General features: G+C 41.5%; 6 protein-coding genes, 1 long non-coding RNA gene and 1 other non-coding gene across 21 annotated transcripts; 4 read left to right on the forward strand and 4 right to left on the reverse strand.

The window, feature by feature from the left end:
- The first annotated feature begins 30,521 nt into the window (after positions 1 to 30,521).
- Positions 30,522 to 102,791, forward strand: WDR20 (WD repeat domain 20). 5 transcript variants are annotated; one of them, XM_077819382.1, is made up of 5 exons: positions 30,522 to 30,789; positions 62,712 to 62,894; positions 70,905 to 72,182; positions 101,139 to 101,214; positions 102,216 to 102,791. In XM_077819382.1, exons 1-4 carry the CDS (start codon positions 30,526 to 30,528, stop codon positions 101,178 to 101,180), a joined length of 1,767 nt encoding a protein of 588 aa, XP_077675508.1. In that variant the 5' UTR covers positions 30,522 to 30,525; the 3' UTR covers positions 101,181 to 101,214; positions 102,216 to 102,791. The 5 variants fall into 5 exon arrangements, with proteins under 5 accessions (XP_077675508.1, XP_077675509.1, XP_077675510.1 ...); XM_077819383.1 differs by having other exon boundaries at positions 101,139 to 101,210; XM_077819384.1 differs by lacking the exons at positions 101,139 to 101,214; positions 102,216 to 102,791 and adding an exon at positions 83,594 to 84,647 and having other exon boundaries at positions 62,712 to 62,840.
- MOK (MOK protein kinase) lies at positions 92,865 to 126,357 on the reverse strand. 6 transcript variants are annotated; one of them, XM_077819391.1, is made up of 12 exons: positions 126,120 to 126,357; positions 117,959 to 118,073; positions 114,832 to 114,921; positions 112,479 to 112,549; positions 101,078 to 101,156; positions 100,887 to 100,935; positions 99,522 to 99,697; positions 96,263 to 96,364; positions 95,423 to 95,596; positions 95,045 to 95,156; positions 93,674 to 93,877; positions 92,865 to 93,578 (listed from the first exon to the last, which is right to left on the reverse strand). In XM_077819391.1, exons 1-12 carry the CDS (start codon positions 126,169 to 126,171, stop codon positions 93,498 to 93,500), a joined length of 1,305 nt encoding a protein of 434 aa, XP_077675517.1. In that variant the 5' UTR covers positions 126,172 to 126,357; the 3' UTR covers positions 92,865 to 93,497. The 6 variants fall into 6 exon arrangements, with proteins under 6 accessions (XP_077675517.1, XP_077675516.1, XP_077675514.1 ...); XM_077819390.1 differs by lacking the exon at positions 126,120 to 126,357 and adding an exon at positions 125,830 to 126,072 and having other exon boundaries at positions 99,522 to 99,700; positions 112,479 to 112,576; XM_077819388.1 differs by lacking the exons at positions 112,479 to 112,549; positions 126,120 to 126,357 and having other exon boundaries at positions 99,522 to 99,700; positions 117,959 to 117,972.
- Positions 126,358 to 129,684: 3,327 nt separating this feature from the next.
- On the forward strand, positions 129,685 to 129,758 carry TRNAI-AAU (transfer RNA isoleucine (anticodon AAU)). The gene has a single exon. It is a non-coding gene; the product is annotated as a tRNA-Ile (tRNA).
- Positions 129,759 to 133,350: 3,592 nt separating this feature from the next.
- On the forward strand, positions 133,351 to 150,377 carry ZNF839 (zinc finger protein 839). 2 transcript variants are annotated; one of them, XM_077819394.1, is made up of 8 exons: positions 133,351 to 134,295; positions 136,089 to 137,021; positions 141,194 to 141,445; positions 142,282 to 142,374; positions 142,743 to 142,895; positions 144,769 to 144,909; positions 147,120 to 147,258; positions 148,970 to 150,377. In XM_077819394.1, the coding sequence occupies exons 1-8, from the start codon at positions 133,450 to 133,452 to the stop codon at positions 149,974 to 149,976; spliced, it is 3,564 nt and encodes a 1,187-aa protein (XP_077675520.1). In that variant the 5' UTR covers positions 133,351 to 133,449; the 3' UTR covers positions 149,977 to 150,377. The 2 variants fall into 2 exon arrangements, with proteins under 2 accessions (XP_077675520.1, XP_077675522.1); XM_077819396.1 differs by having other exon boundaries at positions 133,351 to 133,992.
- Positions 150,378 to 154,320: 3,943 nt separating this feature from the next.
- On the reverse strand, positions 154,321 to 162,843 carry CINP (cyclin dependent kinase 2 interacting protein). 2 transcript variants are annotated; one of them, XM_077819397.1, is made up of 5 exons: positions 162,769 to 162,843; positions 161,077 to 161,248; positions 160,142 to 160,268; positions 156,903 to 157,032; positions 154,321 to 154,633 (listed from the first exon to the last, which is right to left on the reverse strand). In XM_077819397.1, the coding sequence occupies exons 1-5, from the start codon at positions 162,773 to 162,775 to the stop codon at positions 154,431 to 154,433; spliced, it is 639 nt and encodes a 212-aa protein (XP_077675523.1). In that variant the 5' UTR covers positions 162,776 to 162,843; the 3' UTR covers positions 154,321 to 154,430. The 2 variants fall into 2 exon arrangements, with proteins under 2 accessions (XP_077675523.1, XP_077675524.1); XM_077819398.1 differs by having other exon boundaries at positions 162,665 to 162,791.
- An 11-nt stretch (positions 162,844 to 162,854) lies between these two features.
- Positions 162,855 to 230,222, forward strand: TECPR2 (tectonin beta-propeller repeat containing 2). Of its 3 annotated transcripts, none has more exons than XM_077819392.1 (20): positions 162,858 to 162,985; positions 171,544 to 171,826; positions 171,974 to 172,102; positions 173,837 to 173,968; positions 176,203 to 176,360; positions 177,893 to 178,205; positions 182,585 to 182,717; positions 184,224 to 184,703; positions 185,551 to 186,539; positions 188,737 to 188,920; positions 190,767 to 190,940; positions 193,483 to 193,663; positions 194,976 to 195,117; positions 198,135 to 198,375; positions 201,155 to 201,244; positions 204,534 to 204,782; positions 210,460 to 210,608; positions 226,268 to 226,409; positions 227,461 to 227,610; positions 227,970 to 230,222. In XM_077819392.1, the coding sequence occupies exons 2-20, from the start codon at positions 171,608 to 171,610 to the stop codon at positions 228,125 to 228,127; spliced, it is 4,413 nt and encodes a 1,470-aa protein (XP_077675518.1). In that variant the 5' UTR covers positions 162,858 to 162,985; positions 171,544 to 171,607; the 3' UTR covers positions 228,128 to 230,222. The 3 variants fall into 3 exon arrangements, 2 of the variants coding, with proteins under 2 accessions (XP_077675518.1, XP_077675519.1); XM_077819393.1 differs by having other exon boundaries at positions 204,534 to 204,767; XR_013346434.1 differs by lacking the exon at positions 226,268 to 226,409 and having other exon boundaries at positions 162,855 to 162,985; positions 227,970 to 228,104.
- Positions 230,223 to 239,640: 9,418 nt separating this feature from the next.
- LOC144266158 (uncharacterized) lies at positions 239,641 to 246,822 on the reverse strand. Its single transcript, XR_013346435.1, has 3 exons — positions 246,695 to 246,822; positions 246,332 to 246,387; positions 239,641 to 239,886 (listed from the first exon to the last, which is right to left on the reverse strand). It is a non-coding gene; the product is annotated as an uncharacterized LOC144266158 (long non-coding RNA).
- Positions 246,823 to 260,826: 14,004 nt separating this feature from the next.
- ANKRD9 (ankyrin repeat domain 9) lies at positions 260,827 to 266,928 on the reverse strand. The gene is made up of 2 exons (XM_077819399.1): positions 266,408 to 266,928; positions 260,827 to 263,731 (listed from the first exon to the last, which is right to left on the reverse strand). Exon 2 carries the CDS (start codon positions 263,649 to 263,651, stop codon positions 262,764 to 262,766), a length of 888 nt encoding a protein of 295 aa, XP_077675525.1. The 5' UTR covers positions 263,652 to 263,731; positions 266,408 to 266,928; the 3' UTR covers positions 260,827 to 262,763.
- Positions 266,929 to 288,358: the final 21,430 nt, after the last annotated feature.

Raw genomic sequence — 288,358 nt, forward strand, 5'->3', positions numbered from 1 at the left:
CGGGCTATGAATGCTCACAAAATTGGGGCTGGGGTGCGGGCTCTGGGGTGGGGCTGGGGATGAGAGGTTTAGGTTGTAGGAGGATGCTCTGTGCTGGGATTGAGGGGTTTGGAAAGTGGGAGGGGGATCAGGGATGGGGCAAGGGGTTGGGGCATGGGGAGATGCTCAGGGGTGCAGGCTCTGAGCGGCGCTTACCTCAAGCGGCTCCCGGAAGCAGTGGCATGTCCCTTCTCCAGCTCCTACGCGTGGAGCGGCCCCTGACCCTGCTCCCCAGCGGAAGCTCAGGGGCCAGCTTAAAACAGCTCTAGCCCGCAGGCCGTAGTTTGCCTACCCCTGGTATAGATCCTGATCCTGTAACTGAATCTGCTCAGGTGGAGCTTTATTTTTTCATGGACCCATATTTGCCTGCTGCATGCATATGCATTATGATACAGTCCTTAATTACATGATCACGCACTATTTGGGCTACGGGACTCCCTGCCTCAGTCAGTGCATTAGGAGGATGGTGAGTCAGAAGGTTGCAAGAAGAGAAAGGTTGTTATCTTGTATTCAAGGCACTGGATTAAAATCTAGAGAATGGGTTTCTATTCCTAGCTGTGCAACAGGATTCCTGTGTCGCTGAGCAAGACTTTCATAAACATAAACACAAGGGGGCCGAACTAAGATTGCCTGGAACTTTAGTTATAGCATTTTCTAACATCTGAGTGCTTGACTTTGTAACCTTACTGTTTTTTTACGGAGTTTTTTAAAAATGTAATTCTGTTCGCTTCCTGCAGCTCCCATTGTCCAGGAACGGTGAACCGTGGCCCTTGGGAGCTGTGGGCGGATGTGCAAATGTAAACAAACTGTCTGGTGGCCTGCCAGTGGATTACCCTGACCAGCCGCGTGCAGCCCACGGGCTGCAGGTTGCCCACCACTGGTATAAAGCCTAGTGGAAGCCTAAGGGCTTGGCTACACTTGCAAGTTAGAGTGCATTAAGTCAGCCCCGGGCGCCCTAACTCCTGAGGTGTCCACACTGGCAAGGCACTTAGAGCACCTGGACTGTGCAGCTGGAGCGCTCTGGTAATCCAACTCCACGAGAAGCATAGAGCTTGCTGCGCCCTGGCTGAAATGCCGGGGTGTCAGTGTGGATGACGTGTTGCATTACTGCGCTGTGATTGACCTCCAGAAACATCCTATAATCCCTTGAAGTCAAGTGGCCACGCTGGTCATTGTTTTGAACTCGGCTGCAGGCATGGGGCTATCCCCTTCCAAAGCTCTGTTTCTGACAGCCGGCTGCTTATCTGCCCCGGGACACAAAGCAACCATCTCTGTGGGATGCTGCTGCTGCAGAGACAGGCACTTGTGAGAGAGAGAGGTGGGGGGTGGGTGGGATTTCCCTCTTCTCCCTGATGCTCTCTGAATTTACAAGACAGCCTGCTGACACACTTTCTGCCCCCCAAAACATGCTATCTCTCCCCCCACGTACACACAACACACTCCCTGTCAGACTCCACCCCCCCCCCCATTTGAAAAGCATGCTGCAGCCACTTGCACACTGGGATAGCTACCACAATGCACGGCTCTCTGTGGCATTGCAAGACCTGCTAATGTGGCCACGCCACTGTGCTTGCAGCTGACAGTGTAAACACGAGGCAGCGCTTTCCCTGCTGCTGTCTCCGAGGCCTGGTTTAACTTCCGGAGCTCTAAATCTGAAAGTGTAGCCATAGCCTAAGGAAGTGTAGACCCAGTTAAGGACTGAATAAAGTGCTGCCCCTGCTGCTAAGCAGCTGTGCTGTTTCCTACTTTCTCAAGTCTCATAACTGTCAATGGGAAGTGATATGGCACACAGGAGGATGTGTAGCTCAAAAGAGTGATCCATAATACAGCAATGTTTGATAACCATTGCTCTCATTACAAAGCAGAGTATCTAAATTCCTTGAGTAAGTCAGAATAAACATAATCTAATAATTTTTTAATAAAATGAAGTTGCTGTTCTGAACTGTAGCTGGCAGCAGTCGTTGTACAAAACTGAACTATGTAGCTTTTTGTATTTCAGTTTTCATGAGCCAGAAAGTTTAGTTGAAATATGATAACTACCTAATCTTTCTTTGGAAAAGGAATATAAATTAGGCAATGAATTAAGTCACTGCTAGATAGAATGCTGTCAGATTTTTTCACATGGGTACACATGACATAGCAGGAGTCAGGAATTCAACAACTTACTTTACAAGTGATAAGTAGAATTTATTAAAATCTCAGCTGCACAAGAGAAATCAGTATTCTATCATAATCAGTGGAACTGGAGTCAGAAGACCCAAGTTCCCTGGAGGAACTGTTATTCAGGGAAACAGGCAACGTGAGGAGTTGGGTTAGAGGCAGTGCAGCCAGGTGGATAGAGCAGTGCGCAGTCTTTATTAAAGTTCCAGTTATTAAACGTAACCTGTATCATTCTTGGCTTCACTTGTTAGCAGCCCAGTGATAGAGCAATCGAAGTGCAGCAGCTGGTGACATGAGCCATGGAACGAATCAGAAACCCCCTAGAGCACTGGAGTTTGCAGACCCAGCCCAGCAATAGACCCAATGGAAAGAGGAGTTCATGCTGTATCCAGTCTTGCCCCCTTATTGGGGAACAAGGTAGAGATGTCAGTATTCCTCTGAAGTTTACCCTTGTCTCAAGCTTTAAAGCAGCTGTAGGGAACTATTGCTCCCCAAAGCAGAACAAAACTACGGAGTAATGCAGGTGGTTTTTTTTCTTTTTTAATTAAAAAACCCTATACACTGAGACCAGTCTAAGGGGGACAGGCTAGACACCTATATTACTGCCTTACACACACTGGCTGCTACATGCAATTTTGGAGACTTGATAAATTCCCTAATTTGGGACCAGCAGGAGTGGCTGCTATGGGTAGGCGATTTCACATTAGACAGATGCTTAGACATGAGCAGAGGTGAAAGTAAGCCGGTCCGGTCCGGTCCGTGTACCGGCAAGAGCCAGTATGCAGTGCCGGACCGGACTGGCTTCCCCAGCAGTGATTTAAAGGGCCCGGTGCGCCTGCCACTGCAGGGAGCCCCGGAGCCTCTGGCAGCGGGGCTTGGGTGGCGCCTTAAAGGGCCCGGGGCTCCCCGCCGTGGCAGTGGCAAAAAGGATGAAAGTCCTATGAGGCATAACACCCTTGGAGGTATAGACAGTGAGACAACAGCAAAGGAGAGCACAGGGTCAGGGTTTTATACCATAGTGAGATGCCTTTACTGTAGGAGACAGCATGAGTGAGTAAAGGAGAAGTGCCCTGCACTAGGACAGCATTGTAAGGAATGGCGCAAGGTGGAGCATTTTAGCAGTGTGAGTGAGAGCAGAAGAAGGTCTCAAAAAATTCAGACAGATTTTTACAAGAAGGGGATGGCACATCAGACAGCCATGATGACATCATGGCTCTCTCCTTGAGTCTAGGAGCATATCAGGTTCAGGTGTAATGACAGGAAAACAACAAGGGACAATACCACCTCTGTGAATGCAATGATAGTAATAAGGAAATGCTGTGTGCAATTTCAGCTGGATAGTGGAGGTTCCTGCATTATGATTCCTCAGCATGAGTTGGATTAGAGTTTACCCATTACAAAACAGCAGTGACACACTAATAATTTACAATGAGAGCCTAATTCCAGCCCCTAGGAAAGTGTGAGCTCATAGTAACTAACCTGAAAAATAATGGAGGGTATCAACTGAGGTTTGTGGTAGTAGAAGTTAAGCAACACAGGCCCCCTCTCCTTGGGGGATACATTTAATACAAGTCATGGATACGATCACGGTGCAGCATCAGAGTTGTATAGCTGAAGTGCAAGAAGCAAAAGGAGGAGCTGTAGCTCACGAAAGCTTATGCTCAAATAAATTGATTAGTCTCTAAGGTGTCACAAGTACTCCTTTTTGTGAAAAATTGAGACAATTTTAAAGTTGATTGGGATGTTTTCAAAGGCAATGGGTGCCTCTGAGGAAACCTGTGACTGGAAGTAGACCCTATAGTGGAACCTGTGTGCTTACCATGAAAGAAAATTCCAGTGGCACTATGTAATCCAGTATGCAAAGGAGCTTGAAGTCTGTAGAGCAGGGGTAGTGTAGCTAACGTAGTACTCATAGAGGCCAATGCAGCAAGAGAAAGTAGTGTGGTAGTAGAGAAGCCATCGGGCAAGTTCCACACCTACATAGAATCAACATCATTCAACAGGGCATTGAAAAGATGCCAGTATCCAATGCCCACAATTGATGATATCTTGCCAGAACCATCTGATGTGAGGAATGGGTTTTGGCACATAAACCTGGATAAAGAGCCCAACATGCTCACAACCTTTGCAACACTATTTGGTTGCTACAGGTGATTGTACATCCCAGTGGGCACAAGCCCAGCACCAAAGGTATTCCAGAGATTTACCTAACCATTGTAAGGGCTGCCTAGTTGAAAATAATTGCAGATATCTTCACTGAAGGTGAAGGGGGTAATGATACAGAATTTGAACAAGACCATGACAGAAAAGCACATCATTTTCTACAGTGATGTAGGGACAAGAGCATAAAACAACTGAGGAAAAAAAATGTGACTCAAACTGTGTGAGGGGATGTACATTGCACATCTCACAGCTGAAGGGCTGAAAGCAGATCCCAACAAGATGAAGGGAGTCAGAGACATGCCAGCTCCAGTGGATGTGAAAGGGGCACAATGCTTCATAGGAATGATAAATTTTCTGTTTTAAGTTCTGTCCATATCTGGCTGCAGTCATGGAACCCCTACATCACCTCACGAGACAGGAAGTGGAGTGGGACTGGGCAGGTCCCTAACAGCAAGCATTTGACATACTGGAACAAGTTATAAGGGATGCCCCTGTCCTGAGATACTACCAGCCAGGAGAGCCACTAACATTCCAATGTGATGAACTGGAGAACTGATTGTGAATAGCTCTTTTGCAGGAGCAGCTGGTTATTTGTGCCAGCAGAGCCTTGTCAGGGACCGAACAGGAGTACACCCAAATAGAAAAAGAGCTTCCAGTTGTGGTATTTGGAGCAGAATGATTCCATCTGTACACCTGTGGCCATGCTAATACCGCAATCAGACCACAAAGCCTTAGAGACAGTCATGGCAAAGCCCCTTGCTCCAAATGAAAAAATGAAATGCAGCACATGTTGATATGACTCCTCCACTACTAGCTAGAGATCAGATATTGTCTAGGATGACTTCTGGCCTTAGCTAATGCCCTAAATAGGGCCTATATATCCAGCACCAGCAAGTTGGGGGAAGGGAAATCAGAACATTGACTCCAGAACATGCTGCACTTCCAGTTTCAACAATGAAACAGATGGAAATTAAAGAGGCTATGGAAAAGGACATTCTACTACAGGTGTCAAGAGAGCAATACTAGCAGGGTGGCCAGAAGACAAAAGCCAAGTAACAAAAATATATTTTCAAATTGAAGATGAGCTATACATACAGAATGGAGTCATATTTCAAGGGAAGAGAACTGTTGTCCCCATCTCATTATATAAGGACGTCTCACAAAACAAAACAAAACAAAACAAAAAGGCCTCTTACCTGGGCATTGATAGCTGTCTTAGATAGGCTCAAGAGTATGTTTAACTGCCAGAAATGAATACACAACTCCATGCCTTTATTGAAGGGTGTGTACACCTGCCAGCAGAAAGACTTACCACATGAGCTACCCACCAGACCATGGGAAAAGGTGGGAGCAGGTTTATTTACCTTCAATGAAAAGTACTACTTGATTACAGTAGACTACTATTCAAATTTTGAATGACATGTCTGGTACAAAAAGTCAGTGGCTGGCAAATTGAAAGCCCACTTTGAGATATGGGATTCTGGACATTGTATTAATTTACAATAGCCTTGAAAGAATACAAGGAATTTGTATGCATCTGGGAGCTTGACCACAACACCTCCTCCCCAGCCATGTCTACAGAGTACTGGTTAATTGGAGTCAGCTGTGAAAATACCTAAAAGGCTGTGTTACACAAGACTGTTTCTTGACATTCAGACCCCTCATTAGCATTTTTGGCAAATAGGAACATCCCCTCACAGGGTTGTCAGAAGAGTCCAGTACAGGCACTGATGGGACAAAGGACCAAAACCCTGCCGCCAATGCAGGGGGACCTGTTGCAGCCTGGGAGATAGCAATACCACCAAGAGGAAATGGCCAATCGACAGAGAAAGCAGGCACTGGAGTATGACAGGTCAGCCAAGAACCTAACAGCCCTGGAGATAGGCACTCCTGTGAGGATCCAGCCATTAGAGATACACCAGGAGTGAACAAACTAAGCTGTGAGAAGAGGAGCAGCACCCAGGTCATACAAGGTGACTATGCAAGAGGCCAGGACAAGTGATCCACAGGAATAGGAGACTCAAGCCATGAGACAAACACCCAGAGCTCATCATGGAACAGAGAGACAGAACCCTCCAGAGGCCAACCCTACAGGTAGGGAGAAGACTCCACAGAGAGATAGTGTGTAAGACTTGGAGACAGGGACACAGATAGGGTATGTCTACACAGCAATTAAATAGCCATGGCTGGCCCATATCAGCTGATTCCGGTTCATGGGGCTTGGGTTGCAGGGTTGTAAAATTACTGTGTAGATATTTGGACACAGGCTGGCGCTGGGGATCTGGGACCGTACCCCTTTGGGTTATGGAGCCTCAGCTCCAGCCTGAGTCTGAATGTCTACAAAGTAATTTTACAGCTCTGCAGCCTGAGCCAGAGTCAGCTGACCTGGGCCAGCTGCAGCTGTGCTGTGGGTCTTTTATTCCAGTGTAGACATATCCTACGTAACCAGGTGTGCCTGTGGTAAAGGCAAGACTCCAACTCCATGTGCCAGAACCTCTGGCTAAAGGGACACGGAGTGGGAGTCTGGGCATCAATTTGTTTTTAATGTTTATATTCAAGTGTTTGTAAAAATAGGGAACATGTATCATGATCAGTGAAATTAGAGTCAGAGGCCCCATGTTCCCTGCAGGGGACTCATTGAGGGGACACCACTAACACTGAATGTGAGGAGTTGGGCTGAAAGCAACACGAGCCACTTGGACAGAGCAGTGCACAGGGTTAATAAAGTTCCACTTGTTTAACTTATTAAAGCTGAATGCAGGTTGTTTGATAATGGAACATGTATAAGTTCTAGCTAGTGGTTTGGCATGTGGTCACAGAACAGAGGTCAAGGATTCCTGGAAGGATTACAATGGCAGGCCCCAGAATGCCAATTTTTAATATTAGCTAAGTTATTAAATTGTTTTCACTCTTTTTAATTGCAAAATGAAGGATAGTCGATTAAATTAATATGACCCAAGCTTTTTGTATCTGTCTTTTCCTCCCCTCCCTCTGTCCCCTCTTCCCCATGACCAGACCATGAACTTTATTCTCTAGTTCCTTGCAACTTGTATTGTCATTTACACTGGTGTAAAGTGAATATAAAATAATGCCATTCTGACCCTGGTAATGTTTTATGCACTTTGCACAGTTGAAATGATTACATAACTTGTGAGGAACTGGAGAATCAGGCTCCAGGCAGTTCATATAATTAGCTATCACAAACCATAAGCCCTATACCTGAGCATGCCACTATATGGTAAATTCATTCTTCATATATGTGCCTTTAATGTGGAACTGGAAGACCTATTTTTAAGTAGGAATGATGCATATACTAGAGACAAATAAGAATGGTCGTCACCCTATTTACAAGTGCTTCATTGCAGTACCTGGCTCTGCCTTTTGATTTATGGCATTGTAAGAGAATTATTACCATACATTTCCTGTAGTCCTTGTTTTCTGAAGTTAGAGCTGCGCTTTTGCATCTGTGCTTCTACTATGGAACCAGAAGGCAACTCACACAGCTATAGGTTCGTAGAGTAGCACATTCACTAATGGCAATAACCCCAGTTTCCATCAGTCCCTTTTCTTAAGCAAAATGACGGACAAACCAACCAATATAAATACATATCCTAACTCTTTGGAGAAGAAAGGCAACATGGAAGACAAAAAGTTTCTCCCAGTTTGGGGAGATTAATTGCAAAGTGGAAATTTGGGTAATAATTGCAAGTGGAAATCTCAGATAATACGTCAGAAAGAGTGCGTTTGTAGTTAAATTGTTGAAGTGAACATCAACATTTATGGAGACTTCCACTCTCAAAATCTGTATATTTTCAAGGGAAGAGCGTTTAAGAAAGTGAGCAAAAGTTACATATTATGCCAAGACATAGTTGCCACATTTTTTAAACAAGTGTGATCACCTATCAAGGTATTTGCATACCTAATAGTGTGTACATATGTTTTAGATTTGGTCATAGTGCAGTGAACCTACTGACTTTTCTTTACTTAAGAAAAAAACCAAGAAGACTGTAGGATCTTATAATACCTGAGGCAGGTGTCCCTATAGAGGCCTTGAGGTGGTACTAGTCAATGCAAGTAAGGGTGTGAGAACTGGGCCCTTTATGGAGGTACCTTGCTGTTACTGAATGTCAGAAGACCTATTTCAGAGTAACAGCCGTGTTAGTCTGTATTCGCAAAAAGAAAAGGAGTACTTGTGGCACCTTAGAGACTAACCAATTTATTTGAGCATGAGCTTTCGTGAGCTCACGAAAGCTCATGCTCAAATAAATTGGTTAGTCTCTAAGGTGCCACAAGAAGACCTATAGTCTTCAGAAAGAGTTGGCAGTAAAAGGTCAGTTTGAAGAGGCGTGAAGTCAAGCAAGGTGCTCTGTTGTTACTAGTGATAGCAAAGCAGTCCCAACTATCAAATTCTGCAAGGAGGCAAATGCCTAGCCTTTTCCAATGTAAAGTCAGCAATTAAAAAGAGACCTTATCTGTGGACTGCAAAAGAGAACAGAGTCTAGCAAAAGAACCATTTCTCAGAAAATAACTGTGTAGCTAAGTAAAGAAATGATACAGTTACAAAAAAGTTGTTCCTTATAGCTCTGTCAACAATACGAAATTGGCATTGTTATCAAAATGAGTTTCCCCTCAACTGGTGCAGAGCATGGTTTAAATCACTGAAAATGGTTTTCCTGGTACCATCTATTAGTTAAGGCATTTTCTGACTCAGTTTTGAGGAACTGTTGACAGCTTTTGTTAACAATGGATTGATTTCCAAGTGCAGATTTTTTTTATGAGCAGTTGATCATATACTCACAAGTCTCTTACAACAATAAGAACTCTTCAGCATTGGAGAACCTTACAGCAGCTGAACAGATATGTGATTGTGGATTCCTTCCTCATCAAACTCTGCTTAGATTTAGCTTGAAGTGTGCTGGGGCAGGCTCTCATTTATCCCCATGAGAGAATCCCCAAGAAGATTGAAGTTCTGTTAGTGAAAGGTCAACATGATTTTAGAAGGGAGTAAATACTTCCCATCTCACCTACAGATCACTGAAGTCAGCAAAGAGCTAAGTTTGGTGACACTGAGCAAGTTGGGCACATCTCATTTGAGGCAACTTAGTGTCCAGGATCATCCAAGGTAAGATCGAAGTAAAAACTAAGTGACTGTGGTAAAGTAATTGGACTGTTTTGCTACTTCATGCCTACGATGTTCATGCTTAGTGCCTTCCAGTTTAATGCTGTGATGTAGATCAAGTTGCTTGAGTCAATGGGTGAACAAAATGACTACCAAGACCTTCATCTTTTCTAGTGGGTGAACTGCTCAGTTTGACCATCTTGTGGAAAGTATCTTCCCAGCAAGAGAGATGTGTTTATGAAAAAATGTGTTGCCCAAGTTGTCAGTGTGTACTGGGAATCTATATTCTGATCGTCTCATTTAGATTCCTAGAACTTGTAGGAAATTTGAAATCCTTCACTTTTTTTTTTTATTTTGGCCAAGCTAAACACACATGAAGGTCATTCCTCATGCTTTTGTAATACAAGTCTCTGCAGCTAGCCTCCCTAAGTACATACCCATCTGAGACTATTGGCATATACTCAGGGCGGCTAGCCCATTCCACTGCTTGCACTGTTGTGGCTACATTATTTTTTGCCTGATAGCTTGATGAGACCTAGCACTAGTATGTCTCCTGAAGCTGGACATCACCCCCACAGCTCCATGTACAGACATATCACAGATTTAGAGTGGATTTTATTCTATAGCACATGTAAGTCAAGAGCCATGTACAATATAAAATTGCCATACAAATCTCATCAAGGCCTTGAAACTGTTCATAGCAATGGGGTTATGGTTTCCCTAAAGAGTCTTTCGTTTTTCTGGATATTTAGATAAACTATTAGCCACTGCATATCCAGTATGTGCCTTATTATATGCACATGACTTTTAAATGTCCTGTCAAACTATGTTGAAGTTGCTTCCTTCCCCATACTTGTTTCTAGTAATTGAGAATAAATCAAGAATACCTACCACCAGTTACTACAGGTAGTACTATTACTCCTCACTTGTTTGTCTCAGTGTATTGACCTCAATGACATTTGTTCTTACCTGAACTAGAGAATCTTGCATGAGCCCCTTACCTAGTATAAAGGCTTTGGTAAATAAAGAGTGAGCGTGAAGACTGTCAGGTTTAGCATACAATGTTTAGCATAGCAATATTTCCTTGCATAGACTGCTTAAGCAATCTAATGTAGATGGCTGTTAGTCCACTTCCTCCATGTGTGAAGCATCCTCATCTCCCTCAAGTGCTGGCATCTCTTCAGGGACTGCTGGACTAGTTTCTTCATCAGTGCATGTACAAAATAGGTACAGTTAAGTCATCTATACTTCCCGAGCACAACAGCCAGATCAAGAATATACCAAGCTTTTCTACCAGTTTTTGAAAGAGCATTCATTGTAACTTTAGCCGTTACTGGCAGTGAGTCAGTAGGTCGTGTATATTGAAGCTACTATACTTCATGCATATACTAAATCCCTTCCTAGGACAGCAGGTACATATCAAATAGGATTATAATGGGAGAAATCTTACTTACTAAGATCAAGTTTGATCATTCTATAAATGTGGTTAGCATGTGTCTGGGGATCCTCCAAGCTGAAACCAGAGGACAGAAGTGCAGTCTCATACAGCAAGATAAATCAGTGAAGGATCTGGCTGTCATTGTCAGACTGTGACTTCTGCCTTAATGTTTCAATGATGGAATGGTCAGGATTTATCTCAGGGTGTTTCTTTACTGCCATGTAGCCCACTGTGGAGTTGTCTCTCAGTGCCTGTGCTTTCATTATCCTTTCCATATGGGCAGTCCAGCCATATGTACTTGTTATAATGCAGCATGGGGAAGTCACCAATTGGTTGGAGACCACAGCCTGTTAATAGACATTACTATAGGGTATGAATAATATGCTAGATTGAAGTAGTTCAGTTCAAGTGGCAGTGCATATTTACACTTATGAGTATTTTGCCACCTAGTGGTGCTTAATGGTATAAAGCTTCCTCCAAGTAGTATCTTTTAGACGCTCATGTGCCCCCTCCTACACCTGCCATCAGGGGTCTCCAAACATTCAGAAGGTGAAGCTATACAAGGGGGCATAGAGCCCTCTACTGGCTAAGTTCCACGTGTATGGGCCAGTGTCGGAAGACAGGATACTGAGCTAGATGTACCATTGGTCTGACCCAGTTTGTTCTTATAAAGACTGAAGTGAACTGCTCTGGTCCATTTGGATATGTTTTTTTTCCCTCCAGCCTTAAGTGTCTTAATTGTTTAGTATTGGAGATTAATCATAATCATGTATAGATAGTTAAGTTAGTAGTTTGGTTCAGGGTATAGAAGAACTAAAGAAAAAGAAGCCAGGATTCAAGAGATGTGCTTTGTGCTGTTGGATGACCATGTTAGGTGTCTGTAGCTTGGGAAAGGGCCACTCTCCTTCTGGGTGTTGCCTCTGTTGGACTTTCATTCCCAAAGATCACAAGGGGAGGCAGAACAGGTTACAAGTGCTTCTCTTAAGGAGGCCCTTGAGGCTAAATCCTCTGGGTCTGGGCACTTGTTGGATTCAAGGTCTAAGAGACCAGTTTCAGCTCCTGTGACTTCTTTCTGTGATTTAGTTGTGGATTGGTCCTGCTTTGAGCAGGGAGTTGGACTAGATGATCTCCTGAGGTCCCTTCCAACCCTGAGATTCTATGATTCCAGCAAGTCAAAGCAGTTTAAAGAGTCCAGGAAATCAGAACCAATATCAGGTCTTTGAAGGTACTGTTGATGGAGACAGGTAGACCACTTATGACAGAACCAAGAGCCACAATGTCAGCTCCAGCTCTGTCAGTTTCAAAGGTGGCAGCTAGGTAAGAGACTGCCACTGGTAACAGTATGCAGTGTAGCTGTAGCCCTGTCAGTCCTAGGATATCAGAGAGACAAGGTGGGGAAGGTAATATATTTTATTGAACCAACTTCCCTTGGTGAAAGAAAGAGACAAGCTTTGAGTAACTGTAACCATGCCTCAGTGGGTCACAACTGAGCATACCAAATTCAGGACAAACTGGGAAGAAGGTGCTGCATTCTTGAAGGGACCATTAAGATCCCACTCAACTCTGCACTGTTTAGAACTCTCCCACATTCGAAATGCTAACAGCTTGAGAGACAGCCCTGGGGATACTTGTAGCCACAAGGAAAAAAACATGTCCCTTTCCCCTAAATAAAAGTTTTCAGCTACTCCAGCCTTGTCAAGTGCAAGTCTATCTTCCTCCATAGCTAAGAGGTTGCTCCCTCCCTTGCATTCTGCAGCCCTGATTGCTGCTTTTCTGCTCCAAGTACATCACCCTCCTCCTTTTCTTTTGGTATCAGTTTCCTCCTGTTGACACCTGAATAACGTGAATGGGCAGGAAAAGCAAACGCCACCTTCTTTTATTTTCCTTTAACTTTCCCTCCTCCCCAACCAGATTGTGTGTGTGCGCCTCTCCCTCCTCCCAACCCGCATCTGCTGCTGATCCCTGCTGGGGAAGGGAGGAGAGAAAAAGGTGACGTCCAAAGGGGATCCTCGGCGTCTGGGCTTAAACTTCAGAGAAGAGGGAGGCAGAGCGAAAAGGAGACTAGGAGAGAGACTGCAGCGAGTTGCCGGCAGGGCACATGGGCGGAAGAGGGGAGAGGTGCTGGTACAGTATGGGGCTGCTCGGAACAGCTGCTCTGCCCCGGGACCACCAGCCTCCTCCCCAGGAGATCCTAGTGTGTTCGCTGCTCGCTCACTGAGCCAGACAAAGAACCCGCCCCCTGCTCTTTTCCCTTCCCTGCCCGGCTCCCCACAGTCACCAGATAGCCATGTGGAAGTGGCTTCTGTCTCTCCCCCTGAGGATGCTCTGCAGTTTCATGAGCTGGTGGATCACATGGCATCCACGTTGACCTTACTGAAGGTAAGTGTGGTGGAAACCTCCCATCCAGCATTTAATAGTCTTGGGGCTACCTTCAAGAACAGGATGTTGATACGCTTAGAAGGGTTCTCATGTTTTCACACACACACATCCTGTACCCAATTCACCAGCAGTGGCTACTGCCAGTAGCAGATGGAAGTCTGGACAAACACATTCTACTCCTGCTGATGGAGAAGAGAAAAGGATTGATTCCCTGGGGAGAAGGGTGTTTTCTTTCTCTATGGATATTAGGATGGAAAGTTACCAAGCAGTGAGGGCCTGTTATCAGTTCCAGTTGTGAGAAAAGATGGCACTGTTTGTGTGGTATTTGCTAGGCAACAAAAGGAGATTAGCAAATTTAATCCTAATGGAGGGTTGAAGTGTGGCAAAGCACTCTTAGGGCTTCGTTTGACACCTCAGACTCTTCTACTAGAGTGCTGGTTTCTGAAGTTTCCTCTTCTCTGGCTTTGGATACTAGAATTAAAAGGGCATGGTCTTTTCAGTGAAAAGATGACAGAGTTACTGGAAAAGCTGAAGGAGACATGATTGATGGCTGTAGGATGTAATATGTAGAATGTACATTTTAGGTGTTGGGACATGTGAGAAGATGCCTGCTTGTCTGGGAAGGAAAGAGAACAGCCAGGTAAAAAGCTGAGCCAACAACCTGATCAGCAATCCAACTGAGTTAGCAAACTAATCTTAGTGCTAACCAGAAGTGTTTTTACAATAAATAATGAACAACTTTGTAACTATGTATTTAAGGCAAACTCCTGAATGTGAGTGTGCACTTGCATTTAATACTATTCTATGGCCTGTTTCAGTGGACTGATCACTCACCGAAGCAGCAAACAAACAACATACCTCTTCATCTCAAGAGTTGGTCTGTGAGCCTGTGCACTGTGGATAGCAGGAAAAAGAACCGATCAACTGCCTGCTTTGTGGGCTTGATTTCTTCTAGGAGACCTTCTACTTCTTTTCCATTATCAAATGGGATAATCTGCAGTCTTTCTTGGCTTATTTTTCATCAAATGAAAAAAAAATGTCTACAACAACGCCAGCAGGCTACGCCTGGGGGGGGTGGGGTAGGGTAGGAGGGACACCCAAAAGTCTTAGAGGCCTAAATCTAACCAAGCTGTTCCCTCCGTCATCTTTGTTGAACACCAGGTCTCTGATTTTGTGTGTGGTTCTCAACTCTCGATCCTATCAGCAAGGACCCTTCCCTTCCTCTGTTTGGAGACAGGCTAGCTTCATTTTATCAGCAAATGGAGGCTTGTTACATTGGACAAATGGGGCCCTGAAGTTAGAGGGCTACGCCATTCAGTTTGAGAAACCATCATCTTTCTATTCCCCCTAACATTGCCTTTTTAGGGAATCTTTTCACAAGGCAATTCTACTTTCAGAATCTGAAAAATACCTTAGCAGCCCCTATCAGAAACTGAGGGGCCAGGGGTTCTATTCAAGATGCTTTCTGGTGTGAAAAGGATGGGTTTTAGATTTAAGACATCTGAACAAGTACATTCAGAAGTTTTGGTTCCATATGTTAACCCTGGCTTCTATAATCCCTTTGCTTTCAGCTACGTATTGGTTCATGACTCTTGATTTAAAAGGATGCATATTTTCATCTCTATTTGACAGAGATCAAAAGTACCTTTGTTTTACTGTGGCAGGATGCCATTTCCAATATAAAGTGCTTCCATTTGGCTGGTCCAGACTCCACAGCTCCAAGAGTTTACACAGAGTGCCTTTCTGGGGTAGTGGCTTATTTGAGAAGGCAGGGTATTTTTGTCTAACAATATTTGTACAATTGGCCATTAAAGGCTGCCAATCAGAAGGATCTATAAGTCATTGTTTTCATGCCTGGGACAACTACTGACTGTCAAAAAGTCAAATCTGCCCCATTCAGACTTTTATTTTGGGGCTCCATATGTGACTCAGTTATCAGGGAAAGTTTTTCTGCAGAGGGCAGATTTAAAAAAAAAACAAAAAATATTCAAATATGTAAAAATAAATAAATCAGAAAGTAATCTTTCTGGGTCTCAAAGAAGCTGCTACGTACATGACTCCATCTGTGCATCTCAGAATGAGACCAGTACAGCATTGGCTGTCTAAGGTCTCCAGACCAAAACTGGACACCTCTTCAGATGTTAGTCAGCATGCCTCAAAATATCCTAGACTCATTGACTTGGTGGTCAGAGCAAGTGTTCTCTGAAGTGTCCAGTTCAATCCTCCTTCATTGGTAAATGTAACTTTGGATGCATCAAACAATGATTGCGGTTGCGGGGAGGGGAGGCAGTGCATCTCAGTCATCTTACGCTCGGAGGTCACTGGCTTCTCAGGAGAGAGGCTTGCACACCAAACAAGTTGAAGTTAAGAGCCATTTCTGTTCCTCAGATTGTTCCTCCCTCACTTACACAGGAGGGTTGTGCAAGTGGTAGTAAACAAAGCATCTGCTACATACTTCTGTGTTAACAAAGAGAGGCACTCATGCCACTTGGCTATATGCAGAGGTAGTCAGATTATGTGACTGCATTCTCCACAACATGTATCCAGTGACCCTGCATTTAGCAGGAGAAAACAATTGCAGATAGCCTCAACAGGAACAGTTCTCAAGCGTGGAATGGTCCCTGAAAGATCAGCTGAAAAGCAGAAGAGCATCTTTTCCAGTTGGGGTCAGCCAGACATCAACCTGGTTGCTATGAGATTCAACAACGTCACCTCTTCTGCTTGAGAGCAGGAAGGCATAGTCAAACCATCTCAAATGCTTTCCTTCTGCACTGGGGAAAGGATCTTCTGTATGCTTTTTCTCCCTTTCCATTAATCCAGAGGGTGATAAGGAACATGTCAGGGCAGGGCAAAGATGGCTCTGATAAGGAACATGTCAGGGCAGGGCAAAGATGGCTCTGATTCCCTGGGTTGAATCAGTGTCAGTAGTGGTTTACAATTCTGCTTCAGTTGTCCAGTGAGGTGTTGATATGTTTTCCTCTGTTTCTAGATCTTCTATTTCAGACACAGGGCAGAGTTATCCGCAGTCCCTTTTCCTGACAGCTTCGGCAATTATACTTGTCTACACTTGACCAGTCATGTTACTTATCAGTGCAAAGTTCATTTGGCAGCTACCTCTTTTTACCATATTTTGGTTGATAGTAATTCACTGTTTGTGTATAACAGTTTCATAAACTTCTTAACTATGTCCATCTACTGAGTTTGTAATGCCTTGCTTACAACATTTACTTGGAACAGGATTGTGGCACTCTGTACCTCAAAGAAGCACCCTGGAACCTCCATATTCCCTCGTCATAATTATGATGATATATTTCATACAAAACATGCCATGTAAGACACCATATGAAAAGTCATAATCAGCTGAACCCATTGTTCTGTCAAAATATGCATACCGTTAGTGTGTATAAAGTTTTGAGATTTTGCTATATGTTTGTTACTGAAATATGCTGTAAATTTAAGAGTCATCCACTAGTTCTCCAATGACAACAAACGAGGTGATCCACCTCCAGGAGGGTGTTAAAGGGCCATTAATCAGCAGAGGAGTTATAAACAAGGGATTTACAATTCTGTAAGAGGGCTGTGCAAGTATCACACAATGGGGGATTGCTCAACTCAGACTCAGCAAAGCCCACCAGGACATTGCTTGGTTAGGTTTTCCAGGCACATAGACTGAGGGTGTACAATAGGAGATAGTGGCATCAGGCTTTTGCCTTACTCTTCCCCCACCTATGCTGGAAGCAACAAGAACTCAGGGAAAACAAAGACTTGAACTGAGGAGACTGGTCCTAGGCTTAAAGGGGAATCCTGTGTATTAAGAACTGTAACCTACCTTCAACATCTAGTGGGGTGAGAAAAACTGCTTGATCCAAATACTGCCTAGTCTAATAAGACTCAGGCTTTAGACTGCGTGCTTACTTTTTATGTTCTTTGGTAACTATCTCTGACCTTTTATGCCTACCATTTATAATAATTTAAAATCTATCTTTCTGTAGTTAATAAATCTGTTTTATACTTTAGCTAAAATAGGGTGTTTTTATTGAAGTGCTTGGGAAACCTCAGCTCAGTTTACAAAGGCTAGTGTGTGTCCTCTTCACATCAAGGGAAGAGCGGACTAGGTAATGAACTTACACTATCAGGTTTCTGACCAGGGCAAGACAATACTGTTCTGGGATGAAAAGCTGGGGGCTTGGGAAATTTGCTGGTGTCTTTCTCTGTGTGATTAGTGAGTGGTTTAGGGAGCATTCATGCAATTTAGCTAGGTGTGGGGCTCCATATGCTGTTGTACTGAGCCAGAGGTTTGCTGCTTGTCACTAGTAAAGCATTGTGAAAGACAACCCAGGCTGGAGAGTTAAGGGGACACAGCAGTACCCCAGTTCCAGGTTGTACCCCAGTGATCCCATCATAAGTATATTGTGCCAAACCACAATTAAGACCAGAATGTGAAGTCAGTGATCTGGTTTGCTAGGCTTTGCACCTCAGCTTTCCGGGCTCAGCTTTACTCAACTGTGTCAGTTCCATCAGGGCATCATACACCTCAGTCACTTGGTCACTGGCCTTATGCTGTCAATGTGATTCTCCCAGCGAGAGTCACTCAGTGGCTTCATGGTCAGATTTGTAACATTATCCATGAGGATTTTCCACCTTCTAGTTAATGCTGAAAACAAGACATATCTTTTGCAGTACTCTGAAGAGATACTGAATCTGAAGAGGATGTTGCATCTGACATAACCAGGTTGAGGGAATGGCAACCACAAGGTATAAAGAAATTGGATTCAGTCATGGGGGGCCGGTGACCTGGCTGTTGCTGGAGGCTAGCTACCAGCCCCTACATCAAAACAGAACTATCCTACTATCAAGACTAAACTATTTATTTTGCTTTCCACGAGCATGCCTGGTAAGTGAGAGCGAAGGTCAATTCCCTACTCCTGCAAGAGTTCCCAAGCTCTGCAAGCAAGGATTCCCCTCCTGCTCAGCCAGAGCTCCTGAAGTGCCTCAGGTACTGCTGCTACTTCCTTACCAGTTGTGATGAGTGATGCTTAACTTCTATTTTGCAATCAGGTATTGGGGGAGGGATTGCTCAGTGGTTTGAGCATTGGCCTGCTAAACCCAGGGTTGTGAGTTCAATCCTTGAGGGGGCCATTTAAGGATCGGGGCAAAAATTGGGGATTGGCCCTGCTTTGAGCAGGGAGTTAGACTAGATTTCCTGTGGTCCCTTCCAACCCTGATATTCTTAATATCATTATCAATATGTATGAGACAAGGTGGGTGAGGTAATATCCTCTGTTGGACCAACTTCTGTTTATTAGAGACAAATTTTCAAGCACCACAGAGCTCTTCTTATCCTGGGACCAATAGGACTACAACACTGTAAACATTTATGTCAAAGCAGTGCTGCTTTCCTACATTGTAAAAACCAAGCCAAGGTTAAGACCTACAATTTTTACTTTGCAAGTAAAGGACAGGCCAGGTGTGTAACAGTATCATCTTTGCTATGAAATGAAAGCAGTGTTTCGTTATGTGATATAGCACATGGATAGGCATATCTGAGCTTCCGTTGCTGGTGGCAGACATCTTTTTAGATCTCTCCTTGGGTCAAGAATAGTCAGACACCCATAGGGTGACCAGACGTCCCGATAGTATCAGGACAGTACTGATTTTAAGACATTTGTCCCGCATCCTGACCGCACATCAGTTGGGACGCCCTTTGTCCCGCTACTGGGAACCACTCACCATGAGTCACTGTGCACACCAAAGTCCCGGGGCTGGCGGTGCTTTCTGGGGCAGCTCCTGGTGCCCACCCGCTGGCAGGAGCCTGCAGTGCGGGTGGCCACGAGGCACAGAGGCGAAGGGGGTCTCTGCATGCTGCACCGGCTCCCTCCTGCCCAGTTAGAGCTGCAGGGGTGGGGCTTGCAGGCGCCGGCAGTGGACAGAGAGCCCTCCGCCCCCCCACGCCACCTGACCTTAGGAGCTGGAGGGACCTGCCGGATGCTTCCCGGGAGCTTCCCCAGGTAAGCACTGCCGGGACTCCCCACCTCGCCCCCTGGCAGGTCCCTCTGGCTCTTAGGGTTGGGGCAGGAGAGCAAGAGGCTCTCTGCACACTGCTGGCGCCTGCAAGCCCTGCAGCTCCAGCAGCTCCCATTGGCGCTTTTCCCGGCCAATGGGAGCCATGGAGTCGCACTTGTGGCAGGCACAGCACGTGGAGAGTCTGGAGACCCCCCCTCACCGCTCTGACCCTAGGAGCCAGAGACCTCCCAGCAGGGCTAGAGAGTGTGGTCAGGGAAGGGGGCAGGGTGTGATGGAGTGAATGTCTGGGAACAGTGTGGAAGGTGCTGGGCAGTGGGGGAAGTTTGTGTGTTTTGGGGTGCTAGGCAGAGCGGCTCTGTTGGGGGTGCTGGACAGTGGGGGGGGATCTGTGTGTGTCAGGGCACTGGGGGTCTGTGTGGGGCATTGTTTAGTTGTGGTGGTGGGGCTGTGGAGAAGGGCACTGGGAGGGAGGGGGAGGAGAAATCGGTGTGTATTGGGAAACTAGCGAGTGGGGGGTTCTGTGTGGGGTGTTGGGCCACTGTGGTGGAAATGTGGGAGGGTGGGGGGACGCTGGGCAGGGGTGGTAGTGTGCACAGCAGTGTGCATTTGTGGTGGAAATGTGGGAGGGTGGGGGGGGACTCTGGGCATAGTGGGTTCAGGGGGTGCAGGGTATAGTGGATCCAGGGGGTGCAGGGCAGGGGAGCTGTGTGGCACAGCATGGGCCCACCCCCAACAGGAAGGGGCATGCTGGTAGCACAGGGCTAGGTGGACCAGTGTACCCCCATTGCCCCTGGTTGGCCCTGCCCTTCCCGCTGCTCACCTCCTCAACTGAAGGCAGGGGGAGGGGGTACAGGGGTGGGTCCCGGCAGTGCTTACCTCGGGCAGCTCCTGGGAAGTGGCCGGCAGGTCCCCAAGGTGAGTGCAGCTGGACTGAGCCAGCAGTGTGGCCCGAGCTCCACCAACAAGGTGTGTGCAGCCTGGTCCACCTAGCTCATGGCAGAGCCAAGAAAGGAGGCACCTGCCTCTGCACATGCTGATTCCACCCAGGGCAGGCCGGGGCTGCGCACTGTTAAGCTGCTGCCCAGCTCACTTACCCACATTGGCAAGCAGGAATTGCACCTGGCGGCAGACATCTGCTCGGTGTACAATCGGGACGCCATTTGTCCCGATATTCAGGTAACATTTTAAATTTGATAGTGAAATAGAAAATTAGTCGACTGGGAATGTCCCATTAAACCCGATTGCGCTCTGTTATCTACAGGCAATTTTGGTTTTTCAGGTGTAATGCTGAAGCTGGGGCTGAAGGCAGGACTGTGGGTCTCCCCTCTGTGACTGCAGTTGGGACTGGAGCCAGAGCCAGAACTGGGACACTTCGCTCCCCTGCCCTGCAACTGGGTCTGACTTTGCAACCAGGATCCTGCACCCCTGTCCTGCGGCTTCAGCTGGGGGCTGGAGCTGGAGCCCTGTGCCGCTGGCCCCATGGCTTCTGCTGGGGGCTGGAGGTGGAGCCATGAGTCCTTGCCCCGTGGCTCGTGGTGCGGGCTGCAGCAGGGGCCGTACACCCCTCTTGCAGCTTCCTAGGGCTGTGCGCCCCCTCTCATGGCTCCGGTCAGGGCTGTGCACCTGTGGCTCCCCCCGCTCGCCCAATGTGTCCTGATATTTCACTCTTGCGATCTGGTCACCCTAGACACCCAAAGCACACAACTGAAGTAGGATCCATTGGTCTTATGAGCTATTTAGACTTTAGATGTGAGTCCTACTTACTTTCACTGCTAAGTGGTCTTCCCAGTCATTGGTCAGACTCTTGTAGAATTCTCCGTATTCCTCATTGTCTTCTGGGTTCCCAGTCCAGATTGACCAGGAAGAGGTCAATAAAACCAAGCCAATCTTCTTTTTCTTCTTCTTGTCCCCTTCTCTCTTTTTGTCCTCTTCACCAGAGCCAACATCCTTAATCTCTGATTTGTCTTCTATCTTCCCTCCCTTTTCCTCTGCCTCACTTACCTCCTTATCCTGTTCTTTCTCCACCTGTCAATGTTATTAGAAGTTTAAGTGGAGGATGGACATTAGTCATAGCATAGAATACATGAGTCAAAGCCCCTGGTAATAAGCTTTAAGTGTCCTCAACTGACAGTTTTGGGCTTGGTTTTCAAAGTGATCTTGTATACTGCAGCAGCCAAGTTCTCTCCCCTAGCCCTTTCTAACTTCTTAAACATTTAGTGGGAAGATGTGATAAAAGAAGGGGGAAATTTATTTGAAAGTAGAAATCTTTAAGTAGTTATTTGGTTTTCTGTTACATAGCATACTAGAATGATCTAAAGGTAGTAGGACAGCATAATTCTAGATAGCTGGATGTAGATTGCACTAAAGAGTCAAGTACCTTTGAGAGCTTTTAATATTTTGTCATTTGAAGACATTTTACATAGTGGTCTATAAAGAGATTGAAGTTTATTGAAACCATTAGGTTTATGTCAAGTGAACAGAATCCTCTTAATGAGACTTATGCCACTCAGTGCCAATTTTGTGTAGATTATAAGTCATCATCCATGAAATCACAGAATGGATTAGGAAAACCAAGGTCTGACAGCACTGTTAATTAGCATAGGAGTTCCCAATAGCAGGGCAAGGGGTGGAAGAGATGATTCTTAAGCAAGAGTTTTAATGTATTTGAAGTACATAATTCAAGTCAGCCTTAATATATTAATTTAGTCTATGGTATTAGTAAACAGTGTCTTTAGAATAGAATTTCTGTACTATGACTAAATTATCTATTGTACCACTACATTGTAATATACTGTCATTTTAAAAAGAAAAAGGAGTACTTGTGGCACCTTAGAGACTAACCAATTTATTTGAGCATGAGCTTTCGTGAGCTACAGCTCACTTCATCAGATGCATACCGTGGAAACTGCAGCAGACTTTATATATACACAGAGAATATGAAACAATACCTCCTCCCACCCCACTGTCCTGCTGGTAATAGCTTATCTAAAGTAATCTTCAGGTTAGGCCATTTCCAGCACAAATCCAGGTTTTCTCACCCTCCACCCCCCCCCCCAAATTCACTCTCCTGCTGGTGATAGCCCATCCAAAGTGACAACTCTTTACACAATGTGCATGATGGGCTATCACCAGCAGGAGAGTGAATTTGTGTGGGGGGGTGGAGGGTGAGAAAACCTGGATTTGTGCTGGAAATGGCCTAACCTGAAGATTACTTTAGATAAGCTATTACCAGCAGGACAGTGGGGTGGGAGGAGGTATTGTTTCATATTCTCTGTGTATATATAAAGTCTGCTGCAGTTTCCACGGTATGCATCTGATGAAGTGAGCTGTAGCTCACGAAAGCTCATGCTCAAATAAATTGGTTAGTCTCTAAGGTGCCACAAGTACTCCTTTTCTTTTTGCGAATACAGACTAACACGGCTGTTACTCTGAAACCTGTCATTTTAAAGCAATTTAAAAATTAGTCTAATTACTATCAACATTCCAAGATGAACACTTACAAAGTGTAATTGGATAGCCAATGAACTGAGAGTGCTTCTTCACAGTTTCCTTGATTCATCTTTCCTCCAATTACTCTGTCTGGTCTTCCTTAAGATGAAAGATAACCTTTTGTACCACGGCCCAGAGGTTCCCCTAGAATTAAATTTGAGAGTTTTACTGTCAGCACCAGTTAGAGTGGATTTGGTAAGGTACTAGTTTAAAAGAGTCAGGTTTTTACATCTTGATCAGAAATAAGATTATGCCAATTAATGTTTAAACATCTTCCAGTTACATGTTTAAGTTTATCCACATGAACTCTATGTCCCCAGTTCACATTTAGGAAAAATGATGTTTCCTATGTACCCATCTCTAAAAATATAGTACTTTTGTACTTATTTCCTTGTGTCAGTTAGATTATCTCAGTTCATCAAATGACTGTAGAGAGAGGGTATATTTTGAAAATAATGGATTAAGCCATCATTTAGATCACATGATCACCAAAAGAAAATTAGGTCCCTACTATACTCCCTAACTAAAATCCCTGCAGCATACAAACTATTTAAACAAGATGAAATGTTTTTATCTTTTGTGAAATAACTTCATAGTTATGTACCTTCCAAAGACAAAGTGTTTAGAGATGTTCAAGGAGGATATACTTTTTTTTTTTGTGGAGGTGGGGGGCTGTTGGGGAGAGCAGGTAACAAGAAACTGAAGAAGCAAGAGTCTAGGCTAAGTAGTAGGAAAGTGTCCCAGGAGAGATTTGTGATGCTATGAAATAGCCATTTCAAGAGGAAGCAGTGAACTTTGCTAAAGAAATTGTGTGTCCCAACCACACCCCAGTCTCCAAGCCAGGACATACACCTCCTAGGTGTTTTCACTCTTAAAAGACAGACAACAATTGACAAAACAACTGCAGAGAACACACCACCTCCTACTCCCCCACCCTGCCCAAACTAATTCAGTCACTTATCTCTTGATCAGCATAGCCACCTGCTAAGCTGGCAATTCTGTCTAGTAGAAGCAGGACAGTTGGTTTCTTAACAACTCAGCCTAAACACAGCACTGTTCCTCAGTATCTCCTTTATATATGGAGCAGGAGAAGGTGGGTGGGGACAATCAAACTTCTCTGGTCATAACCAGTGTCAGGCTTCCACTCACAGGCAGCCATTCACAATGCACCAGGCTAATATATTGAAAGGATATGTGGTTAAGGCCTGGTCTACATTAGGAAATTAGGTTGGAATAACTATTTCGCTCAGGGATATGAAAAATCCACACCCCTGGGCGACTCAGTTGACTGACCTTATCCCTGATGTAATTCTACCAGCTAGCTACTGCCTCTCGGGAAAGTGGAGTACCTATGCCAATGGGACAATCCTTCCCATTGGCATAGATAGTATCCTCACTGAAGCACTACAGCAGTACATCTGCAGTGTTTTAAATGCAGACAAGCCCTGAGACTGACAGGAAAAGGTAACCTTACCAGAGCTGCTCAGAAAAATGTAACTATCCACTCCTTATCCAGGAGCTATGGGTCTGATTCCACTGCCTAGGACCTTGTGTAGTCTTTTACACTTGTACAATATGAGTGCAAAATGGATGTAAATTGGTACCAAATCAGAATGGTAAGGGTTTTCACCCGCTTTGAAATGGTGTAGATGACTATGTAAATTGCAAAGCAGTGGAAAATCAGTCCCCATGGAGGGAATTCACTAGTGCACGGTACCCACTTTGTACCAGCTAGGTCCATACGGACACAAAGCTCCTAAACAGGGAAAACTCCTTTCTGTGGGAGCTGCAGAGCCAGATATACTGACTCTGCCCCATTGCAGATGGTCCTCCCAGCACAAGCAATGTTTTGGGATAGGTGGGGGCAGATGGATGTCTGTTGGTAGTGGGAGAGGTAGTGTCTGGAGTGTATTGTGCCTCTGCAAAAGCCCATTGGACATGGGGGTGCAAGTTAGGATAGCTTCAGGGCTGCCCTAGCCTGTACCAGGGCCCACACTGTTCTGTGACAGCCCGTGAATAGGGGAGGCATAAACCACCAATGATGGAAGGATCATCTAATAGTTAAGGTACCTGCAACTGTGGAGGGCTGGCTTCAATATCCTCATCTGCCATGGGTTTCCTATGGGCAAGTTACTTATTCTCTCTGTGGATATTAGAACTCCATACTTTGCAAGGTAAATACATTAGAGATTATGAGATACTCATAATTGGAATGCATCCGATGAAGTGAGCTGTAGCTCACGAAAGCTTATGCGCAAACAAATTTGTTAGTCTCTAAGGTGTCACAAGTCCTCCTTTTCTTTTTGAGAATACAGACTAACACGGCTGCTACTCTGAAACCTGTCAACTACTATGGTAATGGGAGGCACGATAGATAGATAGAAAACATCTCCTTTCAGTACTTGCCCTGTTGCTATTGTGGGCACAGAGAAGAATCTGGGTCGGTGTCTCTAAAGGTGTGCAACTGCCTCTTAAAAGTAAAGAAACTGAACAAAGTAATTCAGTATGAAGCCTTCCTAGTTTGCAGTGCAGTAAGAATTCACTAGATGGAGCTAAAACAGTAAATAAAGAAACTCTGAGGTATAAAACTAATTCTACTGCACAAAACCATACAGCATCAGTTTCTTCACAATTTTAATGATGTATTTCACCCTGTTAAAAAAATCTTTGTCTGGCAAACCATTACAGCAAGTTCTTGTTTGGATAGTTTTATATTAGTTAAATTCATAACTATACAACAAAATTCCCATGCAACATTTTTTTATTCTGTCCACCCAAGTCTGCTTAACTTCCCACAGCTCCGCTGATGCTAATGTTCATATTTCTGTCCTCCCCTGTGTGTCAGCAGCCATCTGAGCAATTCTTTAAACTATGTTAAGCCTCTTTAGTCTCGGTTGTTGTTTTTTTAAATTTTTGCTCTGTGAAACATTATATTTAAATCATAGAATATCAGGGTTGGAAGGGACCTCAGGAGGTCATCTAGTCCAACCCCCTGCTCAAAGCAGGACCAATCCCCAACTAAATCATAAATAAAAACTGGCAAACTGAGAAGCAAGTCTTTTCTTATCTCTTGTTATGATGTTTTTTCTCTCTTGAAATTAAGATCTAATTGACAGTTTTAAAAACTCATTTATCTTTATATGGTTGTTCAAGTGTGTATGGTTTTCCTTCTTCATACAGTGCATAGGTAATCCTGTTTCTTCCTATTCTAGCCTCTCTCTTAACTAGTTTTAGTCCATAATACTGAATCTGCTTTGCAAATCACCTGCAGCTTCCTGACTCCCTTGTCCTGGTCAGTTCCGCTTTTAGGATGACAGAGTGGCAAATATAGCAGTGTGCTCCTCCATGAACTGGCTTCCCTGAAAGATCCCACTGGGGTTTACCACCCCAAAGAGCCAGCAGCCCTGCCGATCCCCGCATTAGGAATTTGTCCCTAAGAGCACCATGTGCTGGGACTCACAGCATGGAGCTCCATCTGTCCTCCACACCAGTTGGGCTCTGCCCCACCCCATCCTGAGGAAAGAAACCCCTCTGTTGATCCGCGGGGCCCCTTAAGCTGCAGAGGGAGCTGCACCAAGCTGGAGCCTGGGGCCCAACATGAGGCTGGAGGTGGGCTCTCCTCAGTATTTTAATATCATGAACTGCAAAGAGCCGCTGGAGACACATTCTTCTTAGCATATGCACAACATTCCTCAGATGGCACATGACCAGGATTCATCACCAAATTTCGTCCGCTGGATTGGACAGCTTACCCAGGCCGGGTATTGACAGGGAGACATTGAAAAGCCACTTGTGGCTTGTGAGCCTCAGTCTGAGTATCACTAACTACATTTTGCAGCATCTTTGTTAAGGGCTACCACAATTGCTACCACTGGTGGAGCTGAAAAGGTGTTAACAGTTGGGAATGTTTGAAACCTACTGTACATGTGGCCCATGTTTTGATTTTTAATGGCTATAGCTGTTTGTCTAAAATTAGGGCTGTCAAGCGATCAAAAAAATTAATCATGATTAATCACGCAATTAAAAAAAATTAATCATGATTAATTGCACTGTTAAACAAGAATTGAATACCATGTTAAAATATATTTTTGGATATTTTCTACATTTTCAAATATATTGATTTCTATTACAACAGAATACAAAGTGTACAGTGCTCATTTTATATTTATTTTTATTACAAATATGTTTCACTTTAAAAAACAAAAGAAATAGTATTTTTCAATTCACCTAATACAAGTACTGTAGTGCAATCTCTTTATCATGAAAGTTAAACTTACAAATGTAGAATTATGTACAAAAAACCTGCATTCAGAAATAAAACAATGTAAAACTTTAGAATATCACTTGAAACTTATTAAATATTTTGAATTTTTTTTATATTTTCATATATATTGTATTCTGTGTTGTAATTGAAATCAGTGTATATTATTTTTATTACAAATATTTGCACCGTAAAAATGATAAACAAAAGAAATAGTATTTTTCAATTCACTTCATACAAGTACTGTACCGCAATCTCTTTGTTGTGAAAGTGCAATTTACAAATGTAGATTGTTTTTGTGACATAACTGTATGGATGGAGGCCTGAGGCTGGGTACTTTAAGGGAACTGCATTATTTGGACTTCTGAGTAACCAGTGAGGTGCTATAGAAGCTGTTTTGTGCTGGCTTGGTAAATCTAAATATTGGAATATCCATCAGCTTTTGGGGTTTGTTTGTCCTGTTCTGTTTGCAGTTCACCCTAATTGAGTGACCACAGCTGGCTTCCCTGGGCAGCATCGTCACACCAGCACCAACATTTTATGTAGAGAGTTGGGGAATCTGAGTCCAATTAAGATAATTTTGTAAAATGGGTTCCTAGAGAAACACTTCTTTTAAGATTTTTTTGTTTTGTTTTGGCAGGTTTCAGTTGTAGCTTGTTACTTCTGTAACCTACCAATAAAAGACAACTAAACAAATCTTTGAAAGTTTAAAAGAATAGTTTTATTACCAAACAAATTGCGTGAAATGTTAGATTGCTTTCCCTATGTACCATATAAGAAGATGTTATATTAATTACTGATACCTTCACAACAGTGTTATTTTTAAATCTACCCTCCAAGCAGAGCTAACATGTAGGGGCAAGATCAGCACAATACTATTATCGAAAAAGGGTGATGAGAGGAGTAATTCAGATGCTGTGGTAGCAGTGGGAGCACTAGTGCAGCAGAACTGTGAAAAAGGATGCTGCCTTAGCAATACATTATCAACCAATCCACTTTCCATTTTTAAGACGCTACAAAATTTTATAACCCATTGGGAGTGTTTTCATAAAGATATCCTGTAATTCACAAAAATAATCTCATTGTTTGTTATAAGTGTTGGAGTTTATCATGGAACTTAAATAATAATCCTATAACCTTCTACAGTGCCTTTCATTTGAGGATCTCAAAGCATTTGACGTATCAGTTTGGGTTCACCGTGTATTTAAACTGGTGTTTTTTCTATTTGGAATTTTTGGCCTTGATTCTCAGTTGCTTTGTTTCTGCATTAAGCATTCCTGCACCTTTGTGATCCCAGGCCCTGAATCTGGGCTTTGGCAGCAGAGAGGAGCCATGAAGCTGGTAGAACCAGACCCTTGAGAATCCCTCAGCATAAGAGGGTTTACCCCAGTGGTGTAGGGCTAGTGGAACAGCCCTACACTGCCCTTCTTTGCAGACAATGGCATAGGTGTTGTCATAAATATAAAGGGAAGGGTAACCACCTTTCTGTATACAGTGCTATAAAATCCCTCCTGACCAGAGGCAAAGTCCTTTTATCTGCAAAGGGTTAAGAAGCTCAGGTAACTTGGCTGGCACCTGACCCAAAATGACCAATGAGGGGACAAGACACTTTCAAATCTGGAGTGGGGGGAAAAGGCTTTTTTCTGTCTGTGTGATACCTTTGCCGGGAACAGATCAAGGATGCAAGATCTCCAACTCCTGTAAAGTTAGTAAGTAATCTAGCTAGAAAATGCATTAGGTTTTCTTTGTTTTGGCTTGTGAAATTCACTGTGCTGGAGGAAATGTGTATTCCTGTTTTTGTGTCTTTTTGTAACTTGAGGTTTTGTCTAGAGGAATTCTCTATGTTTTGAATCTGACTGCCTGTAAGATTATCTTCCATTCTGATCTTACAGAGTTGTTCTCTTATCTTTTTTTGTTCTTCTAATAAAGTTCTGTTTTTTAAGACTCTGATTGGGTTTTTTGGGTCTTAAAAATCCGAGGCTGGTTTGTGCTCATCTTGTTTATTCTCAAGTCTCCCCAGGAAAGGGGGTGTAAGGGCTTGGGGGGATATTTTGGGGAAATAGGAACTCCAAGTGGTCCTTTCCCTGTTCTTTGTCAAATCACTTGGTGGTGGCAGCAAACTGTTCAAGGACAAAGCGAAATTTGTGCCTTGGGAAAGTTTTTAACCTAAGCTAGTAAAAATAAGCAGGTCCCCACTTTCATGCGGGTCCCCACATCTGTACCCTAGAGTTCAGAATGGGGAGGGAACCCTGACAGGTGTGTACTCAGGATCAAGAAAGTGTTAGTGGTGGGAGGAGGCATGACTGGAGCATACCGTGGCCCAGCTATTTAGTGCTGTTGCAGAAGTGAATATTAAAACAATATTAAAACTGCTCTAATTTATGCCAGGAACTAGACCCAGGTGTCTCCAGAATCCAGGATGTGTAAAGATGAACCAGGACTGGGAGAGAAGGTGGCACAGAACCATTCCATCAGTCCTGTGCTGGCTGTGAACTTCCCCAAGGGCCATTCCTACCCAGTTTAAGGCACCTTTATATATGCTGCTGGAGTGGCAACAGAGGACTGTAGGGCAAATGAGAATCGGGCCCTTTGCTTTTTATTTGATAAGGTGTATATTTCTTTGATAAATAATTATGCCTAACATCATCCCTGTGAGGTAGGTGAAAACAACTAGTCAGCAGGTGAATTTAGGCCCAGGGAGATGAAGTAATTGTCCATGGTCACAGACAAGGGTCCCAAGAGTCCTCCTGACTCTCACAGCTGACAATTTTTTAAGGTGGGAACAAAAATTGTGCATGGTCATAACACGTTACCTAGGGGTGCGATAATGGCAGCTCATAGTGCCGCAGGATGCTGTTAAAGACCCTGCCCCGAACAATTAAATCGCCCTTCCCCCCGCCCTGGAGTAGGGTGACCAGATTTAACCGGGAAAATATCGGGACACATGGGGGAAGAAAAAAGAAAGAGGCCGGAATTTTATCGGGACGTCTGGTCACCCTACCCTGGAGAGTCCCAAGCTCATGGCATTAAACACTCCCTACCCCCACCCCGTGGGCTTTGAGCCCCCTGTCTCCCCGCAGCACCCACTAGCCTTAAAACGCTGTGCTGCTGGCCTTCCTCCCCAGAGGTCTAACACCCGGCTGCTGCGCTGGCGACCCACCCCTTTGCAAAAGCCCTAGGTGCGCGAGCTCCGCTCTACCCCCGGAGCGGCACCGCCACGTGCTCGCTCGCCAGAGGGCCACCCCGGGCTTTGCTTCTCCCAAGAGAAGGCTCCTCCCTCTCCCTCACTCGGAGCCGCCCAGATTTCCAGGCAAGCTGGCACATGCGCAAAGGCGCAGTAAACAGGCGAGCCCGCTCCTCCCCCTTACGGCCTTTGCGTGCCGCTCTCGAGTAGTGAGAGCGAGCGGTGGCGGCTGCGCAGTGGGGGCACATCCGGGCACTGGGGCAGGATGAATGCTCCTTTCCAAGATGGCGGCGGAGGGAGGAGGGAAGGAGATGAACGAGATTAAGACCCAGTTCACCACCCGGGAGGGGCTGTACAAGCTGCTGAGCCACTCGGAGTACAGCCGGCCCAACCGGGTGCCCTTCAACTCGCAGGGCTCCAACCCAGTCCGCGTCTCATTCGTCAACGTCAACGACCAGAGCGGCAACGGCGACCGGCTCTGCTTCAATGTGGGCCGGGAGCTCTACTTCTACATCTACAAGGGGGTCCGCAAGGTACTGGGGCAGCAGGGGGGCGGGAGAGGCCAGGGGCCCGACCTGCTCGGAGCACGAGGGGCGTGCCAGCAGGGACCTGCTTGGCTTCAGTGTGGGCCGGGAGCCCGAGCTGCGAAGGCCGGGGAGCCGGAGGCCAGGCCGGGGGAGTGGGCTTTGCCTCAGTGTGAGCTCAGCACTCTTCGAGGGGGGCGAGATCCCCCTAGGCTCGGGGCGAAGGGTGGAGGCACTCTATGGCCGGGAGCTGTACCTGCTCACCGAGCCAGGGGGCTTGGATGGTGCCGGACCGTGGGGAGGGGGACTCTAAGCCTGAGGTAGAGGTGTAAGGGGGAGAGCTCTGAGAGGGAGGAGAACTAGTGTTGGGGGCTACCTAAAGGACACAGGACTGGAAGTGACTTCTTGGGTTGTAGAGTCCAGTCCCCTGCTGTGGTGGGCAACTATGTCCTATCATCCATTCATACATTTATAAAGCTACATTTAAAAGCTAGTTAAGTTAAAGAACCCAGAGAGTCATCACCAGCAGCTAAAGTATGTTCCTGTGCAGCCTTTTCTTTGGCTCGTTTGGGCAGGTTTGGTAATGGCATAGTAACTCTGGGCCTGTCTCACCTACTGCTACAGGCTGAAGATTATGGGACTCTCTCTGAGGAGTGTTTGGTGTTAGCATGGGGTTGCCAAATCTCAGACAGGGTGGGGTTTTACTCTTATTTGGGTTAGGAGGAAATCTTTCACACTAAGAGTGAAAAATTAGAGGTCTAATCTTATAAAATGTGAACTAACCCCAGGTCTGTCTCCAGAGGTGTCCAGTACAGTGAGCTGAGTCCTCTAAAGGCTGAAACTTTAAATTTATGATTATAACACACAGCAAAAGCTTTCATCATGAGAGAAGTACTGATGCAAAATAAGTCTCCCAATCTGTGAATGATATTTGGTGGTGAAAGTCTAATAGCTTGTGCATTAAATGGCTAGTATGCTATATTAATGGGCAAATCGTAGCTACATAAGTACTGCATATGTAATTGCTGTTTTGACTTTTTGGTACTCCATGGTGCCTTACTTCCTCGTGTTTAGTGAGGCATTCTGATAATTTGCATCACCAAGTGAACAGGTGTCACTTTTAATATATGTAAACATAGGCATAACCAATCTCGAAGTTTTATTGAGATATTATCTGTTTAGCTTGGGTATGTATGAACCCCCTTCCAATTACTACATTGTGTGAGCACCTTACAATATTTAATGTATATATCCTCTGACAGTGTTGAGATGGAGGGAAGAGTTGTTATTCCCACTTTACAAATGGGATCTGAGACACAGAAGAGACTTAGTGACCTGCCCAAGGTCACTTGGGAAGTTAGTAGCATAGTAAGGAATTGGACCTGGGTTTACACAGTTCCAGGTGAATGAATGCCCAAACCACTCTTTCTCTTGCTTGATAATTCATGTAAAATGTAAGCACTAGCTAATTGCTGAGGAGAGTTAAGCCTAGTAAGGATTAGTTGGTAATGACTTGCAACTGAACAGACCCAATATGTGTTGTCTGATTGTATGCACTTGTTTCATACACACATTTGAATTGACATTTGCATAATTTAACTTAATCATGTGATGAGTCTTGATAATTTGGGGATGTTTTAAGTAATTGTGAATTAAATTTAAATATTGATTTGGTATTTAGGCACTCTAGAGTAGTTGATGTTATTGAACAGTTTTCTGCCTATTCATGTTAAAAAATATTTTGAATATGTCCATTTTATAATCCATAGTGGCCTTTTCTACATATGAGTCAGTGTGGATGATACTTCATATGGTTAAAATCTGTCCATCTTCCAACCCTTGTAACTGTTAGGAGTCTATCATCTTTGAGTTAGTTTTCAGTACTGAATAATTGCAAACTTCTGCAACTGTTTTATTTAGAGCAGCTCTTAATGCAGCCCAGTTACAGGACATGTGACTCTTACCAATCTTTTTTAGTCATTTGTTATCACACTTAAAGTAAAGAGAAATCTAGAGACTGAAAATATGCCATGAAAATAGGGAACTGAGGAGTTTTTAAGTGCCAGCTTACAACTTGTAAGTCTTATTTGCATTCTTCTAATAGCTTTTCCAGTATCTTTGATAAAACATAACTTTGTATTTGTGGGTGTAGCAGCAATTGAAAATCCTACTGTACCTACCTGCTGGATGTCTGTTTTGGGTTTTGAGACATACTATAAACATTATAAATATATTATTCTTACTTCAAGTAATACAGTAAAATATACTAGAAGTTTAGAATAGAATTTGTGTTTGAGTTGGTCAAAGCAAAGCAATCCAATCTTATCAATGACCTTCAGAACAGATACTTTTAATACCATAATTACTAACTTCAGTTTAAAAAGCCTTAAAGTAACAGCTGAAATATATTAAATGTATCCAAATTAAAGAAAAGATTATAGATGAGAGAGACTAGGGAAGTTGATCTGCCATACATTTGGAATATTGTATTCATTATGAATGTATCTAGAAACATCGATGAGCTTGAAATCATTATGGGCTGTGATTCTGCAGATTGGGGCCTATGGCTTTGGTTCTCTTTGTCTGTGTAGAAAATTGGCATTAGAATAGGAAAGATTGTCAGCTGACAGTTACAGCTGTCAGAATGATTAACATAATTTTCATAAAGAGAAATGCCGTTGGTTATAAAACTTGCTACTGCTTCTTGCTATGGTGTATAAGGTAGGTGAAAGAAGGAGAGCTCAATGGTAGATTAAACTAGAAGTGTAAAACACTGTCTTAAAATGAATAAATATAAACTGCTGTAAACTTCACATACAGCATGCTTCTAAAGTTGTCTCTAGACTAGAGAACGTTTAGCCAAGACTAGCTAGCTAAGACTGATTAAACTTGGGTACTTAGCCTGCGTCTATGCCAGGAAAACGCCTTTAACTCAATTTTAGCAGGTTGAACTACAGTATAATTTCTGTTTGTGAACAGTGTTACTCTGAATTTACACTTGGAAGCGAGGCTTGGTTTTGTTTATGTGTAGTTTGGCTTGTATTATGTAAGCCTGACTTAAAATTTATTTCTCCTGATCAATTTAGCTAGATTAGACCAGTGATTATATTTCAGGTACTTTAAAATGTTAACTACAGCAAATGCAGGTTTGTATTTTAAAGCTGCAGTATAACTTAGGTTAAAAAGAAATTGCTAATTTTATTACCTCTTCCTGCCTTTTAAGCAGTCTTTAAAAAGCCTTGTTCCATTAGGTTCTGTTCCTGCAGAAGTCAGAGAAGGAAATGCCATTATCTTCAGAAAAAGCAGGGTCTTATTCCTTTTATTTGGTATGTGCCATGCTTTATTTAACCATGAAAGAGCTAGCAAAGTAAACAGATATTGCAGTGTCACACAGTATCTTTAGGGGAACATATTGTAATAAGTTTATATATTATTGTGGGCCAAGCATATGTGTGACTGTGCTCTGCTCCGTGGGAGAGGGTTCCACAACTCCTTCAGGAACTAAAACAGTGATTACAATATGCGTTATTCACCTTAAACACCTCCAAAGAGGTACATATATACTGGTTCAAGGTGAGTTTCCACACACGAAACAAAGAAAACAAAGAAAATTTGGCTTTAAAAGGCTACATTTAAACTGACTTAAGGCCGCCTTTCTGATCCAATAGACAGGACCTTCTGTCCTAGAGCCTAAACTCTTGCAAAAGACTTCGGCCTATCAGAGCCCCGTAAGACTGATGGATGACTTCTGGTAAGCTTTTAGTGTGCATATAGGCACTCTTATTGATTTTAATGTTTTTTCTGTAATGCTTTTGCCTTAAGAATAAAGGTGCTTGCTTAGAAAGAGCTGTGTGGTAACTTGTAACTGATGGAAATACACTATTTATAGCCTTCGGAGAGAAAGCAAAGCACAGGTGCTGGCCATTAGGTGACTGGCTTGCTGGGGATATCACAGTGTAAGGTACGGAGCTCTGCAGCCTTAAAATTCTGGTCATGAGGGAGAAATGCGGGTCTCCACCCAAGAGATGTGATGGCTGGGAGCTAAAAACTTTAAATGAGTCACCAAGGAGGGGGCATACAGGTGCAATTACTGTGAAACTGTGACAACTGTCTGGGAACTTCTGCAGGTTTTGAACTTTTGGTATATACTATACTTAATTCAGCCAGGGAAGAACTTGGAAATGGTTAAAATGGTTTGAAATCCCAATCTGAATGTGAGTCCAAATCACATCCCTAAAGAGTATTCCTTTAGGTTATTTTTCTTTATCTGGCTGCTTCCACATCCCAAATCAGCTTTGTCTGCCATTTCTGTTTTGTGAATTAATCTTTAGTTGTAAGTCTCTTTACCCAGGCCACTGAATTGTTTGTGTTGCTTTAGAGATGAATCCTATGTAAGGATTGGTGTTCCATGTGACACTGTGATGCTTTCTTAACCTGGTTTCTTGAAGGTAAAATCTGGAGTTGGATCCAGTGTCTAAGACAGGGATGGGCAAACTTGCCCCCTGATGGCTCCCCTGGGACTCCTGCCCCATCCAACCCCCCCCCACCCCTCCCCCGTTTCCTGTCCCCTGATGGGTGCCCCATCCACCACTCCCTGTCCCTTGACCACCCCCAGACCCTCACTCCTGACTGCCCCCCGCCACCCCATCCAAACCCCTGTCTCCTTCCTGACTTGCCCCGGGACCTCTGCCCCATCCAACCACCCCTTCGCCCTGTCCCCTGACCACCCCTGGAACCCCTTCTTCCCCCCCCCGGAACCCCTGACTGTCCCCCACTGTCCCATCCAACCCCCCTGGAACCCCTGACTGCCCCCCCGGGACCCCTGCCCCATCCAACCTTCCTGTTCCCTGCCCTCTGACCCCCCCCTCCCCCAACTCCCCTGCCCTTGATCCAACGCTCCCTTACCGTGCTTCCTGGAGCACTGGTGGCCATGCAGCCGAGAGCACCGGGTCAGGCCACTGCTCTGCAACTGCGCTGCCTGGCTGCCCAGAGTGTGGCGCAGCACGCTGAGACTGAGGGGGCGGGGGAACAGCAGGGGAGGGGCCGGGGGCAAGCCTCCTGGGCCAGGAGCTCAGGGACCAGACAGGAGGGTCCTGCTGGCTGTAGTTTTACATCATCTTAGACCAGAGGTGGGCAAAGCTTGGAATGCTGAGAGAGAGACTTTGTCTGGGAAAAAAATCCTTCAAACTGCCTTAGAGGCTTTTCATAGCAAACAAGTAGGTTCTTCCAAACTTTCTCTATCAGAATATGTTTAGAAGTGAACTTGAGGAAGGTAGCAGGAAAGAATGAAATACTGGAAACTTGAGAAGAGCAGATGAATTATATGCCAGCTATTTGACGTAAGGAGGCTTTTATGCTGTATTTTCTGTCCCGTTACAGCAATCCAAAGCTCAAAAAAAAACCCAAAAAAACAACCTGTTAGTAGATTCTAACCTTGTCTTAAATTTAGATCCAATGGATGGGACGGTGAAACTGTATTTTAGTAAGGAGAAGCTAGGGTTGTGATGCAACGAGGTGTAGCCATTTTAATGAAATACTTGGCTAGTTAAGTATTCTTGGGAGTGCTGGTATGTTCCTGTGGTTTTTGTTTTCACCTCAGCTTCTGGACTCAATGAGGCTAGTTATGTATAGCAATCTCCTGTTAAGGTGAAAGCTTTGTTGGAGGTGAAGTCCAGAGTTGTTTTGAGAGTGATCCCCTCTTTGGGTGGGGAGTGCTATCTGAGGCTCACTTAGGAGTGCTCTGGCTTATATGTTTCCATCTTCAGAATAAATTTCTGTCCAAAAGATGACCCTTCTCTTGGAGGTCTATACTTGTGCACTTAGCGGCTGCAGTAGCTATGACTTTTGAATGGTCGCTGTGGTAGGGTGGCAAAGGGTTAAATAGTGGGTGGGTTCTGGTTGGATTGGCACATTCCTTTGTACCTTTATGGTGAGCATAGGAAGACTATAGTTGAAAAATTATATCTTGCTTAGACCAGGTAACTGAGACTTGCCATCAGGTACATCTTGTTTGTGGACCACAGGTCATTCTTTGATAAAGGTGTTGTTCAGTTCACGTTTACAAGGTCAGTGGTGAATGACATTAACACCATATATGATCTAATCATAGATTAACTCTCCTGGTTTTGTACATATTACCAAGTTACAACTGAATTTAGCTAGGCCTTAAAGGCTAGACTCACAAAGGGACTTAGGCATTGCAACACCTTACCCTGCTGCTCAGTGGAATCCTCAGCTCTGAGTTAGGGTCCCTATATAATAATGGGGAGAGTAAGGTGCTTAAGAAAAAGATTCACAAAAGCCGGCAAGCTGAACAGATGCCTAAACTAGTTAGTGGGAAATGTTGAAGAGAGTGGCATAGCCTAAGCCCTATCATCCAAAGGAAATTAAGTGCCTAACTCAAGACCAGAGGGAGACACCTTTCTTGGATTGGGGTTCACAACTGTGAACCCCCTTCTGGAGTTCGGCACCTAAGCAAGATTAGCTCTTTCTCATGAAGAAACCCCTTCCCTCACCTCCTTATAGCCAGTAGTCAGGACACATGCCTGCGATGTGGAAGACTGATTTTTCAAATTCTTGCTTTGCCTGATTTGGAGAAGAAATTTGACTTGAGTCTTCTATGTCCCAGTAAATGTCTTAACCACCAAGAATATGTCTGTCTTTCTCTTTGGCACAATAAATATTTAATTATACTAAGTGGAACAGTTTCAACAGGAGAGATTAAGATCTATCGCAGAATACCCAATAGCCTGGTGGTTAGGGCAGTTTCCTGGCATGGGGGAGACCTGAGTATAAATCCCTGCTTCAGATCAGGTAGAGCAAGGATTTGAAAATGGGTATCCCATGTCTCAAGTGCCTTAACCACTGAGCTATTGGGTATTCTGAACAAACATGTCAGTTTCAGGGTAACTGCACCAGTTTTTCCTCTTCTTGGTGCTTGCTGTTGGTGGACCATGCTTAAAGGTTTCCAGCTCCCAGCTGTGACTTCTCCTGGTTAGAGATCTGCATCTCACTCCTTTCTGATGTGAGTTTTTAAGGCTGCACGGCTCCCTGATTTACACTGTGCTTCTCCGCAAGTTAGACTGCCTAAACAGTCTTTGTTTTCCTTTCCCTCTAAAGACTATGACCAGTGTACTGCCCACAGTTACTTGTTACCCTGCAACTTCTTCTAAGTAAGCACATTTATTCCTAAGGGAAATTCATTAAAGAAAACATATTAAATCAATAAAAGAACCTACATGCATGTTAGAAAGCTTACTAGAGGTAACCCCCAATTTTGACCTAGGGCTCTGGTAGGTTTTAGACTTTAGTCATTGAGTTTAAAGCCAGAAGGGATCATTAGATCATCTAGTCTGATTTCCTGTAAATCACAAGACACGAACACCATCTGGCACCTGCACACTAAACCCAACAACTGAAATGAGGCCAAAGTATTACAGCCTACAGGAGACTAGGCTATTATGTGCCATAGGAGAGACTGAAGTGCACCTTCAGAACCCACAACTGGGTTTTCCCTGTGGTTACAAGTTTATCTGCCTTAAATTGAGAACCAAAACGAAGGCTGGGCAGATCACCCATTTCTTTATACAGCTCAGGCCTTTGATCTTGGCCTTCTGTAACAGGTAATTGACAGTCACCCAATGAAATTAATAGGCAACAGGTTTAAAACAAACAAAAGGAAGTACTTAACACAACGCAGAGTCAACGTGTGGAACTTGTTGCCAGGAGATGTTGTGAAGGCCAAAAGTATAGCTGGGTTAAAAAAAGCATTAGATAAGTTCATGGAGAATAGGTCCATCTCTGGCTATTGGCCAACGTAGTCAGGGACACAACACTATGCTTTGAATGTTCCTCAGTCTCTTGACTGCCAGATGCTGGAACTAGACAAAATTATCACTTGATCATTGCCCTGTTTTGTTCATTCCCTCTACAGCAGTTGGCATCAGCCCCTGTTGGAAGACAGGTTACTGGGCTAGATGGACTATTGTTCTGCTCAGTATGGCAGTTCTTACGTTCTCTCCTTGAGGGAATAACTTTAAAAGACTGGGGTTTTGTATAACCAGAGTTGGGTAAGTTGCATTAATGTCTCCATAGTGATTACCCGGAAAGTCCACTTAACACTTATTATCGTGAAAGTCCATACTTGTCTGGCACATTTTCTGTATAGTGTTTTGGACTTCCAAATCTCACATCTCCCTCGAGAGGTTACGTATAATCCTGGCCCACCATAACAGGCCTTTCAAGGACATTGCAGGAAATTGCCGTATGTGTCACAACACACAAGCCAATCACCCCCAAAATTCTGAAACTGGTGACCCCGATTATCTTTTGTGTGGGTTAGGTGTGCTCAGTCTTCTGGGCTGACTTGTACCGTAGTTGTCTAGTTGTCTAGTTCCAGCATCTGGCAGTCAAGAGACTGAGGAACATTCAAAGCATAGTGTTGTGTCCCTGACTACGTTGGCCAATAGCCAGAGATGGACCTATTCTCCATGAACTTATCTAATGCTTTTTTTAACCCAGCTATACTTTTGGCCTTCACAACATCTCCTGGCAACAAGTTCCACACGTTGACTCTGCGTTGTGTTAAGTACTTCCTTTTGTTTGTTTTAAACCTGTTGCCTATTAATTTCATTGGGTGACTGTCAATTACCTGTTACAGAAGGCCAAGATCAAAGGCCTGAGCTGTATAAAGAAATGGGTGATCTGCCCAGCCTTCGTTTTGGTTCTCAATTTAAGCGTATTTAGCATATTTACGGTACAATTCTGGGCTGACTACGGTACTTAGCATATTTACGGTACAATTTTTTTTAAATGGTTGTACTTGTACTCAAGAAACAGTGGGTTCATGTTAAATGTTAATGCTTAAATTAACAATTGGCAAGCTTCAGAACTGTTTGAAGGTTGGAAAGTGTATGTTGGAAATACTTTAAAATCTGAAATGTTGCATAAATATCTCAATTACTGTAGTTGTACTGTTTGTTATGGTTTAGGGTGATAGCCAGCATAGTGAAAACAGATATTGACATGAAACTCCTGTGCAGAAATGGTTTTAAAGCAGAAAGGTTAGGGATGTTACTGAGTTGTAATGTAGGACAAAAGTTGTGGAAGAACAGACTTTACTGTGCAGTTGAAATGTAGTTGACATAGTGTGAGTTATCGGAAAGAATGCTCTTTCATTATGGAAGAAAGCGGTTCAAGAAGGAGTTAAATTACAAACCTAAAAGGTACAAGTTTCTAGACTTGGTTTTGACTGTCCAGGTGGAAATTAGACTGACATTTTTCAAATTGGACTTAACCATTTCGTCTTGACCAGTGTGTCCTCTTGACAATGTAAATCCTAATGTTCGAGGTTGTATGGTGTTGAAGAGTTCAGTAAGGGCCACAGCACACAGTTCTTGGCTTACTAATGTCTGATTTTAAGTAATTTGGGTTCACTTAGTGAATGAAGAAATATAATATAATGCCAAATGCTATTCTGAACAAGAGTGTCAACTTCTTAAAATGTACTGCAGTGTACAAATTGCATGGGATTTACTGTGTGTGGCAGAATATGGACCTACCTTATTAAGCAAGAGGCGATGTCCCTGAAGATTCTCCAGACACAGAGCATAATTCTTACCCACTTCTATTAGAAAATCACTTTCATTAAGCTACCAAGTTATGAGAGTCTCTTGGGATATGTTTCACTTTGTAAAACTTAAAGAAGTTAGATGTCCTTTTATATCAATGTTCTGCTATTACTGCTAGTTCTTCACTAAAAGATGCTAATAAGGGCTCCACATACTGAATGTCTTAAAAAAAATTTCATGAGTCATTTGTGGATTTTTAAATTCATGTAATGATGCCTTAAGGACACTTTGGCCTGCAACAAACAATATAAAGAAATACTCTTACTCAGTAAATCTGTTAACAGTTATTGTCTTGTACTAGAAAACATGGTGAGACAAACCAAAGTACAAGGAATTTTAAATGTGTTAAATTGTGTTGAAGGTCAAGTTTTTATTCTTTAGAAAATTGGTTTTTTGTTTCTGCATTTCTGTGTAAGATTAGTGTAGACTGAAGTTTTCCCAATAAGTTCAAATGTTATCTTTTTAAAGATAGTTCTGTAAAACATTAGCTGTACATAGAATCTTTCTGATTAACTTCATGGTAGTATGAATATACATAAATACTATTCTTAGTGTTTTACTGCTATACGGTGGTGCCAAACTAGTCCAGCGGGACAAGGGCCAAAGGTGAGATGCATCAGAGGCTGGGAGAACTGCATAACTTCAGATCTGCCCTGCCCCACAGCTCTAGGACCATAAATGGGGCCATACCAAATTCACGGGCATGAAAAATGCGTCAAGGACCATGAAATCTGGTCTCCCTCTGTGAAATCTAGTCTTTTGTGTGCTTTTATCCTATACTATACAGATTTCATGGGGGAGACCAGCATTTTTCAAATTGTGGGTCCTGACCCAAAAGGGAGTTGTGGGGGGGCCTCAAGGTTATTTTAGGGGGATCACGGTATTGCCACCCTTACTTCTGCGCTACCTTCAGAGCTGGGTGGCCAGAGAGCAGCAGCTGTTGGCTGGGCAGCCAGCTTTGAAGGCAGCGCCCCCGCAGCAGCAACAGCCCAGAGGTAAGGGTGGCAATACCATACTGTGCTACCCTTATTTCTGCGCTGCTGCCTTTAGAGCTGGGTGGCCAAAGAGTGGCAGCTGCTTACCAAGAGCACTTCTGTGCTGCTGCCTGCACAGCTGGAAGGGTGGCAATACCATACCCCTAGGGCCCTGCATGGATACAAATTTATACCTGTGGGTGTGGATATCCATGGAACTGCAGGGCTCTCCTGGGAACCACAGCGGCAAAAGGAGCAGAACATGGGGCCGCTGCTCCTAGGATCTGCCGGTGCAGGCTCCTTTGGCATGGCTGTACTGCCCCCGACACTGCCCACTGCGTGGGCACCATGCTCATCGGCAGCTGTCCCTGCTTGTGCTAGTGTGTGCAAGCGGCACACAAGCAACCAGACAGGAGCCGCAGACAGCTGCATGGCATGGCAGGGCTGGGGGCCGTACAGCTGTGCTGGAGGAATTGCCAGCGCGGGACACTGTCTCCTGGGAGCGGCGGCCCCACGTTTTGTTCCTTTCGCCGTTGCAGTTCCCAGGACAGCCCTGCATCAGTGGGGGGTGCGGGCTCTGGGGTGGGGCCAGGGTTGAGGGGCTCAGGGCTGGGACAGAGGGTTGGGGTGTAGACTCTGGGGTGGGACCCAGGATGAGGGCTCTGGCTGGAAGTGTGGGCCCTGAGACTACGGTGGGGAGAGAGGACTCCCCCCAGCTTTCTCTCCCTGCAGCAGCACCTGGGCTAGGGGGAGGGAGAGGCACTTCTCCCCTTCGAGGCAGGTCCGGGGGTGGGGGAGAGCACCTGTCCCCCAGCTGCAGCAGATCTGGGCCAGGGCTTGGTTTGGGCCGGGGGAAGGATGCTCCTCCCACGGCTGCGGCAGGTCTGGGCCAGGGCTTAGTTCAGGCCAGGGGAGAGACGCCCTGGCCGTGGCAGGTCTGGTCCGGGGGAGGGGTGCCCCTCCCACAGCCGTGGCAGGTCCGGGGCTGAGTTGGGGCCAGGGGAGGGACACTTCTCCCCCAGCTGCAGCAGGTTCGGACTGTGGCTGGGTTGGAGCTGGGGGAGAGGTGCCTGTCCCCTGGCTGCGGCAGGACTGGGCTGGGAGAGGGGCGCTCCTCCCATGGCTGTGGCAGGGCCGGGCGGGTTCCCTGAGCGCCTGCACAGCACTTAATAGACAGCAGCGTGGCTGTGCAGCTTACAGGGAACTTAGCTATAGGGTCATGGGATAAGAACATAAGAACAGCCATACTGGGTCAGACCAAAGGTCCATCCAGCCCAGTATCCTGTCGGCCGACAGTGGCCAATGCCAAGTGCCCCAGAGGGAGTGAACCTAACAGGTAATGATCAAGTGATCTCTCTCCTACCATCCAGCTCCATCCTCTGACAAAGAGGGTAGGGACACCATTCCTTACCCATCCTGGCTAATAGCCATTAATGGACTTAACCTCCATGAATTTATCTAGTTCTCTTTTAAACCCTGTTATAGTCTTAGCCTTCCCAACCTCCTCAGGCAAGAAGTTCCACAGGTTGACTATGCGCTGAGTGAAGAAGAACTTCCTTTTATTTGTTTTAAACCTACTGCCCATTAATTTCATTTGGTGTCCCCTTGTTCTTATATTATGGGAACAAGTAAATAACTTATTCATTTTCTCCACACCACTCATGATTTTATATACCTCTGTCATATCCCCCCTTAGTCTCCTCTTTTCCAAGCTGAAAAGTCCTAGCCTCTTTAATCTCTCCTCACATGGGACCAGTTCCAAACCCCTAATCATTTTAGTTGCCCTTTTCTGAACCTTTTCTAATGCCAGCATATCTTTTTTGAGATGAGGGGATCACATCTGTATGCAGTATTCAAGATGTGGGCATATCATGGATTTATATAAGGGCAATAAGATATTCTCCATCTTATTCTCTGTCCCTTTTTTAATGATTCCTACCATCCCGTTTGCTTTTTTGACTGCTGCTGCACACTTGTATGGACGTCTTCAGAGAACTATCCATGATGACTCCAAGATCTTTCTCCTGATTAGTTGTAGCTAATGTTTGGTTTAGTTCTAGGAGTAAGTGGATTTTGGGTACACAATACAAATGTTAAATGACTTAAGTCCTGATTAATAACTTTTTTTAACTGAGGAGTTTGCAGTATGTTAAACTGTTATGGGTGTCTCAAGATCTAACTGTACCAGAACTAAACTTGAAGAAACTGTATTTGGTGTCATGATTTAGGCTAAGATTTTGTCACAGATATTTTTAGTAAAAATCACAGACGGGTCACGGGCAAAAAAGAAAAATTAATGGAAGCTGTGACCCATCTGACTTTTACTAAAAATATCTGAGACAAAATGGGGATCTGGGTCCCCACGCTGCCTGCAGTGGGGCTGCTGTGCAAGGGCTAGGAGCTGCTTGCAGCAGCTGGGGGCTGCAGGGTACCCCAGCCGCCTGCAGCTCTGGGGGTCCCCCCACTGCCTATGAGGGCTGAGAGCTGTGGGGTCCCCCGCCTCCTCTGCCAGCCAGGAGCTGCGGGGTACCCCTGCAGCTCCAGGGGCCTGTAATGACCAGGAGCTTGGGGGTTCCGCTTGCAGCTGGGAGCTGTGGGGTACCCCTGCTGCCTGCAGCTCGGAGGTTCCTCCACGGTGGCCAGGAACTGTGGGGTTCCCCCGTGGCGGCAGGCGTCTCCGGAGGTGGTGGGGGTACCCCTCAGCTCCCAACCACCACAGGCTGAAATCACAGAGGTTGCTGGAAGTCATGGCTTCTGTGACTTCTGCGACCTCTGTGACTAAATCGTAGCCTTAGTCATGAATGCCACCAAAGCTCCATCTTTTTCATTTCATGACAAATGTGACTTAATTTTTCATAAATCATGGTCTTTGTAATCTACTGAGCAACACTCCCATGAATTGTAAGGTCTGGTTCTAAATGTCCAGGTGCATGTAGGAGAGTTACCTTTAAGTTTTAAACTGTTAGTTTGAAACCATTTTTGTAGCCTCTGTTTTGCAGTAAGTTATCTTGCTGAAAATGTGACCTTGTGACTGCATTTTTCTGTACGTTTTTTCACTTTCCAGTTTTTTCCCTTAATTTTTGCATTATGGACACCAGTCCTCTGAAGATGTGCTAAATAACTTTAAAAATTTCATTGAGACTTCATGCATAAGTTGCTAGCAAGTGTTCAGTTACATAATTCAATGATCTGAATGCTTTTAGGGGTTCTTGAACTGAGGGTTGTGACTTCTCAGAGGGTCATGAGTTTATTACGTGGGGGTCACAAGCTGTCAGCCTCCACCACAAACCCTGCGTCACCTCCAGCATTTATAATTGTGTTAAATATAAAAAAAATGTTTTTAATTTATAAGGAGGGATTGCACTCAGAGGCTTCCTGGGAAAGGGGTCACCAATACAAAAGTTTGAGAACCACTGTGTTTAACAGCTTGGTTTACTAGGGTAATTGTTAACTATAAAAATAAATTAAACAGAGTATTGCAGCTCTACATGTGTTGCTAGACTGCCTCTTTCAGATTAGGACAGAAGTTTATTAGAATGAACATAGATGGATTTGTTTTATTTTACTAACAGTTTCCAAGACTTCATTTTGCAGTACTAGAATTTTTTGAGTACATGGAGCCTTTTCTGATGGTGGGATGAGCCAAAGCACTGAAGTAGGAAGTTACTTACATCCTGACAAAATGAAAGGTGCATGCCAGAAAAGGTTATCCCAAAATCAGGCCCCATTTAGTATTTATTATATGACAGCAATACAATTCAAATCAATATAGCACCTTTCATTTCAACACTGGCAAATGTCTAAGAGCATTTTAAATTAGCAAAATAAGTCAAAACATTACCTGTTAAAATTAATTTACTGTAAGGTTGCATGGTATGATGTACGGCCACCCTCACTTCTGTGCTGCTGTTGGCGGTGTGGCTGGGGTGAGCATCCAGAGAGCATGGCTGCGGAGCCCCAAAGACTGCTGCCCAGCACTCAATCCCCCATCTAGGGACTGTGCCCCCGTATCTAGCTCTCATCCAGGGACCGTCCCCAGCCACCAGTCCCCCGCACCTACAGTCTGTACCCCATGCATCGGCTGTATCCCCTCGCTGTGCCCCAGCCCCCCTTGGCTGCATGTAGCTCAGCAGTGCAGCCTGCCCTGCCCACCTGCCGCTGCGTCCTAGTGCTGAGGAGCATGCTCCAACCAGGGTTACTGGACATGAAATCCTCTGGGGTTTGGGGGCACTGAGCACCCTGGCCTCCTGACGATGCTTCTGGGCCCAATCTGTGCCACCCTGTTCTCCCTCCCTCCCCCAGCTCTGCGCTGGGGAAGGTGCCCCTCTTGCTCTGTCCTAGTTACAGCCCTGAGGATGTCACATGGGCCACAGCTGGGTGCTGATTGGGCCACAAGTGTCCCATGGTTTGAGAACCGAGTCAGATGAACACTTAAGAAATTACCATTCTGTAATTGTTTAGTATTAGCTCTATATCTCAACAAGTGACTTTAGGGAAATTCTAGCTGTTTGTATTAAATGTTTTTTTTCTTACTTTCAGATACAAAACCATCTACTTATATCCACATCAAATTAGCATATTAGGTTAACCTGCATTTCTTAACTTCATCAGCTGAATTTTGACCCTTGAACAAATTTGTATATACCTGGATGAAGCAAAATGTGTATGCTAAAAAGGCTCTTCATTTGAAATAGTGACTTGTTAGTGCAGGCATTTAAAAATTCACTTACCTGGGGCGAGAAGGAAGCTTTCCCAGATGAGTTAGACAAGAGCTAAGTCTTTCACATCCATTTTCCTAACGTGGGGTCTCTATCTAGTTTAAAAATAAAATAAAATTCATTAACAAGTACTTCTCCCAGTCCTGATGTTGTATGCCAGAGGCTTCTAAACATGTCTTCTAATTAAACACGTGTCCATCCACGTGACATCTGGTATTTGGTCCAACTTAGTTCTGGCTGGAGATCTTTGAACACTGCTTCCTTTATGATAGCTTCTTGCTGATCCTGAGTTGGTTAGAGGAGTTAGTACAAATCCTTATGAAGTGGAGTGAAGGAGGCTGGTAGTCAGATCTGTGTCAGTGCTCTGAGAAGCCTAGTCCCCTGCCATCATAAAGTGCTCGAAAAGGTGAGGATACTTTAGTGTCTACTCATGTGCTGTCCCTTAGTTGTGCTTCGGAGCTCCATTTTTTTTTAAATTTTTTTTTTTTTTTTTTTTTGCATTAGGCCACATTTTGTGTTTGACAGATTTGAAAGCTCCATATTCTAATTGCTGGAAAGAGAAGGATCTTGGGCTTAAATCTACACTAGAAACTTTTGCTGGCATAGTAATGTCGGTTATGAGTGTGATTCTTTTTGGCATTCTTTCTGTGCTGGCAAAAATCATAGTGCAAATGATTATACTGGTATAAAAGTGCTTTTGCTGGCATAAAGGAAAGATGGTTTGGTGATTAGGGCACTAGCATTGGACTTGGGAGACCTGCATTCAATTCCCTGCTCTGCCACAGACTTCCTGTGTGATCTCTGGCGAGTCACTTAGCTGCTCTGTTGTCCCGTCTGTAAAATAGGGATAAAGTTGGGTACCTCCTTTGCAAAGTGCATTGAGATCTACTGATAAATGTGATAAGAACTGGGTATTAATTTCACTCAGCTGCTGTTTGGCAAAGCTATGAGGAGCCTCAGAGGTACTGGAGCAGTTGGCTTGCAGAATTGGGAAGACAACACTGCTTTGTGTACATGCAGTTCTTATTCGGAAGACTTTCTTGAAGGACTAAACTTCATTTTTAAAGCTTTAATTTTGCAGATATTGGCTTAGCCTCTCCCCACATTTCCAGGAAAACCTTTCAGCTTATTAATGGTGAGTGGGCAAATGGATTTGTTAAGCACTAGGTACATAACTGTTGGGGGCAGGGGGAGGAATAATTCCAGTGCCATGTTTTGTTATCTTATAAATAGATATATAAAATTATGCTTTCTGCTGCTCTTGTAAATTGCAGAGCAGCAGACAACTTATTTAACTTGAATGCCATTCTGGCTTTGCTTACAAGTAACAAACATGTTGGGTGAAGGTAAAGTAGGAATGCTTCTGTGCCTACAACACAGTTCTGAATGTTGGGAGACCTGGATTTTATCTGAGTGAGACTTTCTGCCTTCCACTCCTAGAACTTCTAAAATAAGGTTCTGGGTTGCAGTTTAGATGAAGTACTTGGTCTGTCCGACATAGTAGCATAGCTCAGACATGGTTAGTCCCATCTACTCTACAGGATGAATGTGTATTGCGGCTAGGTTCTCAGTACATGTTTTTTCAGGTAGTTTCTTTGTTTGCCTCAGGTTCCTGCTTGTAAAATTAGAATATTTACTTGCCTCACAGGGATGTTAGCCTTTTGAGAGACATGGAAGGAAAATGCTAGAAGTGTGAAGTAACATTAATACAACAATTCACAGTGTACAAAATTGCATCTTTTCTGACTATGACCAGATATGACTTGTAGTAAAAACATAAACTAGTTGGACCTCATTTTTGGTATTGAAATAGTGGCTCTGCCTTGGCAAATATTTTATTTATTCAAACTACTACTATCAGACTGTTTTAAACTTCTATAATAACAGGAAATTAAAGTTTGTTTATTGAATATTAGTAATCTGATTTTTACACTTGTAGTATTTTTTTAACATGCTGCAACATGATGGAATTATTTGGGTTGGGTATGTATAAGATAACACCAAAACACTCTGGTATTCATTCCTGTGGACCAGTAAGACCTAACAGTCAGAAAGGATCCATGTTTACAGGATAGTAGTAATTGGTTCAAAAACAGAAATTGACTCATACTGAGCTTTGTAATGAAGAGAATATAAAGTGATTACCAAGCACTGCTACAGTGAAATAAGTTTCTATAGCAACATCGGATGCAATACAGGGTGCAGTTATGCTGGCTGCTTTGTAACAGAATTTTCCCCTCACAAATACACTGTCAGATTAAAATGCAATATTTTATTATAGCAGTAGATAATATTGAAATCTTGAGTGCTGGTTTTTCTGGTAAATTTCTGTTGTGTATTCCCTTTTTTAAATCATATCTCAAAGTTTTATACCTAAACTATGAGCTCTTTGTGGCAGGGACTGTCTTTACTGAATGTCTGTACAGTGCTTAGTACAATGAGGCCTTGATCTTTGATTGCTGTTAGGTATTTCTTCAGTACAAATACATAGTTCAGTTCCAACTGTGGGGAGTTAAACTTGGTCCGATTTGAAGGAATTTGGTCTTGCAGTCAGTTTGCAGATTTCCCATTAGTATGAGGCTACTGAAATGTATTTTTAGTGAACTGTATAGCTTTGTTTATGGTGGCTGATATAATGAATTAATATGGATTTAAAAAAGTTAATTATACACAATGCTTAATTACTTTTTTCTGAAATGTCAGGATATCCTTAAAGAGGGAAATATTCTTCTTTACGCTGCTCAGTTTCTTTACTTTTTAAAAACTTCAGATGAACTGCAGTTTTGTTTGCCACAGGTATTTTAAAGAGCTACAGACCAGTAGAATATTTCTAATATCTGGATAGTTTTAAAATTAGAGTACAAGAAGTCTTCTAGCACCAAAATTGCATTCTAGCATGCATATTGTTCCTTAACAAATTATCTTAATTTTATGCAATATGTAACTAAAAAAATCAATTTTGCCGGGGGCGGTTGGGGGAATCATATGAATTTCTCATTATACTTCGCTATTGGCTTCTCCTCAATCGTAATCTCCAATACATACCCAGTCTGTCTCGTTAGGATTGAAAACCTCTAACGTCCTGATACTGCTAACCTCCCATGTGGAGGGTTGCATATGTTTCATAAAGCCTTCTTTTTCTGGTATCCCACGAAAGGGAACAGCATGTTCACTTCCTATTGATATGTGACTTTTTCTAAAGTTTTAGAGAAGAAATAAACTGGCTTGTAACTATCAACGGCTTAGTTTATTAACTAAACTTTGCACAGCACAGGAATGAAAATGTGTATGTATTCAGTTCAGCACAATTATGCTAAATATAATGCTGTTTGGTACTATATGACGAGCTTAACAAAAGAGAAGTTGTACAATACAAAATATGCAGTGCGTGTAATCTTCTTAGAAGATGGCAGATGGTCTTCAGTCAATGGGATTGATGTGAAGATGTAGCATAAATTTGATTTCACAGATGAGCAGACGCCATTGAAAAGAGAAGACTGGAAAAATTTGAGAATGACATGAGAAGATGAAAGGGAGAATTTGTATGAGAGCTAAGAATAGCTAAAGGGAGAACTATTGACTGTACAAAGATGATAATAGTGTGGCTGAGAGGAGAGGACTAGTCCAACAGGTTAAGTAACTTTTGTGTGGGAAGGAGATCTTCATAGACTAGATACCTTGTGAAGCAGGCTGGTGGCGTTCGGTCTGTGGGGTAGATGATTGTCATGCTGAAAGTAAATAAGCCCCATTTCCAAACTGCTTCATATTTTTCTGGCAATATAAAAGCAGTTCAGCTGCCTTTGTTTAAATCAGAAGTGCAACTTGTCAAAGGCAGCCTTCATTGGCAAATCTTAACAGTAGTTGTAACTTTCCAACTAGTTTTACTTGTGTTACCAGTAAATCTCTCATACTAATGTGGGGAGGATGAGCCAATTTAAAATGTTGGGAATTAAACTACTTATTTTCACATGAAAACATTTTCATGTCACTTTTGTTGACCCAATGAACTAACTAGTCAAGAATATTTGCAGAACTATATCAGAATACTTGGTTTAGCTGGGATCTATTTGACATGTTTACATTGACTTATTTTCCATAAATCTAGTTCATCTTGTTTGTACAGTACCTTGTTCACTGTTACAAAATACTTTGAGAGAGCTGGCATTTCTTCCATGGGAAGAGAGACTGGTATAAGTGTAGGGGGTTGCATGAAAGAAGTGGGAGGAGACTAAAGGACTTTAGGAGTGGGAGGAGACTAAAGGATCCATTGAAGGGTTGGGTGGAATATAGGGAATAAGAATAGGGTGAGAATTAATACTCTCTATTTCAGAGAGGAGAATCTGTAATATCCATGTTAAGTTTCTGGCTTTTGGGTAACAGGGAACAGAATTAAGATGCAGTTTAAACTTTAAAATTACATTTAAGCTTATTGATCAAATTACTGTGGAGTAGTCTAGTAAAAATTTATAAATCTGTCAGAATCTACTTAATTGGCTCACAGAAATGGTATACTTTCCTAATTGGAGATTGTAAATGAACATATTGCAGTGTATTCCAAGTATTTAAATAATGGATGAATGATGCTCACAAGTCTATTTTAATGATACCTGTGGTTAATTGTAAGCAGTACTATAAGCATAGTTCATACTTCCAAACATCAGCTGAACCTGTAAATATTCCATTGTAGTGCTGTCTTCTCATTTCATGACAATCTGTAGCTTGCTTTATACAGTTCTGATTTGGATTGTTTCCTACTTCAGCTGTGTTTTTATGTGGCTACAGCAAAAAAGTGGCTAGTTTAGGCAAAAACAACAACAAAAAAACCTCTTCACTCCTTTGTAACTCAAAAGTCTGCAGGCATTTTCTTCAGACTTCCCATCAAATCACTTAAGCAGAGACTAAGGCTGTCCGCACTACCGCAAGATCAATGCTGCTGCGATTGATGCACCGGGAGTCGATTTAGTGGGTCTAGTGAAGACCCACTAAATCAACGGCAGAGTGCTCTCCGGTCAACTCCAGTAGTCCATTGGGAATGAGAGGAGTAAGGTAAGTCAATGGGAGAGCATCTCCTGTTGACCCAGTGCGGTGTAGACACCACAGTACGTCGATCTAAGCTACGTTGACTCCAGCTACGTTATTCACGTAGCTGGAGTAGCGTTACTTAGGTTGACTTACCGTGGTAGTGTAGACATAACCTAGGTGTGGAAAAACATCAGTAGAAAAGATGAATGGTTTAGAATTCGGAGCATGTGAAAAAGGAGGCAGGGGCTGTTATAGAAACTTTCAATCTTAGCTGTAGAAACTGCTATAATTATGAATAAGACAACTTTGCTACTATATGTAGTTTATTTAATATTTCAAGAGATAAAATTGGGGATATTGGATTTTTTGTGTATGAAGCGAAACTGAAACTGTTAATTCATCTCAATTTGTGTCCATACGCTATAGTCTGACACAATTGCATGAGCAATTAATGCTGTTATATAATCCAGTGCATTTGACGTTTAGGTGACACCAGACTTTTTTGGTCTCATACTTCCACAATGAGGAGTAGGAACTGTAACTCTTTAATTTAAAATTCTACTGCTTCTGTGTTAAATCACTGTCTATCCTACAATATCAGGCTGAGTTTATAACTAGTTAGTGGCTTTGTTGGCTCCAAACATAATTTGTTTCTGGGCACACTGGCCTGGTCTATGCTGACAGTTCTCGGGAAGTCTTCCACTAGTGTTTGGAACAATGGAAATGCTAATGTGAATTGGCTGCTGACTAGAGTTGTGAGACTTTTTTCTGGGAGAAAGAAAAAAAATTATTTTAATTCTATTACATTAAATATGTAGAAACAAACAACTTGAAAAGATTGGTAGGTGTCTGTCAATTAGTCTCTGCTGACTTCATCTCTGAAAGAAGTCCTTTGGTTATAATGCAGCTGGAGTTTTTAAAAATTCCTTGGAAGACTTCCCAAGGCTAGATACAGCCTATTCTTTCTGCAAGGCCAGCTGCAGTGCACCAGGGATCTTTTAAAATCTCCCAGAATCCACTGTTTACTGAGCTATGCCCAGACATGTGGTATAGATATCTGGAGAACTTTGGACCTGATACTGCTAGAATGGTGCTGTAACAGTGTGGATTCACTGAACAGTTTGTGCTTTAACTGATTCTGTAGAAGGTTCAATTGAAAATGGATAAAATGTCTATTGTAAACATGGCTTTGGAAACTGCCACTGTGCCATATTGCAACAGGTGCAGTCAGCATTGGCTCTCAGTGCAAAAGGTAGTCTTTTTCTGTGAAGGTCTTCAGAACTTTAGAATTCACTCTCCTTCACCCCTTTTTCCTGATTTCAAGTAAGCCAAGTTTGTTAACCTTTGTGTTCTTCTGCACAGCCCTTCCCCTTTTCCCAGGTTTTAAGGGGAGAAAAAGGGTAAGCTAAGGGTTTGTAGGTTTGTGCATACCCCGAGTGTTTTTTTTTCCTCTTCCAGTTTATAGGGAGAGGGGTTGTTTTGATTTTTGTACCCTTACTATTTGGTAAGGCTGATCAGAGCTTTGGATAAATGTGTTCCAATTTTTATACAAATTGGAAAAAAATATTTAGAATTGTTATGCTTAGACATTTAAAAAACAAACCACAAGTCTTCACTTTAGGTGCATAAAATTGGGCTCATAGTCTGAATTTTTTTCAGAAGTGTTGAATACCCACTGACTTCAGTGGAGGCTATGGATGGTTCAATCCTCGTGGAAAATTAAACCATTCTTATTCCTATGCCTAACTATAGATTTATGTGCCCAAGATTCTGGCCTTAAATGATAGAGCCATTCTGAGTTTTGTCTTATTCATCTGGCAGGCTATACACTGAAATACTTCTGAAAGTGACTCTTCACTTTCAAAGCACGTATGGTTTTTATACGTGACCTAAAATGAGATACATAAAAATTATGCAAGTTTTACTGAGAACTTGGGAACACAATTTTTTTTCTAATCTTATTAGTTTTGTCAAAAATGAACAAGCTAAGCCTTTGTAATGAAATGGCCTGAGACACTTAATTTTGAAATATAAAATTAAGAAAGTGACCGTGTCTCCCAGTTTTACTGGAACAGTCCCTGTTTTTATATGATTTTGCAGGAACTTTTCAGCACACCTGAAATATCTTGATTCTGCATTTAATTAATAAACATCTGGTTTTGATGATCACAAAACTGTTAGTATCTTGCAGGGTGAATTTGATTTAAATCACTAGTCAGGAAGACTCGGTTTAATCATGGATTTCTATGTAAAAGTGCATTCTTGTTGGTTGTTATAACCTTAATACAGTAACTCCTCACTTAATGTTGTAGTTATGTTCCTGGAAAATGCAACTTTAAGTGAAACGATGTTAAACAAATCCATTTTCCCCATAAGTTCTAATGTAAATGCGGGGGGTTAGATTCCAAGGAAATTTTTTTTGGGCAGAAAAAAGGCATTATATACTGTACTGTACTGTGGTTGGGAAGTGCCCCGGCTTACCCCACACAGGCAAAGCCCGCTGCAGGCAAGGATGCTAGGAAGCACCTTTGCAGCAGCAGTGGCAGCTTACCTAGAGAAGAACAGGCGCTGACTTTGCCAGGGGGTGCTCCTGGCCCGCCTCTTCCTGTCCCCACTCTACTCCACACCCACCTCTTCCCACCCCCACTCCACCTCCTCTCAGGAGTATGCTGCATCCCTGCTCCTCCCCCTCACCTCTCGTCACCCCCCCCCCACCCCCCCAGAAAGTCCTAAGCACTGCCAAACAGCTCTTTGGCGGTGCTTAGGACTTTCTGGGAGGAGTGGAGACGCGGTGCTTCTCCTCCCTCCCCAGCGCTTTGCACTCAGGACTTTCTGAGAGGGAGGGGGAGGAGTGAAGACGCAGCTCTTTCCTGCGCTTCCCCCTCACTTCCAGAAAGTTCTAAGCGCTGCCAAACAGCTGTTTGGAGGTGGGGGAAGCATTGGGAGGGAGGGGGAGGAGGCGGAGAAGAGTAACTTGTGCAATGATCCCTTGTAAAGTCGCTGCTCTTCCACAAAATCTTACAAGCAGTGGACAGAGCAGGCAGCCAGATGACGTTATAAGGGAGCATTGCACAACTTTAAACGATCATGTTCCCTAATTGAGTAGCGACGTAACTTTGAAACAACGTTAAGCGGGAGGACGTTAAGTGAGGAGCTACTGTACATATTCTTCACAACTCAGAGATAGATGTAGGTTTCATTTTTAGACTGTACATGCGATACGTTTTTAAAGTGATTTATTTTGAAAACTTTATAGCTGTAAAACTCATCTGAAACCAATCATTCATTTTCTGATATTTTCATTTACCAAAGGTAATTAAAGCAGATATTCACCGCCAGTGACCTCATAAATATCTCCAATTCAACAGGTTAATTCTTAATATTTGGCGGATTTTCTTGCCATGCTGTATTAGGAGGAGAACATCACCAGACAGACATTTAAATTGTTTTATTTAACTAAAACAAAGTTATGTATTCTGGATTTTTTTCTTCAACAGTAAACATAATATTTTAACAAAACAAGAATATGAATTTTTGAATTCAGTTAAACATTCAAGTTTTTTAAAATCAGGTTTGTTTTTGTTAATTGTTTTGAACTGAAGTAGTTTTTTTTAAAAAAACAAAAATTAGATCGACTAAGTCAGCCAGGTCAACATGAGAAACTTAAAATATTGGCTTCTGCAGCTAACTCAATCATCTTCACCTTCATTTTCCTGTTTGTTCATAATCTGGAAAAGAAAAACAAGCTTTCCTGCTTTTTCAGGTCCCAAACGATTTCTCAATTTGGAATAAAAAGAAAAGGAGTACTTGTGGCACCTTAGAGACTAACCAATTTATTTGAGCATAAGCTTTCGTGAGCTACAGCTCACTAGCTCACAAAAGCTTATGCTCAAATAAATTGGTTAGTCTCTAAGGTGCCACAAGTACTCCTTTTCTTTTTGCGAATACAGACTAACATGGCTGTTACTCTGAAACCTGTCAATTTGGAATGAATTAGTCCAAAGGACGAAAAATTCTTTCTATGCCGGCAGAAGAAGCTACTGCTGTTAAAAGTGAGGTTATCACTTCAACAGTCGCTGAATCCAAGTGCTTAAGTGACTTCCACCAGTTCTCTGGTGTGACTTCCTTTAAAACATCATCAGCAAACATATATTTTCTTGAATGGTTTTTATTCCCAAACTGGGTCTCTTTTTGGCCTGCTGCCATTGTAGGTTTTCCCTTCTAGTGGGAGAATGGTATGGTAGATCTCAAATCAATGAAGGCTACACTCAGATCTCAAGACTTCTGGAATATGCTGCTCAAACAGTTTCACTTTTGTTTCTACTGCCTGTCCCTTCCTTCTCACATTTATCTGCAGACTTCTTCTCCTTGTCCAGATCTATTCCACCCCCAACAATCTTCTATTCACTGAACTTTCTGAAACTTTGCACTTTTAGAGAGAGGTAAGGGATTGACTGTGTCCACAAATTTGCGAGGAACACCAAGGATGAGGTCTGTTATTTCTCACTTCTATATATTTATTTATTTTATTTATTTAAAACCATTTTTGCTAACAAGCATGTTATTTCTGGAGACACAAATTCACAGTTTGAGAACTGCAAAACTAAGCATCTCTGATGGTATCTTCTAGACTGAGCACTGAGTCCCATTGGGTAGATGAGAACCTAAATCTACACAGAAGCCCCTGGAACCTCATAAGATTGGGTCCCTAATCCATGAACTGTTGGAACTTATTTACACAGTGCTGGGAGAGAGCTTTCCCAGCGCTCTGAAAAAACCACCTCCATGAGGAGCGTAGCTACCAGCGCAGGTGCACTGTCTATGCTGGCACATTACAGCACTGAAACTTGCAGCGCTCGGGGTGTTTTATTTTCACACCCCTGAGCAAGAAAGTTGCAGTGCTGTAAAGTGCCACTGTAAACAAGGCCTTAGGTAGATATTAGGAAAAAAATGTAAGGATAGTTAAATTCTGGAATAGTGTTCTGAGGGAGGTTGTGGAATCCACATCCTTGAAGGCTTTTAAGAACATGTTGGACAGACCTCTCTCAGGGATGGCCTAGGTTTTTGTTCGTTCTGCACTGTTGCAGGGGGTGGACTAGATGACCCCTCAAGGTCAGCCCTATATTGCTATAATTTTATGAAATGAACAAGAGAGGGCCCAAGAAGTGCAGAGTCTCCTCATGTTCATCTTCCAGGGAGCAGGGTCAGCTCTCTTTCACAAGTAACTTATGACTTATACTCCCCAAATTTAACTCATTTGTGGTTAAGGAACTGACAAGTATTTATTTAAAATAATAATAAAGACACTTCTTTCATACACCTATTTTCTCCACAACTTGTGCAAGAGCTGTGAATACCTGATCACTCCATATTACCCACTGTCATTCCAGATCAGAAGATCCTCTGGACTGGGATCCTTCTTTTGAGAGAGATTTCCTTAGCTGTGGTAGGAGATTGCTTACTGTAAATCTCAGGCTGTTTAGGTGGCACACAAAGAGCTAATTGTTACAACACCAGCTTTGCCTGAGGCCATAGAAAGTCAATCCCAGCCAAGACAGGTATTGGTAACCACTGAGTAACCTAGAGGTATGTGCGTTGACTGTAAATGGAGCTGCCATGGAAACTTTCTTAGATATATTTTAAAAAAAATTTAAGAAGACCTTGTAGCTCAAAAGGAAATATACACCCTACTGTGATCTTGGTGCTCTTTTGATATAGCTAAGATGTACAGGAGGGATATCTACTACTTGATTGAATACATCAAATGACATGAGAGAGGGGATACTGCAGGAAAACCCTCTTCATCTTTCAAGCAAGTATGACTACAGGCTGACCGGTGTTGTTTCCCAAATAGAGAAGTTTTCAGTTCCTGCCAGTCTCAGTTAAGTGTGGTAGTGAGTGTCAGATTCTGGGATTTATCGTCATGGACCCAGATCTCACAGAGCAACTTTTCTCCTGGGGTGAGCCTCTCTGCGTAGGCTTGGTCAAAGCCTCCCTGTCTGGACATGCAGGCAAGGGATTCAGTGCAGGGTAAATGAAGTATCAAGTCCAGGGAATCTGAGTACTGCCCTTACTAGGGAATCCTGTGAGCTTTCCCAGCAACAGTTTTCTCTGTCAACCTCAGAATCTAATGGTAAGCACCCACAGAGCGAAAGACCGAGAAGGAAATGAGAAGTAAGTGCAGTGATACGTACCTATGGTCACTATTGTCCCCCAACTCATCACAGGAAAAAAAACAAAGCAGTCCTAAAAAGATTCTACTACTCAGGAAAGCTAGTCCAGGCAGAGGTGTCCTTCCCGTTTGTTTCAATCTTCTGATGCTGATCCCTCCAAGGAGGGGCAGGTCTAAGAAGGAAGCACAAATCAAGATTTTGCAGGTACTGGAGTCCTTCAGTGCCTTCCTGCAAGGGAAGGGCAAGCTTCAGAAGAGGAAACAGGAGGGGAAAAGAAGAACTCTTCCAGTTAGAATTTTTCAAATCCGTGCTTGAGGACAGCTTCCAATTTAGATCTACCTCCTGAGAAAACCTCTAAGACTAAGAGGAGGAACTAGGTCAGAAGAATGACTACACCACTCAGAAGTGTTATCCCTCAGATCCAAAACAGCCATATATTGCCCTCAATACGGCCTTGATAGATGTGATCAAAGAGGAATGGAAATCCCCAGAAAAAAACAAAAAGACCAAGCAAGGTTGTTAAGCATTTCAAGTTCCTGAAAAATCCCAGACTCAAGAAGCAAATGTTTAATGTCCACGCTGGTGACAATCAACGAAGTAGACATTCTGTCATTATTTGAAAAATGGGAACTTCCTCTTCCCCATTTGTCGTCTTGCTTGTGGATGTGCTGTAGTTGGCCAGAAGTTGCACACTAGAAATCTCCAGTCATTTCTGCTGTCCCTGTATCATCACACTTTAGTTTAGGAGAGTCCAAATTCTTGGAGCCTAATACTTTCTAAGATGGTTCAGGAATTAATTACCCAGAGCCACGGTGGACAGAGTAGTACTTGCATCCAATGCCAAGTTTAAGAGATGGAGGGCACAGACAGATGAATTCAATGCAGGGAATTTGGATGGAACAGGAGAAGAAACGGTGTAAACAGGTTGGAATTCAGGACAACTGTGCCATGAATTCAGAGCTCTCTCCCCATAGATGAATATGTCCCATATGGTAATGATGAGGGACAACGCTACTACAGTCGCCTACATCAATAACAGGATGGGACAATGTAGTCATCCTTGCCCAATGAAGCCCATCTTTGACATTCTGGGTGGAGGAAGAACCTACAGTCCCTCAGAGCTCTAAATACTGGAGAAAAGAGGAAAATAGTTGCCAGCTGGCTAAGCAAAGGACAGCTACATCAAGCAGAATGGAGTCTGAACCCAGAAGCTTCACTTTATAGTGAGGAATTTCAGGGTCCTTTCAAACTTGTTTACATCTGTAAGGTCCCCTCCTTTCCCTCCTGAAAGAGAGATCCAAAGATAGTAAGCATAGGTGCTCCTTGAGGTGGCCAGTAGCCCTCCTGTATGCCTTTACTTGTTTCCCCCCGCTACTCAGAACTAACCAGAAGACAAGGAGGGAGAGTGCACTGGAGGTAATAGTGGCTCTGCATTGGTTGAGGCAGCCCTGGTTCTCCAGTCTTTCAACATGGCTCTGTCTGATCCCACTGTCCTCCCTTTTAAGACAGGATTTGCTTTCTGTATGGGACTGATGTATCAGTCAGAGTACAGAAGACTAACTGTATGGCTTTTGAATGGTCTTGTAGGAGACATGGGATATACAGAAGCTGTAATCTCCATTCTGCTGCCATCTAGAAAAGCTTCCACAAATTCCTTCTATTCTGTGAACTTGGTGGAAGTCCAAGTGGCGGTGAAAGAAACATTGCTTTTCTCTGAGTGGATAAAAATTAATGAGAAAAACAAACTGTTTTTATTAAACTGCATTTTTTAAATTTAAATGTTTTTCTTCTTGAAAATAACAAATTTAATTTTGAAACTTGTATCCAATGTTAAGGCCTAAACTTACTATAATTTTACAATAATTTAAATTAAATAAAAATAGTTAAGCAGTACATGCTTGATGCCAAAGTATTAGAGTCAAACCAATGAACCTGGTAGAAGTTGCTGAGTATGCACCTGGAACCAGAATTTACTGAAGTGCTAAACCAGCTTTGACAGCAGATACTTCTTCTGCAGGTGCATAAAATACTTTCTTCGTTTATTGAATAATTAGTTCATTCAAAGTTGAGAAACCAGGTGGAAGATGAAAAAGCAGAAAATCTTGTTTTCCTCTTCCAGTCTCTGAATAAAAATAAAGGTGTGAGAGGATGAGATCTACTAGGTCTAAAACCCTAAAGGGACATGGTGACTAGAAATAGTTCAATTCACTAACTACAGATGTTTCCTTTGTTTCATAAATCAGTTTTAAATACAAAACGTGTTTTTATAAACTTAGTTTTTTTCTGCTGTATTCAGCACCTTTAATGTAGTTTTTATTTAAATAGCTGTTTTGTGCGTTTTGATTGAATTCCAGCTTCCATCCAAATGCAACTTGACATGGATCATGAGTACATTAATCTAGTAAATAAGAAATTATCATTTGCCATTTTCTAAGATAATTTAAGAATCTGAATAATGTTTTACTTTGTTAAGCTATATAATTGCTTAAATGTGTAAAGATAGTGTTATCCTAATTTGTAAAAAGTTCTAAATTTAGTGTAAAGGTAAATCAACATGGCTTTTATGGTTACTAACCGGTGAGAATCAATTTTCTTTAGGAAAATAAAGGCAAAAGATTAAAATCTTGATAGCAGTTACTTCTACCTGGAGGGTGTCGGAGGTAGGGGCCTTCCCTCTTGAGGAACAGAATTGCACATTTCACAATGATGTGGTTCTCTGAACAGACCTGGTCTTCATTCCAAAAATTAACTAGGTTTTTTTCACAGACCAAGAAATGGTGCTTCCCTCTTTGTCCAAAACATCGTATCCAGCAGAGATGCTTGGACATACGTTGAATGTTTATAGATCCCTCAATATCTACATCAATCACACACAGGCTTTTCACAAGTCCACTGCTCTAGATATTCTCTACTATCAGGATGTAAAGAAAAGCATTGAAATCTACTATTTCAGGTGGTTGAGATGGTGTATCTATGAAACCTATAAATCAGTCTGTCTCCAATAACCAACAACATAACCCACGCTTGAAAATGGTGGTGGCCTCTGCAGGGTGGCCACCTGGTTGTCCGTTCATACTTTCTCAATTTTACAACTGCATGTTCAGGTATATATGGGTATCACCTTCAATAGAAGGGTGCTACAAGTTATCCTCTCCCAGTAGAGGAGGAGGAATTTAAACACAACTATACCCATTTTAAACCCCCCCCCCCCCAAGGGATGCTGCTATAAAAATTCCATCAGTTAACAGATGCATGGACCTTGTAAATGAAAGAGGATAAGAATTTTATTCTGAGTTATAAGGCCTAAAGAGCTGATCAAACTGTTCCACCACCCCACCCTCAAAGTTTGGAGCTGGATTTTCCATGTAAAATTGGAAAATTAAGGCCTCGTACATCAAAAGGATACAAGCCCTTTTGGGCAAGTCACATAACTACAACATATACCTGTGCCAATTCAAATATGAATATTCCTGTAGTTGTAAGTTCTGAACCTTCTAAATACCTGTCTTTCCATGGTCTGAAGTCAAGCAGAGTGTCACTGAAACAAGTGTAAAGGGACAGCTGCTTTCCTCTCAACTTGAAGCCCCCAACTGCATCTGACTTTGAAAATGTGGTGTGATTTCACATCTTAATTGAAGGCATAGGTGTGCTAAATCTCTAGCATGGACTTCCTTCCTCAATTGTTCTCTATGCCTGCTGAATGTAGGGCGAGGTGCAGTAACAGTTTTCAGGAGAAATTGAGGTTTGATATTAGGAAAAACTTTATAAGGATAGTTAAGTTCTAGAATAGGCTTCCAAGGGAGGTTGTAGAATCCCCATCATTAGAGGTGTTTAAGAACAGGTTGGACAAACACCTGTCAGGGATGGTCTAGAGGTATATTTGTTCCTGCCTTAGTAGAGGGGGCTTGACTAGATGAGCTCTTGAGGTTCCTTCCACATTTACATTTGTGTTCTATGGTTGCTCGACCAATGTTAGTTCTTGAAGTGAAATGGGTGTAAAGAGAAGGTTTTTTTTAAAAACAATTTAAAATTGATTTGTTCAGCTGCTCTTCTTTCATTGTTGACTCTTGTAATATAGCCAGAGAACAATGAAATGACAATACGTCTTCCAGGACAGAAAAGAGACTTTAGGGGAGACAAATTAAATAGTCTCAATGTCTCCAGTCTGTTACGTGGAAACTATTCCATGCCTTTAACTTTCTTTGCCAGCCTGAGCCCTTTTATTTACCAAGGGTCATGGGGGATCCATTTCTTCTTCCAGAATAAATGTTAAGGTTCCAGTAGTCCAGGCAGCATGTGTATAGACTATATGAGCTTCTTATTATACAGAACAATGATAAAGAATAGTCTCCTACAAATATCTTTATGGTATTGGCACTATAAAAAAAACCCTGTGAATTATTTGTATTGCCATAGTGCCTCAGAGCCCAAATTGCAGACAATTTGCATCCATTGTGCTAGATGCTGTAGAAACACAGAAACAAAGACTGTTCCTGCTCCGAAGAGCATACAATCTTAAGTGTAAGAGAAGAGGCAACAGATGAATGGAGATGTGACTGAGTACAAGTAAACAATGTGACAATATTTGTCGGCATGGTAGCCGTGGTCTCAGCACAGCAGCAACGAAACTATTGTCAAGTTTTTTGTAGGCATCATAGCGAAGGAGGGATTTGAAGGAGTGTAATAAGTGAGTTTACAGGGAACTGCTCCCAAGTATGTGAGGCAGAATGTGAAAAAGCATGAAGGTGTTAAAATTTCAAACAAGCAATCTAGCTTCTATATGATTTTATAGCAGGAGCAAATATTGAAGGAGTGCAGATAAGGAGTTCAAAGTGGCTCCAGAGTTTCCTACTGTAGACATGATATAAGAGACCTGGTGGCTAAAAATGTTTCCTGTGCTGTAATCTGTACCACACACAACTCTGCCTAGCAACAAGTATGTGGGAAAGTTGTTGCCAGAAAAGTTGGTGGGGAGAAGGAGACATTTTCCCCGTCCATCGGCGCATTCCTTCTCAGAAGGAGCCCAGGTGGAAACGTGACTATGTAGAGGCTGGGGCCTAGATATTATTCTTTGAGTGTCATTAATCTTCATGTGGGATGTAGTGTAACCACAATTGGTGGGCATTATTCAGTATTTAGTAAAACTGAAAGACACATGTAATAAGCTTCTTGGTGTGTGTTAAATTGCTGAAAGCATCTCACTTTTTGTTCACACAGCAATGGTAACTTTCTAAAGCCAAATTGATTAATATTTAAAGTTGCTTTATAACTTAAGGTTTTTCTCTCTACATTTGTTAACCATTGTGTTGATCATCTTGCTACGTACAACAAACTTGTTCACTAATAGAATTTAGTTTATCATAAAAAGTGTATACATAACAAACTATCTTTTTGTTTTCATTGCTCTTTTTGCAGGCTGCTGACTTGAGTAAACCAATAGACAAAAGGATATACAAAGGAACGCAACCTACATGTCATGACTTCAATCACTTAACAGCCACAGCAGAAAGTGTCTCTCTACTAGTGGGCTTCTCTGCAGGCCAGGTGCAACTTATAGACCCTATTAAAAAAGAAACTAGCAAATTATTTAATGAGGAAGTAAGTAGGAATCTTGATCTTTTTGCATGCAAACGTCATATTTTAAAAAGTTATTATGTAAATAAGCTCAAAGATTGCTACTAAAAATATGTGAACTCTTGCACTATAAGGTGTTTTTTCACAAAACAAATTGTATAGGTGTTGTCTAGACTAGTTATGGTTGTATTGTAACTAGTTAGTTGATTGCCAGTTGACTCGAGTTAACTAGCATGAATGTAAACACTACTGTAGACACTCCACAAACATTGTGTTCAAGGGTGACAGACAGAAACACTTGTGCACGGTAACACATGGTTATTGAATGGCTGCACAACTAGCATAATTGCCAGATGACTTGAATTTAGAATTTGCAATTAACTCTAGCAATCAAAAGCTTTATTCTAGACAGCCTGAAAGAAGAGGTCTAGCCTGGTTCAACTTCCAAACCTAGCCTACTCCTCTTGGGATTGGTGGGAGGCCTCTTCTCCTCCTTCCCCTGACAGCTGTAGAGAAGGGTCTTGAAAGCAGTCTCATTCCCAGTAGGGTGTTGCTTTAGACCTGTCTAGTTCCTCTTAGCTGTTCCGAGAAGAGCGACAACTAGATCAGGAGAGGGAAATTCTCCTTACCCTTTCCTCTTCCACTTCCCCTATCTTCTCCCCTATTCCCCTTGTCTCGCTGAGGGGGGAAAGTTTGTGTTTTCTTGGAATACAACATTTAAAGGTGCCTTTTGGTAGAAACCAAAGTACAGCAGAGTGAAGCTTCACTGTGATTTTGTCTGTACTAGAAAAAATGGGACCTATAATTCACCACTGGTACAACTGCATTGGTGTGAGCTGTAGTTTAGACAAGGCACAAGTGGCCTCTGAAATTTTATCACTTTCACATAAATGTGGTAGTTTGGCACAATAGCAAACTTTTGTGACCTTGTCAGCACTTGAATTCCCATTGATAAGGCTACCATTTAATCACAGAGGTCATGGCAGTCACGGATTCTGTGAATTCACTGGACCTTCGTGGCTTCTCGGGCTTCAGGAGGCGGAGCAGGACTGCACCTCTGTCTTGCAACTAGGGCTGACTGGAACCAGGACCCTACAGCTCAAGCCCTGCAAAGCCGAGGCTGTGCACCCCAGCCCTGTGGCATCCCGAATATGGCAGGGACTGCAGCCGGAGCTGCATGCCCAGCCCCGCGCCTGCCGGGGGCTGCAGTCAGGGCCACACGCCCCAGCCCTGCGGCATCCCATGCTTGCAGGGCTGGCCTTAGGGAAAATGGCACCCTGGACGAACTTGCATCTTGGTGCCCTGGCCCCTGTGGGCGAGACACCCCCCCCCATTGCCCCAGCCCTCATGGGCTTCCCCATCTTCCCTTCCCCCCTAACCCCTGCACTGTGCCCCCTTCGCCCCTAATGCCTGCTCCCCCCTCCTGCAACCCTAATCCCTCCACTCCTAACCTCTGCATTGTGCCCTCTTCACCCCAACCCTGCACTCCTCTCCTGTGCCCCAATCTCTGCACCCCTTCAATCCTACCCCTGCACCTCCCTCCTGAGCCCCTAACCCAGGGGTGGGCAAACTACAGCCCGCGGACTACATCCAGCCTGTGGGACAGTCCTGCCTGGCCCCTGAGCTCCCGGCCAGAGAGGCTACCCCCGGCCCCTTCCCCACTGTCCCCCTTCCCCTGCAGCAACGTTGCTGTGCAGGCAGCGCGACTTGCGCCCGCCCACCTCCCAGGCTTTCCAATAAGCCTGTCCTGCCGCTCTGAGCGGCATGGTAAGGGTAAAGGGGTGGGGGATAAAGAGCAGGAGGCTCCATGGGGCAGTCAGGGGACAGGGGGTGGTTGGATGGGGTGGAGGTTTGGGGGTGGGGGCGGTCAGGAGACAGGGAACAGGGCGGGTTGGATAGGGGGTCAGGTGTTGGGGGTGGGGGGCTGTTGGGACAGGGAGCGGGGGGGTTGGATAGGTGTGGGAGTCCCAGGGGGCCTGTCGGGGGGCGGGGGTGTAGATAGGGGTCGGGGCAGTCAGGAGACAGGGATAAGGGGTGGTTGGTGGGTTGGAGGTTCTGAGGGGGGCAGTCAGGGGGCAGGAAGTGATAGGAGTGGGGGGCCAGGCTGTTTGGGGAGGCACAGCCTTCCCTACCCAGCCCTCCATACAATTTTGCAACCCCGATGTGGCCCTCGGGCCAAAAAGTTTGCTCACCCCTGCCCTAACTTCTGCACTTTGTCCCCTTCATCCCAACCCGTGCACTGTGTGGCCCCTTCACTCCTACCCTGGATTCAGGGAGCCCTGGTGTGTGTTTTGGAGGGACTGTGTGTGTGGTGTGCATTGCGTTGAGGGGAGTGTGTGTGTGTGTGTGTGTGTGCTGGAGTGAGTGAGTGTGCTGTCTCTGTATGAAAGCACTCAGGGTCAGGAGCCTGAACTAGGCTTGTTCAGACACAAGCAACTGCCAACAACTCCGGACCCGGAGAGGCAGCAGTGCGCACAGATTCCCCCTGTCCCGTCACCCCAACTTGGTGGAAATCGGGGACATGGGGGAGGGAGACACACCGCCATCGGCCCCTTCCGCCTCAGTAGCAGGTCAGGTGGAAATCTAAACCCTGTGCACAGTGCCCCCTTGGGCAGGCCGCCCTGGGCAGATGCCTGTACGGCCCACCCCAAAGGCCGGCCCTGCGTGCTTGGTGGGGGCTGAAGCTGGGGCCGCGTGCCCCAACCCTGAGGCTTCTGTCAGGGGCTGCAGCCGGGGCCATGTGCCCCTGCCTGGTGGCTGCACCTGGAGACCATGTGCCCCCACTTGCGGCTTCCCAGAGCCATGTGCCACCCACCCCCCTCCTTCCCCAGCTGCAGCTGGGGCTTCAGTCAGGGCTGCTCACCCCTGTCCCACAGCTGTGACCAGCTCTGTAGCAGGGTCTGTGTGCCCCCTGTGGCTGTAACGCTGGGGCCAGGGCTGTGCTGCCTCCCCCCCTCCATGGCCAGGGGCTCAGCCTGTCCGTTCGTGCCCTGCCCTCTCCTCTCCCACGGGGCTCCATTCCTACCTAGCCCTGCCCCCTCTCCCCCAGTTATTTTTTAGTAAAGTCACACACAGGCCACAGACTCCGTGAATTTTTGTTTATTGCCCATGATCTGTTCATGACTTTTACTAAAAATAACCGTGATAAAATCTTAGCCTTACCCATTGATGTAGAGGAAATGGTGATAACATCAATGGAGACTTCTTCCTAAAAACCCCAAGTGAAGACATGACCCATGTTGTCTAACCATGAGTAAGCCAACTGTATGACAAAGCCTGCATTCTACCTACACAACTCCTTCTAAAAGATGAAGGTGCACTGGTGGTGATTAGTTCTATTTTTTGCCAATATATGTTGTGGTAATAGAATAAAAGTTGATAAATGCATTCAAACAGCTTGGGACACACTCCCCATTTCACAATAACTGGTTCCATTAAAGTGAAGTGAATTGACTCTCATAACACTGAGGCAATTAACAAATGAGATGGTATTCGAAAAAAACAAAAAACTTATGGCAGAGGAGGTCACTTAATACTAGCAGTAGCAGAGATGGGAAATGCAGCTAATAGTGACAAGTTTGGTTGCCTGTGCTAACCTTAAATCTTAAAATTGCCACCATTAACCACAATTTTTTCAAGCTGAAGTGTGGTTGGCTGCAACTAGCAGTGTATCGAAGTGTAGACTTTTACTTGTTCTCTGATCCTGACAGTTTTAATTGTAATAGATTCCTCAGCTATTGCTGTCAAATCTGGGAGCCACCAAGGGGCAGACAAATTGAGACCTTGACACATGCAAGAGTTAGGAAATGTTTGCATCCAGTTCAAAACTTGCCCAGGCTTGTATCTCCTGCAAAATACAGTTGTTGCCAGTGATTTGAAAGCACTTGGGGGAGTGGTCAAAATATGACTGCCTCCTTTTTTAAAAAAGAGACAATCTCTTCTGCCCTAAAGCAGTGAAGATGGCAGATTCCTTCTGACAAATATCTGATTAGCGAAGTAAACTGCTGATATCCCAGATCTTTACACTCATAGTTGCCTAATGAAACAAGTTCAGTAAGATAAAATCAGTCCTATTACTTTGTGATCAAAATATAAAATCATTGGAATATGCAAGACATAGGGACTTGAAAGGCTCAAGAAGCTATTACTTTGGGGGGAATTCTGTGCCAAAACATTAAAAGTTCTGCACGCAATATTTTAAAATCTGCATGTTTTATTTGTCAAAATAACACAATATAAACATGCCAGTTTCAATTATTTTGGTAATTTATTTCAAAATACCTGTCAGCAAGTATGTCTGTAAGCACGCATGCGCGCGCGTGCACACACGTTTATATTCAGGAAATGTTTTTTTGACAAATAGATTCCTTCCTGGGCATGTTAATGCAGAACTTTGAGTACTTCATTTAAACTACAATACAGAAATGTATTTCCACACCCCACAAAAGCAGTGCAAAGGCTTGGGGAAGTCAGGGGTAATGGAGGAGCTGAGGGAGAGGGAAGGAGCTCAGGAGTGAATCTGGAGGGTTGTTAGGTGTGGGTGGGAGAAATATGGAACTTTTTCTTTGGAGGGCAGGGCAGGGGTTGTTAAGGAGTTGGGGAGCCTCTCCCATGCAGACCCTGGCTGACCCCGAGCCTCTCCCATTCAGTCAGGCACATCTGCCCCTGTCCCCATGTATCCTTGCACTCCCCTGTCCCCATATGGCCCAGAGCCCCAGCTCAATGCTGTCACCTCACTAGCTACTGGGCCCACACCCCAATCTGTTCCCCCCACCCTCACTAGCCCTTCTGAACCCAAATCTGTGACCCCTCAGCAGCCCCGTGTTCCCCTCTCTGCCTCCTAACCTGGTTCCGCTGGCAGGCTGCTGTAATGAATACAGTTGGCTACTAGCTTTTGTTGGTGGTCAGCCAGCTGTTCTGGGGCACAGCTGCTTCTGGTGGGCAAAAGGTAGAACTGCAGCACTTCTTGGGCAGACAGTACTTTCTACCTTGCGGGGAAAATTCCACACCAGACATTAATTCTATGCATACACAGTGGCTCAGAATTCCCTTAGGAGTAGACTATGGAACCTCTTACTTCTGGTTGGCTGTTCAAATTCAGACCATTTTTGTAGTGATGGAAAACTTTGTCTTGTATGTGAAATAAATTGGTGGTGGTCTTATTTCCAGTGAACAAGTCTGTAATCCAATTACAGCACCCTCTGGTTGAACTATTGACTATGAAGCCTGTGGTCTAGGCATTTTTGTTTCTCCTGTCTCTTTTGACCCACACATTAAAGCCATGTCTCAAATCTTGCAGATTCTCCTCGCACAACATCTCCAAGATCCAACTTCTCCTGTCTACCCACACCACCAATTTCTGAGCAAATTCTTTTATCTCCTTCTCCAGCCTCTCTGCCTGTAACTGGGTCCCCTTTCAAGTCTGTTAATATGGCTGCTAGGATTATCTTCTTGTTTTACCTTCCCACCTTTCACCCTCTTAGGTCCCTCCACTGACTCCTTAATTTACTGTATCAAATGCAGACTTTTCCTTGCTTTCAAAATCCTCCACAGTTCAGCCTCATCCTACCTGTTCAACCTGTTATTTATAGCAGTGTCTCTCTGCCAGTTGCCACCCACAGGTTTCTGTTTCTCTAGCAAGCATTTTAGTGCTTTCTCCCATGCTGTACTTTGTGAATTGGAAAAGCTTTGTCAAAAATCCATAAACACATCACCACCTTCTCCAAGCCCCTCCTCAAAACTCTGCTCTTCCTGATGTATACAGAAAACTGCAACCTTGATGGTTAAGCAGGTGGCAAGTTGTGATCACTTACTAAGATTTGCAGAAAGAAAAGGAGTACTTGTGGCACCTTAGAGACTAACCAATTTATTTAATAAATTTAATAAATTGGTTAGTCTCCAAGGTGCCACAAATACTCCTTTTCTTTTTGCGACTACAGACTAACACGGCTGTTACTCTGAAACCTTACTAAGATTTGTGCACCTCCCATTTTTGTTACCTTTTGTCATCTGCATCTCCACCTCAATCTGCTTGTTTCTCATCCACCTATTATGTCTTGTCAACTTAGATTGTAAGCTTTTGGGGGCAGGAATTGTCGTCTGTTTCTGTACAAAACCTTCCATTAATGTGATTGTGGCCTTCAGGTGCTAGTGTAATATAAATGTTGAAGAATAATCACCCCTGTAGATGGGGTCTCTAGCCCACTGTTGAGCCATGTTAATAGAGCAATGCGAGAGCTTCCATTGTGCCATCTCAGTACTTATTCCATGGCTAGAGGACAGATGTGGCCTGTGGCAGGCAGGATTGATCCAGTTTCCTAGCATCATACTTTTAGTAAAGGTAATTTTCTAACTAATATTTTGTTGGGGCCACAATAGAGGCATGATTGGCCAACAACAAAACAATTACCACAATTAAAATAATGAGCACAGAAGCCAACTCTTTAGTTCACCGCAAAAACCGAGCAAAACTGCTATTTGAAGATGCTTGTTATTTCAGAAGAAATTTGCTAGACTAAGTTACTGTTCTGAATCTTCAAATACAAAATGATTTAAGCTCCACTCTTTCGTAGTGCATAAGAAACTGAATGGTAAGTACTTGGCCTACAGATTTTGGCTTCCATCCTCAGATCGACAGCAACAGAAGTGCTTCAGAGCATAACTTGAAATGTTCATTTAACTGCTGCTTTTCAGTGTGGTAGACACATATGCAGAATGAATATAATTATCTACTGCCTCATCCTTCAATTCATTTCTTTTCTGACAAATATTAAAGTGTACTCTATGGCCAGTCAGTCCCTATATGTTTCCCTGGGAACTCCTTTTTTACTTACTGCAATCTTGACTTTTTGTATATCTCAGCTGTTCTTTCAACCTACAAACTGTGGCCCATAACACTTTCACTTATTTACTGCTGTTGCTTGTTTCTGCCCTAGATCACATTGGAGGTGTGGGTGGTCAGGTGGGCAGCGTGATGGATCAGCTCAGAGTTTACAAATATCTATTAGGCACCATGGCTGGACTAGCAGGCTCAAGCAGCCAGGTGAAATTTGCTAAGCAGCTTTCAATTTTTTCAGCACTAACAAGACACTCAAAATATCCTAAATATGCATATTTAATACACATGGTCACTCATTGTCTCTCAATCTGTGGAAGTACTTCATACTTTAAATGAAACTGCTTCTTGTACAGATGGTGATCTAATGGACTTCTATGTTCCTCTATATGCACTGAATGCATCCGATGAAGTGAGCTGTAGCTCATGAAAGCTTATGCTCAAATTTGTTAGTCTCTAAGGTGCCACAAGTACTCCTTTTCTATATGTGAAGGGTAACTTGGAAAAGGGATGCTCTGATTTAAAGTCTCTGACCAGTGCTTAACTATAAAGTCATCAATTTTCCATCCACCTCTGGGAATTTGGTTATTGTAAGTCAGAGGAAGTAATCACTGAATATACCTGTGGTATCTATCTTGGCACACATTCACTGCAGACTTCAGTAACTAGAAACTTCCAGTGGGCTCCTAAAGCTTTTTTTTTTTTTTTTTTTTTGAGGGGAAAGTCCCATATGTGGCTTTTGGGATTTAATCTGAACTCTGGTCTTAACTTTATATTAGATATTCTGTTAGAGTGTAGGTGAGTAACTTCCATTCACTCAGATTGCATACTATTTTTGAGACCCTATTTTTTGGCTCCTTAAGTAAACCTCTTGTTTTTGCTGAGCTTGTAGAGGTAAATCTAAGTGTTAAATTGTGATCTATAACAAATTGCCCTAGTTACTGAGGTAGATTTACTATTGAATAAAAATTGGATTAGAAAGAATAAACTTTCACAAAGCGTCTTTTTCCATAAACAGTAATTCCTCCTCTTCCTAACTGCCTATCTTAAAGTGCCTGGAGCTTCTTTTGCAAATAAAACCATTTTAAAACTGTCATGAGTTTGACAGTGTTCAAAATTCCGTAAAATTTTCTTTTAATAGATGTAAACTGTAAAACTATCACTCTTCTAATGCATGTCTTGTTCTTTGTTTTTCACAGAGACTAATAGACAAGTCCAGAGTAACCTGTGTAAAATGGGTACCAGGGTCGGAAAGCCTTTTCCTAGTAGCTCATTCCAGTGGAAATATGTACTTATATAATGTGGAGCACACTTGTGGTACCACAGCCCCACACTACCAGCTACTTAAGCAAGGAGAAAGTTTTGCAGTCCACACTTGCAAGAGTAAATCCACAAGAAATCCTCTACTTAAATGGACCGTAGGCGAGGGTGCCCTGAATGAATTTGCCTTTTCCCCCGATGGGAAATTTTTGGCATGTGTGAGCCAAGATGGTTTTCTTCGTGTGTTTAACTTTGATTCAGTGGAGTTGCATGGTACAATGAAAAGCTACTTTGGGGGACTACTATGTGTGTGTTGGAGCCCAGATGGGAAATACATTGTAATAGGTGGAGAGGATGACTTGGTAACGGTTTGGTCTTTTGTGGACTGTCGAGTAATAGCTAGAGGCCATGGACATAAATCATGGGTTAGTGTTGTGGCATTTGACCCATATACCACTAGTGTAGAAGAGAGTGACCCAATGGAATTTAGTGGCAGTGATGAGGATTTCCAAGACCTTCATTTTGGTAGAGATCGAGCAAATAGTACACAATCTAGGTTATCAAAAAGGAACTCTACAGACAGTCGTCCAGTAAGTGTTACATATAGGTTTGGTTCTGTAGGCCAAGACACTCAACTCTGTTTGTGGGACCTTACAGAAGATATTCTCTTCCCTCACCAACCTCTGTCAAGAGCAAGGACACACACAAATGTTATGAATGCCACAAGTCCACCTGCAGGAAGTGGTGGAACTAATCCAGGAAGTAATGGAAACAGTATCACAACACCTGGAAACTCAGTACCCCCTCCTCTTCCACGGTCAAACAGCCTTCCACATTCTGCAGTCTCAAATGCTGGCAGTAAAAGTAGCGTTATGGATGGTGCCATTGCTGCTGGTGTTAGTAAGTTTGCAACCTTATCGCTACATGATCGGAAAGAAAGACACCATGAAAAAGATCACAAGAGAAATCATAGCATGGGACATATATCTAGCAAGAGCAGTGACAAACTGAACCTAGTTACTAAAACCAAAACGGACCCAGCTAAAACTTTGGGAACACCTCTCTGTCCCAGAATGGAAGATGTTCCCTTGTTAGAGCCTCTTATCTGTAAAAAGATAGCACATGAAAGACTGACTGTGTTAATTTTTCTTGAAGACTGTATAGTCACTGCTTGTCAGGAGGGATTTATTTGCACATGGGCAAGGCCTGGTAAAGTGGTAAGTTTTAATCCTTAATGCTGCATCAAAGAACTAGAACTTTGAATAGGTAGTTTTCTCAATATACCTGATTATTAGATATAAAATTTCTTTATGCTTAATGTAAAAAGGTTATTTCCTCAGAGCCATACTTTTGGATACTGCATGCCATATTTCTGAATGATTTGAAGTGTCTTGGGGTATATTTCTTAGTTGCCTTCCAACCAGAGAAATACTGTGTATCCAAAGTTTGTGTTCCTATATTTTCAAACTTTTTTTAATCTAAACACAACATAGTGAAGACAAAGATTTAAAAACTAGATTAAAAGTGTTCAATCACTGAAGTAACAATATTAGTCATTCACACATTTTCCTATGCTGCTGTTTTCCTGTGTTTTGAAATACTACTGCTTTGAGTTGACCATGAAGTGCTAGCTTTTTTAGAATTTAGGTTTCCCATCTGAAAACTTAAGTGTGTAACACTACCTTTTTATGGATTTCTGGAATATTAATAAATGTCAGCTTGTGAGCAAATTTTTTAAAACTCTCTGCTGACCATATTGGGAATAATTTGCAGTATCTTCCCTGAAATTGTGAATCAGTCCTAAATGCATAATACAGTCCTAATGAGATTTTATGAACCTGAATAAAGATCTTGATTTTGTTTTTATAGGGGTCATTATCATTAGAAGAATCATGGCCATGGTTTAAAAAGAAATTCTGCATAAACAGCTTCATGTTTGGTCCAATAGTGTCATTTTTACTAGTCAAATATGCAGGCAAGACCAATTTTTTAATAGGCTTTTTTCAGGCTATCACTTCTGTCAATTTAAGGTAATACATTTCTAGGGTTTTTAGACTCCCTTGTAAAAGCCTCCTAATCTTGAATACAATATTTATTTTGTCCATTGCATGGCAAATTTGTTTTCCTGTGTTTTGAATGAGCCTAAAACTAATTGCAATCTTATAACCTCAAGCACGTTCTATGCCAAGATAGCTTTGTTGAAATACAGTTCTGAGAAACCATAGAACCAGCAGGGGGAGCTCATTTATTTCTGATTACTTGTGTAAAAATGCAGCACACATAGGCTATTGCATTCCTGGAGTATTGGTCTTAAATTATTTGAATATTTTCCTAATTGGACAATGTAGATATATGTAGTTCCTTAATCCTAAACTACCTGATTCTCTAGAGTCATGTTTGTAGTTGGAGCAACCACTGTGTTCCAGAAAACTAAAATACACCACAACTAACTTCAGATTTCTGTTGCAAGAAATTCTCAAAATGAATTATCAGAATTATTCCTTTAAAAAAAAAGGGTGATTCTAGCTGCTTTGAAACCCCAAGCACATTTTGTAAAAGCTCCTCCAGTCTGGTTCTCAAATCTGTCATATGTACACATTGAGAACCCCTTCCACTCAGCATCTGTGCACACTTAGCGGCTAGATCTACTACGTCCAAACATAGTGAATCTTTCTCTTAGAGGTGGGGGAAAGGGCATTACTTTACCTTTTAAAGATACGTAGTTCATGAGAATCATTAACTCAAAATAGTGAAACTACATAACACTGGAACTACTTTAACTTCTGTGAATTAGTGAAAGTCACAAACATTCTTATGAAAGTAACTTTAAACATGTGCATCAGTGTCTCAGCTTTCTAGGGTGGAATATTGCTATTTTGCATAAATGTTAACCCAGATTGCATGTGTATTACCAAACACTACCCCTGTACGTTTTCTTTCTACGAACTTGTAAATTAGGCTTCCTTAAGCTGCTGAGCATAACTTAATCAGTTTTTGTGCATTGATGGTTTTGATTTAGAATACATCATCTCAAATATTTCAGAAATAGAGTATGCAGTACCCAAAATCAGGATTTAAGTATTTGGCTAATATGGAAAACTTTAATTACAGGTAAGTCATTTTCATGCTGAAGTTATCATGATCTTTCAAAATTAATATATTGCACACTGATGTAAATGCCATATTATTTAGGATGTATTTACTTCCCTAGAAAGATATTTTTCAAATGGACTTGTTTCTCTGATTTCTTCATTTGCATTTACAGTGAGTTCACTCTGCGATTTAAACTAAGTTTTAGTGGCATGTTTACAGGAGTTTGATGGGGAAGTATCTCTGCCAGAAAGTAAAGCATCCTTTGGTTTATAGATAGAGCACTTATTATAACTTTATGCATATTTAATGAGAATCGTCAAAGTATAAAAACACTGATGGTAACGTGTCACTTCTGGGTTATATACCACACATTTCTATATTGCCAGTAGTTTTATCCTTGGCTAAGTCTGTCACTTTGTAGCTTAAAGCTGCTATCTTCTGTCTTCCTCCCATCATCTGGGTTCCTGAAAGTCCTAAAGACTGCCCTCCCTCCCATTTTTCGTGTTTAAAAAAATTCTTCCACCATTGCCTCACAAACAGCCTCAGTTGAGTGCCAACCATAACCAACCCAAAGAAAGACTGAATAGAAAATTAAACTAACCTTGCAGTAGAAAGCATCAGTGCCACTGAGCCATCTCTACCTTTCCCACTCATTTGCCTCCTTTTTGGAAGAGCCATCAAAGCACTTACAGTGCAATCTGAAAGATGGTATGCCGTGTATTCTCCACTAATTTACAGAAAGCACTGACAACCAGGCAGAGGGTGGTGTTCCTCATTTTAGACCTATTGAATCTCTTGCCCACAGTGTTTGGTCTCTACTGGCCTTGGCTGAAAATCCAGAAATGGATCTTCAGCCTTGATTTCATAAGGCCAGGATGATGCACTGCCATCCCAGCCCCATACAACCTATGCTAAAAGCTTTATGAATTATTTGTTTATCCATCATACCTTGAGCTTTCTTATTGGCTACATTGTGCTTGTAAAGTATGTGACCCAAACACACTTTTAAAATTATCATACTAACTCCTGGTCAAAAGCAGTAAAACAAATTGGGCTAGGGTGGTGGGGAAGCATACTTTACCTGTCTGAAAAATAACTAACAGTTTTTCCTTTCAGTGTGATCCATTCGTTTGCGAATTTTACTTTCTCTCATTTTAGGAACTATAATCTTAGCCCACTCTTCTTGAGGGTTTGACTTTTGAGTTTTTTCTCTCCTTAGTTGAGTAACTGTCATCAGATTGGCCAGGGGGATTGCTCCCTAGGTAAACCTAGATGGAGTCATGGAAATTTTAATCTTATCCCTTAACTTGCCTGAAACAACTTAAATAGTTGAGAATTAGAAACGTGAAATTGCGCGTGAATCACATTGCTGGTTACTTCAAGCCAAATTGCAAATACTACAGATGCAGTAAAAATGCTTCGTATTTACATGCAAAGGAATTTAGTGATAATTCTTTTACCTTAAACAATTTTATTAGGCATGACTGTAGCTAATTACAATCACAAATTTGATTACTAAATTTCAATTACTAAAGTTATTTCAATACAAAATAAACTATCTAAATGTTTGATAAATTTAATCTGCTTATCTTGTACAAACACTTTGTTTTAAGGGAAACTTACCACTTATTTCTCTTTTCTGAGAGAGCTCAAGGTAAGATTGGACAAAACTACAAAGGAGAGTGAAATGGCAGTATATATCTGGCAGACTAAATACGTTACCATTTTGTGAAACAATGCACATGAAATTTAGAATGTTTTTGATTCTTATTGTACATGAAAATCTTAAATTATAACATCCTTAAATCTTCCAACTAACTACAGTTGTAGTACAGTATCATGTTTTAGTAAGACTAATGTTTTCGCTAAAAGTACTTAACAAATATTCATGTATTATACTTCGGTGAGTGGGAAGACTGGCTACACATTAATTCTTCCTCAGTGAAAAAGAGCATTTTTTTCCCAATACAACTGAAGGTCAATTACTGGTATTTTGAAGTACTATCAAATAGAGTTATTTCAATGTGATATTGGTATCTGCATAAATTCTACAGTAAAACTGAATCATGACTATATTATTTCAGGTTACCAAGGTGCAATTTGAAGCTTCCGGTAATGTGCATATAGTAGCAAAATTGCACGTATAGTACACCTTCATTAGCAGAGTGAATTTAAACTAATACACTGGTTTGATAATGTATAGCAAGGTGTGCACAATGGAGGTGTGGCAAAGTGACTTCAGTGAAGCCAGGAGAGATCATAACCCTGTATAAAAGGTCTTATGGGTGAGGGTTTCTGGATTAGGAAATAACATGACTTTTACTAAATACTTGCAGAAATCCCATGTTTTGAACTATTACCTTTTTCAAACTTGGTTATGTACTTGAAGAGACTGTGTGTACATCTGCCCCTTTAGCAGCTTAAACCTCCTAAATTGATACTGAAAAAAATTGTTGGCCTGCTTATGTTACAAGAACGAATTTCATGTCAGTTAATTTACTGTGGCACAACTTAGGTGTAAAAGTTAAAAACAAGATTTTTTTTCCTGCATTTTTACCAATTCTGTATACTTGAGTTTGTTAAAGATTGATATGTTAGGTGATACTGTACAAAATTGTATTGACTATATCTTTAGTGCAAATCAAAAGAAAATTCATATGTATTTCCTTTTTACACTTCCATCTAATTTCTTGACAACTTGAATAAATTTCATAGAGCCTTTCTAACATGAAATATTGTTAAATTAACTGTTGCAATAATTAAGCTTTAATAAGTATTGTTGGTATATTTATAATTTTAAAAATTCAAGTTTGTTTCATACTGCTTATTTTTTAGCTATTCTGTTGTCACTGTTACAGCTGAAGAACCTTACTAAATACTTGACATTACAAAATTTGCTGGGGTTGTCCTCTGTATACTGACGTTAAATAAAATGTGTGACTGAACTGTAAATGTAGATAATTTTCAATAGTCCTTTTCACATCTCAGTTCTGAAAGCTGGGATGTAACAAGTTAAAGTTTTTTTTCTATATGCTGTACATACCTTGCTGAACAGATGGCTGCAGTGACACTGCTAGCTTTTTAGCTGCCATTTTATAATTTAAGGGATTGACTAAATCATGCAATTTTTGAATAAATCTTTCAGAAATTGTTATCAAGTTGACATTAAATCAAATGTGGGATTAGATCTGTCACTTCTAACTTTGAACTATGTTGTAAAGTTCACGTTTTCTTTTAAAATCGTTAAATTTCAGAACCATGAAATTGTTTTAAATTCAGATTTAGTAATTCGGACATGGGTAAATTAAGCTGTCAATGTGTATCCATCAAGCAGCAGTTGGAATGGAGAATTTTTGTCTTTGGACTCTACAGGAATTCTTTCCCCTATGGATTCCAGTTCAGGCTGTGCTTCTCAGTCACAACCTTAAGTAGACCTTGAGGTTACTATAAAAAATTAAGTTCACAGCCCTAACTATGTGGTTCAAAAGAAAAGAATTCAGATGCTTCCATCCTATAAATAATATCATAAGACCAGAACAGACCAAGTTTGACATTGACTTTGATGGAAAATGCTGCCCACTCACTTACATCAGAGGTACATAGGGACAGCTCATCAACTTATTAAACCAGAGTTCCAGGTTTATTCACATAAGCAGTCAACAAAGATGATATTCAGGGGGTTGTTTCCCAGATTAGGGCTTTTCTAACAGGGCTTTCAAGTTCTCCTGGTTTCATTGACCTAAGTTCTAGAGTCATTGTGGGCCCTGGCAAGCAAAGATCAGTTTTCCTGATGGTGAGATTCCTCTGTAGCTTTCTGATGATGGGAGAACCTTCTTTCCCTATTATTGGATTTAAACACTGGATGGTCTTCTGGCACTTCAAGAAATAGTGAAGTGAATGACCCTAATGTGACTGGGCCTGGTAGCATTTTTGAAAGCGTGCTGAGCCGCAAGGTGAAATCCATCCTGATGGCTTGCTGTGGGAACATCTGATTGTCAAATGCCATGTAATTGAGGATTGTTTGCTCAAACAAGTTCCACAGGAATTAGTGGGAACATGAAAGCAATCTGGCTTCCCCCTATTCTACAGTCATAATGGATACTTTGGCAAAAGATGTCTCTCAGTTGTAATCTGGCTTTTACTTTCCTTTTTAAATATCTCTTGCACAAAAGTCCTTAAGGAAATAGTCAGTGTGATTGTGCTCTAGTCTGACTTGGGCCACCTAAATCTGAACTCTCATCCATCTTCACTATTTTCCATCAGTTCACTCTTCTGAGATTGAGAGTTTGCATATTCTTGGCTGCTGTAGTTTCTATTCAAAGTTAAATTTGCCTGGTTTCTCTCAAGTCACTTTTTTTACCTGACCTGTAACCTAAATCTTGCCAGAAGTTCTAGCTTCAAAAGGTTAGAGAAAGCTATTCTGTGTACTTAATTATAGGAGTCCTTTCCTCCTAACCTAGGTCCCATGCCTAGCTGGAATTAGGATCCTGTCAGCAAAAGCATGTGTGCGCTTCAGGAGGCTTTAGAGAAGATAAACAAGGCAATTATACATTTACATTGTACATAAACTCATGAAGTATAGTCTGCCTCTTGGATACAGGTGCCTATCATATCTAAACCAAAGTGTTAAGAGCTCTTAAGGTATGGTATTTATCTAATCTCTGTGGATGTCTGAGGCAAAGAGGGTTTTTACATGGATTGTATATAAATAGTGGAATTTTAGTAGTCTGCTTTTTGTCACACAAGGATGGAAATACACTTCAGTAATGAAATATATCCCTCTACACTAATATATACCAGAAGTAAAATTGCATTTGAATCACTTGTGTTGCTGCTGCACACATTTACAAGGTACTTTATCCTACTAGTACACAAACTATACTCAGGCATATGACATTACTACAGCAAAACAAGAAAAGGCAAGTAGATACTTCAGCACCAAACATAAAAATTTCCATAAAGTGAATAAATATTAAAAAGAAACAAAACAAATAAGCATTTTAAATAGAAATTACTGTAACATCAGCTTTCCTATAACTCCTCTTTCTCCCAGGCTCTCCAAGTTCTTTTCAAGAAGTCTTCTGCTATATGGTGGGTGTATGTTCATAAAGGATTTGCTGTTTTTAAAAAAAAACCATAACGTTTTAACACCAGTTCACTAACTGAGCTTATGACTTCATCAGGAATTCTTTTAGTGTGATCTAGTAAAGAAATTCATGTAGCTTGGTGCTTCATCTTAACACTTAAACACTTTTGCAATTCAGACTATCAGACTCAGCTTCTATAATCTGGAAACTTTGCATTATAAATTTTTGTCTTTACACATCACTTCAGCCTCAAAAGGTATTTCAGAAGTTTTGCAAGTTCTTCATGAAGGTGAATTTAAAAAAAAAAATCAAATGCCTTCAGTATGGAGAATTGTGGTACTCCAACGTTTTTTAAAGGCAGTCTCTTTTCTGAATAGAAAATGCAAATATGGCTGGTTCAGAACTTGATTGGAATTAGATTTACAGGATAGGGAATGAAAAGCTAAATGATTTTAAAGTCTGAGCATGTTCAATGAATATTATTTCAGTCCTGGCCTCTTTATGAAATCACAGTATATGTTCTGGCAGGCCTGACTAGCATTTGGTAGGCCAAGGGACCGTTGCTGAAACAACTTGAATTAGAGAAAGAACGCTGCAAAATCCTCCACCAAAAAAACCCATCTTAACAGTAGGAACAAGGAAAAATATACATGAACTCTGCATATCTGCCCACCCTGGGCTTTCTGCAATTTTTGATTCATTCTATGGTCTGTAACTTAAGAAGATTGACGACATAACCTGAACAGATTAGACTTCCTCCCCCCAAAAAAAAAAAAAAAAAGCAGTGGCAAAACTATGAACTTCTTCCTACTTCACTAAGGTGAGTGGAGTACGGTGTGAACTTCAAAGCTTAACAGGGGTAACTTTTTTCCCTCTTGTAATTGTGGGTTTTTAATTGGAAATTAATTCCTGATTTGAGTGTTGTCCTATGAATGCTGTTCTCATTAAATATTTAATAAAGATAAATACAAAGAATTAATGGTTATTTAAGATGTCAGCAGTCACTTTTAATTTGCCGTTGTTGCACACTTAGTATATTCTGTTCCTTGTTGTTTGCTGAATACATAGCTTAATAAACTTATCTTGGTGCGCAGTATGCATTGTGTGCACAACATAGCAGATTTGAAGTTGCTGTAGGAATCTGAATTTCTTTGCACTTTCCTGACTTTGACTTTGAAGTGGGCAACATTACTGTTGCATTAGCAGGATTTTTTGTATTTAAGAATTACTTATGTTTCTGTAATTTGTGTTCTGTCCCATCTTCTCTGGTCTATCCAAGAGTGGTTCAGTTGCAGCAGGCCATTTGCCTCTTTATCTTCGCTTCTTTTCTTCTCGAACATAAGTTTTCCTCACCAAATTTTGATCATCCTTAGACCAAAATTCACATCCATATCCATAGTTTAAAGCCAGAAGGGACCATTATAATTATACGTAGGCTGACCTCCGATGTAACACAGGTTAAAGAACCTTACCTAATAATTTCAGCATCAAACCCGTAATTTGTTTGAGATCGAACATATCACTTCAAAAGATATCAAGTCTTGATTTAAAGACTTCAAATTACGTATTTCAGTTTTGTTAAATGTAATCTGTGCTACTCATTTTTATTCTTGGTCTTAATATGAATTATACTACTAAACTGTTACTCATCAGAATGTATTAGCTAATATTAGCTTTTCACATTCAAAGTGCTGTACAAACATCTAGTCTTCACAGACCACTCTGAAAATAAGCAGTTATCCTCACTGTATAGATGGGCACCTGAACCAGGCCGTACCTTGCTCAAAACTGCAGGAAGTGTTTCAGAGCAGGAATTAAAACTCAGGAATGCCTATTGTCCAGTCCTGTATTCAAACCATTCAGCCCTTCTTCTGACAAGAAGGTATTCATAGCCCGGGAGATGAGGATCAACCCAGTCTGGGTCCTAATGACTTGAATGCTGAAGATCATAGGGTATGTGGTACCACATTGAATGGTGATTAGTGCTTCCTAGAATAGCCCCTTTTTAAAGTGAAGCTGTATATAGCAAAACACAGGATGTGGCTGCATTTCAAATAGGGGCTCCCTAAACATTCACAAGGAAGTGTCTATTTCTTGTTTGTCATAGCACCTGGATACCATGGTCATGAGCCTATTAGAAATACCTTGTCCTTTACACCATCTTTATAGGATTTAATTTATGCTTTACAATCATGGGATTACTTGCATATGCACATGAGACCTCTGATTAATTTGTCATAAACAGGATTGGGAATATTGGTACCTAGGAATATTTAACTACAGAATATCCTTTTCCATTGCATTTTAAAAGTTACTTAGTATGCGTAATCAGTCAAAATGCAAAACTGTTTTGGTGTCATGGTTCAGATTAACAGACTCCTGGAATGTGGTATGTGATCACACTGTAAACTCTGCATGTGATTCAGCATTCTGCTTTTACATCACACATTTTATTCACTATTTAAAAAAAAATCTTTTTGGGTAACTTTTTCAGAAGTGCCTAATGAGTTAGATGCTGTCAAAATTTTACCCTTTATGTATAGTTCCACTCCCTATGCATCTCCTCCTCCTAGAGAAGGAAGGCAAACCATACCATTCCACCTGCCATGTAATACTGAACTCTGAAATGTGCAACTTTGTAAGGCCTGAATATCACATTTGTATATTTCATGACTAAGCCGCAAATCTACATCACTGCATACATTATATGAAAATCAGTTATGCATTGCATAAACAACAAAACACTTGTAGATGCTACTTACAGAGGGCATTCTAAGGCGTAGCACACCGGTCCACCTTCTGTGTACCTATTTTCTGCCATGAACCCCACCAATCCATGTGGATGCATCCCATGTCTGAATTGGTGGATCGGAGATTTTAAAGGGGAGGATGAGTTTACCTGAAATTAGGTTTTTTGTGACTCAGATCCACCAATCCAGAACCTCTTCCACTTCTGTTTGTGGTTTAAGAGAACGGGGGGGGGGGTTTCTTCAGTAGGGGTTCCTGGATACTTGGATCCAAGCAAGAAAGAGCTCCTATAGACTCTGAAGATGTCACTAATTCTACATTCCTATTAATTGCTTCTGATCTTGTCTAGCTTGATGGATCTGAGTCACAGGAACATAATTTAGAGGTAAGAAACAATGACTAAAAGTTTCAGAGTAACAGCCGTGTTAGTCTGTATTCGCAAAAAGAAAAGGAGTACTTGTGGCACCTTAGAGACTAACCAATTTATTTGAGCATAAGCTTTCGTGAGCTACAGCTCACTTCATCGGATGCATCACGAAAGCTTATGCTCAAATAAATTGGTTAGTCTCTAAGGTGCCACAAGTACTCCTTTTCTTTTTGCGAATGACTAAAAGTGTGATTTTTAGCTATATAGCAAGGGAAAGTGAAGTCATGTTAATCAGGGTACTTCAGGCTTAGCAGGTATTTAGTTCTTCAGGCTGTTAGCACTCTTTAAGAACTAAATGACAAAGTACAAGAAAATAAACCTGCCTTTTGGTGCAGATGTTTGGTTTTTAATCTGAAGGCTGGTGTGCGAATTGAAATTCAGCCATTACGGTTCTTGTTAACCAATGACGTAGGGGAAAGCTTGATCAACTGGCAGCCAAAGTACACAAGTGAAAAGCAAGAAAATACTTCTTTATTAAACTATCCAAACCAGTTATCAACAAGAACCATATGTAGCTAAGAATGCTGCATAATTCTTAAGCTACAAATCTGAAATATAAGCAAGCCACTATTGACTTGTAGTGCATTTCAATAAGGTGGTAAACTTATGAAAAAATTAACTTAAATAGACTTACCTAAGTCCAAATTTAAATGGTAATGCAAAACTTAATGTGAACTGAGTCTCCCCGACACACTCATCGTCTTTTCCAGGCTTCTTATTCCCAAGTAACATATAGGAATATTTGTTAAAATATTTCTTAAACTGTTTACTATTTTTCATTGGCAGATGAGAACTTTGGATTCTCACCAGTAGTGTTAACATTAATGGAGGTTAACTGTCTAATTTCCCTTTTTTTTTGAGGGCAGAATAGACCCATTGTCTGTCTGTGAAGTGCCCATTTGCTGCATATTTAATCATTAGTTCAAAGGACACTTACTATTTGTGTAGAGTGGTATAAAAAGAAGTGTCCAGAAGTTGCCAGCGGCTTGAGAAAAATGCAAGGCAAACTAAGATCAAACATTTGCAACAATTCGTGTCCTAAACAGATCTATTAATCTGTGCCAAAAACATGGTTTTGAACATTATTAAGTAGGGCAAATGAAATGTTTCCTATAGAAATCTGGCACATGATTTTTGAAGAATGAAGGCAACATGTTAGTAGTGAGTGCCTGTGCACACAAACTTTTGTGCTGATAAATTTATCTGCTGCAGATTAATTTTAAGTTAATGTCAGGCTCTCTTGCTGGATTAATGTAAACTGCTTTGTTTGCAGGGTTTATTGTCATCCCAAAACCAGGCCAATTCTCCAAGTGGAACTGTAGTATAGCCATCACACTACTGCTAGCGAATCTTTGAACACAGGACAAGAAGTAATGACAGTGGAACCAGGAGCTGTTCTTCATGCAGAGAGCATCAGAAATTATAAAATGGCAGAGTGTAAACTTGGAATTATGTGAATCACATAATACTTTGCAAAAGAATAATGTAATGAATTCTTAGTCTGGCTAATACTTCTAGGCTGCTCACCCAAAGAAGAATTTTCCTTTTAAAAAAGAAATGCTTCATTTGGTGTTGCAGTAAAAAAATTTTTTCTCAGTTTTCTTTATACTTTTCAAGTTCGGTGTAATTTAATTGATATATATATATATATATATATATATATATATGGGGGGGGAGAGAAAGATATATATGTGTAAAATAAAGTATGTTTCTTAAATCCAAGTAAGTTCAATGGTTATATAAATTAGTACTTCACCATTGTTTGTTTTTTTGCACTGATTTTTTTCAACCAGAGATGGTTAGAAGACAGCCTGGAATGCACTCATGGAAAACGAAAGTCATTACTTTCTGGCTTAAAAATGTAATTCAGGAAGATGGATGCTGCAATCGTAGATTTTTTTTTTTTTAAACAGAATTGTTTGCACTTAAATAGTTTAATGCTAGTGGAGAATTACTTTAAAATGGGTAGTCAGACACCCAGAAAAGCTATGTTGTGGAGAAAAGATATCCTTTGTATCTATGAAACATTTATTTTAATATTGTTTCCAATTGCAATCAGCTCTGTATTATATGTATAAATGTAATTCAGTGATTGGGAGGAAAATGGATCAGTACACTAGTAATTTTAATCTAAAATTTCTAATTCTGAAAATACATATTAAACTATCTTGAATATGCAGTTTTGTTTACGTTCTGTTTTAAATTGGATCGATTTTGATGTAATCAATCTTTTGAATTAAATGTTGGGTACAGAAACACACTAACGCTTGTAGAACATATTCCTTTCTTACAACCTTTTGCATCAGAAACACTTCCATATTTAATGTTGCTTAATTGGCTTAGGGAAAAGAAATTATAAATTTTCCCCTGCACTACTTCCTATTAAAACTTACCTCTGAATACATTTTCCAGACATTAAACCCCAATATTTATGAAAATAGGAGCCTCAGATTTTTGCAGTAGAGTGATCTCTTCTGATGCCTTTTAATAGTTGCATTTTAGTGGTTTAATACTGTATTTGTCTAAAAATTAGAGGTTAAAACCTCAATTGTTGAATTGCATTGACTTTCAAGCTGATTTTTATGCAGACAACTATGACAGTGTACTACCTGCGCACACTTTGATTTTTACAATCTAAAATTAGGTACTAAAATAATGGAGTAGTATGTGTTTTGGGACAACTTGCTGTGCTAAAAATATCAGGTGCCCTTGCTATCTTTAACATTTGAGGTAGAAACAGTTATTATGGAGGTAGAGATATCCAAGTATTTTCATAATCCAATGCTACTTGATAGTGGTTGATAGTAAATTGGTTTTTATTAGCAAAACAAAGGCCATTTCATCCCTTCCAGTATTTTCTGCAAGGGGATGAAAGGAATGAAGAATGTGCTACTCTGGATCAAAACCCAGTAGAAAGGGTGACTGAGATAATATGGTGGCATTTTCTCACTTCCTCTGCCTGGCCTAAGCCCCTTCTGACTCTCTATTGTTGGGCTTTTTCTGAACTTTGCAGATGTGCAGCTAGGAGGGGATATAAGCAACAGCTTTCTCAGCTCTGCTCTAGCATTCATATCCTTCAAAATGGAAGGTCTTTCCAAAAGTCAATTTAATGCTGATACTGATGGCATGATCTGGGCCTAACCTACCAACAAACTTTATCTAAGGTTCCAACAACATTTTTGTATAAAATTTATAGTTAAATAGAATTTTCTTTAATTGCAAGATATTAATACTCTACTGTCATTTTAGAATAAACTACATAATTATACATAGAATCATAGCATTAGAAGGGACTATGAGGACTATCCTGCCACGAAGGTGAGTTTGTGGTGTCTAAACCATGCAAGACAGATGGCTATCCAGCCTTCTTTTGAAAGCCTCTGAAAGAGCTTCCACAACCTCTGTAGGCAATCTGGTCATTGTCCTATTGTTAGGATGTTTTTCCTGAGATTTAGTCTACATCTGTTTGTAACACTGGAGAAACTCAAACTGTAGCAAGCCTCACATGGTTCTACATATCATCAGTTTAATAAAAATTAAAGCCTCACTCCTGCTCCCACTGAAGATAAACTTTGCTGTTCACTTCAATGGAAGAATAATCAGGTCTGTGATTTATGCAGTTCAGGTTTATTTAATCCTTGGATATAAACAAACTGGGTTGAAACTGTCAATTTAACAATCTAATTTTACCTTCCTTATTTAAATGTTTCCAAATTTGATTCAGGTAAATATGGAAATAGTGAGACACTTGGTTGCAATATATTTTAAATTCTTAAACTGATTTTTAAACATACAGTGGAGACAGAGTATTACCAAATGCTCTGAGCCAGTCACCTTCTGGGTTGCATGCAGATCACTAACCAAATTAGAAAAGACAAAGTTGTTACTGTCTGACAGCTGTTCACTGCTCTATGTAAAATGTGCTGGTCTGTGGATAGCTGTCTTTATCATGACTAACATTGATTGGCACCCTTGGCACAGAAACAAAGCACTGAATGGAAACCAACTTTCTGCCCAATTTCTGTAATAAGGGTCAAAAAGTACTTTGTTTAGAAGAAACTCCTCTTTCCCCAAGTTTAGAAACTTTCATGGCTGCCACCCAAGTCATAAATTCTTTTGCTAAACAGACTTCATTTCTCAGTTCTGTTATTCCAGCACCCTTCACAAGTCTTGTAGGTAAGAAGTAGACTTGAAAATATGATCCTTTCCCTAAACATATTTTTGTGACCATGTTCTGTGAACACAACAATCACTTAAAATAAGGGTGTCAATCTGTCCTGTTTTCAAGCTGTAAGACTCATACTTGAACAAAATTTTGATCATCATTTTGCTGCAATGTAACTGGAATAAACAGTTTAAATACTACATTGTTGGATCAAGCAATTGTAAAAACAGATGTCCAACAGAACTATTTAAATCTAATTAAAAAAATCCTATGGGGAGTATGAAAATGTATTGGTTTTCCATCCAAACATTGCAGCTTTGGGCTACTTGCCTGAGAATCTGAAAGTGAAATTGACTAGAAATCATAAAAGTGGATAGACGGTAGGTTTAAACTGACATTCAAAAAAGTAAACAGCATAAATACAGTCACTATTTAATTTGTCCTATATCCCTATTCCAAGTGCTCTGGTATTCAGAATATTCTACATTTGCATGCAGAGACTACTAGTCTTAAACCTGAAATACTGAATATAGTTTGAATGATGAAAGGAATTCTTCAGTGAAAGTGCAGTCACTTGAAAAGATCTACCTATTTAAGACCTTATTCAGCAAAACACTTATGAGCATAGTTAACTTGAAAAGACTGGAGCATGGGTAATCAACAAAGCACTCATCACTCTCTTACCATAGAAGGAACCCAGTCCTGCATGCCTCATTCAGAATGATCCCAGGAAATATGCCCTTTTGGACAAGCTTAAAATACAAAAAAAAAAAACAAAAAACCACCTGCCTTTTAACAACCACCCCCAAAGTTTTGTCAGACCAGCAATATTTGAATTCTGTAGGTAGACTGGCAATTCTAAAGTCAGATCATGTATCTTCTGGGTGTATATGTTCAGCCTCTAGTGTGGATAATTGGTATGCAATACAGCAAAGCAAGGCCTAAAACTGCACAATAAAAACAGTGACTATCCTAATTGTTTGGAAGATTTTGTATTTTGCATAAGTCAGGTGATGGAAATATTTTAAAAATGTTTATATAGTGTACTGATCAGAACAAGACATTCCTAAAATTTTAGGAAACACAAAATCCTGAAATTTTTAAGCAGGAGAAAATACAGGCATCGTTCCATATTGAACACAAGTCATTTTTTGCACTAAAGCAAACTGAATGCTGGGTGAGAGGAAATTAATATTATGGCCTGGCAAGGTTACTCTATAAAATGTCATTGTAGGGTTCCATGTTTCTCAGTTAATTCCAAATTTGCTTATTTTACAAATGAAGATTTTTCTAACTCCTAGCCTGACAAACTCAAGCTGGGTTTCCCTAAATGTTAGCACCCTTCATAAAGGTTCTGCAGGCCCAAGTATGCCCTCATTAACTTTATGCAATCCCCAGGGCTTTCAAGGTTTACAGTGACATAATGGATTCTAATTGGAATTTAGTAAATAGTTCTGTTGATGCTCTAGAAATAGAATCCAGCTCCCATTGTTGGCTCTATTGGTTTGGGGGGGGGGTCTAAAAAGAGGTAAAAGCATATTGTAGTATATGACAATACACAAAATAAAAATCGCATTTTTTACATATATTCAAATCTGAAGAGACTACACTTAAATTTTCACACTTGGAAATATGTCACTTATGATAACTAGTATTCATGCTAAAGCTAGTGATTGCCACTCTGCCACATTGACGAAAATGAGAATTTTGTATCTGAACAAAATTAACAAGGTTAGACTTTTATATAGGTGGGTCCTTTTTAAAAAAGGAGCTGCATATTAAATTGTCAGAAGTAAAACTAACGGCTTGCACAACTCTCTGTATGTTAATACAAAATTCCAGGTAGACCAATGAAGGCAACTACCGTGCATCTGAAATTAAATAAAACTGTTTAAAGATTAACTAACAAATCAATGTAGTATGAGTTTTATTAGTGCTGTAGATAACTCAGGTAGCTAATTGGTTGGCTTCCTCAGCTGAAACTTCTGATATTTGTAAAGCACTGTATCTATTTCGTAACCAGGCCTTTGGGATGTGTGTTACTTAAGCAGCTATTTTTCAGCAGCCTACTTGTTCTGGTGGTTCATCAGGTAGGAGTTGTATATTTCATTTGCTCTGTCCAATAGAGTTAAGGATCATATGGGAATATCCTCTTCACTTACATGCCCACTTAACACCGAAATAATGGTGTCACAGGCAATGATGTTTTTCATTGTTAACTACTAGTAAGCTGACAGTACAAGTTTGAAACACTTTCTAAAATCTGATGTGATAAAATTAAGTTTTCCAGGTGACATACTTTAGAGAGTGATTTTCTTAAGTTAGTCGTCTTGGAAGTCGTCCGCCTCTAGTTTGGCTTTTTCAGATAGTTTCCTTGAATAATGTTTAGGGCAGTGGTTTTTCATCCTGTGGTCTGTGGACCCCTGGGGGTCTGCAGACTACGTTTAAGAATCCCAAAGGGATCTGCACTTCCAGTTGAAATTTTTTAGGAGTCCACAATTGAAAAAAGGTTGAAAGCCACTGCTGTAGGGTGTCCTAACAAGTTAGTCTGTTTCAAATGCACAACTTAAGTAACAAAACCCTACTATGAGATAGTCATGAAAGCAGTTTGGTTTTTGGCATACTTCTCATTTGTAATAATACTTAGCTGTGAGGTATAATAGTAAAACCTCATACAGATAATTTTCTGTAAAATTCCATGTTTTCTTTTGGAATTGGAGTGTTACATGAAAGTAGGTGGTTTACTTGAATTATTTAGGATCAACTTGAGGAAAAAACAGTGTTTAGGAAAGCTTTAGGAAACAATCAGATTAAATTAACTACCGCTGACACTAGTAGATTGCTGCTGATGTGAACTCTAATCTACAGGATGAGCTTGAAAGAGTAGGACAGATGTAAGACTTTTAGAACCTAGAGAGAGTGTGCTGTTCATGTCAAATGGTAATCAACTTCATTTTTCAATTTGATCTTCTAATGAGCAGCCTGTAGTGAAATTTTGCAGCAGATCAAATGTTCTGGGGATTTGTATCCATCACTCTACAGAACAACACTGTCCACTGTATTCATCAAACAAGATAAGCTCATCAACTTTTAGAATATTAATACTCCTGTAGGGTTGGCCTGTTGCTACTTTAGTTTTTAGATATGCTTCATTTCCTTGCTTCAAACATACCTAAAGCCTTGTATCTTTAATGGAGAACACAAGTGCCTCTGCCACTTCTGCATTCTTTCAATCTGACTTGAATGCCTGACAGGAAGGTCACCGAGCTCCTACAGTGTAGTATCTTGCAATTCAAAAATCATTTTGTGCTTTTTTTTGCTCCTGCTCCCTCACAACATTGAAGATTTGCCAGGAGGCAAGCTTTCCGAAAAAGGGAGCTCAGAAATACAAATGTAACCGCTTCCATCCCCCAAAAGCCATCTTCTGGACCTCTGTCCCAAATTTCTAGAGATAAGGAATAGTAGGTTACTGTTGCACCATAGATATGGGTCTCTAGCTTCCATTTCCTCAATACCAATATTGTAGCCATGTAAATACATAGCACAAGTACTCATCCATATAGCATTCACCTATTCTTGTTCAAACTCCCTAAATTACCGGTATTTTCTACTTACACATCACTATCATCCTAAATCACTTCAAACCCTTTCTTCTTTTCCCAGTTTTCCAGTTCATTAGGTTTTCATGTTTGTGAAAGATGAATGATACCCCAGGAGCTGTAAGTCCACTATCCAAGCCAGTGGTATAGGGTGGTTGGCAGCACTGCAAGCAACCCCACAGATTCCCACTACTGGGCCTTGTCCCTATGCTACAGGAAATTTCTGCAGGGCTGCGAAAGTATTTACTCCAGGCTCTGACCTTTAAGACAGAGACACCTGTTGAATAAGAACTGGAGTAAGAAACACATCTTACAGGCCAGCGAACAGCCATGAAATAATGATGTGGGTAGTGATCAGGTCAGATTTAAACTGGGGGCCAAACAGTGGGACTCCATGTTCTATGACCAGTACCCTTAGCCATACACCCTGCCATGCAATGAATTTGAGAGAACTTACCTGTGTCAGAACATTAGACTTTGAAAACTGGCTTTCCATGATGATATCTAGCTCTTACTTAGCATTTTCACCAGTAGATCTCAAAGAGCTTTACAAAGGAGGTATGTACTGTATCCCCACTTTAGAGATAGGGAAACTGATGCATAATAGGGTAAAGTGAGTTGTTCAAGATCACCTACTAGACCAGCAGTACAGCTGGGAACAGAACCCAGCTCTCCTGAGTCCTAGTGCAGTACTCTATGCACTAGGCCACACAATCTTAGAAGACATAGCAGTGATTCATTTAAAAAAATAAAAACATACTAACTTCTATTCTCACATCTACATGGTTAGTAGAGAATGACATGTTGAGATTTTAATGAAAAATAAAATTAGTCTCAGCATCTTATTTACAAAGCAAGACTTGTTGATTTTATAACAGCCTAACTTTCAAATACCAAACAACTTGTGAAAAAAATTCTGGAGGTTACGGTAAACTCCAGCACTATTTTAGCTGTATGTAGACTGACTTTCTTAGGCCAGGTCTACCCTACAAACTTACATCAGTATAACTATGTTGCTCAGGGATGTGAAAAATCCACACTCAAGTGACGTAGTTCTACTGAGCTAACTGCTGGCGTAGACAGTGCTATGTTGAGGGAGAGCTTCTCCTGTTGACATAGCTACCGCCTCTTGCAGAGGTGGATTAACTATGCTGATAGGAGAAGCTCTCCTGTCAGCATAGTAGCATCTTCATTAAAGTGCTACCACGACATAGTTGCAGACAAGCCCTGAGTCTGACTGGATTTAATTTATCTTCACATTTGATGTCCTTTTATGAAAAAGCTGGGTTTAGTTTGGCTTATGTTTTTTTCTAATAAAAAAGTGACCAGCCATCTAGCACTAACAATGCCATTCTACTTCCTATAAGCAATAAGGTAAAGATTTAGGGTGACTAGCACACTCCTTACCACCAAACACAACTTACCTAGGAAGTAGTTACCTACATATATGTACACATAAAACAATGTATACATTAACAAAGGAAGCCTGTAAGGTCCATGCATTTCCTGGGCATTATCAGGGCATTAAAACTGCATCGTCACTGTGAGGCCTACAGGCAACACCTAGATGAGAAGCCTGCTGCCCCTGACACATGAGCTGTTGGGATTTCTACTGGGGTGCTGTTCCTGGATCTTGACTAATGGCTCCATTGTTTGTATTGAACTTTGGCTAGTTGATGTCTGATAAAACATGGAGAAAAGAGGTCTTCACTAGTCTACGTCTCTCCAGGGACTACTCTACACCACAAAGGCTATAGCGTATGGTGTAGCTATCCTTGCAAAGCCCCCTACTGGAGATGCAGTGCCTACTCAGCAAAAGGGATTCTTTTGGCAGTATAGTTAAACTGCCTGCCCCAAACAACATGAGGAGTCCTTTTGCCAGTATAGCTTTTGTCAGTATAAGATGTGTCTACGGGGGAAGGGGAGGGAGAGGAAAGGGGGTGGCTTAACTATATTGATTAGGGGGTGGGATTCTCCCCACCACCCACTCTCCGACCTGACATAACTATGCTGACAAAACTTTCTAGTGTAGACTGAGTCTGGGGTGTTCTCCCATCAACTCCAATGAATGCCTCAGCAGCACCAACATGCAGTGACTTCAGTTTAACTGCTGTCCACTAAGTTCTGACTAGCAGCTGTAAAACTGAGTGGGCTCTTAATGATTTCACTCTGCTGCAGCCTAGAGAAGCTCTGAAGAGCGGCAGAGGCACTGGAGCTGTTTTTCAAACAGGAAGAGATGTCCATTAACTTTCCAGATGTGAACAGAGTAACTTTTACAACCATAAAGGATAGAATCTTTTTTAAATGCACAGCTCATTGTACAGAAGTACCTCCATATATATATATCAGGAAAAGTTTCCCACTTAGGAATAGCCAGAACTTGAAAAATCCAGTCCCAACACAGCTATAATATCTTCCATAGTTGAACTCCATTTGGTTCTAAAATTGTAAAGCTACTTTGTAACAGAGCTAATGCTAAACTGAGAATTTGCCTTCTTACTAGGATATTATGAAAGTTTTAAAAATCAAACACACTGAACTCTTAGTCATTACCTTAAATGGTATCTCTCTGCTACAATGACCAAAATGTTATTTCTGAATTTTGTTGGCTTCTACAGCACAAAAGCTAAGAACCTTATTAAATTAGTGCCTATAATTTGTGAAATGTGAAAAAATGGTCTAAATCCATATGCTGTTTCTTTACTGCTATTTCAACCAACTAATCGCAAAAGCGATTTGATTAATACAAAAGCATGGTTTAAGAAAGAAAAGGACACAAATGATAAAGATAGATTTGCTTATGAATCAGATATGTAACTGTACAGCTATCCTTTGCATATACAAATGTCAAAAGAAATTAAAACTGTTTAATTTTACTAAAATCAGGTGTTTCTCAAATTATATCATAATCCATAAAATATTAACAGACTTGAGCTTTGAAATTATCAACCTAATACAGGAGGTAATTTTCCAACATTGTCTACGCAACTAACATTTTCATCTGTTAAAAAAGGTACAAAATGAACAGATCAAGTTTAACAAGTTTTAAATATCATCATAAACTATTTTGTATATAAAACTTAATTACAAAATGGCATTCCTAGCACTCAAACTAAAACATCCTAAATTATCCATTTTTGTTTAAAAAAAATATTAAAAAGCTAATTTGTTTAAAAGGGTTCAAGTATAAAGTGCATTTTGAGCTGCCAAAATGGTGCTTAGATAAATATTGATACTGTTCAGAAATAAAGTGCTAATAGTCTTGTAGTGTTTTCCTGCAGCATTTCAGGGAAACAAAAGATAAGGCACTATTGCTTTTGGTGTACCTTTGACAATAATATAGAAAGCATGGGTGAATCTGTTTCGCTGCATACTCATGCTTTTTCTTACATTCCAAATATTTGACAAGATGGTCAATATCCTCCACCTCTTCTTTCTATTGTGGGTAAATGGTATTGTTTCACAGAAGACTTAAGTTCCTTCTGTTTTTCAGACTGTTGAAAAAATGATAGAAGTTTGAAATATAGTCTGTAATACATTTATATTTATCTTCTGTGTATAACTGAATAAGCAAGTTAAAGTTTGCTACCTTTTGATTTGTCCCAATATATTTAATAGGTTGTAACACAGGGACTTCACCATTTGTTGCAGGTGTGGTAAAAACTGAATGAAATGTATGATTAGGATAAGAAGTCAACTTGGTTACTCCAGAAACATTCAGTTTTGGCAATTCTATTGCATAGGAAGGTTCATGATGTCTTATTGGATTCTCTTGGGTTTTCCTAAGAGAGTGCTTTTAAAATAAAGTTACAAGTTTCAATCTGCTGACAGTGACATTTTTCTTAAACAGGATAAAATAAAAAACAGAACTTTAATCCCCTCCCAAAACCAACCCACCAAAGATCCATTTCAGTTGAATTCTTAAACATACATCCCTTAATGATGATTACTTATAAAGACCTGCACATTTTCTTTTTGTGGTTTTCCCCAAGCATCTGTGTACAAACCCTATTTCAACCAATTCCCAACAGTTGAATTAGTGGAACAAATGGCCGCTAATGGGAAAAAGGACTCATACTTTAAAGATGACCTATAGAAGAAAACTGTGCTTGTGACTTTTTCTGTTGCTAATTTATGATGTGTGTTTAACCAAAAAAGGCCGAGTGTATGTCAACTACAGAGACTTGTGGGAGAGCTCTGAGAAGCTTGAAAGCTTCTGTGTTCCACCAACAAAAGTTGGTCCAATGAAAAGTATTAACTCACCTATCTTGTCTCTGTCAACAACAAAAAAAATCTATCTTAAATTAGGAAGGTCAAGTCCTGTTTTGCTGCAGGTCTCAGTTGGAGGACCCAGAGATGCGTATTAGGAACGTGGCCTTTGGATGAAGGGATGGAGAAGTGGAATCATTTTGGAGTTAGTTTAGATAAGTATAAACAAAATAAAAGTTTAACAGTCTACATATAAATCTCTTCTCTCAGCGAGGCTTCATATCCTTGGCATCTAATGTTACCTTAGTTCTCCAGTTATCTATAGTCTTCCAGGAAAAACAGGATAGACAAGACCAAAATTTCCAGTGTACATGAATAGAAATTAAAAAAATTCTTGGTCCTTTATAATGCATACAGAAGGCAAAAAGGCACAAAGCTATCAGCAAGACTTACTACCACTATCTAATTAAGGGACTATGGCAAACCTTTAGGCCCTGACCCCTGCCTTTCAATAGCATTTTGCCCAGGTGCGGAGGTCTATGCCAGCAGATTCCTATATAGGACTGGAGCCTTAGTTTACCTCAGGAATAAAACCATGCAGTCACCATTAAGTGACTTTTGTTTATGTATCTAAACTAGACCTATCTGATTATATGTATCTAATGTATATTTGTTTATGTATCTAAACTAGACATTACAAATGACTTTATTTAAATAGGCTGCATGTTCTCCAGTTTGATTTAAATATTACCTGCCTATTACCATCCTTTGAAATACACCACAAGTTGATAGATTCTTGTCCCACTATGTTTTCTGCTAATCTCATTTTTCTGTGCATGGTTACAGCTTGCTTCTCTGCTATTCTGAAAAGAGTGAACAAAAAGTCAAATACCACCCCTTCAGATGAAATCTGGAGTCCAGTAGGATAGTAAAGACAAACTGCCATATGAATTTTACTTCTCAGTTGTTTTAATGCAGTAAATAAAGAAAACTGCTGGTATGTTTATTTGCAAGGCGATTGTAACCTAATAAATTCAGGATTTACTTTAGACCAAGTTCTTTTCTCCACAGTCTATTGTGCATTTCGGGATCTAACTTTAAAATCCTGTATTGAAAGTGTAAAACTTACCTCAGCTCTCGGAAATAAGGATGCTGTAGTGCTTGGTGGGCACCAGTTCTCTGATCAGGATCGTATTCTATCATCGCATACATAAGGGAGAGGCTCTTGGGGGAGATATTAGGCACAAGTGGAGATAGTCCTGTCCCTTTTTTAAAGGGGAAATCAAAACTCATAGCTCTTGACCTGTGTTAAACCCAGTAATAGAGCAAACACTTAACATTCATGTAAACTGCCTCCAAATATTAAACTTACTAAAAAAATACCTAAAAGGTCAATCTAATCTGACTAGGGACAGTAATTAATTACTACATTTTTGAAAAGGGAAGTAATTAAAGAAGCACTCAAATGTCAGAATTTCCTTCCTTACAAAATTATCACTGACATGCTAGATGGTGCAGAGGTAAACTGCCAGGTGAGACCTAGAACACAGTTTTGATTCTCTCTCATCTGCCTGGGAACATCACAAAGGAACTGCCTCTGGATAGGGAGAGAACCCCTATCCGGCAACTGGCATGAAGCAGCATTACATTTGTGGAGGAGGAAAGTCCCCTTGACCACAAAGTTTGTGCAGCAATGGTTCAGCTGGTATAGGCTGCAGGACACAAATCCCTGATGTGGGTAAGAAAAAACTGCTCAAGTTCCCTCTCCCCTCAACTTGAAATCTTGTGTGATCAGAAAATTGCATTTAGGAATTACACTTAAGACAGACTTAGGTATTTACATATTAATTAATGACTATATTTAGATTTAAAGCGTTCACAATAAAAGAATGATTGTGGAAACTGCTAGATTATATAGCAGATTTCACTTATTTAGATTAATAAATATGGGAGTGTACTACATACTTACTGTTTGAACTTATTAAGAGTTTTCTTAGCAGGGGTGCCTAGAATATCATGGATTTTTGATATTTGGTCTAATTCATTAGATCCAGGAAAGAGAGGGTGGAAACTGAAAGATAAGAAATAAAATTGGCAATACTAAAAGCGATTTAAACTAGTTCTCATGGAATGACTGCCACTGTGTGGTGTGCTCTGAAAACTGACAGACTGTTTTCAGACTGGTTTCAGAGTAGCAGCCATGTTAGTCTGTATTCGCAAAAAGAAAAGGAGTACTTGTGGCACCTTAGAGACTAACAAATTTATTTGAGCATAAGCTTTCGTGAGCTACAGCTCGTAGTGAGCTGTAGCTCACGAAAGCTTATGCTCAAATAAATTTGTTAGTCTCTAAGGTGCCATAAGTACTCCTTTTGTTTTCAGACTGCATTTCATATTGGTCAGCAATAGGAGAACAATGTGTTCGCTTATTGCCCACGCTTCTGGTGGGATTGGGCAAATCAGTTCAGGCAAAAGAACAGTCTCTAACCACTGACCTGCCCCCATACCCACAATCTGCCAAGGAATGTCTAAACTCTGTTGTAAACATTCACCTGGAGTATACTTACTTGCAGAGCTTTAAAGCTCAGCTGGTTTTTATGGGGATGAAAGTGTGGCATTTTGTAAGAGTACTGTAGAGTTAGTTCATTTGGAGTCAGTTTTATTTTGTGGGAGAAAGGACACATTTGGGTTTTTTGCGTGTCAACTGGCCTCTGCCCAACATAAAATTAGTTATTTCTACTAGTCAGCAAGCAGCCAAAGCAGAAGGGCTGCCAGTTCATGTGGCGGGAGCAATAGCAGCTGTATGTCCTTGTTGAAGGAAGAGAGAGAAGCAAAAAGGCTGCCACTGCTGGTTGCATACCAAACGAGGTGGCAGAGGAGGAGGACAGAGCAGAATTGTTGCCATTGCTAGGGCACACAGGCCAAGTGGAGGAGAAGGAAGAGGAGGAGTGCAACACAGAACAGCTGCCTTTTCCAGAGCACAAGGATGTTCAGGAAATATTCACTGGCTTTTTAAACCATTTTAATGAATTATAATAATAATAAGAAAAGGAGTACTTGTGGCACCTTAGAGACTAACGAATTTATTTGAGCATGAGCTTTCGTGAGCTACAGCTCGCTTCATCAGATGCATCAGTGAGCTGTAGCTCACGAAAGCTCATGCTCAAATAAATTCGTTAGTCTCTAAGGTGCCACAAGTACTCCTTTTCTTTTTGCGAATACAGACTAACACGGCTGTTACTCTGAAACCTATAATAATAATGGAAATTACAGAGACTCTCCCCAGTTCTATAATTTCTTGCACACTTGCATCTCTCAACCAGCTGAACAAATTTTATTACAGCTTCCGCAAAACTCACTTTTGCATAGAGTCAAACTGTAAGGTCTGTTTTTTTCACAAAACAGAGCCTGTAGAAAATGTGGTTTAACAAACTTTTACAAATTAAACTGCAGAGTTGACTCCCATGTGACTGATTTCCTCTGCTGTTGCAAAAGAGTAAATCAGCAGAGGAGGCAAAAATATTAACATCTCAAATGTACTATCAAAACTGAGGACGGCTATGCTCATGACAACAAGGGTATGTTTACACTGCCATTGAAGGTGTGACTGTAGCACAAGAAGGCATACACCTGCTAGCTTTAATTTATCTAGCACTGGTAATAATAGTGGTGAAGACATGGCAGCATAGGCCAGCAGCCAGAGTACAAGCTGCCTGGAGAGCCTGCTATGTACCTGCGTTGTTAGCCCATGCCGCCATGTCTACTCTACTGTTGTTACACCACACGGGCTAGATAGATTAAAAATAGCATTGGTAGGCTACAATTATATCTCACTTGCACTGTCAGCATAGAATCGTAGAAATGTAGGGCTGGAAGGGACCTTGAAAGGTCATCAAGTCCATCCCCCTGTGCTGAGACAGGACCAAGTAAGCCAAGACCATCCCTGACTGGTGTTTGTTTAACCTGCCCTTGTACACCTCCAGTGATGGGAATTCCACAACCTCCATTGGAAACCTATTCCAGAACTTAATTACTCAAATAGTTAGAAAGTTATTCCTAATATTTAACCCTAATCTCTCTTGCTGCAAATTAAACCGGTTACTTCTTGTCCTACCCTCAGTGGACACCAAAAACAACGGATCCCCATCCTTTTTATAACAGCCCTCAACATAGTTGAAGACTGGTATCAGATGTTTCTCCCCTGACCCTCACCCCCAACAGTATTGTTTCTCAAGACTAAACATGCCCAGTTTTTTTAACCTTTCCTCATCAGACAGGTTTTCTAAACCTTTTATCATTTTTGTTGCTCTCCTGTGGGCTCTCTCCAATTTGTCCACATCTCTCCTAAAGCGTGGTGCCCAGAACTGGACAAAGTACTCCCGCTGAGGGCTCACTAGTGCTGAGTAGAGAGAGACAGTTACCTCCCATGTCTGACATATGACACTGCAGAATGATAATAGCTTTTTTCACAATTGTATCACATTGTTGATCCAGTATACCCCACAGATCCTTTTCATCAGTACTACCACCTAACCAATTATTCCCCATTTTGTATTTGTGCATTTGATTCTTCCTTCCTAAATGTAGTACTTTGCACTTATATTGAATTTTATCTTGTTGATTTCAGACAATTCTCCATTTTGTCAAGGTCATTTTGAATTCTAATCCTATACTCCAAAAGACTTGCAACCCCTTCCAATTTAGTGTCATCTGCAGATTTTATAAGTATACTCTCCACTCCATTATCCAAGTCATTAATGAAACTATTGAATAGTACCAGACTCAGGACTGACCACTGCGGGCAACCCCTGGGAGCATACCCCCAGTGAGCCATGCAGGACTCAGTGAGGAAAGGAAGAAAAAACAATCACTATTTCCCAAACTAAGAAATATTCAATCATGAAAAAATATTACAAACAATAAAACACGTAGGGGGAATTAACTACATAAAGGCATGTGACAGTCTTACTTTCTGTTAAGCATCCAGCTACTTTATTGTTAATCTGCTATTATATGTGTTTGGTGACAGACAAGGAAGGATCTGTGCCTAATGTAACTTCCAGACTAGAGGCATGAAAGAGTTCCAGAAAACCATGGTAAATAACATTTATGCCTTCAACATAATATTACTCATGCCACGTGCTGATTACATAATAAATTGATTCTCAACTTGGAGTTTCTTTGACACTGAATAAACCAGACTCTGAATTTCTTTCTACTTAGCACTGTACCTTGTGATTTCATAGAAAACGCAGCCAGAGCTCCACATGTCCATTTTGTAGCTATAGTAGCCATCTGTGAGCAAGCACTCAGGTGCTCGGTACCAGCGTGTAGAGATATATTCTGTATATGGCTGCTTGGAATATACACTCCTACAAGATCCAAAGTCTCCTAACTTCAGGGTATCCTGCTGCAAAAAAACCACAAACAAACAAACAAACAAACAAACCAACCAACCTTATGTTGTCCAATAAATTAGAAAACGGTCAAATATTGAAGCAAAGGCAGGAAGACTTCTGAAATACCTGAACCAGCCATTATAAATCTAATTATAGTTTGCTTTTGGTACTAACTTTTAGGTTTTTTTGTTTTTGTTTTGTTTAAGAGAAAAAAGGTGATTTGGAATGTCAAATTGCATGTCTGCGTTTAAATGTTACTAAAGCCTATTCCAGTGACACTCCAGCAGCCTATCAATGAAGCATATCTCAGCTATGGTAAATGTTTCATTATGGTAACAAATTGTAAAACTGTCCTTTAAATTGTAAGTGCTTCTGAAATTTAAGGCCATTTATGTCCCATAATACACACTAATATCCTTCTGTACATTGTCACAAAAAATGTTAGAGATAACCATTAATAGTAAAATGTATTAGCTAGTCTTGAAGGGAACATTGCTAAAAGCGACATATTTAGATGAGGTTATTTTCTTGGTGTCCTCATTTTAGTAGTCACATGATAGATATTTTTCTGGCTTTTCTTTGTATTAGTTCCTCTTCGTCCTCCTGGTTTCATTTTGGGACACACTAAGGACTTTGAAACAGTAAAATCTATCCCATAAAAATAAATGAGCTGAATTCTGGCAACAAAACTACTAAACAACTCTGGAAAATAGGCCTTCTGCCAGCATTTGATAGTTTTTAATACAGGAATCTTTCAAAAACAAAATCAACGTAAGGTCTCCTTGTGCAGTTGTGTGAACAACTTCTGCCGACCATAGGAGTTAAACATGGAAAGGGGGGCTGCAGGACTGAGTCCCAACACTTGTTTCAAAAATAGCACAGAACGGAAAAAGTCATTAATACATGAAAAAGTGAGTTTGTTTGCTTTCAGACTTAGCTCAGATGTAAGATTTGCAGCTATAGAACAAGAGAATCCATTTATGCTTTTATCCAATAGCAAAAGAAAACATTTGTTCATTCACCATTCAAGGAAGAGAGGGCACAAGACTAAAGTTACATACCAAAGAGTCAACTCTCTCTAACTATGAAAATTATACCTCATACTTACAAAGATATACATTTCTCTGTTTATTCTGAGAAGCTAGTATATGTACTTGCACTTTCAGTTAAATGATATCATCTCACAAGACTACTTACCTTTATTAATATATTTTCTGGTTTCACATCTCTATGAAATATTCCATTTCTGCACCAATATAAAAATACCAAAAAGAACAACTCAATGAAAGTATGAGCATATTCACTATGTTTCTAATTATTTGAAGGCAATATTTAATTATAAGCGTATGGCATACTTCTTGAAAGGTTACTGCTGAATTTAGTCTTACCTGTGCATGTGATCAAGGGACTTGCACAACTGGTACATGTAGTTCATTATTTTTTTTTCAGGTAATGGCTTTCTCCTCCCTAGAACGTGGAACAGTCAAATGAAATTTCAAGTTGCACAAATGCTTTATATCAGTGAGTAAGTATACAATAGAAGTAACATCCACTTTTCACCTTCTGATACAGAATCCATATTCCCCTCTTCATGAATAAGAAGAATTTGATTAACATTTTTACACCTGTCGTACAAAACCACCACCATTGCAATCAGCATTTCATTTAAACTAGGACATAAGGTGAAAACAGCCAAATTTCAGAATACACCAGAATAGTCTGACAAGTACAGCTGTGAATCTGACTGCCTATAAATTGGCAGCATTGGTATTGCATGATTTTTCATAGTGCAGGGAGGGATTCTGCTCCAGACAAGTTGAGAGTATTATGAATGGTAACATCATATATCTATTCTCCCCCAATTGTATTATAGCAGAAGTATTCCATTCCAAACATATTGGTAGACCTCATTTCCTATGTAAGCACTAAAATAATGATGCATAAAGTTCAAGATTTAGAAGGGATTTATTCCTCTACAAGTGCACTGCCCAAAGTGTCTTATTCCTGTTTTGGTATGCAAATTACAGAACAACCTGTTTACTTCAGTGGGTGTTACTGACAAAGGTAAGACTGCTGACAAGCAAGACTACTCCATTTTTGTTTAGGGTCCTGAAGACATCTGATAATCACTCAGATTGTTTCCTTTACAGGCCTTCTTAAGGCTTTGAGCTATGCTGTAGTGCCTCTAAATAATATCATTAGTACAAAGAGAAAATTAGCAAATTCCTTAGAAAACTTAGTGACTCTGGTTAAACAAGTTTTAAATTACTTCAAAGTTAGACTATATTTAACAATTCATTAACTAAAACTAACTTTAGATTATAATGCTAGTTAACTATATAGCCAAACATGTTATTGCAACCTTTGGATTTTCTATTTGTACTCATTCTTTGCCAGGTAGAGCGGTTTGCCACGTAAAAATAAATGTTATACCTAAAAGAGTAAGACAATAAGAATTATTTTCTTTAATGGCATTTGTATGGTCCCCATTACTACAGTATCTGAGCACTTACTCCCATTTGACAGATGATGAAACTGAAGCTTAGAGGTGAAATGCCTTTCCTAAGGTCTCAAAAGAAGTCTACAGCTGAGCCAGCTACAGAACCAAGATTTCTGGATTCTCGGTCCACTGTCTGAACCACAAGACGATTCATCCCCTTGTTAGCATAAGAGTCTGCTATAACACAGGTTTGTTTAAGACTAACCTGCAATATTTGTTTTTTCAGAATTCTGCAGAGGATTTAAAAAAAAAATAAAAATCAGATTGGGTCCTTTTTTGCTTCTTTGATGTATATAAAGGCCTGAAAACTTTCCCTTATTTGTTTTCTGCCTTTTTTTTTTTTTTTTTTTTTTACCATTAAGTATCAGGAATGTCAAATCTGGTCTTCCTTGATTTTGCTAGAGGACCTATTTTATCTCTGACCATGTATATTGTGAGCACTCACACCTTATTTGAAAGGGCTGGGGTGTGAAATCTTTGACATATTTAAAATTCCAAAATGTTAATTACTGAAGGTAATATGTATTAATAAAAAAAATTGTAAACAGTATGACTAACTAAAGATTCCTTCCCCAATAAACTGCTTGCTTTCATTCTCTTGACCCTTGGTGTTTCTAGTTTGATAATTCTACCCTTAGCCCTGGTCTACATTATGAGTTTAGGTTGAATTTAGCAGCATTAGATCGATTTAACCCTGTACCCGTCCACACAATGAAGCCATTTTTGTTGACTTAATGCACTCTTAAAATCGATTTCTGTACTCCTCCCCAATGAGGGGATTAGCGCTGAAATTGACATCCCCAGGTTAAATTTGGGTTAGTGTGGATGCAATTCGAGGGTATTGGCCTCTGGGAGCTATCCCACAGTGATCCATTGTGACTGCTCTGGACAGCGCTCTGAACTGGGATGTACTGGCCAGGTAGACAGGAAAAGCCCCGTGAACTTTTGAATTTCATTTCCTGTTTGGCCAGTGTGGCAAGCTGATCAGCACAGGTGACCGTGCAGATCTCATCAGCAGAGGTGACCATGGAGTCCCACAATCGCAAAAGAGCTCCAGCATGGACCGAACGGAGGTACTGGATCTGATCGCTGTATGGAGAGACGAATCCGTGCTTTCAGAACTCCATTCCAAAAGATGAAATGCCAAAATATTTGAAAAAAATCTCCAAGGGCAGGAAGGACAGAGGCTATCACAAGGACCCACAACAGTATCATGTGAAACTTAAGGAGCTTAGGCAAGCCTACCAAAAAACCCAAGAGTCAAATGCCTGCTCAGGGTCAGAGCCCCAGACATGCCGCTTCTGTGATGAGCTGCATGCAATTCTAGGGGGTGCCCCTACCACTGCCCCACCCCTGTACGTTGACTCCTGCAAGGGGGGAGTCTCATGCAACAGTGATGAACATTTTGGGGACGAGGAAGATGATGAGAAGGGGGAGGCTGAAGATAGCACACACCAGGCAAGTGGAGAAACCGTTCTCCCCGACAGCCAGGAACTGTTTATCACCCTGGATCCAATACCCTCCCAACCCGGGCTCCCGGACCTTAAAAGTGGAGAAGGCAGCTCTGGTCAGTGTACCTTTGTAAATATAATGCGTGGTTTAAAAGCAAGTTTCAAAGCAAGCGTGTTTAGTGAATACCTTGCCCTGAAGACTTGGGATGCATTCCCGGCCAGTACAGCTACTGGAAAAGTCTGTTAATGTGTCTGGGGATGGGGCGGAAATCCTCCTGGGACATCTCAATGAAGCTGTCCTGGAGGTACTCCCAAAGCCTTTCCAAAAGGTTTCTGGGGAGGGCAGCCTTATTGCTTCCTCCACGGTAGGACACTTTACCATGGTAGGCCAGTACCACATAGTCTGGAATCATTGTATAAGAAAGCATGGCAGTGTGTGGTCCTGGTGTTTGCTGGCATTCAAGCAACATCCGTTCTTTATTTCTCTGTGTTATTCTCAGGAGAGTGATATCATTCATGGTCACCTGGTTGAAACAGGGGAATTTTATTCAGGGGACATTCAGAGGTGGCCGTTCCTGCTGGGCTGTTTGCCTGTGGCTGAAAAGAAATCATCCCCCCCGTTAGCCACACGGTGGAGGGAGGGGTGAAGCGATCATCCCAGAGAATTGGGTGAGTGTGTGTGTGTGGGGGGGGGGGGGTTAGTTGGGTTTGTGCTGCATGTTAACCCGAAAACATCAGCCCCTCCTTTTAAATGGCCAATGTGTCTTTTTCCATTTTAATCTCCCTTTTTTTCCTCCCACAGCTGCAAAAGTTTCAACACTGCTACTAGCATCTCTGTCCCAGAGGCTAGCGCAGATAAGAAAGCACAAAAAAATGCACTCACAATGAAATGTTCTCTGAGCTCATGCAGTCCAGCCAAACTGAAACAGCCAGCAGAATGCGTGGAGGCAGACAATGGCAGAGTCCAGGAAAGCACAAAATGAACATGAGGACAGATGGCTGGAGCAACAGGAGAGGTGACGGCAGCATGATAAAGGAGGCAGAATGCAATGCTGAGGCTACTGGAGGATCAAACTGATATGCTCCGGTGTATGGTTGAGGTGCAGGAAAGGCACAGACCGCCACTGCAGCCCCTGTGTAATCAAGCGCCCTCCTCCCCAAGTTCCATAGTCTCCTCACCCAGACGCCTAAGAACGCAGGGGTGGGGGTGCCCCTCCAGGCACCCAACCACTCCACCCCAGAGGACTGCCCAAGCAACAGAAGGCTCGCATTCAATAAGTTTTAAAGTGCAATGTGGCCTTGTCCTTCCTTCCTCCCCTGCTCCCTCACCCCCCACTCCACCCGGTGCTTCCCTCCTCCCACACCCCTCCCGGGCTACCTTGGCAGCTATCTCCCTATTTGTGTGACGAATTAATAAAGAATGCATGATTTTGAAACAACGACTTTATTGCCTCTGTAAGCGGTGATCGAAGGTGGGATGGGAGGGCAATTGGGTTACAGGGAAGTAGAGTGAACCAAGGTGGTGGGTTTTCATCAAGGAGAAACAAACAGAACTTTCACACCGTAGCCTGCTCAGCCATGAAACTGGTTTTCAAAGCTTCTCTGATGCGCAGCGCGCCCTGCTGTGCTCTTCTAACCGCCCTGGTGTCTGACTGCAAGTAATCAGCGGCCAGGCGATTTGCCTCAACTTCCCACCCCGCCATAAACGTCTCCCCCTTACTCTCACAGATATTGTGGGGAACACAGCAAGCAGTAATAACAATGGGAATACTGGTTTCGCTGAGATCTAACCGAGTCACTAAACTGCGCCGGTGCGCTTTTAAACATCCAAATCCACATTCTACCACCACTCTGCACTTTCTCAGCCTGTAGTCGAACAGCTCCTGACTACTGTCCAGGCTGCCTGTGCATGGCTTCATGAGCCATGGCATTAAGGAGTATGCTGGGTCCCCAAGGATAACTATAGGCATTTCAACATCCCTAACAGTTATTTTCTGGTCTGGGAATAAAGTCCCTTCTTGCAGCTTTTGAAACAGACCAGAGTTCCCGAAGATGCGAGCGTCATGTACCTTTCCCGGCCATCCCACGTTGATGTTGGTGAAACGTCCCTTGTGATCCACCAGTGCTTGCAGCACCATTGAAAAGTACCCCTTTCGGTTTACGTACTGGCTGCCTTGGTGGTCCGGTCCCAAGATAGGGATATGCGTTCCGTCTATCGCCCCATCACAGTTAGGGAATCCCATTGCAGCAAAGCCATCCACTATAACCTGCACATTTCCCAGAGTCACTACCCTTGATAGCAGCAGCTCAGTGATTGCGTTGGCTACTTGGATCACAGCAGCCCCCACAGTAGACTTGCCCACTCCAAATTGATTCCCAACTGACCAGTAGCTGTCTGGCGTTGCAAGCTTCCACAGGGCTATCACCACTCGCTTGTGAGCCATGAGAGCTGCTCTCTTCTTGGTATTCTTGCGCTTCAGGGCAGGGGAAAGCAAGGCACTTTCATGGAACTTTGACCTTACGCATGTGAAAGTTTCACAGCCACTGGGAATCATCCCAGACCTGCAACACTATGCGGTCCCACTAGTCTGTGCTTGTTTCACGGGCCCAGAATCGGTGTTCCATGGCATAAGCCTGCCCCATTGCCACCAGGATGGCCAAATTGTAGGGGCCCATGCTTTGAGAGAAGTCTGTGTCCATGTCCTCATCACTCTCATCACTGTGCTGCCATCGCCCCCTGCCTGCTTTTGCAGGTTCTGGTTCTGCATATACTGCATGATAATGTGAGAGGTGTTTACAATGCTCATAACTGCTGCAGTGATCTGAGCAAGCTCCATGTTTGCCATGATATGGCGTCTGCAGGAGAGCAGAGTGGCAACGGAAGCGGTCGTTCAATGATGATGGTTTGCAAATCTACTGCACCGTCTGCTGCCAGGACATAACAGCTGAGCGGGCTGCACACTTGCCATGTTATGGCGAGACAAGAGCAGCCGAGCAGAGCTTCAGCGGAAGCGGCCCTGCGAGACCACCAGGAGAGCAGAGTGGCAGCGGAAGCGGTGGCTGACGACCTGTGAGGTGGATTCATGAGAGCAGAGTTGCCGCGGAAAGCGGGAGCCCACGAGAGGCAACACAGGGAAATTCACTATTGAGACAAGAGCAGGAGAGCGGAGTGGCAGCGAATGCGGTGGTTTGAAGACAACAGTTAGCAGTCCTACTGCACCATCTGCTGAAAGCAGTATGGCACCCGCACGGAAAAAAGGCATGAAACGATTGTCTGCCGTTGCTTTCACGGAGGAAGGGGTGACTGACGACATATACCCAAAACCATCTGCGACAACGTTTTTGCCCCATCAGGCATTGGGAGCTTAACCCAGAATTCCAATGGGCGGCGGAGACTGTGGGAACTGTGGGATAGCTACCCACAGTGCAACACTCCGAAAGTCGATGCTAGCATGGGTACTGTGGACGCACTCCGCCAACTTAATGCGCTTAGTGGGTACATACACAATCGACCGTATAAAATCGCTTTCTAAAAATCGACTTCTATAAATTCGACCTAATTTCATAGAGTAGTCATACCCATAGTCAACTATTCATAAGTGCCTAAGTCACATAGGAATACAAATCACACAAAGTGACAGGCATTTCTCAAAATTCCACATTAATTCCCCAATCACCATAATCCATGTAGATTAGACAACAATGCTTGAAACAGTGGTGCATTTACATTAGGGCTCTTAACAGTGCTGTCAGCAACAATGGGATTTTTTGAAAAACTTTCTTAGTGCAGACAAGGTTACATAGTCTTCCACATCAGACAAACTCTGAATTACTAATGTTAAAAATACAATTAAAAAAAAAAAAATAAATGTAGGCATCTTCATAACAAGGTACAAGCTCAACTGTTTTTTCCCTTTGCAAGCCACCTTTCAGGACTGAACCAATGCTCTTCAGCTTTCAGAATTACAACATTATAAAAGCTTAACTCAATAAATAATTATGAACAGAATCACAACAGGAAGATGTTACCTTGTATGTGGCTGCAATGCACTTGTATCCACGGAATCTTCTCCGGATCTTAAGAGTCCTAACCTCCTTCCACTGAAGTCACTGGCAAAATTCCCATTTACTTAATTGGAATAGACCTGGGTGCCTAGTTTGTAGATAGTGAATGAAGGCGCTCTATTGCGCTAAATGTTCTACTCAGAACATAACTTTGTAAGGAGATTATGTCATAATTCTTTCCCCACTTGAGTAGTTTTAAAGACACTTTCAAAATATTCCTAATCTACATAACCAATGTTAATATTTCTGTCAACCAGAATTTTTTCAGAAAAAATAGGATTAATTTCCAAGACCAGTGCCATTAAGAAACCGAATAAATGCTGCTTTCGTAAACATTGCTGTTCTCACACACCTGTTCCAATTAGAAATCTATTCTTAGCAAACCCATGCTTGAAAATTTTCTTCATTCCAAAACTTTGTATAGACCAGCTGGTTCTAGACATTTGCTTCCCCTCTTTCATTGTCTCCACCGAGTTTAAAAAAGCCTTTTTGTAGTAGTTTTATGCCTTTTTCAAATTTTATTTTGCAGGATTCATAATTTTATTCAGAAAATTAAAGCATAATTAACACTAAAGAGATATTGTTTACCGGTAGTAATCCATTTCTCTTCTGCACAGTGAAACAGTCTGAGATGTTAACTAGTTTGTGTGGGTGCACAGCTGTGGAGGGCTGCTCTCTGACAAAGCATCAATAAAATAATATCTACAGCAGAGTGATGTACAGATTAGCAATATGTTCCTTCTGCTTCAGAACGGGGCAGCTACAAAAAGGAGATCCTTTTATTTAGTTGCAACTATCATCCAGGTAGTATTCTTGAAGTTGTTGAATACTATACTTTTCAAAATTAAGAAGGATTCATTTATTTTCCAGTTCAACTGTGTGTTGGGAGCTTAACATTTTCTAGGTTTTAAAACAGCAAGTCTCAAGTGTTGGCTGGGTTTTGCAGGTGCCCTTTCTTTTTGGTGGCTCCGTTTGTGGCTATTGCTAGTTCAAAATCAGAATTTCCATCCACAGGAAATGTTGATATTTTGGCCCATGTGTTTAATTGAGACAAAAGTTGAAATATTTTTTCCACAGAACAGAAAATTCCAAAACAATTCAATTTGAAAATGTAATGATGTTATCTTGCTGCCTCGTGTGAAGCTGTAGATCAGGTACCTCATATCCCATTCTCCTCTATGACCCAGGCTCCTCATGGTACATTACCCATAATGCACTGCAGAAGTTAAAACAAGAGATGAGACAGTGGTGAATCATGGGAAATGAGTCCAGCTAGGGAGCCCAGCCCATAAAGAAGAACCCGGGCAAAAGGTTTCATAGCAGCTCAGATAGATGCAGTTCAATGTCAAACTCGAACTAAACTGTAATGTTTCAATTTGAGTTGACCCAACCTGAAATGAAATATTTTGGTTTTCCTAACAGAAAATCAAAAATGTCAGCAAACTTGGAATCTTCCTGTGGAAAACTTTGATTTTTGGAAACTGTTATCCATCAAATTACAAGTTTAAATCCTGGTCCTATATTCAGAAAATCCATCTCCCTTTCAAGGCATTCAAAGATAACACCAGATGACTACTAAAAAAATTAGAGAGCACGCTTTAAAAAGGTGAGTTGTAAATGGACTTACAACTCTTTTTAGCAATGCTGATTTCTCCCCATTATCCAGACTATAGCATTCAACTTTCACCTCCCTAACCAGAGGAAGGGCTTGTCTAAACTTACAGCACTTTGGCTGCAATGCTGTAAAACTTAGGCCTGGTCTACACTGGGGCGGGGGGAAAAAAATCGATCTAAGTTACGCAACTTTCACATAGCTGAAGTGGATGTACTTAGATCTACTTACTGTGGTGACTTCACTGCAGTAGGTCGACTGCTGACGCTCCCCCGTCGACTCCACCTGCGCTTCTCGCTCCAGTGGAGTACCGGAGTTGATGGGAGAACGCTCGGCAGTCGATTTATCTTCTTCACTAGATGCGATAAATCGACCTCCACTGGATCCATCGCTCCAGAGGTAAGTGTAGACATGCCCTTCGTGAAGACTCTACCTAAGCCAACGGGAGGGCTTCTCCTGTTGGTGTAGGTACTCCACCTCCCCGAGAGATGGCAGCTGTGTCAACAGGAGAAACCCTCCCATCGACATAGCACTGTCTACATTGGGAGGGTTAGGGTGGTGTAACTATGTCGCTCAGGGGTGTGGATTTTCCATACCCTTGAGCAATGTAGTTATATCGACATAAGTTGGTAGTGTAGACCAAGCCTAAGTCAGGTATTCAAATCCACCCCATCCACACACCAGGCTAAGGAAGGACGTTCAGAATACTAATCTTTCTATTATTTTCATTCTAGGTCTCCCAACATCCATCCAACTGCAGCTAACTAGATCCTACTCTGCTGAAATACCTTCTACCGTAACTACTTATATGCTTCAGTTGTAGAAAGGCCACCTTTTCCTTCCCAACTCAAAGCAGAGTTGGTCTATAGGCATTCAGATATCTATACTATTTGACACACTCTTGTATAGCTTCCTAAAGCTATAACTGTTTTCCCTCCCTCAAAACTATAACAAATAGCTCTTCTAGCTCCCAACAAGCTGGCTCCATTCTTAAACAGGTTTCCAGGGAAGCTGTGATTGCATCATTTGGTGACTAATGGGGTTGTATGTAGAGTGGGAGTCAGCAAGCCCTGTGGGGATGAATGTTGTTGAAACCCAAGTGCCTGTGATGGAAGACCATTACTTTTATTTCAGTAACATCTACAGGCCCTAGCCACTGTACACACACAGTGAGAGGTGGTCCCTATTCACAAAGCTTACTATCTAAATAGATTAGACAAGATAGAGGTTGGGAGAGGAAACAAGCACGGAATTGACATGACATGCCAAAAGCCAAGCAGCAGATCAGTGTACGCTGGGAGCAGAATCCTGGACTCCAGTACCCTATTGACAGGATCTAATGGCTTTTAAAGATTTTGTAGCTGAGGAGCTCTGGGTCTTGTATGCCTACGTAAGGAAAACAGACTCATTGCTGAAAGTACTGGAATTCTGTTAATTCCATTTACAAGAAATATTTAATATGGTGGTTTTGTTTATTAAATTATAGGTGTGAGCTTCACAGTTAAGCTGAACAATAAGGGACACAGCAAATGCTTCAGTCAGTTCTGAAGTACAAACCTAAACATTTTAATTTTTCAGAACTGAAATAAGTAACGCTCAAATCGGTTTCCTGGAAGCAGAAAGTTTTGCTTACAATCCATCCGATTAATCCATTGTAGATGACAGCCCCTTACATTACTGACTCAGACTTACTAATGTTACCACAAGTCTGAAGACTAGACTTATTATAAGGCTATTATTTATGTTTTAATAACAAAGACACGAGCTACTGCATGACTCAACTTTTACAATGACAAGCATAGTTCAACTACTTTTCGGCATCCTAATTTCAGCTTTTGATCTAAGTATAGATAAAAAACAGGGTTATTCACCATTGCAGAGGTCTGAAAGCATGGTCTCCTCAAAGTTAGTAGGAACTTTTCTCTAGATTGTAACTCAGCATGCAATTATTTGCTTATTTGGGTTTTAAAGTACCACATATCATACCCTGGGCATGTTGTTTTTTCTAGTGACTATTTTAAATTTTGAAATCGCTGCACATTAAACTTCAATAACAACCTCCCTAGCTCCAGCCAGCAACCATTATCCAGCTCTCAAAATGTCTATGTGGCCTTGCCTACATAGTTTTTGTACTGGCATAACTGTTGGTTAGGGATGTGATTTTTCTTTAAACTGCTATAGAAATACTACAACAACCCCTTGTGTGGATGCACTTACACAAGTATAAAGACAGGTTTCAGAGTAACAGCCGTGTTAGTCTGTATTCGCAAAAAGAAAAGGAGTACTGTATAAAGGTGCCATAGACCAGTATAGCTCATTCCCTTTCTCTTACATAAATAAACTACACTGATATAAGCACCACTGAAACTTTGTCCACAGTGTGCAGGGGGGGTCATATAATTAAAGCAGTACAACTTTTGTCTTTAGACAGCTCTAAAAATAAATGACCAACACACTCTAGCCTTCCTCCACTTCAATTTATTGTCTTTAGTTACTGGCAAATCATCCTACTGTCTTTTCCTGGAAACTCCTCCCATGGTCCTAATTCTTACATTGAAAAACAGCTGCTCTAGCATCAGAAGCTAGGAACTAATGTTTACAGAACATGAAGGAAGTTCCAGGTAGTAATTTGGCAGGCTTCCTCTATGGGGATAAGTTTAGCAGAAGCTGTAGAGGCTTGTATTACTCTATCATGAGCCCTTCTTGAATAGACTTACCTTGGTTCTCAAACTTTATTAAGTTTCAACTGAAAGATTTGCTGCTTTCAAACAAAATGAGCACAATTTTCTTACCATTAAACTGGTAATTTTTATAATGAAAATGTATAACGTAATGAAATACAAACTTTCCATGTTTCAGAGTACCAGTCGTGTAGTCTGTATCAGAGTTGTTTCCCTTTCAGGTTTGATCATGTATATCTATAGAGTCACTACTCTGACTCATTTAAAATAGACGTGTGCACAAGTTTCTAAATTAAAAATGCCTATATAGTATAGAAAACAGGCAAAAAATAGTAGAAATTTCCCTAAAAATTGTACAATATACTCTTCAATTTCATACTATATAATCATTACATGAAAGCCAAATGAAAAGTATGATTAATGCCACTTTATGGTCTGTGAAAGGGAGGATTTTGAATGACTCAAACATGCTCTACATACCTCTTATTAGCTCATAAATATTCATGTCCATAAGTTCACATATTAGTGCAAGAGAGCCAGATTTTCTGTCACTGAAGAAACAAATAGGGGTTTTTTTTCTGAGCAAGAAATAAAATTATATTTGCATTTGTATACAAAGTAGACAAAAAGTACTCCACTCAGCAAAAGAGTCAGTTTAATCATCAATAAGGCAACTTGTAGTTTTCAGTTTCAACAAACCTTTACCTAGAGAAACCTATTGAAATTGATTTATAATTTTAATTTACAATGGCATTTTCCCAAACTCTTTGCATTCGGCTCTCCTGGCAGGAAGCCTCATTAGCCTTCCAAGTACTATATGGATTTTTACTCTAAGTATGGCACAATGATGCAGTCTGGAAGCTCCCAATAAAATAGCAAGACATAATATAGCCATAAAGTATACACTAAAAATTGATAAGAGATACAAAAGCATTGTGCCATATCTGAAAATATTTAATAGCTGAGCTGGTCCCAATATTGTCCCATCTGGCCAAAATAAGTCACATTTTTAGCTATGTCACTTTCTAAATTCTATATTTTAACAGTGGCAGTTTTCTATGATAGTGGATTTCCTGTAACTTGAAGTCTTTAAATCATGATTTGAGGACTTCAGTAACTCAGCCAGAGGTTTGGAATCTATTACAGGAGTGGGTGGGTGAGGTTCTGTGGCCTGCAATGTGCAGGTCAGACTAGATCAGTGATCCCCAAACTTTTTACCTCACGACCCCCCTTACCCCTGTCTGCACCTCCCCCCCCCCATGAGCCGGGAGTGATGGCATGACTCCAGGAGTGGGGGGACGTGGACAGAGGTAAGAGAGCTGGGGCCACAGCTCGGGTACGGGGGTGGGAGACCGGGAGCAGAGCCCTGGGTGCAGGGCCGGTGGTCAGGGCCCCGGGGCCAGGTATCACTACCTCACCTGGGGGCTGGCCCGGGCCCCAGCCGCAGCCCCCCAAACAGTCCTCCATGCCCCCTCACGCCCCACAGTTTGGGGACCTCTAGACTAGATGATCATGATGGTCCTGGTCCCTTCCAACCTTAAATTCTATATTGGGAATGACCTTCAGAATGGTAATTGTTGTCCATCTGTGCTTTTTCATTTTGCCTGGCACGATGTATGTAATAGGAGTTGTGAAATGATTAAAAGCAGGACCCAGTCTATTCCACAATTGCGACACTCAAATGTTTTACTCCAGAATCTGAGATTTTGGTTTTTTTTTTTTTTTTTTAAAAATGTTTAACCTTGTAGTTGCAGAAAAACTTGTGAATATGAACAGAGAGTGTTTCCTGTTTGACTCTACAGGGAGCTGGAACATCTCCCTGAGAAGTGTGACCTACCTCATTATCTCAAAATGGGCCCCTGTGGACTTCACAATTCTGCTGCTAAATAACTTGATGTTTTTCCAAGATGCCATGGAATTCATCATGTTCCTGCAGCTGGCAACCGACATTTTGTTTTATTTTTCCTTGCCCTGGTGGGACCTGTCTACGGATGCCTCTTGCTCTCCAATGTTCCTTTCCCAATAATTTGATTACAGTGAACGCTCCCTGCACTGTTCAGTTGAGCCAGGCAAAAAGGAATTGGGGAACCAGAAATGGAGTCCATCTTGCAGCAAGAGAGTGGCTGACAATCTGGGCTGTAGCTAGATCTAGGGAACTCAGGAGATGGGCTACTAAAGATGAATACTAGCTTCCCTCTTCTGGCACTTGTAGTGAGAAGTAGTTTCTAAGCTGGGTTGTCTGGATAACACTGCAAGGGCTGAGGCCCAGAGAATGCAAAAGCCAGCCTGAAGAGCATAGTGAAAAAAAATCCTTGTAAATAATAATCAACAAATGTTATGCTTGATTAATTTCAGCAATGAACCATAGTGTGCAGTTGCATAGGGGTGAGGAGGATGAAGGCAATAGAATAGAAGTCAGCTTTGCTACAGAATTTGGTCTATCTGTGCAACAGAGTACAGGGAGCCTTGGAGGGCAGTAGGCATTAAGTCTCCTTCCCGTAAAACCAGAACATAAATTTATTAATTGCTTAAAAATATCTCTTGTCCCAGATCACTTGTTTTCCCATTTTGATAGTATGGATGTTGTAGTTCATGTTTTTGCAGCAATATACTCTAAAGAAACTGAAAAGTGTAATTTAGAACTGTATCATATCTTTGCTTAACAATAGGCATAAGGGCTTGGGAGAATCAGACAGATCTTCCAAAGATTTCCTTTTTGATGGAATAAATAATTGGTTAAATGCCTCCAAGCTGTCTTTTGTCTCGAAAAGCTACTGAAAAATTTGCAAATAGAGGATACAGGAAGTAGGGGAAATAAATACACTGTACTTACAAAACCACCTCGTGTAACATAAGGATATTAGGATGTGGATTCAGTCGCCTCAGTGCTTGTATTTCTCGCAGACTATTCACTTGCTCGATACTAATGTGTAATTTAAAAAAGAAGTGAGAGTGGAAAACTAGTTTACAATTTAGGAATTAGATTGTGACTAAGTCCCCACACAAGGGAGCAAGAACCTCCCTTCCTCTTATGTCCCTCTGCAAGCTACCCAAATCTGGGGTCCAGGAATGAAGAAGTAATTGGGGAGTTAACTGCCTGGGGCAAGGGGATGGGGTGGGAAATGGGTAATATCCTGGCTCCACTTCCCCTTCTTGCTGACCAGACTGGCTGACCCAGGAGAAGTGGGGAGTAATTTACTGTTGGTGTAGTCCAGAAGTAAATTATTACTCCGCAGCAGCAAGAAAGAAATCGGAGAGGAACTGTGACTCAGAAGTGCATCCAAGTCACAATAACTCCCACTGCTACTCCTGGGTTGGTGCATCTTACAGCTAAAGACTATACCTAAAAGGCACAATCTAGCCCTGTGTAATCATTAGCGTTCAAACTCAATTTAAAAATTAATAACCACTAGTGTGAAGAACTGAAACACAATATTTTACTAGCTAGTTGAAACATAATTAAATACTATGTCATTCATGCCTGGGACTCAATTAACCATTAGAAGTTCAGCTACAGAAACCGTTGGGGGAAAAATCCATTTTATGGGGCTTCAATGGCCTTGCATAGACACTAGATATAGCAAATCACTACAGGATAAGCTTTTCCTTTCACAAGCTGATCAAGAGTTAACCAAATGCCAAAATCCTTATGAAACTAAGAAAATTATCCTGTACTAGCAAGATCAATTTATATCACTATTACCTATAGCTATAAGTGAATATTCCAGTAAAAGTGTAACCTCTAGCCATTCATAACTATCAGAGGGTCCAAGACCTAAGGGTCACTTTAATGCATCATAGGGAAGATGCTTTCACAATCCCTCGTAAATATGGGAATGTTGGACATCTAAGTGCAATGAGTTGAACACACTCAAAATTTCTTAATCTCATAACTAGTATTTATTTTTGTTAATTTGGTCTCAACTCTACACAGTTTTCTTTTTTAATAAAAAGAGAGACAAAACTAAAACAGATCTCTGAAAACTAACATGATTGACTGGATATGTTTTTGGTCTCAGTGCTTAATGTTAGCATTTCTGAATGGTCCCGAATAAAATGTTCCTAATTTTAATTCAAACCATGACCACAGTAAATTGATTCACACAATGAGGGTTATTTTCAGAACCAAAGTAGTACAATTTTCATGTTTGTTTTTAATCAATTTCAATATGCATTAAAAAAGGAAAATATATACTCAAAAGATCTGAACTGCCCATGTGAATTTCCCTGATAAAAATCCATTGCTGGAATCTGTTTCACAAGATATACTGCCAGTTTCAACTATCTGTAAATAACAGTAATTTTACTTGGAGTACACTGTGCAAAACTGACCGACTCATCAATACTGGTTTACATGACAGGGCCAGCTACCTCATCATCTAATAAGATTTAATCTTGACAAACAAAAACACACTGATCATAACTTCAGTGAGACATAATGGAAGCCTGTTTTGTGTTAACAAACAAAAAATCCCAAAACTCAGCACCAGCAAACTGGCATCTTTCCCAAATAAACCTCATACATACAGCTAATTAAACAAATTCTCAGTTTTTAATATTTCTAAAATTGATTAGCCAAGAAATTTGTGTGCGCATTCAGAACATTCTGGACCAAATATTGGGTTGTAACCAAGCTGCACTCAGTGTAACTAAGGACAGAACCACTTTTACATACACCTTGTTCCTCCAGCTGTCCAGATCCCCTGAGTTTATGGCTCCATTGTACTAATGTATCAGCACAAAGTGGCTATAGTATAAAGTTTACATTCAGTGGCCTTGGCTGATTAATTTTTTTTTCCATTTAAAGGAAAAAGATGTGTTGGTAAACTCACTCTTCCTTAATCTCTGCAGATCTTGATAATCAGTGCCGAAACAGAGCACTGAATCAAACCTGAAATTTTTCAAAGCCGTAGACACAATGTCAATTGTTACAAAAATAACTCCCACTGAAATCAATAGGAAATGAATGTGTCTAATTGAGAGCTGAACTTGGCCCCATGCTAAAGTTAGGGGTTGTGCGCCTTGATTTGGATGAGAATGCCATGTGTGGGTGTCCAGTAAATCCCACTTTGCCATTTTCCTAATAAGAAAGAGCTCCCACTGTGACTTCTGTTGCCCACTATTAGAGGACACAATCAAATGTGAATAAAGGCAAATACAAAACACAAAGAGGAACAAAATCTATACAGGGAGAGAAGATAACTACTGTTACACGATCCACAATAAAATAAATTTTAAACTGACAATGGATAACGAGGGTGTTCTTTACACCATCTTCTACTACTAATTCATTTATGGCAGGAAGAAAAATGACACAAGCATGTTCAGACATATTCTACTTTTCCTTTCTGGTAGGAATTCATTTACAAATGTAAAACCAAGACCAGAGTGGTGACAGGAACAAATATTCATTAAAGTAGATAGGAATGAACAAAGACCCCAGTCCTCCTCCCTCTCTAATCCTGATCTCAATCCAGTTGACAAGCAGGTATAGAATTTGCTACAGTGAGTGACATCAATGGGTCTACTTGGTAGTAAGCACAATGCCAAATAATAATTCACTATACGATCAGGCCCTCAGTTCCCCCTTTCTCACATATGCCAACATATTTTTCAATACACCTGAACAAGTATTCAGAATCCTCTATTCCAGTGTTTCCCAAACTTGGGACGCTGCTTGTTCAGGGAAAGCCCCTGGCGGGCTGGGCCGGTTTGTTTACCTGCCGCGTCCGCAGGTTCGGCTGATCGGGGCTCCAACTGACCGCGGTTCGCCGTTGCAGGCCAATAGGGGCTGCAAGAAGCAGTCCGGCAGGTAAACAAACCGGCCCGGCCCACCAGGGGCTTTCCCTGAACAAGCGGGAAACACTGCTCTATTCAGTCTTAAAATTTGTATTTATTTCCCCAATAAATGTAAACAAAGTTTTCAGATTTTGGGCAATAGTATGATCAACTATACCTACCTTTCAAAATGCTGTTTCATTTGTTTCCATGCATAGTATTTTCCATCCCTAAGACTCTGTGTCTTCAGAACATCAGAAAATGTTCCCTCGCCTATTTTACCAATTGGTTTATATTCTAAAAACAAAAATATTTAAAATTTTAAAAATCTAAAAATAAGTTTTGTTGTAAACAGTAAATATTTTTATATTTATCGTTAGCTGATTTTCATTAAATACTGTCTTTGCTGGGTGATTTTCAATATTACGCTTTAGGTTGTGGTTCACATGTCAATCATTTGGGAAAAAATTAAATTGAATTAGAGCAAATTGGGTTTTACTGCCCCATCCTATTAATGCTCGTATTACTGATCATATAATACATTAACACAATCCCAGAGCACAAACTATGACCTCCCTGCTCTGTGACATGGTACCTCTGCACATACAAGAGGCCTTTTTTCTGTCATAGCTAGGGCCCTACGAATTTCACAGCCATGAAAAACATGTCACAGACTATGAAATCAGCCCTCCTCCATGAAATCTGATCTCCCCTGCTGCTGGGAGCCCGAAGCTCCTATCTGCTAGTCTGGCCATGCTGGGGAGGGACAGGAGTTGTCCTTCCCCTGCACGGCCGCTCTTGGTGGGGAGATCAGACCCATCTCCAGAGGCAGCGCAGAAATGAGGGTGGTATCATTATCCTGTGTTTGACCCAAACTATATTTCTCTTTCATTCTTCGCTTTCTCTACATGTACTTGATTGGTCCTGCTCCAGTAATACTGACTGTTCCATCAGCTAGTCTTATCCATCCCCTCAAGTCCCCTCATTGCTTAGTGTCCCTCCAGATTCCGTCCTTGGTAATCTCATCTGCACCTATAGGTTCAACAACCATCTCCACCAGTGAGCTGAAGGTAAACCAATTCATGTCAGTTTCATGCCACTGTTACTGCTGGGGAAAGCTTATGAACAACAAAGGAAGCAGGCAGTGGAGTTATTCACAGAGAAGAATCCAAAAAGTAGAGACCAAGGGAGAGGTAAAGTAACAAAGACCTCTTTCCCCCCTCATACCCTCATGCCTGACAGCAATCAAGGAGGCTGTAGGAGACTTAGGGTACTGCAGCATTGCAGCTATGCTGCAGCAACACTGTAGTACAGACACATGCTAGAGCAACAGGGTTTTTTCCAATCACTACAATGAATCCACCTTCTTGAGAGGCAGTAGCTAGGTCAACAGAAGAATTCTTCTGTCTACCAAATGGTGTCTATATGGCAGGGGTTCTCAAACTGTGGGGAAGTTATTATGGTTGGGGGGGGGGGAGGAGTCGCAAGCTATCAGCCTCCACCCCCAAACCCTGCTTCGCCTCCAGCATTTGTAAAAGTGTTATTAATATATAGGGGAGTCAAACTCATAGGCTTGCTGTGTGAAAGGGGTCACCAATACAAAAGTTTGAGAACCACTGCTACATTGGGACTTAGGTCGGCTTGACTACAGACAGGTCTACACTTCAAATGCTGCAGTGATACGGTTGCAGCAGCGCAGCTGCACCATGGTAGTGCTTCAGTGAAGATGCTACTATGCTGGAGGAAGAGCTTCTCCTGTCAGCATAGTTAATCCACCTCTGTAAGAGGTGGTAGCAGAAGCCCTCCTATCGACATAGTGCTGTCTACACTGGGGGTTAGGTTGGTATAATTGCGTTGCTTGGGGTGTGGAACTTTCACACCCGTGTGATGTAGTTAGATCGACCTAAGTTTTAGGTATGGACCAGGCCGTAGGGAAGTGGAGACATACCCCTTTCTCCTTGAAGCATCCAGGAGTCTTTGCAGGGGTAGGAGTGACTGAAAGCTCTTTCTACCGTCCAGAAGCTGGATGGTGGATCTTTATATTTCAGATACCTACCAGCAGTAATACATCTAGGTGTCATCTTCAGTTCTTCTTTTCTACTAGCCAACCTTCATATCCACTCTTGCAATTAATGCTTCTTCTCTTATTAATATTCAAAATCTGCCCTTTCCTCATTACCAAGGTTCTCTTTCACTTCTCATCTTTATTACTGTGACCTTCCCCTTTACAACCTTTCCTCTTCTCCAGTCTAACAGTGGCACTTTGGATAAAATCATCACTCTCTCCTATCACTCTTATCATTTGCTCTTTAAGTTCTGTCTAAGACTCTCCCTTTTCTTCCCTCATGCTGCTCTTATGTTTGAAACACTACTTCTCTAACTAGACCCTCTTTAAAGCCCAGTTCTTCCAGAAATCTATTCTTCCTTTTCATCACCAACACAGTCCCTCTCTCTCTCTCTCCTGAACTATTGTCTTTCATTATTTTCTTGTGTGATTTAGATGGTAAGATCTTCAGTGCAAGGCACACGCAGGCCTGTTTATAAAATGCCAAGTACACTTTCTAATGCTGTGTATTAATATAAACAGTCCTTGCTCATGGAGTACTTTACAAGTCAGGAACAGAATCTCAAAAACCAATATAGGAAGGCACCAAAACCCACCACAAAAACACCAAATCAGGAATAATATGCCTAGGTGTCAGAATCCTGCTTAGAAGCCTGATTGCTAATATTTTATAATCCTTAACAACCATTGATTTAGCATGTTCAAACCTCACTATTGTAAAGAACATTCCCCAACAATCTTTTTAAAATAAAAAGATAAACTGTCACTACGGCGGAGATAATTGATAGCATAGTGGGTGACATTTTAAATGCATTCCCACACTGTCAGAGCCAGTTTCTTTGTGAAACATATAAGGCAGAGGTGGGCAAACTATGGCCCGCGGGCCACATCCGGCCCGTGGGACTGTCCTGCCTGGCCCTTGAGCTCCTGGCCGGGGAGCTAGCCCCCAGTCCCTCCCCCACTGATCTGCGCCACTGCGCGGGCAGCACGACTTGCGCCTGCCCACCTCCCAGCCTTTCCAAGAAGCCTGTTCTGCTGCTCTGAGCAGCGTGGTAAGGGGGCAGATGGAGGGGGAGGTTGGATAAGGGGCAGGAGGTCCAGGGGGGAAGTCAGGGGACAGAGGGCAGTTGGATGGGGCAGAGGCAGTCAGGAGACATGGAGCAGGGAGGGGTTGGATAGGGGGTGGGATCCCAGTTGGTTGGGGGGTCCCGAGAAGGGCGGGGACAGGGAGCAGGGGGGGTTGGATAGGGGATGGGGTCCTGGGGGGGGGCAGTTAGGGACGGGGGTCCAGGGAGGGTTGGATGGGTCGGGGGTCCGGTCAGGGAGCGGGGGTGTGGATAGGGGTCAGGGCAGACAGGGAGCGGGGGGGGGGCATTAGGGGTGGGGTCCTGGGAGGGGGCGGTCAGGGGACAAGGAGCAGGGGGGGTTGGATGGGTCGGGGTTTCTGAGGGGGGGCAGTCAGGGGACGGGAAGTGGGAGGGGGTGGATAGGGGGCAGGGACCAGGCTGTTTGCGGAGGCACAGCCTTCCCTACCCGGCCCTGCATACCGTTTCGCAACCCCGATGTGGCCCTCTGGCCAAAAAGTCTGGCCACCCCTGATATAAAGCATCTGCAGCAAAGTTTAGCAAATGGTCTACCTGTTCTTCAATGGTAACAATTGGCAATCTTGATAGTTCTATACTACACAGGCAATTACTAGTTCTTATATACAAATAGTTGATTTTATGGCATGATAAAAATCCAAACCAGGCTATCCTTAGAGATAGAATCTTCATTTTTTATTTCCAGTTTATCAGCAATATGTGATGAAGACGCAAAATACCTAGGCTAAATACATTAAAAAAAACCCCCACCACCACAAAACAAAGCTTTCTGATTGATCCCATGACATCTTGTCTGGCTATAACGCACCACAGAATTTTTCTCACAGAAGAATAGGCCTGGAGCACTGGACCAGGATGGAGTAATTTAAATCACTTTTTGTCTATCACTGCTTTAAATCAGGTGAGGATTTGGAAAAAAAAAAAAAAGTGTGCTAATTGCAACTTGGATGATACATTTTTAATCTAACTAAACTATAATTTAAAAAAGCCACTATGCTAGGGTAGCATTCGAATTTTACAAAAAGGAGCTGTACGCAAAAACAAATATTAAAGACCCTGATCCTGGAAAACACTGAAGCAGATACAGAGCTTCACTCTTTTGAGGTTTGATCCTGCTCTCATTCAAAGCAATGAAAAAGCTTCCATTGATGTGAATGATGCAGGATCAAGCCCCTGTAAAGTCTCATTTACGTCAAAGGCACTACTCATGCACATGTGTAACTTTAAGCATGAGTGTTTGCAAAATCAGGCACTAAAATTGTATTTTGATTAAAAATTTTCTCTTAGTGGCTAAAAATTGTCACTTCACAACAAAAATGCTTCAGTGTTAATGAAAAGTTATCCTTTTCTTTTCAGTGCATTAACAAATACATTATGAAGTTTTTTACATCAAAAATTCAGGCCAAAATTTTCAATAATAAACCCATATGTAGGCATCAAAGAGTGGGATTTTCAAAAGCACCTAAGGCCTAGATCCACAAAAGGACTTCGGCACCTAACTGACACTTTTGGTACCTAAATGTTAGACTTAGGTGCCTTTGAGATCTTCAAAACCTTCATTCAGCTGCTGCCAAACTCTGAAAGCACCTAAAATCTTTAGATGGCTAAATTTCTTATGTTGAAGTCCCACAGGTGCCTAGAAATCTGCCAATGAGCATGTGTACAGCTACCTCAGGTCCCTAATCCCAGTGTATCCTGACTATTTTAGTGAGTGTTGGTAGCCCTCTGGGAAGCGCACTGCCCAGGTTGTGAAAGACTCAGGCTCAGTTCCCTACTCTGTCTAATATGGAGAAGAAATTTGAATTTGTGTCACCCAATGCTCAGGAATGTACCCTTATCATTGGGCCCTAGGGTATTCTGGGGCAGGTTTCTCTCAGTCTCTCCTAGCAAAGCTGTTCCACTGTGTATAAATACTTAAATATTTATTAGAGCAAGAGAAGTGGAACCTGAGTCGCTCACATCCCAGATGAGTGCCCTAACCCTGGGCTACATAGTCATTCTCTCTCTCTCTCTCTTAGGCCCAGTGAATATTTAAGTAATTATACACAGTGGAACAGCTTCAACAAGAAAGAGAGAGAGAGTTCCAGTCCTGATTTAGACACCTAAATCCCTTTTAGGGGCAGAGCTTATTCCAGCATTCATTCCAGAGCTTATTCTCCTCAGCATTTCCTACTGGCTAGTTTAGGTGACTCTCTGCTCAGCATGCTGGCTTTTGTGGATTCCATTCTTAAACACTTAACTCTCCCCATGCATTGTATAGAGAGCCTAGGAACCTAAATCAGGGCTGTGGATTCCACTGAATGGCAAGGGACCAAGAAAGTTAGATGCTGAGCATTGCAGCACCTAAGTCCCTTCGATGATAGTCCTAAACAATTTAGGAGCACAAATCCCATTGACTTCAAACTGAAAGCCTTGATGGAGGAGAATAGCCTGGTCAAAGCATTTCTTTACTTGTGAAAGTTCATAACGTTGGAAGGTGGTGTTGGTTGCAAACAGCAGGGCTATTTGGTTATCTGAGTTTATGGTGGTGTCAAAGGAACAATGTTAGAGGATGTACACTTGACTTTTCAGTACAGATGAGCATTTTATGTGTGAAGCTTTCAGTAGGAAAAAATCTCTATAAAGCCTGAAATTCTACTAATAATTAGGAAACAAGTATAAAACATCCACATTAGCAACTTGAGACTTTAAAATGGAAAGAAAGTAAAGAACTAAAAATGTTTTTTAAATGATTTTTTTACTTCAACGATTTAAATAAAAATTTGATTTAAATTTTTAAATAAACATCATTTTTATCCACAATGGTGTATACAATATCTAGAACAGAAAGGGCCTAATCCCTAATTAGGAATTGAGTTCAGTAGTATCCATAACAAACAAGGCACTTTTTAGACATAAAAGAAAGGATGTCCCTGTTTCAAGAAGAAAAGGAGTACTTGTGGCACCTTAGAAACTAACCAATTTATTTGAGCATAAGCTTTCGTGAGCTACAGCTCACTTCATCGATGAAGTGAGCTGTAGCTCACGAAAGCTTATGCTCAAATAAATTGGTTAGTTTCTAAGGTGCCACAAGTACTCCTTTTCTTTTTGCGAATACAGACTAACACGGCTGTTACTCTGAAACCTGTTTCAAGAATTTCACAATTTCAGGATAGACAGAAAAGCAGACAGAAGTCAAGGAAGGAAAACAAAATGATTTCCTATACAAATCAACAAAATACACTATAGGTAGTGTGGGAGAAGTAGGTTTCTAAGAGCGAGAGGGTAGAAGTCTTGCAGATTCGGGGAGGTCTAACAATGCAGACGTGGCCATATGAAAGACACACAAATCTTCAGATGAGGGTGGGAACACTGGTGGGGTAGAGATGCCATAAAGTTCAACAAGCGAGGATAAGTAGTGAGGGGCTGATTTAAATACAGCCTTGAAGGGAGTGATCAACAGTTTAAATATAACTGTGGATGGAGAGCAAGTGTAGAAATTCAGAGAGGGGAGTAGTGTAATCAAATTGACAGCAAGGAAGATTACTTTAGTGGCTGCAGTTTGAATTGGGAGATGATATAGAAGGATATTGCAGTAGTCAAGGTGGGATACAGTGAGGAACCAAACCAGAAATTTGGATGTGGAGATGGAAAGGAAAGGATGGAGTATGGAGATGTTGAGGAGGAAGAAGCTGTAGGATTTGGATATGGCCTGGATGTGTGGGCCAAGAGAAAGGCATAAATTAAAAATAAAACCCATGTTCAGTGTAAGTAATAAAAAGAATGGTGGTGGTGATGCCAACAGTGATAAAAAAAAGGGGAAGAGGAGGTGTGTGAGGAAAGTTTAAGAGATTGTTTTGGGCCATGTTCAGTTTAAATTGAGAAGATAATGTATCTCTCTGATTAGAGGGGTAGCCGTGTTAGTCTGGATCTGTAAAAGCGGCAAAGAGTCCTGTGGCACCTTATAGACTAACAGACATATTGGAGCATAAGCTTTCGTGGGTGAATACCCACTTTGTCGGATGCATGTATCTCTCTGACATTTCCTTTGGGATATTAGATGGGATTGTTTAGAAAGAGACAGGTCAGTGGTAGAGAGAAAGTTTTGAAAGTCATCAGCACCGAGTTGATATTTGAAACCATGTAAGGAGAAGATATTGTCCAGGGTCAGCCTGTAAAGTGAGACAATCAAAAGGCCAAGGACAGAACCTGATGAAGGAATGACTGGATGGGTAGGAGGAAAACCAGAAGAGGGGGCAAAAAGTCAAGGAAAAGATGATCAACAGCATCAAAACCAACCGAGAGGCTGAGGGGGGTCTTTTGGTGCTACTTTACTAATATTAGTAATAAGAGGGCAGGTCCTTCCCCCTGCTACTTATCTCCCTCATATATCTTTGCAGAGTAGGATCTAGTCCGCCTCCCACCAACCCATAGTCCAACATGCATATTCCACCCAATAGCAGGGCCCATTTCTGTTCCAAATGGATCTGACACTGGAGCTTGGTCCTCCACATAGGGTGCCCCACCCACACATAACAGAAATGGGGCACAAGCCCCTCATGCATCCCTTCCATAGCAAGACTTAGACACTCGCTCACCCTCCTCCTCACACTGTATCTCCATTCTCCCTGCCCCAGGAGGGTCTGCTCGCTGCAACAGGACCCACTGCCAACCTACAGCGATCCCGCTCCCACTTACACATCCTGCCTGCTGCACCCCGGAAGCGCCTCCCGCTCCGCGTTTCCTTCTCTCTCCACAGAGAAACTGTCCCTCCCGCTCCCCACAGAAGCACCCGCCCTGCCGGGATCCTCCCCACAGCGGGAGGCCCTCTCCCGCGCTCCCCCAGCCCACGGGGAGGCTCGCTCCCCTCACACCGCCACCGGGACCCGTCCCTCTCCGCCCCTACTGTTCATCCTGCGGCTCCTCAGCGGTGTGAGGACGGGGAGGGAAAGGCTGAGGCCTTCTCTGCAGCGCCCACCCCTCCCGACAGAACTGTCAGCGCGCCATGTCGTAGTCCCGTCACCCTGGCAACCGCTCAGGCTCAGGATTCCAGCCCAGCAGCACAGCCGAGTCAGCACCGCTCCCGCACAAAGCCGCGCACGCGCAACGCAGCTTCCTCCTCCCCCCCAGCACGCAAGCACAGCACAGTCTCCTTCTTGTCTCGTGGCGCGAGATTACGGTCTCTCCCGTCTTTACCCAGTTTCACAGTCGCGCAGGCGTAGTACAGCTTGTTTTTAGGCCGGGCCATTGACGACCCCGTTTGCGCAGGCGCAGCAACCTTCTCGCTTTCTCTCGTCTCCCCACCCGTCCTTGACAAAGGATGCACAGGGGCAAACCAGAACCTTGTACTCCTCACGGCTCCGCCTGCGCACGTGCAATAGAGACTTCTTTTGCTCCTCGGTCCGTGACATGGGCAAGCGCAGCAGGGATTTGTGTTTCAGGTTTCGAAGCTCTGAGGGCCAGGCAGGCGCCCCGCCCCTGAGAAGTCTCCGTATGGGCGGGGGAGAGGTTAGACTGGCAGTGGGGGGTTCTCTCAGGGCAAGGGGAAGGTCACGCTGCTCAGCGGCAGTGAATTACTCTTTGTCAAGGTCCAAATTTCATGGTCAAGGAATAGTCAAGGTGTAGACTCCAGAGGAACATTTTTTTCATATTACAATAACAACAATAATAAGCAAAGAACAAGATTTCACTGTCCTTTCGAAAGTGTCTGGTGTTCCAGATTTGGCCCATGGTCCACCAGTTGACTAGTCCTGGTCAAGTCCTTTGCTGAGGCCGACGCAGTCTAGGTGACCATGCGGTAATAGAGCCTGGGACCTTACCATCGTCTGGCTTGGTGTACTCTTACACCAATGGAAACTCTTTGAGCTGCCTTTGTTGTGAACTGTGTTCCAACATGCCCGCATTGTCTGTAGGCTGATGTGTCTACAATAGGCTGTGATCCTGCACGATTCACCTGGGCCCCTGCATTCACACAAACTCCTATTATGTCTTTGGAGTGACTGCTGCAAGAGTGCTTGCCTCTCTCCCCACCACAAGTTGGGCAAATAAAAGATACTACCTCACCCACCTTGTCTCTGTAACACTTACATTTGTAATTGCCTGAGTAGTCCCATTGCAGGAGCAGGACTGTAAATGCATCTTGTTATGTGTTTTTGTAAAGCACCATGCTTGCCTGTGGTAGTACAAATAAATATTTTTAATTTTAAATCATCAAAGCTATAGAAATAAACTATTATAAAAAACACCCCTCACCCCCACTGTAACTGTAAAACAGTTTGTGAAAAATGGGGCTTACTGGAAGAATTCCATTGAAATTACATATATTCGAACTTGCAGAATTATTTGGCCCTTTCATACATTTTCTTGTAGAAGGTAGTGACTTAGGCTTGTATTTTTTTAACAGTAGTGTACTAGTGTGTCACTATTGTGTTTTCACATCAGAATTTAAAAGTCTCATACAAATTTGAAATATGAAGTTTTAATAGTAAGTTTTAAAAGTTTTAAGGTAACAAGCCTTGTGGATAGGGGGGAAGTGGTAGATGTGGTACAGTATATCGTGATTTTAGTAAGGTTTTGATACTGTCTCTCATGACCTCATAAACAAACCAGGGAAATACAACCTAGATGGTGCTAATATAAGGTGAGTGCATAACTGGTTGGAAAACTGTTCCCAGAGAGTAGTTATCAGTGGTTCACAGTCAAGCTGGAAGGGCATCTCAAATGGGGTCCTGCAGGGATCAGTTCTGCATCCAGTTCTGTTCAATATCTTCATCAGTGATTTAGATAATGGCATAGAGAGTACACTTATATTTTTTAATGGGGAGTCCTCGTGGCACCTTAGAGACTAACAAGTTTATTTGGGCATAAGCTTTCATGGGTTATAACCCACTTATTCAGATGCATGGAGTGAAAAATACAGTAGGCAGGTATAAATGTACAGCAAATGAAAAGATGGAAGTTGCCTTACCAATTGAGGGGGTCAGTGCTAACAAGGTCAATTCAATCAGGGTGGATGTGGCCCATTCCCAACAGCTGATAAGAAGGGGTGAATATCAACAGAGGGAAAATTACTTTTTGTAGTGCTAATGAGGCCAGTTCAATTAGGGTGGACAAATTGGGGAAAGTCCAGAGAAGAGCAACAAAAATGATTAAAGGTGTAGAAAACATGACCTATGAGGAAAGATCAAAAGCATTGAGTTTGATTAGGCTGAAGAAGAGAAGACTGAGGGGGGACATGATAGTTTTCAAGTACATAAAAGGTTGTTAAAAGGAGGAGGGAGAAAAATGCTACTCCTTCACCTCTGAGGATTAAGGAGCAAGGGAGGTTTAGGTTGGACATTAGGAAAAACTAACTGTCAAGGTAGTTAAGCACTGGAATAAATTGCCTCAGGAGGTTGTGGAATCTCTGTCATTGGAGGTCTTTAAGAGCAGGTTAGACAAACACTTGTCAGGAATGGTCAGATAGTTCGTTCTGCCTTGAGCACAGGGGACTGGACTAGAAAACCTCTCGGGGTCCCTCCCAGTCCTATGAATCTATGAATTGTTGCTACAGCCACATAAAATTTCTGCTTAATGAACAATTTTAGTAGCATATTAAGTGTATAATACTGTACAGATAGGTGCATATTTACTCCATAAATTAAATATAGCAACAGTGATTAGACCTAATGTAAAAAGAAAAGGAGTACTTGTGGCACCTTAGGGACTAACCAATTTATTTGAGCATAAGCTTTCGTGAGCTACAGCTCACTTGCATCTGATGAAGTGAGCTGTAGCTCACGAAAGCTTATGCTCAAATAAATTGGTTAGTCTCTAAGGTGCCACAAGTACTCCCTTTCTTTTTGCGAATACAGACTAACACGGCTGTTACTCTTAGACCTAATGTGAGTATTACCTTCTCTTTTCAGAGTCATATTTAGATAGGTATGTTAAGCCTACAGTTGATCCTTACAACCTGTCATTCACTGTGAAACAACTAGGGGTAAAAGTGGTGTGGCTACAATCCAGTTAGAAGTTCATCAGCTTTTGCAGAGAACCTATAACATTAGGCAGAACAACTAGTGGATTTCATGCATGTACGTTAAACAGAATTACTGGTTTACTAACTTGCACTCCCCCTGTTGGCGGTTCTTTTTCTTGTTTGATGGCTTAGGTAGCAATCTCATCTGAAAACGGCAAGATTTGCTGCTGGACTGACCATCTATAAATAATACAAGTTTATTTTAATGTAAAATAAATACATCATTTACAATAAACCCAAACGTTATAGAACGAAAATAATACACGTGACTCCTATTTTACCAATGCAATATTTGTTTAAAAAGCAGTATGTAAAATATGTGGGAATTAAACATAAATAATATTAAAATAAATGGCAAAATAAATATTTTGATTTCATGAAATTAAAACTGGAGTCACTTTTAAAAAGCTATTGGGGGGGGGGATATAAATTACTGGCTATGAATCCAGCCTGCAGTGAATGAGACCGGTGGCTGTTTGTACCTTAGCGTCACTGCTCCTGCATATTCATGGCCCCCATTCTAAACCCTTTGAACGGGCTTGTTCAATCGCTGGCTCAAACATGCCCCTTGAACCTACAAGGGATGGATCCTGGGCACTCGCCGTCTGGGTGGAAACTGAATACTTGTCTTGGGAACAGGCAACGTTCAGAACGACGACAACAAAGGAAGGGTGGAGAAACGACAACAGTAGTTCCTCTGTTATTCTTATGAAGACCAGTGCAGTCATCTTAACAAGAAGTGGCCGGTTAGCTCAGTTGGTTAGAGCGTGGTGCTAATAACGCCAAGGTCGCGGGTTCGATCCCCGTACGGGCCACAGGGTGAAATTTTTATTCTCAATTTTTTATATAACATCGACTTTCCATTAATATGTTTTAATATGAGCGCGTTAATTTGCGTTTTTATCCATCAGAATTAAAATGTTGCTATAAAATAATGACTGAGATTATTTTACTTTCAATCAGCTACCAAAAGGGAGAGGTTTAAACTACCACTCCATCAAGCTTTTTTAAGATCTATAACCTGATAATGCAGTACCATAGTTTTTAGGGGAAACCTTTGCCTGAGAATTTTATGCACCCACAGTTACATTATCTGCTGTCAGAAATGTGGTCCCATTTCTGCAAGTGTATCCATTATGCCTGCATCTAGCTGCACACTCAGATTTGATTTTTAATGTTTTTGTGCATGTTTTGGTGCAATACAAAATAGTAGTTTTAAAAATATATATTCAGCAAAAGAGTAACAACACAGCACATTTAGGTGAGCTTAGAAGTAAACTGTAGATGTCAAATAGTCCCTCCCCAAATTTCAAATAGTGTCTTTTTATCCTTGCTTTAGAATGTTTAAAAATAGACAGCTAGTCTCTCTTGATTCTCTTGAATAATTTTATGTTGCTGTGAAAACTGGTTATAGAAAATATTGTCATGCAGAGAAAACTACCCTACTTCAATTAAAAAAACTGAAGAAAACATTCCTAATGAAATGATTAAAAATCAGGGTAGACTCAGTGCTGCTCATTGTAAAATTATGCATGTACATAAGCCCATACATTTGAGGGTAAGCACACATCTTTGCAGGATCAGAGCCAAAATGTTAAGACAGTGAGGTAATACTTTTGTGGGTAAAATTGACTTGGCATTTCCATTAAAACCCTTTAATCGGGGGATTATATCTTGTGTGTTTCAGAAAGCAAGCTGACATTTGGTTTGGATACAATTTACTTCACAAAAAAGGGCTTGAGATCTTTCCCCACCACTTATTTTTACTTTTAAAAGCACTGTAATAAGTTTCAGATGCTTTTTGTCTGTCCCATGGTGTATCAAATCTATCTATACAGACTTACTGATACCCTATGAATTGCATTGTATTGAATTCTACTTGTGGGGTGTTGCACTGAATTGAATTAAACTTTGTTGTGTTGAATCGCTCTGGACTACTGTCGAATGAGTATCAGAGGGTAGCCGTGTTCGTCTGGATCTGTAAAAGTGGCAAAGAGTCCTGTGGCACCTTATAGACTAACAGACGTATTGGAGCATAAGCTTTTGTGGGTGAATACCCACTTCGTCGGATGCATGTAGTGGAAATTTCCAGAGGCAGGTGTAAATATGCAAGCAAGAATCAGGCTAGGGATAACGAGGTTAGTTCAATCAGGGAGGATGAGGCCCTCTTCTAGCAGTTGAGGTGTGAACACCAAGGGAGGAGAAACTGCTTTTGTAGTTGGCTAGCCATTCACAGTTTTTGTTTAATCCTGAGCGGATGGTGTCAAATTTGCAAATGAACTGAAGCTCAGCAGTTTCTCTTTGAAGTCTGGTCCTGAAGTCTTTTTGCTGCAGGGTGGCTACCTTTAAATCTGCTATTGTGGGTCCAGAGAGGTTGAAGTGTTCTCCTTCAGGTTTTTGTATATTGCCATTTCTAATATCTGATTTGTGTCCATTTATCCTTTTACGTAGGGACTGTCCAGTTTGGCCGATGTACATAGCAGAGGGGCATTGTTGGCACATGATGGTGTATATTACATGAGTGGACGTGCAGGTGAATGAACCGGTGATGGTGTGGCTGATTTGGTTAGATCCTGTGATGGTGTCGCTGGTGTAGATATGTGGGCAGAGTTGGCATCCAGGTTTGTTGCATGGATTGGTTCCTGAGTTAGAGTTACTATGGTGCAGTGTGTAGTTGCTGGTGAGAATATGCTTCAGGTTGGTGGGTTGTCTGTGGGCAAAGACTGGCCTGCCTCCCAAAACCTGTGAAAGTGAGGGATCGTTGTCCAGGATGGGTTGTAGATCACTGATGATGCGGTGGACAGGTTTTAGCTGAGGACTGTACGTGATGGCCAGTGGAGTTCTGTTGGTTTCTTTCTTGGGCTTGTCTTTCTTGGGCAACGCCATCCACAGCTTCAGAAACAACCTTGACATTATAATCAAAGAGGCTGATAAAGGAGGTGCTGTTGTCATCATGAACAGGTCTGACTACCAAAAGGAGGCTGCCAGACAACTCTCCAATTCTACAGGCCACTTTCCTCAGATCTCACTGAGGAATACACTACGAAACTGCACCATCTACTCAGGACACTCCCTACACTAACACAGGAACAAATCAACATACCCTTAAAGCCCCGACTGGGGTTGTTCTATCTACTACCCAAGATCCACAGACCCAGAAATCCTGGACCCCCCATCATCTCGGGCATTTGCACTCTCACTGAAGGACTGTCCGGATATGCGGACTCTCTACTCAGACCCTATGCCAACAGCACTGCCAGCGATCTCTGTGACACCATTAATTTCCTGAGAAAACTACGATACCCACACGAGGAAATAAGGAAACAGATCAACAAAGCTAGACATGTACCCAGAAGCCTCCTGCTGCAAGACAAGCCCAAGAAAGAAACCAACAGAACTCCACTGGCCATCACGTACAGTCCTCAGCTAAAACCTGTCCACCGCATCATCAGTGATCTACAACCCATCCTGGACAATGATCCCTCACTTTCACAGGTTTTGGGAGGCAGGCCAGTCCTCGCCCACAGACAACCCACCAACCTGAAGCATATTCTCACCAGCAACTACACACTGCACCATAGTAACTCTAACTCAGGAACCAATCCATGCAACAAACCTGGATGCCAACTCTGCCCACATATCTACACCAGCAACACCATCACAGGATCTAACCAGATCAGCCACACCATCACCGGTTCATTCACCTGCACGTCCACTCATGTAATATACGCCATCATGTGCCAACAATGCCCCTCTACTATGTACATCGGCCAAACTGGACAGTCCCTACGTAAAAGGATAAATGGACACAAATCAGATATTAGGAATGGCAATATACAAAAACCTGAAGGAGAACACTTCAACCTCTCTGGACCCACAATAGCAGATTTAAAGGTAGCCACCCTGCAGCAAAAAGACTTCAGGACCAGACTTCAAAGAGAAACTGCTGAGCTTCAGTTCATTTGCAAATTTGACACCATCCGCTCAGGATTAAACAAAGACTGTGAATGGCTAGCCAACTACAAAAGCAGTTTCTCCTCCCTTGGTGTTCACACCTCAACTGCTAGAAGAGGGCCTCATCCTCCCTGATTGAACTAACCTCGTTATCCCTAGCCTGATTCTTGCTTGCATATTTATACCTGCCTCTGGAAATTTCCACTACATGCATCCGACAAAGTGGGTATTCACCCACAAAAGCTTATGCTCCAATATTTCTGTTAGTCTATAAGGTGCCACAGGACTCTTTGCTGTTGAATGAGTGTATACCGAATACAACTGTATCACACTGAAGTTCACTGAGTGCCATCGCACAGGAAAACGCTTTTGAAAGTGTCTTGTCCCTGCTGGGCCCCCGTCGTCCATATGACCACGCCCCTTCCATGATGACGTGTGCAGGCCGCAGGGACGGCCACCATTGGTTCCTGCGTTGCCGGTTCCTCTAGGTTCGCTCCACACCTTTAAGACCTGGGGGCCGAATGCGTCTCCCGTCCCCCGACAGCTGCCAAGATGGCGGCTCCCAGGGATGGGGGCGGCGAGAGCGTGGCAGCGGCATCCCCGCCGTCTCCTGCTGAGGGAGAGCCCCCCGGACCGGCCGCCGCCCGCGGGGCTCTCCACAGCGCGGCGGCTGGGGAGAGGGTTGGCCTGCTGGGACCTGGGTATCTCCCCGGGGCGGTCGCGGCCAGGGGTGACTTGCTGGGTCCGCTGGAGCCTGAGGAGGACGGGGGCCTGCTGGGCCCCCTGGAGGCTGGATCTCCCACCGAGGAGGGAGCGGAGGTGCTGGCGGTGACCGAGGTGCTGGCCCAGAGCCTGGCTCCCAGCTCTTCTGCTGTCGGCACCACTCTCTACCTGGAGCCGGGTGGGAACCTGGTGCAGGGGGCTGTGCTGAGCGCCGAGGAGCGGCTGGTGGCGGCGACCGAGAACCAGGCCGTTGGGCTGCCGGGGAATTTGCCGGCGGAGAAGAGTCAGGCCGAGCCACTGGCTCAGCTTCCCGGCCAGCAGGCCACAGCGACGCCTCTGGCCCCCGAGGAGCTGCAGAGGGTCATCGAACAAGTGAGCAGGGCCCAGAAGCAGCCTCCACCGTCTCTTCTTCCCTCCTCTGGAGCTGGCATTGGGTCCTTATTGTTGCCTCCTCACCGAGGTGGGGGGTACTCGCTACCCCAGGAGATTAGCCTCGTGCCCCCAGCATCAGGGTTCAGCAGATCCCCACAGGGCTGTAGCCTGACTGCTGCCTCCAGGTCCCAGCCAGTGACTAGTATCATGCACAATGCAGCACAGCAGTTGCAGAATGTGGCCCAGCAGGTTGCCCTTCAGCAGGGCAAAGCTATCGGTACCACCAGGTGCCTTGTACACAAGGTAAACGAAGGGGAAGAGGAGATGTCTTAGGAAAGCCAAGGGTCAAGTGAATGGGAAAGTGGTCTCCAAGATGGAATTGGGCCTGGGCTTTAGAATGTGCTGAACATTGAATAGTCATGGCCCTTTCTCAGTGATGAAACTGTACTGAGTGCCAGTGCACCAGTTCCACTGCTCACCTTAATTTCCTGATCAGTTTAACCTACTTTGGAATTTAGATTTTTCCAGTCTCCTAGTTGGAAGACTGGTGTTGGGAGCAGCTCAGTAACAAGGTAGAGCGTACACTGTTGAATGGAGGTGACAGGCGCTGGTCAGCGTGACCTATGTTCTAGTCTGTCAGAATAAGCACAGGTGTCCAGCATGATTTGGAAGAACTACTTTACAGTGACTGGGCCAACGTAACCTGTCAGTCTAGTGTATCCGGCAACTGAGTGTTTGGGGTACTTAATTCATGCTAGCCCATTGATTTATGGGGATTTTTTTATTACAGTGGCTGCCTGCTATACTTGAGATTTTAAAGCTGTTTCTATTATAACTTTTGTTTTCATGTACTCTTTAACTTTCCCAAATATTTTCCTTTTGGGCTAAGATTTTCCATGCTTGGTTCTTGCCCAATAGTAACTTTAAAAAAAAAAAAGTGAGTAACATTCATTCAGCTGTGTTTGTATTACAGAAGACTGTTTTTAAAAACAGAAAAATCTTTGTTCACACTCTTCTTGTAATAGGAACATTTGAAGTTTGAAATTAGATGTCTGGACTGAATTTAGACTGTCAGCACTTTGGGGCAGGGACTATATTTTTTTTGTTCTGTCCTTTCATACAGTGCTTAGCACAATGGGATCCTGGTCCATGATTAGAGTTTCTGGGCATCACTGTAATACAAATAATAATAGTGAGTCTTTTCTTTGAGGAATAGTATTTGCTTAATTTCTGGGGGGAGGGGGAGGGATTATTTGACAAAACTAGAATCAATTAACTTGTAGAATTTTTTTTAAATGGAGAGCTGTCCATTTAAGCCTTGATCTAGCAAAGCACTTAAGCATGTGTTTGTACAGCATCAGAGGGATTATTCGTGTGCTTGCACTCTGGCATGTGCTTAAGTGCTTTGATGAGTGGCTTGCAGCTAGAGAAGTGGACACTTTTCAAGTAAGAAGCAATAGACAGGCTTTGACTCTTCCTCAGTCCCTTGCTAACCCTGTGGTGTGATTTAAAAAAACAAACAAACAAGACCATAAATAAATAGGATGGAGAGAGGAGGACAGACAGGAGGTGATAGGCTGGTGGCCTGAGTTGTTTATATCATCTTACGGATTTTTTGAACTGTGCATTTATTAGAGTATAACTGTGGCCTAATATTTGGCCTGCAAAATTGTAGACAGTAGGTGTCCTGTGGGTGAGATGTGCTTGTTCAGTTTACAAATTCAGCATAGGTCTAGAGCTTGCAACTGAATCTGCCCATGTGAACCCCATTGACTTCAACAGGGCTCTGTCCAACAGATCCATTTGCAGAAATTATTCTTTAGTTTTTGGCAACTAAATTCATGGTTGATGGACATTACAAATAAAACAATGATATGATATACAAAGTAAACTGAAAATCCTTATCTAAGCAACAAATGCAACTGTATCATAATTTAGTAGCTGGAAGGAAGGAAATATGTACCTTGAGGGTTGTAAGAAAACTGGATGATATATCTAGTTTCTTCATGTTTCACTGTAAGGTCTTATACACAAAGATGTAAAATCTTGATAAATAATACTGTACTTTTACATTCTCAACTTTTTTCCCCCTAAAGCAATTAGAAGCCATTTGTGTTCAAGTGCAGCCGGGGCAGATGAAAGAAAATGAAAAGCCAGTGCCACCTCTTGCAGAAGTCCAGTCCAAAGCTATAACACCGAGTCAGCCAGTTGGTAGGAATTGTGGTCTGTCTAGACTTAATATTATTAATCCCCAGATTATTAGGATACAGCCTGTAACAGGAACTGAGCAGCAACAGTTTTTCTTGCATAGTTCTTCTGAGCCTCCAGTTCAGCTACTTGTGCAGAGACCGTTAGCCCCTGATGGACCAGTGTCAGTGAATAAGATTCCCACACACCAGACATTGAATGGACAAAAAACTACATGTACCGCAGCGTCTGCTACTGAGTCTCAAAATGTTACTTTGGTGGCAGCCAGTTCAGCAAATACTCTTATCTCGAGCCTTGAGAAAAAGCAAAAAGAAGAACTAAAGCTAAAAAAATCTTTGAAAGTGAAGACTCGTTCTGGACGGATTTCACGTCCTCCAAAATATAAAGCGAAAGATTATAAATTCATTAAAACAGAGGATTTGGCCGACGGTCATCAGTCTGATTCTGATGACTATTCTGAACTAAGCATAGAAGATGACGATGAGGGGAAAGCAAAGGGAACGGATGCATTATTCAATCCTTTGAATTATAACCTGAAGCCCAAAATGTTTAAATGTCAGACTTGTGAAAAATCCTACATAGGAAAAGGAGGATTAGCACGACATTATAAACTTAATCCAGGTCACGGACAATTGGAGTCTTCACAGCAAAAAGTCTCTATGAATAAAACTAACAGAAGTGTGTTTCTGGATATTTCTGGAGGAGCAGAAGATGAAACTGTGAGTCTGACGCTCTCGCAACCAATTGCTGTCACTTTAAATAATGAAAATTCGCTAGCTATTGGTTTGGAAGAAACTGCTTCTTCACAGAGTGAGCAACAGGTAAAGTAGTAGTTTGCTTTCTGCATAATACGCAGTTTCATAAACAATATAAAGGCAATTTCACTCCAATATTATTGCAGTTTTAGAACCTTATTCTACACTAATTCATATCCTGAATTCCTATTGCTGGCAATTGGAATTCTTTACATAGATTGAAGTTAGTGGCCTAGGTGTGTGACCAAAAGAGAATAGGAATGAATTAGGAAAAGTTGCAATCTGCTTGTCTGAAACTGCAATAAATATGTATGACCATTGGTTAAGTTTTAAAATAACAAATGAACAAAAAATTGTAGTGACCTGCATGGGGAGAATAAGACTTAGACTTTGTAACTAACATCACTTATTTCTCAGCATTCACATAAGGAAAAAACACTGTGCAGTTCATGTATATTTCATTTTAAAAGGCTTAAAAAACCCCACCTTCTATATTCAGGAGTCAGTTTGGCCCATCACTGAAATACAGCCTCTCCTGGGTTGAAACTCAGCTGTCAGTGGACAGCTATGCTGTGTAGTGTACTGTTGGAAGTGAAGCATGACTTCTGCAATTGAAACTATAGAGGGAAATCTAGGGTAGGTAGAATACAATTTCCTGAGTTAGAAAAATAAGTAGTTTCAGTTGGAGAGGTTCCAAGAAACTGGTTTTAAACTGTCCATTTCATAGTGAAGTGCATTTGTCAATAGAAATGAATGGTCTTTGTAACCTTTTTGCTGCGAAAGAAAGTCTCCACTGTGAACAGTGGAGGTATAATTGTATCACAACCGCCTTTTTAGGAAGACTGTTCTTTTGGATGCAGCAATGTTATATTTGTTGCGTGTTTGTGAATGTGATGTTGCTTCCAGAAGTGTGAATGTGGGTAGTCTGAGTCATAGCAAGATTAGTAGATAATTACAAACACAAAGCAGAGTTTTCTACAACTTAAAAGAACAGAAAGCTCCATGAAGTCAACTGACTCATTATGTAGATCTAATTTGCCTGTGATGGGGACTTAAGAAAAACCTAAAAATGGTCTTTTGAATTTATTTTGCCATAAAATCTTTAGGACTGTTGATTGGCTGAATATAGTGCTACAGAAAATCTGAAATTTCTATCTGACAAATATGAGCCACACAAAATTTCCCCTTGGTAACTGAATGACTTACTAGTCTATAAATTGACTTAATTATTGTCGCTGCTTCAGTCACCAGGCTAGATACTTTTTTTTCCTTGTCCTTTCTTTTTCTTTTTTTTTGTCAAATAACTATATTTTTGTCCATAAGCCATTGTCAGTTATGATCTTTATCAAGAAACATTAAGAGGATTATCAATACAGGTAGATTATGGAGGAAGAGTAGCACCAGTGACCCACACTCCAAATTAAAAACTTCAGTCGCAGTCGAATGAATTTGGTAATTTGCATCTAGTCCTTGATAGGTAAAACTGCACTAAATTTGCGAAATCTGTGCAAAGAGTGGGGATATTGTTGGAGCATAAGCAAGAGGTATTGAAGGTTAGGACTAAGATGCGTTCATAGAACTGAGAGGACGCTTGAATTATTGTAACATTAATGTGATCAGGCAGTTTATAAATATCTTCAAATGGTAATTAATCTTTGGGACATTAATTTTAATATTCTAGCTAGCTAGTGGCTTTCAGTGAGAGATTCTTGGACTCTGTTTTGCCAACTTTTTTCCATGGTAGCTTTGAGACTATTTTTTAAAATTTATATTTTTGTAACTTCTTTTGGTGTAGTGAATATTGTAGTCCTGCATGTCCATTGTTAAATAGGTTGCTTAAATAGCTTGATTTTGTTTGTATTGAGACCACAACAACAGTTTTAAAAAATGATCTGGAAAAATGGGTAAACAGTGAGGTGGCAAAATTTGCAGATGATACAAAACTACTGAAGATGGTTAAGTCCAAAGCAGACTGTGAAGAGTTACAAAGGAATCTCACAAAACTGGGTGACTGGGCAACAAAATGGCAGATGAAATTCAATGTTGATAAATGCAAAGTAATGCGCATTGGAAAACATAATCCCAACTATACATAGAAAATGATGGGGGTCTAAATTAGCTATTACTACTACTCTTTGAGTCGTTGTGGGTAGTTCTCTGAAAACATCCACTCAGTGTGCAGTGGCAGTCAAACAGAATGTTGGTAATCATTAAGAAAAGGTTAAGATAATAAGACAGAAAATATATTACCTCTATATAAATACATGGTATACCCACATCTTGAATACTGCATGCAGATATGGTCACCCCATCTCAAAAAAGATATATTGGAATTGGAAAAGGCTTAGAAAAGGGCAACAAAAATGATTAGGGGTATGGAACAGCTTCTGTATGAGGAGAGATTAATAAGACTGGGACTTTTCAGCTTGGAAAAGAGACGACTAAGGGGGGGATATGATAGAGGTCTATAAAATCATGACTGGTGTAGAGAAAGTAAATAAGGAAGTGTTATTTATTCCTCATAACACAAGAACTAGGGGTCACCAAATGAAATTAATAGGCAGCAGGTTTAAAACAAACAAAAGGAAGTATTTCTTCACACAACGCACAGTCAATCTGTGGAACTCTTTGCCAGAGGATGTTGCGAAGGCCAAGACTATAACAGGGTTCAAAAAAGAACGCAATAAATTCATGGCGGATAGGTCCAACAATGGCTATTAACCAGGATGGGCAGGGATGGTGTCCCTAGCCTCTGTTTGCCGGAAGCTGGGAATGGGTGACGGGATGGATCACCTGATGATTACCTGTTCTGTTCATTCCTTCTGGGGCACCTGGGATTGGCCACTGTCAGAAGACAGGATGCTGGGCTAGATGGACCTTTGATCTGACCCAGTATGGCTGTCCTTAAAAATAGGGAAACATAAGATTCAGGGTAGCCTGAACTTGACCTCCTGTGCTCACTGCAGAAACTGTTTGTTTGACAGTATTTTGAGGGAAAGCTGAAGGTATAGTGTCTGGAATAGGGGATAGTTTCTTTGGTATTCTGGCTGGCTGAGTTAACTTGTTTCATTCCATTTGATTGTTTAATGCTGCTCCTGCATTGAGTCTGTTATTCATATATGAACTTAATACTGCTGAGCATAAGCGCTGACTCCGTGGGTGCTTCAGGGCTGGAGCACCCATGGGGAAAAATTAGTGGGTGCTCCACACCCACTGGCAGCCAAGCCCCCTCCTCCTTGCCTCCTTCCCCGCACTGAGCGTGCTGCGTCCCTGCACCTCCCCCTCCCTCCCAGCGCTTCCCGCCCCCCACCCCCGCCACCTAACAGCTGTTTGGCGGTGCTTAGGAGTTTCCGGGAGGGAGGGGGAGGAGTGGGGATGCAGCATGCTCAGGGCAGGAGGTGGAGAAGAGGTGGGGTAGGGGAAGGGGGTGGAATGGGGTAGGAAGGGGGTAGGGACTTTGGGGAAGGGGTGGAATGGGGGCAGGGCAAGGGCAGTGCATGAGTGGGGCCAGGGGCGGGGGAGGGTCGAGCACCCACCAGGCAGAGGGAAAGTTGGCACCTATACTGCTGAGTGGTCATTATGATATTGTAAAACTAACCATCAGGGCAACTAGAGCTTTTTGTTTAGATCTATTATACTATTGTTTAAATCTAAATTAATAATATAAAACCATTTTATTTCATCTTTTAAAATAAAAGATACCATCTTTGAATCAGAAAGCACTTTGACAAGACCGTAGGCTACTCTTGTTTATGATCAAATTCCCTTTGTGTTGTGTATAATACTTAATTTAATGGATCGGCAGGAGAACTAACATTACAAATAGTGACAACAAATTACAGAAGCAGGTGTGTCCCTAGCCTCTTCCTAATTTAATCCTGCAAATACTAATGCAGCTATACTTATCATATCAAATAATACTGAAATTGCATAGTAAATGAAACTAACTTGAAGTTAAGAACATAATGGCCATACTGGGTCAGACCAGTGGTCCATCTAGCCCAGTATCCTGTTTTCCGACAGTGGCCAATGCCAGGTGCTTCACAGGGAATGAACAGAACGGGCAATCAAGTGATTGTCCTGTTGTCCATTCCCAGCTTCTGGCAAAGAGAGGCTAGGGATACTCAGAGCATTTGGTTGAATAATTTCGCTAAATATTTTAAACTAAGATTTTCTCAGCAGCATATTGAGGGAGGGAGACTGTTTTAATGATTCTTGTTTTGTTTTTTTTTATAAAGACTGGTAAATCTGCAGCGGACAGACCTTTGTTGGCAGCACAACAAAATGAGACTGATTTAGTACATCAGGGACCTGGAATGCCAAATGGACCTGGAAGACCCAGACGACCTAAAAGACGTGGCCGACCGAGGATGACTGGAAGATCAATGTGTTCGGGAAGACTTAGTAGACCTGGTCGGTCCCCTTCTAAGTCGCTTAGTAATGTGGCAACAGAACACATCATATTTAGAAGAAAGGCTGGACTAAAAGAGGTACGGTTCCCTTCTGCAATTATTTCATATGTACCTTTTTTCCCCCACCTGCTGCCAAAATCTGATAAATTTAATCAAAATGTAGCGAGGGTGTGCTTTCCAAGGAGCTGCTGTATGTTTGACATATAGCTAGACATGTATGTGCATAAATGAGGAGCCCTGGGGATTATTTAAATACCAAAGTTAAATTTTAAATAAGTTCTTAAGCAAAACATATAAATCAAGTTATAGGTAAAAGATACAGATTTTTTTTTTTTTTTTTTTTTGAAACTGGCCCTGTGGATAATAATTATTGGCCTCTTAGTAATTTGATGCACTCTTGGCTCTGTTTTGGGGAAAAATAATTAGTAGTGCCACTGCTACTATGTATGTCTATTAATATATAAAAATTGTGTGTAATAAAAATGAGTCCATCTTATTCTAAACATACTTTTCTTACAATCTAAGTAATTGTCATGTTTTTCTGAGCTTCCTGCACATCACTGTGGATTGAGCTTGTGATTGTGCTTATTTGCTTAATTCATTAAGGTCTACTTTTCTTTTCATATAAGTACACAATTGTTACTGAGACTGATCATTAACTTCTTGTATTGAAAGAATGGACCATACTCTTAACTTTTCTGGTCAAATATATACATTCACATTTATTCTTAAAAGCCACTTAATTTTATTGATCCTGTAAAAGAAAGTGAATTGGTCCTTACCACATGCCATTTCTGTAATAGTGACTATTGGGTCCTGTAGTGGAGAACTAAGATTTTTACATTATGAATTAAGGGATGATTAGCATATATTGGCTTTTTTCCCCTTAAAGAAACTATTTTGGTGTTTACCAGCTAATCCAACAATGTGACAATGAAGATTTAATGGAGCTGGCTCTTCCCCGCCTGACAAAGCTTGTTACTGTGTTTGAATTTCTACTGATGAAGGTGAGCTTTTCTCATCATGTACATATATTAAATTATTGGATATTTTATCATTCATATACACCATGAAAACTTCTCTGGGAATTAATCTTAGTTCCATGTGTTATACATATGAAGGCTGAAGACATTTTAGAGTTCACGCTTGAGTCTCATGTAGTTAAAGATTGATAGTTTGCCAGATTATACTTTTCATTTTTGCTGCCTGCTTCATCAGTGCTATTTCTGAAGATTTTACAATCCTTTCTTTTCTGGACTGATTGGTAAGGTTAATAAAATGAGGACTGAAAAAAGTGCTAAGCAAAACAAATCTATATGTTGCTTATTTAATTAATTATATTTCATATTTAATGTTCTTGCTTGCTTCTATTTAGGTTGAAAAAGGTTACCCAGCAAAAGCCTTTTTTCCAGATGTTTATAGAGAATTTGAAGAGTTACATAATATGGTAAAGAAAATGTCTCAAGACCATTTCAGTAATTCTGATTTTCTGAGTTATCAGCAGCCTGTGGAAATAAAAGATCCCAAGGTAAGAGGACACATTTTGGAGGAGGTATTTTAAGGAATGTTCAGCAATGTTTCTCTCTTGCTAAGCATTATATAGCATAAGTGAACAGAAAAGCAACTTCCTGGTAAGAGAAAATGGAGATAAAGTGTAAACTGAAGGACACATATCAAAAGATTTAAAGATATTTATCTTTTGGAATTTGATCAGTAATAAAAAATATTTGATTAAACCACAGCCTTAGTTGATATCTGACTACAAATTACAAAATGCAAATCAAAACCCCAGGTGCTTAGAGTAATGTGAAGCTATGCTTCGCTGCCAGGGGTACTTTGGTGACTCAACATAATCTCTGATGGACAGTAGCATTAACAGAATCTCATCCCATCTTTGGCTAGAAAGGAAGTGGCCAAGACATGAGGCCCTTGGGGATGAGCTAAAATAAGTGGTATTTGAGGATCTGACAGAGATGCAAAGAGCCTCCTGCAGACAAATCCATTGTATTTGCCAAAGTTTATTTTCTAGTAAACATTACAGTTTAAAGATGCCCTACAATTGAACCATTTGAAAATGTATTTATTTTTAATTTTTCAATGAAAGTATAAATTCAGCAAGCTCATTAACAGAACATAATCAAACTGAGGCATGTAACACAACAAAGATTAGCTCTTTAATAGCTTTTTCAGTTTTTAAAGCTTGTTTGTGCAGATGATGATAATACAAATGTGTGCTGGTGTAAAGAGTTCAGTTTTTCCAGACGCTACTTCACTTCTTAGCATTCGGTGAGAGAGAGAGTTATATTGGAATCTCACATCTCTTACAGTTCCTGATGCTTGGGATGAAATGACTCTCTATAAGTAATGGTGTATCACTGTTGAATTTTCAGTAGTGAATAACACAATATTTTGTACATATTACTGCTGGCAAAACTTTTAAAGTACAAAAAACATGATCAGTATTTTACAAGGCACAAAAGACCGTCTCTGCTCCAAAGATCTTAAATTGAGTGAGACCAAGAGAAGACAGGACAAACTGGAAAATCCAGGGGAGGAAGGGAAGAGAGGAAATAGAGTAATCCTCAGTAAAAATGAAATACAGTATGCAGTTTTAGCATTGGCTAATCAAGTATTTGTTTTTCAGAATAAATCGTGGCAGAATCATAATATATACCAAAAGTTTGCCTTGTATTACTATTACATGTGTTCAGCTGACTTTATCTCGTGCAATTGCTCAATCATGATGTTTCCTCTTTGGAGAAATGAAATTGTACCAATTTAAAGGGACATTGTCAAGGTTGGTAGGCCCAAAATTTGACCTACCTCTTTTGCTTCTCTTTGCAAAGTCCATTTATAATACTTTGATTTTTTTTTTTTAAACACATGCTGTAATGTGCTTTAAAAAAAAAAAAAAAAAAGTCCAGCATTCATGAGAAACCCTATACTAACAAACCAATGCGTTCACAAAATAGAGCAAAAATTGGTAAGAGAATGTGTTCGGAGTCTGAAGATACAAAGGGATTTAAAAAAATAAAGACTGGGAGAACTTTAAGTCATGAGCAAACTTTAGTGTCCTTTGTTAAACTCTGCTGTTCAGTAACTTACTCTGGTACTGTGAGCCATATCCACTACATTCCTAGTTCTTGCTCTAAGCTTACCTTCTTGATTTTTACTTTTAGCTGTTATATAGGAGATGCTTAATCTGAATGGAGGCTAATTGTAGAAGTTATTGTAATCTAAAATAGTTCAAGAAGCTGTATATATGTTTTGACTGATAGAGTGGACCCCAGTGTTGAATGTCTTTCTAGATCAGTTGAGAAACATATTTGACTATATAAGTATTGAAAATTTGGTGTTGGAGAAACCACACTTATATTTTGTTATCCCAAATTATTTTATAGGTTGCTGAATCACTAGGAATTACAGAGAAGCTTCTTGGAAAACAAAAGTTACAAGCTATAGACTCCTCCACACAATGTATAATTAAAACAGTTGGTGAACAAATGTTTACAGAGATATCAGGGAAAAAACGAACAAATGAGGTACAGAATAATTGTGAACTTAATATATAAACAAGTTAAAGCCTCTTTAAAATATGGTAATGTGAATATTCAAGAAATAAATTATAACAGTGTTACCTGACTTCTATTAAAGTGATGGTTCCAGATATAATTGAGTTTTCTGAGTCAATAACACTGAAATATCGGATTGGGGGGTATTTAAGAAGAGATCAAAATTAGCTAGGTAAAGAGTTTAGCTTTTCAGTGTGTTTCTGACCTTACTCCTTCATTAAGGATGCGCTACTCCTGGGGACTGGGTTCAGCTGCCCCCCGCCCAGCTTCATCTGTGGGACTCTGGGGGTGGGCTTCAGCACCCTCCCTGCTCCGGCATTGGGCTCTGGGCTTCAGCCCCCTCCTCCATTGTACCCATGGGGCTCTGGCTCTGGGCTTCAGCCCAAGGCAGTGGTACTTCAGCAGGGCTGACCTAATTGGGAGCTGTGGTCAGGAGAGGAGGAGTTGAGTGAACCTGGGGTGCAAGGCTGTGGAAGGGAGCTCGGGGCAATGGGGTGTGGGGGAAGCAGCAAGGTCTGGGGGCAGAGAAGGGCCAGGAGAATCTGTGGGGGGCCAAGGGAGGCAGCAGAAAAAAACCCTACATAAATAAATTGCAATGATTTGGACATGTTTGTGCATATTTATTTGTTTTTCCTGAAGATTATTAAGTATTATAGGAAAATTTGTCAGAGTGGCCACCAGCAAGAGTTCATGGGCGCATTCTGAGGCCACCAAACATTTTGTTGAGAACCCCTGATCTAAAGCAGGATCTGGCAGGCTGACCTGAAGTATCATGCTGTTGGAAGAGAACAGTAGCTTGGTTGGAAAAGGTGGGCTGGCCAGCATGCAAATTTAAGTAGTGGGGGAGAAGTGAGTGCTGCAGCTAATTAGGCTAACAGTGGTGAGTGAAACCAGCCCATTTGTGTCTGAAAGGATCAGATTAAATATGCTAATCTGTTGCCTGTGGCTGTAGCAGTGAGCAGATAGTTTCCTCTCCTCTGATAGCAGCCTCAGTTCAGACTTGGTCTACTCTGTACTACAGAGTTAGGTTGATGTAAGGCAGCTTATATCCAGGTAATTATGTCAGTGTCTACAGTAGAATGCTGCTTCCACCCAAGTAAGTGACCTGTTACACCGACATAACAGGTCCACCTCCATGAGAGGCATAGCACTTCTGTTGGTGTAGTTAGGGTGATACAGTGTCCATGCAGACACTGTTACTTACATCACCTCTTGGCTGTCATTCTGTCAGCAGCACCTGCTTATAACTTGGAGCTGTGAAATTGACAAGAATGTCAATTTCACCGCTGGTAGTCTTGGTTCTGTGAAATTGAGCCTGGCCAATTTCTTGTCTCCAGCTGGGAGCCTTGCCCAGTGCTGAGCTCCCAGTGTTCTCAGAGCACCACTGCTCTGGGTCAGAGACAATAACAGCCGTGAAATGGACAAGAATGTCAATTTCCCTGCTGGTAGGCTCCATGCTGTGAAATTGAACCAGTTGGACTCACAGCTGGGACTGCTATCCCAAGGCCGGGGCTCCAGCTGTGAGCCTCACGTGGCTGTTAGTGTGCCATGTTGGCTGTCAGTGCCCTGCAATGCCCCACTTTAGTCAGTGCAAGCGCTCCTCGTGAGGATGTGCTCCACTGGTTGAAGGAAGGCAATGTGATACCAACAGCCGACTGAATTACCATGGTGGCCATAAGTCAACCTAAATAAGTCGTCCTAATTTTATACAGTAGATGAGCCCTCAGAGCTATCTATAGAGAGGAGTGATGGCAGCATCTTCCCTTTTTTCTGCCTGTGCTTAAACTTATGACCTTGTCAGCCTTCCCACCCCCACTCGCGCTTCTCATCTCAGGGAGTTCACTGCCCTTTACTGAAGCTGAAGAGGGGAGGGAGGAGAGATTTTCTTCTATAGTAGGTACTACTTATGTGTGAGCTGTCCCAGATCTTATTAGTGAGACTTCTCTCAGACCCATCCCTCAAATTGTGAAGCAAGGCCAGGTTTCTTAAAAGATTTCAAAACTAAAAGACAAGAAAACATCTTTACAAAGTTCTAGATTGTGTTTAGAATTTATTTTAAGGGCCTCCTAGCTTTGAAAAACTGTTGTAGGTGGGAGTAATGTTTCACTTAATACTAGAAAAGATTACAAATTGTCTGTTTCTGCAAGTGATATCAAATCTGCTAGGTTTTATATTGACAGAGTTCATATGAAGAACTGTTGCCATCAGCTAAAAGGACCAGAGTAGAAGGCATATTGGAGAATGTGAAAGATGTTTATGCTAGCCAAAATGGAGAAGAGGAAAAAAGCTGGAACTTGTCTACACTGACTACAAAAGATGGTAACATTTAACTTCTAACTTACCAACTCTGTTCTGTTTATGGTGAATGTCAGTTAATTCCATTATCTTGTGTTGTCTCTAAAGATGTATGACCATGCCTTCAACTTAGTCTTGGACTTGTTTCTGTAGGTCCTTAAATGATTGTTTAGCTGAGAAGTTTGAATTAAGAATATTATTTATTTGTATTATCATAGTGTCTAGGAGCCCCTATCATGGACCAGGATCCCCTTGTACTAGGGACTGTACAAACACCGAAAAGACAGAATGTGGGGCAGAGTGTAGATCAAATCAGTGTAAGGACTATATCTTTTTATATAGCTGTTCTTTTGCCACTAGTACAAGCTTCTGTGCTTTAGCTCATTTGATTTTTGCCCCTTCTTCCCTTTCACTTTTTGTGATCCCTCACAAGACCACATTCCTCTTAGCTCATTTACAAGAGGATTTTCTGCTGTACTTCCATTTGTTTAAAAATTCAGTAAAGTTAAACAGTATCTGATTCATTAGTACTTCCACTAAGGTTTGTGTTAGGTTTTAAAGTGGAGCTGTGCCTTAAACTAACTATATAAAAATGGCACTTTCTTACCTGACAGGTCTCCTGTGTAGTCAATATGTTAATGACAAAAACAAGTTTTGACTCTTGTTAACCATGAAGAGGAAACAGCTAAAATTGAATGAGTTGGCATATCAGTATTTGTTATTGAGTTTGATTTTTTACTAAGGTCCAATCGACTATACCTGTGAAAACCTATTAAAGTAACAAAGTTGCACAGGTGCAGGAGGCAAGATTTTGGAGGAGGCATAGGAAGTCAGTCTGCGTACACACAGCTAGAACGCTAGGTGCACTTGCATCATCTCTGTAAACAGTTCTGTTAATAAACAGCCAGATTAATTTTAGTAACATACAGTCTTCTCATGTTATTACCCAGCATGCGGTATGTGTAACATCTACCCTCTATAGCAGTGGTGGGCAACCTGCGGCCCACAGGCTGCACGCGGCCCGTCAGGGTAATCCACTGGCGGGCTGCAAGACATTTTCTTTACACTAACTGTCCACAAGCACAGCTGCCCAGAGCAACCAGTGGCTGCGGTTCACCGTTCCCTGCCAATGGGAGCTGCGGGAAGTGGCATGGGTTGCAGGGACATGCTGAATGCCACTTCCCACAGCTCCCATTGGCCAGGAATGGCGAACCACGGCCAGTGGGAGCTGTGGGCGGCCATGCCTGTGGACAGTCAACATAAACAAAATGTCTTGCAGTCTGCCAGCGGATTACCTTGACGCTTTGGGAAAAGCAAAAGGGGCATAATTTGGCTGCTGTTGTATCTTTTATTACTAGTATCATGCACGATGGAAAGAACCCAGCAGATCTTTGATCACAGGCTGTTTTCAGGACTCTGACAAAAAAACAACCACCACCCTCTCATAAACTAAGATCATTTGATATGGAGCCATTGGGAGAATAAATATGGAACCTACCAGAGCTACTTCTAGAACCTGAGTAGAAGTATACTTCTGATATTTTAGAAAGTATTTTTGTACTGTTATTCATATGGGCAATAGCATAATTCTGTTCCAAGAATCCAACACTACTTGATGGGAGGGAAAACTAGATAAAATCTTAGAAAGATGCTTGTAGAAAATTACTTTTGAGAGTCCAAAATCATATTGTTGTACAACATGCTGTAACTTTTTTTTTTCCCCTCAACTGTTCAGGTTTTAATCCACTAAATGGGGTGTCTGTGCTCTCCGAAGACAGCGGTATTACTCCTTGCACAGCTGGAAGTGCAAAGCATACGGGTGAGCAACGTAAATCATTTGATTTAGAAACTAGAACTAACTCTGCAAATTCAGATATCTTTCAGTCCATGAGAATGGAATGCTCTCAACCCGTAAGTATACAGGGACCAGATAGTACAAGTAACACATCTCCACCATGTACTGAAGTACTGTTGCATGCTGAGGCAGATAACTCACCAGAAGAATTTGTTCAAGCACATTTTGTAAATGAGAACACAGCAGGTGGACTGACAAGTTCTGAATTTTGTAACTGCATGGTATCAGAAGATGTGATTGATAATCAGAGTACCAACTTGTCAATGAACGAAGAAGGTGATCATAATGGAAAATATCAGAAACTTCAACAAGATGAAGAAAACCAGAGTTACACTATTACCAGTGAACAGTCTGAACAACTTAATGATGCTGATATTGCTGATCAGATGCAGCAGCTTGAAAAAGTCTTTTCAACAAGCATTGTGCCAGTAGACCATTCATACAAGACTCAAACTGACCCACATCAGAATCCTGTACAGGAAACCTCCATATCCATTCGGGAGAATCTTGAAAGTTCAATTAAAAACTTGAATGAATTCTCTTGTGGGCTAGAGGAACAACATGCTGGACAACATGAGCTAGAGAATGCAGTTACTGTAGGTGAAACTGTAGCCTTTGAGATTGCTGATGAGAGCCATGAATTCTTGTCTCAGGGACACGAACAGATCTTTATTCAGACTGCAGATGGGCTTATTCTATCTCATCCAGGTACTGCTGTTCTGTCTCAAGCAGAAGGCATTGTGATTGTAACTAATGCTGATGGTACTACAATGCACATTCGCACCCCTGAGGGGGTTCCTTTGGAAACTGTGGAAGCACTACTGGCAATGGAAGCGGATGGCCAAAGCGAAGATATTTTGCTCTCGCAAAGTGAAGTGGAGCCATAAATATAAACACCTGTTTTATTTATACATGCTTTCTTCTGGAAAAGACTGATCATATCAAATGTATATTTTTCTAATGTGAATATTGAAATTAACTTATTTGTAAACATTTCTATGACATGTACTTTTTTAAAACTTATGTTTATATTAGCAGTATTGCAACCAAAAATTCTAAGGAATGACTTTTTTGATTCAACTTGTGCTCTTAATTGAGTGTGTGTGAGGGGACGTGTGGATACCTGTCAACCTTAGTTTTGATGCACTGTTACCTTTTTTGTTTTACTCTTTGGCCCAACAGAAATGCAATATAATGTGTTGCACTGCCTGTTGTCAGTGATATGCTGTATACTGGCAACCTGTATATGGGCAAAATAAAAACATTAAAAGGAGCTGTATTTTCTGTATATTAGAGGTTTTATCTTACCTGTACTAGAGCATTTTATCTTAATTGCAGTGTGTTGAATATTCAAGTTAACTTATTTTATTAGTGCACGTGACTTGTCACACAAATGAATAACTGGAAAAATAACTTATCAGCATTTCAGTATTACAAGTAAACTTTCGTTTTTCAAAAACGATACTGTGAAAGGTGACAGTATAAACGCCAAGATCACAACACAGCTCAGCATGGGCTACTATCCAGGCTTGACTTCTGTAAGATAGCAGGCAAAGATACCAGTCCTGTAGAACCCCAAAGCATTATCTGATTCCTGCTAATGTTCTGAAGAGTATCTGACCAGGTTTGTTTAAGATGCAAGGTAAAGTCAAATAGCTGATGCTGTATGACAACCAACTGAGATGCTTATCTGAACATTAATCTGCATTTTTTATATGATAGCTAGTTTTTTCTTCAATTTCCTTCCTCTCACAGGCTCTTCTTCTTCTGTGATAAACTTTGTATAAGACCCCATCTTTTTGGCCAAACAGAAGCACCATCTTTCAGAGACTGTCACTATTAAGTAAGCTTTGCTCTTGCTAATAACAAAGCAGACCTCTACCCTTAGATCAGCCCAGTCTTCATCATATTTAAAAAAGTTTTTCTCCTAGACATAGCACTGAATTTTAACCTCTTATCTAAGCAAGATAAGGGAGAAGCTAACAAAGTTTCTGCTGCCCATTAGCTGCTAGTATCTTCTATCTCACTGGCAGGCTTCAGAACATGACCTGGTACTGACACAGCATTAAATATAATGCTCTGGTGGATGACCACCACCTGTCTAGACAAGTGAAGTACATTCATATTCATCCCGATTACTACTGATCACCCAAATAAGCCTGTCTGCTCTAAAATGCTGCCTAGGTGACCACAAACATCCTTAAATAGCTAATGACCTTCCTCTTTTTCTTACCTCAGAAGGTCACAATGGGTAATTGTTCCTCCACCTCTAAAGCCTGCAAGACACTGTCCTCTCCAAGTTTCTCAACATCTGTATGAAGTTGGGTGAGAATTATGGAGAACAAAGAAGTACCTGCAATATGTAGATGACTTCTCCTTCAGTCCAGTATAAGCAGCACTGTGTCTCAGCTTTCTCAATACAAAGGCAGCAAAGTCACCTGAATGAAGAGCATCAGACTCAAGCTGAATCCAATCAAGATAGAGATTACAATAAGATGGAAGTGCTCTGAAGAACTTGCCTCTTTAACATCATTCAGATTGTTGGATTAGCCTGCAGTTTTGGGCTCTGTTTTGGATGCCCACAATGGCCACTTCATTTATGATTGTCCAGAAAATTAGGTTGGCCATAGCCTATCAGATGTAGGCCTGGACACTAATTATGTATTTGACTTCCAGTTTGATTCTTGCAAGTTGTTAAGGCTGAAACATACCTCAAAGAAGCCCCAATTACTACCAAATGCAGTATCCTCCTAACCTGGGTCACCATGAAAACTTCTCCCCCTATGCTGTGCTCTGCATTAACTCCCCATTGAAAAGCATCTAGTTTGAGGACTTTGAGTGTCAAGACTTTGTGGTTAGGACTGCTACCTGAGAAAGCACCTTTTCCATTGCAACTGTGACCTTGCGTGATGGCTGCATTCCATCAGAAAAAACTCCTAACCAGCAGGCCGGCTCAGGAATGCAGAAGACTATTTCCACAGGCACAGGACCTAAATTCTGGAATTTTCTGCTGCAAGAAATAAGAGCGATCTACAGACCTTACCATATGCAGGACTAGATGCAAAACTCATTTCTTCAACTTTACTTCCCCCAATAATTTGTCCATGAGCATCGTAGATCCACTCTCATAATTTTAGTAAGTTGTATTTAGAATCATAGGACTGGAAGGGAATTTGAGAGGTCATCTAGTCCAGTCCCCTGCACCCATGGCAGGACTAAGTACTATCTAGACCATCCCTGACAGGTGTTTGTCTAACCTGCTCTTAAAAATCTCCAATGATGGAGATTCCACAACCTCCCTAGGCAATTTATCCCAGTGCTTAACCCCCCGAAAGGGAATTTTTCCTAATATCCAACCTAAACCTCGCTTGCTGCAATTTAAGCCCATTGCTTCTTGTCCTATTCTCAGAAGTTAAAAATAGCCATTTTTCTCCCTCCTCCTTGTAACAACCTGTTATGTACTTGAAAACAGTTATGACCCCTCTGTCTTCTCTTTTCCAAACCAAACCCATTTTTTAATCTTCCCTCATAGGTAATGTTTTCTAGACCTTTAATCATTTTTGTTGCTCTTCTCTGGACTTTCTCCAATTTGTCCATCTTTCCTGAAATGTGGTGCCCAGAACTGGACACAGTACTCCAGTTGAGGCCTAATCAGTGTGCTGTAGAGCAGAATTATTACTTCTTGTGTTTTGCTTACAACACTCCTGCTAATACATCCCAGAATGATGTTTGTTTTTTTTTTTTTTTTTTGCAACAGTGTTACTCTGACTCATGTTTAACTTGTATCTAAACTGTATTCGTAACTACTTATTGCTGATTTTCTCATTCTACTGCTCTAGAATTTCTTTTTAACTATTAGAACTTCAGTGAGAGTATAGTAGCTTACAAGCCTGTCAGATGCAATCTTTTCTTTGTTCAAAGGAGACCGTCTGCCCAAATAATATGAGGAGAAAATTTAACACCCATTTTTTTTTCTGCTAGTACATTGTAAACATCCATGAGAACTTGAAATGTCCTATTACACTTCTTACTGTATTTGTTGCTAGGAAGTAGTGATACTATGAAATCTCTAGTGAAAGTTCAAAGCAGCTTTAAGAGAAAAATATACACAATTTCTAGTATAGCAATATCTGTCAACACAAAGGGTTTTCCGATTACTTATTTAATGGGGTTAATCAAAATGCTGGTGTAAAGCTTAGTCATGTATAATCTTGAAGTTTTAAAACATTTAGTGCTTTTGAAAGGGGCTGGTTTGACAGCTCGAGAGCACTGAACTGTTACCACAGCAGGCTCAGTGGCTGTGGAAGCTTCTCCATGCTGTCCTGCCCATCCCGTGGAGGGCCATCCCTGTCCTGGAGGGACCACTTAGGAGTGAAGCAGTAAATATTTCCATGATCATTCAATCTTTGGCATGTCAGAATAAGGGCTCCTCTTTCACCTGGTAGTTTTGGGCTAACAGTCATCTTATTGTAGCTGGCAGAAGCAGATCTAAGGGTGCTTATAAACAGCTCTACAATTTGTGTAATAGTTTCAGAACTTAGTTTTTCAACATAGGAGAGTCATATTGTAAGAACAGAGGTATTTTATTGTTTGGGCAAAGTGAGAATAAGCTGGATATAGTGATACTTCTAGATTTGTATATATTCACTATAACAAAACCTACTTCATTAAGGAACTGACTCTGCCATTGGTTTAAATAGCAGCAGAACTCTCATGCCACAGTGGTACACTTTCAGATCTTAGTAATTGCCTATGCCACCCTGAAACTTCAGAAAATCTGTGTAGTATGTACACAAGGAAAATACAGAACATGTTTTGTTTTTGATTTTGTGTATTGTGACAGTTCAAAACAGAAGTAGCAAGACTTTCAGTGGGTGTCAAATTTGGTGTCAGACAAATGATGGTCAAGGGTGAGGGCTCTAGCCTAGGGCTCCTGTGACCCAGGTTCAGTACCCTGTTCCACTGCAGTCTTCTATGTGAACTTAGGCACAGATCCTCAAAGGTATTTAGGCACCTAACTCCCATTGATTTCAACTGAATTCAAATAAATACCTTTGAGGATTTGGCCCTTAGCCTCTCTCTATTTTGGTGCCCTATGTGTAATCTGGGGATAATAGCACATCTAAAATTGTGAGGTGTTCAGATACTACAGCAAAGGAGGTAATACAAGTACCTTATTGTTTTATATCAACCAAGAGGAGGAGTGACAAACGAAACAAATTAAATACAAACAGAGGAAAAACAGATTTTAATAACCTTATAAAAATACAACATATAATTAACCTGTCAGTTTGTTGCTGCTTCAGTGTCACATGAGTATCATTAGAAGGAGTCTTAAACGCTACACTTGTCTATGTCCTGTTTCCAGCAACATGCTTTCTAGGAGTAGTTTACTGCTGTTTTCAATATAGGGCTGGTACAACCAAGATGATAAATAAACCATCATAAGATCTTGGTCAGCAGTATGAGCAATCTCTTGCGCAATCGTTTGCTTAAGTCGTAGTTCCTTCTTGTACATTTCAGTGAGCTTGACAGAAATCTCATCTGAAACGGATTGAACAATTATACACACTATTTCTAATCATATATAAGCAACTCTGAAAATAATAAATCAATACTTGTTATACTAATCATTTTTTTAAAAAAATAGCTATTACAGTATACAAGCTTTTATAACTAGCCTCTCTTCTTTAGGTAAGTCAGCCATCCTGATCTTAACAAGAGTTAACAGTCCTTTCATTGCAATATGAAATGCCAAATTTATTGCTCATGTATTGGATATATTTCTACACACAGATGTATAAAATCTCCTTTTATTTCTACATCTCAACAGCAGTGTCTTAGAACCAGCTATAAAAATGGTACTATTTTAAGCCATTTCTTTAAAGGGACATGGTTTAAAAATGTAAAGGTCTTACAATACTTTGAATAAAAATTCTGCATAAATGTTCTGGATACCTTGATATTTTTGGGCAACTAAACCATAATCTGCATACTATAGAAACCCAAATAGTGCGAGTGCATGAGCATCAGGAAGTAATACTGATCTGTTTAACTAACTACACTATTTGTGAGAGTGAAGAATAAATGGTGAAAATAGTTTGAAACTGGAATGTTTGTCTAATGTACGGAGTTACTAGTAATGCTGGTAAGGATATTTTTTAAAATGTATCTGGCTATTGTCCCTTGAATTGTTCAACCCAGTAAGTGAACAAAATATTTGATAATAAGGGGCCATGGCTGCATTCCTTGTTCACCCAAAATTCCCATGGAATTCAGCCAGAATTGTAGGTAAAATTATTACAACCACATTTCTTTGGACTTTTTCAATAAGAGAGGGTCCAGCACATCCCCTTTCCCCTGCCAGTCTTCTGGTTGGCAGATACCAAGACATGAGAATCCCACTATTCTAGGGCAGTGAACTGAGGAGCGGGGGACACACTGCACAAAATAACTACTTCCAATTAATCAGAGAAACACATCTGTTGCCATCCAGTTCCTGAGTTCCAAGAGTTGTAAAACTGCAGTAATGCTACTTGTCAGACAGATGCACTTCAAGCCTGGTAGGTTTTTTTAGGTTGTTAAATAACTGGAAGGGCAGAGAAGGCCTCACCTATACTTTGTCACTAAGTGAATGCTGGAAGGATCTATATTCCCTATTTTTGGTGACAGAGAGCAATGAGCCTTCTCCTTCCTCAGTCTGTTCATCCTCTGGATCAGAGCCCCTTTAAAACTCTTCTGTAACTGACAATTAACTGAGGTGGGACTCCCATCTCTCACCTAAGAATAAGCCCCATTCTACAAATTGGACTGTAAAATAGGACTCATTGCTTCCAGACAGGAGAGATTTTCGCTCTTTGTATAGGGAGTAGCTATTGCAGCTTTGACACTTCTAGCAGCTGCAGATGCTTGTTTTAACTGGATCTGTCTGTATGTCTTAACACTGTAATTATGTGTGAGTTGCTTTGCAATTTACATGAACTGTCAGCGGCAATAACCTCAGTCAGTGGTTCACAAACTTATTTGATTGTGCCCCCTTCTTTGTGGCTGTAGTTGTTTGTGCCCCCTCCCTTAGATACATATACTATTGCCCAGGGAGAATGAAGAACAGCCGCTGCTGGCTAGGCACCCAGCTCTGAAGGCAGCATTGTGCTAGCAGCAGTGCAGAAGTAAAGGTGGCAAAGTGATATTTGTCAATATCACTTTTCATGGCAGACTTCATGCCCCATTGCCACCCTTACTTCTGCCTCACCAAGGGGCTGACAGCTGGAGCTGCTGCTATCTTCAGGTGAGGGACTGTGGGAGGAGGGGCAGGAGAGCCGGAACCTGGGCTACCTCCCAGTGAGGGCTGGGGATGGGGGGAAGAGAAGGGGAGAAGGAGAGCTCTAATAGTGGGGCTCCATCTAGCTCCTTTATCCCCTTCTCCCAGGTGTGCACAGTCCTTCTGCAGGAGCCCCAGGCGGCTGGGGCTAACAGCCAGGGCTCTTTTCTTTTCTTTTTTTTTTTTTTAAAGGCTCACATCTCCCTTGACACATTCCCACACCTCCCTACGAAGGTGCGCCCCATAGTTTGAGAATCACTGCTTTAAGTTAATTGATGCAGTAACTTATCTATTGCTTACTCATTTAGAAAGACAGACTCTCTCACTACAAAAGGCAAAGTTACAATCTTATCTAGATCAAAGTTAACAGGGCATATTTTTCAGTTCTTCTAAATTACTATTTCAATTTCAAATGACATCAAATGTCTTTTAAAATGCTCCTTATTGGGAAATACTAATGGATAACTTACAAGTAAACAATATTCTACTTACAGAAGTACATAGTGGGCCATGTGTGAAAGAGTGGTATCCTGCAATCTCCACTTTCATAATGGTATGTTTCTAAGTCACAAATTCCTTTAGTAGTTGAACATAGTTTTTCCATTTTCAGTTGTATTTTTGCCTGAGAATGATGAGAGTTTCAAGTTAATAAACATTTGAGGCATTTATGCTACTAAGATCTTACAAGTATTAACTATTAACGAAGTTCAAAACCACTTTGTGACTACCTCAACCAGATTCATGAAATTTCTAATTCGCTTTTATGGCTGCAAACAATAGCTATTATATTATGGGGGGAGGGATAGCTCAGTGGTTTGAGCATTGGCCTGCTAAACCCAGGGTTGTGAGTTCAATCCTTAAGGGGGCCATTTAGGGATCGGGGTAAGAAATCAGGGATTGGTCCTGCTTTGAGCAGGGGGTGGACTAGATGACCTCCTGAGGTCCCTTCCAACTCTGATATTCTAATTCTTTTAGTGGGACTAATATAGAGATTTCATGTGACAAACACTTGGTGTTTCAAACATTGCATATACAGTTTTACTTCTATTTTGAATATTTCCCTATCTTTAGTTTTCTTTTTCAATCCTAAATCCAAGTTTACCACAGAGAAAGTTTGGTAAAGCTCTATCTCGATAGTCTTGTTTTTCTTCCTTTATAACAATTTAGTACTGGTGAAAGGGGCTGGATTGAGAGTGAAAGTTGCTCTTTCCTACAGAACAAGTACAGCACAGGCACTGAAAGTGCAAGCTTCTCTGCCAACGTCCCCCAGCCTTAACCTGGTAGGACCACCTCTAGGTATGGAAAAACAGTTCAGTCTCTATGCCATTTCAATCTTTTACTCCCTCCGAAGACTGCCAATAATTAGGATAGTCAGTGCTAACTGCAGTGTGCGCACTTTTCCATACCAGTAGTCCTGAAGTATTAGAAAGGTAGAACGGAATTAACTATTGTGCATTATCAAAGGTAACAACTGACAGAGCTAACCAATAGGTCTCAAAATGTAACCGTAAACAGACAATCATCATTCAGTAAGTCTGTTTCTACTGGGGTCCTGGAGGGATAGGTTCTTAACCCTATGCTATTTAATATTTTTATCAATGATGTGGAAGAAAACATAGAATAATCACTGATAAAGTTTGCAGATGACACAAAAATTGGAGGTGGGGTACATAATGAAGAGGACAGGTCACTGATTCAGAGCAATCTGGAGTGGTTGGTAAACTGGGTGTAAGCACACTATGTCTTTTTAATATGGCTAAATGTATATACAGCTAGGAACAAAGAATGTAGGCCATACTTATAGGATGGGGGAAGGATGTGACTGAAAAAGATTTGGGGGTTGTAGAGGATAATCAGCTGAATGTGAGCTCCCGGTGTGACACTGTGGCCAAAAGAGCTAATGTGATCCGGGGATGCATAAACAGGGGAATCTGAGGAGTAGAGAGGTTATTTTATCTCTGTATTTGGTACTGCTGTGACTGCTGCTGGAATATTGTGTCCTGTTCTGATGCATGTCATTCAAGAAGAATGTTGATAAATTGGAGTGGGTTCAGAGAAGAGCTACAAGAATGATTAGAAAACCTGCCTTATGGTGACTGAGCTTCTTGAGTCCATCTGTTTAGCTTAACAAAGAGATGGTTAAAGGGTGACTTGATTATAGTCTATAAGTGTCTATACAGGGAATAAATATTTTAAAAGGGCTCTTCAATGTAACAGAGAAAGGTATAACATGACCCAGTGGCTGGAAGCTGAAGCTAGACAACTTCAGACTGGAAATAAGGTGTAAAATTTTAATGGTGAGAGTAATTAACTACTGGAACAATTAACTAAGGGTCTAGTGCATTTTTTATCACTGACAATTTTTAAATCAAGATTAAATCAAGATCTTTTAAATCATAAAAGATATGCTCTAGGAATCATTTTGGGGAAGTTCTATGGTCAGTGTTATACAGGAGGTAGATGATCACAATAGTCCCATCTGGCTTTGAAATCTATGAAACCATTAATAACATCATTGAGGCTGGTAGCAGCATCTTACAGTAAAGAATTTAGTAGCATCATGGTCATGCTGTAAACTCCTGAATATATATTGTACATATGATTACAAACAGTGGAAAATAATGTATATATGCATTGTCCAATCCACCACAAGATGCTTAGACTTTAATTGCTCAACAGGAACGACAACTTACTTACATCAGTGCATTTAATGGGCTAAGTCATGACAGTAACTCAAACTAAGAAACGGAAGCATTACTCTTACTTTCTCCAGAGAACCAAACTTGATGGGGAATCTGGAGTATTTTCCTGCTAATACCAATCATTGGAATTTTCTCAAGTTTGCACAGAACTACTCAATCTATCATCATACCAATATCATTTTAATAGGCATTTTTCTTTATAGCTAAGGGATATTAAAGTTATTCTAATTAAGAAATAAAATTCAGAATAAGTTAACATGAAATTATTTCTGCAAAGTGAAAAGGCTGTACATTTTTTCTTTTGATTTGTATTACTTTTTCTCTATTTTTAATTTAGGTTAACTATACCATTCTGAAGGTATGAACTACTATTACAGTAGGAACATCACTTATCTTTACCTGTATCGGCTATTTCCAAAATTATTGAGGTGACCATTCATAACAGTGTGTCCACTCATTAAGTAGGTTAGATAACAAATATCCACTGTTCCCTAAAGAGATGGGAACTGTAACACAGAACTGGACGATTGGAAATTATGAATTATGTCCAATCAAACAAAATATAGTTCTTAGGTTGTGTTTACACTGCTTTCAGAAATATGAATACAACATGTGGACATACCCAATCTAACTTTATTTAGCTAGCGTGAATAATAATAGCAGTGAAGCTGTAGCTGCATGGGATTGCTGGTCCTGTATGTACACAGGGTCCCAGGTGGGGTTGTACAGCCTGTGCAGCTGTGCTTAACTTCTATTGTTACTTGAACTAGATTAAAGCTAGCTTGGGTAGCCTATACGTGCTGCGATCACACCTCTAATTGCTGCATAGACATATGCTTATTGCTACCACATCATATTAGGTCTGAACTGTTCTATCCTCTTTCTAACTTGATGTTTGTTTTGTTTTGAAGATGGGGAAAGTTTAGGATTAGAAAGAATAAACAATAGGTACAATATTGGCATTGTATTATTTTGCAGAATATTTTTGTAGGGAATATACAGTTTGAAAGATCAATGAATGAACATTACCATGTTTTCCAAGGTCCCAAGCAATTCTGCACAGAACATCTCAAGTTCTTCATTATAGTCTGGAGACAGCTTTCCACAGTCAGAGGCAATGTTGTCACATTCTATCTCCAGCTTGTTATCTTTAAATCTAAACAAAAGCATATATTAGTGCAAATACCTCTGCACACCTTTACTCACATAGACTGTAGGAATTTAAAATCTATGCTATCCTCTATACTACTAACAAAAGGCTTGAGACTACAAGCCCTTTCTCACATGAGTAGTACAAAGGAATTGCTATACAGGATTAGATGAGTGGTTTAGCTAGTTCAGTGTTCAACTGTGGCTAGTACCAGATGGTTCAAAGTACAAGAATCCTACCTTAGGCAATTAAGGAATAGTCTGTCCACCAGAAAAAGGAAAGTTTCTTCCTAATGCCCATTAGTTACACGTTGTCTTACGTTCTGAAGCAGGCATTATGTCCCTTCCAAAGTTATTGGCTTTTTAAAAACTTTACTATTGTAATTTTGTTATTCATGTGAATGGCCAATCCCTTTTTTAATCCTGCAAAGCTCTTGACCTCAGTGATATCTCGTAACATTGACTTGTGTGTCACAGAAAACTCACCCGAGTAAGCGTTTGTAGGCTCAAGCTGTAATTTTGTAATTCAGCATTTTAAATATTTAATATTTGTTTATTATTTGTATGTATAAAAACATTTTGCTGCAAATACAGCTCTTATGAGGTTATCCAATTTTTATCTTAAACAGCCTTACCTGAATTTCAATATTTTGATTTTATACAATCACAAAATGCTAGTGGTATAGAATATGAAGCCTGTCCACCCTGTTGGTTTTTTTTTTTTTTGTAAAGCTTCCCAATCAGGAAAACAAACTAGTTTCACAGTAAAAGTGACCTACGTTGTCATTATTTGCAAGCCCTGTTAACATACTCACTGTGTGCCAATTTTCAAGTTTACAATTTTGTTTGCAGTACTAAATCCATTATTATTCAGGGTCTCCCATTTCATCATTAAATTATGCCAGTCTGCTGCGTTATCTTTAATTTTTCTTGCACTGACAGATAAAACAGGTCTTTTTGGAGCAACAGCTGCAGGACTCTTTGTTGCTTTAAAAAAGAGAGAGAGAGAAAATGCAAACTGGTAAAAATCTACAATAACAAATCAATTAACTGTTTTATGTTGTCATTACAGCTGTATGTGGCTGCATGCAGTATTTTCCTTGCTGTTCTGTTCCTGAATGCTGACTCAGTAAAATGTAGTTTACAGGTACCCTACTAACTTTAATCATAAATAAAGTTTCTAGCCTTTCACCATCAGTGTAAAATAACCACATTCTTAGGGTATTGAAAAAAATAAACTGCATGTTGAGGTATTCCATTAAAACACCTAACTAATGCTGTAAAACCACTAATAAGCAATCCTAGAGTATTTTGCCAATACAAGTAATGGCTATGTTTTCTGAAGTCAAATTTTAATGTAGCACTTCTTGGCAAGAAGTCACTAACTCTGTTAGGACTCAGTCCTTTTCGTAGTAGTCTCTATCATGAATATTTCAGTACGTTTGCCCAGGCCAGGAAGCACTATGTGTGAAATCCTGGCACTACTGCAGGCAATGGGAGTTCTGCCATTGACTTAAATAGGGCCAAAACGTCACCTTATATTTTTTACAGGATTTTAATGACAATGCAAGGCTTTGATGTTGCAAAAATTTATATACATGATTAATTTTACACAGGTGAGCATCAATGGAACATCGATTCGATGGAACTACTCATCTATGTAAAAAGAAAAGGAGTACTTGTGGCACCTTAGAGACTAAGAAATTTATTTGAGCATAAGCTTTCGTGAGCTACAGTTCACTTCATCGATGAAATGAGTGTAGCTCACAAAAGCTTATGCTCAAAGAAATTTCTTAGTCTCTAAGGTGCCACAAGTACTCCTTTTCTTTTTGCGAATACAGACTAACACGGCTGCTACTCTGAAACCTGTCATCTATGTAGTTACTCATATTTGCAATCATTGCAGATTCAAATGATAACCTATTTCTGTCCTCAACTTTGCTGTTCATCACATAAACAGTTTCTGGACATTAGCAAAGCAAGCTCAGATTTCAGAGGTAGTGTTTCTAGTAATAATAATGTTATTTATAAACATACACTGAGTGTGACCGTACATACAATTGATGCTAATTCTCTACACAGCTAAATTATTTTTCATCGAAGGATCTCAAAGTGCTTCACGAACATTAAAACTAACAACGCTGACACTTTAATGGTAATTTGTTAAAATACAATATTAACAGCCAAGGAAGCGGGGGGGGGGGGAGAAGAAACTTTTAGAAGGCCCCTCATTTTTGAAGACTCTGTGGTTTCAGTGTGATCGAGGCCCCACAGCTGCAGCCCGCGCTGGCAGATCTCCTTCACGTTTGAAAATGTAACGGTAGTAACGGAATATCACTAACGAAATGCGCGTGCAGCCTGGCTCAGGTGCCCGGGGAAGGGCGGCGCCAGAACCGGGCTTACCATGAGAAGGCAGCGCCCCTGTGCGCGCACGCGGCGGGTACCCGACCCCCGGCGCTGGAGACAGACACCCACCCCTCCTCCCATGGGCTCCAGGCCTCACTCACCTGCCATGTCCCGAGCCCCGCCGCGATAGGGCCCCCGGCCGGGCCGCGCCCCGCCTTCCCTCGGAAGTGCGCTCACGTCCGGCCCCGCCCGTCCTGGGCCCAGCCGCCGTTGCTCAGCCGCGCCCGGTCCGGCGGCTTAGTCTTCCCTCTCCGGGGGGCCTCGGAGAGGCAGCCTCCGCCCGGCCGGGAGACATGAGGGCCCCGGCCCCTTGCTGAGGTGAGTCAGGCAGCCGCCGCTCAGGGCTTCTCCTCACGCCTCCACCCCTTCTCTCCATCAGCCCTTCCCCCAGCCGCCCCTTTTCCCTTCCTGTGCCCCCCACGTCCCCCTGCCCCCTTACAGCTCTGTCGCTGGGGCTCCAGCAGAGGCTGAAATAGGGAAACTCCCCACCCCACGGCTCCCCTCTGCTGTTGGAAACAGCCTAAGAGGTGGGGGTCGCTCGCCCGCCCCTCTGCGAGGCTGGGGATACTTGCACCCGCTTTGAACTCTGCTTCCCTCGGTGAGCAAAGGGCCTGGAGGCGCTTGGGAGCCCCGCTTCATTTCATCCTTCAGCAGCCCTGTGAAGCCGCTGCTCTGCGGTTTGCTGCCTGTCGAGCTCCCCGCATGGGGAATCTGTTGCGCATGGCCGGTACCGGTGTGGTGGTCCGGATTCGGCTAATCCGGTAAATTTATCCTGCAAACATTGTAAAACCTGGGGTGGCGTTAGGAAGATGTATGCGGCGCGGTTGTAACCGTGTCGGTCCCAGGATATTAGAGAGAAGCTGGGGGAGGTAATACTCACAGAAGCTGGTCCAGTAAAGATATTACCTCGCCTCCCTTGGCTTGCTAATTAGAAAGATGCCTAGCTTCACGCTCCCCATCCCACTTTTTATTTCTTCGGAGGGTGGAGTGGGAAACTTCTTTTTTTAAAATTTGAGAATTAAATACAAAGAAAATGAAATCAACTTCCTAACCAAATTTCTCTGCGGTGTGTCTTAAAACAGATTGCAGAGTGTGGGGATGGAGGCAGGACAGTGAATGTCAAGCTATTTAATGGCAGGTTTCAGAGTAGCAGCCGTGTTAGTCTGTATTCGCAAAAAGAAAAGGAGTACTTGTGGCACCTTAGAGACTAACCAATTTATGTGAGCATAAATAAGCTATTTAATAATAGTTTAAAATGTGCTGACTTGTGCTTATTTTTATAAATAAGAAATTTAGTTAATAAAGTCTTGTAACATGGTTGGGACATCACAACAAGGTTGCTGCTGTAGTTAAAGCCACAAATCGGAAACTTATTTTAAGCTAAACTGTAAATAAACTTTGCATGCCCACTTTCATAAATGTAATTCCCAGTTCTTAGGTCACATGAGTGCTTTTAAGTAACATTTGTTACTTTCCTTAGTGTCTCTGCAAAAAGATTTTGTGGGGGAGAACTATTGCAATTTGACATGGGCTAGAGGATTAGAGTGGACAATGAGCTATAGGTAACTTATTATTTTAAATATGGAAGCTTAGTTTTTGTTCAGCTGCTGTCATACGTGCAACACAATAACATTGAAATGTTTTTAAAGTTGCTAGTTTTTTTTGTAAACACCTTAGAAATGAATGATTATGAAAAAAGGTGATATTGCAAACTAATGACATGATCCTGCAACCTCTTATGCATGTGCTTACCTTTAAACTCATGAGTAATTCCACTGAGTTCAGTCAGGCTATTGACGTAAGTAAAGTTAAGCGTTCTGTAAGTTTCAGTAGGATTGGAATCTAAATACACTGTGGAAGTGTCCAAAGATGGGGACTGTTAATCGTACTTGTGATTTGTTTGACTCCTTCAAATATTCACAGTATCAGTCTTGTGAATGTGAGGGTTCATTTCTTTAAGATTAAAATAATCTTGAGTAGTTTGAAGTTTAGTTTTTCAGTTAACATTTTTTGAACCAATTGAAAGGATGGTGATGTAGTTATTTGTGCAACAGGACAGTATTTCTACGCTTTCATGCTTTTTGAATCTCTGTATCTTTGTTTCAGATGGTGAATATGCATTGCCTATGGGGGTACAAGGTGGACTACTCTAAAAGTTCTTGTCAATGAGCATTTTGTATTATATAAAAATATATTTACACATAGTTTGGATTTATAACTAGGAAGCCAAACAAAAATAAAAATCTTAGTAACATCTGTATATATTAATTTTGTCTAAATCTAAGCTTCCACTGGCTCTTTAAACACACACAACAATGGAAAGTCTGCAACCTTTTTGAAATTTTCTGAGGCGACACTTTTAAAATCATTGACAGTATCCTGATGTTAGAACTGTAAGATTTTTGAAGACTACATTTTAAATGGGATGTAAACTATTGATTTAAAAAAAAAAAAAAATGTAGGTGCCAAATCTGAAAACCTAATAATGAGCGCGTAGGGGCACAAGTTGAGTTGCCCCTTAAATAATTTGGAAAACTATTTTATTACCATTTATACTCCTATAGTGCACAGAGGCCCCAGTTGAGGCTAGGGCCCATTGTACTAGGTGCTGTGCATATACATAACAAGAGATGGTCCATGCCCTAAAGAACTTAAATCTAAATAGATAAAACAAAGGGTGAAAAAGGGGAAATATTGTACAGACAGGGACTGAGGCACAGAGAGATGCAATAATTTCCTTGCAGTCCCAAAATCTGTGGCAAAGCATGGAATCAAATCCTCATCTCCTGATTCCCAGTCTTGTGTCTTAATTACAAGATATCTTCCTTTTCACTGTTTCACAGCTGTTGAGCCAGAGTCCCCATTATGGAGACTAGAGAAGTAGTAGTAGAGAAGTAATGGCCAGAGATACTGGCTGTGGTTTTTGTGGATGGAAAAGGAGGGAGCGCCTTTTCTTCATGGGGCTGTGCAATGCATCATAAGTAAGGTTAAGATTTATTCATGGGTATTTTTAGTAAAAGTCATGGACAGGGCCCGTGACCTGTCCATGACTTTTACTAAAAATATATATACCCTGACTAAATCTTGGGTACTCTGGAGGCGGGGCTCCAGGGGCGCTCTGGACGCACATGGTGGCCTGACACTGCCCCAGCAGTGAACGGTGCAGCTGGCCCTGTGGTCAGTGGCACCGGTGGCTGCAGAAGTCACTGAGGTCCCAGAAAGTCACAGAATCTGTGATTTCTGTGACCTCTGTGACAGACCTGCAGCCTTAATCGTAAGGCACTTCATGTTTCTTATATTTCCACTGCAAAATCTCTTATTTACCCTGCTCTGATTTGTCACATATGGCAATCATGTTCTTGAAAATGGCAATTGCTGATTCCACTGAATATGCAGAACCATTCCTAAAATTGGTCTGGGACAACAGGTTATGCCAACCATTTGTCTTCAGTTTCCCTGTTACTATTAATGAAGGGGGAAAGTACTGTGTATGCTTATTCATAAGCTGAATTTTTTTAGTAAAAAAAGGGAAGCACCAGAGAAGGGGGTCGGCTTATGAACGGGTACAGAGAGGGAGAGGTGGGACACAGCCCCTCCCCCAAACAGAGGGCGCAAGGAGAGGCAGCACAGCCAGCAGAGCTAGAAGGGAAGAGGTGGGAACAGAGTCTGTCTGCTTCTGGCCATGCTGCTCTCCCCCCAGCCTCCAAAGCAGCTGCAGCTCCAGGGCTGGCAGGCTGCAGCTGTGCTGCTTGGCCCCGCCCACCGGAGCATGCTGTGGCCATGCCCCCCGGCCCAGCTCGCTGGAACATGCTGCGGCCGCACCGCCCAGTCTGGCCTGCTGGAGCTGCTCCATCCAGGCCAGAGACATCCTCCCCAGATAAGGTGGGAAGGGATGGGATGGGGAGAGTGTGGGGGTCCTGGGGTGGGGTCATGGGGGGGGTGGTCACAGGGGTTACTCCCCTGACCACCAGCTTCTCCCCACAACCAAAAAAATTTTCCTGCCACTTGCTGTCCCGGCCCGCCAGGGTAAGGAACTGGCAGGCCGGGACACTTTGTTTACTTAGGTTTACCTCCGGGCCTGCGGACGCTCAAGATAAACAAACCATCTCGGCCTGCCAGTGGCTTATCCTCATGGCCTGGGAGCCAAAGTGTGCTGACCCCTGAATTATAGGGTTGGCTTATGAATGGGTCATAAAATTTTTCCATTTTTACTTCTCCATGGGAGGGTGGGGAGAGTCAGCTTCTAAACAAAGTGGCTTGTGATCAAGTATACACGGTAGATACAAATGCTGTCCTCGAATAATCAATAAAGAAAGCATGTGTGGCCCAAAGATCGCTGTCCAATAATTTAAACTCAGGCTGTATGTTTGAAACCTGATTCTCCTCTGTCTTGAGCTTTTATGTTTGTGCAAAGAGGTTATAAAATATGGCCATTTTGATTGTGGAGTGTTTTATAATTTTGCATTCATTTTTCACAGAGGTAAGTGATTGTGCAAGGCAGTGACGATTGGACCCATTTGTTTAATAACCTACAAAACAAACACATATTTTCATTGTTTAAAAAAAAACAAATGAGGACTCTTCAGCTTTGGAGTATCTCAAAGTCCTGTGAAGCTGAACTGTGTAACTACTAGAAAATGAAACTGCCTAAACTGTTTTTAATTGTGCAAGCCAAATGTTGCACAAAGAGTCAAAAGTAGATTTGTTTTTCTGATAACTATTACTTTTAACAATCTTGGGTTGAGGTAGGAATTCATGTAAAGGACTGAGGAGGAGACTTCTAATCTGATTTCTTCCTGTGTACATTAAGCCACCACTATCCTCCAGCTCAAAAACAAATAAACACACACTACTAAAACAGCAACAAAAACTTCCCTGGTAGTCATGGATCCCAAAATTCTTCTAGTCCTGACTTTGCCATTTACTTGTTGTATGGTCCAGAACAATTAGTTTAGGCACTGCTCGTACTAACTATTTCAAGCAGGTGTACCCCTGCACCCATGCAGATGGCCCAGGGGTCTTCTCAGGTGGGACAGCTTGCAGGATCAAGGCCACTTTCAGATTCTGATGAAGTGAGCTGTAGCGCACGAAAGCTCATGCTCAAATAAATTGGTTAGTCTCTAAGGTGCCACAAGTACTCCTTTTCTTTCAGCCTATAAAGTGGGGGGGAAATAATATTCAAATATCTCACAAGGGTATTGTAAGATGATAAACTAAACCTCACAAGCACAAACACTGCTGATGTACTTTTTATAAACACTTCTTAAATTATAAAATGAACTATGACTTGTGTTGGAGAAAGCCAAAGTGAATTCTCAGAAGTTCTGTCTTAAGACATAGTGCCTGAGCCAATCCTTACTTTCATGAATAGTTTCACTGGAGTCAGTGGGAGAATTCATATGAGAGCAGTTTGTCACAAAGGCCCAATAATCTGTGATAGTGTTGTTTAATATTTGAATGTATGACAGAGTCTCTGGAGACTTTTATAGTATTTTTAAGTAAGATAACGTTTTTCATATGGCATCACTGGGTGTGTATGGCCCTATTCAAACTATAACAATATGCAAGGTGAAATCCTGACTCCGTTGAAGGCAATGGTAAAATGCCATTGTCTAAAGTGGGGCCAGGGGTTTCACTCGCAGTTCCCATCTCAAGGAGACTTTGATTTAGGTAGATGGGTAAATTAGTAAAAATCTCATGGCAGGATGGGAATACAGCAGTTGGAGGAGGAGGAGGAGATGTTGCTTTGTAGGTTGTGTGACGGGTTCGGTCACGGAGACCTCCTTGGGACTGTCACCTGATGTACTGAAACTATCTCTGAGCCCATTTTCTCTGTCAGCTGGGGACTCCAGAACCCTGGCTTGTTGAACCAGACATGCTAGTCTGCTGCAACACAGACCCAGGTCTGAACCACACCCCCAAAGCTGCAGGCTTTAACTGAAAACTAATCAGCAGGTTACCTATTTCCAGCACCCAGACACCCAGCTCCCAATGGGATCCAAACCCCAAATAAATCTGTTTTACTCTGTATAAAGCTTATACAGGGTAAACTCCTAAATTGTCTGCTCTCTATAACACTGATGCACAGAGAGAGATGCACAGCTGTTTGCTCCCCTAGGTATTAATCACTTACTCTGGGCTTAATAATAAATAAAAGTGATTTTATTAAGTATAAAAAATAGGATTTAAGTGGTTTCAAGAAATAACAGACAGAACAAAGTGAGTTACCAAGCAAAATAAAACAAAACACACATGTCTAAGCCTAATACATTAAGAAACTGAATACAGGTAAATCTCACCCTCAGAGATGTTCCAATAAGTTTCTTTCACAGACTAGACTCCTTCTTAGTCTGGGCCTAATCCTTTCGCCTGGTACAGGTCTTGTTAGTTCAAGCCCAGGTGGTAACTAGGGGATTCTCATGACTGTAGCCCCGTTTGTTCTGTTCCACCCCCTTTTATAGCTTTGGCACAAGATGGGAATCCTTTCTTTCTCTGGGTTCCCACCCTTCCTTCTAAATGGAAAGGCACCAGGTTTAAGATGGCTTCCAGTATCATGTGATATGTTCACATTACCCACAGGTTTCAGAGTAGCAGCTGTGTTAGTCTGTATCCACAAAAAGAAAAGGAGGACTAGTGGCACCTTAGAGACTAACAAATTTATTTGAGCATAAGTTTTCGTGAGCTACAGCTCACTTCATTGGAAGTGAGCTGTAGCTCACGAAAGCTTATGCTCAAATAAATTTGTTAGTCTCTAAGGTGCCACAAGTCCTCCTTTTATTACCTACAGGCTGGCCCCCACGTCCTCAAGAAGGCTTGCAGGTAAATAAACCATTGACAACCAATTGTCCTAGTTAATGGGAGCCATGAAGAGTCTAAGCTACCATTAATAGCCCACACTTTGCATAATTACAATAGGACCTCAGAGTAATACTTCATATTTGTAGTTTCAGATACAAGAATGATACGTGCATACAAGTAGGATGAACACACTCAGTAGATTATAAACTTTGTAATGATACTTTATAAGAGGCGTTTTGCATAAAGCACAATTCAGTTACATTATATTCGCATTCATTAGCATATTTCCATAAAACATATGCAGTGCACCATCACAGGTTGCATAAACTGTTTTCTCACATCTTCTTTATTTTAATGGATTTGTTTTCAATAATATTTTAAACAATAGTTGGCCTTGAGCTATAAGGTTGAAATGGAGAATTAGCGATGGAAATCAAGCCAAAAAAAGTGAATTTTGTAAGTGTTTCAGGGTCCAAAGATAGCACACTGAATTCTGGTGGGAAAATATCAGCAAAATAAAATCTTGAAAATTGAGACACCAAAATCATTCATGGTAATGGGGATGTTAAAATGGTGATCAGTATTTTTTAAAAACCGAGTTTGTATAGCACTGTAATAGTGTGCCAAACAAATAACATTTCCTTTCCTCAAAAAACATACAGTACAGGCACAATTGGATACATACTGTACATGTGTATGGTCCCTATCACTAGAATGCTTCACAGAATAGTTGAGGTTTTAGACATTTTTAGAATTTTTTAAATCCAGTTTTTATTATATTCTTAGAACTAACATTTTTTTCTTTAAGCTTCAGAGTTGTGTTTTTGGGATCATATAGCAACCTTTCTTCTCCCCAGAAATCAAGAATTCCTGACCTAAACAGCTGCAAATATTTTTGGCTGGATCAAAACTGTCTTATTAATCAAAATAGCCTCTGGTATAATAAAGTTTGAAACCTGAAGACTTTTGTTCTTTCCTATCTTTCAAAGTCATCCATGAGGAGAATAGTTGCTGCAAATAATAATAATAAAAAAAAACTTGTGTGATCTTTTAAGCAGAAAGGCTTCAGTTTTTAATTGCATCATTTAGTATCTTGACACACCACATGAATGGGGAGACAGTTTCAGAAAGCAACTGAGGCAGTTAGTACATTAAAATCATCATACACTTAAACTCCAAGGGAAGCAAACTATGGCTTTTCCTTTCCTTTATTCCTGAGAAGATACCACATTCTCTTCTAAACATTCTATAAACTTCTTATTGCAACATGAAATTGGCAACCCAAACTCTTGTGTACATTATTTTTTTTTTACTGCTTTCCCCATCACTTTTGTAAATGAAATAACTGAACAAATCTCTGGATGTGCCTGTCAAATTGGGAGTCTCCTCACTTTTTCAATTGCCCCATTGTTCCCACAAATTATCTTGCAAATATTTGTTCTTGTATTTACTTGCTAAATATTAAGACAATTTAAATATATACCTAATATAATTGCAGTTCTGCGGTGGGATTAAGAAATTGGATATAGACACCATTTAGTATAAAAGTCAAGGGACCCAAGCTTGCAGAGTTTCCTATGCTCTTATTATAATTCATGAAAACTGAGAACACTCAGTGCTTTTAGGTTTGATCCAGTGTTTGTACGAGTCTTTCTCCTGCATGTACTTGCATGTTTTGTTCTGTGCCATGCAGTGAGCACTTAGTTATTTTAATCTTATGCTAATCTGATTTTACTCTTTCAGTAACCAAATAGGAATGAATTGTACCAGTCAGTTGATGCTTTTCCCTCTCTTTTGAGAGTGAAATGCTGCATTTGGGCTCAGTCTAGGAAGATATGTGCTGGTCAAGATTGGAGAGAAAATTGCTTATCATCTGTTGGGTAATTACAATGTACACCATTTGACACTGATGGTAATATTGGCTCAATTTGAGCGGAAGTTTCTTGTTGTAGAATGATTTGTTCTACTAAGTGAGGCTTTTTTTTTTTAATTGGTTGCTGTTTGTACCAAACTACAACTATTCTGTTAGCTCCTTTGGAAAGAATACATTTTAACTAAAGGTGTTTGTTGTTTTTCAGGTTTCCTTAGTGTGAAGTAAATGTGTTTATTCCAGCCTGTAAACTGTGGAAACTAACCCTTACCATGGCATCTGCAGCTCCACCAGTTACATTTAAGGAGTTTTGTCCCCTATACGATCTCCTCAATGCCATTCCTACAAAGGTCCAAAAGGGATTTCGCTCCATTGTGGTGTACCTCACAGCACTTGATACCAATGGGGACTACATTGCTGTGGGCAGTAGCATTGGAATGCTTTACCTGTACTGCAGACATTTAAACCAGATGAAAAAATACAATTTTGAGGTAAAAATTAACTTTTTGTGCCTGGCTTTGTGATCAGAAGTTTTTCAATACTTTTTTAGATGTTGGTGGCAAATTAACACTTGCAGATCTTTCCCTCAGGAAATTTATTTAATTAATTTTGTAATTTTGTTTGTCTTGTTTCAAAAGGGGAAGACTGAATCTATTACTGCCGTAAAGTTGTTGAGCTGCTTTGATGATCTTGTTGCTGTTGGTACAGCTTCAGGCCGGGTTGCAATTTTTCAACTTGTCTCTTCGTTACCTGGAAGAAACAAACAAGTAAATTTGGTTACAACTTCTTTGATGTTAAATATGATCTTCTTTGACCATATGTCTGTGTGGCTCTCACGGCAGATGTGTATGCTCGGAGTCATTTGTTTAGCAGTGTCCATCAGCCCTGCTCATGCCATCTGTACTGCCTCATGCTACCATGTGAGGAGGTAAAGGGTAGGATGGCTGAAGCTCTTCCTCAGTTCCCTCTTACCACTGGCAGCAGTGAGATGTAATCTGGACTGTGTCCAACGTCACTTGCTTTTGATTTCCAGAATTCTTCTCTGGTTGAAGAAATGTCAAGTTCATTTCTACCTTTCATTAATTTCGTCACTTGATTTTTTTTTTTAATTGGTTGTTGTCCCTCACCCCCAAAAGGGAAAAGAAGCAGTTAGGACAGATTGGGGAAGCAGAGTGAGGTGCTTCAGGCTAACTGCTAGCTGTGGTGGATTCAAAACCCATTGGGTTCAAGCCATTTCTTGCGATGAGGTAATACCCATCTCAGATGAACATAGCAGATTCCTGTTCTGTTTTGGGGAAGTAGACATCCCCAAGAAATATGCTGCCTGCTACTTCTTCTCATCCCGCACCAGAAATTCCAAGATGTAAGACTCAAACTACTCCTCTTCGAGAAACCTCAGAGGGTAGCTTCTGATCCAGGAGTAGGCCATATCTTGGAACATTCTGGCTCTTCAGTATTCTATTAACAAGGCCAAATCTTTCAATCTGTCCCCAGGTCTGTTCATGGCTATAGCTAGCCAGTACAAATGTCAGGCCATTTTATCCCAAAGACTTAAACCGTGTTACCCATTTTGAATCTTGCTGTGCAGTCGGCTGACTGATGTGATCTTCACTCCAGGAGAGCCCAAGTAGCAACCTCAGCATGCTTTTGCAACATACCAATATCCAAAAGCTGCTATGTGGTGCAACCTGCTCAGGTCTGTGTCAAGCGTTGTGCACAAGATTTGGCTGCCAGATCAGCCCCAAAGTTTAGGAGGGCTGTACTTCACTCTCTGTTTGACTAATGCAGCTGATAGTCCTCATGCCTGCCATCCTGAAGAGGATACTGCTTGCCGGATCCACACTGACACACAAACCAAGAAAAATGGTTACTTACCCTACAGTAACGGTGTGGTTCTTCAAGTTGATGTCAGTGTAGATTCCACAACTTGTCCTTCATCCCTAGTTTTGGAGTCATCAGTTAACAAAGTCTTCATTTTGCAAGGGAACTGAAAGAGGGTTGTGGCCGCTTCACTCTTTATGCCCGTGTGCAGTTGTGATCCCACCAGACATTATTAGAAAAAAGATTTTGAGCTTGTGTGCACACCTACAGTGGGATCCACAATTACATCATCATCTTGAAGAAACCGTTACTGTAGGGCAAATAACTGTTCTTTCCTAATAAATGGTTGTATAATGATTTTGCACATCTAAAACAGTGAGGATCAGGAAATCAGCGTATAATGAAATATCTTGAGTATGTTGTTAATCACGTATTAATCTTATGAAAGTATTAATTTTTTCTTCGGTAACATTCTTAAACAGAATGTGCTTGGTCAAAAACGCTTCCATGCAATTCTTGATGTATGATTCAATTGCATAAAATTGCTGATTAGGAATGAAGATAACCTTAACTTTGTCAGTTCAGAGCTAATACTTAAAGCTGAGTCACTGAATATGCCCAGGTCTGTTTTCCTCCCTCCCCATTACTCTTTCTTGTGTTCCCTTGGTGTCAATTTGCAGCTTCGGAGATTTGATGTGGCTGGAATCCACAAAAGCAGCATCACAGCTTTAGCTTGGAGTCCCAATGGAATGAAATTATTCTCTGGTGATGATAAAGGGAAAATTGTTTATTCTGCTCTGGATTTAGACCAGGTAAATATTTCTTTTAGAGATTAGAATTCTGGTTTGACTTTCTGAAAGAGCGTTACTTAAATATTTAGCAGATGGGTAAATCTTCATTTCTTCATAGTCAAGTTGTTTATATGTAAGGCAAGAGGAGCACTGTGGTTTCTTCATTACAACAAATGTAGACAGTACTCGTTTCCTCCCATTTTTACCTACTTTTGCATCTACTTCTCTCCCTCTCACCCAGTCATGGCCACCAACTTTGTCTGAAGTGGACTGGATGCAGCTTCCTTTAGAGTCCAACCAGTGCCCCTTTTTAATTCTCTGGTAAGGTTACTATTCAGCAATGCAAGGCACTTCCTTACCACAGTGATCCAGTGCTTTTCCAGAAGCACTTCATATCTGAGTAGCCCAGAGTGTACAATGAAAATGAAGCTGGGGTCCACTGGGTGGCTTTGCAGAATACTGCCACTGAATTAAATCTTCCTGAGGGACTGTATAAGTAAAGTGTTACATAAGGTTTAGCTTGACCAATTACATTGAGGATAAAGATACTAATTTGAATCTACTTGAGGGAGAAATACTCTCCCAATCTAACCTCAGTTCTTTCTAGTCTGGACAGAAACTAAAGCATTTAATGCCACTAATTGGATCAGCATCTCATTCTCTTGTGAACTCCATCAGTTGGATGGAGGAATGTGGATGGGGCAATGTGTCGTGGAGCTCCCATTGAACTCAGACAAATGTGATAGCTAGTATGCCAGTAGAATTGAACTTCATAGTATGGAGCTATCTATACGTATAATTCACACAGACCAGTGGGATGTTGGAGTTTGAAATCCATTTGAATGTATTTCAGGGGACAATTTTGTATTTCAAGGGACAATCTGTTAGTACTAGGGCTGTCAAACAATTAAAAAAAAAATCACAATTAATTGTGTGATTAAAAAGATAATGCTGCCTGCTTCTTGTTTACAATGTCACCTGAAAGTGAGAACAGGCATTCGGATGGCACTGTTGTAGTTGGCGTCGCAAGATACTTACATGCCAGATGCGCTAAAGATTCATGTGTCTCCATCTTCAAACACCATTCCAGAGGACATGCATCCATGCTGATGATGGCTTTCACTCAATAACAATCCAAAGTAGTGCGGACTGACTCATGTTCATTTTCATTATCTGAGTCAGATGCCACCAGCAGAAGGTTAATTTTCTTTTTTGGTGGTTCGGGTTCTGTAGTTTCCGTGTTGGAGTGTTGTTCTTTTAAGACATTTGAAAGCATGCTTCACACCTCATCCCTCTCAGATTTTGGAAGGCACTTCAGATTCTTAAACCTTAGGTCAAGTGCTGTAGCTATCTTTAGAAATCTCACATTGGTACCTTCTTTACATTTTGTCAAATCTGCAGTGAAAATGTTCTTAAAATGAACAACGTGCTGGGTCATCATCCAAGACTGCTATAACATAAACTATATGGCAGAATGCAGGTAAAACAGAGCAGGGGACATACAATTCTCCCCCAAGAGTTCAGTCACAAATTTAATTAATGCATTATTTTTTTCATGGGCATCATCAGCATGGAAGCATGTCCTCTGGAATGGTGACCAAAGCATGAAGGAGCATATGAAGGAGCATAGCTGGCATTGCAAGGTATTTACATGCCAGATACAAAAGTGCCATGCAAATGCCTGTTCTCGCTTTCTGATGACATTGTAAATAAGAAGAGGGCAGCATTATCTCCTGTAAATGTAAACAAACTTGTTTGTAGTGATTGGTTGAACAAGAAGTAGGACTGAATGGATTTGTAGGCTCTGAAGTTTTACGTTTTTTTTGTTTTTGAGTGAAGTTATGCAACAAAAAAAATCTACATTTGTAAGTTGCACTTTCATGACAAAGATTGCACTACAGTACTTGTATGAGGTGAATTGGAAAATACTATTTCTTTGATATATAATTTTTACTGTACAAATATTTGTAATAAAAAATGATACTCACTTTGATTTCAATTACAACACCGAATACAATATATATGATGATGTAGAAAAACATCCAAAATATTCAATAAATTTCAATTGGTATGTTTAACAGTGCGATTAATTGCAATTAATTTTTTTGAGTTAATCGCATGAGTTAACTACTATTAATCAACAGCCCTAGTTTGTACTTAAAGCAACCAGTACATTTTCTAATAAAAAAAAAATTACTACCAATTACTAATTAATTTGAAAAGGGCTTGACTTTTAATTTCATGTGTCTTTAAAGGGTATTTGCAGCTCCAGTCTGGTATTGGAACAGCCATCTTCAGTTGTACAATTGGATTATAGCCAGAAAGTGCTGCTGGTCTCTACTTTACAGAGAACACTACTTTTTTACACAGAAGAAAAATCTGTCAAGCAAGTTGGAACACAACCCAGAAAAAAGTAACTCTCAAATCTTAATGCAGGCACATCTGTTAATTGTAGCTTTTCAGAATAGACTGTAGAGACCTAGTGATCTGAGCAGTGAAATTAATACAGTATCGTTTTCTGCTCAAACTTATTAGCCACAGCAGCCATTTATATTAATACCCACCCTTAAGAGTTTTAACTATCTTTAGTCCTTCAATTATTATTTTTCAATGAAATTACTCTGACTTGTTGAAAAATACGATTGTGACTGTGTAACCCTCTGGCAACCCTGCATAGATTTTTCTTTCCATTTAAACTAAAAAGTTTAACTTTCTTTCCACCAATTTGGGAGCTGCTGTGGCTTGATACAAACATAGCGGTCACCAAAGAGGGTTCAATTTTTGTGGGTGAACTTTTAGAATTTCTGTGTAACATGAAAGTGATAGAATAGCCTCAGTTAGACCTTTCTGCTATGATTGATTCTTTAATAGTGAAAGGATACAGCAAATATTTAAAAAGGTGACTTAAGTTGAAAGTACTTTCTTTGTTTTTATAATATTAAAAAAAATCCTGTAACATGGTTTTCTGGCATGTCCTGTTGCTTAATCTTTATTGGATATGGAAGGAAAAAAGACAGTCTGGGAACTGAAAGATGTTGTCAGTAATTGTATCTGTTTACACAGCCTGAGGATATTTGAGTGTTGAAGGAATGTTTATAATACACCTATGTTAGGAATATGCCCGTGTTTGTATCCCGTGACTATCTTGGTCATAGGGGCATCATTTTCATGACATTTTAATGTTCAGTTTTTGTCCTGGTGGTTTCCATCCACTTTCAGGGACCCTCATTGTACAGATGGGTGAATTGAGGCATAGAGTGGATAAGTGACATGCCCAAAGTCACACAGGAAGTCCCTGGGAGAGCGGGGAATTGAACCTGGGTCTCTCGCATCCTATGCAATCTGGGCTATAGTAATTCTAATACAGCTATTGTGACTAGATTATTTCTGTAAGTGAGGGGACTCATTCCACTGCTTGTAATGCCATTGGCTTGTGGGGAAACAGAATACAAGATTTGAGTTCTGCCGACTGGTTGCAGAGGCTGGAAGTCACCCATCGTCATTCCCTAGTGATTCTACAGTCAACTGAAGGTTCAGCATATCCTGGCTCTTAGGGGAGCAGTGTGTAAACTTTCCCCCTGGAGGAAGGGTCACTGCAATAAGGGATCTCTTTTGTGGGAAGGGTTGAGGAAGGAGGGCATCATCACAATTGTGAGATGGTGGGAGGACACTCTTCTCTCAACTCTAGGGAAAGTGTGGGTTGGAGAAGACAGAAAGAGAACAGTTCAGTGTTTTGAAGCTATATCTTGTTTAATACATGTTAACACAAGCTCATGTGTTGCAGACTATGGATTCCCATAATACCTTGTTGATGGAAGCAAAGGAAAATACTGTTTTGTTCAATTTGTGATTGTAAACTCAGTGACTAAATACCTTCGTTTCTCCTTTTTTCAGTTTTTTTTAAATTATTTACAAGTTTCTTACAGATCTTTGTTTACATCTTAGCACTGGCAAATTTGGAGCATGTTTTATACCTGGACTGTGTAAGCAAAGTGACCTGACACTGTTTGCCTCAAGGCCTGGGCTCCGCCTCTGGAAGTCTGATGTCCATGGAACTGTGCAGGCCACGTTTATTTTAAAAGATGTATTTGCTGGAGGAATAAAGCCCTTTGAACTGTATCCTCGGTTGGAGTCATCTGACAAAGGAAGTTACAGCTTCCCAGAGAAACACCTTGGGCTCATTTCTTGCCTTTCCCAGGAAGGATGGGTGCTGAGCTGGAACGAATATAGTATCTATTTATTTGACACTATGAACCAGGTAAGTGTATCTAATGGATGAATATTTCGTTCCTTAACAGTTTGACGACGTATCAGTATTAACTCTTGTCTGTATCTGCATATTTGTCTGCATTTGTTATGTTGTGGTGACCTAAGAAAAGGTGTTACACTTTTTTTAATAAAAGGTTTTACAATTGATTTCGTTAACTTTGTCATAAAGATAAAAGATATCTAATATCTACAATGATTTATACTATCTAAGGTTTACAGTCCAAAGTACAGAAATTAATTGCCTAAGGTGAATTCCACACACCGAGGAAAATGTACATGTCTAAAATTCTAGTTGTTTATGCTTAAACTTTTTTTCTTTAAATATAAAGGGAGTTGTCAATGTATAATAATGTATTATCAGATGGTTTGTCCTCTCCCTTCCATTACCCTCATCACCCCTTTGCAAAACTTACCCCCCCCCCCAAGTATTGCACTTACATTCTTTAAAGAGAAAGCTATAAGCGGTGTCTCCAATTTAAAAGGTGTATATGAGAGAGAAGACACATGTTTAGTAGTGTCATTATTATTGGGCTATCTCTCTATTTTGGTACAAATTAGATTGGCGATTTGTGGTCAGGAGAGCTCTTCTCCCTCCCCAAAGCACTCTCATTGAAGTTCAGTGATTTGATTGAAACCTCTTTGGACAGGAAATAATGAATGAGTGGATGGTTCGAGTGTCAAAATCCACAGTAGTATAAAATTATGATAATGTCTGGTAGCTGTATGCTTCATTTGCATTTTTTTAAATACTCCTTGTGTTTGGGGTCTCCATACATCTCAGTATGAACTCTTCTTTGCTGGTGCTCAGCACTATTGAAAATCAAGCCACTTATTTAAGTGCTTAAATATGGACATAGAAGCCTGTCTTTTAATCATCCATTTTTGAAAATATTGTACTCTGTATCGCAATTCCACTTTACATGCTATTCATTCACTTAGCATCATATGGAGGCCATCTGTTCTTCTTTTGTTCCATGATCCTTTTTTTTCTTTCTTTCTGGAGTGCTGGCTCCTCTTTTTCTGTTTGTATACCTATAGACTTACCTAAAATCCAATAAACCTTTAATAATAAGAAAAAAGCATTCTAAAAACCCTGTCTGATCCTCCCAGCATATCAGTAGTATAAATAAGGCCCTACAAATTTCATGGCCATGAAAATTGCGTCACGGACTGTGAGGTAAGCCCATCCCTGTGAAATCCGATGTCCCCTTGTTCCTAGGAGCATCTCGGCAAAGTGGGCTCCTAGCTGCGGCTGGGCTGGGGAAGGACGGGACTTGTCTATTCCCTGCACAGCAGCTCTGGGGGGCAGGAGTGGGAGGGAACCAGACCCACCTTTGGGTGCCTCCCCCTGCTGCAGGACGCTCTGGGATTAGGCAGCAGCCCCAGAGGTTCCTACAGCTGGTGGAGGCTTGTGGAGTTGGATCCGATCTTCCCTGTGCTGCTGGGAGCACCCCAGCAGGGGGCTCCTAGCTGCTATTCCTGGCAGGGCTGGGGCAGGACAGGACTTGCTCTCACCTAAGAGCAGCCCTGCAGGGAATCTCTCCTCACCTCCTGTTTCCCGCTTGCTTCCTGTCCCCCTCCCTTTGCAGCTGCTTGGGGAGGGGACATTGTACAGGAAACTGCCCCCTGCTTCCAGGTGCAATTTTTAGCTTATTTCAATAAAAATAAAAAGAAAGGTGAGGCACTTGACTGAATTTTTTGATTGACACTTTACAGCAGCGAATCACATGCAGAGCTCAACTCACTGATTGATAGATATGGACACTGAGGAGGTTTTGTAGTGTAGTGATATCAATTGACTGCCTACCAGAAGACTTGTGGAATTACTGTAAAATGAGTGTCCAAAATAAATCAAAAACCTCAAAAATGATTACTGCAGTGGATCGTGTGAAAGAATTTGGAAGCCAAATTCTACATGCTGATGGTGACACGCTATTTTGTACAAGCTGCAGTGTTTCATTGGATCACACACATCGGACAATGGTTCAGTGCCACTTAAACTCAGAAACCTATCAAAGCAGAAAGAGGGCTGCAAGTAGTGCATTGCTGGTAAACAAAAAGTTAAAATAACAAAATACAGTTTGTTTGTTTTTTAAGAAAGAGCTCTGAGATCCATCATTTAGCTAGAATGGAACTTGTGGATGCATTTACAAGTGCTGATACACCATTTGAAAAATTTGATCACCCAAAGCTGCATGAGTTCATTCAGCGGAATGTACAAAATGCCGATTGCTTATCAAGTGTGAATAAGCTACGACAGAACTACCTTCCAAAGGTTTTTGCTACACATTTTGAGGTGTCAGTCTCAAATTATTCATTTGAGTCTTTTGCAATTATTTCAGATGAATGCTCTGAGTAAGACAACTATGTTCAGTTTGATTTTATTTCTGACAAGGCTGAAGATGTACAGACAGGAACAGATGTATTAACCGTGCTCACCGACTGCATTTATCTGGATGCTAACTACACTACAGTTTCTCAAGCAATAATTAAAACTTTGACAAAGTTCACAGTATATTTTGAAACTCTGTTTTCATTAGTGACAATACAACTTACATGATGAAATTTTTCAAATCGGTTCTCCAAGGTCTAATGCCAAATGCTGTCTATATTACATGTATTGCATGTATAACTTCTCTTGTCAGTGAGCTGTAGAGATGTGAATTTGGTAAATTTGATAAACTGGTCATCTACATTAAAAAGATCTTTAAACACTGCCCTAGCTGCAAACTTCGATACAGGCAGTACGTTGCAAACACAACTGAACTTGGAGAACAAAAAATTGCAGTTCCCCCAGAGCCAGTAATTTCTCATTGGAATTCCTAATTTCGGGCTGTACAATACCATGCAGCTCACCTGAAGTACTACTCTGAGTTCATCTCAGAAGAACTGACACTGAAAATGCAGGTTTTAACAGAACTGTCAACCCTTCTAACAATGCTCAGCTGAATGAGGAAGTTCAGTTTGCCAAAAATGCCACAGGACTCATGGACTTCACCACTTGGTTTGAATCTTGAGACATGTCACAATCCACCAAGCATACAATAAAGTGTTGGATGTACTGTTCTGGGCTGAAGCACAGTCAAATGAAAATCACTCTGACAATGCTGAGTTAAATGCCAGTACTCGGCAAGTGTTTTCTTGCATGGCAAAGAAGCTCAGACAATACTGCTATGGGGAAGAGTCATCCGATGTAGCAAAAATGGCACAGAAGTTTCAGCAACCTGCAGCAGGGTTCCTAAAAGCAGTGCATATCTTTGACCCTGCACAAATGCATCTGTTGATGGTGGTTTAACCTCGCTTAATGCAATTCCTGGCTTTGATAAGAATTGGAGATGCCTGCTTACAAAAATATTAAGAAAAAAGACTGTAGTTTGCCTGTGCTACAGTTTTGGAACTCAGTTGGAGGCAGAATCCCCTATCTTGCCAGACAGCGCCGAGCTAGCCTTGCAATTCCAACCAACTCCGTGGATGCAGAGAGAGCAGTGTCTAAACATGGACAGGTGTGTTCAGCACAGAGACGGAATGAAGAAAGACACAGTTGCTGGATGCTCCATGCTGACATTGGATTAATAACATTTGAAACCAGAACTTTTTTTTTCACTTGTTTTTGTTAACTTAAGGCAGTGGTTTACTTAAGTAAACCTCAAGTTTGAGGCTACCAATTGAGATCACTATCCTACAAAACTGTCTGATGCACATATCTACCAATCAGGGAGTTCAGACCTGAGTGTTTGCTTCTGTAAAGTGTCAATCAATAAATTCTGTCAAGTTCACATGTTTTTTCTTTATTTTATTGAAATACGCTAATAATTGCATCTGGGAGAGGGGGCGCACCCTGTACAGTGGCCCCTCCCCTTGCAGCTGCAGAGCAATGGGGGCAAGAAGTGAGGGGGGGGATGGTGCGGAGCTCTCCGCAGCTGGGAGAGGTACTTAAGAACAGCCATGCAGAGGAAGAGCAAGTCTTGTCCCTCCCAAGCCAGCCAGGACTAGCAGCTAGGAGCCCCATGGCTGGGGCGCTCCCAGCAGCATGGGGGAGATCAGACCCACCTCCATCTCTGGGAACCGCCTGTGGCTGCAGGAAGCTCTGCAGTTGCTGCCTTCAAAGTTCAGCTCTGAAAGCAGCACAGAAATGAGGGTGACAATCCCATGACCCCCCCCCTTCCGCTTTTGGGTTGGAACCCTCACGGTTACAGCACCATGAAATTTCAGATTTAAACATTTGAAAACATGAAATTTACCAATACTCAAATGCTATGGCTGTGAAATTGACCATAATGGACCATGAATTTGGTAAGGCCCCAAGTATAAGTAGTCATTTTTTAATTAAAGCTCTTCACATGTTGGTTTTTGTTTTGTTTTAAACAGGCTATGATAGGTGGCTTGGAAGGATCTGGTGATATTGTGTCTGTGTCATGTACCAACAATGAGATTTTTCTCTTAAAGGGAGATAGAGACATAATAAGAATTTCAAGTAGACCTGAAGGACTTGTATCAATAGGTTTGTATAGATTTGTCAACTTTAATTTGTACCTTTTTAAAGAAAGTAGTGCATGGAAAGTGTTCTTGTACTGTTCTTTTAAAGAAACTTCCTCCAGCAACTTTTGTAGAATTGTCTCCCTGTTTCTTAAGATTATAAAAGGCCTAGATTCTCAACTGAGCCAAGTGTCTGCTTTTTGTAGCTGAAAAAGGTAACCATTAGAGAAAAGGTTAGAGCTCTTTGCTTCTGAGGGTGGCTCTGCGTTGGCCATGACTTGGGAATTGCTCTAACCTACTCTATCTGGCAGCAGTCCCCAAGAAATTACATATGAGGTTGTGATTGCTGGAGTGGAGCACACTCTAGCTGTGCATCATCCCTTCCCTTGGTAATGTTTCATTGACAGTCTTATCTAATTTCTTGTAGATGTGTTGGATAATGACAGTTATACTCCTTGTGCTCACAAAAGTGGCCATAAGTATGGGAAGCAATCATAAGCACTGGATGAAATTGTGTCAGACTAAGGTCTTACAGAGTTGAAATGAACTTGTTCATCTTAGTGGTGCTCTTTCTGTAGTGGAAGAAGGCAGTATGAAAAATAATGGATAAAAATAAAACAGAAGGAAATATGCACTTGAACAATTTTAAAATATCAAATGTGTCCACAGATGGAAACAAAGATTCAGATATGCTCTCATGCAGTGCAGATATCACTTTAGAATGAGAAATAGACATCTCTCAGGCATTACTTATAGTTATATCATTTGGGCTACTTAATGCCATTTGTGTGTGTGGTTTTGAATCTTTGTTCCAGTACCAGCAAAATATTACTAAAAAGGATATACAAGTGTCTCTACAAATTCTAGAGACTTATTCTCTCTCATTTATCTTAATGCATAGATGTGCAAGAATAGCTTTATTGAAACAGCGCTTCACCCACAGGCCTCTTGTGATTTTTTTTTAAATGTTCTGGATACAGTAGTAATGTAAAAAAAATCATGAAAATTAAATTCTTAAAATGCTCTTGGATGCAAGACTAGAGATCCAGACAAATATGCAACCTCTAATTCTGTGTGCTATTGGGAAAGAAGTCCTCTTGGAACATGTTTTCTTTGATTTTGATCACAATGGTTTAACTGGGGGATTAAATTTAGGGCCATGATCTTGAAAGATGCTAAATGCCTCAGGGGAGACAATGGGAGTTGAGGGTGTAGGAGTCTCTTAGCACTCCACACAGTTGGGCCCTGAAACCAAAGGACTATATCTCTCTTTCAATATATAGGCATAACTTCGGATAACATTAATGGAAGCTTTGTGGAGACTTTGGGGCATGAATTGAGCTATTGCTAAAATAACGTCATTTCAATATAGATCAGATATATAAGATTACTGCACAAAATTGATGTGAAATGTTGTTGGTTTAGACAGAATACCTTCTGGGGATTAAAACCTTACTTTTCTTAGGATGCTCTCCAAGAGCTATACTTCTAATTACTTAACAACTTAGTGTTTGTTTTTTTGTTTTCTCAGTTTCAGATGCAAATTCAAAATTGCTGAGTCCATTACCAGATTTGAGTCCCAAATTGCAGAGTCCACTATCTGTTGTTGTATCTGTATTGCCTGGCCCTTCAGTGGAAACACACCAAAAAATAAAAATGGTTCCTTCCCCCAAAATTATTGGCGATAAAAATGACACTTACTCTTCAGTGAAAGATGATCTGGAAATAACGCTGGTATCAGAGAAAAGTCTTGATAGAGTGGGGGACTTAAGCAGTGAAACAAGAAAAAGAGGCTGTTCAGTAGCTAGTGAATCAAGAAGCAGGAGCAGTTCAGTAAATTCTGTGGACAGTGGCTCTAGTCTCCTGACAAGTGGAGACCAACTGTTGTCTGAAGTGCATAGAGAGATTCAACCTTCTTCACAACGGTTCAGCATAATCAGCTGTGAAGACTTTGACCAGGAACTCATTGTAAAGCCCATCAAAGTGAAAAAGAAGAAAAAGAAGAGACAAGGTAAAAAAAACACATGCTCTAACTCTGCCGCTTCTTAGAATTATTGTCACCTTTTGGTATCTGTTTCACTAAAAACATAAGTTTTTGTCTGGTTTTAAAGACCAGTGTTACGTTTATGATATGTCTTTCAGTCATCATTACTTGTCACCTAATGGTAATTGATCTGTAGTCTTGCCCTTTCACTTGAGGATCAAAGCCCATTAAGAAAGTAATAAACTTGTATCTTTACAAGAGGGTGTCATTTTTCTCACTGCAGACCTACTTTCTTTTTATTATTTCTATTCTAATTTTAAGTTTGTTTCTACATTTATTTGTAACATTATGCAAAGCAGAAAAAAAATCTTGAGTATAAAAAAGGGTTGATGCTAATGGCTTCAATTCTGTTTTATTGTTTAATCTCTTCTTTGTTACACTTAAAATATTTGACTGTTTTTATATTCTTATTATTAGCACCCATCAGCAACGCTGCTTTGCCAGATAAAAAGCATTTCTTTATGTACCATGGATTAGATTTGTGTCAATTCTTATTCCTAGTAATGAACTGGTATTACAATTTTGAATTCTTGCCTTTTAAGATTACACTGACAATTCAAATAAAACCTTAATCAAGCTGTTTATATGTGAGTACAATACTCCTGCATTCTCACTGTGTCAGTTTGTGCCACCCAACAGAGAAGTGATATAATTCTTAGTGTCAAAATTTGGACCAACTCCAGCTTCTAAGAATATAAGTTTCCTGTTTGCTCATTAACAGTAGAAATATTTGCATTCTTTTATTTTCATAGAACTTGGATAAATTTTGTTAATAAGAATATTTCTTTTTTTTTTCTTTTTTCTCTGAGATCAGAAAATGTGACCAGGAAAAACCACAGTTCTCTGGAAAGTACACCAAATTATGAGCGTCAGTTTTCTGGTGATAGTGTACATTCCCTAAATGCAGATTCATTGTCCATGACTTCTAGTCTAATGAGCTATAATATAGATCACTTGAGCACAGGTTCTCCAGATCAGGAAAGTGAGTTCAGTGTGGAGTCGCATGCTGTCTTGCAGGAAGATAATGGCTCGGAATCATTCAGTGTGCTTCAGTCTCCATGCATTAGTACAGCAACAGATTCAGAAGAAAATGGAGGTACAATTGAATTACTAAAACTTCCTAACCATGACAGTGGAATGAATACACCAGCTGTTACAGCTACTCTGATATCCAACCCTCTCTTAATCCTCACTGAAGGCGTAGGGGGTAGCGATGATATAGAATGTAATCCAAGCCTGCTTTCTGAAAATACCGAATGCCATTATAAATTGTTACCCCAAGAGGAACAACAGAATTTTCCTGTGCTACGTAAAGTAGATGAAACTTTAGCTAGAATAAGTCTGAAGGATACTGAAAATGCTTTTGAAGAAACTAAGATCACAGACGAAGTGTCTTTAGGTTTTAATACATGTGGTGCTGAAAAATCACTGACACAGAGAATTGATGACATTCACAGGGGAGAGCAGTGGCCACATTGTTTATTAAATACTACCTCAGAAAACCCTACAGATCCCAAGCCTGACATCTCTAGGCAAGATGTGTGTTCACAAGAGACTGCGGTTTCTGGTTGGGACTTGGAGGATGCAATCAAAGCTAAGTGTAGTGCTGCTGCTGAATGGATAACCAACACACACAATACCAGGACTGAGAAATCCGCATCCAGTGATGAAGAGGATATTTATGGGCATGGACTACCGTATTCGTCTTCAGAGACTAGTGTGACAGAAATTGGGGGAAGTTTTACTTCCCAGGATATGACCAGAACAAGCCTAGATGAAATAATGCTCTTAAAATCAGATCAGGTATGTGTTTTATTTGTAGTTAAAATAGGTAAGGTGTCAGTATTCTAGAAGAAGCAACCACAAACATTTTTCTTCAGGTCTTTATGGAAGTGTTTTCTTCTCATTGATCCAGCAAGTAAAATTCAAATAAGGAGACTAAGCATATCCAATACACAATGCAAATTATTATTGCAGACTTCAAAACAATATACGGCGGGCTATGTTTTCAGTGCATTAACGGGCATTCCTCCCATAGCACCTATTCAAAATCCTCACTGAATTGGAGAGAGTCCAGCGAAGGGCAACAAAAATGATTAGGGGTCTAGAACACATGACTTATGAGGAGAGGCTGAGGGAGCTGGGATTGTTTAGCCTGCAGAAGAGAAGAATGAGGGGGGATTTGATAGCTGCTTTCAACTACCTGAAAGGGGGTTCCAAAGAGGATGGCTCTAGACTGTTCTCAATGGTAGCAGATGACAGAACGAGGAGTAATGGTCTCAAGTTGCAGTGGGGGAGGTTTAGATTGGATATTAGGAAAAACTTTTTCACTAAGAGGGTGGTGAAACACTGGAATGCGTTACCTAGGGAGGTGGTAGAATCTCCTTCCTTAGAGGTTTTTAAGGTCAGGCTTGACAAAGCCCTGGCTGGGATGATTTAACTGGGAATTGGTCCTGCTTCGAGCAGGGGGTTGGACTAGATGACCTTCAGGGGTCCCTTCCAACCCTGATATTCTATGATTCTATGAAAAGGAGTTGTTTGTCCTAAGTCAGTAAAAATGCTGCTGTTAACCCAACAGAATGCAGTACAATACCAAAAAGTGCTCTAAGGTAGCATGATCATTTGAGTTTCTCGGGGCCCAATCCTGCAAGATGTTGGATACTTTCATCTCTCATTGATTTCAGTGGGAATGGAAGATGCTGAGCATCTCACAGGTTTGGGGTCTTAATGCATTTCTGTTTAATCTTTGCCTGTTTAAATTGTAAGATGACAGAGCAGGGACTAGTGTGTCTTTTTCGTGTTTTGTACAGCAGTGAGCACATTAATGCTGAAAGAGATCTTGTCAGTTACAACTGGGTTTTCATATTATTTAAAATGTTGAGTTTTTTCCTTCCTCTGTTCCCCCCTCTACCCCCTTCACTGTTGCTGTGTGGAAGAGAGCCACAGAAATAGCAAATTTGAACTAATGGACTGTACAGTGGAAAGAGTGAAACTTACTACGAAGGCCCTGATCCTGAACTGCTGATGGGAGTTTTAACCCTGACTTTATTTGTAGCAGGGTGAGGCTCAAAGTGCTATTAAATACACAATGTAAGCAAACTGAAAAAAAATTATAAGTCTTGTCTCCTTCAGCTACAGTAACCTTTTGGTGTAACTTGTATCAACAGGTAAAATACTTTCAGATGAAGGATAATTTTTGACTTGATGTCCCAAATAATACTCTGCAAACTAAATAAAAATGTAGCTGTGTTCATTTCCCTTAAGTGATACACTCTGTAAATAGTGAAAGAAGGCTGTGAATTTCAGAATCTGGAGGGGTAAACCTCATCTTCTGCAATGTTTTGAAATGCACTTCAGTATTTTAGTTGATGTACAGGCTGTGGAGCTAGTTATTATACAGGACTCAAGCTTGGTAATATAGGCTGTAAAATCCATAATATTCCATTAACAAGCTTTGAGTTTTATTTATTTATTTTGTATAGCAGAGGGACCCAAGGGTGTCAAAGCAGGCAATTTATCCTCTCTCCTCACTCACAAGCATGTATTCTAAAAGGGCCATTTTCCCCTGTGTTAAATGATCATTAAAACATTAGTGAGGATTGGAAAGCTTTTGCATATTCCATTTTGGTGTTGCTGTTTACATAAGTAATTTATTTGCTTCTATCAGTTAACAGGGTGATATTGATGGATTTTGGACTGCCCTAGGGAAGAGGATGATAGTGTGGGGTTTTGTTTAATTTATTTTTTGGTGAGACTCAAGATCCCAGCTGTCATGAGTTATTCCTAAATACAGGTAGCAACATGTAGCACTAAGTACTCGATCAACTGGCTGGTGATAAGATTGTTTTATCAAAGGCATTTATTCTTTCGGTGTAATTTAATGTTTACATTCTGATTCTTAAAAAATACTTCTGCTGTTTTTATGTTTGTATGATGTGTGTAAGACTGTTTCTTGTATAATTGAAGATACCTGACATTGTTCTGACTCTCCAGTTTTTAGTTTGCAGAAAGCTGGATGGGATATTCTGGCCCTGGCTATGGGATACTCAGCCTGGTTGTCTCAGAAAAATATATTTGGTGCCTGGACTACAAAGGTAGTCTCTTCTGTAGTGCTTTACCTAGTGCAGGTCTGCGGTGGCAAAAGTTTGAAGATGCTGTCCAGCAGGTGGCAGTCTCGCCTTCAGGTTGGTTAAACTGCATTTCACTTTTTTGTTAACCTTTAAAATTAAAATGTATAAATTTGTGCAAATAAAGCTATTTTTTGTATAACTACATGTGGCGTGTATTCCCTCTCATCTCAGTACTTTGTGTGTCCGTGTTTATAGTAGTCAGTGAGGATTGCTCTGCTGTCTGTAATCTGACTTGTTTTACGAAATACACCTGGACTGAGTTCCCTAATTCACTTGCACAAACAGCCTTTTAACAACTTTTAAAAGACAATCTTGGCTCATGTGACTGCATTCCTGGAATATTAAAGTACTGTTTTCTAGCATAAATGGCTGTTCTCAAAATAGCAGAATATGAGTTTGTTTGTTGAGCAGTTTTAATTCTATCGCTGATGCATTATTGAACCTTTTTATTTAAGATTATTTCACAATTTAACTATATAATATGAGGTTATTTTCTGAACAAAACATCATGTTTTATTAGAAAAATGCCTACTCCTAAAGACGACTTTCTAATTAAAATGTAGCTTTGATATAAAGTGAACTTTCCACCCCCCACTTCTCTCTCCATCCTGTCTCCAACCCTCCCCCAGCGTACACATTCTTACATATTTACTGACTTTTAAAAAAATTTTTTTTTGGTTGGCTGGGAATGAAAGGCAGGGGCGTGGTTAACAGGTTTTGGATGTGGACTTGTACCCTGTTCACCTTTCCAGATGGCTCCAGTGTTGGCATGATTGTAAGCAGGTTTCTCAAGCATTTTCTCATTCTAGTCTCCTACTATAGCATGATTTCTCTTCCTGTCTCTTGCCACTTAAAGCGGCTGATGACCTTACTGCCCTGTCTAAAGGATAGGAAGAGGTACTTCTTCAGTTTCTTGTTAAATTGTCACATATGGTCAGTGACTGAACCCTGATGGGGATATGATAGCATTTATAAGAATATGTAAACAGACCAGAGGAGAAAACAGAATCAAATAATGCATTTCTGGGTATTGTACTTTTCTGTTCTGTGCAAAGGCTATTAATGTATCCGTATGCTGCACTGATTGCCATTTGAACTCATGAGCATGACATACTTAGATTTTGAATTCAATTACACTGCTCTGTTACCTTTTTATGATAGGACTGTTTACAAAGCAAAGTTTGGGCCAGATTTTGAAAACTAGCCCCTGAAATTGCATCTGTAAATTCTGTCTGCTTGCAGCCCTGACCTCTGCTCTGTGGAATGTCACACCTGTTCAAGTATTTGACTGTCACTCACCAGTGGCTGACCTACAGAGATTATAAACTTTAACCTTACTACTGCTAATGAGCTAATAGAGAATATATATGTTACCGAAATTTGCCTTGTGCTGCATATGAATTTTTTTTAACCTGACAACTGTGATTTGTCACAGGATTAGTTATGGTATGACTCTGTGTGTGTGTGTGTGAGTGTGTGTGTGTGTGTGTGTACATCTGTAGAAGTAGCAGGTGTGTTTCAGAAGCTAGCATTGGGCCATCTGTAAATTTGGCCTTTTAATATTTTTCATTTGGCACTGGATAATGTTTGTTTGATATTTTGAAAATAACCATGACTAGAGAATGAATGAGTTAAAAACATTTTTCAGTAAGATCTGGTCTATGGCAATATATATATGGTTCAGCAACTCTCTGTAAAGCTGGTAACTGTCTCCCTTTAAAACATTTTTAAAATGTAATGTTATGTAAGATTAATAAAGATGTGCTAAATCTTGCATTTTCCTGTTAACTTGGCTGGCATTAATCTTTTCTGTTAATCATTTTGTTGTGTGTACAGTAGACCAGCTGTCTATAAAGTTACAATCAATATTTGGTATCACCCACCATTCATTTTTATACAGGAGCTCTTCTCTGGAAGATTGAACAGAAAACTAACAAAGCATTTGCCTGTGGAAAAGTAACCATAAAAGGAAAGCGCCACTGGTATGAGGCTTTACCTCAGACAGTATTCGTAGCTTTAAGTGATGACACTGCCTGGATTATCAGAACTAATGGAGATCTGTATCTGCAAACAGGTATTTAAACTGTTGCCTTACAGTTTTTGTAAATGAAAATCAGAAGTGTGTAAATCTGTCAAATCATCATGATTTGGTTTAAACCATGCTCCAAATCCAGAATAAAACTGTTACTTATTCATGGCAGAGAAATCCTTTATCTTGGGAATCAATTATGAGATGTTATAATACAAGCCAGAGAAAGATTGTTTGTGATACCATAGCAACTAGCCCAAATCGTGGGCCAACACCCCATTGTGCTAGGTGCTGTACAAATACAGAACAAAAAAAACCAGTCCCTGCCCTCAGTATTTTATAATCTGAATATAAGGTGAGATAATAGATGGAGACAGACAGACAGGACAACAAAGCAACAATGTGACACTGTGTTGGTCAGTATGATAGGCTGGGGTCTAGCACCTTAACCATTGCCAGGCTTTTTGTAGACATCAAAGTAAAGGCGGGTTTTAAGCACGGTTGTGAATGTAAGTAGTGAGGTGGTTTTACAAATGTTTTGCGGGGAGCTTCTCCTAAGCATGTGAGAGAGCAAGGAAGAAAGCATGCAGATGTTTGAAAATTTAATGAGTGGGTGGTGGTGTTTGGCATGATGGGCTGATCGGAGGTGGGAGATGACCTCTCAGTAGTAAATGAGAGAGAATAGGGAGGATGTGGATAGGCTGTCCAGGTCTTTGAAATTAAAGACAAGGCGTTTGTTTGATTTGATAGAGAAAGGGGAACCGGTAGAGGGATGCAAAGAGAAGGGTGAAATGGTCAAAATGATGGCCTAGGAAAATGATCTTTGCAGCAGCATTCTGAATGGATATGAGTGGGGTAAGACTGCATTGTCAAGCTCAGAGATAAGGATATTGTAATCAAGTAATCAAGATGTGATGATGAGACCCTGGGCAAGAGTTCTAGTTGTGTGGATGGAAAGGAAGGGCCCTATACAGAGAGACTAGCAAGATTTAGACACCGCCTGAATTTGAGGACCTAGAGGGAGGTTCAAGATGAAGGTGACCTACAGGTTATGGGCTTGTCCACAGAGATTGAGAGGGGGCTTTTTGCAATAGGGAGACGACTAAGAGCTCTATTTTAGCCATATTGAGCTTGAGCTGGTGGCTAGAAATCCACGGGAGAGGTCAGAAAGAGGCCTGTATTTTCATTTGTACATAAGAAGACAGGCTTGGAATAGAGAGATGGTGGCTGAATTTGTGTTTACACGTGAGATTACAACCCATCTCTGCATAGACGGGGAGAAGAGGGAGAACAAGGACAGAGTCCTGTGGAACAACCACAGAAAGTTGGAGTGGGGACGAGGGCCCTCAAAAGGACACCCTGAAGAAGTTATTTGAGAGTTAGGAGGGGAACCAGAAGAGGGCAGAGTCATGGAAGCCCGGGGTAGGGGCCGGAATGACAGGATTTCCAAATGGCTATCACAATTCTGCCTTATCTTGCACTTAAAATTGATCATATTCTTTGTTCAATTTTTTTCATGTATATCTAATCTGTATGTGTAATAAAAAATTAAATATATATAAATTCTTTGTAATTGCTCTACTTGAGGAAACTTAAATATCCAGCATATTTTCAAGGATATCCTCCTTTTAAATTAAATTGTTAATGGGGTTGACTAGTTAGCAAAATCAAACAACTTGCCCAGGACCATGCACTACTATTCAGCAGTGATAGTGATGGTAGCGAATGAGTTCGGTTCCATACACTGAGAGCTATGTGGAATTTTTAATGAGTATTTTCCTCTCCTGCTGGATGGTGCTTTAAAGACAACAGCTTGCATTCTATCATTTGTGGATTTCATAGGTAGACTTAGATGCTAAAGTAAATCCTTCAGTGTCTCTCTCTTTTAACACAAAGCAACCAGGAAGAAAGACAGTAATTGTAGGGTGAGAATCATCCCATCTAACAGTTGCACCGGGAACTTGTGCCTCAAAGTTAGAAGCTGACTACTATAACTTCCTTTTTGGTATCCCCTAGACTGATAGTCAATCAGCTACCTCTTGCTTCAGAAGCCTGAGAACTTGAGAAAAAGCTAGTTCTCTCTTGAGTCTTTCCCTCACAGACATGAAAATCAAATTTGTGTATAGTTCTGGTCAGGAAGGTATGCAATCTGAAAGAATGGATGTCTAAATGTGTACAAGAATTGTCTAACGTCTTTTGATATTACAAGATCTTTCACCTGTTGAATCATTTCAAGTCACTTCTAGTCTGTTTATTGATGACCATCTTATAAATGGAGATTCCTGATTCTGCTACCTGGAGGAGGGAAGGAGAGGAAACTGCAGAATGAGAATGGTGGGCTCTCCATGAAGTTACTAAACTGAAAATGTTTGAGTTAAATATTCTAGCTTGATGTACAATGTTTTCTTTGTTAACAAAGTATAAACTGAACTTTTCTACACTAAATCTTAATAGTCAATGGAGAGTACAGTAAAGTGAATATACAAGAAATGTTAACATGCTTGTTGAATTTTTCCCTTTATACTCTAACTTACCTGATTTGACAACACAACTTAATTACTCCTTCTCTTCTTTGTTTTGTTTCCAGGCTTGAGTGTGGATCGTCCATGTGCCAGAGCAGTAAAGGTTGATTGCATGTATCCGCTATCTCAAGTTACATCCAGAAACAATGTCGTGTGGGCACTGACTGAGCAGCGGGTGCTTCTCTATCGAGAGGGAGTGAGCAGCTTCTGTCCTGAAGGAGAACAATGGAAGTGTGATATTGTCAGGTAATTGGGCAGTGTTTAATCAGAATGACAGAAAAGGTTGCTTTCGTTCCTGGGTATTTCATCTTATGGTAATTGAACCACTCATCTCTTGCTTATAAAGCATTTTGCATCCAAATTGTAATCCTTATGTTACTCTTGTCAGTGCATCTTGTTAAGTCACACTTTAATCAGTCAGTGGGCAAAAAAAGGACACTACTTGGAAGACATTTATTGGTGGTGAGTGCGGGATGTTTAACAGAAGCGTGTATGGGAGGGAAAACAGGGAATTAATGAAATAGGCCTTTTTTAATACTAAATACTGTTTAGTTCGTTCATTTGTGCAATAATGGTGCTCCCATTATTTAAATTGGCTCTCCAAATATTTAATAATTTATTTTTCAAGAGTACATGTATATGTTTACAGTTGACTTTGTCAGTCAGTCACTTACAAGACTAGAAGTTGCACTGGATATTTTATCCCCAAATTCACCTCAGATACACTGGGTAGTAGTATATTTTACTTCTGTATCTATTTTCACCAGAATTCCTGCTTTTTAGCTTTATCAGCAACAGACCAGTTTGTTATGCCTTTCTGATCCAGAGAGTAGTTACATCCTGTATTATATTGTAAAATGTAGGGAAATGTGTCCATTCTTGCATAAATCAATGCCATTTCTTTCCCAATAGGTAATTACTTTAACATTAGACTTTAAGATGACCTTTGTAATTGATTTTTTTTAAAGATTTGAGGGGGGGGGACGACTAATGTTCAAATCTACAATTCGCATCCAATTATTACATCGAAGAAAGTTGAATGTCTTTTATGTAAATACACAAGACTGACTTATAAACCAGGTATCCTGTGTGTTCTCAGACTTTTAGGACCGTTCAAATCAATGCAAATTGAGATTTCTGAGCTATTCTCGAAGGCAGATTGGAAGTGACTATCAGAATAGGATTGCCAACTTTAACTTTTGATTTTTAAAAATACTGTTTATAGTGATCAGTTTTCTCAGAGCTTAGACGTGTGATTGTTTCATACAGGAGGCTTTTGTAATCAAGGTCAACTTCTGTCCTTTATTGTATAGTCATAACCAGTTCAAGATTATGCTGTCCGTGCTCTCGATGTTCTAGTCACAATAGAGAGAAACAAAGTATAATAAAGTTTGTTACTGGATAACTTGGAGATGTGTTCAAAGACATGTGTTTTAATTTACACGTTGGTAGTACCGTATGAAGAACTTCTTTTCCACTCTAGTTTCATATTCAATTTGAAGGTTTTAAGGAAGGTTTTAATGTGTTATGTATTTTAAAATGTCTTTTGCATTTGCAGTGAAATGCAAGCTTTGGAACCAGTGTGTATTACTCTTGGAGACCAACAGACGTTATGGGCTTTGGACATACATGGAAATCTGTGGTTCAGAACTGGTGTGGTTTCAAAGAAACCACAAGGAGATGATGACCATTGGTGGCAAGTATGTACTCCTTATTCAGCTTTCAGTAAAGTCCACCGTTCCATCGTTGTGATGTTTTCTTGCAGGGATCCCGACCTAAAAATATCAAGAAATAATTGCTTGGAGGCTTACAAGCATTATTAATACACATGTAATGGAACCACCAGGCTGTGGGTGCTGAGGCCCCTTTTAAATCTGGTCCCTGAAAGGAGTTAAAAACATTCCAGTATCAGCCAGAGGAAAATTAAAACAGTGACAGGACAGTTTCCTTTAGCCAAATTAAAAAAAAAAAAAAAAAAAAAGGCAAGGAGGCTTCTTTCACCTAATCCAACTATTTCCAAAGCACACAGGGCTGCTTTCTTCAGCCACAGAGCCTGTGAGGGAAAATGATGACAAAAACAATTCTTACTGGGCTTATTCTCGGGAATCAGTATAGAATCCCTGATCATGTTGTTTACATCCTTACTTATGTTCCTGGGTCTTTGTTCCCCCGATCATCTCTGGAGGAGGCGGATTGTCCACTCCTCCGCCTGTCTTTCCTGAGTGATTTAGTCAAAAATATCTTCCCCTGTATGTATATGACAGGTTTCAGAGTAACAGCCGTGTTAGTCTGTCTTTGCAAAAAGAAAAGGAGTACTTGTGGCACCTTAGAGACTAACCAATTTATTTGAGCATGAGCTTTCGTGAGCTACAGCTCACTTCATCGGATGCATACCGTGGAAACTGCAGTAGACATTATATACACACAGAGACCATGAAACAATACCCCCTCCCACCCCACTGTCCTGCTGGTAATAGCTTATCTAAAGTGATCATCAAGTTGGGCCATTTCCAGCACAAATCCAGGTTTTCTCACCCTCCGCCCCCCCCCCCCCCCCCACACACACACACTCACTCACTCTCCTGCTGGTAATAGCCCATCCAAAGTGACCACTCTCTTCACAGTGTGTATGATAATCAAGGTGGGTCATTTCCAGCACAAATCCAGGTTGTGCTGGAAATGACCCACCTTGATTATCATACACATTGTGAAGAGAATGGTCACTTTGGATGGGCTATTACCAGCAGGAGAGTGAGTGTGTGTGTGTGGGGGGGAGGGGGGTGAGAAAACCTGGATTTGTGCTGGAAATGGCCCAACTTGATGATCACTTTAGATAAGCTATTACCAGCAGGACAGTGGGGTGGGAGGGGGTATTGTTTCATGGTCTCTGTGTGTATATAATGTCTACTGCAGTTTCCACGGTATGCATCCGATGAAGTGAGCTGTAGTTCACGAAAGCTCATGCTCAAATAAATTGGTTAGTCTCTAAGGTGCCACAAGTACTCCTTTTCTTTTTGTATGTATATGGAATCTTATATTGGAGCAGCATGGACAACATGATTTTGAGATGACATCTAATTTAATCAGTAAGTTGTCTTACCTTCATGCACATTCCCATAAAAGCAGGAATTGCCTCCTATTTTGGAATGCTCCAAAGCATGGTTATATTTAGTTGCTTATAATGGAGCTTGGGCAATTAACCGTATAAGGTGAGGGCCCCTAGGGAGCAGTTGCTGAAAACCATTAACATGAATTCAAACAGCTCACGTGAGTCACATGGATATTCTTCCTCTGGGGAAGCTAAATGAAGCTATATGAAGATCCAAGACTATATGCCAGGCTCCAGGACAATTTCAGAGGAGAGATTCTTTTTTTCCTCTCTGACCATTCCCCAGATGAGGGGACTTCAGGTGCAGCAGAGTTCTGCAGTACTTGAAATAGATAAAAATACTAAGAAATTTTGGGCAGGTGTTTGTTTTTGGTTAGTTGTTTTTTTGTTTTATTTATATAGGAAGCTGTTATCTGTTATGTGATTCTGGTTTGTAATCAAGGCTCCTAAAACTTAAATCCATCAAAACTCAAGAGGAATCAAGCTTGTTTTTTCCTCCACTCACTCAGTAGAGAGGTTCCAGAGGTTCACTCAGGAACGTTGTTTCTGATATTCCTGAACCCTATGCAGAAGGCAGATGAGGCATCTTTTTATCATAAGCATAGTTTGACGTCTATATTTGGGGCGGCAAGGTGTGGGGGAGTGAGGCTTGGTGGGGGATCCAGGTGAGTATGGGGGTGGGCCTCCATGGGGGATCCAGGTGTGGAGGGTGAGGCTAGATGGGGTAGGGATTCAAGTGTGTGGGAGCAGCTTGACAGGGGAGTCTGGGCATTGGGGGCTCAGTGGAGGAAGTTCTGGGTGTGTGTGCATGGAGGGGGTCTGAATGCAAAGGGGTTGGGCAGATGTGGGGGGCAGCTCCCCAGACAGTGACCCCTTCCCTGTCCCCATGCCTGAGGAGTGATAGGGACAGGAACCGGGGGAGGGTTGCGGAGCTTCCTGCAGCCGGGGAGGTTTCTTGGAGTGAATCTGACCTGGTGCCAGCTGCTCCAGGGGAAGAGGAAGTCCTGTTTCTCTTCTCTCCCTTCTTTCCTCCCGGCCACCAGCAGCTGAGCCAGGTGCAGAATTCCAATTCCCCCCAAGAGTAATTCACTCTGTCACTCAACTGGGCTGTACATGCACAGATGGTTGGGAAGCAGTTCAGCTGCCTGGCTCTCCTGGGTCACTGCTTTCTTGCCCTCCCCATACACTGATCATGAGGGGGAAGCTTACCTGCTAGCAGAGAACACCTGGCTTCTCCCCCTCCCCAAAACATTCCTCCTTGCCCCCAATAGGTGCTGAGGCGGAAGTGAGTGAGCACCAACACCAGGCGCTCTGTGCCTGCTGGTCAGTTTCCCCACGTGGATTGTGTGGTGAGTCAACGGGAGCTGCCCCCTGCCCTCCCTTTACGCAGCCTATGTGGGCAAACTCATCGACCGTCATAGAGTGCCTTAAGTCACTGCTCTTGTCCGGCACGTTCCTCTGCAGAGGAGGAAGCAGGGCTAAGGGGAAAATATGGGCACTTCCCCCCATGCATCACCTGTGCAACATATATAGTTTGCCATGCTTTTTATGGAAGGTCCTGTAACTCATCACTAGTTTAACTGATTATCCAGAACATTTTTTTTCCAGGTAAGCATTACAGATTACGTCGTGTTTGACCAATGCAGCCTCTTCCAGACGATAATCCATGCTACCCACACAGTGGCAACAGCGGCCCAGGCTCCAGTAGAGAAGGTGGCGGAGAAACTTCGAATGGCATTTTGGTCACAGCAGCTTCAATGTCAGCCAAGCCTTCTTGGAGTCAACAGTAGTGGGGTCTGGATCTCTTCAGGCAAAAACGAGTTCCATGTAGCAAAGGGAAGTCTAATAGGTTGGTGCATTTTTACACCTGTTGGGTTTTTTTAAAAATCAAAGAAACTAACTAGCACATCCACTCTGCACCCCTTACCATTCCCCTAGCCTACCCATGGTAAAATTCAGCCACAGCAAATTAAAGAGCAAGTTGCAAAAGCTTCCTTTCCTTAAACTAGAGTGGGTATGCAGACAGTAATGAGGGATGCTGTCTTAACATTTGGTGTGAGTAATTGCCCTTTTAAAAGTAGTACTGTGAGGAAGGCAAGTTTGGGAGCCTGTTGCTCAAGCTTGTTATGCTTTCCACAAACATACTGCTTCTTTCAGTGCATGCACCCATATCTTGAATTAAAAAGAGTTACATATTGATATCATGCACTACAGCACCTAGCACAATGGAGTTTTGGTCCATAACTAGGGCTGCTAGGTACTATGTTACCTATATATGGTGCTGTATATAAGTAATAATAATATAGTGATCACTTTGGGAAATGTGTCTAGGAAACTGAGCAATAGATTTTACTTATGATTCGATGAGAGAACATGCTGAGACAAGACAACTAAGACAAGACAGTTAATGACTTTAGCCTGGCTGATGAATGTTGTAGCTCACGACTGATTTGGTCTACTGCCAGAAGCCTCTAACTTTTGTGCTCTCATTTCATGCAATCCTGGCTTCATCTGCAGGTCTAGGTGCATTTTCAGTTGTGTCTTCAAGCCATTCTGATTTGTTCTGTCAATGTACTGCTCTAAGTAGAATTTCCCTCTTTGAAGGAACCAGGTGAAGAGTCCTGATCAAACAGTAAAGTAATTCTCAAACGGATTTCTCTAGACTTGTTGGAGGCTGCTTAGAGCTGTATTCTTTCTCTGTCCTTTTGAGAGAGATGTTCCTAAAGCTATATGACTAAACTTGGGTATAGAAACTGTCGTCTTATTCTACCAAAAAAGTTTACCTGATGGCCTCTTGATAGCAGCATATTAGCATAGTAGCCAAGTGATGCCAGATTAGCCACTCCTTTAGGATTCTCTCTCATTAGATGATGTGAAGGATTATGTAGTACTGTACCCAGTATTTACACAGCGAATCTGTCAAAAAATACTCCTGTTCCTTCCGTCTGTGTGTGTGTGTGTGTGATTAAGATTTAAGAGTAGCTTTCATGATTCCTAAAGCACTAAACTAGATAGAAGTGCTTGACATGTATTTAAACAGGCATAAGAAAAGACTTGCAGAAAACTGATGCTGGAAAGCTTATTGGTTGACATCTAAGCCATCTGAAGAGATCTCTGCAGGTTGTGCAGATGTTTTTCTTTTAGATATGCTTTACTTGTTGGGTTACTAATATTTTATACCAACTTTAAAGAGGAAACATCTGTATGGAATTGTATTTGTCTAATAAAAAAAAAATGTCTTCCCAATGAGAAGTGTGACTTGTTCGCTCTGCAGAACTTTCAGTTTGTGGATGGTACCCAGTCAGTTCAGTTTAGGTGAGATTTGGCCATAAGCGCAAGAAGTTAACATTGTTTTTGTCATTTAAGTGGGAATGGGCAACATACTGGCTTTTGCATTTCACAAGACTAATAAATGACTGGCATTGCTGATCACTAAGGCTGTGATTCTGGCACAGAGGTCGTGGAATTCACACATTCCACGACTTTCCGCAGCCTTTGTGACTTGCGCAACATCCAGTGCAGCTGACCCCAGGGCCACCTGAGTAGCTGGCCCCAGGTCCAGCCACGTCAGCCGCTGTTGGAGCGGCCCTGGGGTGAGCTGCACTGGCTGCTGCTCGGACAGCCCTGGGTGGTTGGCCCCAGGGAGCGCCTGAGCAGTGGGCCGCTGGGGGCAGTCAGCCCCTGCCGCCGGAGCAAGGGTACCCAAGAGCAGTGGAGCCGTAGGAGCAGCGATTTAGTCATAGGTGTTTATAGTAAAAATCATGGACAGGTCACGGGCCGTGAATTTTTGTGTTTTGCTCGTGACCTGTCCGTGACTTTTACTAAAAATACCCATGACTAAATCTTAGCCTTACCGATCATGTAAAGTTAATTATAGTTGTGTATCCCTGGAAGGGCAGAAGGTTGCAAGTAACAAACTTGGCATTTGATGGGAAAGAACATCCTCCTCACTTTTGTCTATGTGACCTTTGTAAATCTAAACAAAGTATTTTGCTGAAGAGTCAGCACAACCTTCAGCTGTAAGTATTGGGTCAAAACTGCTGCTAGTGCTTAGAACAAAAGGTGACCTCTAACGGATCATTTCATGTAAGCTTGCAACAAAGGGGAACCTCCAAACAGGGCTGAGAAGCAGCAGATACAATCTTTGCACTAGATTTTAGTTCTATTTTAGACTTCAGATTTCGTTACTACATGGTGTAATTCACAAATATAAACAGTTGCCAAATGTTTCAACATTGAACCTGAAAGTATCCCTGTTGCAATGACTTCTTCATCTATGTGCTGATTTGGTGTTCATCCATGATAATGTAACAAACTGTCTAGTGACATAAATGCACTTAATGAAAAATGGTGTGTGTGTGTGTGCGTTTTTTTTAAACAAGAAAAATCTCTCAAACCTATGAGCATGAACTGGTGGGAAATCAATCTTAATAAATAGTCATTTGGTTTTATAATGTGTTTTGGCCACAGCAATATCAGATATTGATTAGAACAAATAAATTTAATAGTTGATTATAACAGAAATCCTCAGAACTTTTAAAAAATATTTCTAACAAAAGACTTTGTCATAACATTTAAGTTGCAAAGTGTGTGATTCATGGCGGTGATTGTTTTGCTCTCTTTTTCAGGAACATATTGGAATAATATTGTGCCTCGAGGTACTGTTTCTGCCACAAAATGGGCTTTTGTGTTAGCTTCCTCAGCTCCAACTAAAGAAGGTTAGTGAATCTTCAATATAAGCTTATACCATAATTAAACTGACTTCATGCATTAGAGTTGATAGCTGAAATGGTACTAACAGGTTCCATAATGCAGAACTAATCCAGAGTTTTTGTCTATCGGTGTGCAGAAATCCCATATTTTTGGAACAAGCTAGAATTTCCTTCTGTCTAAGTTATTGGAGATAAATCATGGTGGGACTGCAGTGGAATGGCCTTGAATAAGGTGTGCTGCTTTTTGAGCATCCTTACTGGCTCATGCAAGGAATAAAGTGTTTAGTGTCTTTTTGAAGTTATATATCCCTCATTTGGAGGGGTGCTGAGCCACTAAATGTGGAGGGAAAAACAAATATTACTGTAATGGATGTGGTGTGCATAGAGGCTAAGGAGTTGGTGGGATCAGTAGGTCTACCTCCAAAGATTGGCAGGGAGGTAGGGAGAGTGGAGGCTTTGGTAGCAAAACTCAATTTGAGGACTCGACATTTTGTACTGACCTATTTATTTATTATGTCCTGTGGTGCCACAATATGCTAGACGCTTTCCATACATTGCTGTAGTACAAGATGAATCCACAAATCCCATTGAGGTGCTTTAATGGATGAAGATGGGAGAAATTTAGTAATTCACATTTTCTCATCAACCATTTGGATTTTACCATATTTGTTCTTATGCTAATTTTGGCCCTCAGTACCATATTCTATATTGGGTTTCTAATCTGTACACTTGCTGCTAATGATGACTCTTTGGTGCTAGGGAAGTCGATTCATTTAAAGCAGCACCACCCAGTTAGCGGGAAAGAGGCTAGGTAGCCTAACCTATTAGGTTATTGGAGTCAGTAACACTCTCCAGCGAGTGAACTGACACCCCCTTCAGTTTTTGCCATCATCATCACTGGAAGACTGCAGCACAGCATAAAAATAAAATAGGGTGGTTTCTTAAAAGTATTTTATTTATATACTTTTCACCACAGCATCACTGATATAAACTGAGCCTCACCACCACTCCTGTGAGAAAGAAATATCTCCATTTTAGAGAAGGAGAAACAGAGAGAGAGAGAATAACTTGCCCCAAATCAATCAAGATCCTGTGTTTAGAACTGGGAATGGAACTCCAGATTTCCTGATTCTAGGTCCAGTGCCTTAACCACATCTTTCCTCTTTGTCTCTGGGACTGAAAAAAACTATCATTCTATTTTATTTTTAAAGCATAAATGTAACTTCTCTAAAAAACATATAAACCTTCCCTTAGTTGCATACATTTTGAAAGTAATCTGTCCAATATATTGTTAGGCAGGTGGGTGGATTCATGTTAAGGAAACACTTCTGAAATATTTAAGGTACTTAAGGCCTTATCTGTATTTGCCTCAGTTTCCGCCATTCATGATCAGCCACCAGTAGACTAAGTAAGCTGTAATTTGCAGTTTACTGTATATCAAGCAGAAAACTGCCATGGTGCAAATTGTGGTTGGTTGGTTGGTTTGTGTTTTTCAAGTGATGCCCAGAGGTACTCCACTTCAGGTGTTGGTGCGTCTCAGTGCCTTTGACTGGAGAATTTCAGCATGCACGATCCCCGTCTCGCAGCACCATTGGCACCTCATCTAGCGTGCACACAACCTGACCTCCTCGGTTCTTTTTCAACCGTCCTGAGATGGTGTTCCCAGAAGTGTCATGAAGTTAGCTCACTTAGCGTTAAAATTGTTTACTAGCATAGTTTTAGCTTACCAGTTCGGTTACTTAATCTTATACTCAAAGCAACAAATTTGAGGGCTTGGTCAAGGATCTGAATGAACTTCCCACTCTACAGAGCTGATGACACCATCCATCTTCCACATCAGGGATTGTCTGACTCCCTTTTACTCAACGTGGTCTTCCATCATCACTGACAAGTGAACCCTAGAAATCATACACACAGGCTACTTGATTCCTTTTACTTCCCTCCCTCCTCGTCCCTGTTCAGGGACCCTTTTCATGGGCACCTTCTAACAAGTAAACTGTCTTCTACACTTAGGTGCTGTGGAACAAGTTCCTCCACAACATGAGGAAGGGTTTTTACTCCCATTACTTCTTAACCCAAAAGAAAAATGGAGGATGGAGGCCCATCCTAGAACCTATCTGCAATACCACAGATTTCCACTGGCTTCCACCAGCCTTGGTTAACAATTGGCATAGTGATTCCCCAGTCCCAACTTTTCCCAGAAACATAAGTTCTGAAATGTCCAGCCCTGTCCTGGAACAGTCAGAGGGATATTAAGGTCCATTGTCCCTTTAAGGAGTCAATATTCAAGAGTTTTCTGCTTTAACTGGAGTTACCAAACACTTCAGTTTAAATAAAGCACTGGATTGGTTTAGATTTAAAATAAAGCAAGTTTATTAATGAAAGAAGGTAGGATTTTAAGTGTATTCATGTATGAGATAGAATCGTTACCAGCAAATAAAAATGAAAACATGCGTCTAAAATTTAACCTAGCATGTTTTCGTTCAAGGCTTTGTTTAAGATGGCCTCCTTCGCCCACAGTCTTCCAGCAAGATGGTGACTGATCCACTCCTTGGTCAGGAGCACTCCCAGAGGCCCAAAAGTGCACCTTTGTTGTCTTGGGTGAAAGAGAGAACTTGGTTTTCTGCCACTTTCTTCTATAGTCCAATGAACCTTTGAAGTGGATTATTCTGAAGGTTACCCCTCAAAGTAAAGTTTATCCAAACAGTGAGGAAGGCAACACGCAGTCTGGTGGTGAAGGAGGTTTTGTGCTCTTTGGTCTCCCACTTGTTCACTAAAATGCAAATTATTCTGTTTCCTGCCTTCTCCTCCTCCTGCTATCTTGAGGACCTGTTTACTACTTATATGTAAATTGAGGTAAACACACACACATTCCTTTGTTTAGGATAGGCCTGTTTAGCAACTTTTGCTTAGGCAGGAGTGTCTGGTTTTGAACAAGTGCTAATATCATACAGGGGAAAAACCAAAGCAGCAATTGAATTTGGGAGAAGAGATTGCAAGCAATGTAGGATGACAGAAAGAAGTGGTCGCAGGGGTGTGGGTGTGGATATGTAAAAACACTAATTTTTACTCTCAGTGTTAAATACTCAAAACTTCTGAAAATCAGGCCACTTATTTTAGATGCCTAAATCTAGGAATTTAGGTTAGAAAATCTTGACCGAAGAATACGTTTCAGAAGACTGATAGTTTACCATTAAGTGCAGAGCGCATTTAAAAACAGAGTGAAACAACTATGTAAGTATTAGAGAGTAGATTAGGAGTGATTTTAACAATAACACACACGTTCTCTCCATAGGAAGCTTTCTGTGGCTATGCCAAAGCAACAAGGATCTGTTTTGTGTCAGTGATCAGAATCCTCAGTTCCATCCTTCTTCAGTTCAGCTACCGCCTGATGCTGAAATGGTGTGTTATTCAGCCTGCCAGGATGCCATATGGGGTTTGGATAAACAAGGACAGATCTTTATCAGAACACTTTCGCCAAGTTGCCCAGCTGGGATGCACTGGACAAAACTGGACCTTTCTCAGCTAGGTATGGCTTTTTGTGGTAAGCGAAAAGACTCAACTTATTTTTAAGCAAACAGGTTTTATAAAGGTTTCAGAGTAGCAGCCGTGTTAGTCTGTATCCGCAAAAAGAAAAGGAGTACTTGTGGCACCTTAGAGACTAACCAATTTATTTGAGCATAAGCTTTCGTGGTGCCGCAAGTACTCCTTTTCTTTTTAGGTTTTTAAAAAATATTCTGCTGCATTTTTCATTGGCTTTGCAAATACCAATTTAAATTTTAAGATTTATTGAATTTAATAACACCTGAAAATAACTGCTGTATTAGTAAAGATGTAGAATTTTCCAACTTTATCAAATGTCAGAAAAAATCCCAGGGTTTTCCAATAGCTGGCATGCTTTTAGATAGCCTTTTGCTATGAAGGTAGTATTAAGTGTTCATTGTTCACTTGATGGTATTTTGTAAAGGGTATTTTTTGTTTTGTTTTTATCAGGCAAAGCAGTCAGTACTTGGGTGGGAATCCTTCAAGGAAACCTGTTTCAGAAAGCAGCACTAGTGATTCAGTTGGTGATGTTCTTCTGTTCAAGTTGATACTGAACTTATGCCTCAGCATGACATTGGGGGAATGTGGTGCTGCTGAAGTTGCTGTCTTTGGTTGGATAAGACATAAAATCCTAGTCCTTGACTGCTTGTGGTCATTAAAACATTCTCCCAATATGACACTCTCCATAAGCAATGGGGTATCCTGGCTGCTTAGCAGTTTAGCCAATTTATTCTACATGTATATTTCTTTGATAGTCTCTCTCAGTTGGCTATGTCTTTACTTCCTGTCCTAAAGTCTTTAATGTTGTGCACTGTTCATTAGCTGCCACGCTATATTGTATGCAAGTCTCCTGGAGACAAGTGAATTGATTCATTCAAAAGTGACATAATTGAATGAAGTCCTTTCTAACATCACTTCCAAATTGGCTCTTAACTTCACATTTCCTTTGGGACGAAATTTTCTGCATTTGGCATCAGATCAAAGCTGAATTTTTTTAAAGTTGGATCAAAATTGGTTCAGCTGGCTTTAAGCTAGGCAAGCATAAGCAGCAGACTTCATTTTCTATAACATAATTATATAAACAGTTAACATTTTTAATCTTCATATTAAAAAAAAATCAGTCATAAGTTATGTACAGAAAAAACATTGTCCATGTTTAAAGCTTCAAGTTTTCAGCCTGGAATATGACCCTTTTTTTTTTTTTTAAATTGGACTGGCTCCCAGCTGCCAAGATGTCTTAAATTTGAATGCCTCTCAAGCTGTTGCACATTCACTGGTTCATGAGTGAGGTCACTAACAGGCTCCCTCACTTGCCTAGCAGGGCTTGGACCACTTTTGTAGTCATGATTATTATTTTCTAGCAGTCTAGGTGATGATATTTCAATTTCATGGTTAATACCTAGCTGTTATAGCTTTTCCATCAGTAAATGTCAAGCACTTTACAAAGGAGGGGTAAGTATCACTATCCTCCCTTTACAGAAAGGGAAACTGAGACACAGTGGTGAAGTAACTTGCCCAAGATCACCCAGCAGACTTGGAGCAGAGCTTGGAATAGAACTTATGTCTCCTCAGTCCCACTCTGTTGCTACATACAGTAGCCCACGCTGCACTTGATCTGTTTTGGTACATTTCTCACTTCTCAGATATCCAGGACTTGAATGACATATTAGATGTAAATCATGTGGTGGTGGTGGTGGGGGATCAGGGAGGTTTGTAGTAGAAGACTCCAGACTATACTAAGCAAATAATTCTCTAGCATGAGCAACCTGTCTTTGGGAGCCAGTGAGCAGGGAGAGGGCTAGAGAATAGACAGTAAAATGTAAATTGGCTTATGAGCTGGGAGTCATTTCAGTCATTGCTACAATATGTAAACTCCTGAAAAGACTACAGGAATTCTCATGATGGGTCAGGAGTATTTAAACTGGTATTTTTCTTTCTTGACATACATTGGTGGCTGCATAGAAATTTGATTAGTTATATCTTTACAGTGAATTATAGATGTTATTGTAGTGTATCTTACAATAGTTGTATGCACTATACGTGCGTTAACTGACTCAAATAACCATAAATACCTTCTAGTATTGATTTCTATAAACAAAATTCCCAAATAGTTGACATACGGTTTAAGGATTAAGACAGTGGTCTCCAAACTTTTTAAGCCCAAGATCACTTTCTGAATTTAAGGGCAACCCAAGATCTACCCCACCCCTTCTCCAAAGCCCCGCCCCGCTTACTCCATCCCCTCCTCTCCGTCGCTTGCTCTCCCATACCCTCACTCACTTTCACCGAGCTCAGGTAGGGGGTTGAGGTTTGGGAGAGGGTGCGAGCTCTGGCCTGGGACTGAGGGGTTTGCAGTGTGGGAGGGGGCTCTGGGCTGAGCTTGGGGTGGGGTTTGGGGTGCAGGGGAGAGTGTGGGATGAAAGCTCTGGGAGGGAGTTTGGGTGTAGGAGGGAACTCTGGGCTGGGGCAGAGAGTTGGGGTGCAGGAGGGGATACAGGGTGCTGGCTCTTGGAGGGCGTCAGGGCTGGGGCAGGGGGTTGGGGTGCAGGAGGGGATACGGGGTGCTGGCTCTGGGCTGGGGCAAGGGTTCGGGGTGCTGGCTCCGGGAGGGCCTGGGGTATGGCCTCCCACCGGGCAGCACTTACCTCCGGCAGCTACCAGTTGGCAATGCAGCATAGCTCAGCTAAGGCAGGCACCCTACCTACCCTGGCCCCACGCCACTCCTGGAAGGGGCCAACGTCCCCCTGCAGCCCCTGTGGGAAAGGGACGGGGGGCATGTGGCTCTGTGTGTTGCCCCTCTCTGCAAGCACCACCCCCACAGCTCTGCATGGCCGCAGCTCCCCATTCCCAGCCAGTGGGAGCTGAAGGGGCAGTGCTTGCAGAAAGGGGCAGCATGTGGAGGGAGACCCCTGTACCCCTGCCTGTGGGGCCACACTGGCCACTTCTAGGAGTGATGTGGTGTGGGGCTGGCTGGCAGGCAGAGAGCCTGCCTTAGCGGCAGCCCCACTACACCACCAGAGATCGTGATCGACTGGGAGATCCTCTAGGATCGGCCAGTCGATCGTGATCGACCGGTTGGTGACCACTGGATTAAGAAATGATTCTGTTACAGATCATTTATCCATTGGGAGGGGGAAAAGGCAAAAAAATCATTGACCGTAGCTGATTGGTGCAATAAAACATCTTACATCATCTTGTTACCATTTTGGGACACAGTCCTTCAATTTAATATATTCAGGTCCATCTCTGCAGTCAGTGGGGCTCTGTGCAGGCACAGCAATGCATCCACATGCAGTGATTTATTGAATCAGGTCTTTAGCTTGTTACATTGTGGCCCAAGAAACTTAATAACTATAATAAAATAATTATTGTCAAATCTTGATGCTAAATTTTATTCCTGGAAAAGTTTTAAAAGTGGTAAACTGTCTTGAAACATTCATGTAACTGTTGTAAAAAGAGATGCAGACTTTGGAATTGGATGAGCATGTTCCCAGAATAAATGCTGAAATATTTTGTATTATGTCAGTTTCACCTTTCTCCAGTCCCTATACTATGTACTGTAGAATAGTATCTGGTAAATTGTTTTGATTAAGGTTTACACTATCAGTGTCAAGGTTTCTAAATGCAGTAGAATGACCTTTACAATTCAACAATAAACAATGTATCTGAATCACGCATAGAGATACCTCTGTCCTCTTTTGTGGATGAATGGTGGTTAGCATGACCTTTCCCGAAGGTAAAAGCAATAAGAGGGGAGGGAAAAAAAAGCTGAAAATGTTTACGTAATGTTTGTATTTTGGAATGTCATATTCTACTTTAGAGGTTAGTAATACCAGCAATGCCATGTAAGTGACATATGACTCCATGTTTGAGTGAGCTGATGCTTATTTGGATCAAAACATTTAAACAGCTGAGAGATCACGTGACAAAACTATTACTGTTTGTAGTGTTGTAGCCATGTTGGTCCCAGAATGAGAGACACAAGGTGGGAGAGGTAATCTTTTATTTATTCTTCAGCTCTCTAGAATTTGAAAGTTTTGTCTTTTTCACCAACAGAAGTTGGTTCAATAAATATATTACCTTACCCATCTTCTCTCTCATAAAACTATTGCTGTCAGACATACTTTGTGCTGCAAGGAGTAATGAGGCTTTATTTAAATAGTAACTTTGTAGCTGTATGTCAGACCTCTAACTGCTGTAGAAATTTGTGCTCCTTGCTATAGAATTTTGAACTCTGATTATTTTTAAAATAAAGGAGTTTAGAAATAAGCCGTAAAATCTTTCCTTTGAGCCAATAAGCAAAAACAGTTAAATACCAAATAGTCTTGATATAGGAATGAATCCATTCACCATTATAACAAACTAAAAGTTAAAGCTGTATAGAGCTAGTGTCTTTTTTCTACAATGTATTGCTAAAAGCTTGTAGTATCTGTACTCAGATAAATGCTATACGCATACAATTTAAGGGATACTTTTCACTTTGATTAGAAGATGCAACTTTATTATGTGATGTGCTTTATGAAGAGTTGGTTGCCAGATATCACTTCCCCCAAGTGAACATTATGTCCAATAACAGGTATCCCAAACAGTGAACATTTAATAAACCAGTGAGATTTATTCTCAGATTCTTTAATTTGGCATCTGACCAAAGCATTCAGTATACAGCCTAACAGCATTGTTAGTTCATCTCTTCCACTACTTAACATTATGCATGCCTTCCTAACACTAGAAAAAAATCCAAATGTTAACTGTAAAGGATAGTATGGATGTTTTTAAAAGTAAATGAATAAAAGAGTAAGAATTCTCAAGATCACAGCATTTCAGTCTACAGTATCATATAGGCTTTCTTTCCCATCCTTGTAAATCACAGACATTTCACAGCTTAATTTGATGGGTATTTGTAATCCGGTTGTGAAAGAGAGAATAAAATTAAGAACTCTGGAACACACTTGTTTCAGAGCTATATGCCTTCATGTTGCTTGTTTTTACGTAGGATTAAAGCATTGATAGGAGTTTTCTTGTGACCACTATAAAATAAGGAAGTTGTGTGACACAAATAGGGAGATACTTTTCAGATAGGTTTTATACTCAACACAAGTAATGAAGGCATGTTAACCTTGAGATGTTAACCCACCCTTTGCATTTTCTGGTAACATTTACCATGTTCATTGCTGACATGTATTTATAGACCTAGACCATTAAGATTGTATAAGTATGACTAGCTACAGAAGAGAGTTCACTTTAGGTCGCATGAAAGTTTGTCTCTCTAAGCATAGAAAAAAACTATATTTCATATGGTTTCTGCCTCTTACTCCCTGCTGACGATAATCATTTGAATTGCATTGTTCTCTAGCAGCAGCGATAGAACATTATGCACTGTCAAAATGTTGTTGGTCAATGGCAGGATACTGCATGAAATAGGCTGTTTTAGATAGATGAGAAAAAATCTCTAGAATAAATGCATGAAATGTAAATGAGATCTTAATTTTCCCCCCATTTGCTTTATAGTTAGGCAGGAGTTGTATGCAAATGTTCTCGATTATACTGATAACTTCTCTGACTGTTAGTTTTTTAGAAATACTTCTGTAAAATTAAACTTCAAATTCTACAGTGGAGATTATTAGCTGAATTAAAAAAGATAATGCCAAATTATTAACAGTCTCTTTCTTCATCATTAGGAGCTATAAAATTGACCAGTTTGGCATGTGGAAATCAGCACATCTGGGCCTGTGATACTAGTGGCGGCGTTTACTTCCGTGTAGGAACTCAGCCTCTAAACCCAAGTTTGATGCTTCCTGCGTGGATAATGATTGAGCCACCTGCACAGGTAAAACAGTCAATCATAACTTTTTAAATGTGATAATTTAGCAATCTGCCTTGAAAATCAAGGAACTTCAACACTTTTCTTTCTGAAAAGATGATGATAGATGGAGGACCCAAAAAAGTCTGAATTTAAGAACATAAAAATTGCCGTACTGGGTCAGACTAATAGTCCATCTAGCCCAGTATCCTGTCTCTGACAGTGGCCAGTACTAGAGCTTCAGGGGAAGTGTACAGAACAAGGCAGTTGAGGTGTTCCAACCCTGTCTTCCCCTCCCAGCTTCTGGGAGCATGAGGTTGCATCCCTGACCATCTTAGCTAATAGCCATCAATGGACCTATCCTCCATGAACTTACCTAGTTATCTGTTTTGTTTTTTGTTTTTTTTTTTCCCACCCAGTTATACTTCTGGCCATCACACATCCCATGACAATGAGATCCAAAAGTTAATTTTGAGTTGTGTGAAAAAGTACTTCCTCTTGTTTGTGTTAAACCTGCTGCCTGTTAATTTCATAGGGTGATTCCTGGTTTTTGTATTGTGGGAAAGGGAAAATAACACTCCCCTTCCCCCTTCATAATTTTATAGATCACTGTCATATCCCCTCTTAGTAGTCTCTTCTAAACTTGTTTCATTCTTTCCTGTCTTATCCAACACCTTAGAATTGTGATCAGCGAGAAGACTAGATTAAGTGCTGTAAAATCTTGAACAGTGGTTTTCTAGACTTCTGCCTGTTCCATTTTGTAGTTTCTACACTTCTAAAAGTTACAAAACATGTTCAAAGCTGTCAATGATACCTTTGCCCTAACAGAGCTGCTATATAAGGCCGTTGACTAGACTGGTCAGAAATCTCTCTTTTTGGTATGATTTGACTCTAGCAAATACAGAGAGCCTTTCATTGTATTGCTTATATACAGTACAAAGATAACACTACACTATATCGTGTCCAGATATACAGTTATAGAATGTTTATGAATTATAAATGCAAGTTTAGTGTTTCAAAGACACCTAGTCTAAAGAAATAATAAAGTAGACATAGAATTACAAAATAAACAGAGAAAAGCAATTCACCTACTAATCTCTACTCTGCTTTATAACAAAGACGTTATGGAAAGAAGAAGGTGGAATGAAGTTACCTTGTTTAAATCAAATTTTTCATTTAATCTCTGGCTATCATTGAAGGGAAAGGATTTACCTAATTAGATGACTACTATTTGACCATTTTGTGAACTGCCATCTGCTTTCTTTAATTAGCAGATGAGTACTGCTGAAGTTCATGTAACTGGCTGTAAATGATCTCTTGTAGTCTGAGTTAGTGAATCCTGAAGGTTTTTCTTCATTTCCTCTAAGCAATCTACTTTTAACAATCATAAGCTCCTCGGGGCAGGCACATGCTTTTTGTTTTGTTTGTACTATACCTAGCACAAAGGGGTCTTGGTCCATGATTAGGGCTCCTAAGCACACAGGAGAACAAACAACAAATCTACATACTTTTGTCTGGTCTTTCAACTTGACTTTATCACCAGGAGAAAACTTACCCATTTTAGCACAGTTAGAATTCTAAGATAATTTTCTGCCAAATGTTAAAAATCTATGACCCATTCACATTTCATTGTGTATTGTAACCAATCCTTAAAACTGCCTTAGAAGAAACATTACTGTAAACAGTGAGAGGTAAAGTTTGCAGATGATACAAAATTGCTCAGAATAGTTGAGTCAAAAGCTGACTGCAAAGATCTACAAAGGGGTCTCTCAAGCTGTGTGATTGGGCAAGAAAATGGCAGATTAAATTCAGTGTCGATCAATACACAGTAATGCACATGGGAAAACACAATCCCAACTATACATACAAAATGATTGGGTCTAAATTAGCTGTTACCACTCATGAAAGGGATCTTGGAGTCATAGCAGATAGTTATCTCAAAACATCTGTTTTATGTGCAGCAGCAGTCAATAAAGCTAACAATGTTAGGAACCACGAGGAAATAGATAAGACAGAACATATAATGCCACTATATAGATCCATGGTATGCCCACACCTTGAATACTGTGAAATTTTGGTCACCCCATCTCAAAAAAGACTTATTAGAGTTGGAAAAAGTACAGAGAAGGGCAACAAAAATAACTAGGGTATGGAACAGCTTCCATATGAGGAGAGGTTAGAAATACTGGTACTGCTCATCTTAGAAAAGAGACGACTAAAGTGGAATATGATAGAAGTCTCTAAAATCATAAATGGTGTGGAGAAAGTGACTGTTTACTCCTTCACGTAACCCAAGATCCAGGGGTCACCCAATGAAATTAATAGGCAGTAGGCTTAAAATAAACATAAGGATGCACTTTTTCATACAATGCACAGTCAAACAGTGGAACTCATTGCTAGGGGATGCTGTGAAGGCTAAAAGTATAACTGAGTTAAAAAAAGAATTAGATAAGTTCAAGAAGGATAGGTCCATCAAGGGCAATTATCAAGATGGTCAGGGACACAACGCCATGCTCTGGGTGTCCCTAAGCATCTGACTGCCAGAAACGTGAACTGAACAATAGGGGATGGATCACTCAATAATTTCTCTGGTCTGTTCATTCCCTCTGAAGTATCTGGCACTGGCCACTGTTGGAAGACTGGATACTGGGCTAGATGAACCATTGGGCTGACCCGGTAAGGCTGTTCAACATTTTTGCAAAGTTTCTGCAGAACAAAATAACATTGGCTGATTCCATTTCTTTCAAGTACCTTCCTGGTTCTTTAATATTGGTTCTTGTTTAGTCTCTTTGCAGATGAAGTAGAAACATGATTGACTCACTGGTACTAATCCTCAGGTATTTTGACCTTTTTATCAAAAAGACAAAAGAAACAAAATGACACTCTAAGGTTAAACATGTAGCATGTAAATCTGTTGGTCTGTGCCAAATTCTCCCTTCTTCCCTTTCAGTCCCATGAAATAAACTGAATGCCATTAACTTCAGTGGTCTTGAGAATGCTCAGCACATGGCAGGAAGTGCTGAGAACTCCACAATATCAGACTCTAATTTTGGGTCATGCCTTTACTGGGTACTCTGAACTTTAATTGGAATTTTGGGAAGAGGTCTTCTGAAGTGAATATTACAGTATTATTGTCATTTTTAACAATTTCTGTATTGGGGGTGATTTTTAATTTTGACTTAGTCTTTAAAGTATTTACAGTGGAGCACAGAAGTATTCATCTCAAGTCTAAGATTTTTTCATTTGCAATACGAATAGATTATTTTGCCTGACTATCCCAGAGATGTTTTCCAGTGCTACTGTGAATGCTGCCAGGAAGGTAGTACACTCTAGTAACTTGTGTCTGACTAACGTACAGACTAGTCCAGATAGCCTCTCGAGGAACTGGTGCCAGCCCTCCTTAGCCATGTGGGACCTATTCAAGGCAGTAATGTTGGAGAGGATTTTCTTAGAGAACTGTCTTTTTCAATTGGGGGGGTTGAAAGGGCAAACCATGACTTGGGAATGCTCCACATGAGTGTTTTAGTCAGTGCATGTTACAGATAAATGAAACTGGATAAATACAGCATATCAAGGCTCCCACTAAAGTGGCTTATTCAGATGATGTAGAATTCCATAGTGTGTCTTTTCAAGTATTTGCTTTTCTTTAATATCAGGATTTTATTTTGTTGAAACCATCTTTGTAACGGAAACATTTTAATTAGCAGGCAATCATTCATATATGTGTGCGCACACATACACACTCTCACTTTCAACACTTTTAATAAAAACTGTTTAAAGTCTTTGTTTCAAACTGATTCCATTGTCCAGTGAGACACAGAATTTTCCTCTTCCTATTGGTCAAGAAAGCCAATATTAACATACTCTAAGCTGCTTTTGCTAAGAATTCTAGCCTTTCAGTATTTTTTGTTTTAAGCTATTGCTACTGTCACTGTGCAGGAATTATAAGTGCAGCCTGTCATGTGTTTGATAGCTACTCTTATTGGTATCAAAAATGTTTTCAACATACCCTGAAGACTCTGGGACTAGATTACTGTAGTGCATGATGTTGTTCTGTGTGTTTCTTTTAAAAACATTCATCTTAAACTGGTATTTTCACTTTCTTCTCTTTAAGCTATTTGCCCAAAAAGCAAGTGTTTACCTTGAAATCAACAGGCTTGTTCATTGTAGTAATTTTTAATGAATATCTTCAAAACATGAAGTTTGGGAGTCATTCCTCCTTCAAATATCCATTTGCTTGTTACTTCAGATCAAATCAGGGTTCTTGAAATGTATCCACCTGTGCATCCATCTTTTGACATATTTTCACCAATATAGTCTGTGAATATTTTTTTCCCGTCAGATAAATCTATGCCTTGCTCTTTTTTAAAAAAAATATTCCTTAACCATTCTCTTTTCAGGGTTACGTAACTGAAAAGATAATCTTCAACTTCTAACTTGTCTCTGGCACAGCTTTCTATAAAATGATTAGAACAAGGTACTTAAATACATGCCTTGACTTGAGTGGAACTACTCACATGCTTGAAGTTAGGTGTGTGATGGAATATTTGCTGAATAGAGGCTTTTCATGCAAGATTTAGAGATACAGATATAAAATGATTCATCCTGGCATAAATTCACACAAAACTGTAATTGTAGCACCAGTTTCTGGATGCTTGAGAGAGTCAGTGCAGCTCATTTCACAGTAGGCTTAAACTCATCTGGTTTTAAAGGCCAAGAAGGACTGGATCTAGTCAACCTGAAGTGAGAGACCTTCAAAGGGACAAAGTCTGTAGAATAAGAGTATCTTCTGAGCAACATTTGCTTGTAGTTTTCAGATCGGACTAGTAATAACAGACACAGATTCCTGGTTCATTGTTTTTGTTAGGAAGATTAATCACAATGTATTTTACTCACCAACTTTCTGTATTCTGCAATAGCCAGATCAGGCATTGTGACTGTTCTAGGTGGAACACATTGTTAATACTTACTATACCTGTTCAACTGTCTTTATATGCATTTAACTGTGGTTGAGAGAGATGCCAGGGTTACTATAAGGTCCTGTTTTTAAAGGTTTATAACTTTCAGTTCAAAGGGTAATTGCAAAAATTTTACTGTTCATGTAAGGGGAAATGGGTTGGGGAGTTTTGTTTTTTGGAAAGTTTGAAGAAAACCTGTCAAGCAGTACTTGTGTTTCTTTAAAGGTCCACCACTCATGCTACATTTTTGACATAGGAATTTTTTTCATAATGTTAATCTTTAAAATCTCAGCCTTTAGTCACATTAACATAGTCTTTTGCTTGTTGTTGCACCAAAGACAGGAAGTTCAGCGCACAAACCTTATCCTTGCCCTGCTGTGTCTGTGTATTACAATAGAATTTCTTGTGTGCGGTGGTATCGTAGCCATGTTGGTCTCAAATGACAGGCTAAGAGACTTGCTTCCGTGAGGTTTTTTGCAGTGTAGACATACCTTAAGGCCCCAATACTATAAACAGACTTATAACTGTTACTTTGAGCTTGTGAGCAGTCCTACTGAAACCAATGTGGCTATTCATGTGCTTAAACTTAAACACGAGTGTGCACCTGAGGGATGCCTCAGCTTCTCCACTTGGACTTGTGCTCAAACATGTGAGCTGTTTCAAGCAGCTAAGATGAAAAAAAAAAAATTAAAACAAAAAACCCCTCTCCGAGGCTTCTTCTGGTTGTCCCCTCAGATTTGAATCAGGTTAAAGTATGGAAATGATGCTGGTCTCGTATTCAGAGCTATATTCAGTCCTGGAACAATGGCTGTTTAAAGAAGATGCTTGCAAGTTTAAAATTTTTTTGAAAAAAGCATATTTGTTATAAATAACATTCAGATTATTAAAACTATTAAAATTTTAATTTGATACTATCTACATTTTATATTTCTCTGTTAAACCATGAGCATAAATGAATTGGTTCCAATTTTGTTTGTGGTCCATTTCTAGTCAACTTCAACTTTTTGACTTCAATGTACTGCCTTAGCTCAATGCTTGTGTTGCAAACATTCCAGAGAAATGCTTACTGATTTTTTTTTTCCAACTGAAAATGAAATAGTCATGGCAACATTTCTGTTGACCTTATATTCAGTAAAAAACTCCATTTTCAAAGCTTGTATTTTGGCCCAAATGTGATCTGACACTGTTCTTTCTGTGTATTAATCATCCATGTTAGAAACATTAGCTATATGCAGAGTGGGATTCCAGGCACTTCAGCGACATAAAGCATTTGTTCCTAATTCGGCAGACTAAGCTACAGACTTTTTTTTTTAATAATCTGTGATTTTTAATAGAATATCTAGTTTTGCTCTGTCTGTATAAATAAATGGCTTTGCAAGGTCACTTGTATTTACTTTGGTGAGTTTGGAGAGTGAGAAACTACTGTGTTGGCTTGTAAAATTAGCAGGGTTCTGTTCACTGGCTCCATTATGACATTTGCAGCACAAACTTCTTAAGAATGTTTAAATAACATGGATTAACACTTTTAAAAACTGCTTTGATGATGACCATTACCACAGACAGCATAGAACAGAGCTGAAACTAGAATCTAGAGTGCTTGCTTCTCTGAAAAATCCCCTCCTTTTTACACAAAAAGAAAAGGAGTACTTGTGGCACCTTAGAGACTAACCAATTTATTTGAGCATAAGCTTTCGTGAGCTGCAACTCACTTTTCTTTTTGCAAATACAGACTAACACGGCTGCTACTCTGAAACCTCCTTTTTCAATGAGGCATCCTATACTTTCCAAAACTATGGAGGTGATCTTATTGAGGTTCAGAAGCTTAAATGCTAAGGACTGAGGTTCACATATGAACTAGTTTCTGTATTGCAATCCCTATATTTTCAAGTGCAGTTACTGTAATTGTAGGTGCAAATCTGGTATTTGGGCATGCAAATAGATTTTTAGGTATTTAGTGCCCAAATTGTGCATGCAGTTTTAGTCATTGTATGTGCCACTGTAGATCTGCATGCACAAATATGCATGTGTGTTTGCATGCCAAAGTACTCTACCTTTTGGAAAATTGATCCTTGATAATCAAGTACTAAAACTAAATAAAACAACTTCATATCCAAATAGTATTTCTATTGCAACCATATACCTGCATTTAACACTCTTATTTCGCTAGAGCATTAAGGTGACCTAGAAGTGGAAGGATTCAAATATAATACCAGCAAAATATTTTAAAACTCTCTCTCAAATATTCATAGTGGCTTTTCTGTAAAATATTAACATACACGAAATACGCGCTATGTGGTGGTATAAGGACTCTATTGGCAATCCTTTAGGGTGACTTGTATAACTCTCACCTTTGTGATGCCTGAGTAATGAAGCTATGCCCCTGAAAGCATTCTATTACCCCACGCTGTATTTTGCTGTGTGCGAGTGTCTTTGCCAGTACATATACACAGTATAAACCATTTGAAAATTTTTTTGGCACGCCTTTTAATTTGCTTGGCTTTAACGGGTTTTATTCTAGCTTTGCCCCACTTTTAATCTTGAGCATATAGAAAATAAGCAAGCCAATAGCATGGATGTGTGGTATGGACAGTTTTTAAAGCATGTTAAGTGGTCCTGATGAGGTTTTGTAAGGAAAGAGTTTATTGAGAAATATATTATACTGAATATTCTTGAGAGAACTTTTGGATTAGTTGAGCAGGAAGACTACAATTTTGGCACAGTTTTTTGTTTTTGTTTTTCTTGAGTAAACTTCACAGCAGAAGTGCAGGGAAAAAAAATGAAAAGGTGCGGAGGGGTGCGTGGGCGGGCAGGGATTGGAGAGCAAGCACTAGCCTTCCTGGCAGGAGCCATGCAGCTTTGCTCTTTTTGAAGATCTCCATGTGCTTCTTCGGGGATTTCCTCTAGGAAAATACATTTCTCAGTAGCTTGGTTCTCAGTGGCCCAAATAAAGCCTGTGAAATCTTGGAAATGGCTGGAGTGGCAGGGGGTGTTGGAGAACTCATCCCACACTCACCCTACAGTGGTGGCTCCTGTCTGAGTGCCACTCAGATTTGGCCTGTCTGCCCTTCTGTCTCAATCTACAGAGGAGCAGATGTGGAAAGCTGGGATCAGCCGCTCAGGACGGGAGCTACCACTGCAGCATGAGTACGGGGTGGGTTTGCTCTCCAAGTCTCCCCCACCTCCAGTCTTCTGCAAGATTTCACTGACTTGATTTAAATTCACAATTAGTAACATCAATGCCAAAATCGTAGACTTAGGCATGACCAACTTGACTACAGTTAATTGGGTTTGGGCTGACTACACCTTGTTGTGGGTTTTTTGGTCTCATATGTTGTACCTTAAAATATTTGTGAGAGATGTTTTGGAGCTTGAAGTTTGAAATGGGTATAGGAGAGGTCAAGAGTATTGGCCCATCTTCCTTCCAAGATGTATGTTTAACGTAATATGGAGTTCTTAAAGCTTAGGTGCCAAAAAATTCTAGAAATCTGGTACATTTACGAGTTAGGAAGGACGATTCATACTGTTGTCAGATGGCTACACGTATTACTACACTTGTGATTCATTATGAAAAATGTTTGACCAAATAACCAAACTTAGCCAAATGTATTGTGTAAAGGTAAAACAGTACATTATGAAAAGGAGATATACATACTGTCCTTCCAGGAAGCAATTCTTATCTCTCAGCATGTTCACCTTACACAGAAGGTGTACTTCAAAGATACGCCCCCAAAGCCACTTGTAAACAATGATCCCATAGAAACAAGTTAGAAAGCACTATACTGTATATGTCACCTGAGATCCAACCCACCGGATTGTACCAGTTTCTTAACTTGTTCTGTACATTTCTAATCTTTGTTGTGGATACTAGCATTCTAGATACTGGTCATGAAGGTACCTCCTCTGCTTATGCAGGGGCAGAATGTTAATATATTTTGCCCTTGGCTGTTTCCTATCCACTTATGTCAAATTATGAGTTGTCCTGTGCCAAGATATCTAAGAGGTACCAGGGAACAAGAATGAACAGCATTGTGGGAAAAATAATGCAGTTCAGCTGGATAATTGCCCAACATTTATACACACAATATGAATATTGTGTGTAATACATACATATGTACACTAGTTAACACTCTGATTTCAAGTCATACTGAGAAAATAAGTGATTGCTCTAGCTCTTCTGTAAATAGAGTTAATGTTGCTTTGACTGTTCTCTGGCATTACTGATAGTGCTGCTCTTTCTAACAGGAAAAACAGGTGGGTTCCAAGAACAAATCTTCATAGTCTTTCCTGCCATTGTGTATCTGGCTTGATCCTCTTCTGCAAATAACAAATAAGCATTAAATTCAACAAACTTCTTGTCCACTCTGCTGCTAAAAAACCTGAATGCAAAAAGTTTGACAGACCTCTTATATTGTGTATCTCACACTTTCTTCCTTTTTCCAATGCCAGAAGTGCTTAGCCACTGCAGAATTTTATTTGAAAGGATTATACACACCTGGTTAGCTCTGCCACATATGTCTCTCCTTAATTTACCTCCTTTATTTTGGACACTTATTATAGACATTACTCAGTAGGAGACTTCTGGGTAATAGAACCCAGAACAATATTCAGACTTCCAGGTAACAGAAACGGCTCAAAAAAGACCAATCTACTGGTAATGTGGGACACTTGTGTCTGATTTGGGATTGATTCCAGCATAGGCTACACATGCTGAAGAGACTCCTAGATTAGTCCTCAGAAGTCGTGGAGAGCCTTCCGCCACTGAGTAGCAACCAATTTGTCTTAAAGATGATTGGCTTTGACAGAGGAGTCCTGTTCAGTCCTCCTGAATCTGAATGAGTAGAGCTGTAAAGCAGAGCCTCAAGGGTAGCAGGGTCTAACAGATGGAATCTTCAGAACTCTACACACAGATGTGGAGAACTTTTTTCTACCTTCACTTCCCGTGACAGGAGAGAGGAGCCAAAAAAAAGACTTCGAATTTTCAGGCTTGTTTGATTAATTCTGCAGTTTTTTTTACTGAGATAACTGGTAACTTAAGTGGAACTACTGAGCTAGTGAAAAACATTTTAGTTGTGTCTATTTTATGTCTTGTCATTTCTTGATGTCGTTTCACAATGAATGTTTGGAAGTTGACGTATTTCCTTTTTAATTTATTTGTATTTATAAACTGTTTGATTAGCACTGATTTTTCCCAAGCACTTAGATGCTTAGAACAGAATCTTGCTTTCAAAAAATGATTTTGTAGGCGCAGAGAGAAAACCAAATATTCATGGTTTATAGATACATTGGATTAAATGTTGAAAACCACACAGTCTGTTTTAGTCTCAGTATCTGAGAAGAGTGGGAGAACCTCCGTCCCAATAGGTGAAGACATACTGATGGTGTGGTTAAGGCACAAGACTGGGAGCTGGGAGAAAATTGCTTTTGATCCTGGCTCAGATACAGACTTCCTTTGCAATCTTGGGAAATAGATTGATTTTCTCCTTGACTCAGTTGCCCCCATCTGTAAAAATGATACTCCCCTACCTGACAGGAGTGATAAGGCTAAATTCATTAGTGTTTGTGAGGGACTTGGGGACTATCGTGATGAGCACCACATAAAGCCTATAAATAAGTTTTTGGCATGTCTGCTGTTGATCAGGAAAGTTGGGAGACTTGTATGCTACTCTTTTAAAAATACCAAACCACTGTACAAATTACAAATATGGCATCTTTTACAATCAGTAAGTGTGTATAAATCCCATTAATGCCAGTGGAAATTGAGCAAACATTAGGGAGAATTGTCTGACTGTTTTAGTGTAAAATTGCAAGGTTTTTGCTCTTTGAAACATAAGCCGATTTATATACCTCCACTGATACTTTTCTTAGTAGTAATGGGAAAAGAACACCATCTAATCTTGCACAACTATCTAGTTACCATTATCAGTCCCAGAAATCCATTTGCCACGCAATCTTTAGTTTTTATGTTTTGTGGAAAAATAAACATATACAGTAAAACCCCAATTATCTGATCTAATTGGGACTGGAGCCAGATTGGATGATCAAAAATGTGGGTAATCAGGAGAAATGGGCAGGGCTCAGGCTGTTGGCCCCAGATAGTAGGGCTTGGGCTGTTGGCTTAAAAATGGTAAGTATATCAATAAAATATTGGAGAGGAAGGGAATGGAGGCAGAAAAAGATTGATACTAGTCATGGGAAGGGGAAGACAATATTGGAAAAGGAGAATAGTTGAAAGAGAAAGGAAAAATGGAAGAGGAGGGGAGGGAAAGAAATGAGGAAAGGTGTGTTTTTTCCCCTCCTCCCCCCATCTCCATGGAGGGTTGACTAGTCTCATAGTTAGGAAATTAATTTCCCTCCCTTGTTCACAAAGTATGAGACACAGGTTGTGGGATATTATTTATTTGTATTACAATACTGCCTAGAGTTTGCAACAGAGATCAGGGTCCCATTGTGCAGTACAATACACAAACATGAAAGTCTGTATCAAAGAGCTGACAGCATAAATAAATAGAATGAGCAAAGGGATGCAACACAAACTCAGTGATGGTTGGCAAATGCTATGTTAGTGTCATGGTTTTTATAATGTTTTTGTCTGTGATTTTTTTTTCTGTTACACTCAAACACAATGGAAAAGTTTAACAAGATGTGCTAGAAAGTTTACATCTCCATTACGATTCCATAAATGGTTCTCTTAAAGTCCATGGTAAGGAGTTACTCAGGAGTTCAGTTGTGTAATTAACTTGTGGCAAACACAATTATGTAGCATGTGTTTCAGGTCTGTAATAGGAGGTGGGAAAGACGTTCTTATGAGGGCAGATACTCATCTCTCCAAGTGCATATCTTAGCACTCAGATTTCCACCAGGGATGAAATTGGTAAAATGAACGGTTAGGGTTTGATTTAGATTATTGATGAGATGTCAAATAATCCAGGCTCATTCAGCTTTATTAGTCAAACCTAAAACAGCACAACATGAAAAGAAGCCATACTTTACCCACTTCCGGAAGCAGTTTTCAGTATAATACCTTGCATCGTAGGGCTGCTTCAAAAGTATGAGTTCAAGCCTATTTGTATTTATACAGGAGTTGTTTAAGATTGATGAAACATTAGCCAAGACTTATGCACGAGTTCTTACCAGTGCTTATCTTATTTTGAAAATAGTTTACAAAAAGTCAGCAAAATTGGAGATATTCTGTACTGCAATAGGTTGGTACAGAGGCATATTGGTCAAGAGTCAACAAAATCATCCATCTTCTTTAGTACACACTGTGAGCTATACGTATTACACTGATATCTGGCAAGCTTCAACACAACATACATCTTCTCTGACAGATTCTACAGATACATAGACCAGAGGTTGAGTTCACCTATTAGTATATTGGCATTACAGCAAGGTACCCTGGGAGCATGGCTCACAGTTTAGCATAAGTATAAAGTATACAAAGCCTTCTAGAAATATATATATTAAAAAAAAAAACAAAAAAAAACAGATGACCGGATAAGAGGGTGAGTTTAGTGTTGTTCTGTGCATAGATTAAAGGGCATTTAAGAGCATATAGCATGTAGGTGTGAAAAATGTCATGGTCAAGTTGATGGTATGTCCACCCTGATGAGTCACCTCCAGTGAAAAAAGCTTGATTTAAGTTCCTGAAACGCCACAGAATTTCTTTGGTAGGTGAAATGTTGCACGAGACCTGCCTGCTGCCTCTCCTGGTGTATCTCCTAGGAGCTAAAGATTGCAAAGGCCAAGTTCCCAGCTAGTGGAGAAAGAGTATGCTTTTGTGTAGGCCTGATCTTCCCTGGCCTTTTAGCCTACATGAAAAGCATGTCACAAAAAGCAGATACTATAGTAGGCACCTTGAGACTGTCTTTACAGGGATAAAAAGCATAGCTGGTTTAGAGAGCGCTATGAAGCTAGCCTGAAAAGGAAAGAAGTGGGGGGTGAGAGAGGGAGCCAGACAGAATTTTAAAGTTAAATGCAAAGCAGGCAAGTCCACATGTGCACGAGCTGAGTTTGGCACAGGGCTATGTGTAGATTTGTGCGTGTATGTGCGTGCTCCTAAATTACGTACTTGCAGAGATGCTTGCAACTGTGTGTATCTCACATTGACCATGCAGCCCAGCACATATGTGAGAACATAGAATCACTGGGCTGGACCCTTGGAAGTCCAGCTCCCTGTGCTGAGGCAGGGCCAGGAATGCTTGCACCTTTCAGGGATGGACTTAGTTTAACCTGTTCTTAAAAACCTCCAGTGTTGGAGATTCCACACCCTCTGGTGGAAGCCTATTCCAGAGCTTAACTCCCTTTATAGTCAGTTTCTTCCTAACATTTGGCCTTTCTAAATCACCCTTGCTTCAGATAAAGCCCAATACTACTTGTCCTACCTTCAGTAGACATTGAGAGCAATTGATCTTTATAACAACAATCTTCAAATATGTTAAGGGCTATGAGGTGTGTTTCCCCCTCCCTACCCCCGCCCCCCCAGTCATATTTTCTCAAAACTAAATATGCCCAGTTTTTTTAATCTTTACTTATAGGTCAAGTTTCCTAAACCTTTTATCATTTTTGTTGCTCTCCTCTGGACTCTCTCTCCAATTTGGCAACATCTTTCTTAAACTGTGGTGTCTAGAACTGGACACAATATTCCAGTTGAGGCCTTGCCAGTGCCAAGTAGAGTCGGATAATTATCTCCTGTGTCTTACATATAATACTCCTGTTAATGTACTCCAGAATACTAGCCTTTTTTGCAACTGCATCATGTTTACTCAGACTCAATTTATAACCCACTACAACCCCCAGATTATTTTCGGTAGTACTACTGCCTAGCCTGTTCCCCATTTTGGTGGTTGTGCATTTGATTTTTTTCATCCTTCCTACATGTAGTACTTTATGCATGTCCTTACTGAATTTCATCATGTTGATTTCAGACCAGTTCTCTTAGTTATTTTGAATTCTAATTCTGTTCTCCAAAGTGCTTACAACTCCTCTCAGCTTGGTATCATTCACAGATTTTACAAGCACACTCTCCATTCCATTATCCAAGTCATTAATGAAAATATTGACTGGTACTGGACCCAGGACATCCCCCTGCAGAATCCCAAGTGATACATCCTCCCAGTTTAGCAGGAATCCATTGATATATATACTCTGAGTATGATGGTCTTTCAACCAGTTGTGCACCCACTTCATAGTAATATAATGTAGACCACATTTGCCTCATTTTCTGATGGGAATGTCAAGTGGGACTGGGTCAAAAGGCTTACTAAAATCAAGTTATATTGCATCTACATCCTTTTCCCCATCCGCTAGGCCAGTAATCCTGTCAAAGAAGGAAATAAGGTTGGTCTCACATTATTTGTTCTTGACAAATCCTTATTGGCTATTACTTATTACCCTGATTAGACTCTAGGTGCTTACAAATTATTGTAAATACATGATAGTAAATACCTCATTTTCTTGTAAGATGTTGACTTTTTTAAAGCTGTATCTGTCATGTTCAGTGAAGCCCTCCTAAAGCTCATATAGAGGGAAGCATTGTTTTTGCTTTGATATGCAATTTTTTCAGATTATATTTGCATTTGTTAAGCTTCCTGACTCTTACCTTGCTACAAAACAACCCCTTACATGATACGCACCAAATATTCTAGTCAGAAACATTTGGTTTTGAAGGGCAGATAAGTTTCCCCCCTGCTCATTCAAAGCTCCCCAGAGTTCAGTGAGAGTCTTCACTGAGTAAGGACTGATGCCTGGGAATAGAGTGAGGGAAATGTTTCATTTGGGCTCCCAGGAAACTAGGATTTCAGATATTCTAGAGAAAATGTGGGTGATCCGGCCCGAAGAAGATGTATCTGCAGCTATGTCTACACTATAAGCTAGGGGTGTGATTCCTCTCCTTGCGTATGCATACTTGTGCTATCTCAAGTATAAATAGCTGTGTAGGTGCGGTAGCACGGTAGCCAAGTACATACCTGCCTGAAACTGAGTTTGTATTTGGCATGGCTCATCCTGCACCTGTACTGCTATTTATGCTTGTGCTAGCTCAATGAAAGCTAGCGTGAGTATGTGTCGAATCACACCCCTAGCTCACAGTGTAGACATAACCTGCAAAGCCAGACCCCCTCAGTAATAGTGAGGGTAGGAGCAGTGGAGGCAAGTCACCAAATGGAGACAGTTGGACTCTTTAAAAATGTCCAGTGTGGTTTTGTCAATACAGGTCAAGATGTAAATGTGCTGGGAGAATTTGAGAAGGCAGTAAGAAAATAATGAATTGGTGCATCTGTTGCTGTGTATAGGAAGGTTCCTTCTGAATTTACAAATAATTTTTAATCTCGCCCTATCCGAATTGCAGTGCTGACTGATTTGCTTATATGAACATTGGAACAATAAAGTTTAGGTTTGCAATTACTGAACTTGGATGTTGCAAATTAAAATATGCATTTTTAATTAATAAAACAATTAGATTCTGAAAACAAAGTAGCATCAATTTATGTAGGCCCAAATTATTTCCTTTTTTGCAACCTTACACGTTAACGTAGAGGAAACATTACATTTTACACGGTAACTATGCAGTGTGGTCCGTATTTGGAAAACTGTCAGGGTTTAGGTTTTTGGTTGTTTTGTCTGTAGTCTGACATATTTTATTACTTCCATAGCAGATCTCTGTAAGAGAGTGAATTGTCCTGTTTTAAATGTTGTACTGGCTGAGACTTTAAGTACTGTTTTTGTTTCTAGCCAGTGGGAATAAACTTGGTCAGTGTTCATTCAAGTCCAAATGATCAGATGCTATGGGCAATTGATAGCAAATGGAATGTCCATGTACGAATAGGAATTACAGAAGAAATGCCAGTAGGCACTGACTGGGAACATGTACCAGGTAAAAATAACAATAATATTCCTATGTGCTTCCTCCCACACATTCAATCCCTGAAACACTTTAATTCTGTTTTTGTTAGTGAGCGGTTCCAATGCCAAGCGTGTTAGATTGTTGTGATTAACAAGACTGATTTGGTTACCAGATAATCCTTACCTTAACTTGAGTACGTGTCTCTTAAATATGGTCTCACTTTCACTAAACGTTGTAAGTGCCCCTTGATGAGAAATTTCAGATTCTGGAAGTGCTTCCATTGTAGAACAGGCTGCACTGCACCATTTCCAAGTTGTTGCAGTCAGAGGTGTGAGTGGTGCACTCTTCCCTCTGAGATGGTACTAAAGCAATGCTCAGCAAGGTGTCTGGGCCTGCTGTGCACCTGGAAGTTCTGTCTTTGAATGTGATTAAAAACCAGGGTCCTGCTCCCATGTGATTATTATTAAAAACTTTCTCATTTTTCAAATCTACATGTATTAATCCCCTTGTCCTGGACAAATTCCATCTGCCTGCCAAAAAGTTTGGTTTAAGTTGGATACAGTATTCTTCCTGACCTCCTGTCCTAAATGGCTGAGTAGTGTTGCTGTGTGCTTTTAAGAAGTTCCCACATTCCACTCCAGAAATGACTGCATTTTTGTCAGGAGGAGGGCGAGCTGGGGGGGGGAATCCGCCCTTGTGCAGGGAAGGGGGAAATTATATACATCCACATAGTTACTCTGCACAATCCTTTGAGCTCAGTTTGACTAAAGGGAGTTAAATGAACGTAAGATTATTCCCACTTTCATAATATTGAGGAAGTTATCATGTCCATCTTAACTCTTTAAGACCAAATTCTGCCCTCGCGCTTGAGCAACCGCCTTAAAGTCAAGGGGACGGTCAAGAAAGAAATGTGGAAAACTTGGCAGCCTTGGTACCTTTAATGCTAGAGACGTCTCCCATGAGACATTTACAGGTTTATATAAAAATACGTCAATCTCACCTGCTTTACTTATTAAACGGTATGTAACATAGTTTCATATAAGAAAGCATTTAGTTATTTCCTTCATGTGTTTCCATTTAGGGTTGCAGGCATGTCAGCTGGCTATAAGTACAAGAACTGTTTGGGCATGCTGTCCAAATGGAGATGTAGCACGTCGGTATGGCATTACTGACAAAAACCCAGCAGGAGACTACTGGAAGAAGATTCCAGGGACTGTGTCTTGTTTAACAGGCAAGTCAGTTCTTCATGATGATCTGAAACCTTCACAGACTGGCCTTATGATAGCTATTGTGTTCTGCCTGATGGTGCTCAAATGAATTAGTAAAGATAAATACTATTTTTAAGTGCTGCTGTTTTTGTTATTTGACCATGACTCTTTCATCCATTTAGCGTTTATAATTTCACTCTTTCTTCTCTTCCTCCCCCCCCCCCCCAAAAAAAAAAAAAAAAACAAAAAAAAAGAAGAGGAAAAAAAGAAAATCTTCCCTGGGTCCAGTTAGAAAAATTTAGTAAAATATACGCTGCTTTTTGAATGTTTGCAACTGGAACATACTGCTTTAATTAAAATCTGGATAACTTTTGCTTGGCAGTGACACCTCTAGATGAACTGTGGGCGATTGGTTCTTCAGGATACCTCCTTCAGCGCCTCACGAAAACATTCAGTCACTCTCATAGCTTGCAAAAAAGTAGTGACACTTCTGTTTTGCTTCACCCTGATGATTTTGAAGATGAATGGGAAGTGATATGAAGGCACTCAAGCATGTGAAGCGGTGGAATAACAAGAGAGCAATGCTTGTATTTCCAGTAACATGCCTAGAGAATGTTGGGGTTTAAAGCCACTTGTATTTAACATGCAATATTAGCACTTTTTTTTTTTACTAAAAAACTGACCTGTCAAATAACCCCAAACTGTGCATTCATAGGTTTGTTCCAGTATTTCTTGGGAGACAGTAAGTGTGGCATACTGAAATTGTTAAATTGTATTACCCTAGCAGCTCATTTGGAAATATAATTGTAAGTTAACCTTATTAGCAATGAAAGTGAATATTTTACAACAGCATGCACACTAATATATATGTACTTCTTTTGAGACGGCTTTCAGTTACATTAAATATTTCTCAATAGCAGAAACATTAAATATTTCTCAATTTCTTCTTGTACTTGAAACTCCGTTAAAGAAATGCCGTCTGTCTGTCGTGTCGTATGAATTTAAGATGATCCCAATAGGAACTGAAAATGTATTCTACAGCACAGGTGTCAACATGAACATTGTTTGGACCATTTTTATTTCAAAATCTCCAATGCTTCACTAGCCTTCCATCTCTGGACATTTGGGTTCAATACCTGGCTTCATTCACAGATGAGACATTTGAAATTGCCCTAATCTCAGGTGGACATTTGTCCACCCCACATACCATCAAGAAACTGACTGACTCTGCTCCATGAGGCCCAGGGCTGGAATAGCAGCAAAGCTGTGGGTCTGGTTTCTGGTACATTGGCAGGATTGTGTGAGGCAGCTTTCCTTGTACCTGATGCGCTGTGTTTGTGCCTGTAACCAGTGCTTTATGGCGTGGACTCATTTTTTAAAGTACCAAATTCAGACAGTTTTAAAAAAAAATATGGCAATTGATAGAATTATATATAATTCTAATCTCCCATAAAAAGTTTGTGATATTGTGGGGAGGTGCTTAACAATATTGTGATTTTTAGCTACATTAGCTAAATTTTGAAGTGTCTTAACAAATGTTACAGCAGAGGTTTTTAATGAACTGGGCAACGTGCTGAATAAATTAATCAGTGCTGTTTATTTTTCTTTATATTCTAAATGTTCTCTAAAGGATACCTCATTTTTAAAGACTAGAATTGTAGATGAAAAGAACTTGAGTTCACTGATGTAAGCAGAAGAATTTTTTTTGTGTTCATTCTAAACTCATACATCATCAGAATGTTTAAACAGCTGCTAACCAATGCTGTAAATGAGCCAGCTTCAGGAGATGTGGAGAGAGAATTCAGTATTGAGAACCTGGGAGTCAATGCATAGAAAAAGACATGTTTCCTTTTAACCTCTGCTCTCTTTCAAAATAGCTCTTGCTCATTCTGCACTTGGTTTGGAATAGACACAGTGAAAGGTTTAAATGTAAATCTGACTGTAGAGAGAGAACTAACTTGGTTCACTTTTTTTAAATATAGCATGTGTATTATTGACTTGGTTTGTCTGATTTTTAAATCGGGGGTGATTGGGGAGAGGTCAGATTTGTTTCCCTTTGACAGCTGATCTGTTTTGATTTCTTTCTCATCTGTATATGGAGACTGCCACCGAGTTTATTTTTTTAGTCTGCAGGGCACTGCACTGTAGTGGATTCAGCTTCTGAAGATAGTTTGTTTTATACAAGCATGTTTGGAGAACCCTTTGGCAAGTGGAAATTCAGTTTAAAAGTATCTTGTGGCAGCTCCCAAGTCAGGCAGTTCAGAGGAGGGACAAGACATCTTCCCCACTCCTTGTCAAGGACCAGATGCTCAGATACAACGGTCTTATTTAATACTGACACTTCTTTTATTACACTTTTAACAGGTCGTCTTGGTAATGGCTCAAGCTTGCTCGCTGTTTGTACACCACATAATACTGTACTTTGCTTTGTTCATTAATATTAATTGGTGTTGAAAGCCCTTCTAAATTGTTGGGACTTTTTTGTGTAATTTTTTTTTTTCAAATTACCACCTGAACCCAGGTGGTAATTTGAAACACTTTTAACCTCCTTACTTTCCTTTATTTCGGTACTTTTGATTTTGTTTTATTTTTGTTGTGCTTTGAGAGAGTGCAATAAACTAGACTTTTTTCAAACTACTGTATTCAGAGCCTCAATTATTATGACTGACAAATAGAAAAGGGAGTCTGTTCATCCTAGGAGCTCCTCTTGATGTTGGAGAAACATACATATGAAATACCACCCAGCAACGGCCAGAAGGGCCAGACATTATGATGGGGGCTGGGTACATTAAAGAACACAATTTCTGTTTTCAAAGCATTATACACATGCATCAAAGCGCTTTGAGCACTGTACAACATAAGACATTCCCAATGTAAGATATATTACCTTATTGCAAACAGGTCACCCCCAACTTCAGCCTAGGGTTCTGTAGATTTTAGTGCAGTCATAGTCCTGGAGTGTAAGACTAGAAGGAACCACTAGATCATCTAGTCTGACCTCCTGTATATCACAGGACACCACCCAGCACCCACACACTAAACCCAAAAACCAAAATGTGGCCAAAGTATTACAGCCTACAGGAGACTAGACTATTATGTGCTACAGGGAGAGAATAGGAGGGACTGAGGTGCACCTTCAAAACCCACAACTGGGTTTTCCCTGTGGTTACAAGTTTATCTGCCTTAAATTCAGAACCTGAACAAAGGCTGATCACCCATTTCTTTATACAGCTCAGGCCTTTCATCTTGGCCTTCTGTAACAGGTAATCAGCAGACAGTCAATGAAATTAATAGGCAACAGGTTTAAAACAAACATAAAGAAGTACTTCACACAATGCAGAGTCAACCTGTGGAACCTGTTGTGACAGCCAAAAGTAACTGTTTTCAAAAAGGAATGAGAAGTTCATGGAGGATAGGTCCATCAATGGCTAACTAACCAAGATAGTCAGGGAGGCAATCCTATGCTCTGGGTGTCTGTAAGCTTCTGGCTGCCAGGTGCTGGGACTAGTCAGTGGGATGGATCACTCAATAATTGTCCCCTCCTGTTCATGCCCTCTGAAGCATCTGGCACTGGTCACTGGTGGAAGACAGGATACTGAGCTAGATGGACTATTGGTCTGACCCGTATGTTTTTATCATTTGCCATTGTGATATCCTGGTACTCCTTTCTTTGCTAATGTACAGAAGTTTCATTTGCACATTGGATTCATAGATTCATAGATATTTAGGTCAGAAGGGACCATTATGATCATCTAGTCTGACCTCCTGCACAACGCAGGCCACAGAATTTCACCCACCACTCCTACAAAAAAAACCTCACACCTATATCTGTGCTATTGAAGTCCTCAAATTGTAGTTTAAAGACCTCAAGGAGCAGAGAATCCTCCAGCAAGTGACCCGTGCCCCATGCTACAGAGGAAGGCGAAAAACCTCCAGGGCCTCTTCCAATCTGCCCTGGAGGAAAATTCCTTCCCGACCCCAAATATGGCGATCAGCTAAACCCTGAGCATATGGGCAAGATTCATCAGCCAGATACTACAGAAAATTCTTTCCCAGGTAACTTGGATCTTACCCCATCTAAAACCCATCACAGGCCATTGGGCCTATTTACCATGAATATTTAATTACCAAAACCATGTTATCCCATCAAAATAGTCGAAATAAAGGGCTTCATTGTGTGGACGGGTGCAGGTTTACATCGATTTAACGCTGCTAAATTCGACCTAAAGTCCTAGTGTAGGCCAGGGCTTAGGTTATGAGCAAAATAAAATAAATTCAAGGGGTTTTATTCAAACCACCTGTTGGATGGAAATAGTCCCATTCTCAAAAAAAAAATCCTATTTTAAGGACGCAACGGACACTACTTTAAGGACACATTAAGTTCACAATGAAATGCAAAAAAACAAAAATAAAAAACCAACACTTTGATTTTTGGTGATTCAGACTTCAGTGCTAATACTGTATCAGATACTCATGCAACATCAAGCTGTAACGACTGAGGGATCCAGCCTTTGGAGAATGACAGGAGAGACGAAGCTAAGGAACAGAAGCGACAATGGGGAATAAAGCAGTTCAACACTTTCAAAGCAGAAAACATACCTCCCAACCTGCCAGAGCTCAAACATGGAACATGATGTGCAAAAGAAGATCCAAAATAAGAAACATATAAAAATTATTCCTGCCAGGAAGTAAAAATGCCGTAGGATTCATTCCTGTAGTGGGCGTTTACTTTCTGTAACCTCAATTTCATGATTCTTCATTTCTGCTATAAATAATTTCAAACAAAAAAGGGAGGGGAACATTACATTTGTGTGGAACAGAGGGAACTGTGGGATTAAGGTAAATGGTGTTCCTGGAAATGAAGTACAGTCGAGAGATATGGAATGAAAACTGCCTTTTATAGAAAATGCAGCATCTCTATTTCCCCCACCCCTCCCAAGTGGCTGCCGTGTCAAATAAAACGCTACTGCCTGCCCACGCGTTTGCAAAATACTTTATTATTCTCTTGCAGCATCTACACCATTCTCAAGGTCTTGCATAGGAACGACACAAATGAAGAGGATTCAAACAATATCTGTGCCCTCAATATTATACTTAGCATTTATAAATATCCCAGTATCTCAAAGCACTTGTATATTGAGTCCACCTACTTCCCAGGGATATTGGACATTATGGTATTTCATTATGGCACAGAAAGGTTGATTCACACAGGAAGGCACAGCAAGGGTTAATTAGCATCAGAGCCAGGGCTTCTGACTCCCAGGTTCTACCAGAGCCAGGGCTTCTGACTCCCAGGTTCTACCTACAAGTCCACCCTGGCTCTCCTGCCGAGATTCAGATGTAGTGTATTCATAAGTATCAGTATAGCGCTTGTCCTGAAAACCCAGCTTCTGCGGAATCTTGCAGGGAAATTGTATCTTTTGCTTCTAACCTTAATCCATTGCTATGACACAGGAGTAATTGTCAAGTCACGGTTTACAGGTCAGGTGCCCAGGGATGGGTGCAGTATAGATTACCGCTCTTGGCAGATGAAAATAGTTTAGTTTTCATATTGATTTCACTGCAGGAGAAAATAAGTTGTATTAAGGAGAAATGTTTGTTGGAAGTAGATTAACTATCAAAAGCATTGAGGAGAATTGTATAATAGATAAATTATGTATGTATGTTGTTGTTGTTTCCTAATAAAAGTTCTCCTGATGCCAAGGAAATAAGTAAAACTTTTAATTGCAGGTTTGTTTTCAGTTTCTACAAATATTTATACAAATATAAAAAGCAGCACCTCCCTATTCCCCTTTGCACCCTTGACACACATTGCAAGAACAAGAAAACTCCCACAATTGCCAACAAACCTCAACCCCTACAGAACTCCCCACCCTCACACATGCCCAACCCCATCATGCTCCTTTCTCTGCATCAGGCTTAACAAGTAGAAGAATGCTGAAGATTGTCCTGAAGGCTAGTGGACTGGCTATTTCATACCGGCGGGGAATGCTGTCCCCTCACTTTTAAATCTAGGGGGATTCCACTCAAGTGCCTCTCCTGATCACAGCCATGACCACAAAACACTTTTAAACATGGCTTGCTTCTGTCTACTCTAGATGCTAAGTCATGTTTCACATTTGCGCTAACGTTGATCTCTAACCAATGCATTTTCCCAGTGTAGACGTTGCCAAATAGGAAGGTCCTAGGCTCTTTAGACTAAAACCAGCCCCTTAAATCATCCTGAAACCAATAGGCAGCCCATGCAGATCCTGAAGCTCAAGAGTCTTTTTCTTCCAGAGTGAAGCACTGCTTAACAGCCCACTACAGATTGCACCTGCTTGAGTTTCTGGATTGATTTAAGGAGCACCCCATAAAAAAAAAAAATGCTTTGTAGCAAATCCAGTTCTGAGTTAAAGGCCTTCAATTTTTTTAACAAACCTGTTCTCTATTCTATTTTCTCCACTAATATCTCCGAGGATGTTAAACAGCAACTACTAAAGTTGCACATCTTTAAATCAGCAGGTCTGGATAACTTGCACCAGAGTTTTAAAAGAGCTGGCTTAAGAGCTCTCTGGACCATGAACACTGATTTCCAGAAAGTCTTGGAACTCTAGCTTTCTTCCAGTCTTCTGGAATTTCCCTAATGTTCTGCCAATATTTAAAAAGGGTATATGAGATGATTCAGGTAATTATAGGCCTGTCAGTCTGACATAGATGCAGGTAAGATAATGGAGCTGCCGATATGGGACTTCATTAATCAAGAGTTAAAGGAGGGTAATGTAACTAATGCTGATCAACATGAGTTTATGGTAAATGTCAAACTAATTTGATATCCTGCTTTGAGACTACAAGTTTGGTTAATAAACAGTGTCGATGTAATAGACTTCTATAAGACTTTGTTATGGTGCTGCATGATGTTTTGATTGAAAACGAAAAAGATAAGAAATGGATTAAAAGCTAGCTACTCAATTGGTTTCAAAAAGTAACTGTAAGTGTGAAATCATCATCAAACAGGTGTGTTTCTAGTAGGGTCCGGCAACCATCAGTTCTTGGCACGATGCTATTAATGCTTTTATTAATGACGGGGTGAAGAAAACATAAAATAATTATTGATCAGGCTTGCAAGTGACTAATTGGGGGTGAGGCATAATGAAGAGGACAGGTCACTGAGACAGAGCGATCTGGATTGCTTGGTAAGCTCACACAAGCAAACAGTATGCATTTTAATATGGCTAAATGTATATATCTAGGAACAAAGAACATAGGCCATACTTACTGGAAGGAGGTACTCTATCCTGGGAAGCAGTGATTCTGAAAAAATTTGGATGGTGATGTGGATGCTCAACTGTAAATGAGCACCTGGTGTGATACTGATCAAAGGGCCTGACATTTCCTTAGGAGTAGAGAGGTTATTTTACCTCTGTATTTGGCACTGTGTGACCACTGCTGGAATACTGCGTCCAGTTCTGGTATATACAGTTCAAGAAGGAATGCTGAGAAATTGGAGAGGGTTCAGAGAAGAGTAATAATGATTACAGGATTTGAAAATCTTCCGTATAACCAGTCTGCAGAGTGGTGATATTCTCAGGTTTACCATTGGAATAGTTTACTAAGAACTGTAGTGGATTCCCCATCATTTAAATCAAGATAGGATGTCTGTCTCAAAGACATGATCTAGTTCATATGCAAGTCAGCAGGCTCAATGCAGGAATTGTGCCATACAATTTTATTCTGTTGCAGGGGTGGCCAACCTGTGGCTCCGGAGCCACATGCGGCTCCTCAGAAGCTAATATGTGGCTCCTTGTATAGGCACCAACTCCGGGGCTGGAGCGACCGCTGCCAATGTGTCAGGGAGTGCTCAACCCCTGGCTCTGCCACAGGCCTGCCCCACTCCACCTTTTCCCTCCTGTGAGTCTGCCGTGACCTCGCTCCTCCCACTCCCCCTCCGAGCCTCCTGCATGCTATGAAACAGCTGATCGGGAGGGAGGGGGAGGTGCTGATTGGCGGGGCTGGGGAGCTGATGGAGGGGCTGCTGACTTATTACTGTGGCTGTTTGGTAAATTCTGGCTCCTTCTCAGGCTCAGGTTGGCCACCCCTGTTCTACTGTATACTAGTAGCAAGTGGGGCCTGCAGGAGAAAAAAAAATCACATTTTTTCAGACACTCTCTCAATTCTACCTTTTTGTAATATATGAGGACTTTTTCTTTAAATTTTACATATGGCCTTCAAACACCATTCTCTGTTCTTTGTCTGTCTCCTCACAACAAGCTAGTGATTGTTGTAGCGTAGTTTTCTCAGTAGATACAGTGAAATTATGTTTAAGAAATCTTATGCGGGATTTCCATTTTGTAGATACAGAGAAAGGAAAGCTGCTTCCTAGTGAAATATATCAGATGGTGTTTTGTGGATTTCTAAATTTCCACTGTCTACTTCCGCATTTCTTTTGAATAAAAAAAGAGATTGCAACTTTTGTGTTGAAAGCTGCCCTTCAGAGAAAATACCCCTAAGGTTGTGTATCAACTTTGTCAATTTCATACCCACATTTATTTAATAGCTTGAACTTTATAAGAGACTGCTGTGTGACCTATACATAGAAATAAGCCAGCAAAGACCTGTCCATCAATATTGCACTTATTATAGTTTGCATGTGGTGAAAGTCTAATTCTCTCAAGTTTGTGGAGCGCATGATAAATTGTCAGGGTAACTCTTTAAAATGACAAGTTAATCACTGTTAATTAATTTTGTAATTATAGTACTAAAATGCTAACCTCATCAGCTATTAACAGGGATGCCAAAAGTACAGGTGTAGGAGATCTATTGCACTTCAACACTAATTAGCTGGATGATTTCTTCAAATGTTATCAGCATGCAGTATGTATCTTAAATAAATAAATTGGTAAAGACTTGTATTTGGCTGACCTAACTTGCCCAGAGAAATCAGAGCCGAATCCCATTGCCTTTTAGAGAAAGCTCACTTCCTTTTCATGCTAGTCTTTGTTTAGTTGAAAGATAACCCCCTCCCCCCCCCCAAAAAAATAGCTTGATTACATGGCAGGGATGTAGAACGCGCTCTGGAGGAGGGGGAATACTCTGAATGTAACTGTACTCCAGCTGACTGACATCCAACCAAATGATCATCTGAGAGAAGCTGCTGCCTGCATTATTGTGTGCCAGGCTCCTTCCTTTCAGGATTGTCTCCCTCTCTCCTCCCTCCCACCTTACTGCTCATAACTGCCGTACAGCAAGGGATACCGGAAGGCAATTGAGCTGTTTCCTTCCACTAAAGTGGTATCAGATTGTTAACCCTTTTATTAAAGCCAGGGTGGAACTGGTGTGTTAGCTCTGACACTATGGCTCTTGCTCTGCTAATTCATGCTTCATGGCACTTTTGAGCAACTCATGTGCTGCCAACAAGGAGACTCACTGGGACCTGTTTTAATTAAAACCTTTTATTTAACTGGAAATGTGGCAGACAGTTTGTGCATGGGCGAGACAGGCTTCTTGCCATGTGAACTGAGAGAGCTGCGTTGAGCAATGGACTCAGCTTTCGTTTAAAAGGCCATGCTTCATTCAATCCCTGAGTTTTGCAATCACTGATTTCTCAAAGCCAGTTTTAGAGCTGGGCAGGGCTCTAGACCAGGGCAGGGCTCAGAAACCGAAAGAGGAACAGTCTCTGAAGAGCATCCTTGGGAATCATGCCATGGGTTTCAACATCTGCCCTAAGGAAATTTGTTTTGGGTGAAATTCATCCCTGTGCAGAGGGCCTCCTGGTCAGCATGTTGTGTTCCTTGGCTGCTTCGTCTGATCTACACAGGAAATGAGTCTACTACGGCTCTCAGGGCTAGAGCCCGGCTCTTTAACTCAAGGTGCACAGGCCCATGCTTTTACCACTAGACATCCCTCGTTCTATGCCTGGTGTCAGCCAAGGTAGCTGCCAGCTCTGAACGATTTAAATCCCCCTTAATCTCTCAGAATAGAACTGTAGGGTGTGTAGGCCCAGGGCGGGCCCTCTGCATGCTGGGGAATTTCACCCATAACATGCAATTGCTCAATTAAAAGGTCAAATGTGCTGGGGAGCAGTGCAAGGCCTATTCTGTCTAGGCAGCAAGGCAGGGATTTGCAAAGGATCTTAAAGGAGTGAAGCTCCCAGATCCCATTGACTTTCAGTGAAAGCTGGGCGAGGACCCTAGCCTTATAGTGTTCTCATCCCTGAGTATCTGGGTGGCTTTTCCATGATATCTGAGCTTGCACCCAGACTCCTCTGCTCATTGTGAATCTTGTTTCCTACTGCCTCAAAGGGCTGTTTTCTCTCTTTGTATTGGTTTCCATTAAAGGCACCTACTCATCAGAATAAATAATTCTAGAGAACACCACTACATAGCAGTACAGACATACACATTGTGTTCCTGGCCTTTAAAGGAGATACCCACCTGGCACCTTCTATGAACATGAACTTATTTTTATCTATTAGCATTGGTATAACTGACTGTTCAGATACTATGTTTAGTTCTTTTTCAAGTAATGAATTCTCTAGGCAAAGCTTTTTTTGGTCTTGGATTACATCTTCATGTTAATGATTGCTGACATTTCCTTGGGTTATATTCTTAGCATAGTGATTGCAACAAACAAATGGAAAGGTAAGAAAGCTCAGAAGCAAAGTTTAATGTGGGCTTTTAAATTATTTATTACACAATTGGACAAGTAGAGCATTGGAAATTATGGGATTATCTCAGCTTTAAGGGTCAAATCCTGCTCTCATGTTCTTCCATAGTAAAACTCAGATTTCTGTAGGTCCTGGGTTTGTTTTTAAGTGCATTTGTAAGTCTAAGACTTTGCCTCATGCCATCTGGGTTCTGAGATGTGATGTTATCCCTGTCCAGCTTGTACTCCAATGTCTCTGTCATGGTCCAGGTAAGCAAGGGATGTGCCCTGCGATCCATTTTAGAGGCAGCTTGATCAGTGGTTGGTGGCAGGATGAGTGTATCTGGCATTACTCAATAGGTGATGATCAAGAGCTACTTATCTGGGCTTACATCTTCAGCTTAGCAAAGGAGGGCCTCAGGTGTGGGGCTGGTAAAGCAGCAAGGCCCCATTTGCACTAATAAAGTGACCCAGTGCTGAGAGTGGTTGTTAGCAATGGGTGCCCCATGGCCCTTTCTCAAGTGATGTTGAAAACAATTGAGCTGCTAGAGCAGGTGGGACAAAACCATTTCAGCACCTTACGGAAAGCATGAGGGGGACACCATGTTCCCCCAGGTCCATCCACACTTCCCATAACCATGCAAGAAATAGATTCCTGGCCATTCTGGCAGCAAAACTATTTTTATCACCCCTTCAGGGAGCAGCACTGAACCCTGATGGACCAACATTTCTACAATGCTCCCGGAAGGGTGCAGAGAACTGTCCTGTCCTGTCCACAGCAACAGCTAGCCTGAGTTCAACACCAGTTTAAAGTGAGGTCTTGGGAGTTAATGACAAACATTGTCAGCATCTGGTAATTCCCTTGGTGTCTGCAAGGCCTGCTCTGAGTGTTTACATGTGCAAGGGTTAGTGAGGACTCAGCACAATAGGATATAGAAGCCAGCAAGCAGCTGTAAAGATAACTTCTATTTGGAAAGATAAGGGTTTAGTGTGGGCTTCTAACAAATGTCTAATATTAGCTTAACTAGAGTCCCATTGAAGTCCATGAGAAATTTACCATTCAGTAAAACTTCTGTTGGAGCAAAGTAAATGATCCCATTCTTAATGTTCTTATATCATCTTGTCTTATATGGCCTTTTAGCTTCTATTTCTGTGTGACATGCTGGAGACTTCACCTAAGACACTCAATACAGCTTGGGGCACTTCAGTCCTTAAAAGAAATTTGAGCAGACTGTCCTAAATGATTAAGGGGTTGCAGAGAATGACTCATGAACAAATGTTTAAAGAACCTAATATATATGGCTTGAGTAAACCATAGCTGATGGGGTGAGTGTAGGAGAATACATTTGTTTGTACATCCCTGAAGGGAATTAACTAGGAGAAATGGGATGAACTGGAGTAAAGAAAAGGCCAGGCTCACTAGCAGGAAATATTTCCTCACAATAAAGTTTATTAGACTCTGCAATTGTCTTTCATGGGAAATGGTGGAAGTTCCATTGTTTGAGGCATTTATGACTGTACAGAGCACTGGAAAATATACCGCAAGGTGCAATCCTGTACTGACACGAAGGGACAAGATGATCTAAAAGGGCCTTTCAGTGTTTCCTTTATATGATTTGCTGCTTTAATTATACAAGTTGATTGCTTTCCCCATCAAAATTGTCTTTTCTTGTTGCCTGTAAAATTAAAACAGAATCATAGAAATGTGGGGCTGGAAAAGACCCTTCCAGTGCTGAGGCAGGACCAAATATACCTAGCCCATCCCTGACAGGTGTTTGGCTAATCTGTTCCAAAAACCTTAAAGGATGGGGATTCCAAAACTTCCTTTGGCAACCTATTCTAGCGCTTAACTATCCTTAGAGTTAGAAAGTTTTTCCTAATGTAACGCAAACATCCCTGGAACCTCTTGATCTTAATGCATGAGTCTCTACTGTCTGAGCTAAAAGATATGCTTCTCTAGCTGGCGTAGCCACCACTGGAGGGGGACAAAGTGCCACACCTGAGCAGGCATGGCTTACATACTCCCCCTGGGAGGGGAAGTGTGTCCTGAACTTCAGAGATTTTCCAGTTGAATTCCTCATAGGGGCATCGGTGTTACAAGTGGTGGCCCATAACATCCCCTCTGTTAGTCGGCATGGCTAGAGGACAGGTCCTAGAGTTGTGTGAAGGGGATGACGTAGATCCACAATAGGCTGTGGTGGTGGGAGGCTTTAGCAAGAGTATCTCCAGAGCACAGATTGTACAGGCCTTGGGAAAGGTCACCTTCCTCAGCAAAACCTATTGAGAGGAAGAAGAGAGATGCCTTCTGTTCTGGGTCCATGAGGTTTGATACCACCAGATGAGACATCTGATTTTCAAAGAGAAATTCAACATTTGATCCAGAGAACAGGAAAGAAGGAAGACAATTTGAGGGCAGTGCATAGTCCTCCTGCCCCATCTTCTCACCCTCTGACAGAAGATTCATTCCTGAAGGCCTTTACCCAGGCCATGGGACAAATGGCAGGCCTGGAAACTGGAACTGGCAGCCATCAGAGACTAAGAAACTTTGCAGGGCTAAAACCTACCCCCTGCACAGGAGGAAGAATTTGAAGTCTGATTGTTCAGATGGAACAGGAATGGACCTGCTTCAAAAGGGACAAACAAAAGAGCGTAGTGGAAAGTCCACAAGGACCTACTGCTGAATCTATCTGGTCACTCTGGGTCCGTAACCCAGAGGCAACTATGGCTGAATACCTCTCAGCTTTGGAGGGCATGGTTAGAAGCACTGAAAGTGGAGAGGATGGTATATTAAAATTGCTGTCCACCCATCAGGAGCCAGGAGAGAACAATCTCAGTATCTGGCATTGTCATAAATATAAAGGGAAGGGTAAACCCCTTTGAAATCCCTCCTGGCTAGGGGAAAGCTCCTCTCACCTGTAAAGGGTTAAGAAGCTAAAGGTAACCTCGCTGGCACCTGACCAAAATGACCAATGAGGAGACAAGATACTTTCAAAAGCTGGGAGGAGGGAGAGAAACAAAGGGTCTGTGTCTGTCTGTATGCTGGGTCTTTGCCGGGGATAGACCAGGAATGGAGTCTTAGAACTTTTAGTAAGTAATCTAGCTAGGTATGTGTTAGATTATGATTTCTTTAAATGGCTGAGAAAAGAATTGTGCTGAATAGAATAACTATTTCTGTCTGCGTATCTTTTTTGTAACTTAAGGTTTTGCCTAGAGGGGTTCTCTATGTTTTTGAATCTAATTACCCTGTAAGATATCTACCATCCTGATTTTACAGGGGGGATTTCTTTATTTCTATTTACTTCTATTTTTATTAAAAGTCTTCTTGTAAGAAAACTGAATGCTTTTTCATTGTTCTCAGATCCAAGGGTTTGGGTCTGTGGTCACCTATGCAAATTGGTGAGGCTTTTTATCCAACATTCCCCAGGAAAGGGGGGGTGCAAGTGTTGGGAGGATTGTTCATGGTTCTTAAGATCCAAGGGTCTGGGTCTGTAGTCACCTAGGCAAATTGGTGAGGCTTTTTACCAAACCTTGTCCAGGAAGTGGGGTGCAGGGTTTTGGGAAGTATTTTGGGGGGAAGGACACGTCCAAACAGCTCTTCCCCAGTAACCAGTATTAGTTTGGTGGTGGTAGCGGCCAGTCCAAGGACAACGGGTGGAATATTTTGTACCTTGGGGAAGTTTTGACCTAAGCTGGTAAAGATAAGCTTAGGAGGTTTTTCATGCAGGTCCCCACATCTGTACCCTAGAGTTCAGAGTGGGGGAGGAACCTTGACAGGCATGGATGGAATGACCCCAACAGAGAATCCACTATGAGAAGAGAGTTTCAGGGGGTGATTTGGATCACCTCTGACTGGAGCAAGTGTTAAAGGGTGTTAGACATGCTGGATTCATGTTGCTCCAGTTGCATATAGAGGACAGAGAGGGGAATCCCTGTCTTTCGCTAAACTGAGGCAAGAGATCAGGGAGAGGGAAACTCAGGACTCTGGAGATAAGCTTTTCTGAGGGACTGAAATGAGTGTGTACTTTGGAAGCCACTCAGTGTAACACCTCTCCTGAAAGTAACCATATGATGAAACAGATCGCTGAGTTGCAAGAGAAAGTAGCAGTATTGACAGTGAAACAGCACTCAGGAGTGTCTTCCCCAACAAATGACAAGAGGTGGAGTATCTCGACTCCCAGACAAATGCGAGTTGGACAGCTATACTAGAGAGGCAGGGGTCAAGAAAATGATAGGGCTTGGTGGAATCCCTGCCTCTTGGAGCCCATGTTTCTGTTATTAGAGTGGAGAAGATGGGCACTGCCCATGAGGATGTTCTAAATCTGTAAATTCTGGGAGAACTGAGGAACAATTTATGGCCCTCTATGTCAATAAGATAGTGGGAAACATTAGAGGGGCCAGGTAAGGGAGCACCCTGGGTCCCGTAACCACCTTTGCTCCCCTCCACTCAAAGATGTGAAGGCTGAATCTTTGCCTCCAGCTGTGTCTGGCTTGCCTGTAGAAGTGGCTGGACCAAAGTCTCAGGTTGGAGTGACTATTGAGGGAAGAGAGTGTACAGTTGTTCTAGATAGTGGCGCTCTGGTCACTATAATCTTTGAATCCTTTTCATGGTGACTGTGATGTTATTGACATGAACGGTGACCGTATAGATCATTGTTGCAACCAAGGTCATATAGTGGCACCAAATCTTGTACAAAGGAGGTCAAGTAAAGTGTCTATGAAAAGGTTGTGGTTTGCTGGTTATGATTATGCTATCTGTAAACATGTAACATTTTTGTATTTAAAGTTAAGTATTGGCTCTGTACTGTCTGTATTTCAAACTTGTGCTACGCTTTTATGTGACACCCCAGACAATTTGGCATCAGAACTGACAAGCCTGCTTGATGGTCCATCAGCTATACAACTGACCCATTGAGAGAAAGCAGATACAGACTCAGGAAGACATGCAGGGACATGCCTATGGACAGAACTCTAAGGTTTTTCCATGCCATGTGCTGGGTAGCTTGTGTTTGGACTCAAAGGAAGCATAAGCCACATGGCAAAAGGACTATAAAAGGCAGCTGCATCGCCTCCATCTTGTCTTCAGTCCTGCTTCTTACCTCTGGAGGAACTTTGCTACACTGAAGCTCTGAACAAAAGACTGAATGACCCATCCAAGCTAGGGATGTACTCCAGAGACTTAATTTGAACCTGCAGTTTATTCCATCACTGCTACAAGCCTGAACCAAGAACTTTGCCATTACTGTATGTAATTGATTCCGTTTAACCAATTTTAGCTCTCATCTATATTTCTTCTTGTTATGAATAAAGCTTTAGATTTTAGATTTTAAAGGATTGGCAACAGCGTGATTTGTGGGTAAGATCTGACTGGTATATTGACCTCTGGGGTTTGGTCCTTTGGGATCGGGAGCACCTTTTTTTTTACTGCGGTGTTGGTTTTCATAACCATTCATCCCCATAAGGAGCGGTGCTGGGGGTGATAAAAGGGAACTGGAGTATCTGAGGGAATTGCTAACTTATGGTTAGCCAGTGGGGTAAAACCGAAATCCTCTCTGTTTTGGTTGGTTTGGCGTGCCTTAATAGTAAAGGAACTAAAGATTTGGGCTGTAACTGCCCTGCTCTAAGCAATTTGTCCTGAACTGATACTCGCAGTAATGCCCTGCCAGAGGCCGCATTGTTACAGCAACATCTGCTCCTGCAACCTCTAACTGGGTTGGCTGTATGGGGGTTAGGAGATGACCAGTACCCATAACTGGAATATGTGCTAGTGAAATTAAAGTCTCAAAGGATGTGGCTGGAATTGAGAAAGAGAGAGACGCACTTGCTTTGGTCCATCCACTGGGCATCCAAACCAGGTGCCTTGAATTGTAGGAACAAATGCAGCCATGTTTGGAGCTTTGGCTCAGCTATGCAAAATCTTTGCTTGACTTTAGTGCACACACAGCCTGAATATCCATGCACTACGTTCAGAAGCATATCAAGCTAAAGAAGGAGAGTGAGACCAGTGTGGACTTGAGGATTGGTGGGAATGGTCAAACTAAGATGTAGGCCTCCAGTTATTATTCCTGCTAGGATAACCCATGTAGTGGATGAAATTGCTCAAGTGTGATCAGAAGGCCAACAATCAGTTAATCCTGGTTGAAGCCCCAGATACAGATGCACTGCTGGGTGGATTGATGGTGATGAAGGGTATAGCCAAAACCTCATCTCGTACAAAAGTGTCAATAAAGCTGCTGGTGGCTAATGAAACTGAGTAGCCAATCACTATCCCTCAGGAAAATGTGTTGTACAGATATACTTGGCTGCAACTGTGGCCCATATGGCCCCCAGCAGGAAGATTACACCCATATAAGTTGAACTTTGGGAACTCCCCTATTCTTCCAGTGTGGAAAGAGAGATGAAAACTAGTGCAATGAGCCCAAGTGTTCTCTGCTTGGGAGTGGGATGTGGGTTGTGGCAAGGGATTTGAACACCACATCTGGCTGAATGATGGGCCTTTCCATGAAAGATCGAGGAGGCTATCATATGTCGAAGATGTTCGGAAACATATCCAGGAGTTGAAGACCACAGGAATCATCAGGAACTCTGGAAGTTCTTATGCCTCCCCAATTGTTGTGGCCATAAAAAAGAATGAAGATGTATGCAAGTGCATATATTATCATACTTTGAACAGGTGTACAATCCCTGACCAATCCACCCCAAAAGTGGATGAAGCCTTAGATTGCCTAACAGGAAGCTGTTGGTTTTCTATTTTGGATCTGAGAAGCAGATACCCATGGGACCAGTTGATATGATGAAGGCATCCTTCATCTGTCCACTTGGATTCTACAAATTTCTGAGACTGCCCCAGGGAATATCTGGGGGGCCCCGGCCACATTCCAGAGATTAATGAAGCAGACAGTTGCATGAATCTTCTGGCTGTTCTGGTGTATCTGGATGACTGGATAGTGTTTGGTCACACTTTGGAAGAGCATTAAGAACACTTGTTGAAAGTGCTGGATAGCCCACACTCCTCTCAGGCAGAGCTGGCCTCTTCTCATCCCATTCCTCTGATTGGCTTAGTCAGCCTTCCATCCCCCCAGGGTTTGCCCAATCACAAGGCTCAACATCTTTGGCAAGGTAAACACTGCCGTCTTCCCCATCTCTCCTCTACCCAGCAGCAAACTTGGCTCTCTTTTTCATCAGCTCCATTAGCCTGGGTTACGTTAATATCAAACCTCAATCTCCTTTACTGCAGATTAAGCCCATTACTTCTTGTCCAGCTTTCAGTGAACATGGAGAACAATTGATCCCCTTCCTCTTTATAACAGCCCTTAACAGATTTGAAGACTGTTATCAGGTCCCCACCTCAGTCTTCTTATCTCAAGGTTAAACATGCCAAGTTTTTTTAACCTTTCGTCATAGGCCAGGTTTGCTAAAACTTTTATCATTTTTGTTGCTCTCCTCTGGAATCTTTCCAATTTGTCCACAGCTTTCTTAAAGTGTGGCACCCAAAACTGAAAGCAGGATTCCAGCTGAGGCCTTACCACTGCTGAATAGAGTGGGACAATTACCTCCTGTATCTGACACCCAACGCTGCTATTGATATACCCCAGAATGATATTAGTAATTTTTGTAACCTTATCGCATTGTTGACTCATATTTAAGTTGTGATCTCCTATAACCCCAGGTCCTTTTGAGCAGTACTACCACCTAGCCAGTTATTACCCAAATTGTAGATGTGCATTTGATTTTTCCTTCCTGGGTGTAGTACTTTGCACTTGTCTTTATTGACTTTCATCTTGTTGATTTCAGACCAATTCTCTAACTTTGCAAGGTCATTTTGAATTCTAATCCTGTCCTCCAAAGTGTGTGCAACCTCTCCCAGCTTGGTGTCAGTTGCAAATTTTATAGGCATACTCTCCACTCCATTAGCCAAATCATTAATGAAAATATTGACTAGTACCATACCCAGGACTGACCCCTGCAGGACTCCACTAGATGTGTTCTCCCAGTTTAACACCAAGCCATTTGAGTATGGTTTTTCAATGAGTTAAAATTATAGTCATTTTCGTAATTTAATCTACACCCCACATGACAGTCTCAAAAGAAAATCACATAAATATGATGTGTCAAAAGCCTTACAAACATCCAGATATATCAGGTCTACTGCTTCTCCCCTATCCAGTAGGCCAGTTGTCCTGTCAAAGAAGGAAATTAGAGAGATTTGACATTATTTGTTTTTTACATCCATGTTGGCTTATTACTTATCACCCTATTATTCTCTGGAGGTGCTTACCAGTTTATTGTTTAACAGTTTGTTCCAGTAGCTTTCCACATATTGGAGTTGGGCTGACTGGTCTATAATTCCCCAAGTGTTTTTTGATTCCCTTTTTACAGATAGGTACTAGCATGGATCTTCCCCCCCTCCATGTAAGGTCTAAATGATGATAACTAATGGCCTGGGTTTTTGCGGAGCTCAGCACATGCAGCTCCCATTGACTTCACCTGGAGTTGTGAGTGCTCAGCACTTCTAATCATCTCCCAGACTCCTGATGGAGACTTCAGGTAAAGTTTAAATGTACGCGTGGCAGTGATTCATTCATGGTTTTCAGCTGCACAATGAAAGTTGTGACCCTCTAGCAGAGGAGACATGAAAGCAGGCGGAAAGTTACACGCTAAAAAAAGTTAACACACAAAAATTTAATTAAAAATCAAGCTGTGTTAATAGGTTTTAAGAGGAGGGAGGATTAATTTAGGACTCTGTTAATTCTAGAGTATGACAATGTGGCAGAATTATAATCAGAAAATGCTCAGGTTTACATCCTGTAGCAATTTTGGTCAACATCTAGGCACTTGACTAGTGCATGCTTCCCTGACACTAAACGCTCCCCCTCCCCACACACACACACACACACAATTATTTTATCCAAATGAAGCAATGGGCAGTGAGTAAAATGCCATTACATATATTGGAATGTGACTAGCATACTTGAACTAATGTAACGATACCAGCACAGGGGACTTGAAGTCAGAACTTTTGGCCTCCCAGCACAGATTTCTGCCAGCTGAGCTGAGGACCGTTAGGTGGTAGTGGGCTGTTATCCTCCAGCAGACTGGCTAGTAGAGAGGGATGTGGCACATGCTTTGCTAATGCGTTACATCAATGCCCCTTTTCTAATGAAAAGTGCTGTACTATCTTTAATGACCATGAGTGGTCAGGGCTCCTCAAGGCCAATGTCTCATCATACAAATGGCACTTTCAGCAGCATGCTGCCCCATCAGAAAGGCTGCCTTCTACTGGGTCATCAGTATTGGTATCTGGGATTTTCCTTGGAAGTCTGGTATCTAAAATCATCTCAGCCCTAGCCTGCTTAGCTAATGCCTGCAGCAATCTGAATGAAGTATTGTTACAGGCATGGAGGCTACATAAGATTTTGTTGGTATCTGGGCAACTACTTCGAAAGCATTAAACCCAAAGTGGAAGGCAGGCAAGGGTTCTTTTGACTCCAGAACAAAGGACTTCTGAGTACACTCGCAGCTCAGAATTCAAGATTTCTTACGACTTCTGTGCTGTTCCTGTCCTTCATGCACACTACAAATGTTAAAAAGATGAGCAAATGCGGTATCCAGAGTAACAGCCAGGACATGTCGCATCACAAAGCCAACACACAGTTCCGCTCGGCAGCCTCCGTTGAAGAAAGGTGCAGCACTCGAATAACTGGAGTGTTGCTGCTGGGGGTTTAAGATCGGCAGAACTGCATAGCAGCTTATGGATCCTCTTCCCTGCTTAGTGCTAGCTAGCAGCGTTACTCTCTCTCACTTTCAAGGGCAATAAATCAATTCATGCTCCCACATTAACCAGGAAAATTAAAAAAAGCTTTCCCCTTAATTCCTTATGTTGTTTTTCACCAGGGCTGGTGGAAAGATAATGGGAGCTATGCAAAGTCATGATGCCTGAGCACAGGATTAGGTAAATACCCTTTTAATGCAGAAGTGTAACTCTGACTTCATTTTCAAGCTATGTGGCTGGCTGCAGAACCATGTTTTTAAAAGTAGTGCAGTTGGTGAACTGTGCAAAATATACCTACTAGGCACCACATATGTATAAGCAAACAAGTTGTTTGCACATACAGAGTGGGGTGTTGCAAGACCACTTGACTGTGTGCTCAGCCAGTTGGCCTGCACATGCAAATCAGGTGATTGCCTGTGCAATTGTGACAGCTGCCCTCTTGGCCAAGCACAGTGGGACATTGAGCCAGGGACCTTTAGTTCATGTGTTTAGCTCTTAAGAGCCAAGCTCTGTAGCTGAGGGCTGTAACAACTCCTATCCTCTGTGGATTGGGCACAGAGAGGGGGACACACTATGAGTTTCATACATTCAGGTGCAGGGTTTTGTGGCTGCAACAAGGCCTGCACTTTGCATAGCTCACTTGTTGCACAGAGTGCTCACATGTGGTCAAGGTATTCAAAGAGCGTTTTACCTAACATATACAGAAAGGGGGTGGAAATATGTTATGGAGTTGGATTATTTTTACAAATCTGTTTTAAATGTTAAAATGGTTGAACCAATGAATGAATAAGCCAATGAATCACCCCCACCAGCTCTCACAACATCATGCTCTGTCTCAGAAAATGATTTTCTGCCAGATAATTCTGTCGCTAAATAAGTCCTAGAGCAGCCAGGCTGTGATCTTTAGTGACAGGGAAGATGAAGGGTGTCAAAGCTGAGCTGGGATGTTGGAATCTGATAGGGGAGATGATCATGAAGTTATCTGTTCCTTCTATCTCCCGAGTATACAAAGAGTACAGTTGATACTAGTATAAATCCTCCTAACTTTACCCAGTGTAGTATTTTTGGTGGTTCTTTATTTGATTACTCCATTTACAGAATGGCCTAGACCATGTGAAGACTGGTCAATGTTCTGCAGAACAGAAACTATTTAGAAACATTGTATTGGGTACAGTAATGGATTTCACAGACCATTGATGGTAAAGTGCCCATCCATTCCTCTGGGTGTTTTCACAAGAGTGAACAACGCAAACCGTCTGAATTAAATCAACATGACTCTGTGATGAGTTCTCCCTAGTGCTTCACATACTATTACAAGGAAGGTAATCATCCTTACCTGAAACCCACCACATCATATCCCTTGGCCATCTCCCTCCTGAAACACCTAAGGAAAAGAATGGGATTTGTGGTCTGTGCTGAACGCTAATGAATCCAGGTTCTGGCAGACCAGAAGGAAGCTTGGTCTGGAGCTGAGAAGAATGCCCTTTTGAACCCCCCACCTAGCTTAACCTGGGTGAGGGGAGGAGGTTCAGCTCATGTGCCTCTGCTAATTGCAGCTGCAATGGGTATTGCACAGGGAGAGAGGGAACTGAATGCCAGACTATTTATGGCTTTTTAGGTTACATATAGCTCCTTAAACTCCAGGCAGAAGCAAACAGGCAGTCTGGGCAGATTGTGGAGCACGGGTGTTACATGCTCTTGGGATGATGCTCTCCTTAACAAGCAGGAGGCCACGTTCCACACTAAGCTCTTCAGTAAGGTTTAAACGATAAACCAAGTAAATGTTCTGTTCTGGCACTGGAAATGGAAGGAGTTATTTGAAAAACCTCTATGCATAGCCTGCATTTTTATCTATCCTATTGTTTGTTTCTTTAGTAGGAAGCATTTGGGTTCTATTCCTCCAGGGATCTATTCTAATCTGTGCACTATAATGGAGCAAATCCTGGTCTGACTGAAATCAGTGGGAGCTTTGCCGTTGACTTTAGTGGGTCTAGGGGTTAGCCCTTGACAATACTTCAGGGATTATATAGAATAGGATAAGATTTTATTTTATTTTTGTGTGTGAAAAATTAAAAATTTGGGGCAAACCATTTGGCCTCTGTCCCTCCTTCCATGGGCTATTGATAATCTTAGAAATACTTAGTATTTATAAATGCTTTTCTGCTGGAGGGGAGGATGATTTTTAAGCATGAGACTCGAGGCCTGAGGTCCTCAATTCAGCTTTTACTCCAGCAAACTCCCATTTGACTTCAGCAGTTTTCCTAAATGAGAGTATCACTATTTGACCATATATATTGCCATGAACTCTTCTTGATATACCCGTTCTATCAGGTATGTACAAGGTACAGTCTTACAGGACAAGGTGAGGCCTCCTTTACAGCCTGTAGGTGTTCTCTCCACCTCCTGCTCTCCACCTGGACCCTGAAGATTGTGGATGAATGAACCAATGCATTCCTTCCCTTGTGGAGTGATCTGCTTTAACGGCATTCCCGGCCCCAGCTGGTAACAGGGACAGAATGGACTGAGGGTCAACCCCAGATCTCCTCCATGGCAGAGCAGGCATAATCACACCTAGGGGCCTACCCTTCTCTCTACAAGACACCTGCACATCTTCTTGCCGGATCCAGCCACACAGCTCCAATACAGGAGAATACAATTCGGAAGCCTACATCATCATGTGGGTTTTGGTTTAAAGATACAATAATATTATTTTGTCCAGCCCGCATCCCTATTTCCCTTTAGCACATTTATGTCCATTGTTCATAAAGGACAGAAATCAAAGGGTTTGGATTTTGTATTGCTCAGTCCTGCTAGGCTGAGGTTTCTCTTTGAGCTACAACTGTGGCATATTTCTGCTCCACACATGGAGAGCGATAACACATGGTTTTTCAGATATGGAGAAAAAGGCATCCAAAGAGACTGATCCTCAAGTGACTTCACTTTTTTTGTAACCGTGAGTTGTAGGTTTCACTTGAATATACTGCCATGGACATTATTTCATCGAGATTACACTGAGTTATAAAGATTAATATTTGTTTCAGAGTAGCAGCAGTGTTAGTCTGTATTCGCAAAAAGAAAAGGAGGACTTGTGGCACCTTAGAGACTAACAAATTTATTTGAGCATAAGTTTTCGTGAGCTACAGCTCAATATTGTATACTGTAATTAACATGTTCAATGTAGCCTTGTCACACCATAAAAACATAATTATAATCCCTCCTCCCAAAAAACATTAAGAATAGGATACACATTCATCCATTTTGACTCCATAGTAGTTAGTAGAGTTATAACAGGCATGAATTTGTCCCCTTAAATTTTTCTACATTAACAATGCAAAATGAGAAGAGATATTACTGAAGGAAAGGAGTTGACCTACAATGTATTTCTGAGGCATGCTGACTTTGTCTTGGATTAACCTAGTTCAAGATGGGCCCAAGCCACAAAGGCTAGATCCATATTTTAACTCATCCAAGGTCCTGGGGTATGTTGATATGAGTTTTTGGCTCAGGCCTATCTCTGGTTCTAGATGCGATCATCCCCAACGGCCTGATCTCATTCTTGAAATGGATGACTAGCACTGATTTCATTGTGAATTGGGATCAGGTCCCAGTTTAGGACAAGAGGTCATGAATATGTTTCCTGGGGATCATTATGGGGATCATTCACTGGTTTGTGCTGATTCTACCAATTCTACTAATTTTCACTTAAAAAAATACATTAAATTAAAATGTGAACATTTGTTTTTGTGTGTAAATAAGCAGAGGAAGGAGGAGAAGCCTGGTTTTGTGTTCAAGGGACAGGGATTAAGGAGATCTGGGTTCAATACTGAGCTTTGCAACAGTCTTCTTATCAAGGATTGTAGCTCTTTATCTCTTGAAGTCTTTAAATCAAGTCTGGATTTCTTTTTTAAAAGAGCTACTTTAGCTCAACCAGAAATTATCAGCTTCATGCAGGAATTACAGGAAGATATTCTATTCCCTGTGTTATACAGGTCAGACTAGATGATCACAATAGCTTTAAAAATAAATGTCTATGAAAGTTACATTCCTCTAATTTTTTAGATTTGCCCACTTTCAAAGATGCACTTAATTGGGGTATATGGTCTCTCCAACTAATAATGATATTCCAGATAAGTTTAATTTGGCAAAGAAATACTGGATCCATAAATGGGAACCAAAGAGGTTGCCCTTTTACTTCAGTAGAACCTGGATTGGTCCCTTTTATTAGGATTAATGAACTTCTGGTAATGTTTTCATAAACCATTGTACTTGTCTCTTCTGCTAATGTTTTTGGGTTACATTCTCTGGTTCTGTCTGATGTGCATTCGTGTGATGTATATATGCGTGCATACTTAATGCAAAGAAAAAGGTAACATGCAAACTTCTTCAAGCAGGAACCATGCGACACGATAGAGTTAAGCCACTGGTGAAACACCGTGTATGGCAAGAAGGGGTTGCTCAATAAATTCTGAGAAAGTAATAGGTAGTGTTTCTGTGGCTGGGGTTACTTAAATGCAGGGCCATCCCTACCCATACACAAAGTACGCAGCTGCATAAGGCACCAGGAAATTTGGGGCACCCATGGCCCCCACCCCTGCTCCCCCTCTTCCCACCCCTGCTCTGTCCCAGCCCTGCCCCCACTCCACCCCTGCTGGATAAAACTCCAATACCAAGAAAGGAGAGTGCCCTCTAGTTGTGCTGCGCTTTAGTGCTATTCCTTTTGACTCCAGCAGGGTTATGAGTAACAAACATTTGCATTGCTAAACTTCCTGGCTAAAAACAAATTTAACAGGGCCGTTTGTGCCTCAGTTTCTCAGGATGATCAATGGAGATAATACAGAGATGCTGTGATAGTCGTTTTGTACAGCTCTTTAGAAATCTAAAGCGTTGTTTAAATGCTGAGTACATGGCCTGTGTGCCACCTTTGTCAAAATTACCTGTTGGAGGCACTGGCTACAACTGGAATGCTGGGTATGTGTGCTACCCTTGATACTTTTGAAAGCATTTCACAAAGATGCAGTAACTCATCCTTTTGCTGTTCCTCTCTGAAAGGAGTTGCTTAAATATGTACCCAGGCTACTCCTACTCAATCCCCTGTTGCCTAAGACCCTGGTCTTACAATTGACTAGGTGCATCTGCTTACCCTGGCCTCTGCAACAGACTTGTAAAATCTTGCATGGCACCTCTGGTCCTGTGGAGACTTGATAGAACTGTCATCATTTGCTTTAGACAACTGGCACTAATTGACATTTTTGTTGGCAGTCTCTACATAAAGGCCAAGGGCTGAATAGGCTGTGGAGACTGAACACCATCTATACATGCTGATCGCTGCAAAAGGCTTCTCCAATGTGGGGCTGAGGCAAGTCATTGGGAGGAAACCTCATGCTGCTATTGTAGTTATTCTGTAAATAAAGAGAGGACTTCTGTTCCCAGGGCTGGCAGTCCAGCATCTTTTACAAACACTAGACTCAGTTAAAAGAACAAAATCCAATTCTATTAGAGTATGTTATCAGACTATATAACAACAGTACAGTTTGCCCAAAGTCTCCATTTATCAGATTAGGTATTACAGACACATCAACAGGCTGCAACAACGTCTCAGTGACCTTAGAGTAAAAACAGCAGGTCCACAGGAATGGGCCTGACTTCAGTCCCATAATAACACATTGATGGGAGCCTTTATGTTTACCCAAATTAATCACCCAGCAGCCCGGGAGAGGGCCATCCACAAGGACTCTGAGGCAACTTTGACCTTTAACCTTTTGCAGGCTTATTACAACATGCTATATAGGATGTCTCACACATTAGGAACTTTCTAGTAGACTGTGGTGGGGTAGATTTCTGATGCATGTGGTGGAATTGTGTGAAAATCAAATTTCTTGTGGGAGCAAGTCAAACTAAAGTTGAGACTTACACAGCTGTAGTTGCAAAAAGAAAAGGAGTACTTGTGGCACCTTAGAGACTAACCAATTTATTTGAGCATGAGCTTTCGTGAGCTACAGCTCACTTCATCAGATGTATACCGTGGAAACTGCAGCAGACTTTATATATACACAGAGAATATGAAACAATACCTCCTCCCACCCCACTGTCCTGCTGGTAATAGCTTATCTAAAGTAATCGTCAGGTTAGGCCATTTCCAGCACAAATCCAGGTTTTCTCACCCTCCACCCCCCCACACAAATTCACTCTCCTGCTGGTGATAGCCCATCCAAAGTGACAACTCTTTACACAATGTGCATGATAATGAAGTTAGGCCATTTCCTGCACAAATCCAGGTTCTCTCACTCCCTCACCCCCCTCCAAAAACCACCCCCATACACACACAGACTCACTCTCCTGCTGGTAATAGCTCGTCCAAACTGACCACTCTCCAAGTTTAAATCCAAGTTAAACCAGAACATCTGGGGGGAGGGGGGGGTAGGAAAAAACAAGAGGAAATAAGCTACCTTGCATAATGACTTAGCCACTCCCAGTCTCTATTTAAGCCTAAATTAATAGTATCCAATTTGCAAATGAATTCCAATTCAGCAGTTTCTCGCTGGAGTCTGGATATATAAAGTCTGCTGCAGTTTCCACGGTATACATCTGATGAAGTGAGCTGTAGCTCACGAAAGCTCATGCTCAAATAAATTGGTTAGTCTCTAAGGTGCCACAAGTACTCCTTTTCTTTTTGTGAATACAGACTAACACGGCTGTTACTCTGACAGCTGTAGTTGTAATTGTAAGGCCCGAAGTGTGCTCGGTGCTCAACACAAATACTGGAAGACACAGTCCCTGCCCCTAAGTACTCACAGTCTAATAAGTGCTAAATATTTTCCTTTTTTCTGGCCTATATCTGGTAATATCTCATACACTTGTATTTGGCTCAACCTAAGACCCAATCCAGTTCCCACTGAAATCAATGGGAGTCTATTAATGCTAATGGGAGCTGAATCAGGACTGTAGCTATCCATGTTTCTAACACAGCCTGCTAGAGCACACTGGATTATTCTGATAGGATTTGGAAGAGTCTCACAAGTAGGGATTCCTTTGCCATTTATTTTCAGGAGTCAGATCTGACTCCCAGTAAAGTCACCAGAAGAACTCCAATTGACTTCCGTGGGAGTTGGGTCTGTCCTTAGACCCTCTTTGCACAGCATCTAAGTGAACAGGTAAACTTTTTCATCGAGCTTAATTTGACCCTTTTGGGATCACGATGGAAGCTGTGAATGTTCTGATCGCTATTCTGTCTTTATGACAATGAATGGTCAGCCTTATGAGTGGCATGTCCTAGTTAATGATGGTGGATTACTGAGTCCATTCTTTCACTGACAGGCTTTTTAATTTCCCTCTTTTTTCTTTATCTTCTTATTGTGTGTCCCATCATTTATGCTTTACTATTGCCATTTTTCATGTAACTTTGGATAGTAATTTTCCCCCAGCTGTTTACATTCTACAAACATAATCACAGGGCAAAGGGCTGATTTTGACGGGTCTCAGTCATTGGATACACTGGAATATGGACATGACCCATATGGGTGTTTGGTTGAGCAATGAAGAGTTGTGATGGTATCTGATTAACATATGACCATGCGAATCATTGTTGCTATTACTGTTATATAATTGCAACAAATCTTGTACAAAGTACGTCAAGTAAGGTGTCTGTGGAAAGGTTGTGATTTGCTGAATATGATTATGCTATTTGTGTGCATGTATCGTTGTATTTGAAGTTATAAGAATTGGCTCTATACCTGTATTTCAAATACGTTTGCTCCTGGGGTAACGGCCTCAAGGTATTTAGTCTGCACGTCTTGAAGGGACTAGTCAGGTTAAAAGAAAAGGAGTACTAGTGGCACCTTAGAGACTAACCAATTTATTTGAGCATAAGCTTTCGTGATAGAATGCATCCGATGAAGTGAGCTGTAGCTCACGAAAGCTTATGCTCAAATAAATTGGTTAGTCTCTAAGGTGCCACTAGTACTCCTTTTCTTTTTGTGAATACAGACTAACACGGCTGCTACTCTGAAACTAGTCAGGTTAAGTGGCCCATCAATGAACACTTAACTCACAATGGACCATGGAAGATGCCTATTCACGGCTGATGGACTTTCATGTGAACAACTAGAGTGTGGGAAATGGCTTTTGCTATGACTAAGCAAAATCATGCGTGGGCATGTGACTTGCCCATGTGACTCCAAACACCATCTTGTCACCTGTAATTTTCCACAGTGAGAACAATGGGTTTCTCTTCACTTGAGAGAAGCTCTAAAAGGCCCTGGAAACATCTCCATTTGCCTCTTTCCTGCTCAAACCTCTGGACTATGAACTTTCCTGATGGGAGCATTCAAGGGACTGAGGACCTTCCAATGATTTGGAAGCAATCAGAGACTTAACAAGCCAGCAGTTTATTCCATCACTGCTACAAGCCTGATCCAAGAACTGTGCATTTATTATATGTATTTGATTCTTTTAACCAATTTTAACTCATCTTTCTTTTTCTTTTTATAAATAAACCTTTAGATTTTAGATACTAGAAGATTGGCAACAGCATGATTATTGGGTAAGATCTGAGTTATATATTGACCTGGATGTGTGGCTGGTCCTTTGGGAGCACAAAAATCTTTTATTGGATGAAATTGGTTTTAAAGAACCCCTTATCTTTAAGCCTAGTGTTTTTGGTGGTGATGCAAGGATTGGAATATCTTTTCTGACTTCTTGTTAACCAGTGTGGTGAAACAAGTTTACTTTTGTTGCTGGTTTGGTTTATCTTATGGGAGAATAACCACCAATTTTGGGGTGTATCTGCCCTATTTCTCAGCAGTTTGCCCTGAATTTGGTATTCTCAGTTGTTACCCACACAGGCCTGGTTACAGTGGCGTAGTCTGGCTAGGATCCACAGAACCAAGTCAGTTAAGCTTTGGATCAGAACCCCACGCTATTCAAAATTTGAATTTTGATATTGAGAATTTTAAATGTTAAAGATCAGTGACCATGAGCCAGAAGGCATCTGCAGAAGCAATCAAACTGCAAGCCCTGAGAGAGAGTCTGTGTCTTGAACATGAACAAAGATTGGCAGAACTTCGAATGCAAGAGTAGCAAGCCTTGGCCCAGCTGGAAAAAGAGCTGAAGAGAGAGCTAAGCAAGCTGAAGAAAGAACCCAAAAAGCATACAGGAGGCAAATGGAAGTGCTGCAAGCTAAGACAGAAGTGGACAAACTTAAGCTCCAAATCAAAAAAGCAATGGAAGAACAGCAGAAACTGTATCACCTTGGAAGTCCAGTTTATAACAATGTTGGTATGTTGTATGGCTCTAAGAAGTTGTCTGTATTGAACCAGTTTTGCTCTGGCCAGGGAAAGGGTGTCTCTAACCTAGGGAAGGTGGAAAATAGCTGTTTGTGCAAAAAATGCTGTTTGTGAATGAAGTTTCTGAATATCTGTCTAATATCTCAGAAGTGAATCTGGAATTAGATAAAGCATAGAGAGAACTCATTGATCAGGAAAACGTTTCTCTAGAGCAGATTAAAGTTGAATTAAAGTCAGGTTAAAGCCCTAATTAAGGACGAAAAGGGTAGTTTTTTGTGGGTAATGGATTCTTGGCAAGAGAAGCTTGCGAAAGTAAGCCTGAACAAGGTAGAAGTGATTTGCTTAAAGTTGCTCATTGTAATGTGGAGAATGGCAGTTTATCTGTTGGGAATGGCAACTTGCCTACTAAGGAAGCTGTCCAAGTTTCCAAGTATATGTCTGAAATCAGCCATCGGTGCTGGGACAAAGGAAAGGATATCTCCAGTTTTTGTCTGTTAAGAATAGCAGTGTCTGCTGCAAAAGGGTGTGTCTCTAGTTCTTTGTCTGTGGAGCAGACAGAAAGTGCTTCTCCACTTATGCTACTTGAGAATCTGTCAGTTGCCCGAGTTGGTTCTGGATTTAACTAAAGCCCAGGAAGGAAGTATTCCTAAATTTGTGTCTGCTAGGGAGAATGAAATTGTAACTAGCTCACATCCAGTTAGTGTCATAACAAAGTCCCAAGGACTAGGCAATTCTGGTGCTTCTATTTTGTCTATAGATGAAGTGAGCTGTAGCTCACGAAAGCTCATGCTCAAATAAATTGGTTAGTCTCTAAGGTGCCACAAATACTCCTTTTCTTTTTGCGAATACAGACTAACACGGCTGTTACTCTGAAACCTGTTATTTTGTCTATTGCTAGTATGGTGCTGAGTAAAGATATGACAACTCTGTTTAACCAGGTTGATATCATGGTCAGGGCACAAGGAGAGTATGAAGGTGATTTAACTGCGTTACCCACTGACAGTGTGAAAACTTGTAACAAGGGAATGGTCCCTAAGCATGTGTGTATTAAGCCTGGTAACCTGTATGTTGCCAGCAAGGACTGCAAAGGGGAGGAGAATGCCTCTAACATTTTAACTGTGGAGTCTAGCAGCTTGCCTAAAAGGGGGTTGTGTAAGAATCCTCCTAATGGGCCAGTGATGATTCTGGGTGTAAGTGAAACTTGGAAGGAATTTTTTTCAGAGTAGCAGCCGTGTTAGTCTGTATTCGCAAAAAGAAAAGGAGTACTTGTGGCACCTTAGAGACTAACAAATTTATTTGAGCATAAGCTTTTGTGAGCATCACTTCATTGGATGCTGTAGCTCACGAAAGCATATGCTCAAATAAATTTGTTAGTCTCTAAGGTGCCACAAGTACTCCTTTTCTTTTTTCAGAAGGAATTGGTTGTGGCTCAGTAGAGCAATGATTCTGTGGAGCAAGGTAAAGGTGAATGGTCGCTTAAAGAAGCTCCAAAGGAGAGGAATCCTCTTGATAGTTTTTGCAAGCAGTTTGCTGTAACTGAAGAGTGTAGAAGTGATTTGATTGACGTAGTTTCAGTTCCTAACTGCCAGAGTCTTTCAGATGTGTATGGATCCACTGATCCAGCTTTAGAAAGATCCAGTGTGGATAACTTTGAGAAGGTTTCATATGGAATGAAAATTGTCAGGGAATTTGAACAGCCCTATGATGACCAAGTGGCTGTGCTTGACCAGTGTTTTGGGGAGGCAATGTTGTTGGTACATGAATGTCCCCATGTTGATTCTTCAAGTAAACAGTCTGTGTCTCAGGTTCAGAGGGACGACTGTGTAGCTGAATCTACAGAGCAGGACAGTTGTTCAGTTGATCTCTCGAGAATACAGGGGATGGCAGGCAAACTCATCTCTAGACACTTTGGATATGTCTTGTAAGTCTCTTAGTAGACTTGACATCTGATTCCCTGTGGAAGCAGAGGGTGGTAATGGAAGGACAAAAGAACCTTAAGTCTAACATGCTAGTGAAAATGGGTGGTATCTCTTTAAGACAGAATCCAGCCTTGGAATTGTTAAAAGTTAAGAATCTGAAAACTAGTAAACAAGCTAGTGTCTGTGTTGATGCAAATTACCTGACCGCGGGGGGGTGGGGGGGGGAGGAGAGAGAGGCGAAAGACTTGCCCATAGCTCTTAGCAGAAAGGACACACCTAACCAGCCAATGAATTCTGTTAAGCAAGAGAGCTCAGGATTTGACCCTACAGGACAGAGAGAAAGGGAAAAACTTAATCCTGCAAATAGAAACCACAGGTTAACCCTAAAGTGCCAAAACTCCAAGAGTATTGAGCCAAAGGCATGACATAACAAAAATGCTTGTAAATGTACACTTGTAATAGATTTGATGTTAATATTCATGCTAATGTTAACTTTTGTGACTAATGTGTTGCTGATACCAAAAACTGTAAGAATGTACAATGTGCATGATCTTTTGGAAAAACTCTTGAACATGTTGGGAGTGATACATAAGAACTCGCTATGTGCTAGAAGCCTTTATGGTTATACTGTTTCATTACATGACAACACACTTTATGTTACAAGACCTTGTAATACTGATGTTTCACAGTTACTGCCTGTAACCAGTCTTGAAACTGTACACAGGAGAAAAAACATTACACACCTAATATGCTGTATGAGAGGGGAAACCGAGGCACACCACCATATTGTTTTCATGGCTAAATGCCAAGGTACCTACACTATGGAGAACATTAATATCTACATTGACTTGACGTTAATTGGGTTCCAAACATTTGCCAGAGCTTCATGGCAAGATCACATAGGACATGCAGGAATTATGCTGCAAGAACAGATCCAATCCACTATTTGTCTGACTCCTTGTTAGCCAGAGTGGTGAACGTTTACTTTTGTTGCTGGTTTGGTATATCTTATGGGAGAATAACCACCAGTTTTGGGGTGTGTCTGCCCTATTTCTCAGCAGTTTGTCCTGAATTCGGTATTCTCAGTTGTGACCCACTAAGGCACGGTTACAGGAGTCTGGGAAATGATCATGATACAATATATTCATGTTAATCTTTTCTTTTGTTTTCACTAGGGAAGGAGCAATAGGAATGTGTAATGTTCTGCATCATACACCCTCTCTTCTTGCTGAGGGAGGTGAGTAAAAGTTTTATGCTAGCATTGCAGTGAGTAATTGCTGTGGAAAGTGGCAACTGCACCATTTGAGAGGGCTGGGGGAGCAGGAAAAGCAGATGTGAGAGGAAAGAGAATAAAATAGTCTAGTTTTTTTAATACAATAACCCTGCAGAATGAGGCTGTTGCCTGCATGTACAGGCTCTGCTGAGAGCACAAACCACTCAAATTCTGCTGTCTCACATCAGTAAACACCTTTGGGTGGAATAGAAAACGTGCTAAAATAATCAGTTCTTTACTTCCAAGCATCCTTTCAAAACCCTATATTTCCCCAGCCCATGGTATATTATCCCTATGATACATGGTTATGAAGGCTAGTTTTTTGTGTGTGCATGGAGTGGGCAGCAAAGGATCGGTGTCAGCACAGTTAAAACTGATTGCTTTATCTTCTAGTTTATTTATGCAATAAACTTATACAGTAGTGCTCCTGGAATAATGGGAAAGATATAGTTGCATGAAGAATCCAGTAATATAGGTTTTTATACTGCTGTGAGAGGCATTCTTGGCTTTGAGCAGTTCAGTGAATTCTACTACAGGGCTGTATTTTGTTATCCCTGAGGCAATGGGGGGGGGGGGGGGGGGCGGGTCTCAAGGATCAAAGATTGCATATTTTGGTTATTTCAAGACCCCCCCCCTTCCAGCAAGGGATCTGCATTTCCTGTGTTAATTAGCTTGAGCAATCACCCTCTTGGTTTTTTTTCTGGAAGGCATTACCTCAGCATAAAACAAGCTATTTTTTCCCTCTGTTGTATCTCAAATTTCTGAAGCATACCAACCCTCTAATATTTCCCATTTTATCATATATCCAGTAGAACTGTATGTTTTTAAAAAGAGGAGAGTTCCACACTGGATAAACTCTCTAGAATCTATTCAGCTGAACTGTGAACAATTTACAGTTGCTTGCTCTGTGTTTTTCATAGTTTTTCCCACCAAACTTGTTCGTGATCAAAGGGATTTATGTTTCAAACTAGCGCTTTTCACTTCTGCTCCGTGCTCACCCTGTAGGGAGCTAGGAGGCTGAAATCTCTAATGCAATAACTGACTCCATGGCAAGAGTCTTAGTGCAAAACAACCCGACAGCTCAGCTAATGTCCTGTAGGGCCAAAGGTAGGTGGAAAACTCTGTGGAAGCCATGAAGATTACAATGACTGGTGGGGGAAGGCAAGGTTTACTCCTTGCAGAGCAGACAAGGGCATAGCCCTCCCAGTGCAGAGATGTCTGGAGAATCTCTGGGAATATTTCATGGATCTCTGGTCATCCACTCAGGGTCAAGATATTCAGGTGGAGGTCCAGTGCATCCAAGCTACCCCCTAAATACTCACAGGGACTAAGGATGCCATAGGCTTTTCAACAACCTATGTCAACATGTTTGGGGTAGGGATGGGGAATGACAACAAAGAATCCACATGACAGAATACAGACATCAGTTTGCACAAAAAAGTCCCTGTGGGTTTGCAGGAGGACAATAGTAAGGAGAATGGCTCTGCCCAGCTCTGCTCCTTCTTTTCCTAGTCACTCCCCAAAGATGATAGCACTTCAGACATAGAGTGTTCATGTGAAGGGGCTTCTGCAGGACTGACAGAGGATGAAACCATGATGCATTACCCCCTTCCTCCCTCTAACCGAAACTTGGCCAAAGAGAGCATGTTTTCTGCTCCTTCCATTCCCTCCACAGTAAAAAGAAGAAATGACAACTAGGCCCCTCGGATTTCACTGAAGGACAAAGGGAACACAGAACATTATGGGAAAATAATCCAGTTTTCATACACATGGCCATTTTTGTTCAGATGTATATTCCTGCCATCCTAATTTAATTAGATTATTTTAAAAATACCTTGGTTTTTGTATAAGATCAAGAATTTTTCACCTGTTCCTTAATGTGTGTATATTCTTCCATGACAACTATGATACTTGTAAAAATAAATTATTTTGTTCCAGAATTGTGCCATGGTTAAATGAAAGATAGGCCCTTTGGTTTTGTCCTATCTCTACCACTCTCACATGGATGTGTCACTTCAGAGCTTAAAATTGCTAGATTTCTATTTCAGTCATATCTGCCACTGGTCTATTTATACCTATTTACAGATATATACACCCATGAATCCTAAGTTACACATACCATAGAATACTTTTATAAAAAGTGGTGTGAAAATTACTCACCACAATGATCTTTAAATAAAAAGATATGTAAAGTGCCAGATACAATCCTTTTAAAAACATGTACTAATTAAAACAAGAGAATTGCCCCACTTCTGCATTAACAGCTCTTTATACTGAAACCACACAAGCTGGAGGTTCTTGGGCACATCCCCTAGCTCTTCAATTTCAAGTCTAAAGGCTTCAGAAACTGTGGCAAAGGCAGATTTTCCAGTGCCTCTGGGAATTGTTCAGGTGAAATGCTCCTGATTAAGACACGCATAGCTGTGATGAACAGAGATGTAGGAGCTAAACCTGCCAGCCACTGGAATCTGTTCTCTCCCAAAAGGTCCTCCCAGTGTTGAGGATTGTCCAGCAGTTGCTGTTTCATTGAAAATTGGAGTTCCTGAGGCATGAAGAGGAAAAGGGAGTCCAGCAAGAGGAACTTGGTGCGCATGTTAACCGCAGGGGTCTGAGAAATCTGCTGGAGCAAGATGTCCAAGGGGGTATTCCCAGTGCAATCACGTAAGCAGGGCGATGCCCCATGACCCAGCAATAAAAGCAAACATTCAGGTCTCAACAGTTCACAGGCCACGTGCAAGACAGTTTTGCTGCCTTCCACGCGACTGCATCCCCTGCGGTCCAAGTAGCTGGCTCTCTCTTTCTCTGGAAAGCCTCTGATGGCTTTCAGTATTCTGAAGAGGATGTGGGTGCGGTTGTAGCGAACTGCCATGGCCAGGTGAGGAGCTGATGACTGGCAGCAGCTGAAGTTTTGGCTGGGTATGGCCAGGGCGCTCTGAGGAAATTTACTCAGTAGGTACTGAGCGTAAGGTTGGTGGTTGTGCACCAGGGCATAGAGAAGAGCCTCAGAGGGAGAATAGGTGCTCACCTTTCCTCCTTCTTCCCAGTGAAAGGCCTCCATTGTCCTTATGTCCTCCAGAAGCCACACAGGCACCAAGTCCCTCACTGCCTGGTAAAAGGCGAAGGAGGATTTCTTACATTGCTTTTGGGACTGGGAATTGTGGCTGCTGTAACTGTTCAGCCATTTGACGTTCCAGGGCATCGCTGAGCTTGGGCTTCAGGAGGGGCTTTTCCCCACTTTGTTGTCAAAATGCCTCATTAGGTCCAAGACCTACAGAAACACTTCCCAAAAAAACAAACCAAAAACACGATTTAATGATTGCTAGTCAGTCAGTCACTCCCCCTTCCCCAGTGAACCTGGGGACAGCACAGTAACACACATACCTCTCCCCAGCAAAGCCCTGTTCTTTTTTCCCGCAACTCTGGTTGTGCTTTTAATCACAGTTAATTTCTAACTTTTATGTTGAGGGCAAGGCTGATTCAGATTGATCAGTTCAGCAAACTGAACTATCAATCTGGTCCAAACTGAAATGTTCTTTCCCAAGGCCACAGAGATCTCCTCACAGTCACTGTCCTGTTTAAACAGCCTTGAGGCAATCTTCAAGGTGGTAGGGCATGTGTCAAATGAATCACTTTGGCAACCAAGAGACTAAGACGGTGCCTTTCCTTGTAAACAAGGCTTATGTTTTGCCATCCTGACAAAGGTACTGAGTGGAAAAGAACTGTTCTGGGGTTCCTCTAGCTTTGTACATTTTTGGCTCAGGAGGCATATGTTCACATATTTTCAATAATATACAAAATGGTAGAGATGCACTAACCCGCCTCACCTTTGTCTGAATTATAGGCAAACAAAGCAAGGCTAAGATAGGAAGTCCAGAGTTGGAAACACAAGCAAACAAATCTAATTTAACAAGAAATTACCAGCTTCAGAGGATTCAAGCTTTTTTCAAATGCAATATGCTGATAAATCTGACTGAGAAATTTCAGCCCATCAGAGGCGAATATAACTTATAATTTTATAAAGTCTCAGTCTTCCTAACTCAACTGTTCCCCCCCCCATCTCCCCCCACTCACACCTGTAATCCAGCTCCTTGTTCCCCATCCCCAAATATCCCCCCATTCACCCCAGTAACCCAGCTCCCTGTGTCCCATCCCCAAATCTCACCCCTGTAACCCAGCTCCCTGTTCCCCACCCCCCAATCTCACGCCCATAACCTAGCTCCCTGTCCCCAAATTTCACGCCCATAACCCGGCTTCCTGTTCCCCACCCCCCCAAATCTCCCTATTCACCCCTGTGACCCAGCTCCCTGTGCCCTGTCCCCAAATCTCCTCCACTGACCTCCATACCGCAGCTCCCTATTCCCCATACCCAAATGTCCCCCCACTCACCCTCGTAACCCAGCTCCCTGTGCCTGGTCCCCAACCCTCCCCCCACTCACCCCTGTAACCCAGCTCCCTGTGCCTGGTCCCCAACCCTCCCCCCACTCACCCCTGTAACCCAGCTCCCTGTGTCCCATCCCCAAATCTCACCCCCTGTAACCCAGCTCCCTGTGTCCCATCCCCAAATCTCACCCCCTGTAACCCAGCTCCCTGTGCCCCGTCCCCAAATCTCACCCCCCGTGACCCAGCTCCCTGTGCCCCGTCCCCAAATCTCACCCCCCGTGACCCAGCTCCCTGTGCCCCGTCCCCAACCCTCCCCCCACTCACCCCCGTGACCCAGCTCCCTGTGTCCCATCCCCAAATCTCACCCCCCGTGACCCAGCTCCCTGTGTCCCATCCCCAAATCTCACCCCTGTAACCCAGCTCCCTGTGTCCCATCCCCAAATCTCACCCGCCATGACCCAGCTCCCTGTGTCCCGTCCCCAACCCTCCCCCCACTCACCCCCGTGACCCAGCTCCCTGTGTCCCATCCCCAAATCTCACCCCCCGTGACCCAGCTCCCTGTGTCCCATCCCCAAATCTCACCCCTGTAACCCAGCTCCCTGTGTCCCATCCCCAAATCTCACCCGCCATGACCCAGCTCCCTGTGTCCCGTCCCCAACCCTCCCCCCACTCACCCCCGTGACCCAGCTCCCTGTGTCCCATCCCCAAATCTCACCCCCCGTGACCCAGCTCCCTGTGTCCCATCCCCAAATCTCACCCCCCGTGACCCAGCTCCCTGTGTCCCATCCCCAAATCTCACCCCCCGTGACCCAGCTCCCTGTGTCCCATCCCCAACCCTCCCCCCACTCACCCCCGTGACCCAGCTCCCTGTGTCCCATCCCCAACCCTCCCCCCACTCACCCCCGTGACCCAGCTCCCTGTGTCCCATCCCCAAATCTCACCCCTGTAACCCAGCTCCCTGTGTCCCATCCCCAAATCTCACCCCCCGTGACCCAGCTCCCTGTGTCCCGTCCCCAAATCTCACCCCTGTAACCCAGCTCCCTGTGTCCCATCCCCAACCCTCCCCCCACTCACCCCCGTGACCCAGCTCCCTGTGTCCCATCCCCAAATCTCACCCCTGTAACCCAGCTCCCTGTGTCCCATCCCCAAATCTCACCCCTGTAACCCAGCTCCCTGTGCCCCGTCCCCAAATCTCACCCCCCGTGACCCAGCTCCCTGTGTCCCGTCCCCAACCCTCCCCCCACTCGCCCAGCTCCGATCCTGTCCCACCCCCAAGCTGCCTCTCCCTGTCCCCGCGTCCCCTCTCTCGGCTCCTGTGCCCTCACCCGCCCTCCCAGCCCAGCCCCTTCTCCTGCCCCGTCCCTCCCGCTCCCTCCCCGAGTCTCCATCTTCTCCCTTCAGCCTTCCCGGAATCTGCCCCTCCCCGCCTCAGGTCCCTCCTCCCGGGCACCCCTGGCCGAGCCCGGCGCTCCCGGCCGGGGAGACCGGCGCGGGGCACGGCGCGCAGTGGGCGGCGCAGCGGCCGGGCGAGCCCAGGCAGCAGGCGCCGGAGGAGAGCCGTGGCTCGGCGCTCACCTCTGGCTGCTCGCAGGGCAGCGGCGCCCACCCGGGGGCGGGGAGGCTTCTCTCTGCGCCCGCTCTGCGGCTTGGCCGGGCCGCTGCCGAGCCCCGGCTTCCAGGCGCTGCTGCGGCTTCACTGAATGAGCTGGGGGGGCGCTTCGCGGGAGCCCTCGGCCACGGCGGCCGCTCCCGGGCCAGCTCCCCGTGGGGCTCGCGCTGCCTCCCGCTTGGCTCGGGCCGCGCCGGGTCCCCGCCTGGCTCTAAGGCGGGAGGGGCGGCAGCTGCGGCAGCCAAACCTCCGCTGCCGCCTCTGGGCTCTTTTATCCCCCCCCGGCAGCCGGCTGAAGGTCAGTCAGGACCGGGGAACTGTCCAGCTCCCTCTGATTGGTGGCAACCGGGTCTCCCAGCTGCCTATTGGCTGCCCCGGGAGGATGGGGGCCCTGCACCATTGTTTGCGTCAGGGCAGGCAAAGTTCCAAGAAACTTGTCGGGCGGCTTTTTGTACGGCGAGGGGTGGGGAAGCGGGAGGGCTCGTGCCAGGGCCGGGCCGGGTGTCTGTCTAGTCCAGAGAGAGCGCAGCTGAGCTGGGCCAGCAAAATCCCTCCCCCGCCCTCTCCCCTCCTTAACGCTTTCTTGGGAGGTTTGGGACTGGCCAGCGCAAGGGGGCAGGGCAGGGCAGGGCGGGGTCTCTTTGAAGGGGTGTCTGCCACTCTTCTCGTTCTGACAAAGTCCAGTTTTGCTCTTTAAAGGCAGGTGGGGAGTTAGGGGAAGGAAAGCGCCTATTTACCCGCCCCCCCTGTAGGGGCACGAGAGGGTCCCCGAAGGGGGACGGAGGAAATAGCTGATGCTGCCCTTGAGCCAGTTATGTCCTTTAAACTCTGGGCAGGCGCACGTGCTTGTAGCTAAAGTTTTTAATCTTGTCATTGCCTAGGGTGACCAGACTTCCCGATATTAGGGGCTTTGTCTTATATAGACAACTATACCCCTTCCAGAAAAAAAAGTGTCCTGATTTTTCACACTTGCTATCTGGTCACCCTATTGTTGCCCAGTCAGTTGCCATTTGGTTGTGCCAGTAATTTGTTAGTTACAAATTGAAGAAGTGTGGTCTGATGAATACACCCTGGGACTGGGTATTGGGAAGTGTGGCACAGCTGTGTGACCCTAGACTACTTCCTTAGCCCAAGGGTATGTTCACATTGCAATAAAACATCAGTGGCTGGCACATATCAGCTGACTGGGGCTCGAAATCTTTGGGGTGCATGGCTATAAAATTGCACTGTACCCGTCTGTGGCTTTAGTGGGAGCCCAGGCGGAACCCCACAAGGGGGAAGGGTCAGAGTGTTGGTGTCTCCAGCCAGCTGTATAAAGGGGTGTGTGTGTGTGTGTGTGTGTATTACGGAGATAATAGTTACACACCTCTGTAGAACACTTTGAGATGAAAAGTGCTAAGTAGTCAGTATTATAGGTATATAATGCTGACACACTGCCTGTCTCCCAGGACTGTAGTGAGGCTTAATTCATTGATGTTTGTAAAGTGCTTTGAGATTCTGGGATGCCAGGCATTATATGAATGCAGATAATTATTAGGTTTCAGAGTAGCAGCCGTGTTAGTCTGTATTCACAAAAAGATAAGGAGTACTAGTGGCACCTTAGAGACTAACAACTTTATTTGAGCATAAGCTTTCGTGAGCTACAGCTAATTACAGATAATTATTGGGTTTACTATATTTGGTTACCAGCGTTATTGTTGCTCTTGTGGAATTCTTTTCCTTCTTTACCCTCGAAGGAGGATTATGGGGTGCTTCCTGCTTTTGCTCTGCTCGTTTGACCTCCAGTGTCTCTGTGTTGCAGTCCAGGAGAACTTGATAAGATTCCCCTGTCCCCTTGGAGCCTGTTAATGCCATTCCTTATTTGGCTAGTGGGGTTGCTGATGGCAGATGGGATTTCTCTGTCCTTCTCAGGGTGCCAGAGAGGTCATAGCCTGGGAAGCACTGGTTCTATTCATAACTTTAAAAATTGTTGGCGTTTCCAGCTTTCTCCACATTAAATACATGTATTGTACACTTGAGGGAGTATTGCCAAGTTTGTGATGTAACATCCCATTTCTTCATGGCTTTCAGTTAACCTAAACCAGACTGAAACAGATAATTGCATTCTGTATTCCCTCCCCCTAAACCATATGAACAACATAAGTTTGCCAAAAACAAGTGCTCCTTTTATTGTCCATATTCTATGCAGCTAGGAGAGCAACATTTAAATCATAACATAACATTTAAATCAAGTTGCAGTGGGGGAGGTTTAGGTTGGATGTTAGGAAAAACTTTTTTACTAGGAGGGTGGTGAAACACTGGAATGCGTTACCTAGGGAGGTGGTAGAATCTCCTTCCTTAGAAGTTTTTAAGGTCAGGCTTGACAAAGCCGTGGCTAGGATGATTTAATTGGGGATTGGTCCTGCTTTGAGTAGGGGGTTGGACTAGATGACCTCCTGAGGTCCCTTCCAACCCTGATATTCTATGATTCTATGATTCTATAACTCATTTGATTTTGGTGTTCCTCTCTGCCCACAGTATGTTAATCCCAAGATGTATGAGAGGTGCACAGTATGCTAACAACACTGTAATAAACACTGTAATATATAATAAAATGGGAGCTAGAGAGGCATCTCAGGAGGCACAGAGTATCCGTCGTCACTTGTATTCAGTTTCATGTATATACACTTCCTGCTAATTACACTGCACTGACATTTAAATTCAATCCTATTAATTCAGTCACTGGTTAATTTGAACAAAAGCTCAGGATCAAAATGATCACTATTTTAAAATAGCTAAACCTACATCCTTTATTTTGAGCAATTTTGAATTAAATATATTATGAGTTGTCTAATATAAATGTGTATCACTTCCCTCTGCTAGATAGAATCAGAACTGATCAACTGGGTCTCATAGGCCCTATATTGCAATCAGGCAAACTGCCTTTGCTTTTTAAGCAGAACTATCAGAGTTCTATCTTTGTTGTTGCCACAATGTTGTAAGTGGCTCTGGTGTACAACATACCGACAACTAGGGCATGAGTTCTGGATGGGGGTGGGGGGCAAAGGGCCATTCCCCTCATTTTTTTTTGTAAACAAAGGGGGCCATGCCCCCTCACTTTTGAGAACTTGAACTTGGCAGGGGTGCAAAAGGGGGTCCAGTCCTTCCTCTGGCCCTGATTGGAGCTGGGTGGTATAACAGTGTAGCCCCATCCTTGCTGGCATGACAGAGGGGTGGCTAAGCCAAATTTGAGTGAATGTGAGTGAGTGCTGTTGCTACCCCATGTACCAGGGCATAATGCAGCTCACTGAAATTTGGCCTAGTTGACCCTCTGTCATTATGGAAGGGTGGCTGGGCCAAATTTGCGTGAGTGGTGTTGCAATCTGACACATGGGGTCATAATGCCACCCAGATTTGGCTCATTTTGGTTGCTTCCTCCCCATCTCCGCTTTTGCAGTCCTTCCGGCTCCCATGAACTAGGGGCACCTGTCATAAATATAAAGGGAAGGGTAAACCCCTTTAAAATCCCTCCTGGCCAAAGAAAAAAATCCTCTCACCTGTAAAGGGTTAAGAAGCTAAAGGTAACCTCACTGGCACCTGACCAAAATGACCAATGAGGAGACAAGATACTTTCAAAAGCTGGGAGGAGGGAGAGAAACAAAGGGTCTGGTCTGTCTGTCTATATGCTGCTTTGCCAGGGATAGACCAGGAATGGAGTCTTAGAACTTTTAGTAAGTAATTTAGCTAGGTAGACGTTAGATTATGATTTCTTTAAATGGATAAGAAAAGAATTGTGCTGAATAGAATAACTATTTCTATCTGTGTATCTTTTTTTGTAACTTAAGGTTTTGCCTAGAGGGGTTCTTTATGTTTTGAATCTAATTACCCTGTAAGGTATCTACCATCCTGATTTTACAGGGGGGATTTCTTTATTTCTATTTACTTCTATTTCTATTAAAAGTCTTCTTGTAAGAAAACTGAATGCTTTTTCATTGTTCTCAGATCCAAGGGTTTGGGTCTGTGGTCACCTATGCAAATTGGTGAGGCTTTTTATCCAACATTTCCCTGGAAAGAGGGGGTGCAAGTGTTGGGAGGATTGTTCATTGTTCTTAAGATCCAAGGGCCTGGGTCTGTAGTCACCTAGGAAAATTGGTGAGGCTTTTTACCAAACCTTGTCCAGAAAGTGGGGTGCAAGGTTTTGGGAAGTATTTTGGGGGGAAAGACGTGTCCAAACAGCTCTTCCCCAGTAACCAGTATTTGTTTGGTGGTGGTAGCGGCCAATCCAAGGACGACGGGTGGAATATTTTGTACCTTGGGGAAGTTTTGACCTAAGCTGGTAAAGATAAGCTTAGGAGGTTTTTCATGCAGGTCCCCACATCTGTACCCTAGAGTTCAGAGTGGGGAAGAAACCTTGACAGCACCATGTTCCCATCCAATTTTACTCATTTTTTTACAAAAGTTTTGTTTGTGGAAAGCAAATTTGAGCCCATGGACAAGAGATATGTTTTGTGACTGAACAAAATTTGCTTTGTAGTAAAAACAAATGTATTTTGAGCAGAAGCTGAGATGCTTTATAAAGGCCAAGCCATCCACTCAGGTGGGGAAAAGAAACAATACCATGTGACTTTGGTGTCCAATCACACAGCTGAAATACTGAATTGAGACTATTGAATACCGAGAACAGTTTGTAAGCAACCCATAGGCTATCTGTTTGTACAAAGTATTTGTCCAATTACTTTGAATAATGAACACATTATTATAAATTGCAATCTGTTGGTTGATCATGCGCAGACAGGAAAGTGAGCTAAGTTTGCCAAACAAATTGTTTTTTTTCAAATAGTTTGCCCAGCTGTAGTGACAAACCATGATATCCATGATATCATTAATTTGTTAAATATATATTTTACACACACATACACTGCCTTGTTATTTCAGTCTAGCCTGTTTTTATCACTTTGAATTAAGTAGCTGATCTTGTTACATATATGATCATTTGGTGCTTATCTCAGATTCCGTAGCACATGACAGTGATTATAGCACCAGTGTAACTAAATTGGAATAACACAACTCTTAGGGCAGGTCTACATTTAGAGTGCTGCACAGCTGCACTGGAGCAGCTACGTCACTGTAGCGCTTCAGTGAAGACGCTACTATGCCAATGGGAGAGCTTCTTCTGTCAGTGTAGTTAATTCGCCTCTCATAGAGGCGGTAGCTTTGTCAATGAGAAAAGATCTCCTATCAACAAAGCGCTGCTTATGCTGGGGGTTAGGTTGGTATAACTGTGTCAATCAGGGATGTGGATTTTTCATACCCTGGAGTGATTTAGTTAGACCTATGTAAATTTATAGAGTAGACCAGGCCTTAGTTATGGTAACCTTTTATTACCATGTGCCTTCCTTGGGCTACTTTTTTTTCTTCAATCTCATTCAGAATTCTGGCTCTTTGTTAAATGACAATTTTCTCTAGCCATTGATTTAATAAAACCTGCATAAAGTGATTGAAATTGATCCAAATAAAGGTTGGAGAGATGTGTTATTCTTTTAATATAAATGATTCGGTTCCTTAGGTTATGATCCAACTGAATGGGGGATCAAATTAACCAGTGATTGAATTAAGGAGATGGCATTCTATATAATTAAAAACAACACCATGAAATTGACCATTATAAATGACCACGTTGAATATTGTTAAAGTTTAACATTGGTTTCTAGGGGAAAATAAACCCTTTGCATACTTCAGTTTTGAAAACTGCTTGACAGTATGTGCTTTATACTAATCCTTGCATTCAAGTGGATAGGACATTGGCCACTGAGCATTTATCAAACTCCATAATGGAGACTAGACCTGGGCCCAAGTCCCAACAAAGCTTGGATCCTTACCCAAAAGCTCTTACAGCTCCGGGATGTAGTCTGGATGTGGGATTTTTGTTTATGCGTATACCTGCTGGAATCTTTATACATTAGTCAGACTGGAGCTGCAAAGGTAGTATAAAAATACCCAGTGTAAACAAAATCAATTTTTTGTGTGAGGGAAATAGCTTGCAGAGAGAAAAGGAGTACTTGTGTCACCTTAGAGACTAACAAATTTATTTGAGCATAAGTTTTCGTGAGCTACAGCTCACTTCATCGGATGCATTCAGTGGAAAATACAGTGGGGAGATTTATATACACAGAGAACATGAAACAATGGGTGTTACCATACAGACTGTAACGAGAGTGATCAGGTAAGGTGAGCTATTACCAGCAAGAGAGGCTTCTGTGGTTAAAACACTGGACTGGGACACAGGAGTTTTAAGTTCAGTTCCTGGTTCTGGGACAAGTCATTAATCTCTCTGGCTGCCAATTTCCCATCTGTATAATGATACTTTCCCTGGCTGTCTTGCCTATTTAGATTGTAAGCTCTTCAGGGCAGGGATGGTCTCTTGCTATATATAGGGGCAGCGCCTAGCACAATGAGCCCTGATCTTGGCTGAGTCTCTAAGTGCTACTGTAGTACAAATAATAATGATGGCTGTCATTTGGCAGTGGGCTGTCACTGGGTGGGGCTTTGAGATTTCCTGTTCCTTTGGTTAAACCGTGTATAGAAGCTGGGAGTGAATTATATAACATGAATAGTATAGTGACAATCCTAGACTGTGCTATTTGGCTGCTGTGAGTAATAGCTGCTGCTGACCTCTCCTGGAAAGCATAGATAAACATTTTCTTTAGAAATATTTCTGTTTGTTTGAGTTCCTCGGTTGCTGCTGCTGGTTCCCCACTGAAAGTGCTCTGCCTCAGCCTTTGTTTGTAACATTTCCCCAGCAACTAGCTGTCAAACAGAGGCTTCTGATGGGGAAAGAAATAAGCAGCAAGGGAGTTTCCAAGTTTCAGGATGAATGCTCGTGATGGAAACCAAGTAAGGGTTTCCTCTCTCTCCCCAATGAGCAGATCTCCCTGCCCCCTCCCATGGCTGATCCTTCCCCTCTCTGTACCAGGACTCCTGACATCCTTATGCTGCTGGCTTCCCTTCTCTCTAGGCCACCTGCCCAACTTCCTGAATGGATAGGGTGACCAGATGTCCCATTTTTAAAGGGACAGTCCCGGTTTTTGGGACTTTTTCTTATATAGGAGCCTATTACCCCCCACCCCCTGTCCCATTTTGCTCCATTATCTTTCTGGGTACAGAAGTTAAGCTGATTGGTCTGTAATTCCCCGGGTTGTCCTTATTTCCCTTTTTATAGATGGGCACTATATTTGCCCTTTTCCAGGCTTCTGGAATCTTTCCCGTCTTCCATGACTTCTCAAAGATAATCGCTGTCAAAGTCAGATTCAGGACTCGCATAATTTGTCAGACCACTCTGTTTATTAGCAAAGTGCTTTGCTAATGCACCCAGATGTGAGCCCCTCTCTGAGGCTCAAGATAACTTATTTATACAGCTAAGCCAAAGCCAGTTTAACATAAGAGACAAAAGAAAGCAGAAACTGACAAATATACATACATATCTTATTTGCATACTAACGTTTACCAATCTCCTAGCTCAGTAGGAGCTCTAAGTTAATTAGAAAAGGAGTACTTGTGGCACCTTAGAGACTAACCAATTTATTTGAGCATGAGCTTTCGTGAGCTACAGCTCACTTCATCGGATGCATACTGTGGAAACTGCAGCAGACTTTATATATACACAGAGAATATGAAACAATACCTCCTCCCATCCCACTGTCCTGCTGGTAATAGCTTATCTAAAGTGATCATCAGGTTGGGCCATTTCCAGCACAAATCCAGGTTTTCTCACCCTCCACCCCCCCACACAAATTCACTCTCCTGCTGGTGATAGCCCATCCAAAGTGACAACTCTTTACACAATGTGCATGATAATCAAGTTGGGCCATTTCCTGCACAAATCCAGGTTCTCTCACCCCCTCACCCCCCTCCCAAAAACCACACACACAAACTCACTATCCTGCTGGTAATAGCTCATCCAAAGTGACCATTCTCCCTACAATGTGCATGATAATCAAGGTGGGCCATTTCCAGCACAAATCCAGGTTTTCTCACATCCCCCCCACCCCCATACACACACAAACTCACTCTCCTGCTGGTAATAGCTCATCCAAACTGACCACTCTCCAAGTTTAAATCCAAGTTAAACCAGAACATCTGGGGGGGGGGGGGGGTAGGAAAAAACAAGAGGAAATAGGCTACCTTGCATAATGACTTAGCCACTCCCAGTCTCTATTTAAGCCTAAATTAATAGTATCCAATTTGCAAATGAATTCCAATTCAGCAGTTTCTCGCTGGAGTCTGGATTTGAAGTTTTTTTGTTTTAAGATAGCGACCTTCATGTCACTTTGGATGGGCTAGTCTCTAAGGTGCCACAAGTACTCCTTTTCTTTTTGCGAATACAGACTAACACGGCTGTTACTCTGAAACCTAAGTTAATTAGTTTGAGGACCCATTGTCTCACACTCCTTAATGTTTCTCTTCCTGACAACTATATTTCAACAAATCCTTTAAGTAGCATTTCTTTAATGAATTATAATTTCAATATAATTCTTTCTACTTTCACATCGCTAATGGCTCAGATATCTCCTCAGTCAGCTCCTTGAGTATTCTAGGATGCATTTCATCAGGCCCTGATGACTTGAAGACATGTAATTTTGAACTTCTTCTTTCCCTATTTTAGCCTCTTCTGAGCCTATCTCATTTTTACTGACATTCACTATGTTAGAAACCTAGTCACTACCAACTTTCTTGGTGAAAACCGAAACAAAGAAGCCATTAAGCACCTCTGCCATTTTCACATTTTCTGTTATTATTTTTCCCTCCTCATTGAGTAATGGGCCTACCCTATACTTGGTCTTCCTCTTGCTTCTAATGTATTTGTAGAATGTTTTCTTGTTATCCTTTATGTCTCTAGCTAGTTTGATCTCGTTTTGTGCTTTGGCCTTTCTAATTTTGTCCCTACATACCTGTGTTATTTGTTTACATTGATCCTTTGTAATTTGACCTAGTGTCCACGTTTTGTAGGACTCTTTTTTGATTTTTAGATCATTGAAGATCTCCTGGTTAAGCCAGGATGGTCTCTTGCCATACTTCCTATCTTTCCTACGCAGTAGGATAGTTTGCTCTTGTGCCATTAATAATGTCTCTTTGAAAAATTGCCAACTGTCTTCAATTGTTTTTCCCCTTAGACTTGCTTCCCATGGGATCTTACCTACCAACTCCCTGAGTTTGCTAAAGTCTGCCTTCTTGAAATCCACTGTCTTTATTTTGCTGTTCTCCCTCCTACCATTCCTTAGAATCATGAACTCTATCATTTCATGATCACTTTCACCCAAACTGCCTTCCACTTTCAAATTCTCAACCAGTTCCTCCCTATTTGTCAAAATGAAATCTAGAACAGCCTCTGCCTTAGTAGCTTTCTCCACCTTCTGAAATAAAATATTGTCTCCAATACATTCTAAGAACTTACTGGATAATGTATGCCCTGCTGTGTTATTTTCCCAACAGATGTCTGAGTAATTGAAATCCCCCATGACCACCAAGTCCTGTGCTTTGGATGATTTTGTTGGTTGTTTAAAAAAAGCCTCATTCATCTCTTTTTCCTGGTTAGGTGGTCTGTAATAGACCCTACCATCACCCTCGTTTTTTACCCCTTTCATCCTTACCCAGAGACTGTTAACACGTCTGCCTCCCACTTGTATCTCAGCCTCAATGCAAGCATATATGTCTTGCTATATAAGGCAATAAATCCTCCCTTTTTTCCCTGCCTGTTCTTCCTGAGCAAGCTGTACCCTTTTATACCAATATTCCAGTCATGTGTATTATCCCACCAGGTTTCTGTGATGCCAGCTATGTCATAGTTGTGTTTATTTACTAATATTTCATCTGTTTAATCTGCAGCAAGAGAAAGTTAGGTTAGATATTAGGGAAAACTTTCTTACTATAAGGAGAGTTAAGCACTGGAATAGGTAACCATAGGAGGTTGTGGAATCCCCTTCTGTGAAGGTTTTTAAGAACAGGTTAGATAAACACCTGTCAGGGATGGTTTAGGTTTACTTGGTCCCAGAGATGACATGTGATGGGGGCATGCAGGGTCACATGCCCCCCAAATTTGCTGTTTGTCTTGTCCTGAAGATGCTCACATGGACTAAGCATGTGCAGTAACGGGTGATGGAACCATTTTTATAGTGGGGGTGCTGAGAGCCATTGAACCAAACTAAACCCTGTGTATAACGGAATCCACTTTAGTCCAGGGGGTGCTGCAGCACGCCCAGCACCCCTAGTTCCAGCACCTATGTGCAGTAAAATATGCTGAAGCCACTGCTCTCACTCTGCCCCCCCACTATCAGCAGGTACAGGTTGTCTCTGCTTGGTCCTGCCTCAGTGCGGGGGGGCTGAACTAGATGACCTTTCGTGGTGCCTTCCAGCATGACACTATGATTCTATTATAGTAACATGGTGTTCTTTTCCATGCCTTAGGAGACACCACAATTAAAAACAAGCAAAATAATCACCGTTAACTATGACTATTTTATTGTTAAACGAACAAAAATAAAATAAAAGCAAGACAAACACAAATAAATAAACAACGGTCACCTCAGTTACAATCTCTTTTCTATGTCTGTATGTGGAGAGCTTTTAACAGAGATGACCCCCTTGAAAGTAGGTGTATCTCTGGTGGGGGTGCTCTTCTCTAGATAAGTCAAGACCAAAATATATTATCAGTAGTGAGTCCTGTCGCAGTGTATCATAGATAACTAAAACAGTTTGTAGATGGGCAAAGGCATCTTGGTTAAGGGTATGTGAGTCCTATTTGATTTATCATGGATAACCTAACAGTTTATAAATGGGAAAAGGTAAGTGACCTTCACTAAGTCTTACGAAACCAAAGAAAGTATTTAAATTACATTACTTAAAACTAGCTATTCAAGGAGCTGTCTTGAGATGGGCAAATTAATGAGTATTAATATTCAAATTAAATCTGCTGTTTCTCTGTTTACCAAGGTTAGTGTATGTCTTCTCTCCAGGAATATGTAGTCTGAATCATTGTGGTGTTTTGGAGAAGTGGTTAAGTTACAGTAGCACTTCAAGATCCCATTAAATTTATGACCAGAAAAATTGAAATTAGCTCTTTGACTGTGCTTTGGCAAACTTCTTCTCACCCAGAATGGTGACATCTTGGTGACAGCAGTATATGGCAGAAGCAGTGCTGTACTGGAAGGTTGCTTCTTCTTGATGCTGTGGGGTGGCTCCTCAGTTTATTTTATGCTATTTGCTTGCCTGAAAGAGATGAGATGTACAGGCCCAGGCGAGGTCAGACTGTTGAGATCAGCATTTGAAGTTGGGAAATAGGAGCAAAGTGTGCTGCTTGCTTAATTCAGAGAGACTTACACTCTTCTTTCTTGGTTTCACTGGCGGTGCAAGACACACCTCTGTTAAGCCTTGTCTCGGTTTAACTATTAACTGCTTACCCTTTCCGGGTATGTCTACCCAGCTGGCAGGAATGAACCTCCCAGCCAGCGGCAACAGAGTTGGGCTAGCGGGGATCACGCTAGTGCTCTAAAAAATAGCTAAACAGACAGCACTTTGAAGCCCAACCCCCTCCCTAGCCTTCAGCGCTCAAGCTCCAGCCCAAACCACAACTTCAAAGCACTGTCCACACAGCTACTTTTAGAGTGCTAGCCCTGTTAGCCTGAGTCTATTGACCTGGGCTGTGTAGACATACTCCCCTTGGCTTAAGATCTTCATGGGATGGTGGTACCTTCAGCTCATGAATGAGCTGAATCTATTTGCATATGCCACAGGGTGGTAACTGTCCTTATTCTCGTGGAGGAAACTAACTCTCAGAATATCTTTAAAGTTTAGTGTTTTAACTCTTTCTTGCATTTAGTCCATTTTCTGAGAAATTCTTTTAGTTTTATTAGCATTTAATAGGAGTTGAAATTTGGTTTCAGGTAAGTCCAGTCCAAACAGCATTACTTTTTATATGAAAGCCTTTTAGCTTTAAAATAGTTTTTTAAAAAAATTTACATGATTCTTAAAAAGGGTATTTAGTTAAATAGTCCTCAAAGAAGGCATTGATTTTTTACAGTTCTTGGAGAGGTGGCTCTTTTTAGCCAGAAAGTTGCTCAGGCATTGCCAGATGACTAATTAATGCCCATAGACATTCTGCTCTTAAAGGCTTCTTATGTAAGTAACCAGGATATTAAATGACATTACTATATTTGTGCACAAAACATCTTACTATTTATATAGCAGTGGTATCAGGCAGTTATCAGGAGGCTTGCATATAAGTACAAAAACATTTGCAAATAAACACTTCTGCTGTACATGTGTTTTCCTTAAAGTGACCTTAGAGGGCTTATACAACAAATCAGTTTCTAGTAAGCATATTCCTAGAATTCTTTGTGTGCGTTTGAAACAGACTTTTTTCTTTATGAAGAGAGAAAGGGGTGGGAAGGGAGAGCAGGAGACTTCTGTTTCTGCTTTTTGTGGCCCTAACAAACCACAAGCTTATATACCACTTCTCTTCAAGATGAGAGAAGAATATCTTCACAGTCCTTACAAGGTGCAAGTGTCTGGCTCTTTGAGAAAGCACTCCTGTTGAGTGTCTGCCTTTTAACCAAACCGTATTCAAGATTATAATCTACAGTAGCCTCACACCCAATTCATAATTAAAAACGCCCACTGGAACACTCTGAACAAAACTCAAATCACAATAACTAACGTTCAAAACTCTCTTACATTACATAAAGTAAATAATATAAATTAATATAACAAAAAAGTTACAAAACTGCATTCCAGGCTCTACAATTGGACCTGGAGGTGAAAGGTACAGATTTATGGGCAAGGAAGAGGAATTCTTCTTGAAGCTTCTTGTGCCTGTCACTTATTAGGAAAAAGCAAAGATTTCCTGTTTCTTTAGTTAGCCTGAATACTTCATTTAATAAAACAAGCAACTAAAACCAAATATATAAGCTGTCATTTTCCATGCACCACATTTATACAAGTATTCAAGTTTAATAACAACACAGGCAAGTTTAGAACAACTTAACATTGTAGAATAAATTAAAATAATTTTATTAACCATTGTTGCATCACTATTGAGGATTATCGTCCACACGGCATATATTTTTATTCCAAGTGACTTACTGGTAATAATGATTAAATATTACAACTCTACATCACGTTCTGTTCATGTATCTCATGTCACTTTATAAAAAACTAAAAAAAAATATTCCTGAGAGGTGGGGACCTATTATCCCCAAAGCAGTGAGGTTGCTGAACCACTCCTTTAACAAAGAACAGGACTGCCACATCTAAAAGCCTGAGAGAAACCTAAATAAGCCCATAAGATGTAGCTCCCCTCTGAAGTGCCCCCAAGTCCCATTTTTGGTGCACGTACCCAGGACTGGATTTAGCGGAGACAACCCAGGTGCTGGGCTTGGAGGGCGCCAGGCTCGGGGTGCTGTTTTTGTTGTTAGTGACAAAAGGGAATTTAAAATGTTTGAAGTAAAATGTTTCAGGTATTCTGTATGTGGATTCATTTTTCACTTATCTAGAATGTTCTGGACCTTTGTAGACTAGCATAGAACCTTCCAGACTTTCTGAGAACTATATTGTCCTTGAACCTCTTAGAATGTTGTCAGCAAGGCCCTCACAAATATATAAGGGGCAGGGCGTCATCAGTCAGGCAGTGAGATATAAGAATGAAGTGAGAGCCCAGCTGCGATATTGTGACCCTTGTTTCATTGTGTAACTGTGAAAGTGTACTTGTGTTTTAAGACTTGAAGGGTGTAAGTAGTGACGTATTTAATGAGATGCCAGAGATATCTATCAAACCCTTATCTACTCAACAATATAAAATACATATCATTACTTCTTTTGCCATGCTTAACATGTAATGTTTGAGGACAGTATAATTTCTTGACGTTAGTACATTTCATAGAATCATAGAATATCAGGGTTGGAAGGGATCTCAGGAGGTCATCTAGTCCAACCCCCTGCTCAAAGCAGGACCAATCCCCAATAAATCATCCCAGCCAGGGCTTTGTCAAGCCTGACCTTAAAAACTTCTAAGGAAGGAGATTCTACCACCTCCCTAGGTAACGCATTCCAGTGTTTCACCACCCTCCTAGTGAAAAAGTTTTTCCTAATATCCAACCTAAACCTCCCCCACTGCAACTTCAGTTACTCTTAAAATTAAAAAGTTTCTATAAGCTTAGAGGAAACAAATTTTTTGTGCATTTTTTATATGGCATGAATAAACAGAGATTTATAGATCCTAGAGTGCAAATGTATTGTCTTATATGACAGGGATAAATCATGCATGCAAATCATGCATCAAAGTTGTGAAATGGGCTACAAATGCAATAAAAAATAAGGTATTCAAAAGTTTAACAAATTTGTGGGGCACCATAGACACTCCTTGCCTGGGGCACCATTTGGTCTAGGGCCAGTCCTGCATGTTACCCATCAGAAAAAGGTACAGGGAAAATATCACATGAGGTGGGGATTGTCAATACTGTGCTTCCTGCTTGCCAGCTGTGGGGCAGAGGTGGGGGGGATTTTTCAGGTTTAGCCATAACACTGCCTCTCAGCAGTGGTCTCAAGCCCACCTCACAGCCTCTTCTTTATTTTGACCAGGTCTGCAGTCCAGTACATGTTAAGTCTCGAGTTCTGATACTTGTAATGAATGAGCCATATTCATCCCTTTGGAAATACCATTTAATTCCTTGGAGTTACACCAGGGATTAACTGAGCCCAGTATGTCAAAGGGGACGCAAGAGTGTATTTATCTCTTTAAAACAGAGAAGTGGGGGGTGGGGTTGTTTTCCCTTTGAGTCTGTCTAGAAGTAAACAGACAGGAGGGAGGGACTGGGTTGCTCCTGGGTTCTGTGCGCAAAGATAGCCCTCAGTTTAAATACATGTTTATTATAAATATTATACTGGACATATTAGGGAGACCAGACAGGATTGCATCTGGTTTGAACACTCTAAGCCTAAGGCATGGCAAAAACATTGAAGCAAAACACTCTGACGGAAGAGTCATCTGTACTCTCTAACTCAAGAAGTGAAGGGGAAAGAGAGTGAGCTTACTTCACTGCAATTTGCCACACACTGCTATGTGTTAGCGTTAAACTGGGCAAAAACCATGCTTGGTCCTGATGTGCAAAAGACCCCAATAAACTCCTCATTGTGCCTATAGAATTCCCTATTGCGGTATTGCACATTCAGCAGTTTTTTAACCTGCAATGAAGTTTGCCCAGATGTGGTCTACAACCATGGGTAATTGTTTGCTTCATCTGTTTGCTTAACAGCGTTAAGCAAGTGTTAAAGTTTATCACAATGGTACATTAACTTGGCCTTGGTGAAGGTAAAACATAGGACAGAGGGGTCAAAATCTACCCCTCCCATCCCTAAACACATTTTCGAGCTACTTTGATTAGCTGACATTCAAGGCTTCCTTTTGGAAGAGAGAAATTGTCCCTTGTAACAAAGCGTCCACTGATAACACTGTTGGTGTCTTTTTCATCCTCCCACACATGCGGTTAATAAATATCAGCAATATGAAAAGGTTAGAAAATGATGCAATGCTTTATAGTTTGGGAACAGGCCGGTTCCCTAGTTGAAAATTGGTTTGAACATAGCTCTAAGGAAGTTCAATGAGGACTCTTTGGTCCCTCAAGCATAGAGGTATTGTTAATAAATGACTATGAATTAATGAATAAGGACAACCCAGGGAATTACAGACCAGTCAGCTTATAGAATCATAGAATCATAGAATATCAGGGTTGGAAGGGACCCCAGAAGGTCATCTAGTCCAACCCCCTGCTTGAAGCAGGACCAATTCCCAGTTAAATCATCCCAGCCAGGGCTTTGTCAAGCCTGACCTTAAAAACCTCTAAGGAAGGAGATTCTACCACCTCCCTAGGTAACGCATTCCAGTGTTTCACCACCCTCCTAGTGAAAAAGTTTTTCCTAATATCCAATCTAAACCTCCCCCACTGCAACTTGAGACCATTACTCCTCGTTCTGTCATCTGCTACCATTGAGAACAGTCTAGAGCCATCCTCTTTGGAACCCCCTTTCAGGTAGTTGAAAGCAGCTATCAAATCCCCTCTCATTCTTCTCTTCTGCAGGCTAAACAATCCCAGCTCCCTCAGCCTCTCCTCATAAGTCATGTGTTCTAGACCCCTAATCATTTTTGTTGCCCTTCGCTGGACTCTCTCCAATTTATCCACATCCTTCTTGTAGTGTGCGGCCCAAAACTGGACACAGTACTCCAGATGAGGCCTCACCAATGTCAAATAGAGGGGAACGATCACGTCCCTCGATCTGCTCGCTATGCCCCTACTTATACATCCCAAAATGCCATTGGCCTTCTTGGCAACAAGGGCACACTGCTGACTCATATCCAGCTTCTCGTCCACTGTCACCCCTAGGTCCTTTTTCTGCAGAACTGCTGCCTAGCCATTCGGTCCGTAGTCTGTAGCGGTGCATTGGATTCTTCCATCCTAAGTGCAGGACCCTGCACTTATCCTTATTGAACCTCATCAGATTTCTTTTGGCCCAATCCTCCAATCTGTCTAGGTCCTTCTGTATCCTATCCCTCCCCTCCAGCATATCTACCACTCCTCCCAGTTTAGTATCATCCGCAAATTTGCTGAGAGTGCAATCCACACCATCCTCCAGATCATTTATGAAGATATTGAACAAAACCGGCCCCAGGACCGACCCTTGGGGCACTCCACTTGATACCGGCTGCCAACTAGACATGGAGCCATTGATCACTACCCGTTGAGCCCGACAATCTAGCCAGCTTTCTACCCACCTTATAGTGCATTCATCCAGCCCATACTTCCTTACCTTGCTGACAAGAATACTGTGGGAGACCGTGTCAAAAGCTTTGCTAAAGTCAAGAAACAATACATCCACTGCTTTCCCTTCATCCACAGAACCAGTAATCTCATCATAAAAGGCGATTAGATTAGTCAGGCATGACCTTCCCTTGGTGAATCCATGCTGGCTGTTCCTGATCACTTTCCTCTCATGCAAGTGCTTCAGGATTGATTCTTTGAGGACCTGCTCCATGATTTTTCCAGGGACTGAGGTGAGGCTGACTGGCCTGTAGTTCCCAGGATCCTCCTTCTTCCCTTTTTTAAAGATTGGCACTACATTAGCCTTTTTCCAGTCATCCGGGACTTCCCCGGTTCGCCACGAGTTTTCAATTATATTCAGTACCCGGAAATATAATGGCACAAATAATCAAACAATCAATTTGTAAGCACCTTCAACAGTGGTGGGCAACCTGCGGGCCCATCAGGGTAATCCTCTGGCGGGCCACAGGGATGTGCTGGCTGCTGCTTCCCGCAGCTCCCATTGGCCATGAACGGCGAAGCGCAGCCACTGGGAGCTGCAGGTAGCCATGCAAATGTAAACAAACTGTCTGGCAGCCCGCCAGCAGATTACCCTGACAGGCCACAGATTGCCCACCACTGACCTAGAAGATAGCAAGGTGATAAATAACAGTCATCATGGATTTGTCAAGAATAAATCATGTCAAAGCAAGCTAATATCCTTCTTTGACAGGTTAACAAGCCTTGTGGATATAGGGGAAAGCAGTAGATATGATATCTCAACTGCAGTAAGGCTTTTGATAACATCTCACATGACCTTCTCATAAGCAAACTAGGGAAATATAGATGAAACTACTATAAGGTAGGTGCCCAATTAGTTGGAAAAGCATACTCAGAGAATAGTTATCAATGGTTCACAATCAAGCTGGAAGGGTGGGGCCCTGCAGGGATTTCTCCTGCATCCAGTTCTATTCAATATCTTCATAAATTATTTGGATAATGGCATGGAGAATTCACTTATACATTTTGTGGATGATACCAAGCTGGGAGGGGTTGCAAGGACTTTGAATGACAGGATTAGAATTCAAAATGATCTTGATAAACTAGAGAAAGGGTCTGAAATAAATAGGATGAATTCAGTAAGGACAAATGTGAAGTACTACATTTAGGAAGATATCAATTGCACAAATAAAAAATGGGAAATGACTGCCTAGGAAGGTGTACTGAAGAAAAGGATTAAACTAAATATGAATCAGCAATGGAATACTGTTGCAAAAAAAAGTAAACATCATTCTGGGATGTATTAGCAGGCATGTTGTAAGCAAGATACAGGAAGTAACTCTTCCACTGTACTCAGCACTGGTAAGGCCTCAACTGGAGTACTGTGTCTGGTTCATGGACCCACACTTTGGGAAAGATGTGGACAAATTGGAGAAAGTCCAGAGGAGGGCAACAAAAATGATTAAAAGTCTAGAAAACATGACCTATGAGGACAGATTGAAAAAAATGTGTTTGTTTAGTCTGGAGAAGAGAAGATGGGGGCGGGGGTGATAACAGTCTTCAAGTATGTAAAAAGGTTGCTATAAAGAGGAGGGTGATACATTTTTCTTCTTATCCACTAAAGGAACAGGACAAGATGTAATTGTGGGACCTAGGTCTTGAACCCAGGCATGGGAGTCCCTGACAGCTGCTACATCGTGACCTCCATGAAAGGGCCATTGAAACTTGGTGGGCTGAGAAGCTAGTAGGACTATAGCTTCAGTCAAGGCACCACCCACAGGAGCCCTGATTGGAGGATTGCCTGGCTCCACTGATTGGTCCAACCTGCTATTTAAGGCAAAAAGAGATACAGAAAGTTTGTTGAGCAACAAGGTGATTTCCTGTTGTGCCTGCTTCCTGCACCCACCCCTGTTCCTGATTCCTGCTCTCCTCCTGCCTCATGCCTGCCTTCACTCCTGTTCCCACTGGGCTCCTGCTCCGTGCTTAATCCTTGCATCTCTGCTGGTTCCTGCCCTTTCACCTCGCCTCCAATTATCAGTTATCGGACCTGGCTCTGGTCTCCAACATCTGACTCTGGCTTGACCCTTGGCTCTGATATTTGGTATCTGACCTTCAGCTTCGATTTCTGGTTCTGGTAATTGGCAGTTGACTCTGGTGCTGACCCTTGGCTTCATTCCCTAACCTGGATGCCTGCTCCACCCACTGGACATGACGTCTGCTTTGGCTGCTAAGCCAGATTGCCTACATCCCAGTCCATAACAGTAATGGGCCTAAATTGCAGCAAGAGAGATTTAGGTTAGATGTTAGGAAATATCATCTTAACTGCCAGGGTAGTTAAGCACTGGAACAAGTTACCTAGGGAGGCTGTGGAATCTCTGTCATTGGAGGTTTTTAAGAACATGTTAGACAAACACTTATCAGGGATGGTCTAGCTCTAGATAATACTTAGATCAGCCTCAGTGCAGGGGGCTGAACTTGATGATAAATTGAGGTCCCTTCCAGTCCTGCATTTCTATGATTCTGTGTTTTACTAGATTATATTTGCAAAAAGAAAAGGAGGACTTGTGGCACCTTAGAGACTAACCAATTTATTTGAGCATAAGCTTTCGTGAGCTACAGCTTTTGTGAGCTCACTGTGAGCTGTAGCTCACAAAAGCGTATGCTCAAATAGATTGGTTAGTCTCTAAGGTGCCACAAGTACTCCTTTTCTTTTTTGCGAATACAGACTAACATGGCTGTTACTCTGAAACTAGATTATATTTGCATCTGTACACAAAGAGTACTCCTAAACAGTCATTAAACCAGCACCCAAACCTGACTCCAATTGACTTGGGTGGGCGTTGGATCAGGTTTATGTTGAGAGAAAAAAAAAAGGAGCTCACATTCAGTATCCATCAGTACATTCAAATGGAGTCGAATAGTCTTTTAACTCTTTGCTTTGTGTACTATCTTATGAGAAAAACAAGGTCTGGCATTGTTTTGTGTGATCAGTGCAGCTGAGCTGTCTGCCATGCTCTTGTGTTCCTATTTACTGCTGAGGGCAGACCTCTTCCCTTGCATAAGACCCATTTTAGCACAAGCTGCTGATGCTGTAAGTAATATGAGACTGACCTCACTAGTCATCCAGATCCACACCCTATTCAGGGAAATAACAGCGAGTACTTGATGTCTGCAAATTCCAAAACAAGAAGGATCCCTATATCCCTATTTATAATGTGCTATAATTGTCTTGAATGAAAGCTGTGACTATCAGCAAGGGCGATACCATCGTATTAGTCTTACCCAACACTGCTTATGCAGCATCACTCTAATATGGAGGCATAGTTGGGTGCATATATTACTGTATGAAACAAATGGGCACATACGTGAATCATATGAACTGTATTAGAGGACAGAGGTTTCCTATTTCCTGGGCAGTTTGTATTTGGCAAGGGCGTATATACACTGATCAACTACAATAGGAATGACCAAGTGGAGCTGATTTAGGCAAAAGCAGAAGGAAATGTTTTTTCAGCAGCAAGATTACGATAGTGTTACTAGTCAAGTTGCTATAGTGTAGGGCAGGGGGAGTCAAGTATTTTTTGTCAAGGTCCAAATTTCTTAGTCAAGGTATAGTCAAGGTCCAGACTCCAGAGAAAATAATAAAGATTTCAGGGTCTGTTCGAAAGGGTCTGGCGGTCCAGATTTGGCCTGTGGTCCGCCTATTGCTTACTCCTTGTGTAGGGTCTGTGAGCATTTCCATTATAATCCCATCTTTCCAAACGCATTTATAACTAGGATGTAAATAGGGCCATAGTAGGTAAAGATGATGGCCTATCTGGTCATTGAGTCCAAATGGTCAGTTAATCAAAGTTTTCTTTTAATTACTTTATACTTTTTATTGGTGAGGGGGGAAGGCATTGTGTGAAACCTGAAAAAGGCAATTTTAGGCAATTTTTTTTACATTGGGCATGATCATTTTACATACACCTTTTTGAAAAGAAAAGCAATGTGATCAAGCAACTTTCATTTTAAAATGGGTATGTACATCATACTGCTTCCCATAGAGTGCATTCTGCATATGATTCGACCAGTCTGGCTGGATAATCTCCCTCCCTAACATAGCTGTAAAACATATATCAGGAAACAGAAAGTTTACAAAATGACTAAGTGCTCTGCATACATTTGAAGATGTTCCCTATTTTTGTTCTTATTACTTTTTCATTTTTTCTGATGCTGGCTGCCAGTGGATCTGTTGAAATAAAAAACAGCATGAACCTCTGCTTTAATGTAAAGGGGTTGAGTAACAGTCATTAAACCTCACTTGAGCTTCAAGGTTTCAATCCATTATATATATTCCACTGAGAAACCCATTTTTCCTAAAATTGCAAATAAGAGATCCATTTACCCCACCAGAAACTTTTCATCGTCAAGTGATGATGAAATTTTTTCACCTTTTTTGTGTAATAATATTCATAAGTTTTCCAACACTGAACCTCTTCTATTTACAATGAAACCCATCAACCCATAACATTTCAAATCAAGCTGTAATAAAGGGGGATCAGATTGTGGAAGGCTCAGTCTGTTTTGGCTTTGCTTTCTCTGGGGATTACTGAATTGATAGCTATCCTGTCTGTGTAGGGTAGCATATTTACCATAATATCTGTAACTGCTTCTAAAATCAGGATGGCTAAATCTCTTAATTTTTATTTGTAGAATTCTCCATTAAAATAGTTTTATAGAATACTCTACTTTAGCATAGTGCTTTGCCAGTTAACTGATTGTAGAGTAGACTTTCTGTGAGATATAGTCTTTTCTATCTGTGAATCATTTAGTTTTGAATTGATTATCAGGTTCTTAAGAGTAATAACATTTAAAAATTTCTCATCTGGGTCTTCTCGTGTTGCTGCATGGAAGTTTTGGTAAAGTACAGGAAAGGCTTCAACTGTTTTATTTAATGTTTTCCTGTGTTTAAAATGTTTTGGGGCATTTTCTATTCGTCTGCTACACCAGACAGAAGAAAATGAAGGGAACGGAAACAAAAAGACCTGGAAAAAAGTAGAAAACTGAATTAGACACACAGCACAAATGAACAGGAGATCAAAGACTATGCCAATC

This window comes from Eretmochelys imbricata, chromosome 6, assembly GCF_965152235.1.
Source record: "Eretmochelys imbricata isolate rEreImb1 chromosome 6, rEreImb1.hap1, whole genome shotgun sequence".
Taxonomy (NCBI): domain Eukaryota; kingdom Metazoa; phylum Chordata; order Testudines; family Cheloniidae; genus Eretmochelys; species Eretmochelys imbricata.

Coding starts and splice junctions, on each gene's coding strand:
- WDR20 (XM_077819380.1), top strand. CDS start 30,526: ATGCTCCTTTCCAAGATGGCGGCGGAGGGAGGAGGGAAGGAGATGAAC. Junction 30,790..62,711: donor TCTACAAGGGGGTCCGCAAG/GTACTGGGGCAG, acceptor CTCTTTTTGCAG/GCTGCTGACTTGAGTAAACC. Junction 62,895..70,904: donor GCAAATTATTTAATGAGGAA/GTAAGTAGGAAT, acceptor TGTTTTTCACAG/AGACTAATAGACAAGTCCAG.
- MOK (XM_077819391.1), bottom strand. CDS start 126,171: ATGGCCCGGCCTAAAAACAAGCTGTACTACGCCTGCGCGACTGTGAAA. Junction 118,074..126,119: donor CTGCGCGACTGTGAAACTGG/GTAAAGACGGGA, acceptor TTTTGTTTTTAG/AATATAAACCAATTGGTAAA. Junction 93,878..95,044: donor CAAAGGATGGTAATAGGCAG/GTAATATTTAAA, acceptor TTATTTTAAAAG/CACTCTCTTAGGAAAACCCA.
- ZNF839 (XM_077819394.1), top strand. CDS start 133,450: ATGGCGGCTCCCAGGGATGGGGGCGGCGAGAGCGTGGCAGCGGCATCC. Junction 137,022..141,193: donor CTTCACAGAGTGAGCAACAG/GTAAAGTAGTAG, acceptor TTTTTTATAAAG/ACTGGTAAATCTGCAGCGGA. Junction 142,375..142,742: donor TTGAATTTCTACTGATGAAG/GTGAGCTTTTCT, acceptor GCTTCTATTTAG/GTTGAAAAAGGTTACCCAGC.
- CINP (XM_077819397.1), bottom strand. Junction 160,269..161,076: donor AACTTGAAAATTGGCACACA/GTGAGTATGTTA, acceptor GCTTTTGTTTAG/ATTTAAAGATAACAAGCTGG. Junction 154,634..156,902: donor ATGGCCCACTATGTACTTCT/GTAAGTAGAATA, acceptor AATCCGTTTCAG/ATGAGATTTCTGTCAAGCTC.
- TECPR2 (XM_077819392.1), top strand. CDS start 171,608: ATGGCATCTGCAGCTCCACCAGTTACATTTAAGGAGTTTTGTCCCCTA. Junction 190,941..193,482: donor AGATCTGTATCTGCAAACAG/GTATTTAAACTG, acceptor TTTTGTTTCCAG/GCTTGAGTGTGGATCGTCCA. Junction 210,609..226,267: donor TGATTGAGCCACCTGCACAG/GTAAAACAGTCA, acceptor TTTTGTTTCTAG/CCAGTGGGAATAAACTTGGT.
- ANKRD9 (XM_077819399.1), bottom strand. CDS start 263,651: ATGCCCTGGAACGTCAAATGGCTGAACAGTTACAGCAGCCACAATTCC.